The sequence below is a fragment of the Phodopus roborovskii genome, unplaced genomic scaffold (assembly GCF_943737965.1).
Source record: "Phodopus roborovskii unplaced genomic scaffold, PHOROB, whole genome shotgun sequence".
Classification (NCBI taxonomy): domain Eukaryota; kingdom Metazoa; phylum Chordata; class Mammalia; order Rodentia; family Cricetidae; genus Phodopus; species Phodopus roborovskii.
In genome coordinates, this window is record NW_026126418.1 from 8,389,131 (window position 1) to 8,677,488 (window position 288,358).

The 288,358-nt window shown below is 35.7% G+C and overlaps 1 protein-coding gene and 2 pseudogenes across 1 annotated transcript; 2 read left to right on the plus strand and 1 right to left on the minus strand.

Annotated features, from left to right (window-relative positions):
- Positions 1 to 81,377: 81,377 nt before the first annotated feature.
- On the minus strand, positions 81,378 to 82,128 carry LOC127221953 (ER membrane protein complex subunit 5-like). The gene has a single exon (XM_051183889.1). It carries the CDS (start codon positions 82,059 to 82,061, stop codon positions 81,666 to 81,668), a length of 396 nt encoding a protein of 131 aa, XP_051039846.1. The 5' UTR covers positions 82,062 to 82,128; the 3' UTR covers positions 81,378 to 81,665.
- Positions 82,060 to 237,754, plus strand: LOC127221807 (glyceraldehyde-3-phosphate dehydrogenase-like; annotated as a pseudogene).
- LOC127222887 (uncharacterized) lies at positions 188,389 to 188,601 on the plus strand (annotated as a pseudogene).
- Positions 237,755 to 288,358: the final 50,604 nt, after the last annotated feature.

Below are 288,358 nucleotides of genomic sequence, written 5' to 3' on the forward strand. Positions count from 1 at the left end.
TATATATATATATATATAGCCACTGTGATATTATTGGTATTCTTTGACAATATGAAAGTGACATCACTGTATCTTTTGTCACTGTTATACAGGCTCATTGGACAATTTCTTTGGAACTTTCACTGAAATGATTCAATGCCTTTCTCTGGACACATTTTTCCCCTTTGATTTTGTATTCTCTATTTTGTTATTTTATTTTAAAAATGCATACATATGTATGAATAGTGAGTGTCACTATGTGAAGACACTAATTCTGCTTGTATTACAAAGTGAAAATTGAAAAAATGAGACTTGAAAAATGAGTACCTTCTCTTGTACTATCATATATAACTCAAAATCTGGTGATATAAGAAAATTAAAAGAATCACAGCTGACATTTGTTCATCTAAATCACTAAAGCAAAAAACTTTTATGAGTACTGCTTTGGAAACATTATGAGTACCTGGAGGTAGAGTGAGTGTACATTATTGGAAAATAGAAAATACTGGGGTGAAGTCTTGGTTGGGTAACAAATGGATTCATAGACTCCCTGCTGTCTGACTTTACTGAACTGTAGTTTCCCTTATTATCTGTCTCCAGCATTCCTGGTTCACATTGATGAAGAGGAATCTGTGGAAGGAGATACACTTGTGAATGTCACAGATCACAGACATTTTCCTCAAAATATCACATATATCTGGAAAGGTGTAAGTTTCCTCATCTCATCTACATCTTAGCAGCAGACAGACAGAGTTGGGGCATAATAGAAATAGATGGTAAATACCAGGACTATGTACAGTAATTTGAAGTAAAAGAGACATTTAATAAATAATAAGCGCTGAGGACATCTAGTTTGGAGAAAAAGTTTGTGTGTGTGTTTCTATATTTATATGTGTATATATGAAGACAGGAAGTTGAATTTGCATGACTTTTTCAGTTGCTTTTCTCCTTATTTTTGGAGGCAAAGTCTCAGTCATGATGTTGGCTGGATTAACTAGCTATTGAGACCTAGGGATATCTGCCTAGCCATAACTGGGATTCCATATGTGATAATGCTGTACTTGGCTTTTATATGGGTGCCAGCAAAACAGTTTCAGATACTCATGCTTTTGTGGCAAGTATTTAATTGATGGAGCCATTTCCCCAGGTCCGTTTTGGAGAATCACAGGAATCTTTTTATTGTCTGAAAATAATGAGAGGAAAATTAACTTCCCTCAAGAGTAACATTACTGCTATGCCTTAAATAAACTGAAAATTTAACTTATATGATGCATGAAATTTTTCAGAAATAGATAAAAGGAATCTAAGAACACATTTTGCATCTTTATTCAGGTACCATTGAACAAGGTAGTTCTTGTGGTTTGCAGTGAACCTATGTTATGTGTATTATGTTTTGCAAGTCACCAAGGTTATTCAGTTACAAGATTTTGAAGTGGTATGCAAGAACATGGAGAGGAAATTCAAATTGATGATAATGAATATATTTAAAACTTAGAAAAAATGAATAGATGGACACAAAAATTTTATCTCAAGGGAGAGAACAACATGGAAAACATAAGAAATAATCAAAAAGATATACTCAGACCTACAAAAAATATACAAATATGACAAATTCCCTTTAATACTCAAAATTCAGTCCAGCCAAGGAAAATATTTATGAGCAAAATGTGGAATACTGAAAATCTTACAAACCAAAATGGCAAATGAACAAATGGAACAAGGAATAGTGACCACCAAATTTCCAAATCTTAGGAGAGATGTCAATTTCAAAATATAAGTTACAAATTGGAGAGACCCTATAGACTTCCCAGTCCTATAATCAGTCCTGTTCTTGTTTCCCAGCTATTGGGTTGGGGTGCATAAGCTCCCCCTTGTTCATTTTGTGGGTTTCTCTAACCTGGTCTTGACCCCTTTGCTCATCACTCCTCTTTCTTTGTAACTAAATTCCAGGAGTTCAACCAGTGTTGAGCTGTTGGTGTCTCCTTCTGCTTCCATCAGCTACTAGATGAAGGCTCTTGAATGTAAAACAAACTTGTTTAAAATTTAAATAAAAGAAATTGGAGTTAATGGGTAATGCAGGATGTCGTTCTATACTCTGAAAATACGTTTTGCTTTTATTAGGTGATGAATAAAGATGCTTAGGCCTATGGCAGGGCCCTATATAGCTTGGTGGGAAATCTAAACAGAGATACAGAAAGAAAGAAGGCAGGGTCAGGATAAGTGCCATATAACTGTTCAAGGAACAATATGCCAGTGCACCAACAATCACCCATGTGGTGATACACATATTAATAGAAATAAATTAATTTAAATATAAGAGGTAGCTAGTAATAAGACTGAGCTACCACCAAAAATTATAGTTAATAGTAAGCCTCTGAGTGATTATTTGTAAGTGGCTATGGGACCTGACAGGACAACAGAAAAACACAAGGTTACAAACAGCTAGCTAAACTCTGAACAAAGAAAAATACTTTAGAAAGATTATAAATATAAACATATTGTATTTAAAATGCTTAATACAGAACATTGCATGTAAAATATGTTAATAAGTCAGTTTAAAGGTAAAACAAAAATACAGAGCTTAACTATAGAGAAAGTAGTAAATGATCAAAGTAAAGATTATATCACCAAAAAACAATTCTGTAGTTAGTAACAGTCATTAAAGTGAAAAAGATATAATGTGGAATCCTATCACCAAAATGGAAATGATTACTCACCACCAACCAGCTATGAAGAAATATTTTAAAACACCTTACAACTTATCAAAAACATCTCAAAATGTATATCTATTATATATATATATTTTTTTTTCTCCATAAACTTATCTATTACACACACACACATACAATGTTAAGGAACTAAACATGTAGTTTTTTCTTCAATTGTCTAAAGGCAATTTTATTCTTAACAGAATAATGGTAACAACTCACAACTCACAAAGACTGAGAGAAGATGGGAAGAAGTTACATTCCCTATAGTGTAAGATACCTTCACTTCATTACTTATAGTGTGTGGTGACTTTTAAATAATATTCATTTTAGTTTCCTTTCTCATTTATGCAGCAATATATTCTCAGAAAAGGGACTTGTAGGAAAGGCATTTATTTTGGCTTATAATTTGAGAGAATAAACAGAAAAACACAATGGGAAAGTCCATGGGGTAGGATCCAGCAGCATTTGGTGACATTGTATCCCCAGGAATGAGGCAGAGAACACTGAATGCTTAAACTGAGAAAATTTTCCAATTTTTATTCATTTCATAACCTTGGGACATAGAATGGAAGCTGAAAAAATATGATGTCTTTCTCTTTTTAATAACCATAGTCTAGATAACCCCTCATAGGTATGCCAGAGTTCATCATCAAGACAGTTTCAAGTTTGTTAAGTTGACAACAAGCACTGACCACCACAAGGATGAATTTGGAATAGGTTACATGAGTATTTTTTAATTACATGGCAATATCTATAATATATATATGGTGCCTCAGAAGTAGGCAAGAGATATATTATCTCTTGTGAAAAGAAAACTAAAATGGAATATTATGTTATGCTCAAGTGTAACACTGAAACAATAGAAAGGACTTTGGCAATAGTCCAAACATGGGAATTCAACAATAATATATCACTCATCATTTTATGTGTTATGTATCTAAATACACAAAGAAATAATTTGCCAGTTAATATCAAAGGCATGGAAATATTAACGAAAAGAAAGTTATGTTAGTTATAGTATATCTTGATAAAGTAGACATCAGAATGTGAAGTGTTAGTGATAAAGAGTGTTTTCATATAATACTAAAGTGGATAATTCTCCAAGACGTAAGTTTGCATATGTATAAATTTAACAAGAGACTGACAGAATAATGCCAGACAAAAATATACAGAACAGATCAAAATAAGAGTATTATATTTAACTTATAATAGCTTAATGTGAGTAAATAGAATATAATTTTAATGGATTCCCCAAAAGTCCTCATAATGAAGACTTAGTTATCTTATGTTGCTATTGTGAAATCATTGAATCTTCAAGTGTTGGAATCTATTGGAAGATACTATGATCACTGGGAGTATGCTATCCAATGGGGATATTAGGACTTTAGTACTTCCTTTTCACATCCTCTTTATAATCTGATCAGTTATTTTTCTCACATTCTGTTACATTATTCACCTCTTCACCATCTTCTCAAATTGAAAGAATTTGCCAATTGTGAACTAACGGTATTCTACAAGTTTGTTAGCCACTTCTTTGTTTTTTATTAGGTTCATTCTTGCTATGTTTATGAGCCCAGAAATTTTGTAGACATATGTCTATGTCAACTTATATGGATATATAAACATATATGTATACATACAATTTTATGCCTACATATGTCTCTCCATGCTTTAGAACAAGGATGCTTCTGAAAACAATACAACACACTAGCAACAGTCACATCTGGCACGTCTGGGTTCCTTTATCAATCACTAATAAAATAAAAAATATTAAAAAATTATTTAACATTTTTTTCTTAATTTCCATATCAATCCCCATTCCCTCTCCCTCCCTCCCCCACAGACTCCCTCAACCATCCCCCATCTACTCTCTAGGGAGGGTGAGGCCTTCAATAAGGGATCATTAAAGTCTCTCAAATCATTTGGGGTACAGCAGGCCCTCCCCATGTCTCTAGGATAAGGGAGTATCCTATTCCTCCAACAGAATCTAGGGATTCTACGCCTATAAGTTCTAAAAATATTTTGAAAAAGGAAATATGTACATTATACATGGTGGACATCATACAAACAGTAGACAAAAGACAAAAATATTTGTAAGTGAGTAAGTGAGTTAGTTTGTTTGGTGTTTGAATTTTAGATAAATTCTCACTATGTAGACATTGCTAGCCTGTATATAACTATAAAGGCAAGGCTGAACTCAGACTCACTGCCTGCCACAAATATACCCATGCACATGAGTTTACAACTGCACATACAAGACCATGCATAAATATTCACACACAATAATTTACCAAAGATGTGTAACTGGGAGATAAGAATACTGCTAAAATTTTTCATTCAGAAAACCTTCCCACTGTTAATGTTGATGCAATATTCATAAGAAAGCTGAGAACAACCTTTAGTCCTATTAGTGCCAAAAGGCACAAATTCCCTTCCTTTAAAAAATATAGACTAACAAAGAAGGGATTAATAATGTAGAGTACAGAGAACTCATACACTAGTGTTTTTCAAGGAATCAATTTGAAAACCATCTTTTGTGAGTTAAGTGGTGAAAAAATTAATCATCAATTTACTTTCATCTTTCTGTAATAATTTAAGAATAATACTTGACCCTCATGGCCATTCTCCTAAAACCACATGACTCAAGTATAATTAGCTGAAATGCAGCTGTCACTTCTGAATTACAGGCATTGTACAGATCACCTCTCCAACACTTTTATGATTGCTAAAGGAAGTCTGAAAGGTTACCAAAATGAAGAGTAACCTAAGGAAGTACAATAACTATTAATTAATATGGTATCCAGAAATAAATCAATGCTGAGGAATATAAGTATTAGAATACAAACAATATATCAGATTTAACAAAACTTTATCAATATTGTTTCTCTAAGTGTGACTGATTTATTCTAAAGATTTAAGATGCTAACAAAATCATAGTGTATGTAAGACATCTCAGGTTCAACCTTGCTAGAGTTCTTAAAGTTTATCATTAAATGGTTATCACTATTATATGAAAGGTGTTTTAGGAGAATCATCTCATAAATTATGATGCTCATCACACTTATGAAAGTATTCAATTATTTGTAGTTAATGACATTTTAGCACATACTAAAGACAATATTTAAAAAAATTCATGTTTTGTTTGCCCTGAATTTTACCCAACAAATCATATGTTTTATGTTTTAAAAAGCCAAAATCATACAATGAATTTGTGGTTGCAATTCAATTCAATTTTGTAAAATAGCTTTGAAGAAATGATTAGATGCCAAATTGTATCCATCTTGTGTCTCAGACATCTTTTATTAAAGACATGTGCAGAAAGCATTAAAGAGAATTTAGATAATTTCACCTTTAAAGAAGACAGTGGTAATGGGAGAAGAAACCATTTACTGATTTGAGAATTTGAGAATAGAAGAAAGATGAACCAACACAACCCTGTGTGATATTCTAGAATTGCCATATACTACCAGGGGAGGATAAGAATTCAGAAGCAGGCAAGGAGGTATCAATGAAGGTAAAACAAGAAGATGTTTGTTCTTTGTGTTTTCTCATTATTTCAAAGTGCCACATTAACTTCTATCCTTGAAACTTCATTGTCAATTAATGACATCATTCAATCTGCACATAATTTGTGGAATGATCAGAGATATTCAACTAGCCGAGGCCAGATTTTAAATTATGATTCAAAATGGAAGCCATTGAAACAAATTTGCAATCACTTACAGGGAAGGAAATATGATTCCTTTAAACAACAAATTCATGTACTATTAGTATTCACGCATCTGTACTGGCCTATCCTTGGGGATCTGACAGGATATACCCTCAGCTGCAGCCACTAAGACCACCCACTACCTGTGCATATACACTGTATTCCCTTTTAATAGGGCCCTACTCACCTCCCATTCTTCTCTTTTTCTCTTCCTCTCTCTGCTGCTTCTCTCTCACTCTCTCCCTGCCTCCCTCCCTCTCTTCTTCCCTCCCTCTTCCTCTCCTCGTCTCTTCTTTCCTCTCTCCTGCTGCCCCTGTCTCCAGAGGCTGGTCACTAAACTTCCCTTTGCTCTTTTTATGATCCATTTCCCTAATAAAAAAAAATATCTCTGCTTGAACCCTGTCCCATGCTGCTTTTCTTAAATTACAACATGTACTATGTATGATCTTACAGAAAGCAGTGTCAAGCATTTGTAATTTTAAAAACCCTATGGCATTATGTAAAGTCGAAATGACTGATTTTCAGTATTTATCCTTAGTGCATGAATGGGCTTTTGAGGCCCATTTTATATGGAGGGATACTATATCAGCCTAGAGATGGGGGGGGATCTTAGTCCTACCCCAAATGATGTAACAGACTATGATGAACCCTCGTGGAAGGAGTGGATGGGTAGTGGGATGGGGAGATGGTGGGTGGAATGGGAGGATGGAAGGATGGTAGGAAGAGGGAACTAGTATTGGTATGTAAAATAAGATTGTTTTTAGTTTAAATAAAAATTAATTTTAAAAAGAACTGACTGGTCTTGTGATTTTTCTGAATATAGGCATTCTTAATCTAAAAGTTTCAGTGTTAGACAGGCAGTACCACAAAATCTGGATGGAATTTCAACTAGTTCCTGGGAAGAAAGTGAAAATGTCTTTGGATCTGCCCTTCCTTTTCCCAGAGTTGATCTTATATTATTTAAGTCTAAAGAGACCTCCTGTAGATATATTTTTGCTTTATAGTCTCATTTATAACTCCAATTAAGAAGCTATCTTGCCAGAAGTTGAATGTTCTCAGTAGGGTCTCACTGATGCCATGTCATGTCTGTTAGTTGCATATGCATGCTGGGTCAAACAAGGTTGAACAAGTGTAGTAGCTGCAACCTGAAAGCTTGAATTCAAGTTCCACTTCTGCCACTAATTAGCAGAGTGACCTTGAGAAATTAACTCACCCATTGTGATCTTCAGTTTCTTTTTTTTGCAAATTTGAGAGTACATGGACCATAAAGTTCTTTTTATCTCTAAAAGCATACTAATGTCATTTTTTCCCGCTCAAAACACAACTACATATTTAGTCCAAATCTGTTATACCACATTGATCTCCTAACAAGGCCAACTCCTGCTACTTATCTGGCTAGAACATCCTTACCTCAAGCACCAGAATTATAAAGGGATTTATATACAGCATTATTACTGAGAAGTGTGCCTTTGGCAGAGCAAAATAGAAATTGCAAAAGCAAAATTAGATTTGTGCATATTTTGTTGGAGAAAAAAAACACTTCTCTTCTTCTGTGTCCCAGCTTTTAAAATTTCAATTTTTGCCTCCACTAGCCAAAGGAAACCGAATGTTGTGCAATTATTCAGTAAAAATGCAAATGTTGGATAGAAAAATCTGGACAGCTAAAAGATTTTATAAAACCAAAAGTGGTTTTTGTTCTTAAAGAAACATAATGTAGATGTCTGTAGCATTTCAATAGTCATAAAAATAAGACTAAATTAAAGACTACTGAACAAACATATATAATGAAAAAAAAATCTTATATGAACCTGAATTCATGATATAGCATTTAAAGCCTTTTTCCTATTTATGCATGAAGCCCATCAATAAATTACGATTCAATTTCCAATGTAGGGTTGGAATGAGTGGTGTTTTCATGATCCAAGATGAGCAGTTTTTCATTCTTGAACATTTCTACAAAAAGCACCTTGTAATTCACATACAGATTTGTAGAAGTAATTAATTTATCTAAAACAAAAAGTCACAGTCACACCCGATGATTTCTACTAATTATTTCACTGATTGTCTTGACCATCAAATTAAGCATGATCTTTCATTGTTCATGTGTAGATGATGAATGTCTCTTGTGTCATGACCAATGTTAATTAAAACTCTGTTGTCATTCTTAGAACTTTTACTCCTGGACCACCAACTTTGCGATTTTGTTTTTCTATCACTTTTTGAAGTATATGAAGTTATTTCATGGCTTGCTGAGGCTTGTGAGATGTAACCTATTTTGTGTTATGAGATGTAACCTTTATTTGCTTTTTCAATTGCCTGTTTTACTCATTCTTGTATCTCATTCCATAAATTATAACCTCAGCAAATACTTAGTGAAACCTCACACAATATGATTTTCTTCTTCTGTATACCCCAATAATGATTATCTACAATGCTCATACTCTATTTTTTAATTAGTATGTTTATTATAGACACAGCAAGAAAGAATAAACATGAAGAGATATATAATAGATAGATTGAACAACATCATCTAATTTTATGCTTTATTATCCAGCAGAGGATGTTTCAGTGAGGCAATCAGCCAAAGCTCATATTCAAGAGACTCCTTGGGGAAACAGAATGACCCATGTAGTGAGATTTCCAAGTAGCAGTACAAGTAGCAATAGATAAAGTTAAATTGGTCACTCACAGCACCCAGAAGAAATCAAGTTGGAGAAACTGAGGCAGTTAGCTTGATTTCCAGATATATTTCAAATATATTTCTGTGTGGATGAATTTCTAAATTGTGAACTTCCTCCTCTCTGACTACAGGCTTTTTGTTGTTTTGTTTTTTATCATGATAAGCAATAATAATGTCTTTTGTAAATGGTTCACTTTCTAATTGTTTGCAAGAATGATTATGATATTGGGCTGTTTTTCTATTCTTTTTTTTTAAAAAATTATTTAATTTATTATTTTACATGTCGATCCCAGTTCCCTCTCCATCCCCCCTTCTTCTCTTCCTTTTACCCTCTCCGCCCTCTCACATGCACCCTAACCACCCTCCCCTCCCATCCCCCCACCCCAATTCCTTATGTAGGGGAATGCCATCCAGTTGGGGGTCATGAAGATCTGACAGGTCAGGTGAAGTAGGAACTAGGGCTTCTCTCCTGTCTCTAGGTTAAGGCAGTTATCCCTCCATGGGGGATGTGTTCGCAAGGTCAGATATCACAAAGTTAGTTAGCAGACCCAGTCCATCACAAAAAAAAGGGGTGGGGGAGGCTGGCAGATACTTTGTGAAGTAAACGGCTTAATCCTTACATGGGATGGTATGGAGTTAACCCCAGCTTTGGAGTTTGTTTCTGTGAGATTTAACAGTAGAAGGCAATTTACCAATATATAATGTAATTTATACTTCCCTTATGACATTATTTAACTATTCTAATATTTTTCTTTTTTATTTTATTATAATAACGCCTGGCAAATTTTATTTAGTTATTATCTATGCAAAGTAGATCATAAATTCATCACACCACAATCTGAGGAGTTATTGGTCTTTGATGGCTACTGGAAGAGGTAGAAATGTTTTCTTCTAGGATATAGCCCATGACATGCTGCTCATGCTTCAGTAGAAGGTCCAACAACCATATACATACATAAAGTAGAGCCTATAGGATTTTTTTTTCTTTTTTTTTCTTTTTAAAGTTAAAGAAAGAACACCTGAAGTGGGGATGTAAATGTGATAGCTGACCAATGTAAGGTTTGGAGGAAATGGTGACAGAGTGAGAGGGCCTGGATTTGATCAAATCATATTACATGCCTGTATGAAATTCTCAAATAATAATAAAAATATCACATTTAAAAAAATCCCAGGAAATCAGTGTTTCTGTATTTCACCCTAGTGACTGATTCCATTTTTTTTCCTAGAGTGATTTCTAAATTTGATAGCAGCAAGAAGAACTGAAAGAAGGAAACAGCATAGAAGATGCAATGGTTCCTCATCAGTATACAGTTCGGGGCTCTCCACTGTTTGTAGTTTCATAATACATTTCCTTATGAGTTTTCATTATATATTTTCCCTGAGAGCAGAATAATACAGAATTATTACCATGAGGAGTGGGTAATTAATGAAGATATTGGACATAAGAGGCATTGGAATTTAGAAAACAAACTGGTTTCTAGCACTGATGGCTTTCATGAGTTCACATGCCCTTTGGAGAGAATTCAACCTACTGAAAGAGACTCATCTAGATTGTGAAATCTTTTATTCTGCTTCTCAGAAATGAATGTGTTTGACCATTACCTGTGTGCCTCTTCATCCACCCTGCCAGCTGTTCTCAGCACTCCCCAACGGCAGATCTCCAAACTTCTGGGATTGGGATATTTATGCCTAGGCTATAACTGTTGTAATTTTTTTTAAAAAAAAATAGCAACAGAGAAACATGATATGAAACAGTGCTCACAGGAGGGGTTTGTACTGGAGAAGGATATAGAAAAAAGGAGATGGAAAGGGGGGCACTGTTCTTGAGGCTACTTCCAGATGATATGGGGGTGGTGCCACCTGGAAAAGCTTGGGTACTGGCCAAATCCTGGAGTTTGCACTTCACTGTCTAGGCTCCCTGGAACTTTCAAGTGCTGTATGAACCTGTCAAAATGCTGTTCAATGTAGATCCAAGTCACTCCCTAGGTCTGAAAGCACCTAATCCTTTACCATGAGCACGGCATCACTGGGATATTCTTCTATCAATCCTACCATGAAACACAGATGGTAGATTAATGAGGCTAGTTATTGTAGAATTAGTACTTCATGGGTGTTGCTAGTTCTCATAAACCAGACTTATTTGCATGTCTTGAGCCTCCAGCTCTGTCCTGCAACAATAATTGATTAGGACTGTCAGTGTGTCTCCAAAACCCAACCTGATGGGGAAAAAGAAGGTATATATTACACAGCTCCTAAGAGTGAGGCACAGAAGCAAGAACTTAAGACTTTTAGTCTAGCTATCAGCAAACTCTTATTTGGCTGATTTTTACTTCAGTAAAAGGTTGTGTTTAACCATAGATGGGCCTGAAATGCTATAACATATAAACATAAGTTTCTAAGCATCTGTGATTCTCTCTACAAGCATGTTTGGAAGTGTTTACAAACAATGAAATGAAACCAGAATTTTCAAGTGCATCTTGCAAACATTATTTCAAATGTATGCATTGTCAAACTCTAACCACTATAGGTCTATTTATGTCATCAGTAAAGTGAAGTATAAAATAAAAAATATGTAAAATCATACATAATAAAACACCTATGTCATTATCTGGTGTAGTGTGTAAACAATATCACTTTTAAAAATTGATGTTCTCTATAATCTCTATGTATTTTCCCAGACTTTATTTGTATATTAAGAATATTAAATGTATAGGTGGGATCTTTCAAAAGATCAATGCTACTGCCCCACATTTTCTCATGCTATGGTTTATTTTACAGACCTGGGGATTGATTTCAGTCCACAACTTATGCTAGCCAAGCTCCTTTATAGCACACATTTCTCTATGCTCTTTATGGAAAGAATAAAGTCAGTTTCCCCTTTTCAATCACTTGCAGACAGACAAAATTGTTTGTTTCAAATTTTTGACTATTATCAATAAAGTCACAATCAATATCCATTGGCAAATTTTTATGTAGACATGTTTTAATATATTTTGGGAGAAATAGTTGCTTGTGAATATAAAAACTGTATGGTTAGGCTATGTTTAGTTGAATCACACACACAAAACTCATATATGAAGCTAGAAACACCCAAATATTAAAACACTACATCAATAACCTTTTCTGAGTGGCTCACTTGTGCCACTCCAGCTTCCTATTAGCAATGGAAGGGTGTTGTCAATATTTTGCATCTCAGTCCCTGGAACTGCATTGCAAGGAAACCTTATCGATATACTTGAAATCACCTAATGACAGGTGTTTAAGGTTCATATTTGCTGTTTGTCTCCATTGGTAAATGATAAGTTTAGGGAAGATTTTATTTTAATTAGGCTGAAGATTTTCTTACTGATTTGTATCAATGGGACTTTCCTTTTTGTATTGTAAATTTACTGCATGTCTCTATAAGGATATGTTTTGCAAAGCAATCTTTGGGTTTGTTTCTCCTTCTCTTATCTGAAACTCTTACAGACAAGGTCAAGCTAATAGAAAGAAGGCCTGCTTGCTACTTTTCAATACTCCTATAGTCTGTGCTTTGCTTTGTCTATAAAACCCACTTTTCCAAATTCAAGTTCACTCAGATTTTTTATTACCTTCTTCTCAAGAGGCTTTGAGACTTTTTGTTTTACATTTAATTTTATGATCCAACTGCTGTAAAACTTTTTTAGAAGTTTGGCATCTGGATGTCTTTATTGGCTTTGGGTGGTACCCCTAGGACCGTTAAAGATTTCACAAAATCTATATATTAAATCAGAGAGAAGTGGTGGGATTTGAATACTGCTAAGTTTTCCTGTTCATAAAAAATCATCTCCTTTGTTTTTTTATTCTTTTCATTGAGATTATATGTTTTCTCTTATGTGTATCTTTTATATACTTTTCTATATTTATACCTAAATATTTAATTGGGAGGAGGCTTATACACACTTTTATTTTTAATTACAATTATCCACTAAGTGTTTCTAAAATGGAATTGTTTTTGCATATACATTTTATCCTCTGTTACTATGTTAATATAAGTTATTAGTTTTGGGAGTGAGAACATAAAAATTTCAGCATATATCACATGCCATCTTTAATCACAATAGGTATATTTCTTCCTTGTTAGTAATGTACTTTTTTCATTTTCATGTCCTATTTATTTAGCTATGGTTCCTAAACTTAGAAGCTTTTGTAAAGCAAAGGACACAGTTGTCAAGACCAAACGGCAGCCCACAGACTAGGAAAAGATCTTCACCAACCCTACATCTGACAGAGGGCTGATCTCCAAAATATAAAAATGAACTCAAGAAACAAGTCACCAAAACACCAAAAACCCGATTAAAAATTGGGTACAGAACTTAAGAGAGAAAGAAATCAAAAAGGCTGAAAGACAATTAATAAGGTGTTCAATATCCTTAGCTATCAGGAAAATGCAAATCAAAACAACTCTGAGATACCATGTTATTCCTGCCAGAACAGCTAAAATTAGAAACAGCAATGACAACTTCTGCTGGAGAGGATGTGGAGAAAGGGGAACAGTCCTGAATCTGTTTAGGCCAAATAAACATACAGAGGCTCACAATAATTATAAAGTGTTTGGCCAATGGATTAGTCTTCTTATTGGCTAGATTTCTCTTAATTATTAACCCAATCTATAAATATACTTATTTTCATGTGGCTTTGGCTTACTTGAGAATGTCAGCATCCTACCTTCTCAGTAGCTATAGTGTCTCCTGGGCAGCTCTTCCCTGCTTTCCTTTACCCAAAAGTCTTCTAGTTGGTAGCCCAACCTGTACTTCCAGCCTGGCTATTGTCTAATTGGCATCTGAGCAATAATCTATAAATGAAACATGTAAACATGTATTTACAGCATACAGAAGGACTTCACCTATGAAATATACATATACATTTACATATATATATATATATATATATATATATATATATATTCATTTCATAAGTTCTGTGAGTTTAGAGAACCATAACTAAAATGTTACTCTATAATTTCTTCATAGCAATCTTTATATGTTACCATAATAATTGATTCTCTAAATATCATAGTTTGCATAAGAAATTGTAATTGTAAGTCCACAATTCCATTGTTATCTCAGCATGAATCAAACAACTGGATGTTTTGAAAAGTGGTCCCATGGTTTTATTTCTTAGAATATATATCAACTCAGTTATTATTGCACTGTCCTTGAATTACCCCTTCCTTCCTGTGAACCTTTAAGTGCTATGTAGTGGGTATTTCACATTAGTCGGTAGAGAAGTGGAGGTAGTACACAGGCATCTATGAAGTTTAGGAAATTAAAAATTCTTTTAAAATTACCATTAAAAGCAAACGAATGTGATAAAAATGAACAAGGCATCAGTAAAACAATGTTTCAAACTGACACAAAAGATCTAATCTGTTTTTCTATCTTAAGATATATAGATATCCTACTTTAGGTTTAAGTTTGTACCATCATTTATTAAATCTTCCCCCTACATATTTTTGGCAAAGTCTGAAATTACATAGAAAGTAACATCATTATTTTTGCCACTTCTGTGATGTTTGTAAAACACTCTTAGACCAATCATAAATTCTTATTTTTTTAATCATCTAGTGCTGTTGGCTGATTCATAAAATGTAAAAACTAGAAAGGAGCGATATTGGCTTAACATTACCATTCTCATCAAACAGCTGTATTCATTGTGTACAGAGTATGTGCAGACTACATCAATGACTGAAATAATAGTGATTTAATTCCTTAATAAATATAAAAAGTGTAAGTAATTTAAATTAATCACACTGGAGTATTAGGTTGACTTTTATGTAGAATGGCATATCATATATAAATATTAATTACTCATTAATCATGTCTTTGTCATTCTGATTACTTCAGCTCCTAATAGTTCTGCCACTTCTGTGTAAAGACTTTAACAGATTTTGTGCTTCAATCTTTGTGTGTTTTTATTTAGGTGTTTTGACATTGAAGGAAAATTTCAGCAAAAGTTACTCAACTAAGTCTACAAAATTTATTGTGTAGTCTAGCCATGGAAAAGGAGTATGTGTGTGTATGTATGTGTGAGTGTGTATTTAACAGCTGTGAGGTACCAGCTGCTAAAGTGAGAGGCAGTGCCAACACAGTACTTTAACTTGAAACATTTCGCTTTTGCTAAAATGACTGATAAGAAGCCACTGTGGATGTGACATACTCTATCATTTAAATATTTATCAGGAATTAATTATTTATGTAAAATATTGCTGAAGATACTACTTATTATGACATTTGTTATGGAGAAATTGAACTGGTGCCCAACTGGAAGTTTCACCAGCATTGAAGAAAATTGATGATGCTTGAAGGTAATTTTCATAATAGTAGAGGAGGAAAGGAATCATCTGATGGTGGTGATCTTTCTGTATATATGTTTCTCTTATAGGTTAATGAATAAAGCACTGTTTGGCCTGTGAGACAGGAAGAAAGGTGGGACTGAAAGACAAGGAGCATTCTGGGAAAGGTAGGTGAGGTTGCCTGCATCTAAGAGTTGCCATGCTGCTGAAGGAGTAACAAGATGCAGGGCCATTACCAGGTAAGCCACAGCCACGGGGCAATATATAGATGGATTGAAATGGGTTCATAATTAACACAGAGCTAGCCAATAGAAGCCATAGCCATAAAACAATAACCTTGTAATTAATATCTGTGTGTTTATTTGGGACTGAAGCAGCGGTGGGCCTTGCCAAGTCAGAAAATCCAACAACAGTCATCAGTTTGAGCCAGCTACTTGTAAGATATACAGCTGTAATACTGACTCAAACATGATAGGAGTAAACAACTACTTTTGGATTAGATTTAAGACCTACTCTATGAAATGGAATCCCTACCTAAAACTGTTAAAATAGACAGTGACATGAGACTAGATAGGAACACATCAATAATATGCCTGCTAATGACATAAACCTGTCTATATTCCTGATGGGAAAGGACCTGGAAGAATAGAGATCATAAATGAGGATGACCAAGTCTCATGCAATAGCCAACTTTTTCATAGCAACCAAATAATTTATACTCGAGGGTTAAGAAATTTCATGCAAGTTCAAGCTATATACAATAACAAACACAATGTGAGTGAGACAAAACATACTATTCCATAGAAACATAAATGATAGTTTATACAATATCGAATAATCAATAGTAAAAGGTAATAAGTAATATGAAATAAACCCAAACTTTCTGCTTCTCCTGGAGGAAATATGAAAACACATTCCAGACATAGTTCTGTATTTTGTAGAAACTGAGTGAGACACAGAATCTTGTTCCATTTTCTTAGAGTGTTCCCACAAATATTCAGAGTTCTCACAGGGCTCCAGTCTTCAGCTATGTTCTGACAATAGCTACATTCATAGAGCATGCACACAGATAAATCTCATCAGAAAATATTTTTCTTGAAATAAATGCTAATAAACACAGAGATCCACTACTGGACAATGAACAATATGGAGAGACAGGGACAGAGACAGACAGGACAGAGAGACAGATAGACTGAGGAAAGACTTTGAATCCCTCAGAACTAAACTGTCTATCAATTACTCAGGAATATATGTAGAAAAACAGGCAGAAAAACCATAAAAGCTAAATATGGTAATAGTATCATGGGGACACAAAGGGTCTGTTAAACATTTGTACTCACTGTGATAGAGGCGCACAAGCTCTGTAAAAGCTCAAATCAGACCAGCACAGAAAAGAGGAAATGGGTATAAAATTCACCTCTCAACCAAGAAGCTCTTTGCATTGGTACCTGATGTGTAAGGAAAGTAAGTTTTCTCCAGTGTAGTGTCACTGGGTATATCAAATTCTAGTTCAAGCTCAGGTAGTTGGACAACACACAATGAACCCCATGGATTCAATGATTTATTTTCCTATTTGTGGTTTTTATGTTTTGTTTCGTTAGGATATTTTATGTCTTATTGTTTGTTGCTGTTGATAATGATGACTGTATCTTTTCACCTTTTTATTTGTGCTATAGGATGTCCAGTGAGGAAGTTGGATTGAGAGAAAGGAATGTTAAGTACCATAGAAAGGGAAGTGGGAAGATTATAGAAGGTGTAGAAGGAGGGGCAAGAATATGATATATATATATATATATATATATAATTAAAATGTAAGAAAAACAAGACAGCCTTACAAATAGACTTATTTTCTTCTTAATCAGTACTAAACTTTATAATTTAATATGGAATTAGTTAGGATTTATTGTCAGTAAATATTTTATTTACATATATAATTATATACCTTTATAGGCATGGTTGTATAAAAATATGTAGGGCAAAAAGTTTGTCATAAATAGAAGAAGTTTAAGAAAATCTTTATATCTTCAGGTGCATAGCCACACATAATTTATTCATGATCCAGTAAATAATTCCACACCCATTCAATGAGATCAATACTTGGAGCACCAAAAACAAAAACAACAACAACAACAAAAACAACAAAAGACAGAAAAATAAGAAAGAATAAAAGAGAAAAACCGAAGGAGGAAGGACAGATGGGAAGGAGCGTTAATATTATTACCTCTGAGTGTATTGTGCTTTATTTCTGAAATAGCTTTACATTTTTCTTCTTATTTTGTTCCTATTATTTTTCCAAGATTGAGTTATGATGTTCTTTCCATTATAGAGTATTCCAGCCTGGCTCTACTCTCATGAACTTAATATATACAGGTTTTCTTCAATTTGTTTATGATGCCAATGTCTCCTATTATCACCTTGTTTACATTTTCCTTAGGAATTTTAAATATTCATTACTAATTTCTCATAATATCTATTCTAATGCATTTTTAAAATGTATACTCTCTTTTGTAATTGGTCTTACTTCAGTATATTGCAAGTCAACTTTTAGTATTAAGGGAAATTCTTTTAAGATACTGTTAATGATCTAGTTAATATTAACATAAGCCATCAAAAAAAATCTTTACTCAATATGATAAACCTAGATTTACTAGGAAGTCCTACAATGCCTGGCTGGCAATAAAAATAAATTGTTGCATCCCAAATATACAAGTTGTTAAGTATGGGTGCATGCTGGTGTTGGTGATACAAAAAATGGTTTTACTTGTCTTAACATTGTAGGATATAAATAAGCTTCTGTAAAATGTAACATAGAGGGTAATAAAAATGCGGACAATGGACCCAGATTCAGCTGTACACCTTAATTTTAGAGAAAATGGTTGGCATTTACTGTGCAAGGTAATATGTATTTGACCAACCTCTGAGCCAAATTGCCTCTGTACTTAGGAATAAGAGGGTTGCAGCAAATGGAAACTACTGTCACTCAGATGCCATGCCATCTGAGTCAAAGCACATTTATGTGCCAAAGTTATTCTCAAATATTTATAACACCCCTGAAATGGAGACAATATTTTTACTTGTGATGAAGTCCACACCTTTTTGAGTGCTGGCTCAACTATACTATAAATCTTTCTTCCCAGTCATCTTTGTTACATGCTGTCACTGAGTCACAAGTCCTTCAGACATAGGAGCAAAGCAGTAACAGACATATGATAAAATCCAAAGAGAAGGAAGACAAAAGTTTGATGCCACTTTGTGCTGAAGACCTCCTGTCACACAGACAAAGCCCTGGGGCTCTGTCTTCTAATTACTAATTTATGTTAGAACTAAGAATGTATTTTATTAATTACTGCTTTTAGATTAAAATGTTGAAACTCCCTATGTGTTGCCCATGAGTATGTGAAACACTGCTTTAATCTAATTCCAGTGCAACTTGCTCCGTTGAAATGCTTTATCTCCTTGGTGGGAAGAGAATGCAGTAACGGCATAAAGAAAAAGGTGGGTCAGATGGCTGCCTTTCATGCAATACAGGCACCTCCACATCTTCCAAATGTTTGCTTTATAAACGACCATCAGCCTGTCACTTACAATTTCTGTTTTCATTCAGCAGCAGAATGTGCCAACTGTCTATGCTGTAGTAAAACACAGCTGTTTCCATTTGCTCTCCTATCAGATTCATTCTCACTTGATTCTGCATCAGAATTGAATGGAATCATTTCATCTCTAGTACAGGAAATATTCTGCAGCTTAGAACTCAGGAAAGCCTCCATTCTTCATTCTACTTTTATTGGTGTGTGTTTCTTGATAGTCTAAAATTGGGAATTCAATTAGTAAATGGTACTTCTGTAAATAGGGAATTGGTAGACTAGAGTACAGATAAAACAAACATTCTAGCCTACTGCACATTGAGCAAAATTAAATGATCATTTTCAAAGGTCTGGGGCTCAAAACATTTCCAAGAAAGGTATATATACTTGCCAAGAACTTATTTTCACAAAGTGAAAGCCTTCAATTATCATTCATGAATAACCTTTTTAAGAAATAGATATCAAGGCTTCGTCTTTCAGAGTTTTGTGTTCCTTCCTATGAGGGATATTATAGCTATGTAATACATTACAGTTGCATGTATTGGCCACTTGGCCACATCTTATTCTTTTTGTGAATTCTAGTAACTTTAAGAGGCAACATCTAGATGAATGGGTCCCCTTTACAATAGGCTTCTATCACTATGCCAAAAGTCATGGTGTCAAAATGACTATTAACTTTCTCCATACTATACAAAGAACTCAAGAAATTACTGACCAAAACACAAATTAACGATATTAAAAAGTGGGGTGCAAACTCATACAGCCATTTTGGATATCAGTATGGAGGTTCCACAGGAAAATGGGAATTAGTTTAACACAGGACCCAGCAATCTCCCTCTTAGGCATATACCCAAATGATCCACATCCATGCAACAAAGACATCTGTTCAACTATGTTCATAGCAGCATTATTTGTAATAGCAAGAACCTGGAAGCAACCTAGATGTCCCTCAATTGAAGAATGGACAAAGAAGATGTGGCACATCTAAACAATGGAATACTATTCAACAACAACAAAAAAATTATGGAATCTTGAAATTAGCAGGCAAATGGATGGCACTTGAAGAAACCATTCTGAATGAGGTAACACAGTCACAAAAAGAGGAACATGGTATGTATTCACTCATATATGGATCTTAGACATAGTGCAAAGGATCACCAGCCTATAATTCACACCACCAGTGGAACTAGAACACAAGGTGTATTCTATGAGATTTATATAAGGTCCCTCACAGAAGTGGGAAGGGACAAGTCCCCCAGAGCACAGAGGAAGTGGGGAGACAGTGAATGGAGAGAAAAGTAGGAGAAAGCGAGGGGGAGGAGAAGAAAATACGTGCAACTAGGAAGATTGAGTCAGGGTAGGAATAGAAGTCAGGAGAGAGAGACAGAGAGAGAGAGAACATAAAAGAGGGAGCCAATATTGGTTTGAAGAGAAAACTGAACCCAAATAAAGGTCTAGAGACCTACAAGACTGCTGCCAACTAACAATTTGAGCAACCGCGGAAAGGCTACCATAAATGCCCTTTCCAGATAATGAGATCAACAACTAACATTTCCATGGAAGCCTCATTAAATACCTGTTGGAAACTGAAGCAAACACCCTTAACTAAAGACTGAGTCCAACTAGAACCTAGATGCAGACAGAGAGGACAAGACCAGTTTGCAGAAACACATAGAGACAGCTGACCTGAACAAGGAGGAGCTAATGGGCCCCCAGACTGATAGCTGGGAAACCAGCATGGGACTGACTCAGGCCCCCTGAATATGGGTCTCAGAAAGAAGGACTGAGCAGTCTAAGGGACCTCAGACAGTGGAACCAGAATGTATCCCTGGTGCACAGAAGGACATTGGGAACACATCCCCCATGGAGGGATAACTGCCTTAACCTATAGACAGGAGAGAAGTCCTAGTTCCTACTTTAAAGGACCTGTCAGATGTACATGACACCATCTTGATGGCATTGCCCTATATGTGGAATTGGGGTGGGGGGATGGGAGGGGAGGGTGGTTAGAGTGCATGTGAGGGGGCAGAAAGGGTAAAAGGGAGGGAGGGAAGGATGAAGAGGGAACTGGAAACGACATGTAAAATAATAAATTAAATAAAAAATAAAGATATATGTACATATAAAGACATTATATATGTATATGTATATACGTATATACGTATATATGTACGTATATACGTATATACATATACATACACACACACACACATACACACACACACACACACACACACACACACACACACACACACACATATATATATATATATATATATATATATATATATAGTGAGGTACAGAACTGAAAAGAGAATTCTCAATAGAGGGATCCAAAATGGCTGAAAGATACTTAAGAAAGTGCTCAATATCCTTAGCTGTCAGGAAAATGCAAATGAAAACAACTCTGAGGTACCATCTTATGCATACAAGAATGGCTAAAATTAGGAACAACAATGACATATGCTGAAGAGGAAGTGGAGAATGGGGAACACTCCTCCATTTCTGGTGGAAGTGCAAACTTGTACAGCTATTTTCAAGATCAGTATGGTGGTTTCTAAGGAAAATGGGAATCAGTCTACCACAGGCCCCACCATTCCACTCTTAAGCATATTCCAAAATGATCAATATCCATGCAACAAAGACATCTGTACAGCTATGTTCATAGCAGCATTATTTGTAATAGCAAGTACCTGGAAGCAACCTAGATGCCCCTCAACTGAATAATGGATAAAAAAAATGTGGTACATTTATACAATAGAATCATACTCGGCAGGAAAAAAAAACATGGAACTTTGAAATTCCCAGGGAAATGGATGGAACTTGAAGAAACCATCCCAAGTGAAGTAACAGTCACAAAAAAGAAACATGGTATGCATTCACTCATATATGGATTTTAGATATAAAGCAAAGGATCAACAACCTATAATTCATACCACAGGAAACTAGGAAACAAAGAGAAACCTAATAGATTCATACAAATTCCCTCACAGAAGGATAAAGGAGCAAGATCCTCTTAGCATATTGGGAGTAGGGGAGGGCTGTAAGTGGAGAGGGATTTAGGAGAAAAAGAAGGGGATGAGAGGAGAACAGGTGGGACCAGGAAGTTTGATTTGTGGATGAATAGAGGAGAGAAAAAAAAGGTAGATAACATAATAGAGGGAACCATTATAAGTTTGAAGAGAATACTGACTCTCAAGAAATATCCAGAGACCTATAAGGATGACCCCCCCCTACTGACAATCTGAGCAACAGTAGAGAGGCTACCTTAACTGCTCTTCCTTGATAATGAGATTGATAACTAACTTATATGCCATCATGGAGCCCTCTTCTATTAGCTGATGGAATCAGAAGCACATACCCATAGCTAAACACTGAGCTGAACTCCTGGAATCCATTTGCAGAAAGGGTGAAATGATAAGCAAATGGGTCTATACCAGGCTACTGAAACCCTCAGAGACAGCTGACCCAAACAAGGGGGAGCTCATGGACCTTGAGACTAATAGCTGGGAAACCAGCATTAGACTAACTCATACCCTCTGAACATGGGTCTCTATTTGAAGGCCTGGGTGGTCTAAGGAATCTCTGACAGTGGTATCAGGATTTATCCCTGGTGCACGAAAGGACATTGGGATCACAACACCATGCAGCAATACTCCCTTAGCCTGGAGACAGAAGGGAGTGCCTAGACCCCATTCCAAATGACTTGACAGATTTTCATGATCCCTCCTGGAAGGCATCACCCTCTCTGTGGAGTGGGTGGAGAATGGGACAGCAGAGGCATCAGGAGGCATGGTAGGGATGGAGGGAGAGAGAACTGGGATTGATTTATACAATAAGAAAAAAATAATAAATGTAAAAGCAAACAAAAAATAACAAAGTGACTATGAATGAATTTTCTAACATAATTAGATAAAATATATCTTTATTCCTTTAAGCATTCTCCTTCTGGAATTTGTTACAGCACAAAATTATCCAATACATACATTTTGCTTGAAGTAACCATCATACTTAGTCCTTACAACCTGGAATTGTCATCATCTCTTTGCTTATATTCAGAGTAAATTGTCAGTGAGGATGCCTTAGACTGGTGAAGATCAAAACGTAGCTGTCCTCCAAGTTGGAGAACTAGACAGATGGTAGAACTCTTTGAAAGGGAGGTACCCATAATGAAGCAAAAGAGCGAGACTGAAGGCTTTAAGGTTACTTGGAGTTTCCTTAGTGTGAGATATTTTTTTTATAGTCTAGTGGATATCAGAAAAACAAAGCAAAAAAAAAAAATAAGCAAAACAAAGGAACTTATTCTGAGGAACTTATTTTCCTCCCTGCTCTGAGTGATATGGTCTTTATTTGTATTTCATTCAGGCTCTCAATATATTGTGTTATGCAAACAGACACATTTGAAATGGATTTTCTTTTTATGATTTTTTTATTTTATATAACGAAATCCATTTAAATGAAAACAAACATTTATAGACAATATTTGGGAATTTGGGCACTGTTTTTTACAAACTATTTCCTGCTGGTAAGGGGCACTGTCTTGGGGGATTCGAGGAAGATTCAGAAATCCTGGCTGTAGTCTGTCAGGCTGCTTTGTCCAGCTGTTTTGAATGTAGGATCACATGGTACTCTGTTTCAGGTGGTCTGGCTTGATCAAACCACATTAGTCTGGAAGGAATCCACAGCTTTTCATTTTCTGTGGAAACAAAAATAGAAATCCTTTTCCCCAGTAACTTGTTCTTCAACTTAAATTTTGGAGTCAAAGCATTTTTTTTTAAATTTAATTTATTATTTTATATGTCGATCCCAGTTCCTTCTCCCTCCCACCCTTCCTCCCTCCCTCCTTCCCTCCCTTTTAAGGCAGTTATCCCTCCATGGGGGATGTATTCGCAAGGTCCTTTTGTGTACCAGGGATACATCCTGGCTCCACTGTCTGAGGTCCCTTAGACTGCTCAGTGCTTCTGGATGAGACCCATATTCAGGGGGGCCTGAGTCAGTCCCATGCTGGCTTCCCAGCTATCAGTCTGGTGGCCCGTTTGAATTGGATTTTATTAATAACTTTTTAGTTGATAATGCAAATTAATCATTACATCTTTCTAGGTCTCTTAATCTTGATTATCTCGATACTAAAGATGAATTTTGTTCTATTTGATATATATATATATATATATATATATATATATATATATATATATATTGTAATTTGTTAGGATTCACTTAAAGGCCAATTTTCAAAATATCAAGTGCTTGTAAAATAGTAATACAATGCAGGGATTTTTTAGACTATAAAATACAAAAGACCCTCACATTTAAAATAAATGTCATATATAATATTTCCCTGTGAAAATCAAATACTCTAATTAATTTTCTTTCAGTGAATGGAAGATGGGAACCATTATAAAACACCAGGCCTCTTATATTTTCATTTTCATCAGCATTGAATAGTTCTTCTGACCTTATCTATATTGGATGATGCCAGTAGTTTTAATTTTAACAATTCTTGTAGGTATGTATTTGATCTTATTGTTTTAATTTGTACTCATCTGATAAGTAGGATGTCTTACCATTTTTAAGTCATGTGTATGTCAGAAATTTTATATGTATATCTTCTTTGGTGGGATGTTTGTGTAAGCATAGATGCAAATAATATTAAGGATTTTAATAGTACCAGGAATATAACTCACAATATGATTACACCTATAATTGAATTATATTTAGGAGAAATGGGATTTGGTTGACTTGATCTGTCTGTATTGGTGCATTTTTAGTCTATTACATAAGAAGATGCAATAGGATATGAAATAAGAACTTAATAAGGTTTTTAAGAAATGTCAAAGTGTGTAAGATCAATTCCTTACCTACATAAGATTCCTTATAAGCTATAGTATCAAGGGGAAATAGGTGAGTAAGTAAATGGAATCCAGTCTGCAAAGAGAACATTACATGTTCTTTTACTTCTATTTTGAAGTTACTCCTTATAGGGATACAACTTGACAGATGAATCTATCAGTAAAAGAACACGATAATTGTATTTCTAAAAGCTACCCTAACAGAAATCAGAAAATGCCTCATAAGCCTTAGGGATTTATCTGAAATAAGATCTGGTAGAAGCCTATTAATATTTCTTTGAGATAACATTTTTTATTTTCTTATCTGAAGGTACACAGCAATAGAAAGCTAGAGTTCATGCTATTTATTTGCAAATACCGTTTTCCTCAATGGCGTAGATAATTCTGAACAGGATCATATGATGTCAGTGGTTCAGAGAGAATGCTTAAGTGTGAACAAGTCTCATTATTGTCTCATTATTAATGCATGTTTTGTGATTTGGTAGGTGTAGTGACTGAAGAAGAGACATTAAATCCCTTAATAAGTCATCATGAAATTGATCATTTTTATTCCCAATTCCATCAGATACTGAGATCAGCTTTTCATTTTAATGTTACTTACATACATATTTTTGCATATTGAGAAACATTAGAAGTGAGCTAAGGACTAAATACCAAGTGTTTGTTGACTACTAAATTCAAACAGAATATTAATGAGCCTTAATAGAAACACTTTGCTTTTGTTCAAATTTTATTCTTAAATGTAATTATATTCTGAGTAGTTATTGTGAAATGGCCTACTAGAAATTTGAAGTGATTTTGCTCAAATGTGTCCCACATTTTATATTCTTCTTTATGATATAAATCAATGGTTATTTCTCATGGTCACCAATGAAAATTCCAGTTGGAGGTGAGACAATTTGAAGGCTTAAGAAACAGACAATCATTTATAAAAAGTGGATTGTGTAGTGTTTGGTCTTGGTTTGTTTGTTTGTTTAATTTTAAAATTGTCAGGGCCTGGGAGAATTTTTCTTAAGACTTTATTTCTAGTAAAAGCATCAGGGTTTCTAGTCAATAAAATAATTGTTCATTAGCACACTTTATTAATCTTTACTAGATGGTTCATTTCTTTTACACATTTCATTAATCAATTTTAAATAAATGCTTTCATAATTTCCCAATGCATCCTACCATGAATACTGTTTTGAAGTAGCTAGATGTTGAAGTAATGACAGCAACATGTTTAATGACAATTCTATATAATTAAATGTGTAATTCATTATGAATTACATGTTTAAATCAATTTAATAAATCTATACTTAAAGAATAATGTTAAAAATAAACAAATGTTGATGAGTAAACATAGATTAGTTTAAACTATCATACAACAAAATTTAAGACAGTTAGCTAGATAAAATAGTCCTAAAATTCACTATAACAAGAGTATGAAACAGTGTTCCAATCATAAAACAGAAAAGAAAAAAAAACATTTTTTTTCACTGCCTACCTAAGAGAGCTCTGCTTGACAGACAGGCACTTTGAGAAGAGCATACTGGCTTATGTAGAGATTAAGACATATAAGTCTGAGGATGGCAGTTTCCTTGGAGCTATAATTAGGTTGATACTACTTGTAGAAGTATGTAACTGGAATAGGTCTGTTGGCATTGAGAAACATATTTATTAGAATTACAATATTACAGACCACGTAATTTAAAAAAGAAAGGGGCTAAAAAAAAACCACTTGGAAGAAAATATATTTACTTGTTACACAGAACATTATTGACATATGAAGCATATTGCATTTTTAAGAGATCGATTGTGTCTCTTTATGGTGTGTGTGTGTGTGTGTGTGTGTGTGTGTGTGTGTTTGTGTGTGTATGTGAATTCCTACAGAGTAGATCATCAGAAATGTAAGACCTGTAGCCACCTAATGCCTTGCCTTCTCTTGGAAAATCCTAAATCCTGTTTTACAACACTGAAACAAAATCAATATTAAGTGATTATAAGCCCTAATTAAATGCCAATCAATTACATATTCCTGTTATATCTCAATATGTTTCTAGTGGTAAGTCTTACCTTGGATAAATGAGAAACTATTATTGATGAAAAAAACACCCACAAAAATTTGTCTGCTTCTTTATCACTTCTCCTTTTTTTAATTAATTAATTAATTAATTAATTTTTATAACCAAGTCGATTTAAATGAAAACAAATATTTATATACAATGTTTGGGAATTTGGGCATTGTTCTTTCCAAACTAATTCCTGCTGGTAAGGGCGCTGTCATGGGGGATTCTAAAAAGATGAAGAAATCCTGGCTGTAGTCTGCAAGCCTGCTTTGTCCATCTGTTTTGAATTTAAGATCACCTGGTACTCTGTTTAAGGCAGTCTAGCGTGATCAAACGACATTAGTCTGGAAGGAATCCACAGCTTTTCATTTTCTGTAGAAACAAAAATAGAAAACCTTTTCCCCAGTAACTTGTACTTGAACATAAATTTTGGAGTCAAACCATTTTTTTAATTTAATTTATTATTTTACATGTTGATCCAGGTTGACTCTCACTCACTCCCTCCCTCCCTCCTTCCCTCCATTCCTCACTTTTACCCTCTCTGACCTCTCACAAGCACCCTAACCACCCTCCCCTCCCCTCCCACGACCCCAATTCCATAAATTGGAAAATGCCATCCAGTTGGGATCATGTAGATCTGACAGGTCATGTGAACTAGGGACTAGGGCTTCTCTCTTGTCTCTATGTTAAGGCAGTTATCTCTCCAAGGTCCTTTTGTGCACCAGGGATACATCCTAGCTCCACTGACTGAGGTCCCTTAGACTGATCTGTCCTTGCTGAGACCCATATTCAATGGGGCCTGAATTAGCTCCTCCTTGTTCACGTCAGCTGTCTCTATATGTTTCTGCCACCTGGTCTTGTCCTCTCTATCTGCTTCTGGGTTCGAGATGGACTCAGTGTTTATGTATGGGTGTTTGCTCCTGTTTCCAACAGACATTAGTTGAGGGCTCCATGGATAAGTTAGTTGTTGATGTCACTCTCTGGAAAGGGCATTTATGATAGCCTTTCCACGGATGCTCAAATTGTTAGTTGGTGGCAGTCTTGTAGTTCTCTAGACCTTTCTTTATGTTCAGTTATATCTTCAAACCAATATTAGCTCCCTCTTTTATGTTTTCTCTCTCTCTCTCTTTCTCTCTCTCTCTCCATCTCTCTGTCTCTTTCTCTCCTGTCTTCTATTCCTAACAAGGATCAATCTTCCTAGTTGCAGGTTTTTTCCTTTCCTCCCAGTCTTTCTCTCCTACTCCTCTCTCCATTCGCTGCCCCTCCCCACTTCCTCTGTGCTCTGGGAACTTGTGCAATCCAGGTTCTATGAGGGACTTTATATGAATCTCTTAGAATACAACTTGTAATCTAGTTCCTCTAGTGGTGTGAACTATAGGCTGGTGATCATTTTCTCTAAATGGTCTAAAATCTATATATGAGTGAGTACAAACTATGTTCCCGATTTTGTGACTTGGTTACCTCATTCAGGATGGTTTCTTCAAGTACCATCCACTTGCCTGCGAATTTCAAGATAACCATTATTTTTTCTGCAGAGTAGTATTCTATTGTTTAGATGTAACACATATTCTTTATCCATTCTTCAATTGAGAGGCATCTAGGTTGCTTCCAAGTACTTGCTATTACAAATAGTGCTGCTGTGAATAGATTTGAACACAAGTCTTTGTTTCATGGATGGTGATCATTTGGGTATATGCCTAAGAGGGGAATTCCCGAGTCCTGTGGTAAACTAATTCCCATTCTTAAGAGGAACCACCATAAGGATCTCCAAAATGGCTGTATGAGTTTCACTCCCACCTGCAGTGGAGGGGTGTTCCCCTTTCTCCACATACTCTCCAGCATAAGTTGTCATTTGTGTTTCTAATTTTAGCCATTCTGCCTGGAGTAAGATGGTATGATAAAGTTGTTTTGCTTTGCATTTCCTTGATAGCTAAGGATGTGGAGCACTTTCTTAAGTGTCTTTCAGACATTTGATTCCCTCTATTGAGAATTCTTTCTTCACTTCTGTACCCCATTTTTAATAGGGTTATTTGGTGTTTTGTTGACTAGCTTCTTGAGTTCTTTGTATATTTTGGAGATCAGCCCTTTATCGGATATAGAATTGGTGAAAATCTTTTCCCAGTCTGTGTACTGCATTTGGTCTTGTCCACTGTGTCCTTTCCCTTACAAAAGCTTCTAAGCTTGAAGAGCACCCATTTATTAATTGTTGCTCTCAGTGTCTGTGCCTCTGGAGTTATGTTCAGGGAGCGGTCTCCTATAACAGTTTGTTCAAGGGTACCTGCTACTTTCTCTTCTAAGAGGATAATGTGGCTGGATTGATGTTGAGGTCTTTGATCCATTTGGACTTGAGTTTTTTGCATGGAGACAGACATGGGTTTATCTGCAGTCTTCTTCAATCTCTCATCCAATTGTGCAAGCATCATTTGTTGAAGATGCTGACCTTGCCCCATTGAGTAATTTTAGCTGTTTTGTCGAAAATCAGGTGTTCCTACGTTTGTGAGTTAAAATCAGGGGTTTCAATTCGAATCCCTTGATCGACCTGTCTATTTTTGAGTGAATACCAGGCTGTTTCAGTACTATACCTCTGTAGTAGAGCTTAAAGTCAGGAATGGTGATGACTTCTGAAGTTCTTTAATTGTATAGTGTTATTTTGGCTATCCTGGGTCTTTTGTTTTTCCATATAAAGTTGATTATTATCCTTTCAATGTCAGTGAAGTATTGTGATGGGATTTAAATGGGTTTTGCTTTTGGCAAGAATGCCATTTTTACTATATTTATCCTACCTATCCAAGAGCATGGGAGATCTTTCCATTTTCTGGTATCTCCTTTAATTTCTTTCTTTGGAGCCAAAAAGTTTTTATTATATAGGTCTTTTACTTGTTTGGTAAGCATTACACCAAGATACTTTATGTTGTTTGTGGCTATTGTAGAGGGTGATGTTTCTCTGATTTCTTTCTCTGTCTCTTTGTTGTCTGAAAAAAGTAGGGCTACTGATTTTTTTTTTTTTGAGTTTATCTTGTATCTTGCTAGTTTGCTGAAGTTGTTTATCAGCTGTAGAAGTTCCCTGGTAGAGTTGATTGGGTCGCTTTGTTGTTGTGTTCTGTTCTAGTTGGTATAGATTCCCTAGATTCTGGTGGTGTCATGCTTGTCTTTCTGTTGTTAGGTGCATTCTTGTATTGCTGTCTTCCAGTAGCTTCTTCCACTGGGTGTTGGTGGGGTCTCCCCCTCTCTCTATGGTACTTCCCAGGTGGGCTTTTGTGGGTCAGAGTTTCAATATCTGTAGCTCTGTATGGTCCAAGATCTATAGGAGGTTTCTCAGCAGACAGGGACCCAGGGATGGGGTCAGGGATGAGGATCCTTTAGAACATGCCTGCAGAAACCCAGAGTGGTCCTACAGAGGCAGAGATAGGCTCATCTCTGGGAGGGGCCCAGATTCTAGCCAAGGACTGGAGGTTGGGTCATTGACCAATCAGGTTAAAATTACAGAAAGTTTATTGCCAAACTCTTTTTATGAGTCCACAATAACTTTGGTACCCAAACCTCACAAAGACACAACTAAGAAAGAAAACTACAGACCAATATCTCTGATGAACATCGATGCAAAAATACTCAATAAAATAATGGCAAACCAAATTCAAAAATACATCAGAGAAATCATCCACCATGATCAAGTAGGCTTCATACCTGGATTGCAGGGATGGTTTAACATACAAAAATCTATCAACGTGATCCACCATAGAAACAAACTGAAAAAGAAAAAACAAAACCATATGATTATCTCCCTAGATGCAGAAAAAGCCTTCGATAAAATTCAACACCCTTTCATGATAAAGGTAATAGAGAGGTCAGGGATAACAGGAACATACCGAAACATAATAATAGCAATATACAGCAAACCAACTGCCAACATCAAACTGAATGGAGAGAAACTTAAGCCAATTCCTCTAAAATCAGGAACAAGACAAGGCTGTCCTCTCTCTCCATATCTCTTCAATATCGTACTAGAAGTTCTAGCTAATGCTATAAGACAACAAAAGGAGATCAAGGGCATCCAAATTGGAAAGGAAGAAGTCAAACTGTCTCTATTTGCAGATGATATGATAGTTTACATAAGCGACCCAATAAACTCTACCAGGGAACTCCTACAGCTGATAAACACCTTCAGCAAACTATTAGGATACAAGATAAACTCAAAAAAATCAGTAGCCCAATTTTTTTCAGACGACAAAGTGGCAGAGAAAGAAATCAGAGAAACATCACCCTTTACAATAGCCACAAGCAACATAAAGTATCTTGGTTTAACGCTTACCAAACAAGTAAAAGACCTATATAATAAAAACTTTTTGGCTCCAAAGAAAGAAATTAAAGAAGATACCAGAAAATGGAAAGACCTCCCATGCTCTTGGTTAGGTAGGATAAACATAGTAAAAATGGCAATCTTACCAAAAGCAATCTACAGATTCAATGCAATCCCCATTAAAATCCCACCACAATTCTTCACCGACCTTGAAAGGATAATAATCAACTTTATATGGAAAAACAAAAGACCCAGGATAGCCAAAACAACCCTATACAATAAAAGAACTTCAGGAGTCATCACCATTCCTGACTTTAAGCTCTACTACAGAGCTATAGTTCTGAAAACAGCCTAGTATTGGCATAAAAATAGACAGGTAGACCAATGGAATCGAATTGAAAATCCTGATATTAATCCACGCACCTATGAACACCTGATTTTTGACAAAACAGCTAAAATTATACAATGGGGCAAAGACAGCATCTTCAACAAATGGTGCTGGCAAAATTGGATGAGGGTTTGTAGAAGACTGCAGATAGACCCATGTCTGTCGCCATGCACAAAACTCAAGTCCAAATGGATCAAAGACCTCAACATCAATCCAGCCACATTGAACCTTTTAGAAGAGAAAGTAGGAGGTACCCTTGAAGAAATTTGTATAGGAGACCGCTTCTTGAACATAACTCCAGGGGCACAGACACTGAAAGAAACAATTAATAAATGGGACCTCTTCAAACTTAGAAGCTTCTGTAAGGCAAAGGACACAGTTGACAAGACCAAACGGCAGCCCACTAACTGGGAAAAGATTTTCACTAATCCCATATCCAACAAAGGGCTGATCTCCAAAATATACAAAGAACTCAAGAAACTAGTCAACAAAACACCAAATAACCCTATTAAAAAATGGGGTACAGAACTGAAGAAAGAAATCTCAATGGAGGAAATCAAAAAGGCTGAAAGACACTTAAGAAAATGCTCCACATCCTTAGCTATCAGGGAAATGCAAATCAAAACAACTTTGAGATACCATCTTACCCCTGCCAGAATGGCTAAAATTACAAACACCAGTGATGACTTATGTTGGAGAGGATGTGGAGAAAGTGGCACACTCCTCCACTGCTGGTGGGAGTGCAAACTCATATAGCCATTTTGGAGATCAGTATGGCGGTTCCTCAGGAAAATGGGAATTAGTTTACCACAGGACCCCTTTTAGGCATATACCCAAAGGATTCACATCAATGCAACAAAGACATCTGTTCAACTATGTTCATAGCAGCACTATTTGTAATAGCAAGAACCTGGAAGCAACCTAGATGCCCCTCAATTGAAGAATGTTTAATGAAGATGTGGCACATCTACACAATGGAATACTACTCTGCAGAAAAAGAATAATGGTATCTTGAAATTTGCAGGCAAGTGGATGGCACTTGAAGTCACAAAAAGAGGAACCCAGTATGTACTCACTCATATATGGATTTTAGAACTAGATCAAATGATCACCAGCCTATAATTCACATCACCAGAGGAACTAGGATACAAGTTTTATTCTAAGAGATTCATATAAAGTCCCTCATAGAACTGGGAAGGGACAAGTCCCCCAGACCTCAGGTAAAGTGGGGGAGGACAGCTAATGGAGAGAGAAGTAGGAGAAAATGAGGGGCAGGAGAGGAAGGCATGTGCGACCAGGAGGATTGAGTCTGGTTAGGAATGGAAAATAGGAAAGAGAGAGAGAGATAGAGAGGCAGAGACAGAGATAGAGATAGAGAGAACATTAAAGAGGGAGCCAATATTGGTTTGAAGATAAAGTTGAACACAAAGAAAGGACGAGGGAACTACAAGACTGCTCCCAACTAACAATCTCAGCTCCCGTGGAAAGGCTATCATAAATGCCCTTCCCGGAGAGTGACATCAACAACTAACTTCTCCATGGAGTCCTCAACTAATGCCTGTTGAAAATAGGAGCAAACACCCATACATAAACACTGAATCGAACTAGAACCCAGAAGCAGATGGAGAGGACAAGACTATGCAGTAGAAGTACATAGAGACAGCATACCTGAACAAGGAGGAGCTAAGGGCCACTAGACTGATAGCTGGCAAGCCAACCGGGAACTGACTCGGACCCCCCTGAATATGGGTCTCAGCCAGAAGGTCTGAGCAGTCTAAGAGACCCCAGACAGTGGAGCCAGGATGTATCCCTGGTGCACAAAAGGACTTTGCAAACATATGCCCCATGGAGGGATAACTGCCTTATTCTAGAGATAGGAGAGAAGCCCTAGTCCCTACTTCACAGGACTTGTCAGATCTATATGACCCCAACTGGATGGCATTCCCATACATATGGTATTGTGGGGGGTTGGGAGGGGAAAGTGTTTAGAGTGCATGTGAGAGGGCAGAGAGGGCAAAAGGGAGGGAAGGAGGGAGGGAGGGCTGGAGGGGAGGGAGGGAAGGAGGGAGGGAGGGCTGGAGGGGAGGGAGGGAGGGAAGAAGAGGGAACTGGGATCGACATGTAAAATAATAAATTAAAAAAAAAAAAAAAACGCTTTGACTCCAAAATTTAAGTTGAAGAAAAGGAGTTCTATTTTTGTTTCCACAGAAAATGAAAAGATGTGGATTCCTTCCAGACTAATGTGGTTTGATCACGCCAGACTGCCTGAAACAGAGTACAAGCTGATCCTACATTCCAAACAGCTGGACAAAACAGCCCTACAGACTACAGCTAGGATATCTGAATCTTCTTCGAATTCCCCAAGACAGCGCCCCTTACCAGCAGGTAGTAGTTTGGAAAGAACGACGCCCAAATTCCCAAATATTGTGTATAAATGTTTGTTTTCATTTAATTGGACTTTGTTATATAAAATTAAATAAAAAAATAAAAAAAAAAGTTTGGTGCTGCGTGGATAGGCCAGTGTCCTTTGTTCAGAGTTGCTCCAAGAAGTCTGTGAAGTAGGGTGGACTGTTGGCTCCACCCTCTGTCCCAGTGTTCAACCAGAGCAGTGGGACAGTGGGCAGGGTAGGGCACGAATAGGGGGGTAGGCTTGTGGTGGGAAAGGGTGGGGGTGTATCAGAGCTCCAAGGGTGCTCTTGATGGGGACAGGACATAGGAGCAGTGGGATCAGGGCCAACCCATGGAGTTCGGGGGGGGGGGGTGTTGTAGGGGAGAGGCCACCTCAATTGGGCCCAGACTCACCTCTAGCCTATGGATGGCAGAAGAGGACAAAGGCTGAGCTGATTGATACTTGGGAAGTTTCTGCACTATAGTGGGATCTCACTGTAAACTGGAACTCTCCAGCTGAGGACTCTTTCTTTAGCAGAGGCCCTGCTTTGGGGATCAAGGACCTTGTGGGAATTCAGAGTGTACCTGCAGAGATAGGCCCATCTCTGGGAGGGGCCCAGGACTCCAACAGAGGACTGGATGTGGGGTCAGAGTACAAGCAGGTAGAAATTAAGGGTCATCCTGCGTGGATAGGCTGGTCTCCTTTTTCTATCTCTTCTCCTTTACAATACAATTCCCTATATAGTTTTCAATAGAAATGGTTTTCTAAGGAATTGTTTTGAACCCAACAAGACATATTTGGTTTATTTAGAATTATGGTATGTTTAAAAATTAATGATATATATATATATATATATATATGTGTGTGTGTGTGTGTGTGTGTGTGTGTGTGTGTGTGTGTGTGACAATTGATGGTATGCAAAATATTTAAGAAACTAAAACTTTTTTTTATTTTATATAACCAAATCCATTTAAATGAAAACAAACATTTATAGACAATAATTGGGAATTTGGGCATTGTTCTTTCCAAACTACTTCCTGCTGGTAAGGGGGCTGTCATGGGGGATTCGAGGAAGATTCAGAAATCCTGGCTGTACTCTGTCAGGCTGATTTGTCCAGCTGTTTTGAATGTAGGATCACATGGTACTCTGTTTCAGGTGGTCTGGCTTGATCAAACCACATTAGTCTGGAAGGAATCCACAGCTTTTCATTTTCTGTGGAAACAAAAATAGAAATCCTTTTCCCCAGTAACTTGTCCTTCAACTTAAATTTTGGAGTCAAAGCATTTTTTTTAAATTTAATTTATTATTTTACATGTTGATCCCAGTTCCCTCTCCCTCCCTCCCTCCCAACCTCTCTCACTCCCACCTTTGATCCCTTCCTCCTTCCCTCCCTTTTACCATCTCAGCCCTCTCACATGCACTGTTACCACCCTCCCATCCCCCCCACCCCAATTCCATATGTACGGGAATGCCATCCAGTAGGGAAACTAAAACTTTTAATAGCAATTTAAATTGCCAATAGTTCTAAACATATGCATTATAAAGAGAAAGTTAACAAATGACCAATACATACACACACATATGCACACACACACCTCTTCAGTATCACTAATCATCAACTGATTTTCAATACTACCCATGGTGACATATCAATTTACCTCTTAAATAATGATGATTATTTCAAAGATTAATGATAGTGATTTGTGGGAAATATTGAGAATGAAGTTAACATCTCAAAGGGAAAATTGTCCCATGGTCATTGGTATTATGAATTTTAACATGCTGTTTGTACATTTTATGCAATTCTTCATGTATCCTAGGCTGGTCCCAAACTCACTATGGAGATGATGCTGACGTTGAATGACTATTATTCTTTCCTTTTTTGTCCAAAGTTCTATGAATACAGGCATTTAAGAACATAGCCAGAATTATAGATATTTGAGAAAACATTAATTATTTTTCAGAAAAATAATTTAGAGTAGATATGTGATCATGCACTTCCCATACTGAGCCAAAGACAGTGAAATAGTTTTCGGAGACATCTGCTCTCCTGTATTCACTACAACATCATCATTCATAGTATCTGAGAAATGAAAACATCCTGTGTGTCTCATCTTAGGAGCAGACAAAGAAAAATCAAATCGCTGCCATTTGTGGCAATATAAATGGGATTTTAAATTATTATACTGAGAAAAAGAGGGTGACTCACCAAAGTAGAAGTAGTGACTGATTATATTCATATGTACGTTATTGGATACATATACATTAAATATGGATTTACACAGAGGAATGCAATGGAGTTCTCTAAATAAATGCCAAGGAATGGTATGATTAGACTATGTGATAATCCTGTTTGCTATTTTGTTTAACCAACAAGCATATTTTCATAATGTCTATCTTATTTTACTTCCACAATAATTTAATTAGGTTTCCCCTTTCACACAACCACATCTATCTTCAATTCTATTTACTATGTCAACATATATGTCATCCAAAGACATATGGATAAAGAAAATCTGGCACATAAGCAAGATAGGAATCTATTTAGCTATAAACAAAGATTGAAACTCAAAATTTACACGATGATGAATGAACTTTGAAATTTAATATGAACTAAGGTATCCCAAATTCAGGGAAAAAAAAAAACCAGTATATTCACCCTCCTACACCAACCTAGCCTGTAGTGCATACATATACACATGTGTATTCATGTAACTGTGGGAATAGCATGACATTTTAAGTTATGTGGAAAGACAGAACACAGGAAAAAAGGAATAAACAGAGCTAATTATTTTTATTCTGTAAACTTTTTCATGTTTTGTCATTGTGAATAAATACAAGCACAAGAGAGCAGAGCTAGAGTTGGGTAAAGATATAGACTCTCAAATCCCACCTTAATGTTATACTTTCTCCAGAAATGCCACACTCCCTAAAGTTCCACAAACTGGGAAACAAGTAATATTCAAATGCTTGAGCCTGTAGGGGAAGTCTCATTCAAGCCACCACACTACCCAACTGCTTTTCTCAAGGACAGCCATTGACCTTTATGTTTGTAACAATAGTACTTCTGTAACAGGTGCTATAAAATGAGTTAAACTAGAGGGTGGGGAATTAAAGTTAAAGGCATCAATGGTATAGTGATAAGACTGACATTGTTCTGTTGTTGCTGTGATTTTGTGAAGGGCAAGAGGGTGGCTAAGCTCACTCTGCTTTTATTATATCAGTACAGTATTTCCTCTCATTGTCTTTACTAATATCAGTATGAATGTCAACATCATGAAAAAAATTATTGCCTTGGCATTATTAAGAAATGTTTTTATTTCATACATGCTACATGCATTTTGAAGGCATGTAAACTTCTTGGACCAAGGATCTTCAAGCACTATACTTCAGTGCACTCCATTCAGCATTTTCAATGATGGAGCCATGTGACATGAACATTGGTAGCTTTCTGTTCATGAATGAAAGCTCTTAATTTCCAACTAATTTGATAATTATGGCTTGGATACAAAACACTCTGTCCATTCAAAGAGCAAAATAAAAACATCATTGTTCTCATCTTTGGCTATTTCCAAATTATTTATTTATTTCCTCTATAATTTTCACAGCATATTAAAACACATTATTAATCAGATTTTGTGTCTTCATAATTGAGTTGTCTATTTGACTTTTATCCTGGTGAGTAGAATTTTAACTTAAAAGTATTTTTGTACAAAATGTGGATTGTTGCTCTGAGAAATTGTTACTTTGGTGCCATTTCTAATTACAAACATAATAGTAGTTTTGAAAGCTCATTTTCACCAATAATCAAAATCAGTGACAGTAAAATCTACCCGTTGGCACTTCAATCAAGTCCGTAACTGCACTTAACTGAAATAAATTCTCCCTAAGTGTATTTAGTGAAGTGACTCCTAGACTGATTCTTTTGAAAACACCTAGCAGGGGCTCACTTTCAAAGATGGTATTAAGGATACACTATAAACACCATAGAAGAAATCTTTATGAAAATATTTTTCATATTTTAAAGTAACTAATTCTTCTGTTCTATTATTTAATGTCACTTTCCACAATATAATATGTCCTTCATTACTTTCAGTGTTTAATACTACAAATTCATGTTCCATTATTAGATTTGTTTGTTTTGGTCTCTGCTCTAGCTAGAAGATTAGTTTTTTGTACAAATGCAATATATCTGAAAATAATAAATGTTCCCAAAAACCATTGTGTTATTCTTAAGAATTTTAATTTCTTTGGAAAAAGTTTTCACTATATTTTATTTATTTGTGGAAAAATTTTATATTCATATAATGTATTATGATCATATCCCCATCACTATTTGCCTTCAGCTCCCCAAAGGGCCCAAAGCATATCACATTTGTTGGTATCCTGAGAATTTTCAAATTGTTCAATATTTTATACCACATGTTATATCTGACTATCTTCATCCTTCATCCAGTAAATGATAATTTTTGGAGATGGAAGACCTCTAGTTTTAATTTGAGTCTTTTATTTCTTGAGACATAATATAATCTAGAAAGCCCAAAGTTCTACCATTAAACAAAAGAAGCTTCAGTGTTCTCCAGATGTTTAAGATATTGCTTTAAGGCTGAGAGATAGTTGATTGGCTATTACGTTTTTTGTAATGGATGTTAGTTTAATTCCTAATACCCACACGGTGCTTTAAAATCATCTGTAATTACAGCAAAATATTATCTAGATACAAAAAAGAATAAAATCTTCAGAAAAATGGATGGAAAATAATTTTTTGAATGAGGTAACCTACACCCAGAAAGGTAAATACTAAATGGCCTCTCTCATTTGTGGTTTCTAGCTCAAAGTCACATGTGTAAATATGTAACCAGGAGTAATCAAGGAAATGAGGGACCATAGGGGCAGGAAGGGAGCTCTAAAGAGGGAAATAACCAGGTACAGGCAAGGTGAAAGGTAAACATGGAGAATGGGTGGAGGTTTATAGCAAGAAGGACATGGAAGAAAAATAAATAATACCTAGAAATTGAAATAGCTGCTGCAATAACTTGATTTTATATGTAACTTGAACAAATATTATATAAAATATGCATGCACACAGAGATACACACACACACTATATATATATATATATATATATATATATATACACACTACATATATATGTACATATATATATTTATTATACAGGGAGATCAGGATTTATTTATATATGTAGCTATACACTTCATATTTATACATAAGGGCAGTTAATGAATAACAAGGTATGAACTAGCAAATGGGATGGTTTGGTGAGAAGAAATGAAACTGGAAAATGATGGAATTTTCTTATAGTCTTAAAAATTAAATGTATTAAAATATACATGTACTCTCTTTAGTGAAATTATGCTACATGGGATGACAATACCTTCTCAAAGAATTACAAATGATTTAACAAAAGTCCTATTACTAGATATAAGAAACCACATTTTGGGAAAAGATAAGTTCCCAAACTTTAAAGGTTATTTCCATTGTTTTCATTGGCCTTCCAGTAGTTGAAGGTGCATCTCCAACACTGAAGAAAGCATGCACTTCAGATACAGGAGTAGGAGGATACAAGCTAGAGTCGACTTGAAAGCCCCTTTCAGGAAGACTATCACTGATATTACTAAAAGGTAATATACTAGCTGCCAAAGGAGAGAAACATTCAGTACTCCTATGTATCACATAGGCCCATGAACCACTATAATAGTCCAAAAAGTAAAATATCACTTAAGTATAATAATGGTAAACAACAAATGCTTAATTTTACATAAGAACCTACTCAACAGTAGAGAAATCATGTAGAATTGTGTAACCCCAACAAATCCTTTGTGGCTAAATGGATATGGATATTAGAGGAAAACATTTAGTGTCACTTTCTTAAATGAATATATTTCCTAAATGCACCCTAAACACATATCTTTATGGCCTCATGAGTTCTCAGTGTTCATAAAAAAGCTTCTTTTGTAGCTTATGGAGACTGCTACAGAAATTCAGAACTGGTCAAAAGACAAAGGGAATCTGACTGTGGGATGACTATCCATAATGATCACTGTACAACAGAAATCCTACACCTAAATCACAGACCATCTCAGAAGAAGGGGAGGAAAGACTGTAAGGGCACTAGAACCAGGAAGTCTCCTGCAAAACTGTGTCTTCTAAATATGATAGGGAAGCTGCACCCATGATTTGTCAATAACATGGCTGCCTTATCAGGCCTAAGCAATAATAAAACTATAATGCTCTTCTAAATTTGTGAAATTCTACAGGGTCCCTCCTCTACATGAAGAGCTACAGAAATTAATAACTACTAGGATAGGCATAATAACCCTTTGCCATGGATGAGACATGGATGAGACCCCACAATGGTTATTCAATACCAAATGACCAGCCATATATATATATATATATATATATATATATATGAAATTTAATATATGTAAAATAAAGACAGAGAATGGGAGCAAGAGGAGCTACTTAGGAGATGTTTGAAGAGAAAAGAGGGAGGGTAAATGGTTTAACTCTACTTAAATTAAATAGAATATATTTTAGATATTAAAGTCATTGACTATAATCTGCTCTACTTGATGAGTTTTATGTTAAACAAGTGATCTATAAAATGTATAAATACATGACAGAAATGAACTTTGAATAAAAGAACATCTCTCCAGTTATATCTGTCAGATAAGGACTATAATTATCCATTTCTTCTAACTTACCTTACAATATTATATGGGCTGGAGAAAGGAAATGAGACTTTTGAAGCAGTGTTAATATATTCCCAATTAGAGACTTATCTCCCTCAATTTATTCATATTAACATTCACTTGAAATATTACTGCTTGAATGACACACCAGAATTCCCTTTGCTCCACCTCTACCACCTGGAAAAACATTGCATAGATTTCTGAAGAGTAGCCAATGCCTTTTCCTAATTGTTTACTGCTTCTACATCAGTCTGTTAATGATGGCTAATTAGATTTGTGTAATCCTGCCATTGTGTTGGAGGTGACATTTTGTGAGCAGTTCTCATGTGGCTTGTTGATGGTTCAGTATTATAAGAAATATTTTCCCTTAGCCATCTTGACTTTGTTATTTTCCTGGAAGGACTGTGCCCTCTGTTGCTGTGAAAAAATATCCTATTCTGCCCCCAAACAGCACTGACACTCAACATTTCAACAGCAAGAATGATCATCTGATTAGTCAAACAGGCTCATGTTCAAAATCCATTTCCAAAATCAAATGATAGAATTGGATTATGTTCAGGATAGAAGAGTGATTTTAGTATTGTCAAATACTGTTGTACCTATGTTTTAATCAGAATAAAGTAGATGAGTTTTAAAATCTTACATTCCTATTCTCAGTTGTACATGAATCACAGACTTTCAAAAATAATATTGATACAATTCTTTAAAAATAAAGAAGAGATAGTATCTCTGGCAACATTTTAGATCACATCATCTATATTTTATTCAGTAAGTTAAACATCAGTACTGAACATAATTCATATATAAAGAAATATTATTTAAAATTTTAATTAATATTAAAAATTATTTTAAAACATGCTATATCACCAATCATGGTCGGATACTTTGGAGACAGAGGCAAGAGGATATCTGTGTGGTCTACACAGTGAGTTCCCTACCAGCCAGAGCTGGTGTCTCCAAACCAAATATAACTAAATAAAGATATGTTAAGTGATAATATGTGTTTTATTTAGTTATATTTTTGTACGTTCTGGTTACTATTTCCAGAAGAAGAAAAAATATTTGTTATTGTTCAGTTTGGGAACGAGTCTTCCACATTTCCATCAAAATATGCTTGTTTCCAACTCTTTTGCATTTTTATTTAGTTAGGTGTGTGTTCATATATATGTTTCAAAGTGCAGAATCCACTCTGGCTGTCACTAAATTCTACCCCATCTGGACCTACAAACAATGTTTACACTGGACAGATTCATTTTGTGCTAGTTTCTTTACTTGGTGTAGGGATTGTCTTTGTGTCAAAAAGTTGTGCCTAACAAAACACCACACAGTATTTTTCCCATTCAAGGTTTATTTGTGCAATTTGACTGTTAGCAGTCTTCTAATTAGAGATGAAAATTTCATCTAAACTTAAATACTAAAAAAATAGTTTATGGGACTATTTTAAATAAGCCCATATAAGTCTAGAATGAAATACTCCTTTTTCACTGTAAATCATTTTCTATGCATTCTCATCTGGTTAAGAAAATGTCTGTGTTTTAGTTGAAAGATAAATTGAGCCTAATACTGTCATTGTCATGGCAGTCCCAAAATGTCACACATCAATCTAGCGTAATGTTCTTGTTTTTCCAATCCTTGCTTTTGAAACCTTTAAGATATATCCCCCACAAGAAAAACATGATGCTATCATATTATCCTAGACTGTATATATTTCTGACACAGTAAGTTTAGCATGTCAGAAAGCTATTAAATTAAATTAATGGTAGGTAAAATTAGGAAAGCTGACTATGATAATACTAGCATTGGGTTTTAAATATTACTGTTCAGAGAATCAATATTCCTCTAATACTGTTCTATAATTAATAATCCACAATTTAAAAAATGATTAAATTTTAGTATCTAAATCAAGGAAATGAGCTTAATGATATAAATTGATCTAAATATATACATACACTACAAGCCTGATGGTTGTGGTACATGCCTTTAATCTCAGAACTGAGGAAGTAGGTGGATCTCTGTGAGTTCAAAACTAGGCTGCTATACAGAAAGAATTTCAGGACAACCAAGGATACACAGAGAAACTCTATCCCCAAAATAAAACATACAAAAAATGTTCTACTTTTTAGGTTACCAAATTAAAAAAAAATCTGTATTATCATTCATACATATTAACAACCATCTGATGAGTACACAAGTAGAACAAAAGCATAAATGGTAAATGACCTTAATTTTCATTTCATTGATGAATATTTTCCCGTTTTCTATACATAATCATGATAATTTTCTTTGATACTTAATTTTTATATAGGAAATTATTTTCAAAATGTACTTGCAGAAGATCTTAAATTACTAAGGAAATTATTTATTTATTAGTAGTTTATCCTGTTCACTTACTAAGTCTTATTCCATTCTATTGATTGGATGTTATGAGCAGTTTCCCCACCAGGCTGGTCCAACAGTCGTGCCTTCCCCAAATAACACACAGAGACACTATATTTGTTATAAAGCTCTTGTCCTGTTACTAGTGTTTCTTATTGGCTAACTCTGTCTTAAATATTAACCGATTTCTATTAATCTAAGTGTTTCCACGTGGTCATATTTTACCAGAGACAGGGTGTGGACTTCCTCTCATTTCTCTACATCTTGAATCTCCTCTAATATCTTTTCCAGGACTCTCCTTGTCTCCTAGCTCTGACTGTCTTGCTTTCCTAGTTGCTAACTATGCTTTATTCATTAACCAATAAGAGATATATTTACAGAATGACATCTCCCATCAATTGGTAGTGATTATTTTTGCCTCATCACTTGTTTACAATGCTGTTTTTCAACTTTGAGTATATTTATAGTTATTTTTCTGATAACATTTCTGAAAAATACCCATTTATATTTGTATTATTATCCCTTAGATTAAAAGAGAAGCAAACCTTTTATGTATTCCATAAAAGTGTATATTTATTTTAAAGAAATTAGTCATACTTGAGACAAAACTAGTATGACATTGTATAACTTATTTAGCTATAAATGAAAATTCTGATATTTAATGAACAATAGATGTGTCCACCATTCTTGTCTAAATATATCCCTAGCATGTTTCACCTTTCATTGCAGATTGTTAGTTTATTTGAGGATGTAATCACCACAGCTTGTATAACAAATAACTTGAAACAACTTTAAAATCTTGTTAAAAATGCATACAATTTCAACTCCTGTCAAATTTTCAAATTTTCCTTATTGGATTTGAGTTCTTTTTTATTTTATTTTATTTTATATAACAGTCCAATTAAATGAAAACAAACATTTATACAAAATATTTGGGAATTTGGGCATGGTTCTTTCCAAACTACTTCCTGCTGGTAAGGGGCACTGTCTTGGGGGATTCGAAGAAGATTCAGATATCCTGGCTGTAGTCTGTAGGGCTGTTTTGTCCAGCTGTTTGGAATGTAGGATCAGCTTGTACTCTGTTTCAGGCAGTCTGGCCTGATCAAACCACATTAGTCTGGAAGGAATCCACATCTTTTCATTTTCTGTGGAAACAAAAATAGAAATCCTTTCCCAATAACTTGTCCTACAACTTAAATTTTGGAGTCAAAGCATTTTTTTTTTTTAGTTTAATATATTATTTTACATGTTGATCCCAGTTCCCTCTCCTTCCCTCCCTCCCTCCCTTACTCCCTCCCCTCCTCCCTCCCTCCTTCCCTCCCTTTTTACCCTCTCTGCCCTCTCACATGCACTCTAAACACCCTCCCCTCCCATCCTCCCACCCCAATTCCATATGTAGGGGAGTGCCATCCAGTTGGGGTCATGTAGATCTGACAGGTCCTAGGGCTAGGGACTAGGGCTTCTCTCCTATCTCTAGATTAAGGCAGTTATCCCTCCATGGGAGATATGTTCACAAAGTTCTTTTGTGAACCAGGAATACATCCTGGCTCCACTGTCTGAGGTCTCTTAGACTGCTCAGTCCTTCTGGCTGAGACCCATAATCAGGGGGGCCTGAGTCAGACCAATGCTGGCTTGCCAGCTATCAGTCTAGTGGCCCTTAGCTTCTCCTTGTTCGGGTAAGCTGTCTCTATGTGTTTCTGCTGCATGGTCTTGTCCTCTCCATCTGCATCTGGGTTCTAGTTCGACTCAGTGTTTAAGTATGGGAGTTTGATCCTGTTTTCAACAGGCATTAGTTGAGGGCTCCATGGAGAAGTTAGTTGTTGATCTCACTCTCCGGGAAGGGCATTTATGATAGCCTTTCCACTTAAGCTCAACTTGTTAGTTGGGAGCAGTCTTATAGTTCTCTCGACATTTCTTTGTGTTCAATTTTATCTTCAAACCAATATTGGCTCCCTCTTTTATGTTCTCTCTCTCTGTCTCTCTCTTTCCTATTTTCCATTCCTAACCAGGCTCAATCTTCCTGTGTCCTTTGCCTTACAGAAGCTTCTAAGTTTGAAGAGGTCCCATTTATTAATTGTTTCTTTCAGTGTCTGTGCCCCTGGAGTTATATTCAAGAAGCGGTCTCCTATACCAATTTGTTCAAGGGTACCTCCTACTTTCTCTTCTAAGAGGTTCAATGTGGCTGGATTGATATTGAGGTCTTTGATCCATTTGGACTTGAGTTTTGTGCATGGCGACAGACATGGGTCTATCTGCAGTCTTCTACACACCCTCATCCAATTGTGCCAGCACCATTTGTTGAAAATGCTGTCTTTGCCCCATTGTATAATTTTAGCTGTTTTGTCAAAAATCAGGTGTTCATAGGTGCGTGGATTAATATCAGGAGTTTCAATTCGATTCCATTAGTCTACCTGTCTATTTTTATGCCAATACCAGGCTGTTTTCAGAACTATAACTCTGTAGTAGAGCTTAAAGTCATGAAGAAAACAGAGGATAGTCACATAAGAGAATTAACAGCCCAACTGAAAATCTTAGAACAGAGAGAAGCAAATTCATCCCGCAGGAGTAGACGCCAGAAAATAATCAACTTGAGGGCTAAAATCAACAAAACAGAAATCAGGAAAACAATATAAAAAATCAATGCAACAAAGAGTTGGTTTTTTGAGAAAATCAACAAGATAGACAAACCTTTATCCAAATTAATGAAAAAGCAGAGACAGAACATGAAAATTAACAAAATCAGAAACGAAATGGGGAACATAACAACAGACACAGAGGAAATCCAGACAATTTTCAGGTCATACTTTGAAAATCTGTATTCCACAAAAATTGAAAATTCAAAGAAAATGGACAAGTTTCTGGATAACTATCACTTACCAAAATTAAATCAAGAACAGACAAACTACTTACATAGACCTATAACCCGCAATGAAATAGAAGCAGTCATCGAAAGCCTTCCAACCAAAAAAAAGTCCAGGGCCAGATAGATTCAGTGCAGAATTCTACTAGACATTCAAGGAAGAACTAATACCACTACTCCTCAAACTTTTCCACAAGATAGAAACAGAAGGTTCATTGCCAAACTCTTTTTATGAGGCCACAATAACTTTGGTACCCAAACCTCACAAAGACACATGTAAGAAAGAAAACTACAAACCAATATCTCTGATGAACATCGATGCAAAAATACTCAATAAAATACTGGCAAACCGAATTCAAGAATACATCAGAGAAATCATCCACCATGACCAAGTAGGCTTCATACCTGGATTGCAGGGATGGTTTAACATACAAAAATCTATCAACGTCATCCACCATATAAACAAACTGAAAAAGAAAAACCATATGATTATCTCCCTAGATGAGGAAAAAGCCTTCGACAAAATTCAACACCCTTTCATGATAAAGGTAATAGAGAGGTCAGGGATAACAGGAACATACCTAAACATAATAAGGGCAATATACAGCAAACCAACTGCCAACATCAAACTGAAAGGAGAGAAACTCAAGCCAATTCCTCTAAAATCAGGAACAAGACAAGGCTGTCCTCTCTCTCCATATCTCTTCAATATCATACTAGCAGTTCTAGCTAATGTCTTATAAGACAACAAAAGGAGATCAAGGGGATCCAAATTGGAAAGGAAGAAGTCAAACTGTCTCTATTTGCAGATGATATGATAGTTTACATAAGTGACCCAATAAACTCTACCAGGGAACTCCTACAGCTGATAAACACCTTCAGCAAACTAGGAGGATACAAGATAAACTCAAAAAAATCAGTAGCCCTATTTTTTTCAGACGACCAAGAGGCAGAGAAAGAAATCAGAGAAACATTATCCTTTACAATAGCCACAAGCAACATAAAGTATCTTGGTGTAATTCTTACCAAACAAGTAAAAGACCTATATAATAAGAATTTTGTGACTCTAAAGAAAGAAATTAAAGAAGATACCAGAAAATGGAAAGATCTCCCATGCTCTTGGTTAGGTAGGATTAACATAGTAAAAATGGCAATCTTACCAAAAGCAATCTACAGATTCAATGCAATCCCCATTAAAATCCCACCACAATTCTTCACCGACCTTGAAAGGATAATAATCAACTTTATATGGCAAAACAAAAGACCCAGGATAGCCAAAACAACCCTATACAATAAAAGAACTTTAGGAGGCATCACCATTCCTGGATTTGAGTTTTTTTAAAAATTTTTTAAGAATATGACTTATATGTATGTGTCATAAATCTGGCTATGAACTTGTTTGATTACTTTTCTGTTAGTGACATGTTGTTTGTGATATTTCATTTGTGATTTTTTTATTTACCATATAATTAATAGAGTTTTACTTTGATGAATTACTATTTAGATTATATTCAGGTTATAATATTATTTTAACAAAACTCTCTATCCTATTCAATGGCTAAAATTAGAAACACCAATGACAACTTATGCTGCAGAGGCTGTGGAGAAAGGGGAACACTCCTCCACTGCTGGTGGGAATGCAAACTCATACAGCCATTTTGGAGATCCTTTGGTGTTTCCTCAGGAAAATGTGAATTAGTTTACCACAGCACTCCGTAATCCCCCTCTTAGGCATATACCCAAATTATCCACATCCATGCAACAAAGACATGTGTTCAACTCTTTTCATAGCAGCACTATTTGTAACAGCAAGAAACTGGAAGCAACCTAGGTGCCCCTCAATTGAAGAATGGATAATGAAGATATGGCAATCTGCACAATGGAATACTCCTCTTCAAATAAAAATAATGGTATCTTGAAACTCACTGGCATGTGATTGGCACTTGAAGAAACCATCCTGAATGAGGTAACCCATTCACAAAATCAGGAACATAGTATGTACTCCCTCATATATGGATTTTAGACCTAGATCCAAGGATCACCAGCCTATAATTCACACCACCAGAGGAACTAGGATACAAGGTCCTAGTCCCTCACAGAACTAGGAAGGGACACGCCCCAGAGCACAGGAGAAGTGGGGAGGGGCAGAAAATAGAGAGGTAAGTAGGAGAAAACGAGGGGGAGGAAATGAAAACACCTGCAACTAGGAAGATTGAGACCAGTTAGGAATAGAAGTCAGGAGAGAGAGAGAGAGAGAGAGAGAGAGAGAGAGAGAGAGAGAGAGAGAGAGAGAGAATTAGAAAGACAGAGACAGAAAGAGAGAGAGAACATAAAGGGGGAGCTAATATTGGTTTGAAGATAAAATTGAACATGAAGAAAGGTCTAGAGAACTACAAGTCTGCTGGAAACTAACAATTTGTGCATTCTTGGACAGACTACCATAAATGCCCTTCTGGATAGTGAGATCAACAACTAAATTATCCATGGAACCCTCATCTAATACCTGTTGGAAACAGAAGCAAGCACTATACACAGACACTGAGTCGAACTAGAACCCAGATGCAAATGAAGAGTACAAGACCAGGCTGCAGAAACACATAGAGACAGCTTACCTGAACAAGGAGTTGCTAACGGGCTCCCAGACTGATAGCTGGGAAGCCAGCATGGGACTTACTCAGGCCCCCCTGAATATGGGTCTCAGCCAGAGGGACTGAGCAGACTAAGGGTCCTCAGACAGTGGAGCTAGGATGTATCCCTGGTGCACAAAAGGACCTTGCGAACACATCCCCCATGGAGAGATAACTGCCTTCACCTAGATACAGGAGAGAAGCCCTAGTCCCTACTTCATCTGACCTGTCAGATCTATATGACCCCAACTGGATGTTATTCCCCTATATATGGAATTGGGGTGGGGGATGGGAGATGAGGGTGGTTAGGGTGCATCAGGGCAGAGAGGGTAAAAGGCAGGGAGGGAGGGAGAGGTTACTAGGATCAACATATAAAATAATAAATTAAATAAAAAAATGTTTTGACTCCAAAATTTAAGTTCAAGGACAAGTTACTGGGGAAAAGGATTTCTATTTTTGTTTCAACAGAAAATGCAAAGCTGTGGAATCCTTCCAGACTAATGTGGTTTGATCAAGCTAGACCCTCTGACACAAAGTACCAGGTGATTCTACATTCAAAACAGATGGACAAGGCAGCATTGCAGACTATAGCCAGGATTTCTACATCTTCTTAGAATTCCCCATGAGAGCGCCCCTTACCAGCAGGAAGTAGTTTGGTAAAAACGATGCCAAACTTCCCAAAGATTGTCTATAAATGTTTGTATTCATTTACATGGACTTGGTTATAAAAAAGTAAATAAAAATAAAATAAAAAGTTATAGTTTTCATTAATAAAAATTTGATCATTATAACTTAAAAAAAAGAAAAAAGTTTCAGAATATTGAAGGTGGCATTAGAGAGCTGATAGGTACAATACAATAAATGGAACATAAAAATGACCAACTAGAAAACAGAATTTGTTCCATGTCTCATGCCTCAATAACAAAAACAAAAACAATGTAATGCATTAACATGCTAGCAGAAACAGCTCATTCCTGGTCGGAGGAAGCTACTAGTAAGATTAAAAAACTGGAACATCAGATAGAAAGACTAGATGGTAGAATCTCTTCCATGTCTGAAGACAATGGCAAGCTAGCAGATAGAGCATTGTTTCTGGAAGGCAGTTTATATGCCATTTAGATAATATCTAAGGATGATAATATTAAAAACATGGAATCATTCATAGTTGGAGAAAATAAGAAACTGACTGATGCAATGAAGACTCTAGAAAGTTATTTGACTCAAGAAGTTCAGACACACAAAGAAGCATTGGAGAATAGATTTCAGGCATTAGAAGACCTTCAGTCTGATACATCAGAAAAGGAACTTCAGGTAACAGGGCATGAAAAAGACTTAAAATTTTCTTCACCATTTAGGGTCAGGGGAGCTTTCCCTGTATGTATTAATGAAAAATCAGCAATGAAGAAACACCTAAAAGGTGTCATTGCACATAAGTAGGAAACAATATATGAAAAATTTAAAAAGTATCAAGGAAGCAGTAGTGTCTTATGGCATGCACTCACCATATGTGAAGCAATTAATATAATCATGGGCATGGAATTACAAGGTATCCCCTAAGGACTGGGATAAATTTATATCAGCTGTCCTTGAAAATTCCTCCCAATTAGAATGGAGGGCTTTATGGAGAGAGGAATCAAAAGCTCTTGAACTTCTAGGCTTAAGGAAATATTATAAAGATCCCCAAGATAAAATTCTTTGTGAAGGTCTTTATGCTGACCCAGAAACCCAAGCTGCCTATGATGAACATATCTTGTCTCTATGCAGTAAAGCAGCTCTGAATTCTTGGGATAAGGTTCATGAATTAGGGGAGAGGATAGAATCCTATACCAAGATAAGGCAAGGACCTAGAGAATTCTTTAGTGTGTTTCTAGAAAGGTTGTCTAGGGCAATACAATTAGAGGTAGCAGTCACAGATTCTATGTGAATACTCATAGAATCTTTAGTTTATGAGAATTCAAATCATCAATGCAAACAAGTGCTTTGGCCTTTAAAAATTTGATCAGCACCCTTGGATGAACGGGTCCTATATACAGCCAACATTGAGTATAAAGACAATAACACTGATCCATGGGTAGAAGAAGCCATATTTTAAGGTCTGAGAAGACTTGAAGATAACAGAGGTCTTAACTATGGTGACATAGAAGTTTGGGTAGGAGAAGCCACCTTCTAAGGTTTGAAGAGATATCAACATGTCAGATGTTATAACTGTGGTAAGATAGGATTTTAGGCAAAAGATTTCTAGAAATAACACTCCCAAAAATGTATCAAATAGAATGCCTCAGCCTTCCGGGTTATTTAGAAGGTTTGGCAAAGGCAGACACTGGACAAATGAGTATAGATCGATGAGAGACAAACAAGGAAACCCTTTACCATCAGGAAACTCCTTGGTGGGCCTCTTGAAGGCCCTCATGTCAAAGGTGGTCTGAATATTCCCAGTCACAGTGGAGGACAATCTCACAGAGGACAATTAGAAAATTCTGTGACTATTGTAAAAACTCATACCACTCTGGATGACCAACTAGTGACAGAAGCTGAATCATGACAGAAGGAAATAAAAATTGTATATTTTTCAAACCTCTATAAACAGTTAAAGGCCTAGATTAATGGTTAAGATGAAACAGACTGTTTGAAGGATTAGTTGACTCTGGGGCTGATGTACCTATCATGAGGTAAACGTTTGATTCTTAGGGATTGGAACCCTGTCTCTGGTAAAACAGAGCATGAGATGGATTGAATGTGTAGTACCAGAAGGACAGAGAGGAAAGTAGAGATCATATGTGGCTGAAGCAGTGTTAAATTTATGTGGTCGTGATGTATTACAGCAATGGAATACACAGATTAGCATTCCACCAGTATTAGATAGGAACCATAAACGACCTCATGATTGTGGAAAAATATTATAAATTATGATACAAGACAGATACCAAATATCCATGCTGTACAAAAACAGAATAAAAGTGCTAAACAGAGGAACCAAAAGCCCTACCCTAAAATGGCTAACAGAGCCTGGGTACTGCAATGGCCTATGACCTCTGAGAAGTTAGAGGATTTAGAAAACCTGGTTCAGGAACAGCTGGACATATTGAGGAATCAACCAGCCCTTGGAATTCTCCGGTATTTGTGATCAAAAAGAAATCTGGTAAATGGAGAATGCTTACAGACCTGAGAGCCATCAATTAAGTTATCCAGCCAATGGGCTATCTACAGCATGGAATGGCCTTACCTTCTTTGATACCTAAAGAATGGCCTATTATAGTTATTGATTTTAAGGATTGCTTCTTCCCTATACCTTTACAAGAACAAGATAAAGAGAAATTTGCCTTCACAGTATCTAATTACAATAATTCTCATCTGGTTAAGAGATTTCAATGACAGATTTTGCCACAGGGAATGCTAAATAGCCCTATCCTGTGTCAATATTTTGTACAAAATCTGCTGGAAATAATTTGTAAACAGTTTCCACAATCCATAATCTATCATTATATAGATGATATATTCTTAGCTGACTCTAAAGTAGAAATATTAGAAAAAAATGTTTGAGAAAGTAAAGGAAGTTTTACCTTGCTGGGTATTACAAATTGCACCTGAAAAAATACAAAAAGGAGAGTCTATCAACTACTTAGGAGATAAAATATGTCTACAGAAAATTAGACCACAAAAAAGTACAGTTCAGGAGAGATTGCTACCAGATGCTTAATGATCTTCAAAAATTATTAGGAGAGATTTCTCAACTGCAAACCATTATTGGAGTAGAAGGGCATGATTTGAAAAACTTGAAAATGGCGGGAAAAGGAGACAAGGGCTTGAATAGTCCACAAATACTATCAGCTGAAGCTGAAAAGGAATTAGAATGGGTAGAAAAGAGGATATTAGAAGCACATGTGGGCCATGTGAATCCAAACCTAGATTGTATTCTGGTAATATTACCATCTAAAGAATATCCTTCAGGGATTTTGATGCAGAGAGAAGTTATCATATTAGAGTGGATATTCCTACCACATAAACAGAATAAAAAATTAAAAATATATATAGAAAAGATCTCTGACTTGATTATAAAAGGTAAATTAAGAATTTGTCAGCTAACAGGAAGGTAACCAACAGAAATTATAGTACCTTTAACTAATGAGGAAATTTCCTCCTTATGGAAAGATAATGAATATTGGCAGAGAGCAAGCAGGTAGTTTTTGGGAATGATTAGCAACATTAATCCCAAAAGTGAAAGAATCAAATTCATAAAATAACGATTTGGATCCTTTCACACATTGTAATAAAACACCTATTTCTGGAGTTCATACATTCTACACTGACAAACAAATCATGTAAGGCAGGATATAAGTCAGGAAAAATAAGTAAAGTGGTTCAAAGCATTTACAATTCTGTACAAAAGGCAGAATTATATGCCATTCTCATGGTACTTATGGATTTTATAGAACCTCTCAATATAGTTACTGACTCTCAATACGCAGAGAGAGTCATCTTATACATTGAGACTGTAGATACAGAATTAACTCCATTGTTTATAAAGTTACAAGATACTATCAGAAAGAGCACTCATATATAATATATATTATACGTATAATATATAATATACGTATAATATATATACAATATATATTATATAACACACACACACACACACATATATATATATATATATATATATATATATATATATATATATAAAATCAGATCCTATGCGTGTCTGCCAGGTCCTCTAGCACAAGGAAATGATGAAATTGATCGGTTATTGATAGGATTTGTGCTGTAAGCCTCAGAGTTTCATAAGAAACACCACATGAACAGCAAAGGAATAAAAAAAAAAAACAATATTCTGTCACTTGGAAACGAGCCAAGGAAATAGTAAGGAAATGTCCTACTTGCTCATTCTATAAACAAACTCCTTTACCACCAGGCAGTAACCCTAAATATATAAATAGGAATGAAATATGACAAATGGATGTGTTTCATTTTGCAGAATTTGGAAAACTAAAATATGTACATCACACTATAGATACATTTTCAGGATGTCAAGGGCTACTGCTCTGAGCTCTGATAAGGCTAATTCTGTTATCACACACCTATTAGAGGTAATGGCCATTATGGGCATGCCAGCACAAATAAAAAATGACAATGCTCCAGCATATGTCTTAAGCAAATGGAAACATATTTTTTTGTGTATTATAACATAAAGCATATAACTGGTATACCACACAATCCTACAGGACAAGCAGTATTTTAAAATACTGCTTTTAAAATAAATGCAGGAGGAACCAAGACACCCAAACACAGATTAATAATGCTTTATTAACATTAAACTTTCTTAATGCTGATGAAAAATGAAAATCAGCTGCAGAAATATACTGGAGGACAGAAAAAAACTTCTGAACTAAATCACCCAGTGTACTTCAAGGACGTATTAACCTCAGAAAGGAAACCAGGATATGTGTTACATTGGGGTAGTGGTTTCTCATTTGTATCTACAGGAGAAGAAACACTATGGATACCATCTAAGTTAATCAAGATCCGAGTTGAACAAGAGAAGCATCTTAATGAAGATAAATGACAAGTCATCGGACAAATTAGGTCCCATGAGATGTGCAGAGACTTCTCAAAGGTAGGGAAAGTGTTCTGTTCTTGTTCTTACAGGGAAAAAGTGAACACCATCTTCAAACAGCCAAAAGACACTGAACATGTAGGTACCTACAGAAGAGAAAACAGCTCTCCAGAAACAATCACTTAATAAAGAGGAATCTGATTTATAGTAAAAATTATTTAATTCTAGTAAACTATTTCTATACAGAAATCTATTTCTCTTTACTACCTAGTATTCCTGTAGTCCTGAATCACATAAACCAATGCTGGCTTTGAAGTTGGATTTAGCTATCCTTCTCTAAATTCAAGAATGTTGATATGATTAAATTCACATTTTCTGCCTTATATCAAGAAGCCAATTGGTATCAGGCAGAAGAAAACAAAATCTGGGGACTCATTCACTTATATGCAATTTACTCTCTGAAATCCTAATTTTTCATATACATTTTAATGCTTATTCTTGCCTTTCCCTAATGCATACCTTGAAACTTGAAAGATTTACTTTGATATTGGTGTTTATTTTTCCACAAGGAATAATAACAATTCCTGATAGCAGTCTTTGAACTCTCCGGAAAGAAGATAGGGCCCCACTTTGACATTTCCACTTGACTCAACCTGATGCATCTGGACAACAAACTTTACCCTAAAACCATTTTTAGACTGTTTTGTTCAAGACAACTCATGACTAGCTATCTGTAATGGTGCACCTTCTTATTACACCCTGACCAGAGTTTCAAATAAAACTACAGTCAAGCATTTTCTGCCACACAGTGACTAGCTACATATGTCACAGCCAGTTCTTTTGAGAAATTTGGTTGCTAAATATTTTCTTCCTATAGTTTCCGATGGAGCAATCATCATCCCATTTCAACAAGAAGTAATCTTAGGATAACAATGCCCCCTTTCCCCACTCTTGGAATTTAGGGATAATATTCATCTTCTTAGGGGTGGTTTTAGTTACTTAGGTTTGGGGATGGAAGGGGATGCTTAGATGTGGGTATCTCTTTTAGACAGGAATAGGATATGGTTGGGAAAGGTATGGTTTAAATGGGATATAGGTAGATTAGCCTATCTTCTTGTGAATTATTTAGGAAGAGTGAGATAATAGTATTATACAGCTTACATTCTTATTTATGGTAAGCTATGTAAAATTAAGTTTATTTTCCCTTCCCGGAAGAATTTATATTATATTTGGACATAATGTGTGAAGTTTTTCCATTTATGATTTTTTTCTTACCATAGTCTATGTATGTATACTATTACTTATGTTGAAGACATTTTGTATATTGATACAAATTATGCACATTATTCTTTCCATATTCTATGTATGGATACTTTTACTTGTGTTCAAGACATTTTATATATTGATACAATTTGGGATATGTATCATGCTGCCCTTTATAGTTCTACCTCTTGTCTAGACATTTCTACTCTCCCTCTATTTTAGGGATCTATATGTATATATATGATGGGAGATGTCATTCTGTAAATATGTTTCTCATACTGGTTAATGAATAAAGCACTGTTGGCCAATAGGAAAGTAAGATAGGTGGGACTAGGAGACAAGGAGGATTTGAGGAAGTATTAGGGAGGAGTCAGCATGTAGAGACCAGGGAGTGCACAACACCAGCCTCTCTCCTGTAAGATGAGACCACGTGGTAATACATGTTATTTGGTGCTGGTGCGGCGGTGGGACCAGGCGGCAGGGAAATACCTTATATTGTTTAGGTATTTATCTCTGGGTTATTCAAGGAAGTTTTAATCAGTTTTATTAGCTAAGTTCCTGAGTATTACACTTTAACTTCCCCCTCGTTTCCTTTACCTGTGAGATTAGTCAGACATAGATGCTTAATCTTCAATCACTTCATAGATGTGAAAACATGGCATTTAAATATTTTAATATTAGTACTTCATTGACATGAGACACTGTTGGTCCTGAAAGCACCATGAACTTTCCCTAAAATATGTTGGACAATGTTGTTGCTCTTTCTGGAGTCCATCCTTGCTTCAGCTAATGACCTCTTGGGCAAAGAACTGTCCTCACCTTGACCACTTATTTGGACATTCGGTCCTCCTATAATCTTGCAGGAGACAAATATAGAAGACTGCTGAACCTTGCCAAGTCAGGGTAAGACAGCTTTTCTACCTCCCTGCTTTTATTGTGTTCTGTCAAGTACTCTTGGCTTTAGTCAAAATTGGGTGTACCAACATTATTGTGAAACCTTGGGTGACTGTCCAATTAGCTTGCTGTTTCTGTTCTCATTGCACCTTTTGGAAGTTGCCCATCTGCACTTCCTGTCTACCCTATTATCGTTATTTTCCTTCTTACATTTTGATGAGATTGAAGATAAAACTATCACAACTATTATTCTCTCTTGCTAGTCAGATATAATAGGTACTAGACTTAAGTTTTCCAGCTTAGGATGACTCTATTGTAAACTCCATTATGCCTTCACTCTAGGACTAGGTCGTTTTCTTCTCAATTTTCCTTTTCTTATAGCACAACTTGTTATTCACTGTTTTGTATATAGTTTTGTATCAAGCCTAAATATTTTCTTTAGACTAAAAGGGGAATTGTAGTGGGATATTCACTTTGTCTCCTTCTGAAGCACTGACCATGCCCATTGGTGGGTGAAGCCAGGGGCAGAAGTGACCAGTAGAACTAGGTCTGAGGAAGAGCCAGGGAATCTTGCTGGCAGGATGCGGAAAGGAGAGCATCCTCTTGAATTTGTTGGTGTTCATCTGTCTAGGTTGTAAGTTATTTCTCCCTTAATAAACATCTATTTGTTCTATTTGTTTATCCTGATCCTTATCAAACCACAATACAGAAGTTCTTCCTCACAGCTCTCTCTCACACAGACACATGCACACACACACACCAATTTTACATCATTCATTTGTTCTTTACTCAATCACTCTCACTCATTCATTCTCCCACACTTTTATCATGCTTCCTCTTTATTTGTCACACTTCTTTCTCCCACAGCATCCTTTTCTTGCATATTCTCACACATCTTTCTGCAAGGAGTAAGGTTTTTTTTCCTCCTGCTGCTGGTCTTGTCCTGCCACTGGGCCAGCTCCAATTAACACACCGAGACTCAGTATTTGATATAATGCTGTTGGCCAGGTACTAGTTTCTTATTGGCTAGCTATGTATTAATTATTAACCCATTTCTATTAATCTCCATGTGATGTTAACTTACTGGAGAGAGAGGCCGCTAGCATTCTACTCTCTCTCTCTTCCATCTTGACTCCCCTTACTACTTCCTCTTTCCTCCTTGTCTCCTAGTCCCTCCTATCTTCATTTCCTATTGGCCAACAGTGCTTTATTCATTAGCCAGAATGAGAAACATATTTACTGAATGACATCTCCCATCAGCTTTCTCTTCTAACATCACAATTTCCTCTATCATTCTCTGCCTCACTGCTGCTTTTCAGCTTCTGCTGCTCTCCCACAGACAAACTGTGGACAATTATAATTTGCATTTTCAGGGCCCAACCCATTTTCATAAACCCAAGATGAGTCATGTAGATTTTCTTAGGCTAGTAATGCCTCATGGACCAGCCAATTTGCAAAAGTGGCTTGCATGTAACTTTTAAGTTGGTGAGGGTTGCCAGAGAGTAAACAATTAGCTGAACCATGAGGCTTGGGGGTACATGCAGACTAAAATTGCTTCAAACTCTGAACTGCAATGAGCAAAACAACACCTGGGAAAATAGCCTGTGTATTTGTCTCTAGAGGCAGCTAAGCATTTTGTCTCCAAGTGCAAGTGCTTTGAATCTTCTCTGAAGTTTAAAGTTAGCTGTCTGTGTAAAAGGCTTTGTGACTGAGATTCCTATGTCAGTTTGAGTAATGTAAAAAATCCCAGTATTACTTCTATTTGTACAATTTATACAGATAGTACAAATCATCCTTTTGGTCATCCACTGCTATATTTATGTCCAGTAAATGAAATATGTTCATGAGATAAACTTACAAGCAGTGGAGATATACCCTTAGCTGTTATTGGGGAAGAAATGAAAGACTTAGGGAAGAAATGAAGTGACTCATGCAATAAATTACAGACAGGAACAAGTGTTTTCTATAGCCAGTGATCCCAAACCCTTGGCAGATGGGGATCCCCAAATTGGAATCATGCTTCTGATATGTCAACTTGTTAAACACTATTTGTCACTGCTGTATATTTCCAAGGCCTTCTGCATATATAGATTTAAATCAGTGGGCACTTACAAACAAACCAGGTGGTTGTATGAGTCCTTTGATTTAAAATTTTTCCTTGTTCGGTGTGTTCATTCTACACACCAAAATGTATTTAGTAACATAAAGGGAATAACCTCTTTCAGGAGACATGCAATTTGATTTATCTACTCATAATTTTCACAATTTGTTTTTTGTGTTTGTTTGTTTTGTTTTTTTGAGACAGTGTTTCTATCCTGGAACTAGCTCTGTAGACCAGGCTGGCCTCAAACTCAGAGAGATTCACCTGCCTCTGCCACCTGAGTGCTAGAATTAAAGACATGTTCCACCAACGCCCGGCTCATAATTCTGTTTTTTAAAAAGAAATAATACCTCTAGGTATAAGGCAAGAGTACTTCAAAATCATGTTTAAAATCAGTAAATTACTTACCTCCTAAAAGAGATCATTTACTTACCTGGATTTGCTTGAGTCAAGATTTAACACTGAAGCACAGTCTGGCTTCAAACTGGTTGGCCTCTTTTTTTTTTTTTTAATTTATTATTTTACATGTTGATCCCAGTTCCCTCTACCTCCCTCCCTTCCTCCCTCTCTCCCTTCCTATTACCCTCTCTGCCCCCTCACATGCACCCTGACCACCTTCCTCTCCCATCCCCCCACCCCAATTCCATATGTAGGGCAATGCCATCCAGGTGGGATCATGTAGATCTGACAGGTTATTTGAAGTAGGGAATAGGACTTCTCCTGTCTCTAGGTTAAGGCAGTATCCCTCCATGGGGGATGTGTTTGCAAGGTCCTTCTGTGCACCCTGGATACATCCTGGTTCCACTGTCTGAGATCCCTTAGACTGCTCAGTTCTTCTGGCTGAGACCCATATTCAGGGGGACCTTAGTCCCATGCTGGATTCCCAGCTATCAGTCTGGGGACCCATTAACTCCTCCCTGTTCAGTTAAGCTGTCTGTAGGTGTTTCTGCAGCCTGGTCTTGTCCTCTCCATCTGCATCTGGGTTCTAGTTCGACTCAGTGTTTAGGATGGGTGTTTGCTTCTGTTTCCAACAGGTATTAGATGAGCTATACATTCTCACTAACCATAATATCAGGATTATGGGGGATATGACAGCTTGGATGGCTACTGTATATCCATAATTACCTTATTTGCTTTAAAATAAGCACAATATATAGGTTCTAGATTAAGTTTAAGGCAGAAGAATACAAAACAAAGACCAAAAGGAAGCTTATTTTTATGCATAAACTTTTCTCTGCTCATATATTTAATTTGTAGAGTTTTCATGATATAATGAATACTTGTAGTGAGTTTCTTTTTAGAATAGAAGTATTTAATTTAAATGGTATAAGAAAATAAATAATGACCAAGGTGTTTTTTAGAATGGATTGTTCATTTGGTGATAATTTTTGTGTGTTCATTTTTCCTAGCTAAGGGATAACCTGATACTATATCGAACATTTTTTGGGATATATTTCAGGGTTTCTGAACAAAAATTATATGTTAATTCACAGTATATTTCCTAACATTGGTTGTTCAGTGAAGTCAAGAATAAGACCAAAAGCCTTATCTTAGAAGATAATGCCTTCCTAACTATATTGACATGGCACATGGTTCTTTTTGTCCATAAATGGAAAGATAAACTCTTCTGTCATCCTGAGCCTGATAGCTTTCAGAATGAATAAAAATATTGTGTCTTGGTCTCATGTTTTTAGACTCACATTGTAATGGCTCTATAAACATTTACCTCACCAAGCACAAAAGTCTGGAAATCTCAGTCTTTATTAATTACTCAAAACAAATTCATGTAAATGAAAATCTGTTTGTATGCATAGAGAACAAATACACAAAAATCATAATTCTTCTGGTAAATTCTAATATAGTGGCTATAAAGAAAATTAATTTTCTATTTATGTATCAGGACTCCCTGTAGCATTTACCTGTGTCTACTTATCATATAGAAATCACATGCTTACCTTCCTATCTGATTTGTATATGCTTATTGAAAGGGGAAAGGAAAAGCTTACAAAGAAGAGAGAGGGCAAGTGGAAGGAATAAAAAAAAAAAGGAAATAAGAAGGGAATCAGGAAGGAAAGGAGAGGGAGAAGAAAAGAGGAAGGAAAACATAAGAATATTTTCTTATTGTGTAAGCAGTTTCAGCTAGTTGCAAAAGAATAGCTAGAAAGACCCAACATTGTTGAGAGATAAGGACATGGTAGTCTTGATGCAACTTGTCCAGTATTATAAATCTTTTGTGAGGTGGAGTTATGCTGACAGTCAAGGCAGGCTAAGGATGTTCTGCACTGTGTTTATTATACCATACTAAATCCCAATTTTGTGAATTCAATATCTCAGAAGGGTTCCTTTTTCTGATTTGTTTTGTTTCTTTTTTTGTTGTTGTTGTTGTTTTTTGTTTTTTGTTTTTTTTTTTTGTTTGTTTTTTTGTAGGATTTGGGGCCATGGTAACAGCTGCTGCAAAGAAGCTCCTTCCTTGCCAGTTCTCTGGGCTTGCTGGCCATGTAAATGATGGTTGATTATCCTGTTGGCATGATTTTATGCTTCTAACATCTCTGCCATATGGTCATGTTTTCACATTGGAAAATTGCACTAGTTTGTAAATTTTTTTTCTTCAAGAGCAGATAGCATGGATCCTGGTTCTTTGAGAACACACTTGGGGCTAATGTTAGTATTCTCAAAAGCAAAATTTTGCTGAACATAACAGGGATCTTCTTGTACTCTGTCTAGATAATGCATGAGGTGCCTGTTTCTGTCCTGTTAATAGCACAAACAGGTTAAAATGATGAAAATAACCTTACCTCATTGTTCTAGAGGTAAGACATCTGGATTAGCTGTAACTAATGTAAAGCGAAACTGTTTTTCTTCCCTGTTTTGTGTCCCTTTGCCTCTGTCTCTGTTTCTCTTTGAGATTATAATGCAAATACAAGATTTGCTTCTTCTCTTTCCCTCCTCAAAACTCTCCCACATACATTTCTCAACTTTCATTCAAATTCATTTGATTTTGTTCATTAGTTCCTACTGTATTATTGTATTATTATGTTAATATGTATACACATATATCTATTTCTACACATAACTTGTTTACTTCATATAAGGATACTTGTACATATGTTGTCAAAGCTGTTAGGCAGTAGATAACCAATTAATGTGCTCTGCCATGGTAAAGAACACCACTGTAGCTACCATATATATATATATATATATATATATATATATATATATATATTCTTTCTTTCCTTTTATTTACTTTTTTTAAAAAGACAGACTTTGTAAACATTCAACAAATACTCTAATTTATTTATCCACATTCTAGTCCAAGGAAGCCTTTTATTTTTATATGAGAACATTTGTTATCCTCTTCTGTCATGACCACAGCCCATTCTCTTTCCTTCTTCAAAGCCAAACAGTGGTTCATTGAATCATAGCCAACTATATTGTCTGTGCCCTATTATTTGACACTTTCTTCTTCTAAACCCTTGAAATGGGCTCATTGGTACATTATATTCAATGAATGACATGAGATAGTAATGCGATGTTAGTATCAATTCCATAACAATTTGGTAATATTATTTGCAATCTTAGGTGATCTTTTCTATGACACATAACATATTTAAATTCCAGGAATTAGGTTATCAGTCACAGTTTATTCATGTTTAGAAAAAACTCTCTATGAAATTGTGCTTAACAAACTGACTATGAGAGTGAAATTAGATTTCTATCTCTCAACATATACAATAGAACCTTCTAAATTATTCAAAGTTCAGATATGTATGACTTGAAAGAAAACACAGGGTAAGCACTTCAAGGCATAGGCAAAAATTCCATAGAATTGCAAGATGCGGAAAGTGGATTTGATGAAGTGATAGTAACAATCCATCTGCACAGGAACAGAAGCAGTCAGCACAATTGAGATCTCATGCAGAGTTGGAAAAAGCTTTAGCCAAATACTGAAGTGACAGGGATTATCTACACTCTACAGAGAACTGCAAATACCAAAAAGCAAATGGTCTGGGTAAAGGTGCTTAGAAGAATAAGTCATACATTTCTCAAAGGAAGAAACACAAATGGCTGTTTAAATTAATATTTAACATCTGCACTTATTTACAAAATGTAAACTAAAACTACATAAAGATTCTATCCTATGCCAATTATGGCTTTTATCAAGAAAATATAAAAATGCTGTTCTTTGTGGGAGTGAGGGGGTACCTTTAATCACTACAAGTATGTAGTAAACTTACAGGAGCTATAGAAATCCATGTAAAGATATATTCCTAGAACATATCTGAAGGAACATATGCTTACTGCTATATGCTTAATGTATAGAACAGTAGGCAAGATAAGAAACTAGCCTACACACACATCAACATATGACCATTAACCATATTTAATGAACTCAGATATAAAGAATATTGCAATATGCCATATTCAGGATTACCATATACAAAGGAGAAGGTGATCATGTGAAGAGAAGCTTTCTGAAGGGAAGGGGAATGAAGGAGTCTATGAGTCTTTAAGGGTTTCCAGTTCTTGGTAACCCAAAGAATATCCAGGATGAATTCCATCTCACAGAGTAGACCTTAAGTCAAATCAGACATGGGTTGTTTACTGTAGCAAGATTTGTGTTACCATTACCCTTGCATAATTTCAGGCAGGACAGACTATACATCAAAGGTTTTGTTGACAGGATTGGAGCTTACGTTTCTCTTTTAGTTGCCTACAGAGTACATTCTAGTACCAAAGACAATAAGACATAGTTAAAAGTTATATATAGGCACTATCTCACCCTTTCCATTTTCAATGAGTTGTGCGAGTGTTATCTTCAGTAATGCAGCATTTCTGTCAGTTTGTGAAGAGCAACTGGCATTTTCTGGGGATTTCAATGGGACACCTTCGGCCAATAATTTATTTGTATGTAAAGCAGTCAAAGTACTGAAATCCCAGAGGAGTTTCTTTGGTGCATAGATGTGGATTTCCTCATCTGCTTCCATCAGTTACTAGATAGAGGTTCTATCATAACAATGAAGGTAGTCACCAATTTGATTATAGAAGGCCAGATCATGTACCATTTTAAGTATTGCTTAAAAGTCTTAGCTGGAGTCATCCTTGTGGTTTCTTGAAAGTTTCACTAATACCAGTTTTCTCCATAATTCCATAATGGATACCTCTATCAAGATATGTCTTCTGTTGTTTTCCCACTGCATCCCTCCCACAACTGGACAGCTGCAAAGATTGCATAGAACCAAACTAGTCCCTCCTCATGTGGGCAGCAATTGCATAGCCTGGTCTGTTTTGGGGAACCCTGGCAGTGGGATCAGGGTCTCTCCATCTTGTGTTATTTGGCTTTTTGGACACCAATTCATGTGGTAGGATACTTTGCTTAAACGTGATGTAGGGGGAGGAGGGGCTTGGTCATGCCTCAACTAAATGTGCCAGGCTTTGTTGACTCCCCATGGGAGGCCTTATCCTTTCTGAGGAGTAGATAAAGGGTATGGGATACATGGAGGTGGTGGAGGAGTGGGAAGTGGGGAAGTAGGAGTGAGCATAGATGGTATGTAAAATGAATTTAAAAAAAAAACTTGGTATGTACTCACTCATATATGGTTTTTAGACATAGAGCAAAGGACCACTAGCCTATAATTCACACCACCAGATAAGAAGGAAGAAGGACCCCAAGAGGTCCTTCTTGACCTGATCCTGTGGAATAGGGCAAAGGGACAAGATTTACCAAGAAAATTATGAACATGGGGGGAGGAGAGGCAGCTAGGGGGAAGAGGAGAGAAGAGGTGAGCATGAGGGTAAAGAATAGAGGAGAACAAGAAAAGAGATACCATAATAGAGGGAGCCATTATAGGTTTTAAGAGAAATCTGGCATTAGGGAAATGTCCAGACATCTACAAGGATAAAGCCAACTAACAATCTAAGGAATAGTAGAGAGGCTACCTTAAATGCCCTTCCCAGAAATAAGATTGATGAATACCTTATATACCATCCTAGGGCCTTAATCTAGTAGATAATAGAAGCAGAAGCAGAAGCAGACACCCACAGCTAAGCACTGAACTGAACTCCTAGAATCTAGTTGTAGAGAGGGAGGAGGGATGAGCAAAGGGGTCAGGACCAGGCTGAAGAAAACCACAGAAACTGTTGACCTGAACAAGGAGGAACTCATGAACTCCCATAGGATAGCTGAGAGACTAGAATATGACCAACCCAGACTCCCTAAATGTGGGTTTTTTTTTTTAAATAAGAACTAGGCAGTCTATGGGACCTCTGTTAATGGATCAGTATTTACCCCTAGTATACGAATGGACTTTGGGAGCCCATTCCACATAGATGGATACTCTCTCAGCCTAGATGCATGGGGGAGGGCCTATACCCTGCTCCAAATGATATTACAGACTTTGAAGACTCCCCGTGGAAGGTCTCACCTTCCATGTGGAGCAGAAAGGAGATGGGATAGGGGTTAGTAGGGGGAACAGGGGAGGACAGGAGGGTGGGAGGACTATTATTGACATGTAAAGCAAGCTTGTTTCAAATTTAAATAAAAAATTAACATTTTATAAAAAATCATATGATTTTTCAAAATATGTGTTGTTAATGGAAAACTAGTTACCTTTTTGTATGCAGACCTAATGTATAGTTTTATTCAAATCAGATAAACACAAAATCCCAGCAGTTTATAACTTCTACCTCAAATTCTTCAGGCTTCAAGAAATTGAGATTAATTAGTTTCATTTTTTGTCTTTCTAGGTGAGTGCATGGACATTTATAATATTGTTCTTACTTTCAGACACAATTCATTATAGAGGCATTCCTAACTTAAAATGCAAAATAATGCTTTCCGATATTTTGTGTAACAGATTGCCTGGGCTTATGTTACAAGACTTTCAAATTTGAATGTACAGAATTTATTTCTTTTCACTAAAAGCCAATACTTAATAATTTTGGTTCTGTGTTTTAGTTAAGCTAGGCTATCAGTTCTGTGTACTTTTTAAATAATGTTTTTCATTTGATCATTTTTTTGTTGTTGTTGTTGTTTTTGTTGTCACTGTTAAGCATTTCATAGCTGGCCTGTCAGTAACTACACCTGAAGCACCATCACTTTTCTTTCCACTATCCTACTGCATTTATTCACTTTTTGGCATAATTTTATGAGTAAAATTGTGCTAGCAAGGAAAAGTTTCTGAACATCCATAGGAAATGGAATACTGAGTACATCTTTCTATTAAACCAAAACCATATAGAAAAATTCTGAAGTTACCCTCTCTGTGATCTGTACTTTTATGGGAACATTGTTAAGTTTTTCAGAAAAATAAAACCTAAAGTAATTCAGGATAAGGATTCTATTTGAAATGCTATTTTTCTTTGATTTCTTGCTAAAATTTTAGCGGCACAACTCAATGGAAAATTTGCTATTGAAACTATTTTCTGCTATACAGTAAATGTTAACTATATCATTCTACCCACTGCCAACTGATGCTTTCAGTCAATAGTTTAGGATAATGGATTGAGTGATTCCAGAAAAGTTGTATGATCACTCTACCCCAACAAGATATATCAGCTTCAGAATTTTCACACAAAAACTTATTTTTTCTACTTAAACACATTATCTGTAATGAAAGGAGGGAAAATGTATATGTAAAGATTCATCTTTTAAGAAAAAATATTTGTCTCAAACGCAACTTCTTATTGTGCATCTAAAAATAACTGAGCCAAGTATATGTCCCATTTGAATGTTCTTCCGAGACAGCCAATCATCTTGTTCTTTATGTGTGAAAGCACTAGCTGCTTTAAACAAACCCAAATGAAGACAGAGCAGTTTAATTTGTGAAAGGCATCATCATAGCACATTAGTTTCATGTACTGAGAATAGATTGAATAATATTCCACAAATGCATTTTGTTTGCTTTGTTACAAAGGATATTATTTTAAACATAAATTAAAATAGATTATATATAGGAAAAGATCATAATACAGCAAAAATAATCATAAAATTAGGAAGCTACAAGAAAGTATTAAATTCCTGTCATGTGGAGATACAGAGCTTGCTTAAAGTGCAGGATCCTCTTGCGTCAAATGAGGCAGTAGTTGAGATATAAACACTTGGCATACCAAGCATAGATGGAAGCATATTCCTCTATTTATGTTTCAGTGTTCTGCTGGAATTAGGTCTTCAAGATAAGAAAGTAGCTCTTGAGTTCAGTGAACTGTGCTACACTGTTCTATTTACTGAAGACATGTTTGTGGTTATATTCTCCTTTAATTATAACATAGACATTGTCTAATACTGAGGAGACATCTTATAAGAAAACTTTCTTTGAAAAATTATAGATTCCCAAGTATTCAACTCCCAAGGATTAAAACTACTAACACATAGATTATTTAGTAACTGGTGTCTGTCTTAGTGCCAAAGTGCCTGTCAATTAAAGACAAACCCTTTGTTAGACATCTAGAATTAAAAAAAAAAAAACAAGATAAGGTATCCAGATATTAATAGTCTTTTAAATGTCATTTAATAGAATATATTTATTTTTCTCATGAATCCTTTAAACTTCACCATATTTTCTTTTCTTTCTAATGAAATGGACAAAAGCTTTGGTATTATTAATTACATTGAATCTATGTGCTTATGATGATTAACAATAAGATTCTGTTGAATAGTTATATAAAAATTAGCAAAGTTCTAGTATCATTAAATATGAATTTGTTTGAGCACTTGCTCAACAATCAAAAGGTCTATAGTACCATAAAAGGTCATGCAAGAAAATAAAAAAAAAAACAATAACCAATATAAGTATTTTCCTTTACTTGAAATGGCTGCTGAGCAAATTGAAACTTCCTAATAGAGTTGTAATTGGAGATACTGCCTGCTTAAAGACACATTAGGAATGGCTGGATGACAGACACACTACATATGGTCTTCAAGCAGGTTTCATATGTGACTGAAGTTGGCCATGTGCATCTTGTACCCCTGTGTGAAGGAGGCAGTCTTCTGATGTAGGGTATGCGTCTAGTTTATTGAGTATTTCCCCATGGAGAAGCCATGGGGAATGTGCTCCCAAAGTCCTTTTGTGTACTAGAAATACATCCTGTTCTACAGTCAGAGGTCCCTTAGACTGCCCAGGTCTTGTAACCGAGACCCATGTTCAGGGGACTAAGTTGGCCCAATGCTGGTTTGCTAGCTATCAGTCTGGGGGCCCAGTAGTTTCTCCTTGTTCAGGTCACCTGTATCTGTGGGTGTCTGTAGCCTGGTATTGTCCTCCCTCTATGCATCTGGATTCCAGTTCAGCTCAGTGTTTAGCTATGGGTATCAGCTTCGGTTTCCATCAGCTACTAGAAAAGGGCTTTATGATGGTGGATGTTAGTCATCAATCTCATTATCAGGGAAGGGCATTTATGGTAGCCTTTCCACTGTTGCTCAAATTGTTAGTTGTGGTCAGTCTTGTAGGTCTCTGGGCATTTCTCTAGAGTCAGTCTTCTCTTCAAACCTATAATGGCTCCCTTTTTTATGGTATCTCTCTCTCTGTGTCTCCTCTCTCTCTCTCTCTCTCTCTCTCTCTCTCTTCCTTTTTCTATATTCTATTCCTCCCCTGACTCATTCTTCCTAGGCACACCTGCTTTCCTGTCCTCCCCTTCTCTTTCTCCTAGCTCCCTCTCCTGATGGGAGACATCATTCTGTTTATGTTTTCTCTTATTGGTTAATGAATAGAACACTGTTGGCCAATAGGAAAGCAAAATAGGCAGGAGTAGGAGACAAGGAGGAGAATGGAAGTAATAGGGAGGAGATCCAAGATTGTGGACTGACAGAGAGAACATCAGCCCCTCTCTTCGTTATGCTGAGACCGCGTGGAAGTACTTAGATTAATAGAAATCCATTAATATTTAAGACAAAGCTAGCCTATAAGAAACACTAGTAACAATCAACAGAATTATATCTAATACAATGTCTCAGTGTGTTATTTGTGGCTGACACGGTGGTGGGACAAGACCAGCTAGAAGAAAAACTACTCATAACACTTTCCACTCATTGCCCCCCACCACTCCCATTATGCTCTGGAGATCTTGTTCCTTTCCCCTTCTGTGAAGGATATTTTATGAATTTCTTAGATTCCTCCTTGTATCCTAGTTTCTCTGGAGACATGGATTATAGGCTGGTGATTCTTTGCCAAATTCTCATATATTTGATGAGAGAGATTGAATGACAGAGAGAGAAAGAGAGAGAGAGATATTACTTTCCTATATAATTTATCTATAGTAGCAAAAATTGGAGGAACAACTGGTAAATATATTCTGAAATGAAGTTTTCTTATGGAAAATTCATGTTTATGCCTTTAACATGTACAAAATTTGAAAACATAAATTTTTTATCCCAACAAGTTAGAAGTAATTTGAATGCAAACAAAAAGGACATAAAGATAATATTAATCATTAAACACAATATCAGAAGTTCACATGTTGATAAAGAAATCAATTTATTTTTACTGTGGATAAAAGTGCTGCAGTCCACTCATAATGAGGAATAAGACAATATATAGAATGAAGTAAATTTAATGGGACTGAGTCATCAGATTTTTCCACAAGTTAGTAAAAGCTAATATAACTCTTACACTTACATGTAAGATTAAATTATTAAGCCTGGAAAAAGCAACAGTTAAAAAAAACTTGAACAGATCACTTTAAGATATGAATAAATAAAGAATAAAATCATGTTAACTAAGGACAGATTTAAACTAATTATGTAAAGTTACCAAAGATTTATAAAGAGAAAAAGTAAAGATATTATTTGAACATATGTAGTAGTGTTAAACATACAGAGATACAAGATGCCTAGAAGTCCAGACTGATAAGGTTGTCAATTAATGAGAATATTAAATCCACAAAAGCAGAGCATACTCCACTAGGATTAAAACAAACACACAAACAAAAACAATACTAACAAATGAATATCTCCATTTGTGGAAATAATAAACCACTGTCCTCACTATGTTTTTAAAGATAAAATATTATCTATAGTATTATAGGATATGAAATTGTATGTATTGTAAATTTTCCCCTTCATCAGAGAAGCTTCTGATGATAAATACAGAGGCTTATAACTGAATAATATGCAGAAGAAAATATGGAAAGAATGAGAACTGGAGCAATAAGAGGGAAGTATCAAATGCTATCATCTGAATCATCTGAATATGACATGGCTTTTTTATTTTTTTATTTATTTTTTTTTTACATTTTAAACAATCTTTTCTCATTTTACACACCAATTGCAGTTCCCGCTTTCTACCCTCATCCTGCCTCCCCCTTCTTCTTCCTACCTTACCACATCTCCACTCCTCAGAGAGGGTAAGGCTTCCCATTGGGAGTTAATGAAGTCTGGCACATTACTTTGAGTCAGGACCAAGTCCCACACCCCAGCTTTTGTACTCCATTCTCAAGACTGCCCATGTAAAGGGGAGAGAAATCAATGGTTAATAGTTGCAGGAGGAAGAAACAGATTCCTCAGAGGTGTAGCCAATAATAAGATGGGTTTACAAAGATAAATCATGCAAGTTAAGCCTCCTGCAAGCAACTATGATTAACCACAATAGAACACACACACACACAAAAAAAAAAAAAAAAAAAAAAACAAAAAAAAAAACAAAGAATAAAAATAAAGGAAAAGATAAGAAGAAAGGTGTGGAAGTAGGAGGCAAGCTTGTTGAGAAGAAATTATTGGGCTGAAGTGGAAAAGAGATAAGAGAGGATAATGGGGGTAAATATGACCAGAATTCATTATACGTGTGCACATATGTAATTGTGAAATAAATACAAATGGATTTAAAATCAAATGAATAATTCCTTGTTTCTCAATATGAAAAAATGTTTAAAAACATAGCATAACTTAGATAATAATGAAAATAAAGCAACAGAAATAAATATATAGAAAGAGGTCCTGGGGTTAACCAAATATCTATACTGAAAATAATATATCAAAGAAGAAATTGTGTAAAATAACTAAAAAATTGTCTTTGACCATTGGGAAATAAAATACGCAAACATGTATACACACACAAACACACACACTTACACACATACAAACACACACACACACACACACAGTGCAGTTGAAGTGCAGCATCAATCTCACTTACATTGTTAGCAGGTGTGGAGCAGGACCAAGAAGCTGATAGTCTAAGGGCAGAACTATCAGAGAGCAGCTCCCCTACTAAGTCAGGCACTGAAAACATTTTCTATCAGAGAAAACAACTGTTGAATTTTGAATAAGTACCATCAAATGCAGCTGCTTTTTTACCTTTTCATAATTGAGATTGTTTGTTATACTTTCCTAAATTATATTGGAGGCAATAAAAGCTGATTCAAACTAAAGTCATTATCCGTTTAAATGAGAGTTACATAACTCATGCATTAAGTTATTTGCAAGACAAAGCAATTGCCAGAAAAGACTCATTTTTAACTAAATAATGCTGCACTTAGCCTCAAAACTGCAATATGTTAACATTTCCCAAGAAGAGCATAGAATTGAAAGGCATAAAGAATTTCTTTTCTTTTTTGTGATTATTATTTATTAATCATTGAGTAGTTTTGCAAACAGAAGGGAATTGGCTTGTAGCTCTCTGGTACAATGCTTGCCTAATATACATATGGGCCTATGTTTTCTACCCTACACACCAAAGCATATAGCAACCACAACCACAAAATAAGTTCTAGGGATATAGGTCAGTCATTGTATGTAGGAGATTCTGAGCCAATGCACAGAAATGAAGAAAAAAAATGAAGGAAGAAAGGGAGGATGGAAGGGAAGGAGGGAAGAAGGAATGAGAATAAGGGACTTAGTGAGTGAGAGAAAGAGGGAGAAAGGGAGGATGTAAGGAGTACGGGTTTTTCCTCCCATCACCTGGTCTGGTCCCACTGCCGTGCCAGCCCCAAACAATACACTGAGACTCTGTATTTGATATTATGCTGTTGGTCAGGTGCTAGTTTCTTATCTGCTAGCTCTGTCTTAATTATTAACCCATTTCAATGGGTCAATGTATTTCCACGTGGTCTTACCAGCGAGAGGCGGCTGGCGGTTCTAGTCTCTCCAGATTCTCCATCTTGACTCCTCCTTACTACTTCCTCTTTCCTCCTTGTCTCCCAGTCCCACCTATCTTCCTTTCCTATTGGCCAACAGTGCTTTATTCATTAACCAGTATGAAAAATATTTACAGAATGGCATCTCCCATCAGGAGGAAGGAAGGAAAGTGTATAAGATAGAATGTAATATATTCCATATAAATGGAATGTTTGAATTCAAGACAGTTCAGTGTTTGCTTTTATTCCAGAGCAGATTGCCTTTCAAATGGCAAGCCTGAATCTTCCAAAATTTTATCATTGCTTTAGCTAATCTTCACAGTACCTGGGCCAGTATACCCTGAAGGAAATAACGATATCTATATGAAAGATAAATGGACAGGGCACCAGATACTTGGTAATTAAAGGAAGTCATTGAACTCAGTTTTTTATCTTGAAAGTTTAATACTCTTAGGAAGGTGGTTGGTCTCCAAGAAATTCTCCCCATGCTTCTCATCCCTATAGAAGCAGATATCAAAGCATCAAGAAAAGTTACTTCCCACAACATCAGGAAATTTCCACACATGCTAATGTGATGGGAGATCTCATTTTGTGAATATATTTCTCTTATTGGTTAATGAATAAAGAAAGCACTTGGCAAATAGGAAGGCAAGATAGGTGGGACTACAAGACAAGGAGGAGTATGGGAAAAAGTCAAGATGTAGGACATAGAAGAAGTAAGAAGTCCAGACTTTCTCTCTGGTAAGATAAGACCACTTAGAAACACTTAGATTGATAGAAATGTGTTAACATTAAGGACAGAGCTAGCCAATAAGAAGCTCTAGCCACTGGCCAACAGCTTTATCAATATAGAGTCTCTGTGTGTTATTTTGGGGGTGATGAGTCTGTGGGACCAGGCTGGCAGGAAACTGCTCATAACACCAAGGACTTATTTCATCTAAAATAAAAAAAATGCTTACATATTAGACTACTATTCATGGAACTTTCTTTTAAGATTAAGATCATAAAACAAAATTTGAAATGGAGTTTAAGAGTATAGAATAAAATTTGAAAATATGATTATATATAAGAAGGACATATTTTTCATTTTGGAACATTACTAAGACTTTGTTTTGAGGGTATTTTCTATTTTCATGCTAAAGATAGGAATTTGTAACCAAAACATGGCTTAATTCTGTATAACTTGAAGTATCAGATGAGATCACTAGCAAGCAATAAGAGAAAATACAAAGACAGAGCAAACTGCAAAGATTCTTAACAATGGTGCATTTTTATGTAAAATTTCTGTATATTTAATTTCTTTTTTTATGAATGCAATTTCTGTCAGTTTGTCTGGTAATTGTTACTCATGCCAATGTTAACATTTTTAACATAAGTTTTGTCCACCTAATAGAAAAGCTCAAATTTAAGAATTTAAGTAGAATTCACTGCATTTTTTATTTAAATTAAAAACAGTAGTATTCTATATCATATTCCCCATCAATTCCTAAAAGAGGCTAAAGACTCCCATGGGAATCGTCAAAGACTATTACATCATATGGGGCAGAACCAAGGCCCTCCATTCTGTATCTAGGCTGAACAAGATATCCCTGCATAAAAAATGGCTCTAAAAACTCTCATCTACATAGCTCACTGACCACCATGCAAGAGTGAGCAAAAAGAATGTAAGAGTTGTTAGATACTGAAGGAAACTATGAAATGATGATTTCTGGATATGATAAGGCCATTGCCCATATCTCCACACAGCAAGTTACTGATAAAAATCCAAGACAGTTAAAATGCCACAGTTAAAATGGAGAAGGGGTTACAAAAACCACTCTTAGCAGATGCAATAGTGTCACTTAATTGCTGCTGAGGAAGAGAGTCACCATCTATTACACATGATTTCTGGTATGCTGTTTACTTCCCATTATATGTTCTGTCACCTGTGAGTATGTGGGTAATACTAATTGGACTCAGAGGATTAAGAACAATAACAACAGAATATTTAAATTTTAGAATGAAATGTGATGTGAGACACTAGGTAGATTTGGAATTAGGTATTAGAGGGTGGATATGATAAGAATATGTGATTAAAATAGATGAATTTTTCACAGAATAAATAAATACAAATCCAATTCTGTATATGTGTGGATCTAGGGTAGGCTGCTTCTATGTTCTTGACATTTTTAAACAAACATTAAAAGAATGAACATGTAAGTTTCTCTAAAGTATGAAGTATTGTCCTTCGACTATATGTGCAGAGTGATATAGCTATATAGTTGGGCCATAAACTATATTTAATTTTGGTTACTTGGAAATGTTCTATATCAATTTCCATTGTGGACTGCACTATTTTATTTTTTAAAGAACCAAGTTTATTATAGTTCCACTTTCCCCATAACCTCACCAGAATTTGTTATCATTTATTTTCTTTATGATACATAGCCTTTCTTAGTGATATTAAATTTAATCTAAAAGAAGTTTCAACATTAATTTTTGAAAGCTAAAGATATTAATTATTTTTAAAAATGTGTGTGTGTGTGTGTGTGTGTGTGTGTGTGTGTGTGTGATTTATCTTTCCTTGTCTGAGAAATGCTTTTTAGTTACTGGCTTATTAAAAACTCAGTAGCTATGGGGATTTTGCTGATTTTCTTTTACTATTCTTTAGTATTGAAAATTTCCACTTCTTATTATAAACTTTTAAATGCTTCCCTTACAACTTTATTTTTTTTAATAACAGTCACTAAGTCCACCATCAAGTCCCATAAGTGTTGCCCCTGTTTGCACAGGCTTATGGCCATCTATCAGGACATGTGGAATTTAGCAGTGGCCATTATCTTAGAAAGGAATGATTTTTCCTCCCCCAGAAATTATCTACTTCCAATATCTCCCTGGTTTGGGCTAGAGTGTGGAGATTGTCTACCTCAGTTATGCTGGAATTTTGATGGTTTCAATATGTCTCTTTTGTGTAGGTAGTCAGAGCTATTGTTAAGTTTGTGGGTGTAATATGTATGTCATATACAAAAGACAACATTTTATAATCCTCATCATCATACATACTTTCTGCCTTTTTTAGCATTCTTCCACCAAATTTGGTGATATGGGTGTTAACATATCTGTCTTGTTTGGGGCTGAGCATTGTTTCTTATTATCACTCCTTTGACAAGTTTGTAATTCTATGTTAATTGCCGCCCACAACAAAAACATGACTGAAGAAAACTGAGAGTTGGCCAGTCCTCTGATGAATTTCATGAACTCTTAAAAACATAAAAATAGCTTTTATATCCTAGGGTCCATGACATTATGGGACATGACCTTTTTTTTTCAGGATTACATTATCAAGTATAAAATTATTACTATTCAATGGTTGTAATTATTTTTGATTTTTTGTTTTGACACAAGGTTTCGCTGTGTAGCCCTGGCTGTCCTGAAACTCACTCTGTAGATTAGGCTGTATTATACTCAGAGATCTATTGCCTCCTGTCTGAAGTATATCTGGAAAAGGTTTTCTTCAGACAGTCCTAAACACTCTACTCATTTGCACACTAGTCAGTGGTCTAGTAGAGCTGAGATAACCAGCTATTTGAGGTTGATCAGCTCTTATATGTGTCACTTTTTAGGATCATAAAGAAAAATGTGAAGTAAAAGATTTGGGTTATAAACCAATGATAGGAATTATTTCAAAGGGTTAAATCTCTGATATTTCTTGATCTGTTCTTCTTACGTGAATTTGTATTCATCATTCACACAACAACAAAGGAAACATTAGCATTTGGTGATATTTTCATAAACTAAAAAAAGAAATATCCAATGCCTATGTAGTCTTAAAGGTTGAGTATTAGCCCTTAATCTTTTATACTGGTTTTACATAGATACCTGTCTAATGTATATTTTTTGGATAGGATTTATTCCATAGAATAGAATATTCTAGAGCTTTCATTTTCAGGAGGGCCTTGGCTTCAGCCTCCCAAACACAAGTACTATAGTTGTATACTATGTTGATGCTTTAAATTTAAGAATAAGTTTGTTATGTTCTACATGTTTAGCAATTTTTGTCTTACTATAGAGATTGTCTACATGATTGGCATTTAGTTGTTATTTCAGGTTTTAAAGTGAATATAATTAATGCAAATATAAATATATGACCATGAACTGCCCCAAGTCTTGAAAGCAGTACACAATTATGATTTTCTAATGTAGAGTAGTTTTGTGATTTTGTTCACAAATGTTAATAAAAATATTTGCATAAATAAGAAATAACAATAAGGTATTTTGAATTTGGTTAAAGAAAATTTCAAATTATTTTGGAACATGGATTTCAGAGGGAATAGGAGTGTTAAGCACCCTCTCTGTTTTTGTACTGTTGCATCTTGGAGCAGTCTTCTGTTTTTCTGAAAAGTGTGTTGTTGAGAATATTTTCTGTAACAGAATGCATATCACTATGTGTCTGCCACACAGATACCAGTTTGATGAGAAATACATTAGTATGACAAATATCAGATCTGTATGACTGGATATTCCCTTAATATCCTCATGTCTTAGGAAATCCTGAAAGGGAACTACAAAATATACTATGACCAACTTTAAGTAAAACAATCAAAGACTTCCAATTTGTGATTTTATTTTTCAAAGAAAATAGTACATTCCCCTTCCTCCTGAAGTATGTATGTATCACAAGTAAAGAAAAATTGTTGGGATGTCTTCCAGCGTTGATGATACTATTTTGTCATATGATTTTGTTTGAATTATGAGTTTATTTGTGCCTTATCTCAATCCTTTTTTTCATGAAAAATCCTTCTAAAACCTCTGTGAGGGAAACATGAGATACAGTGTGGGAAAATGAAAGACACCACATTTTCAATCATAGCATAAGAAAGTAAAACGTTTTGTGAAGTGGGGATGGTTGTGCAAAATGGAAGAAGATAGATTTTGAAGAAAAATTACACTTGGAAAGACAGGTTGCCTTGGCAGACCAAGTTCAGAGATGCTGGGGTTGATAGAATGACTATCTCAGAATTGAGATACAAGGTAAAAGCTAACTAAAACAAACATTTATTTTTAGCATCTATTAGAAAAGTATCTCATTTAGAACAAAGTGAAAAATATTCTTTCCTTTAAAAACACATCACCAGTGAACATTTGGATTACTAAAATTCATTTAAATCTGAATAGATCTTAAGTGTTTGGTACTTGTAAGTTACATGTAAGAAGTTTCTGAATGGTCTGTTTTGGAAAGAGAAAACAGAAAGAATTAAATGACAAGTACAGAGTGGCTGGGAAGACAGTTTACCAGTTTCAAACATACTTACAAAAGACCCTGATTTGATTACTAAAACATACACAGCAGTTGACAATGGTCTTTAACTCAATTTTCAGGGGATATTGTTTCCCATTATGGCCTCCAAAGGTACTACATCCATGTGTTTCACATACACACATGCCCACAAAAAGACTCATGAAGATGAAATAAAAATAGATGGAATAAACTATCCTGAATGAGGTAAAAGAAAAAGTCATGGTATGGCAAGAATGGTACCTGCTCACTCATATATGGATATCAGCCATAGACCAAAGGACTGCCAGCCTATAATCCACACTACCAGAGAAACTAGTAAACAATGAGGACCCTAAGAGAGAAATACATAGTCCTGCAAAAAAGTGGAAAGGGACAAGAACTCCTGAGTAAATTGGGAGGACAGCATGGGGGAGGAGAGGGAAGGAAGGTAGGAAAAAGAGAAGAGTAGAGAAAGGGGTCGGAGAACAACAGGTATGAAGGAATAGAGGAGAGCAAGGAAAGAGATACCATAATATGGGAAACCAGTATAGGTTTAAAGAGAAATATGACACTAGGGAAATGTTCAGAGATTCATAAAGAAGACACCAACTAAGAATCTAGGCAGTAGTGGATAGGCTGCCTTTGATGCCCTTCACCTATAGTGAGATTGATGACTACCTTCAATGCAATCCTAAAACCATTATCCATTAGGTGATGGAAGCAGAACCAAAAACCCACAGCTAATCACTGAGCCATACTGCTGGAATCTAGTTTTAGAGAGGAAGGAGGGATGAACAAGGGTGTCAACACTGTTCTGGAAAAACCTACAGAACAACTGATTTGACCTATTGAGAGCACAGGGTTATCAGTCATAAAACAGGGGAACCAGCATTGGACAAAACCAAGCCCTCTGAGTGTTTGTGACAGTTAGGGAACATGGGCAGTCTATGGAACATCTAACAGTGGCACCAGTATTTATCCCTAGTGCACAAATGGACTTTGAGAGCCCATTCCCCATGGATGGATAGTATTTCAGCCCAGATACACAGAGCAGTGCCTAGGCTTTCCCCTGAATGATGTCACAGATTTTGATAATCGCCCATGGAAGGTCTCACTATCTGTGGGGAGTGGGTGGGGGGGTGGGTTGACAAAGTTCAATGGGAGACATGGGAAGGTGGAAGGGAGAGGGAACAGGGGATTAATATGTAAAATAAGATTGTTTCTAAATAAAAAAAATTAAAAGAAGAAGAAATAAATAGCTATAAGGTGCATATAATTTACTGGCAGAGAAGTGTTTAATACTTTGCATATATTTAAATAGCTGTGAACTAATGTATTATTATTTTTATGTAATGTTGATTCATTTTTTATTATGATATTCTAATTAAACAATTATATCACTTTCTGTTTCACTGCCATTCCTTGAACCACCACCATGTCCCTTCCATCTCTTACTCTGATACACTCCCTATAAAAATGATGACCCTTTTGATTTTTCTTACAAACTTGCCACCTATAGATTATTTTTTTCTTCATTAAGTTTTTCTTTCTTTTCTTTTTTTTTTTTTTGAGACAATCACTTATTTATTGGACAGGGCAAGGTCATTTAAAGAGAGGAAACATATTCAAAAATGGGTTTATTGGTGTTACAGGCATCAAGGCTCACGAACAACAGTATTCAATACATCATGGAAACAGGTTGCATACAGCCAGGAAGATGCTGTCATGTCACTCACAAGTATGCCACAAGTGTTTAGGCAACAATCATTAGAGAGTTACTGTGCATACTTGTCACCAATTCACAATCTTTATTCCCGCAGCTGAGCTATTAGCCCATAGGATTTGGCTACTTCCCTGGTTATGAAGAGTGTTTCTGCATTCTGGAGAACTTTGATTGCATATATCTCCTACTTTTTAATGTCACTGAAATTAAGTATAGGCTTACCCAGCACTAGCTCACATTGCTGTTTTTAAACTACCCTAGGCAGTAATGGACTATCACACAGTACTGGAAATAAAATTCTGTACTGAACGCACTTAGCACTGTTACAATGCACCCAAATCTTATTTAGTTTTATAGTACCGTATTTCAAGAAGATAGCAGAAATTCAATGAAGTCAATTAAAAAAGTGGGCTGTTTACCTGGTCTGAGGTATACAAGCTGTCCATAAAGATAGACACATTTAAAATTTACTATGTCAATTATTTGCCAAAAATTTAGCATTATTTTTAGCAGGATTTTCTTGGCTGGGTAGACAAGAATATATTTTTAATACCCATTGTACAAACTAAATAAATATTAGAAGCAGTAGTATAGAATGGATGTTTGGCTAGAAGGAAAACTAGTTTATGTAAGATTAACCGAAGAGTCTGTCAGGTATTGGCTTTCCCTCTTTAAATCCATTAATTTATCAACTACTGTTTTTTTTCTGTGATACTAAAGATGAACCTGTTAGACAAGTTCTCAATCACCAGCCCCTCAACCACCTCCTCACACTGTATTGAGTTCTGGGTTCTCAAGATGAGTGTTCACTCCACATAGGAAGCCATATTTAGGAAACTGTTTGCAAAGACTAACTATTGCATTAATTCATTTTCAGTGAGTGATCAGATTATACAAATATAGACTATTGGTTCTCCAGGACCTAGGTGAGACACACTGGGAGGAAATCAGAGATGACTACTATAGAGTATAGGGCTTCTTTGGGGGTAGTAAAATGGCCTAGATTTATCATGTAGTTGAACAATTTTGTGAGTATATTAAATGTTACTTAATTGTACCCTTTCAAATTGGTATAATTTCTTTAAAGATAAGGTCTCAGTGTGTATCTCAATCTGGCTTTGAATTTGTGTGACAACATTCCTGCCTTGGCCTCCTGAGGGTTAGGATTACAGGTGTGAGCCGCATCAGGCAGCTCTACCCTTTAAAAGAATGAAATTACAAAGCGTGTAGATGAATTCTCAGTAGCATTGTTATGAAAACACATTAAGAAGGGAAGACAATCCCCCAAGAGAAGAAAACAAGTAATAGTCAAGAAGAATGGTAGAAAGCCTGGTCTACAGCATGCTTCTTGCATGCTGTTTTGATTTCACTATCATCATGTTAGTTCTCGGATTCACTTTTATTGGGGGGGGTGGGTTTCGGGGTTAAGACAGTAATTCACTAAGATAGCCCAGATTTGCCCCAAACTTGTGATCTGCTTCAGCCTCCTAAGTGCTAGGATTACATGCACATGCCACCACACCTGGCTTGACTTCACATTTTTAGACTGTTTCTAAATTATTGTAGGCAATCAGTAGATTTCTGAGTAGAAATTTCTGAATAGAGTCAGTGCTACATAGACTTAGCCAAACAAGAGTCACAATCTCATGCCAAGGGGCTGGGATGTAGCTCAGTTTCTAGAGTGCTTGCTTAGCATGCATAAGGCTCTGGGTTCAATTCCCAGGAAGCAGAAAACCAGGTACAGTGGCAGCACCTATAATCTCAGCACTTAGGAGGTGGAGGCATGAAGACCATCCTTGGCTACATAGTGAGGTTGAGGCTAGCTCAGGGTTATGTGAAATCTTCTTTACAGACAAAAAACAAAAACAACAAGAGCAAATCGATGACAATAATCTTGTCCTTTGAGGCTATGCCTCACTGGGTAGAAAGGCTGAGGTTCATTGCTAATGAAAAAATATGCCAGCAAGTGTAGGAGTATCTGGATATCAAGACCCTTCTTGAAACAAACAACAACAACAACAACAACACACACACACACACACACACAAACAAATGAACAAACGAAATCCGCAGTTATTCCCTTTACACCTATATAATTTAACAAAATTCATATGTTGATGCTTGTAGAAAGCAATAAGCTCTACAAAGTAATGTTGAACTTATTAGTTTCCTAGCTGAAAAAGCTATTCCAATTTTCCTAAGAGCTAAGATTACTGTTTCTGAAAAACATTCAATGCTATGTCCTTATGCTCACCTTTAGCACTGTAGTGAAGATGAAAAATGCCAAGCCAGCTCTCAATCAGAAGCTACAAAGCAACTTCTTAAATGACCTTAACTCTCTGAGAGAACTAAAATAGACTAGCTCCAAATATTTAGAACATATTGGCCCAATTTCTTTGCATATGCCTTTAGATTACATGAGACATTTCCTTTATTTTCACTAATTTGCTAATTTAGTATGAAATAAATAAGCCAAAAGACTTTGAATGAACAAAACTGGTTAATGGCAATCAGTTTTCCTCATACTATTCTACATAGGCAAGATAATGAAGTCAGAAATTATCTTTTTGGTCTACTTTCAACTAGTCTTTCATTATATAATCAGTGAAAGTTTAACAACAAAAAACATGAGTAGTTTTACACACAGCAAGATGAAGTTGTTAAATATATATGTTATGACAGAATTTCTCTGACACAAAACTTGCTCACTGCACACAGAATCTCATAGTGATCAAACAAGTCAGCTGATATTAGAAGGTATCTGGGAATGAGGTCTGGAGAAAAAAACATTCATAAATTGGCAAGTATCCATAAAAGCAGAGTCACTTTTTAGGGGACCTAAGAAAAACTGCAAAATCATCATTTTGGTATTCTTAAAGAAGTTGGTCTAATAAGAACTAAAGACCATTTGACTCTTGTGCTGCAAAACGCAGGTGTTAAATGGTTTTTTCAGGATTCCTAAAACCTGTAGTGCAAAAGAAATCTACAAAAATAAATAATCACAAAAATCCCAACATTTTTCTGGGAAATGTGCTCGAAACAGTGACTTTTACAAAACATGGGAATTGTATTAAATGAACAAAAAACCGCTATACGAAACCTCAAAGACTCATTTCACAGATAACTTATACACCATTTGATTTCAACAATGTACAAACAAGGGCCACAGATTATTTTTATTAGCTCTGAAATAGCAATATAAATACTGATGTTGGGGGAAGTTTTACACCCCAAACTCCAATACTCAATTCTGTGTCTGTCCTGTTATTTAATTTGTAAAAAGCTTAATGGTGCAGTGAGTCAAACTTTCTTAACTTCAATGATGTGTTAGAGGACAATGCATCGAGGTTTGATGAATTTGTTGCATCCAAAGGCCGGAATAGCACTCGGCCACGATGATTAAACACATAAAAAGATGGATGATTCCTTAAAGTATCACATGTCTTATTCTTTAATTCTGAAGTGGCATCCATGTCTTTGAACTCCCCTGCGATATGAACTATGCCATAACAGGTAACTGCAAAGGCCAGAAGTGTCTGAAGAACTATATCTATCGGTAGTGATTCATCTTCCTTTTCTGTTAGTCGCATATAAGAACGATGCTGAGCAGCTGAAAAGGCAGCGTGGGCTAGGGCAAAGAGGCCGACGCCGACAAGCCCTTTCCACAGCGATGGCGCCATGATTCGCAAGGAGCGGCAGTTCAACAAAAGGAGGCGAAGGGCGGTTGAGCTATTCGTTCTTTCGCCGGCGGGCCTCATTAAGTTTTTCTTAAATATCTCTATGATTCCACTCATAAAAAATTCTAGAAGAGATTGGACAGTAACAATGATTATGATTATATATTAGGAAGGTTGCACATAGTATTTGAGAAAAATTTATAGGTAAAATTTCCACTAAGTATATCAGTAGATATATGGTTAATAACTGGATTAGAAATTTATAATATTTATATTAAAGAGACCACCATTATGACATACAAAGGAGAAGTAGAGACTTTTGAATTTCCATAATAATCCCAGAAATTTATCTTCTGAAAAAGCATCTAGCCATCTAATTACCTCCAAATATATTATTGGAATATGTGCCAGTTATTAAGGTCAATAATATCGAGGACATCCAAGCTCTTTAAGTCTTTACAGCTGAGAATATCCAGATGAAAATTCATACAGTTAGCATAAAAAGATATAGGAAATAGATACTGGAGAAATAAGCAATTGATGAATATTGTGTAATATTATTCCAGGGAATACATGAATAAATGTTTTTTTTTTTCACTCCAGATAGTGGACCAATGATATACAAGGTAAGAATTCTACCAAAGACCAACTTGGTGGACAGATTGAGTTTTATTAGGGATTCTTATTACTTACAGGAAGAGAAATAACTATAAGACAACTTAATCACCAAAACAATAACATGAAGCATGGGGAAAGAGCTCCCAAAGCTGAACAACCTTCAGACATATCAACAAGGAGCAGAATGTCCCTTCCAGGGAGCTCATGGACTCCAGACTGACAGATATGGAATTTACATAAGATTTAACTAGGCCCACTGAATGATGGTGTCAATTGTGAGATTTGGGCAATCATTGTTGCTCTTGCTGCAGGACTAGTATTTATGCCTAGTGCATATACTGGCCTTTAGGAGCCCCTTCCTTATGGAGGGGTACTCTTTTATCTCAGATACAATGGGAGGGCCTTGGTGTGACAATCTTTGATGATCCTCCATGGGAGACTTCACCTTCTCTGAGGACTGGATGATGAATGGGATGGGGAGATGTTGGGTTGGGGAATAAAAGTGCAAGAGGCAGAGGGGATTTGGATTGGTATATAAAAAAAGATTGTTTTAATTTAAATAAAAATAATTTAAAAGGAAAAATCAGGGGCCTAGAATAGTTGCTAATAGATACTGGCTTCTAGACAAGATAGGCATTTTGGACCCATGAAATCTTAATGTGGTTTCTTGAAGACATACACAATGAGTATACCACTGGACATGTCAGTGTGATGAGTGAGAACTTCACAAAGGCTTACTCCTAGGTACAGGTTTATATGCAATAAATGTCTGCTGAAGCAGAGAGACTTGGTTTTGTCAAGGGACAAGCTTTCTTTTAGGTTTTCAAAGCCAAACTGGTCAGGCCTAATTATATACACCGATTTGCAAAATGAAAGGGTCACACACACACACACACACACACACACACACACACACACAAGCTCAGGTGCAGGAACACATGAGTATATATTATGTTTGTATAATTCATGTGGTACACATACACACAAATTCACACATGAGAATGTGTTATGTATTATATATAGTTACAATTACATACAATACAAATACATATAATTGTCACAAGAATAGACATAGGAGAAGAGATTATTAATTAAAGAAAAGGGTCAGGGAACTTATGAATAGTTGTTGGAGAAGTAAGGGGAGAATGGTGAAATAAAGAGTATTCATTTTTTAAATTCTTCAAAAAATTAAAAGGAAATGTAATTGTATATATAAAATTTTAATTTTCAGGTACTCTTATTTCATATTCAAATACTTCATAATATAAGGGAACTGTCATAAAAATTACATTTAGTATCATATATCAGTTTACAAATAGCAGTATAGTTACAAATAAGAAATAGGAACACAAGAAAATCTTTCTATTAAAGAATGATTAGGTTTTCCTATTATTTTCTAGACAAAAAATGTTTATTTTTAAAAATATCACAAAATATTAAAGCCTTGAAGGAAAATTTAAATGGACTACAGTGAAGAACTGTATTTTACAGGAACAATTACAAGGCAAGCAGGTAGTCTCCTTTTCTTTCCTGCTACAATGAAGTACAAAAATATACTTATTTTCCTGGGGGGGAAGGCACCATAAAACTCATGTCAGATTGTTTTTGTCAGGGGCACCATCAACATTAAGACAGATGTGTGATTCTGAGTAAGCATACATGGAACGCTCTGCTCACATGACTAGAGAATGCTCTACCAAGAAAACTGAGATGAAGTTTTACTTCATTTATTATAGGTAGATTCACTGACACATGATTTCCTCTTCAACTCTTCATCCCTAGGCCATCAAGGACAATAGTCAAGTTTCAGAAGTTTGTAGAAGTCACCAGAAAAATAGCAAATTCCAGATAAAAGGCAAAAGTTGATAGTGGCCATAACATTATCACTCTACCAGAGGCCAAGTTAAGACCCTGTACACCAATGGAGAAATTATTCTATCTAAAACACAAAGCCACACATCACTTTCTGGTAATGTTATATGCTTTGATCTGTGCTTCTGCAGTTAATTCCTCTAAGCACCTGTATTAGTGCTATATGCCTAATCTTCCTCTACTTCAACTTGTAGATTGGATGAATTCAGCTCCTGTTATTTTACTAATGACTCTGTGCTTATGATTGGACCTCTGGACTGTAATAGACTCATGCAGTCTGGTGAACAAGGTACCAAATTTATTTCTCCCTTACTACTTGAATCACTTTATATTTGCTGAGAATATCATAACATTTGTGTTCTTATTAAAGGGCAAATATAGTCTTATGTTTTACAAGATACCAGAACTACTAATCATATGGTTCCATTTTCAAGCTATTCTTTATATCTTTCTGATCATTATAATAATACAACCACTAGTACTGGACATAGTTGGGGCCCCTGTTCTTTTGGTCAGGGTTAGGGTTAGGGTTATTATACACAATGCTTTCTTTGTCCTAGTAGTATTCACTATGTTTATAATTTTCCTTCTTCTGGGATACTTAAGCACAAGTGCCAATTAGATTCATCTACAATATCTCAAATCAAAACTACTCTGCATTTAAAAATAAAAAGAGGAAGATGATGGAACACAGCCCAAGAATTGAGTCCTGTGAGGAGAAGTCCAAGTGCTTGTGAGAAAAATCCAAGTAAACAATCGGCTCTTGTGACATTAGTTTCTTCAAAACTATGAAATTGTCCTTGGCTTATTCTTTTATGCCACTCCAAAGTTTAGTGGATAAAAACAGTTTAACTTTAGATTATTCATTGCAACTGTCTGTTGTTATTTGTCTATATGGCTCTATGGGACAATAACAACATCCCTTCACTGCATGCTGCTGGTCTGCCACATGCAGCATACACTTGTGATTGTAAACTTCACTCATATGACTCCTATTAGCCCTAAGAGCACAAATTGTCTGATGAACTGTATAAAGGTAACTATTGCATGACACTTTAGTCCGCCTCATTTACTTGTTCCATTCTTGGAAATCTTGAGTTGTAAAAAAGACAGGACACCGAATTTTTATCTGGCATGATTTCTTCCTAAAAGAAAAGTCTTCAAACCCATGGAAAATATATATTTATATGCATATTAAAATACCAATAATGTTTAAGTATGATTGGAAAGAATATGACCAATCAGAATACACTGAGATGGGTAACTCATAAAATCTTTTTTTCTCATTCTCCTTGGCCCCTCTCTCAACAAGTCTTTCACATAGATTTAATTTAACACCACTATGAGTAAAGACCTCAGTACATAGTTCAGTAAACAGAGATCTGAGAATTTATTTATGACTGCATCTCAAACAGAAAACTGGAGGAGCATCAGAGTAGCCTTCATACTTTAGAGGCACTTCTCTCTCATTCATTTCAAAGTAGTTTAGAGTATCATTTCTCAACTCTCCAAAGTGTTGTAGTAAAGGTTACACACAAAAATACTGATAATACTGGAATAAAAGCTATCTAAAATATTATGAAACCACACTTGACACTATCAAGAGAATTTTCATATAATAATTTATTCTGTCCATCAAACAAAATACAGAACTCCTCCCAAGAAGAAAATGTATTTCAAGATCATTATGGCATGCAATTCACAAATCCTAGCATTCAGTGAAATGTGCAATAAACATCAAATTTCCATTTACAGTCAAAGACAATGATCACTCATTTAAACAGAAATTTCATATAACATAACATGCTTAGAGTTTAAAGTTAGTAGACAAGGGCATTTTCAGTGTTGTCAGGACAGTAAAAAAACGAATGTGCACCATAATAGTATATAATCTACAAAGATAAATCAAGCGGAAATTAAGGTGTACAAGATTTTAATAGCAAAAAATTAAAAGTTTGTATGATGGGAGAGATTGTAAGTTTAAAAAAACTGTAGGAAAGGAAAGTTCACTACTATAAAGTAGAAACTTCCAAGATAAAGAGTGTAGAGAAAAAAAGTTGAAGAAGCAACTAAGAAGAGTTGTTTCCTTTCTGCCACTGCTTATTGGCCTCTCAATTCTAACAGATACTAAAGCTCATTAATCATAAACCACCTTATGAAAAATGATGTAATGATTGCATATGAGTTGCATATGCCTCCTTAAAGCTTAGCCACTTCTACACAACTTATATAACACCAAATACAATATAAATAACAATAAATACTTGCCTTACCATCTTGCTTATAATTTTATGCTAAAGATTTTAGATGTACTCGGAGTAGATCATCTTTGCGTGAATATATTCAATCTAATATTGACTGGATTTGTACATTCAGAATGTGAGTATATGGGAGTACTGGCAATATTATTCAACTTGGGTGATAATAATGAAACATAAGTTTAGTCAGAATAATAGTGGTAAAATAATCTGTAGGAAAATATTTTAGAAATATCTCAAGTGTTATAATAACATATGTTGTGACTATATTGAGTTTTTAGCATTTCCATGTCAGAATGGTTACCATAAAGAAACAAACAACAGATGCTGGTGAAAATGCTGTAAAGACAAACACTTAAAACTTGCTTGAAAATATAAAGCAGCTATCTTTCATGGAAATTATGGTGGGGGTTCTTCAAAATGAGAAAACTGAAAGTACAATGTAGTATAACTATACTTCTACCCTCAAACAAAATTTATTGTGACACTCTTCAAAATAGCCTGATATGTTGTTTATCAACAGATGAATGAATGAAAGCTATTACATATATATGTGAATATTTTTGTGATATTTTATATTTAAATTTGAAACAATTTTTTCCATATCAATACCAGTTCCTGCATTAAATTGCCATTGTGAGAAACTTTATTTGAATACTAACATAATTTTATATGCGTGCATATATTATACATGTGTGGTCTTATTAAAGTACATGAAAAGATGAAATTGGGTCACTGGGAAAAGTGAAGATAGACAAATTAAATAAAATTAAGAAACTCAAAATTCATGTTTTTTATATTTATATATCCATATGCATAATATAACATACTTTGTATATAATGTATATATATTATACTCTTATGTGTGTGATTGTGTGTGTATTAATAATAAAAGGAAAACTATTCATAAGAGGAAAGGAAGACTCAGTATTGTGAAAAGTGTGACAATTAGAAACTGATTAATTTTAGCAAAAATACATGATGTATGTTTATGTGTAATTTATTTGTGTTGTTATGTATATGAAAATATCAACAGTAAATTCCATCACTTTGTATACTCAGTATTAACCAGTTTAAAATAATGAGTGTTTTTATATTTTGGATATTTTTTAATATTTACATTTGAAACAAGCATGTTTTACACATCAATCCCAGTTCCCATACCCTCCTGTCCTTCCCTGTTCCCCCATCAACCCCATCCCATCCCCTTTCTACTCTCCAGGGAGGATGAGGTATTCACTCAAAACAAACAAACAAACAAATAAGTAGAGACAGAGATAGAAATCATAAATGGCTGTGGTGGTAATACATGCACTTTATGTAAAATGTTGATAGGGTCTGACTAAAGGAAATTAATTTTTACTATACTGACTGATATCTTGGGAATTGTTTACTACATTAAAATATATGTCTCTGTACATGTACATGCCATATAAACTATGGAGGCTGTAAGTTTTCAGTTTTTAAGCCAATGAATAAAAGCATAGCAAATCCATAAAATACAGTAAATTAGCTAAGAAAATATAAGTTGTTACTTCATAAAATGTCATGGGTCATATATATTTTTTGATATAAGAGACATAAACAGGCTATTATTAATGAGAAATTATCAGGATAATCACTTAAACTTTAGATAGTACTAGTCCAGAAAATCTTAATATATAATAGTTTTTATTATGTGTACATTTTTAAAAACCACATAAAAAGGTAGAGAAACCTCGAATTGAGTGTACACTATGTGGAAACACAAGCAGATTGGAAAATAGTATCAACCAACTTACCTAAATAGCTCAAAAAGCAAAATAAATGAGAGGAAAGTGATAAAGGTACTGGTTGCCATCCATTACCAAAGAAACTTCTCTTTGCAACAGATGTAGACCATTACAGAGTTTGCAACTGATAAAAATGTGGTGTTGTATATGTCAGTACAACTATGCCTACACAATAATGCTCACATATTTTAGTCTCAGAGATTATTGCAGAAGAGGGGGCATCAATTTTAAGAGCCAGAGGACTAGGAAGTTGTTGTAAGATTGTGTCTTTCAGAAACTCAGAAATGTCAGAGGATGTAAAGAAAAGAAGTCTCACTAACATGACTGCCCAAGCATGAGCTGAACAAAGATGGCACCAATACACATGGCAATAAGGAAGGAGGAATAACTCACAAAACCTTAACCTCAGACAAGGAACTATAGGCAACTAAGGAATGCTAAGAGCAAAGAAATTGTCTTCCTCTTAGAAGACCACACCTATTGTTTATACAGTGTCAGTCATGAAAAATATGCACACAAGTAAGATTAAGAAGGTTGTTTTTATGTGTGTAGGAACACACACACACACACCCTCACATACACACAGATACACACTACACACACAAACATATACATGTACATGTGTGAATATATCACAACCGTATTATGGCAGACAGACTGAATCTATCTACTTAATAAAAAGACAAGCCTTGATCAAATTTGCTCAATTTTATCTACTTCTTTGATTTCAACAAATCTTATAATAAATGTCACATATATTAATAAAAGGACCTTCTAACCAATGCTATCTCAGTCAGATTATTTTATTTAGTTTAAACATTAGTCAAATTCACATCTCAAGAAAGCATACCAGTGTGTACTGTCATTACTGGAACTATCATTGGTCCTCAAGTGTTCCAAGGTAGTTGGGATACAAAGGCCATGTCACACACTTATAATCAGAGTATATTTTCCTTTCCTTCCAGAAATAAGGGAGCAAAAATAATTCTTGTCCCTCTGATACATAGCATTTTTTGTAACTTGAAGTTCTCAATAACTCAGGCTTTCCAAATTCCCCATGAACAATTTGTAAAGAAATAATTACAAATGTATCTTTATCTATCCTACCAAATGGAAAAGGAAGCTATAAGTAACTCATAACATGGGATACATGAGAAACAAATACAAGTGACAGTAAAACATTAGTCTAATTAGAAGGAAACACTAAGACTCTATTAGTAATACTTTCTTCATTAGGAAATTTTCAGATCACAATTCATGCTTAAAAGTGTTAAACTTATTTTAATACTCTGTGTCCTGTCTGTGGCATAAAACATTAATGCTGGAACTGAGATTCATAATATGTGTCATTTTGTTTGAAGAATGTACAATGTTTGAAGGATGATGACTGTGCCTAGTAAAATTTACAAATGAAATCAGCAGAGCATGGCATACAAATCAGCAATGAAATTCTGTACTCTTTGTAGTACAAATGGTCAATTTTACCTGAAACACTTTTCAAAGTGTAGGCATTTCTTCAAACAACATAAACTTTTTTGAGTTGTTTTATTTTTCCCCTCTGAGAAAAGGAATAGCTGAGATTAATTTATTGTTCAGAAGACAAAGATTTAATTTATAACTCTGGAGTTCACTGGCGATTTTCAGATACAGCAGTCTCAGCTCACTGGCTAGTGAACAAAATCTGTTTTTCCTATTTTTAAGAAACAAACATTATATTACCATCATCTTTAGCCCAGCTTGGGAAGCCTAATGTAGCTTGAAATAAGTTTTGTTATGATGAAGTGGTGATGCTGAGTTGGAATGCCTGATCCTTCTGGTCATGGGTGTTTACAGAGCCTAGAGCCATCATGGGAATAGAAATATGCAATAAAGGCATACATTGTAAGGGATTATAAATACTGCTTCAGTTGCAGACCCAAGATTTTGGTTTAATTTGTTTCCAGGTCAGTTTCTGTTCAGCACTTTCCCTTTCTCTGGTATTCCTAACTTAAGCTTCCTTTGTTTCCATAGTGATATCCTCAGAGAAATATTTCTCCACTTGATATTTGGCTTAGTTTTGTTGATTTATGTCTTAGTCTGCTCCATAACCCTCCACCCTCTTTATTTCTGAACATCACTGAAGGGTATTAAGGAATCTATTTGAAGAATCATTTTGCCATCCAGTCTTCCCCATTTCCAAAAGTGGGTACGTCTTGAGCTACTGAAATGGAACTTTTCTTCTAAAAACACTGAGGTTAATTTATTAAAATTAGGTTATCCCTGTCATTTGCTAAATACATTCTTCAAAAACAAAGACCTACAGTTAAACAATATTTCTAAAGTAATCCAAAAGCAATGAAGTTCCTTATTATGACAACAAAATACGGATATCTTGCTTAATTCTAAAAAAAAAAAACATGTCCATTTTCTTAAACAGGAACATTTATATCAGTTTTCTTCAATAACTAAGGTATTATATAATAGCGAACTAAGATTTATTAACACTCTGTGGCAGAAATTAGCCGTTAGTGGTGCCTAAGTATGTGCCTGGATTAATTTACTTGATTATTATTAATAGTATAATAATGTTTATATTTTCAATACTTGGATGGGAGAAATTAAAAGAGACACATTCAATATAATTCTTACATAGTTACAGTGAAATATATAGGAACAGTGAACTTATAGTTAAAATTCCTATACTAGCTTGGAAATATTCCTAAAAATAGCAATAGTTCAATTCTCTTCTTAGACTTGTAGGTTGAAGTTATATAAAAGAGCTCATAGAATTTTGTACCATACTATGATGGGTATGTAACACAATCATACATACCTGATTCTTAAGAATGCTTGAGCTTGGTTTTGGGAATCTGTTCCCCCTATTGGTTTGCATTGCCCAGCCTTAATACAAAGAGCTTAGTTATCTCTCAATTTGATAGGCCATGCTTTGTTGACACCAATTGGAGGTCTGCCCCTTTCTGAACAGAAATAGAGGAGGACTGTATGGGGAGATCAGATAGAGGCAATAGGAGGAAATGAAGGAAAGAAACTCTTTGGGATATAAAATAAATAAATGAAAAATATTTCATTACAAAGCAACCTCTGATATTGACATCATAGTGAATGCTCACACTTAGAGTTATCCATGCATTTTTTTTAAGTAAAAGAAAGATAAAATGTGGAAACATTAAACTCTTTGTCTATTATGATTTATTTGTGCTTCTGCATCTAAGTACTATAAAATGGGTAATTTAACCACAATGGTATTGTACTGCTTGCAGTTCTGAAGTCTGGAATTCACAGAGAAAGATTTAGGCTGAGATGGTGTCTGATAAGGATGAACTTAGAGCTCCCCTAACATCTATGTTAACCATGTCCCTGATGGTCTAAAAATTTCAGTAAGAGATTCTTGTAATAATGGGACCAGTCACAATCATCAGGATCCAACTGTATGACTAAATCTCATACCCAGAGGGCTACTTGCTAATTCCACTACTCTCATCATTTTAATTTCACCATTAAATTTGAGTGAAGCTGAATTGTTATATTTAAAGTATAAATGGGATTTTCAATATTTTCTTAACATACACCTTTTAAAGTCTATGAAATCTTCAATTTGCTAGGCATATTTTTCTATATTGCTGTGTTTTGTGCTGGCAGACAGCATTTGTGTAGCTGTGGAATGGGGGCTGGACACCAGAAAAAAAAAAAAAAAAGGATAGATTCATAGGGTTGGGCTTTTAATTCACCTTTCATCCTTCAGGGAGCAAAAGAGGTTAAGAGCTAAATTAATCAGTGTAGTTTAGAATTTAATGCCATGAATACATGGCAAGGCCCCATAAACATTTGAGAGAAAAGTGTACAAAGAGCTTGTATACAGTTTTCTGGAATATGGTACACCTTTAAAGGCATGAAATGGAGAAAGCCTGCCTGTTCCCATACATCGCCCTGGACATATTTCCATCTGTTTCTTTTGTATTGTTCATTTCAATATACCAATAAATTTAGATAAAATGATCCCCTGAGTTCCATGACCTACTGTCAACAAAAACCCTTTAGCTCATGGGTGATGTTCACAGCAGAAGCATACTGGTAGCATGTAAGGTCCCAATATACCCATTCTTACTCTAGTTAGTGTACTGAGGATTTGGAAGGGATGAAACTGAATTTGTTTATCCTAGCACAAATTGTGGCTGATTTACTAACTGGAAATATATATATATAATATATATATATTATATATATATATTTCAATACTGTCATAATATAAATATGAGAGTTATGACCAGAAACCATTTTAAATTTTTACTTTTTTCATTTTAAAATAATTCAATTGGTCACATCTGCAATAAAGTGATTATTAAAAACATATGTGATACCAAAGAACGATAGCAATATCCGAAATGACAAACTCAAATACTAAGATACACCACGGTTAGAATTTAAACAACAAGTGTAATACTTTCAGAATAATGGTTTTAACTATGTAAATTGTTGCTCAATGCCAGTCAGTCTAAGTCATGTGTATATTGACTCTGAATTAAAATCTGTGAAATTGTAAATTTCATTCTTTCTCTTAGTTCTATTATAACCATTTTTGAAATCTACTTTTGGCTGTGAGTTTAATTATAATTGACATTTTATTTTGTAACAATCATTCATGAAAACACATCTAAAATTCATAAAACAATTGTATGTGCAAGAACATTTTTAGCATCCTTAAATTAAATTTCCATACTTTAAATATATATATATATATATATATATATATATATATATATATATTTAATTTTCTAAAGGTTAATGTTGTACATTTTTACCTTAAGAGTATATTTACATATATAAAATGATTAACAGCTCACTATTAGCAATTTTCCTTTTTTAAATTCTGGTTTTATCAACAAATTATATGCATTAGCAATTCCAGTTTTGCCAATTATTTCCCCATGAATATGAAAATCCATATAAAATATCAATATACAATTTAATTTAGTTCAGATAATTAGTATAACCATTTCTACATTAACTTAATGAAATTAATTTCTTTGTAGTCTTTCTATTCAAATATTTGGCAAGACTTACTTGCCAATTAAATCAGTATTTCTTCTATTAGGGCTGTTCTTTCTATGTTGCCAGTTTGGACTGTTTGTTTGTAAAACACATAATTGGTGGTCTAGCAAAGACTATTACCACATCCTCTAAGATAGTGTATCTAAATCTGTCACATGCCCTGGGTACAGGGAACTCAGTGGCACATGTATATTAAAATTAGTCTTAGTTTGCCTTCTAGATTCTATTTTCTGATGACTCCTCTGTCAAGTAGGATTTACACAGCTCTTATGTAAGCTAATTTACCCAAACCTACCTGCCTACCTACCCACCTACCTACCTACCTATGTTTTAATTTTTCTCATGACAAGTTACAATTACAATTACATTAAGAAAACATTAGGTGTAAGCTTTCTGAGTAATTCCCAAAAAGTGTTATGTGATTCCCTTTAATTCAGGTTCTTAAATTCAATCTAGATTACTTTTATATATTCATGGTGTGTTTGTGTGCGTGTGTGTGTGTGGTGTGGTGTGTTTGAGCAATCTCATATGTGCACATGTTTTGTGATGGTTCAGAGGGCAACTTTCGATATCATTCCTCAGGCACCTTCCAGATATGACCTAGGGTCACTCACTGAACTAGTACTTAATTTATCTACCCAAAAAGATCTACCTGTGATCATATCCTATCTCCCCATTTCTAGAACTAGAAGTGTACCTCACTTCTTCCCTTTTTTTTTTTTTTTTTTTTTTTTTTTTTTTTGTGGGATTTTGGGAATCAAATGTAGGTCTCATCTTTACCAAGCTAGTAAATCACCACTTTAGCTACATGCCTGTTGAAACTAGGAACTCATTATGCTAGCAGTGCATTGTAGTGAGTTAGTTACTTTGTCTCCTTCTGTGGCACTGACCTCACCCATTGGGGGGTGGAGCCATAGCCAGAAGTCACCAGTGGAAGGAGGTCTGAGGAAGAGCCGGGGAAAGTTCTTGCTGGCAAGACTCGGACAGGAGAGCATCAGGTGGAACTTGCTGGTGTTCATCTGTCTAGGTTGTAAGTTATTTCACCCTGAATAAACATCTATTCTGCCCATTTGTTTATCATGATTCTTATTTAACCGCAATATCTGGTGTCAGAAGTGGGATTAAGATTTTCACAGGACATGGGTTTCATCCAGGCAGCAGACGCCGCTCCCCTCCCCCACCATTCCCAACGGGCAGGGTCCTTTGCCTAACCAGGTGGACTCACCACAGCTTTGGGACATTTGCCTCTTCCTTACATCTCCTTTGCCACCACAGCGGGCCTGAGAAGGCACTCACTGCTTCTCATTTTTGGCCCATTTCCACACTGCACTTTGCCTTCCCGCAGAGCCTCTTGATGCCCAACCTTCTTCTGCTTTAACCACGGTTAGCCCTGCGGTCCTGGCAATTCCACAAGACTCCTTTGTCTAACAAAATTTCGCTTGCCATAGTTTGTTAAGAGCTATTCTACAGGGATAGTGATCAGAAGGATCGTATGATGCTAGACATGATGCTAGGCAGTACACTTCAGGGAAGAACAGGGAACAGAGATGTCCTCTGTGGATGGAAGCTATTTGGTGGTACACCTCCAGGCATAACTACCACAAGCTGAGATCTACAACTAAAAGCATCAAAGTTCCAGGACAGCAGAATTACACCTAAGGTAATGGTAACATCCTTTGCAATTTAAGCTGATATAATATCTGAGATCAATTGTTCCATAACTATGGCAGGTGATTTTACAATGCAGGATTTTAGGAATTATTTTACTTCATATATAGAAGGAATTTTAGCAGGAGAAAATTATGACTGGACTAATATGTACTTTTATTTTGTAATAGCAATGGGTTTCATCATTAACATGATATTCTTAATGAAATGGTTTGAGATTAAAGCAAACAATAAGGAACTTGTACAAACCATAGGAGACTTAGTAACAAGGATTAGAAACATTGAAAATTATAGAATTCAAAGCATAGAAAGCATAGAAAGAAAGGTTCAGAATATTGAAGATGGCATTGGAGAGCTGACAGGTAGAATACAAAACGTGGAACATAAAAATGACCAAGTAGAAAACAGAAGTTGTTTCATGTCTGATACCTAAATAACCAGAACAGAAACAATGCAATGCATTAACACGCTAGCAGAAACAGCTCACTCCTGGTCGGAGGAAGCTACTAATAAGTTTAAAAAACTGGAACATCAGATAGAAAGACTAGATGATAGAATCTCTTCCATGTTTGTGGATAATGGCAAGCTAGCAGATACAACATTGTTTCTGGAAAGCAGTTTACACCATTCAGATAATATCTAAGGATGAGAAGACTAAAAACATGGAATCATTTGTAGTTGGAGAAAGTAAGAAACTGATGCAATGAAGTCTCTAGAAAGTTATTTGATTCAAGAAGTTCAGAAACTCAAAGAAACAATGGTGAATAGATTTCAGGCTTTAGAAGACCTTCAGTCTGATACATCAGAAGAACTACAGGTAACAGGGCATGAAAAAGACTTAAAATTTTCCACACCATTTAGGGTCAGGGGAGTTTTCCCTGTATCTATTAATGAAAAACCAGCAACGAAAAAATACCCAAAAGGTGTCATTGCATATTAGGGGGAACCAATACGTATGAAAGATTTAAAAGGAATAAAGGAAGCAGTAGTCTCTTATGGCATGCACTCACCATATGTGAAGAAATTAGTACAATCATGGGCAAGGAATAACAAGGTAATCCCTAAGGATTGGGATCAATTAATATCAGCTATCCTTGAAAACTCCTCTCAATTAGAATGGTGGGCTTTATGGAGAGTGGAAGCAAAAGCTCTTGAACTTCTAGGCTTAAAGAAAGGTTATAAATCTCCCCAAGATAAAATTCTTGGTGAGGGTCTTTATGCTGACCCAGAAACCCAAGCTGCCTATGATGAACATATCTTGTTTCTATGCAGTACAGCAGCTCTGAATGCTTGGGATAAGTTTCATGAATTAGGAGAGAGGATATAATCCTATACCAAGATAAGGCAAGGACCTAGAGAACGTTTTAGTGTCTTTCTAGAAAGATTATGTGGGGCAGTACAATTAGAGGTAACAGACATAGATGCTAGGCGAATACTCATAGAATATTTAGCTTATGAGAATGTGAATCCTCAATGCAAACAGGTGGTTTGGCCTTTAAATATGCGATCAGCAACCTTGGATGAATGGGTCCTATATACAGGCAACATTGAGTATAATGACAATAAGACTGAAGCATGGGTAGGAGAAGCCATATCTAAAGGTCAGAGAAGACATCAAGATAACAAAGTTCTTTACTATGGTGACTTAGAAGCTTGGGTAGGAGAAGCCATCTCCAAAGGTTTGAAGAGGAATCAACATGTCAGATGTTATAACTGTGGTAAGATAGGACATCTAAAAAGAAATTTTAGGCTAAGCTTCCCTAGAAATAACACTACCAAGAATGAATTAAAAAGAAGGCCTCAACCTCCTGTGTTACGTAGAAGGTGTGGCAAAGGCAGAGACTGGACAAATGAGTGTAGATCGACCAGAGACAAGCAAGGAAACCCTTTACCATGCGGAAACTCCTTGGGTGGGTGGGCTCTCAAAGGCCCTCATTTCACAAGTGGTCTGAACATTCCCAGTCACAGTGGAAGACAATCTCCCACAGGACAATTAGATAATTCTGTGCCTATTATAAAAACTCATACCGCTCTGGATGACAAACTAGTGATAGAAGTTGAATCAAACATGACAGAAGGAAATAAAAAATGTATCCCTGACTTGATTGTAAAAGGTAAGTTAAGTCTTTGTCAGCTAACAGGAAGGGACCCAGCCGAAATTGTAGTACCTTTAACTAATGAAATTTCCTCCTTATTGAAAGATAATTAATATTCGCAGAGAGCTTGCGGTAACTTTTTGGGAACAATTAGCAATAACTATGCCAAAACTGAGAGAATCAAATTAAAAAAGAAACTGATTTGGATCCTTCCAGGCATTGTAAGAAAAACACCTATTTCTGGAGTTCATACATTCTACACTGATGCAAAAAAATTAGGTAAGGCAGGATATAAATCAGGAAAAATTACCAAAGTGGTTCAAAGCCCTTACAATTCTGTACAAAAGGCAGAATTGTATGCCATTCTCATAGTACTTATGGATTTTACACAACCCCTCAATATAGTTACTGTCTCTCAATATGCAGAGAGAGTCGTTTTACACATTGAGACTACAGAATTTATTCCTCACAATACAGAATTAACTTCTTTCTTTATACAGTTACAAGATACTATCAGAAAGAGAACTCATCCTATATATATAACACACAAAGCAATGATGAAATTGATTGTTTATTGATAGAAAGTATGATAGAAGCCTCAAAGTTTCATAAGAAACACCACGTGAACAGCAAAGGGTTAAGAAAGGATTTTTCTATCACTTGGGAACAAGCCAAGGAAATTGTAAGTAAATGACCTACTTGATCATTTTATAACCAAACTCCTTTACCACCAGGTAGTAACCCTAAAGGTATAAATAGGAATGACATGGCAAATGGATGTGTTTCATTTTGCAGAATTTGGGAAACTAAAATATATACATCACACTATAGATACATTTTCAGGCTTTCAATTGGCCACTGCTCTGAGCTCTGATAAGGCTGATTCTGTTATCACACACCTATTAGAGGTAATGACCATTATGGGCATACCTGCACAAACAAAAACTGACAATGCTGCAGCATATGTCTCCAGCAAATTTAAAGAGTTTTTTTGAGTATTATAACATAAAGCACATAACTGGTATACCACACAATCCTACAGGACAAGCAGTGGTTGAGAGATCCAATCATACTTTAAAAGAAATGCTCCATAAACAGACAGGAGGAACCAAGACACCCAAACACAGATTACATAATGATTTATTAACATTAAACTTTCTTAATGCTGATGAAAAAGGAAAATCAGCTTCAGAAATACACTGGACAATAGAAAAAACTTCTGAACTAAATCAGCCAGTGTACTTTAAGGATGTATTGACCTCAGAATGGAAAGCAGGATATGTGTTACCTTGGAGTACGGGTTTTGCATTTGTATCTACAGGAGAAGAAAAACTATGGATGCGATCTAAGTTAATCAAATCCGTGTTGCACAAGAGAAACATCTTAATGAAGAGAAATGACAAGTCATACGACAAATTAGGTCCCATGAAATGTGTGGAGACCTCTCAAAAGTAGGGGAAGTGTTCTGTTCTTGTTCTTACATGAAAACAGAGAAAACCTATCATCAAACAGCCAAAATACAATGAACATGTAGGTACCTACAAAAAAGAAGACAGCTCTTCAGAAACAATCACTTAATGAAGAGGAATCTGATATATGGTAAAAAAAAAAAATTAATTGTAGTAAACTATTTCTATACAGAAATCTATTTCTCTCTACTATCTAGTATTCCTGAAGTCCCAATTCATGTAAACCAGTGCTAGATTTGTAGTTGGTTTGGCTTTCCTTCTCTAAATTCAAGTATGCTGTTAAGATTAAATTCATGGTTTCTGCCATAAATCAAGAAGCCAATTGGTGTAAGGCAGAAGAAAACAAAATCTGGGGACTCATTTCTTATACATAATTTTCTCTCTGAAATCCTAATTTTCTCTCATATGTTTTAATGCTTATTGCTGTCTTTCCCTAATGCATACCTTAAAACTTGAAAATTTTACTTTAATATTGTTGTTTAAGTTTTCCACAAGGAATAATAACGATTCCTAACAGCAGTCTTTGAACTCTCCGGAAAGAAGATGGGGCCCCATGTCATCGTTTTCACTTGACTCAACCTGATGCATCTGGACTACAAACATCACCCTAAAACCGGTTTGAGACTGTTTTGCTTGAGACAACTCATGACTAGCTAGCTGTAATGGTGTACCTTCTTATTACACTCTGGCCAGAGTTTCAAACAGAACTACACTCAAGCGTTTTCTGCCACACAGTGACTAGCTACATATGTCACAGCCAGTTCTGTTGAGAAATTTAGTTGCTAAAATTTTCTTCCTACAGGATCCATTTGAGCAATCATCGTCCCATTTCAGCAGGAAGTAACCTTAAGGTAACAACACCCCCATTCTGTGCCCTTGGAATTTTGGGATAATAGTCATCTTCTTTGGGTTGGTTTTAGTTATTTTGGGTTGGGAATGGAAGGTGATGCTTACACTTGGGTTTATCTTTTAGACAGGAATAGGGTATGGTTGGGAAAGGTATGGTTTAGGTGGGATATAGGTAGATTAGCCTATTTTCTTGTGAATTTGAGTAAGAATGAGATAGTATTTTATAGCTTACATTGTTATATATTCTTATATGTTGTAAGCTATGTAAAATTAAGTTTATATTTTGTTATATTGTGTGAAATCTTTCCACTTATGATGTTTTATGTACATTATTTTTACCATATTTTATGTATGTATACTTTTACTTATGTTCAAGACATTTCAGACATTGATACAATTTATGAACATTTATTCTTGCCATATTCTATGTATGTATACTTTTCTTGTATTCAAGACATTTTGTATATTGATACAATGTGGGATATTTATCATGCTGCCCTTTATAGTTCTACCTCTTGTCTTGATATTTCTACTCTACCTCTATTTTAGGGATTTATATGTATGCATATGTACATAGTTATATTGTTTAGGTATTTGTTCCTGGTTTACTCAGGGAAGTTTCAATCAGTTTTTTAGCTTATTTCCTGAGTATTACAGATTATCTTCACTCATGTTTCCTTTACCTATGAGGTTAGTCAGACATAGATCTTAATCTGCAGTCACTTCATAGACATGCAGAACATGGCATTTAAATGTTTTAATATTCGTACTCCATTGACATGAGACACTGCTGCTCCTGACAACACAGAGCACTTTCCCATAAATATGTTGGACACTGTTGTTGCTCCTACTGGAGTTCATTCTCACCCCAGCTAATGGCCTGTTGGGCAAAGGACTGTCCCCACCTTGACCACTGATTTGGACATGCAGTCCTGTGTGCTTGCAGAAGACAAATACAGAAGACTGCTGGACTTTGCCAAGTCAGGATAAGACAGCCTTTCTACCTCTTTGCTGTTGTTGTGGTCTGTCAAGTACTCTTGGCCTTAGCAAAAACTGGGTATACCAACATTGCTGTGAGAGCTAGGGTGACTGTCCAGGTAGCTAGCTGTTTCTGTCCTTGCTGCACCTTTTAGAAGTTTCCAATCGACGCTTCCTGTCTACCCTAGTATCATTATTTTCCTTCTCAGGTCTTGATGAGGTTGAAGATTAAACTATCACAACTATTATCCTCTCTTCTTAGTTATATATATTAGGTACTAGACTTAGGTTTTCCAGCTTAGGACAACTCTATTGTAAACTCCGTTATTCCTTTACCCTATGACTAGATATGTATGTCATTTTGTTGTCGATTGTCCTTTTCTTAGAGCACACTTGTTATTCACTGTTTTGCATATAGTTTTGTATTAAGCCTAAATCTTTTCTTTACACTAAAAGGGGAATTGTAGTGAGATAGTTACTTTGTCTCCTACTGTGGCACTGATCATGCCCATTGGGGGTGGATCCATGGGTGGAAGTGACCTGTGGAAAGAGGTCTGAGGAAGAGCTAGGGAAAGCTCTTGCTGGCGGACTCAGACAGGAGAGCATCCGGTGGAGCTTGCTGGTGTTCATCTGTCTACGTTGTAAGTTATTTCTCCCTGAATAAACATCTATTTGGCCTATTTGTTTATCCTGATCCTTATTTAACCACAATAGTGCATGACAGAAGGGGTTATATATTTTTCACTATCATGACTTTTAAGAGTCTATATGTGAATAATTAGTACACATATATGCATAATGATTTTGTTTTGTTTTGTTTGAGACAGGGTTTCTCTGGTAGGCTTGGCTGTGTGGAAACTCAAATTGGAGACCAGGCCAAACTTAAAGAAATTCAGAGTTCTATCTACCTCTGCCTTCTATGTGAGTGCTAGGATTCAAGGCATGTGACACAACTTCCTAACATGCATAATTCTTTGATTAGCATTTCTCAGTTCATAAAATCTAGTACTCTGCCAATAGTATATGTTATGTATTTAACAGGGTCAAAAGAGCAGTGAAAACAAGCCAAAAAAAAAAAATCTTTGAGATGGCATAGTAAAGATCAAATTCAAAGATTGGGAAATGACTCAGTGTTTAAGACTACTTGCTTCTCTTGCAAAAGACCTGAGTTCATTTTCATGAAAAACTCGTAGCCTCCTTTGACTCCAGGCCCCCCTGCTCTGAAATCTTCTGTCATCCTCAGACACATGGACACATGAAATATACATGAACATAGGAAAACACTAAGAAAAGGAAAATATAATTTTTAAAATCAAAATATATTTAATGTGGCTAGATATGGCTCTTGAATAAAGAAGAGTTTTCAAAACTCATGTTGAAAGGGTTACAACTACCTGTAAATGTCACTCTAGAAAATCTGACTCCATATTCTGGTTTCTGTACAAACCTTCTCTAACACATAGAAACACACAGAAACACACACACACATTCGCACACACACACACAAACACACAAATAAATATTTTTAATATCTAAGTGAAAATAGGATAATCAAAAAATGAAGTGAACAAATTTAAAGTACTTTCTAACTTGTAGTTGATAATATTTGGATTAATTAAGACAAGTTTCTTTTTCTCTTATTTATTATATAATTTTAACATTTAAATGCGAAACAACCTTGTTTTACATATCTATCCCAGTTCCCTAACCTTCCTATCCTCATCTGTTCCCCTCCAGTAATCCCCATCCCATTCTTTTTTTGGTCCCCAGGGAGGGTGATCCTTACAAGGTAAGTCTTAAACGTCTGCCATATCATTTGGAGCAGGGACAAGGCCCTTCCCCGTGCATCTAGGAGTATTCCTCTATGTGAAATAGGCTTCCAAAGCCCATTCATATACTAGCGATAAATACTGGTCCACTTCCAGAGGCCCTATAGACTTCCCAGTCCTCCCAACTAACAGCACATTCAGGGAATCTGAGTTGATCCTATGATAGTTCCACAGTTATCAGACTAGAGTCCATGAGTTGCTCCTTATTTAGGTCAGCAACTTCTTTGGGGTTCTCCAGCCTTGTCTTGACCTCTTTGCTCATCACTCCTCTCTCTTTGCAATTGGATTCCAAGAGTTTGGATCTGAGTTTAGTTGTGGGTATCTGCTTCTGCTTCCATTGGCGATTAGACAAAGGCTCTAGGATGACATATAAGGAAGGATGAGGCCTTCAATGAAGGACCATCAAAGTCAGTCAAATCATTTGGGATAGGGCCTAGGCCTTCCCCCATGTCTCTATGCTAAGGTAGTGTCTCTCCATGGAGAATGGGCTTCGGAAGTTCATTCCTGCACTAGGGATGCATCCTGATTACATTGTCAGAGGCACAATACACTCCCCAGGCCTCCTAACTAAGACCCATTCTTAGGGTGTCTAGGTTGGTCCTATGCTGGTTTCTCTGCTATGGATTCCATGAGTGCCCCCCTTATTCAGGTAAGTTGTTTCTGTGGTTTCTGTGGCCTGGTCTTGAGCCCATTGCTCATCACTCCACCCTCTGAAATTGTATTCCAGGAGTTCAGCTCAGTGTATAGCTGTGGGTATCTGCTACTGCTTCCATCAGCTAATGGATGTGGGCTCTAGGATGGCATATAAGGAATTTTTTAACCTCATTATCAGGGAAGGGTTTTTTTATTAATTTATTTTTTATTTTTATTTTTTTACATATCAATCCCATTTCCCCATCTCTCCCTCCCTAATTCCCTCTCTCCCATACTCTCATTACCCCGACCACCCTCCCCTCCCATCTCACCCACTCCACATGTAGGGTGATGTCCTTCAGGAGGAGTCATGTAAATCTGTCAAGTTATTTGGAGTATTGACTAGGACTTCTTTCCTGTCTCTAGATTAAGGGAGTATCCCTCCATGGGGGATGTGCCCACAAAATCCTTTTTTGTACCAGAAATACATCCTGGTTCCACTCTCTGAGGTCTCTTAGACTGCTCAGGCCTCCTAGCTGAGACCCATGTTCAGGAGGTCTGAGTCAATTCCATGCTGGATTCCTAGCTATCAGTCTGTGGGAAAATTAGCGCCTCCTTGCTCAGGTCAGCTGTCTCTATGTGTTTCGGAAGCCTGGTCTTGTCATCCCTCTCTGCTTCTGGATTCTAGTTCAACTCAGAGTTTAGTTGTGGGTGTTTGCTTCTTTTTCCATCAGCTACTAGATGTGGGCTCCATGGTGGTATATAAATTAGTTGTTGGTCTCACTATCAGGGAAGGGCTTTTATGGTAGCCATTCCACTGTTTCTCAAATTGTTAGTTGGAATCAGTCTTGTAGGTCTCTGGACATTTCTCTAGGTTCAGTTTTCTCTTGAAACATATAAAGGATCCCTCTTTTATGGTCTCATTCTGTCTCTGATTCTCTGTCTCCTGTCTCTCTCTCCCCCTCTCTCCTCTCAGAGGGGTTATAGATCAGTAGTAGGGCATTTGACTGCAGGGAAGGGTGTTTAAGGTAGCCTCACCACTATTGCTTAGATTGTTAGTTGGGTCATCTTTGTAGGTCTCTGGACCTTTGCCTAGTATGAGATTTCTCTTTAAAACTATAATGGCTCTTCTATTTTGGTATCTCTTTTCTTGTGTGTATGTGTGTGTGTGTGTGTGTGTGTTTCTATTCTTCCCCTTATTCAATATTACTGCTTCCTTGTGTTCTCCTCTCCCTTCCTCTTCTCCCCTTCTTTTTCTCCAACTTATTCTCCACCCCTCCCCAGCCTGCCTTCTATTTGCTCAGGAGATCTTTTCCCTTTCCCTTTCTGTGAGGGACCATGTATGTCTCTCTTAAGGTCCTCCTTGTTTCCTAGCTTTTCTGGGGGTGTGGGATGTAGGCTGCTGATCCTCTTGTCTAAAATCCATATATGAATGAGGACAGATCATGTTCATCATTTTTTGTGACTGGGTGTTCTCATTCATTTGCCTACAAATCTCAATATTCCGTTGTGTTTTTCTGCTGAGTGGTACAATATTGTGTAAATGTACCACATTTTCTATCTCCATTCTTCGGGTGAGGGACATCTAGGTTGCTTCCAGGCTATGCAAATTACAAATAATAGCTGAATAGATCTTGTTGCATGAATGAGCATGTTTTGGTTATATGCTTAAGATTGGAATTGCTGGACCTTGTGGTTTACAAGATGTGGGGTTGGTGAAGAGCTATTTCCATTCTGTGGCCTGCCGTTTAAGACAAAAAAATTTTAACAGGGGAAAGTTAGTGCTTTGCAGCTGGAAATTGGAATGATGGTGAACAAAATATATTACATTACCTTTAACTTAAACATGTTTTTGTTTTTCTAATACACGTAGTTGACATAATTCTTTTGTCTATTCAAATAATAAAACTTATAGATGTCATATATCTTCCAGTTAGTATCCTGTTTTATATATAGCAATTTTGTATGCATACATTTAAAATAATTACTAAAGATAATTACTATACAATATCTTTATGTTTATGGATTTAGATTTTGTGGTATTCTTTCTGTAGATCTATGTTCCCATTTGGCATTATTTTCTGACTTTGTGTCTCTTTCTTCATGACTGTTAGGAAAAAATTTACTTCATTTATCTGAATATACCTTTATTTCTCCTTTTTTTATTGCTTCTCTATTTGAAGATTATAGTCTTTTTGTATAAAGTTTCAGCTATGGGTCAGTAGGGTTATTTTTTGACAATTTAAACTTGTTACTATATTACTATCTTCTTTTCTGTTCAAATATCTGCTGTTAGTCTTATTATCTCAAGTTTTTGTCTTTCCCCCTTTTTGCTGTCTTTAACATGTTTTTTATAGTGTGTAAGAGTATTTTTAATCTTTCATGTTTATACATTTTACACTTATTGTAAGTATGAATCTTCCATTTCCCTATTTTATATTCTATAAACAGGATTCCTCTACATTTTATCTCTATAATCTAGTAGCTTTATTTTAATTTTGTCCCTCTTTGTCATTTTGTTATGTGCATATTCTTTCAATTTTTGTTTTTGTATTTCATTAATTCAATGTTATCTTTTATCTGATATGTGGGTAAAATTTTTATATACATTTTTGGCATCCAGAATAGTTTTGTAGGTTTCCTCCCATTCTTATAATATCTTATTATGCCAGTCATTCATTTCACTTCTCCAGTCTATGAATCTTGTAAGAATTACAAACTTTTCTGTTGGAACAACTCATATATTTATGTCTTTATCTGTCTATTATGTTTTATTATACATGCAGCACTGGAAATGAATGAATAATAAAGCAACAACCACTGTTGTCTCTACCTCTGGTAAAAACTAAATATGTGTGCATGTTTGGGTGATATATGTGCACAGGCATAAGGTTGAAAAATATTTCTTGATAATTATTTCTCTGCCTAATGTCAGAAATAATCTTTCATAGAACTTAGAGTTCATCAATTCATATTGACAGACTGTCCAATGAAAACTAGGATCAGCAAATCTCTATCATGCCACACTCAAATATTTAACAGATCGCTGAGTCAAAACTCAGGAGCTCATGTTTTGTGTCAACAATATCTATCTGCTAAGCTATCTCAAAATCTCCAAGGTAATGATTTTATTCATCAGAAAATCATCTACACATTCCAGATTAATAAATAAGCATGTGTTGTAAAAAATATTTCCTTGGAAATAATTGGTTATGTATTTTCATGAATTTTATTTCAGATGAAGATGAAATGAATCATTTCAAAAGTTAAAGAGTATTTGTAACTTTTTTCCAGAATATACAGTTTCTCTTTGTATCTTGGTACTACTAACAGTCTCATTAAAAGATCATTGTCAAAGTCACAGTGATGGGGTCTGGCAGCCTGTCATGATTAGTTGTGCATCAGTCCCCTCTACTACTAATTTACCAGTATATTTGAAGGGAAATATACTTTCAAATTGGTAGGATGTCAGGCAGGTTCCAAAATAACTCTCATTAGCTGCAGACAGCCTAAGCTGGTCAGCAGGTGTTGTTATCTACAGCCATGATTTCCATGTGTTGATTAGATTATTGCTCAAGATGGGGCTAAACTAAACAGGACACATTTTAGCATGTCACTTTAAAATACCAAATTGAAAAGGTCTTAATGTTTGTTGCAATAAATATACTGTAGCTAAAAATCTCTTTTCTGTAGACACTCATTAGTGCCACAGGAATTCTTTCTGATAGTATCTTAGTGCCTAAAAGCTTCTGTCTGAAAACATATTTGTTCTTCCACCAAAGGGCAACAATGTCCCTCAAGAGGAGAATCACATTTGTATTACTAATGCAAATTATTTGGAATCTCAACAATATATACAATATTGATCAGTGGAAAATATGTTAAAGTGTTCAATGTCAAATCTGACATCAGATTTCTGAGGTAGCAATTATTGATTCTAGAGAACCCTTTGATTTTTTTTTTAACCAATTATTTCAGGACATGACAATTAACAGGCACATACCAAGGGATGACGAGTCTTGTGCTGAATTTCTTCCTAAATTTTCCTGCAAAGTAGTATTCAAGATCAACGGACTCTAGAATACAAACCTGCTAATAGGACCAGGAATATAGTGTTTTTAAGCTTCTTTTGTTAATGAATTCATTAAAATATCCATATACATAGAGTAGTTTTCATGCCCCCAAAGAGAACACACTACTAAATCAACCTGTTCATTCTACTGCTATTCAATAATGAAGAAACATCATTCCTGGCAATGTTTACAATAAATGAAAACACAGTAATAGGAATTCAAAGTTGTTTCTTCTATTCTTATATGGATTTTTAATTAAAAATGTTAAATGATAACTGATAATTTATTAAAGTTATTCTTAATGGAAGGCAGATAATGTTGTCTATACCAAATATGATTAAGCAAATGCCATATGTATATCATATATATTTGCTTTAAAAAGTAAAATTTGTGATTCAGGGTATATTTGACATCATTCATAACATATTATAAACAGCTAAATAGCATCAAAGATGCCTATATATTTCACATAAAATTTTCAATTATATTGTTTACATGGCTACTAAATTGTGTTATCAGAACAAAAAACAAGATCATCATCATCCCATTCTCATCCTGATGATCTCTCTGGAATTTTCCCTAGATGATTTTTCCAGTCCACATTTGGAAAGGTCAAATAATTTGTTGTATAGTGTTGGCATGCTGGTCTGAATAGTAATGGCCCCCACAGGCTAATATATATGAATGCTTGGTCATTAGGGAGTGGCACTCTTAGGAGGTGTGTTTTGTTGGGATCAGTGTGGCCTTATTGGGGGAAGTAAGTGGCTGAGATTGTGTTTAGGTGCTCCAAATGCTCAAACCAACCCAAGTATCTGTCTTTGCCTGCTGCCTGCTGATCTGAATGTAGAATTCTTGGTGCCTTCTTTAGCACCATGTCTGCTTGCTTGCTGCCATGTTTCCTGATATGAGGACCATGAATTAAACCTCTGAACTGTAAGACAACCCCAATTAAATACCTCCCTTTGTAAGAGTTGCCTTGATCATGGTATCTATTAACAAAACCAGAACACTGACCAAGACAATTGTTGTCACTAAACTGAGAAAGTATAGTAGAATGGCAGAGTTTTCAAATTTGTGAGAATGAACACATACACACACACAATCACAAACACGCACACACAGAGGGAGGGAGAGAGAGAACATGTGGGTACAACAAGACATCATAATACAGATGGAAAAGAATGAAAGAACTTCTAAAAGTATACCTGGGAGTTATGAGCATTCAAATGCTGTTACAGATTTAAGATAATGCAATTTTGAAAGTGGTGAAAATAGATACAGGAGACTGTACCTGTTTAGAAGAGTGGAATATTGGAAGTTAGTATTTAGTTGCAGGACTGTTGTGATGTGGATAACTTCAGGAAGTATTTTGCAAAACTTGAAAAAAAAAACTGAAAAAGTGCAAAAAAAAAAAATAACTTTTATGCAGTCTTAAACATTATTCAAAACTTTCAGGTCCAGCCTTTTCACTATTCAATGTTTATACAACTCAAATTAGAAGAAAGCATTATAAAATATGTGGAGAATAAATTGCAGTGCATAACAAAGAGAAAAAATGTATTAACAAATCTGGTATAAAAAAAAAGATAATGCAATTACGATAAAATATTTTAACCACATTTTTATGTGTTTGTGTGTTTCAAGAAGTGATTCCATGAGTCAAAATCAGGTCATTTGGCTTAAGGGTAAGTTACTTTCCTCATGAACTATCTCATTCCCTATCACACACAAAAGAAATAACAAAATAATTAATAAGCATAAGTGTACAGTTTCAAACAGGGGAAAAAATAGCAAAACTAAGAAGGGAGATGGACACAATGTCTCATCTTTAACCAAAAAGCTATTGGAAATTAATATCTATTGGTAAAGTGAAAACAAATTTCCTTCAATGGAATTTTAACTAAATATATCAGCTAAATTCCAGGGCAGACCCCATGACCAAGAATAGTTGTCCAACATAAAACTGAGGCCATGTTTTCTCTTTTTTACTTGTTTGTGTGTTTGTTTGTTGGATTGTTTTGCATGTGTATTGTTTTGTTAGTTTTTTATTTGTCTGAGGAGGAATCAAATAAATTGTCTTTTCCAGTAAAGAGAACACCAACTGAGTATCCAATGGCAAGAATTCAGCACTGAAAAACTATGTGTGTGTGTTTGTGTGTGTGTGTGTTAACATTATACAGAGAAAATAGGTTACATTTATGTATTTTACATTAATGTATTTGGGAAAGTGTGTGTGTGTGTGTGTGTCTGTGTGTCTGTCTGTTTGTGTGTGTGTTTGTGAGTAACAATGATTAAATAAAAGAGGTGATGTAATTGAAAGAGAACACTTGTACATGGGGACACTGTGAGGATCCAGAAAGTGAAAAGGAATGTAGAATGATGTAATTATAATATAATCACAAACAGATATTTTTAAACGTCATGAATAGATACAATGCTTTGCATTATTATTATTACAAAAAATAACAACAATAATTTTGTTCTGCTGAAAAATATCAAAATATCCAAAGGCATTATATACTTCAAAAATTTGCTAAAATATTTGTTTTACAAAAGATTCATAAACCAAAGCTAAAAATCTCAACAAGGAAAGCATTAAAAATATTGTATACAGGGGTAGCACAAACTAGACATTATAAAACCTTCAAAACATATGATCTCGGGGGCGCGATATGTTGAAAGGGAATATGGGTGGAGTCTTTGGTGACACATTTTCTATTAGTATAAAATACTCAATAGTTTCTATCTTGTGGAACAGTTTGAGGAGTAGTGGTATTAGTTCTTCCTTGAATGTCTGGTTTATTGCCAATCTCTTTTTATGAGGCCACAATAACTTTGGTACCCAAACCTCACAAAGACACAACTAAGAAAGAAAACTACAGACCAATATCCCTGATGAACATCGATGCAAAAATACTCAATAAAATAATGGCAAACCGAATTCAAAAATACATCAGAGAAATCATCCACCATGATCAAGTAGGCTTCATACCTGGATTGCAGGGATGGCTTAACATACGAAAATCTATCAACGTGATCCACCATATAAACAAATTGAAAAAGAAAAACCATATGATTATCTCCCTAGATGCAGAAAAAGCCTTCGATAAAATTCAACACCCTTTCATGATAAAGGTATTAGAGAGGTCAGGGATAACAGGAACATACCTAAACATAATAAGAGCAATATACAGCAAACCAACTGCCAACATCAAACTGAATGGAGAGAAACTTAAGCCAATTCCTCTAAAATCAGGAACAAGACAAGGCTGTCCTCTCTCTCCATATCTCTTCAATATCGTACTAGAAGTTCTAGCTAATGCTATAAGATCAAGGAGATCAAGGGCATCCAAATTGGAAAGGAAGAAGTCAAACTGTCTCTATTTGCAGATGATATGATAGTTTACATAAGCGACCCAATAAACTCTACCAGGGAACTCCTACAGCTGATAAACACCTTCAGCAAACTAGCAGGATACAAGATAAACTCAAAAAAATCAGTAGCCCTATTTTTTTCAGACGACAAAGAGGCAGAGAAAGAAATCAGAGAAACATCACCCTTTACAATAGCCACAAGCAACATAAAGTATCTTGTTTTAACGCTTACCAAACAAGTAAAAGACCTATATAATAAAAACTTTTTGGCTCCAAAGAAAGAAATTAAAGAAGATACCAGAAAATGGAAAGACCTCCCATGCTCTTGGTTAGGTAGGATAAACATAGTAAAAATGGCAATCTTACCAAAAGCAATCTACAGATTCAATGCAATCCCCATTAAAATCCCACCACAATTCTTCACCGAACTTGAAAGGATAATAATCAACTTTATATGGAAAAACAAAAGACCCAGGATAGCCAAAACAACCCTATACAATAAAAGAACATCAGGAGGCATCACCATTCCTGACTTTAAGCTCTACTACAGAGCTATAGTTCTGAAAACAGCCTGGTATTGGCATAAAAATAGACAGGTAGACCAATGGAATCGAATTGAAAATCCTGATATTAATCCACGCACCTATGAACACCTGATTTTCGACAAAACAGCTAAAATTATACAATGGGGCAAAGACAGCATCTTCAACAAATGGTGCTGGCACAATTGGATGAGGGTGTGTAGAAGACTGCAGATAGACCCATGTCTGTCGCCATGCACAAAACTCAAGTCCAAATGGATCAAAGACCTCAACATCAATCCAGCCACATTGAACCTCTTAGAAGAGAAAGTAGGAGGTACCCTTGAACAAATTGGTATAGGAGACCGCTTCTTGAACATAACTCCAGGGGCACAGACACTGAAAGAAACAATTAAAAAATGGACCTCTTCAAACTTAGAAGCTTCTGTAAGGCAAAGGACACATTCGACAAGACCAAACGGCAGCCCACTGACTGGGAAAAGATTTTCACTAATCCTATATCCGACAAAGGGCTGATCTCCCAAATATACAAAGAACTCAAGAAACTAGTCAACAAAACACCAAATAACCCTATTAAAAAATGGGGTACAGAACTGAAGAAAGAATTCTCAATGGAGGAAATCAAAAAGGCTGAAAGACACTTAAGAAAATGCTCCACATCCTTAGCTATCAGGGAAATGCAAATCAAAACAACTTTGAGATACCATCTTACTCCTGCCAGAATGGCTAAAATTAGAAACACCAGTGATGACTTATGTTGGAGAGGATGTGGAGAAAGTGGAACACTCCTCCACTGCTGGTGGGAGTGCAAACTCATACAGCCACTTTGGAGATCAGTATGGCGGTTCCTCAGGAAAATGGGAATTAGTTTACCACAGGACCCGGCAATCCCCCTCTTAGGCATATACCCAAAGGATTCACATCAATGCAACAAAGACATCTGTTCAACTATGTTCATAGCAGCACTATTTGTAATAGCAAGAACCTGGAAGCAACCTAGATGCCCTTCAATTGAAGAATGGTTAATGAAGATGTGGCACATCTACACAATGGAATACTACTCTGCAGAAAAAAATAATGGTATCTTGAAATTCACAGGCAAGTGGATGGCACTTGAAGTCACAAAAAGAGGAAACCAGTATGTACTCACTCATATATGGATTTTAGAACTAGATCAATTGATCACCAGCCTATAATTCACATCACCAGAGGAACTAGGATACAAGTTGTATTCTAAGAGATTCATATAAAGTCCCTCACAGAACTGGGAAGGGACAAGTCCCCCAGACCTCAGGTATAGTGGGGGAGGACAGCTAATGGAGAGAGAAGTAGGAGAAAATGAGAGGGAGGAGAGGAAGGCATGTGCGACCAGGAGGATTGAGCCTGGTTAGGAATGGAAAATAGGAAAGAGAGAGAGAGACAGAGACAGAGAGAGAGAACATAAAAGAGGGAGCCAATATTGGTTTGAAGATAAAGTTGAACACAAAGAAAGGTCGAGGGAACTACAAGACTGCTCCCAACTAACAATCTCAGCTTCCGTGGAAAGGCTATCATAAATGCCCTTCCTGGAGAGTGAGATCAACAACTAACTTCTCCATGGAGTCCTCAACTAATGCCTGTTGAAAACAGGAGCAAACACCCATACATAAACACTGAGTCAAACTAGAACCCAGAAGCAGATGGAGAGGACAAGACCATGCGGTAGAAGTACATAGAGACAGCTTACCTGAACAAGGAGGAGCTAAGGGCCACTAGACTGATAGCTGGGAAGCCAACAGGGGTCTGACTCGGACCCCCTGAATATGGGTCTCAGCCAGAAGGTCTGAGCAGTCTAAGAGACCTCAGACAGTGGAGCCAGGATGTATCCCTGGTGCACAAAATGACTTTGCAAACATATCCCCCATGGAGGGATAACTGCCTTATTCTAGAGATAGGAGAGAAGCCCTAGTCCCTACTTCGCAAGACCTGTCAGATCTACATGACCCCAACTGGATGGCATTCCCCTACATATTGTATTGTGGTGGGGGGTTGGGAGGGGAGGGTGTTTAGAGTGCATGGGAGAGGGTAGAGAGGGCAAAAGGGAGGGAAGGAGGGAGGGAGGGCTTGGGGGGAGGGAGGGAGGGAGGGAGAGGGAACTGGGATCGACATGTAAAATAATAAAAAAAAAAAAAAAAAAAAAAAAAAAACCGCTTTGACTCCAAAATTTAAGTTGAAGAACAAGTTACTGGGGAAAAGGGTTTCTATTTTTGTTTCCACAGAAAATGAAAAGATGTGGATTTCTTCCAGACTAATGTGGTTTGATCACGCCAGACCGCCTGAAACAGAGTACAAGCTGATCCTACATTCCAAACAGCTGGACAAAACAGCCCTACAGACTACAGCTAGGATATCTGAATCTTCTTCGAATCCCCCAAGACAGCGCCCCTTACCAGCAGGAAGTAGTTTGGAAAGAACGACGCCCAAATTCCCAAATATTGTGTATAAATGTTTGTTTTCATTTAATTGGACTTTGTTATATAAAATTAAATAAAAAATACTCTAGATGCAAAAAAAAAAAAATACTCAATAGTAAAGAAGAAATTAAAACTGTTAAACTGAAGTTCAATTTGTTAAATAATAGCTTATAAAACTGTGAGAGTGGAATATATATTAGTGTGAATGCATTATATATGTGACACTCCATTGTGTTGTCCTTTCTTCCTGTTGCTGTTTTGTTACATTAGAAACATATGTGTTTATATATCTCCTTGTACGTTAGCAGTGAGCAAAGTTTTCCAAATTTTCGAATCATGAGAAGCACATTTAATACTTGTTATTAAATTGAACTTTTCTTGTAAAAAGAAAGATGTACAATATAATAATTGCCTGATGCATATTAAAATAAATTGCACTGATGTTTAGATTCCATAAAGCACTAAATACATTTCTCTCAGAAATTAGTGGGAAAATTACACTAATTTTCAGGAATATCTTGGAGACATTTAAGGGAATAATTTATGTTGAATACGTGAAGTCAGTATTGCTCAAATTAAAAAAAAATAAAAAAACAGAAAAACAACAACAACAAAAATACCCTGAATGGAAAAAGATAAACATACATATACATGAGGAGACTTTCAATACTTTAGCAAATCAAATTTAATTTTTACTCATGCATTTAAAATTTCAATATTTTTAATGAGACTTATAAACAAAATATGTACTACATTGAGTTTGGTTTGTCTTAGGTAAACAGGGGTATTTAAAAATTCAGTACTCAATTAGTGTTTTAATGCTAATACCCAGAAATGAGAGAAAAATAAAATACAATATTTGTATTTCTGGGTCTGTGTTATCTCATTCAAAAGGGTTGTTTCTAGTTGTATTCACTTCACTCAAATTTCATTTTTCTTAATAGTTGAATAATAATCATTTTAAAGAATATGTCAAATTTTCATTGTTCATTAATCAGCTGGTGGACATCTAACCTTTGCCTGTTTCCAGCTTTGGGTGCATGTATCTCTGTCATAAGATATAGTTTACTCCCCAAGTTTCTTATGGTGTTTCATAACACCAATAATAACCTTATTAAGACACTGGTATAGCTGCATTATGTTGTAGACCTATTTCCAGGAGTCTCAGAAACCTCCACACTTCTTGTGACCATTTAAATTCCCACTGGCATAAAGTGTGGGTTTGTCTTTCCTTGCTTCTACATAAACACTTGTTAATTTGTTTGTTTGATTGTGAACATTCTAACTTCTATAAAATGAAATTCTTAATGTCATCTTGTACTAATGAATTCAGCAATTCAGTCAGATGAATTGGGACAGAGAATGTTTCAAAAGCAGAGACAGAACACTGTTATTTAAAATGGTTAGAGTGAAATAATGGAATGGGAAGAATAAAGTTAGAGTGGGCAGAGGGCTAGATCAAGTAAAGAATATGTAGAGTGACAGCTAACACTGAAGATATGTTGGAAAATATCACTGAAACATGCTGCTATAAATGGTTCTTTAACTCATGTATATGATACACACACACACACACACACACACACACACACCTATTTAATTTATAATACACTGACATAACAACACTCTAACTGGACACTTCACACTATCAAATAAAAACCCCAGGAGCAGGCATGGTTGTCTTTTATGAGTTATTGGCTAACAGGGTCAAATAAACTTGCAAATGTTTTAGAATTTTTCACAGTCCTCTTAGTTATTGTCTAGAAACTGATAGTGACAAATTATTTCTGAAAACAACATATACATGGAGCACGGGACACTACTTTCAGTATTTAAAACACACTCAAAGGCAGACTGCACTCTCAGAACAGATTGGACAACACTAACTAGACTATATGTGGGAGAAATAAAAAAGAAAACTCAAGAGATGGTGGAAAACACTGGATAGGATAATTATTGCAAAGAGTAGAGTGATAGGATATTATACTCAAAAATGCATGTAATTTCAGGGAATTAATAAAATGTTCAGAAAATGAGGTATTGTAAATGTTCAATTAGGAAGCAGCTGTAGAAAAATCTTATTATTTAATGATGCATAAAAATTTGATTAAACATACATATTCATTTAAGATAAAAAGCTTTGTTAATTACAAATAGAGAACAAATCCTAATATGAATTTTGAAATGGATGTAAAATATTTTTTATTGTACCTAAATTTTTTTGAACTAAAGTCAGAAACAAGGTGAGACTCTTTCCATATTGAAAAAAAAAAAAAAAAAGGTGATCATAATGGTGCTTTTCATCATGTAGGTTGTCATACAATCTTCCTTTACAGATGACATCACAGATTGGCATTTGAGAACAATATTAGATTTTAGTTTGAAAAAAAGGTAAATTCTCGGTACTGGGGAGATGGTTCAGCTTCTAGAGTTCTTTTGTTTTTGAGAAAACCAAAGTTTAGTTTCCCATCATCTACATAGACCCTAACAATTATCTGTACCTCCAGTTCTAGAGAATTTCATGCCTTCTTCTGACCTCCACGGCACCAGACATGAACCTTGTAAATGTACATGATGCAAACAAACTACCCCTGTGCATTTATAAACAATTTATATTTATATAAACTTATTAAAACCTATAATATATAATAAATATGCAATATATAGTAGATATTAATACACTTATATTACATATTTATATTAAAGATTCTTATTAAAACCAATAATATAATGTGTAATAAATATATAACATAAATTATATTGTATCAATATATAATTATTACATTTATATAATAATAACATACTCTATTAAAGACAATATATAATATGTTAAATTATTTTATATAAGCAAGTTTATATTTATGAATGTAATAATATGTGTGTGATATAGGTCTTTTGGACACTATCTGGGAATGGTGGGTTTGGTCTACTACTCAAGCATTTTGGAAGAAAAAGCCTAAAGATCTCTGTATGACCAAAGTCAGCGTAGTCTACACCATGACTTTAAGCTAATCAGTAATACATAGTAAGAATTTATCTTTAAAAATAATAAAACAAGCAAACAAACAAAGAACAGTAGTAATTTGAATAATTTATCCACCGAGGAAATTGCTTTGGGGAATTTTAATTGTCAATGTATCTCTACAGTAATGCCTGTTATGGGACTTTAGTATGTGGCTAAATAACAACAAACAAAAACCCAGGAGATCCTGGATTTATTTCTTTTTCCTTTTTCCACCCCATTTCTGAGGGACACCTGCCTGGAGTGAAGCAGGTAATAAAAGGCCAGAGTGAAATGCAGTCTTCTCTTGATCTCCCTCCTGCAAACACAGCCAATTCCCTGCCCCTCCACCCGCATGAAGAGCATGTATGTCACTTACAAGCTGCTTGGAAACCTACTGCTTTTTTCCTTCTAAAATTATTCTTCAACCATAGCTCTATATTAGGTACACAGGAGGCCCACAGGAGAACATTTAATTAGCTTTTAGGAATTGTAATAAACATATTTTAAAATATCTTAAATTCTACCTTCTCTGAATATAGAGCCAAACATTAATTCCATGGCTAGCTGAAATCATTCTAGTGCTTCAAAGAAAGTGTCCCTGGTTCATGAAAGGACTTTGGCAGCACATTCCCCATGGAGGGATACTCCCTTAGCCTAGAGACAGAAGGGAGGGCCTAGTCCCTACTCCAAATGACTTGACAGATTTTGATGATCCCTCCTGGAAGGCATCACTCTCCCTGCGGAGTGGAGCAGGGGATGAATGGAGGGGAGGAGGAGGTCATGGGGGGAGGGAGGGAAAGGGACAGGGATCGATATGTAAAGTAAGAAAAAATAACAAATATATAAAAGAGAAAAATCCAAACTATATAAAAACAGAAATTATCCACATAATTTACAAAATAAAGCATTGTGTCCTTCTGATATGTTATTGGGGGAAATCTGCAAATATTCCATGAAAAGTCTAGTATAGAAGGCAGCTAATTAATGTTTGAATAAATATACCATGAATTTCTTACTCCATTTAATTTACTAAAAACATTTGCATTTTCTTTATTGCATTATATCAAACAGACTCACTTGTCCTTGAACATAGTGTTGTTGATGCCTGCATTCAGCATATAAAATCCTCTCTCAGACTACAGAGGATGCCACTTGTCTATAGTTCAGTTCCCCCATCTTATACTATTTTTTGTTAAGCGTTTTCTTATGAAAAGTACCATTTGAGGTCTGATTGCTGATTCTTCCATAAACATTCACAGAGTATTTAAATTGAGTGCTTGTCAGGTGCAGTTAGGTACAGATGGAGATCTTGACGACTTCACACTGTCTCAGTGGCTTCACACTGAAAGAAACATTTACAAAGTTCAAAACAGTTTCAGACATTTCAGAATAGTTAAAAACAAAGAAAATACAACAAGAATGATAGTCCAAATTCTGAAGAGAGATAAAACAAATATGTTCAAATGAATCAACTTATATTAACATATGTGTACCATTTCAGTCTTAAATTATACGCTGTGTAAGGAAAGAGAAATGCTGTTCAAAATATAGTCAAATTTTAACAGAGAACTCTCCCTGAGGTGCTATAAATCTTGACTTATTAGGCAAAACAGCTTCAAATTGGATAAATGGATTTCAAATTAAAAAAAACATTAAAGATTGGAATAAAATTAGGAAAAAACTGAATAAATAAATGATACTAATACAGAGACATTAAAGTGAAACTAAAAAGAGACTTAGATACTGAAAATAAAAATAATGACCGAAATACAAAACCTTACTACAGCTAACTGGTGAGAACGGAGAGAAGAAGTTCAGATGAGCATCAACTAAGATTATATAGTTTTGGTCATGGTGGATGATTTCTCTGATGTATTCTTGATTCAGTTTTCCAGTATTTTTTTTGAGCATTTTTGCATCAAATGTCTTGTAGAGTTCTGCATTGAATCCATGTGGCCCTGGACTTTTTTTGTTTGGAAGGCTTTCAATGACTGCTTCTATTTCATTGCAGGTTATAGGTCTATTTAAGTTGCTTGTCTGTTCTTGATTTAATTTTGGTAAGTGATAGTTATCCAGAAATTTGTCCATTTCCTTTGAATTTTCAATTTTTGTGAAATATAGATTTTCAAAGTATGACCTGAAAATTGTGTGGATTTCCTCTGTGTCTGCTGTTATGTTTCCCTTTTCATTTATGATTTTCTTAATTTGCATGTTCTCTCTGTACTTTTTCGTTAATTTGGATAAAGGTTAGTCTATCTTGTTGATTTTCTAAAAAAAAAAAAAAAAAAAAAAAAAAAAAAACTCTTCTTTGCATTTATATTTTCTATTGTTTTCCTGGTTTCTATTTTGTTGATTTCAGCCCTCAAGTTGATTATTTCCTGGCATCTGCTCTAAAGAAAGAAATTAAAGAAGATACCAGAAAATGGAAAGATCTCCCATGCTCTTGGATAGGTAGGATAAACATAGTAAAAATGGCAATCTTACCAAAAGCAATCTACAGATTCAATGCAATCCCCATTAAAATCCCACCACAATTCTTCACCGACCTTGAAAGGATAATAATCAACTTTATATGGAAAAACAAAAGACCCAGGATAGCCAAAACAACCCTATACAAAAAAAGAACATCAGGAGGCATCACCATTCCTGACTAAAAGCTCTACTACAGAGCTATAGTTCTGAAAACAGCCTAGTATTGGCACAAAAATAGATAGGCAGACCAATGGAATCGAATTGAAAATCCTGATATTAACCCACACACCTATGAACACCTGATTTTCGACAAAACAAGGACAGCATCTTCAAGAAATGGTGCTGGCACAAATGGATTAGGGTGTGTAGAAGACTGCAGATAGACCCATGTCTGTTGCCATGCACAAAACTCAAGTCCAAATGGATCAAAGACCTCAACATCAATCCAGCCTCATTGAACCACTTAGAAGAGAAAGTAGGAGGTACTCTTGAAGAAATTAGTATAGGAGACAGCTTCCTGAACATAACTCCAGGGGCACAGACACTGAGAGAAACAATTAATAAATAGTACCTCTTCAAACTTAGAAGCTTCTATAAGGCAAAGGACACAGTGGACAAGAACAAATGGCAGCCCACAGACTGGGAAGAGATTTCCAACAATCCTATATCCGACAAAGGGCTAATCTCCAAAATATACAAAGAACTCAAAAATCTAGTCAACAAAACACCAAATAACCCTATTAAAAAATGGGGTACAGAACTGAAGAAAGAATTCTCAATAGAGGAAATCAAAAAGGCGGAAAGACACTTAAGAAAGTGCTCCACATCCTTAGCGATCAGGGACATGCAAATCAAAACAACTTTGAGATACCATCTTACTCCTGCCAGAATGGATAAAATTAGAAACACCAATGATGACTCATGTTGGAGAGGATGTGGAGAAAGGGGAACACTCTTCCACTGCTGGTGGGAGTGCAAACTCATACAGCTATTTTGGAGATCAGTATGGCAGTTCCTCAGGAAAATGGGAATTAGTTTACCACAGGACCCGGCAATCCCCCTCTTAGGCATATACCCAAAGGATTCACATCCATGCAACAAAGACATCTGTTCAACTATGTTCATAGCAGCACTATTTGTAATAGCAAGAACCTGGAAGCAACCCAGATGCCCCTCAATTGAAGAATGGTTAATGAAGATGTGGCACATCTACACAATGGAATACTATTCTGCAGAAAAAAATAATGGTATCTTGATATTCGCAGGCAAGTAGATGGCACTTGAAGAAACAATCCTGAATGAGGTAACCCAGTCACAAAAAGAGGAACACAGTATGTACTCATTCATATATGGATTTTAGACCTAGATCAAATGATCACCAGCCTATAATTCACACCATCAGACGAACTAGAATAGAAGGTGTATTCTTAGAGATTCATATAAAGTCCCTCACAGAACTCCTCACAGAACTGGGAAGGGACATGTTCCCAGAGCTCAGGTGAAGTGGGGGGGGCAGTGAATGGAGAGAGAAGTAGGAGAAAATGAGGGGGAGGAAAGGAAAACATGTGCGACCAGGAAGATTGAGCCTGGTTAGGAATAGAAGATAGGAAAGAGAGAGACAGAGACAGAGAGAGAGAACATAAAAAAGGATGCCAATATTGGTTTGAAGATAAAATTGAACATAAAGAAAGGTCTAGAAAACTACAAGACTGCTCCCATCTAACAATCTCAGCTTCCATGGAAAGGCTATCATAAATTCCCTTTCCGGAGAGTGAGATCAACAAGTAACTTCTCCATGGAGCCCTCAACTAATGCCTGTTGAGAACGGGATCAAACACCCATACATGAACACTGAGTCGAACTTGAACCCATATGCAGATGGAGAGGACAGGACCATGTGGCAGAAACACATAGAGACAGCTTACCTGAACAAGGAGGAGCTAATGGCCACTAGACTGATAGCTGGGAAGCCAGTATGGGACTGACTCAGGCCCACCTGAATATGGGTCTCAGCCAGAAGGACTGAGCAGTCTAAGAGACTTCAGACAGTGGAGCCAGGATGTATCCCTGGTGCACAAAAGGACTTTGCGAACATATCCCCCATGGAGGGATAACTGCCTTAATCTAGAGACAGGAGAGAAGCCCTAGTCCCTACATCACATGACCTGTCAGATCTACATGACCCCAACTGGATGGCATTCCCCTACATGTGGAATTGGTGTGGGGGGATGTGAGGGGAGGGTTTTCAATTATCCATTCTTTTTCCCATTATATTTCTATCAACCTGTTTTATTTTCAAAATAAGAACTCTCCATTTAATTTTCTTTGTTCTTCTTTTTTCCTGACCATTTCCAATAACAACTTATAACTAAGCACCCTAATCAATGACAAACATCCATAACCCAGTGGACAACCAAAAACCTCCCATTCTACTTGTTTGGAGTTGGGCATCATAATGTTACATTTGCTTCCTGCTTTTGTGGGGCAACTGTGTCTTTAGGGAATCCTGAAAAGAAAAATGTGGCTTGATTGTCAAGTCCTACAATAGGTAGCTGCATCATTTGTTTTCCAGTCTATACACAATGAAAAATTGCAGGGCTTGTCTCAAGCCATTGATAGAGTAATATATTAGACTGGATCATCTCAGCTAGCCACCTCAAAACGGTACTGTGTTTGTTGTCTTAAGCCAATCTTTAGTTGTTTTTCAGCTTAGTGGTGTCATCATAGTCCTGGTGGAATTGTTATTATGGGGCCACATCATCCTTTGGGAGACTTTAAAGTTCACTGTGAGTCATGATCATAGTGAACTGCAGAAAATTTAAACATTTTAAATGTCTTATACAGCTTATTTCTAAGAACCAAAATTTGTTATGTATAACTAAGAGTATAAAAACTTCCAGTTACATGATAGAGACTCAAACCAGAAATCATGTACAGAAAGCTAGATTAAGCCATTTTCTAGAATTAGTTAGTACTTAATATAACAATCAATATGACAAAATCTTAAGTACATACATATATATGTGTATATATATATATATATTATAAATTTAAGATATCCATGCCTTAAGATAAACTTATACTCTTATACCTCAAAATAAATCCAAAGGATTATGAATTATTCACAATATAATAGTCCCTTATTTTCTGCTCTTTCATATTAGATGGCTTTTCTGACAAGAGACAGACATTTTGGATTTTATTTCAATAAACATGCTTCGGTTGAGAGAAGCAGAGTGCCACACTCCATCTTCCAAGCCAGATTTAATTTTTGTTGGAATGGGACTGAAAAGAGACCATTTCATTTTATGTCTGTAGAGAAAAACACAAATATTTGGGAAGATTAATGAAATTTTATCCTGTTGGAGTATTGATATGTTAATAGGCCAATTTACTCTTTTTATTGGTACATTTTCTTTCTGGATATTTTTCCTTTTTATTCATATGTCTTATTTGACCAACGGTCTCCAGTTTCCATAGCTGGATGACTTCATTCTGCTGAAAGTTCTGCACCACCACTAACCCACCATGTTACTTTATTTAATAGCTATATAACAGATTGTAGAAATTAATATTTTATTTCATTGAGAATAAGAGGTTTTTTTTGACACCAGAAGAATTCATTGAGAATAACAAGAGAATATGAATGTGACAATCTCAGTTTGATTGCAATAGAAGTTTTTTGTGCTATTAGCAGTACACTGTCACATAAATGTGCCACAAACTCTATCACCTATACCTGTGGAGTTCTGATATTTGATATTGAGTAAACACACATCTTCCTGAAGTTTTATTTTTATTTCAATGCAATAGCTGATTGAAGAATGAATTTTATTTTCCCAATATCAAGTGGACTGCTATTCATTTATTAAAAAAAATGACTTTGGTCTAATTCCATTATCTCAGTGCATTTCTCAGCATCATTTAGACAACTTCAGTATCTGAGGAATACAGTTTCTTTTTCTAGCCATTTCTTCATGATCATTCTACAGCACTTTGGTATAGTCTATGCAGTGTGGATAAAGAATATAGTTTACTACCATGAGAATCACTAAAGCAAATGTAATTGATTTCCAAATTGAGTAATTTTCACCCATTCAGTATAGAAAAAGGAAAAAATTAAAGAGAAGTGTTACTTCTTGGGGTTATTTTATTCTTGAGCTGAAAGGAGGGATAAAAGATCCTCACTCTAATTTATTTTATACAGAACCTAAATTAAACTTAAAAGGCAAAGTGTTCCTTTTCTCTATGCGTAGCTCCTTTATCTTGTAAAGTTGGCACTTGTTCTCCCTTTCCTATTAAGCTACTCATCAGTTGGTAAACTTGGGGATTATTACAGACATGCCAAGTGAGCAGGAACTCAAAGGCATTGCTCAGGAGATTGTATATCACAATGCATCCAGAGACTGAAGAAACCCAATCCATCCCACTGGGCACAGACAGGTTGTCCAAATAATGTAACATTATACATTAATCCAACTCTTTTCCAATTCAAAAATAATTTTATCTTTTTAATTTTTTTAATTAAAATGCAATTGTACCATTTCTCCCTTCCTTTATTTTCTACCTTACATCCTCATGCAATCTACTTGTTCTCTCTCAACTTTAAATGGTTCTGTGTCTAAATAATATATACATATTTATTATATTATTATATTATGTAAAATGTATATATTTTTATATTAGTGTGTCCTATATCATATAGTATATACTACAATTATATTATCATGAATAATATATTAGAATATATATTGTGTACAATATAATATGTGTATATATTTGTATTCCTAAATATATAAATGCAACTCGGTGACTCTGTATGTTACTGCATTGGTCTATGCCACCATCCAGCAGCATGCTGCTGGCTTGGAGATGTAGTCACTGCCATTGCCAGCTCTCATACACACCATTCAGTTGTTAGCAGAGCTATTTAAAAGACTTGTATTATTTTGCTGCTTATGCTGAGTCAGGAAACCTCCCTTAAAGGAGCTGTACAAGTCTCTGCTTGTCTCTAGCAAAACAGTAGAAGCATCCAAAATCATCCTTAATGTGAGTGTGTAGTTATTGTTAGTCCATTTCTAGAACTAAAAGGAGAGACAGAAATTCATTGTGTTCATTTATATAAAAATAGGACCTAAGAAAAAAGAGCCATGATCACTTATGCCATTGATAATAAAAAAATTAATGCTCTTAGAATGCAAATTAAATTGGTTGCTATGCTTTAGTAAACCATATTTGTATTTACAGTTTAAAAAGCTAAATTCAAATGTTACATAAATATATTTTGAGATAGTCTTCTATCTCAGGCTAGAGTTAAATTTAACATGAGGGTGGCCTTGAATTTCTTTTGTTGCTGCTTCTTCCCTTTTCTGAATGGGATAATTATAAGTGACCAACTCCATACCTCTTGCTTTATTTTGTTTTGTTGATGATATACTGAACACAGAGCTTTGTGAATACTGTGAAAGCACCAGAAACTGACAGGAAAGCATGGGAATGATTACAGTTGTTCTATAGAATATTTTTCTTTTATTTAAAATAGATTCTTTTCTCATACAATATGTCCTGATTTCAGTTTTTCCCTCCCTCTTTTCTTCCCAGTTGCTCCCTCTTTCTCTTGTCCTTCCTATCCAATACCTATCTGCTTCTCAGAAAAGAAGAGGCTTCTAAAACATAAAAAGCAAACATTACAAAATAAAATAAGATAAAGTAAAATCTCTCATATCAAAGTTGGAAAAGGCGACCCAACAGAAGATAGAGTCCCAAGAGAGGACACAAGAGTCAAAGATCCATCTGTTCTTAGAATCAGACATGTCCTAGCTTTCCTCAGACTCTATGAGTTCATAAATTCTTTGGTAGTTGATTCAGTAGGCCTTGTTCTCTTGCTATCCTCAATTCTTCCTGTGTCTTACAGTCCTTCCATATCCTCTCCCACTGGATTATCATAGCTCTGAAGGGGTTTGATTGGATGAAGACACTCTATATTGTAGCTGTGTGCTCCGTGGACTCTCTTTCTGAGTAATGTCTGTATGGGAGTCGTTGAATCTGCTACCTGCTGCTGAAGGAAGCCTCTCTGGATGACCAAATAAGGCAAATATCTATGAGGATTTCTGAATAGCATGGAGTAATTTTTATTAAATATATATATTTTTTAGACAGAAAGTTTATTGTTTCACCCTATGTCTCTTGCCTGTGAATTTCAAGATTCGATTATTTTTTTCTGCAGAGTAGTATTCCATTGTGTAGATGTGCCACATCTTCATTAACCATTCTTCAATTGAGGGGCATCTAGGTTGCTTCCAGGTTCTTGCTATTACAAATAGTGCTGCTATGAACATAGTTGAACAGATGTCTTTATGGCATGGATGTGGATCATTTGGGTATATGCCTAAGAGGGCGATTGTCTGTGATAAACAAACTCCCATTTTCCTGAGGAACCACCATACTGATCTACAAAATGGCTGCGTGAGTTTGCCCTCCCACCAGCAGTGGAGGAGTGTTCCCATTTCTCCACATCCTTTCCAGCATGAGTTGTCATTAGTGTTTCTAATTTTATCCATTCTGGCAGGAGTAAGATGTTATCTCAAAGTTATTTTATTTTTGTTGCTGTTGTTGTTCTGTTGCAATTTTCAATTCATTTGTAGCATACAGAGAATTTTCTAACTTCAAAAATGCCATAACTTAGGCATAAAGCCTCCATGTTTGCACAAACTTTATTTGTCTAAGTCCAGTGAATTATGAGGAGTTTCCTCTAGCAAGGTCCTTTTCCCCAAAGAGAAAACTGTCTTCTTAGCAACAGCCTAGGCTGTTTGTGGAATTCCATGAGACCTCTTTTCCTAATAGCTAAATTGGGTGCAACACAGTTCCCGTAATAAAAGCTTTCTGTGGTAACAAGAGATGGTCACTTGAGATTCAGTGCCCCCACCACTATTAGGAGACCTAAGATGGATGACCTTTATATATTTTAGTAAGATCCCTCTTCACTTAGTTCCCATATCACACTTCAATAGCCTCTTTTATTATAGCTATCTCTACCTACACCTCTTTCCTCTATTCTATCTCCTTTCTACCTCTCCCCTGGATACTCTATTCCTGTCACCACCCACACTCTGTTCGCCCATAAACTCTATTCTACTTTCCCTATCAATGTGTCCCTAAATTTTCCTAAATACCTAACCTCTTTGAGTCAATGTACTATAGCTTGGTTGTTATTGACTTAATGTCTGATATCCACTTATAAATAAATATGTGATATATGTATGTTTCTGTCTGAATTACTCACTGTGAGTGATTTATTTTCTAATCTTGTCCATTTATCCACGATTTCATTTCTCTTTTTAAAAATCGGAATTGTGTTCCATTGATTAAATGTACCCCCCCCATTCTCTTCATTCATTCTTTGGTTGAAGGACATCAATGTCATTTCTAGTTTCTTATTGTTATGAATAGAGACTCATTGAACATGGTTGAGCAACTGCTTTGTGCTGTGATAGATCATCCTTTGGGTATATACACAAGAGTAGTATATGTCGATCTTGAGATACTCAATTCCAAAATTTCTACAGAATGACATGTTGATTTTCATAATGGCTGTACAAGTTTATACTTCTACCAGCAATTGAGTCCTGTTACTCTTACTCCATGTGCTTGCCATCAGTGGCTATCATTTGCATTATTGATGTTAGCCATTCTGACAGGTGTAAGATGGAATATCAAAGTTGTTTTGATTTGAATTTCCCTAATGGGTAAGAATGGTGAACATTTCTTTAAGTGTTTTTCTGCCCAAATGAGTTTTTTTTTTAATCAAGAATTTTCTGTTTAGATTTTGCCCATTTTTAATTACAATATTCATTTTTTTTGACATCTAGCTCCTTGAGTTCTTTATATATTTTAGAAACTGGTCCTGTACTAGAAGTGGAGATGATAAAAGTTTTTTCCTATTTTCTAGGCTGCCATTTGGTCTGAATAATGGTTTCTTTTGCCTCTTTACCTTTCTAAAGCTTTGCAGTTTAATATTAATTAACTGTAGATTTTATTTGCCTGTGTTATTGTTTTGTTCAGAAAGTATTCTTCCATGCTAATATATTCAAACACACTTTCCTTTATGTCAGGTTCAGTGTATATAGTTATATTTAGGTCTTTGATCCACTTGGACTCAAGTTTTGTTGCACACTGATAAGTATGCATGAATCTATGCGTGTTCTTCTATCTGGAGACATCCAGTTATACTAGCATCATTTATGGATCATCTCATTAGATGCACAAAAGTCCTTTCATAAAATCCTAACATGGTATCATGATAAAAGTCCTCAGGATATCAAGGATACAAAGGACATACATAAACATAATGCAAGTTTATAGAAAACATCAACATACATGGAGTGAAATTCACAGCAATTAAACTACAACCTGAAACAAAACAAGGATGTCTTTTCTCTCCATATCTCTTAAATATATTACTTATTTGTTTCTAAAGCAATAAGACAACTGAAGGAAATCACAAGATTATAAATGACAAAGGAAGAAGTAACAGTATCATTCTCTGCACATTATAAGATAGTATAAATTGATTACCTTAAAAATTCCACTAGGGAACACTGACATATGATAAACACTTTCATCAAACTGAGTGGATACAAGATTAACTTTTTAAAAAAAAATCAGTACCCCTTCTATATATAAGAACTAATGGCACTGAGAAAGAAATCAGGGAAATAAAACCTTTCATAATGGCTTCTAATAATATAAACTAGTTTGGAGTAACTGTAACCAAGTAAATGAAAGATTTGTATTGTGAAAAATTGAAGTCATTTAAGAAAAAAATTAAAGAAAATATCAGAAAATGAAACAATCTTCCATACTCCTGGAATGGTAGGACTAACGTAATATAGGAAAAAAAGGGCCATCCTACCAAAAGCATTCAACAGATTCAATGCAATTACCATCAAAACTCCAACCCAATCAATTTTCATAGACCATAAAAGACCAATTATCTACACCATATGGAGAAATTGAAATCACAGTAAAGCTAAAAATACCACCCAAATAATAAAGGAATTGCTGGAGGTCTCACCACTCCTGATTCCAAGTTGTGTTACAAGCTATAGTACTAAAAAATTGTGAATGCTATAGACTTGAAAACACACCTGTTGATGCAATCCAATGCAAGGTCACATGACAGTGTGAAAATGTAGTATTTGAAAGATTTAAATGATTTTAGCATAAATAATTAATGCCAAAATCTTCTTTATTTCTGACTCCATAATATGAAACCATATGAAATCAGTACTGAAGCTATGTGCCCTCTTTCCTCACTACTCTTTCACACATACTACTTTTTCCTTTCCTCTATGTAGCAACAGATTTTTAAAACCTGTATATTGGTGGAAGTCAATTGAACCTAGACAATTGCAATATGCATTATAATTTGGAGTTTTAACCTATGAAAGTATCACTCAGTACATTACTGAAATATACTTTAATGTATGTCAGTGTTCTATGACTTAAAAATTATTAGTGAAAGAATTAGAATTAGCAAAATAGCAAGTATATATAAGAGAATTAGTTTTCATGAGAGTGGAGCTTATAATTGAGGAAAAAATGCATGGAACTGGAAATGCATATTCTTGAATTTGTCTAGTTTTTGATAGAATTGAAGACAGAGAAAAGAGTTGATAAATCAACTTCTAAATACCAGCCCGGAAATATTTGCGTTAATCTTAAAACTACTTGACCTAGACAAATAAAAATTGGTAATGGTAGTGGTAAAATTTGGCACACATCAGCTAAAATAAGGCATATCATAATCCAGGAATGTCAAGGTTAATAACACGGCATTAAATTCTAGATATGAAACACAAAATAGTGACTGAATAGAATGAGAAACAGAAAGAATGGTAAAAATTTTTTTACTTGATAAGGGATTCTCTGTCTTTTGCATTATTTGTGGAGATTTTGAAACACAGAATCATACTTATACTTTAAGAAACATAGTATCAATTGCAGACATATACTTTTCACTGTCATGCTTTATGCTGTGCTTGTGTTGTTGAATCCTGGCAGAGCAGTATTACTTGAAAACTAGAAGATCCATTTGGACCATGGATGAAAAAGCCTAAGACACTGTTGTAGAGTGTAGTGAAATCAAAAGATATAGGAGAAAATATAGGAAAGGATATAAAAGCATTCAAGGAAATTCAGGTAGCTTTCTCATTTCTCAGAAGACTAAATGTGCTAAGTCTGGAGACCCCAAATTTTTATTCCATATGTTGTGATTCCTTAAAAGAATTCAGGAACTCCAGACATTGGAATGGTTTCAGATACACTAAGGGTGTTCAACATAGAAATTCTTCAAATACATTCCTAGAAAACCCCCATGATGAATCTTAAACTCATAAAGTTGAGAATAAGTATTAAACAATACAGTTTCATGTGTTGTCAAATGAACACCCAATCTCATCATATTAAATCATAGGATTCTTCCTCTTCTCACTAAAGTTACATTTTCATCTCAGAGGGCAAACTACATTTTGTCCACCTTGAAAGTCTTTAATAATACCAACACTTTCAAAAGACTTAAGTTTATAATGTCTTCTGAGTCATGGAAAAATCTCTTAAATTTGAAACATAATAATATTCAGAAAAAATTCATTCAACATACAATGACACAGTGTCAACATTCTCAATCTAAAGGGAAGAATGACAACACAGTAAAAAATAAAAAAAGGCCCAAATATAATCAAATTCCAGCATGATAAGCATACCTGTTGTTTGTGATGCAATCATCCAAATTCTAAGGAACTATTTAGTTCCAACCTATGAATAATACTGCCTGAAATACAAGTTGCCTGTCCTGGGACCAACTTTACTCCTTCCCTACATCTTTTCTTAACAGATAGCACCAGAATTCTGGGAATTTTTGCAACTTAGGCTTCACCTTCTCTACAACCTGGAGTAGTCTCCCAGAACCTTCTGGCAGGATTCTGACACTAACACATCTTGTCCTACCTCACTACTTCTTTGAAATTATGGACAAACCATGAGCACTCTCAATCTTGAATATTCTATGCTAATGAAACACTATTGTGTGGATGATGTTGCCAAATTTACCAGCCAAAGAATGATGAAGTTTGCTCCATTTGGGGTACAGTTGTATATGCTTCTGTGTGTATCCACACCCCCACTCCACATGTAAGTTGATGCCCTACAGGAGGGGTCATGTAAATCTGTCAAGTCATTTGGAGTAGGGACTAGGACTTCTCTCCTATCTCTGGGTTGAGGGAGTATCCATCCATATGGGATGTGTCCTTAAGATCCTTTTGTGCAACAGGAATACATCCTGGTTCCACTGTCCCAGGTCCCTTAGACTGCTCAGGCCGTCTATCTGAGACCCATGTTCAGGGGGTCTGAGTCTGTCTCATGTTGGTTTCCTAGCTATCAGTCTGGGAGCCCATTAGCTCCTCCATGTTCAGATCTGCTGTCTCTATGTGTTACTGCAGCCTGGTCTTTTCCTCCCACTATGCATCTAGACTCCAGTTAAGCTCAGTGATTAGTTGTGGGTGTTTGTGTGTGTTTCTATCAACTACTAGATGAGGGCTCCATGATGATAGACAAGTTAGTCATTGATATCATTATCAGGAAATGTCATTTATGGTAGACTTTCCACTGTTGCTCAAATTGTTAGTGGGGTTCAGTCTTGTAGGTGTCTGGACATTTCTCTAGTTTCAGAGCCTATGAAGGCTCCCTCTTTTATGGTCTCTTCTCTCTCTCTCTCTCTCTCTCTCTCTCTCTCTCTCTCTCTCTCTCTCTTCTCTCTTGTATTCCTCCCCTGACTCAATCTTCCTAGTCCCACACAATCTTCCTATGCCCACATGCTTCCTCTTTACCTCTTCTCTTTCTCCTACTTCTCTCTTTATTCACTGTACCCCCTCACTCCCCATGTGTTCGGGAGAGCTTATCCTTTCCCCCTTTGGTGAGGTACCTTATATGAATCTCTTAGAATCCTCCTTGTATCCTAGTTCCTCTCGTGATCTGAATTATTCTCTGGTGATCTTTTGCTTTATGTCTAAAATCCATATATGAGTGAGTACAAACCATGTTCCTCTTTGTGGCTGGGTTACCTCATTCATGATGGTTTCTTCAACTTCCATCCACTTGCCTGCAAATTTCAAGAATTCATTGTTTTTTTTTTTTTCTGCAGAGTAGTATTCCATTGTGAAAATGTACAAAAATCTGCCTTATCTATTCTTCTGTTGAGGGGCATCTAGGTTGTTTCCAGGTTCTTTCTCTTACAAATAATGCTGCTATGAACATAGTTGAGCACTTTGTTGCATGGATGTCGATAATTTGGGTTTAAGACTAATAGGAGGATTCCCAGTCCTATGGAAGACTGATCATCATTTTCCTGAGGAACTGCCATACTGATCTCCAAAAAGGCTGTACAAGTTTTCACTCCCTTCAGCAGTAGAGAAGTGGTCCCCTTTATCCACATCCTCCCCAGCATAAGTTGTCATTAATGTTTCTAATTTTAGCCATTCTGGCAAGAGTAAAAGTGTATCTCAATGTTGTTTTCGATTTTCATTTCCCTGATAGCTAAGGATATTGAGAACTTTCTTAAGTGTCTTTCAGCCTTTTTGGTTTCCTCTATTGAGAGTTCTCTACCCCATTTTAAATAGGGTTATTTGATTTTTGTTGACTAATTTCTAGAGTTCCTTGTATATTTTGGAGATCAGCCCTCTGTCAGATGTAGGATTGGTGAAGATCTCTTCTCAGTCTGTGGGCTGCCATTTAGTCTTATCAATTTTAACCTCAACATAAATCCAGACACACTGATCCTCTTAGAAGAGAAAGTAGAAGGTACCTTCGAATAAAGTTGTACAGGAGACAATTTCCTGAACATAGCTCCAGTAGCACAGACACTGAGATCAATAATTAATAAATGGCTTATAGCTTTAGCTAGAATTTCAAGTATGATAGTGAAGAGATATGGAGAGAGAGGACAGCCTTGTCTTGTTCCTGATTTTAGAGGAATTGCCTTAAGTTTCTCTCCATTCAGTTTGATGTTCAGAGATCAAGGGGATCCAAATTGGAAAGGAAGAAGTCGAACTGTCTCTATTTGCAGATGATATGATAGTTTACATAAGCAACACAATAAACTCTACCAGGGAACTCCCACATCTGGTAAACACCTTCAGCAAACTAGCAGGATTCAAGATAAACTCAAAAAAATCAGTAGCCCTACTTTTTTCAGACGACAAAGAGACAGAGGAAGAAATCAGAGAAACATCACCCTTTACAATAGCCACAAGCAACATAAAATATCTTGGTGTAATGCTTACCAAACAAGTAAAAGACCTATATAATAAGAACTTTGTGGCTCTAAAGAAAGAAATTAAAGAAGATAGCAAAAAAATGGAAAGATCTTCCATGCTCTTGGATAGGTAGAATAAACATAGTAAGATTGGCAATCTTGCCAAAAGCAATCTACACTCCTCCACTGCGTGTGGGAGTACAAACTCATGCAGCCATTTTGGAGATCAGTATGGAAGTTCCTCAGGATAATGGGAATTAGTTTACCATGGGACCTGGCAATTCCCCTCTTAAGACATATACCCAAATGACCCACATTCATGCAGCAAAGACATCTGTTCAACTATGTTCATAGCAGCACTATTTGTAATAGCAAGAACCTGGAAGCAACCTAGATGTCCCTCAATTGAAGAACAGATAATGAAGATGTAGCACATCTACACAATGGAATACTACTCTGCAGAAAAAAATAATGGTATCTTGAAATTCACAGGCAAGTGGATGGCACTTGAAGAAACCATCCTGAATGAAGTAACCCAGTCACAAAAAGAGGAACATAGTATGTACTCACTCATATATGGATTATAAACCTAGAGCAAAGGATCACCAGCCTATAATTCACACCACCAAAGGAACTAGGATACAAGGTGTATTCTAAGAGTTTCATATAAAGTCCCTCACAGATCCTGGAAGGGACAAGTTCCCCAGAGCACAGGGGAAGTGGGGGGGGCAGTGAATGGAGAGAGAAGTAGTAGAAAGCGAGGGAGAGGAGAGGAAAACACATGCGACTAGGAAGATTGAATCTGGGTAGGAATAGAAGACAGGAGAGAGAGACAGAGATAGAGAGAAAGAGAGAGAGAGAAGGAGAGAGAGAATATAAAAGCGGGAGACAATATTGGTTTGAAGATAAAATTGAACACAAAGAAAGCTCTAGAGAACTACAAGACTGCCGCCCACTAACAAGTTGTGCTTCCTTGGAAAGGCTACCATAAATGCCCTTCCTGGATAGTGAGATCAACAAGTAACTTATCCATGGAGCCCTCATCTAATGCCTGTTGGAAACAGGAGCAAACACCCATACATAAACACTGATTCGAACTTGAACCCAGATGCAGATGGAGAGGACAAGACCAGGCTGCAGAATCACATAGAGACAGCTGACCTGAACAAGGAGGAGCTAACAGACCACCAGACTGAAAGCTGGGAAGCCAGCATGGGACTGACTCAGGTCCCCCTGAATATGGGTGTCAGCCAGAAGGACTGATCAGTCTAAGGAACCTCAGACAGTGGAGCCAGGATGTATCCCTGATGTACTAAAGGACCTTGGGAACACATCCCTCATGGAGGGTTAACTGCCTTAATCTAGAGACAGGAGATTAGCCCTAATCCCTACTTCACATGACCTGACAGATCTACATGACCCCAATTGGATTGAATTCCCCTACATACGGAATTGGGGTGGGTGGATGTGAGGGGAGGTTGGTTAGGTTGCATGTGAGAGGGCAGAGAGGGTAAAAGTGAGGCAGGGTGGGAAGAAGGGAAGGAGAGAGGGAACTTGGATTGACATGTAAAATAAAAAATAAATAAAAAAGGAAGTGTGATAATAAATAAATAAATACATAAATAAATGGGACCTCCTCAAACTGAGATGCTTCTGTAAGGCAAAGGATACTGTTGTCAAGATCAAATGGCAGCCCACAGAGGAAGTAATTATCTTCACCAATATTACTTCTGACAGATGGTGTTCTTCTGTTTAATAAATACTTTTTTTTTCAAGTATTTATAGAACTACTATGCAGGGTTGATATAGCTATTATTTGTCTACCTGTCTTTCTGTTTTTTTTTTTTGTATTGTTTATTTGTTGTTTTGTTGTTGTTGGTTTTTGTTTTAATATATTTTCAATATGCAGTTCTGGCTAGCCCATTACTTGCTACATAGATCAGGATAGCCTTTCCCTCTCAGAGATCTGCCTGTTCAGGGAATTATAATTCTAGGTCTCACCACAAGAATGTCTTTTTTTGTTACAGGTATTATATTCAAAGAGAAAATATGGTTGCATTGTTCATTCCAGAATTCAAACCTGTTAGGTAATTCTTCTGTGACTCGACAAGACTACCAGTGAAAGGATTGGGATAACAACCTGGCCACATTGCTTTTAACCTATATTCTGTCCTGGGATATACAGGGGGTAATGTTTGCATAGTGATTGTGGGATGGCCAACAAGTGACTGGTCCAGCCCAAGTCCCATGCCAATATATTGATCCACTCATAATACTGTCTGGACGGACACCAGGACCAACACACAGGGTCCAGAGTCCTATGATGTAACCAAACAAGACTGGAGAAATTAATTTCAGGATAATGATGCCTAATGATACTTTAGTATAATCATAGATTGGTGCCTAGTACAGTAGTCATCTGAAAGACTATATGCAGCTATAGGTGGAAATAAATGCAGAGAACCACTATAAAACTATATGCTGAGCTAGGGTATATTTCTGCAGAGAGGGAATGAGGAGTGTAGGAATATGTGAAGTCAAGGACATCACATGGAAACCCACAGAATCAAATATCCTAGGCTCAATGGGGCTCACAGAGACTTAACTGATAACAAGATAGCCTTCATAGGAGGACTGGTCTAGTCACTATGCATAAATGAGACAGATGTGTGGCTCAGTCTTCTTGTGGTACTCCTAACAGTAGGATTGGGGAATATTTCTGACTCTTTTTGCTTGCTTTTGGAAACCTTTTTTACAAACTTGAAACCAGACATCCTTCTCTTCCTTGGGTCAGATTAGTTGACACACACATGTAATTCCATTATTGGGGAGGTTTGGGTAGTAAATATCATGAGTTTGAAAAAAGCCTGTGATACATAACATGATACTTTTGCAAACAAAAGATGAACACAGAGAGACCTCAATAATAACCTGCTCATGGATGGTTGAAATTATGAATATATCACATCAGTAATATCAATCTTATTTATTTCAAATGATTCTGTGACTCAGCTAAATTTCCATTTCTATCACCTCATTCAACTTGGTAACCACTTTTACACAATAGATGATCATTTCTGTTCCTGCTGGTACAGTTCTGGCAACAGCAGTCTTCAGCATGCCTCTCTGGCCATCCCTTAAGTGAGAGGAGCACTTTGAGTAGGCAGGTTTGAATTGTGCTGTTCATGCTGTGAAGGGAACAATTACACAGCCCATTAGCAGCCAATGCCAGGTGCTTTCAGAAAGTGCTCCAGTCTATTCCTCCTGTCAGTCTTAGCAAACAAATCAATACTAGCACTCTCTCTGGGATCAAGTGCAAATTAACAAGCCTTCAAATAAGTTAGCATATGTATTTCTCAAATGTTTGCAGGTAGACTATTATTTAGAATGTATCTGTAAATGAGACCTCAAAAATAAATCTTAATTTGGAAGTAATATTGTTTTACTATAATAATCAAACCTGTTTATGCTACCATGGCTGTTTAATATACCAAAAACATATAAAACTTTAATAAACACTTGAGTGATACCATCAGACAGACATTGGATACTAAAATTTGAATAGTGGTCAGTAATTTTTATTAAGGAAAATATGTACTCAAAAAAAAAAAAACTTCAGTGATAAATATATTTTACTTTGCATGACCTAGATTAGTAATGATGAAATAAACATTGTTTCAAATGCACTTATTTTTTCAGTTATTCTATGTGAAAGTATATTATTTTCAAAGTCATTGAGAATATCCCTTGAATTGAATTTTATGGCATATTTACTTCCAGGGGCTTTGATTATCTGATAATTTGTATGAAAGTTTTAAAAGTATCTTCTTTATTTTTCTTGTAGGTACAATATTTAAAATAATTGTGTGGCTTAAAATAATCACGTTTTCACTTTTATCTCTGAAGAATATTTTAAATTGAATTACAAAGTGCCTTCATGGGTTAAGAAATTGCAACATTACAAAACACCTTTTCTCATTATCTCCCCAAGACATCTGTCAATATTTAAGTGTTAATAGACTAACTTGTCAGATTCAATAAATAAATTATCATTCTGTCTCTTTCGATCTCCTTGTCTTGCTTTGGAATGATTGCAAGGTTGCTTAGGGATGTGATATTTGTATGACATTTATGCCAAACACATATTAATATAGGCTATCCCTTCTGTAAAAGTCAGGGGCAGTGGATCCAGAATGATAATGATTCCCTGTTTCCAACATTTTCTACACAAGACAGTTCCTATTTCATTGATACCCACAAGTTGCTTTATTGGAAGTAACTTTCATAGTGAACAGGACTCCAAATGATAAAAGTAAGACATAATCAAAGTTGCTTGCTAGGATAGGAATTGTTGCTCATGGTGCAGGAACATTAATGAGTGCATGGCTATTGTCTAAGGGTTTTCAGTGCTTGCAATTCTCATGTTAGTTTTTGAAATCAAGGATACTTCTGAACCTATTTGAAGCAAGTGTAAATTATTTAGAAAATTGAATTATACTTCAGATCTTTCTGCATGATAAATTTGAGATAAAATGTAAATTATTCATCATGATCTCTCTCACTAAAGATTTTGAACATGCATTTGCTTAGTTATCTTATAACTGAAGAGGAAAAAAATACAACCAATACCAATTACAACTCAATTTTAAAAATAAATATTTTTTGCCATAATGTATTAATGTTGTTGTATATAATGATAGCTATAATCAAATGCTATATTTGTCTCAAAATTTTAGACAGTCATGGACATACAGATGGACATCTGTGGATCTGACAAGTTGATAGAAAGTCTGAACCCTTATTGAAAGGTGGGAATTTCTGAAAAGTTTTCCTTCTCACTGCATGAAGAAAAACATTGGAGCCCAACAAAGGAACATAGATGAAAAGGATATCAAACTTCAAAGAATGATGATGAAATCTCAGATCTCATCTTTGTTGTTTCTTTGAATATTCAGACCATATTTGTACACTATGTATAGGAGTACCAACTTCATAGAGTTCTTTACATGACTTTTGAGACTACAAATGGAATAAGTACTCATGACATAGTAGATTGAGAATGGGTTGGTATATGGACAATTAAAACTCTATCTTCCTTATGCAATAGAAATCTTTAATTCTAAACTAAATTACACATGGGTAATAACCAATATTTATGCAATGCACTGGAGAAGGAAATAAGCTAATTATATATGATAATTTATGCATGGAATTAAGAAATCTAATCTGAATGATCTTTGAAACTATACACAGAAGAAAATCTGAGTTAAGTGACCATATTTTCTTGTAAGTTGATATAAAAACTTTTGTCTCATTATCCTAAGGCATTAGGAAAAAATATTGTTTTTCATTGAGAATGTTTTCTTTTGGTAGGTAACTTTGTGTCAATCACTCTCTCCTGATTTGACATAGTAGCACTCACAGTATCTTGGTGAATGTGAAGAGAAATAGCTTCAACTAGAGGCTATATCATGAGGATAAAGTGATGAGATTTCTTTACAACAGAACTTCTGTTTATAATTCTTTTCACAATATGCAGCAACTTTTTAAATTTTCTATTTTTGGGGGGGATGGAGGCAGGGGTAGCACAGGGTCTCATTATGTGTCCCTGGTTGTTCTGAAACTCAGAGAAATCTTCCTGCCTCTGTATCCATATCACAGGGATTATAGGTGTGCTTGACTATTTTTCTGATCTTTAGAGATAGTTTATTTTTGATATACTAGATAGAGAAATGGTTCCTATAGAGAAAATAATAATAAAATTTTATTATAGTGCTAAGTAAATAAATAGTTGGAGCTATTCTACTTATCAGTTGATATTACTACTAATATAAATATGATACTTTTAAAAATTGATAGGGACTTCTAGTCATAGACTTTTCCAAGGTAAATGTTACTATGCATGTCTTTAGTATGAAGTTTGTAGAGTGAGTTTTAACTAGGACTCTTATGTTTGATATCAAGTTTGAATATTAATATTAGCACTCTATCAGATTATCTGTGCTTTCTCAGCTGTAAAGTAGAATACTTAGAATTCAGGCTAGTTTTCCCTGGAGACAATATCCCATTGCCCCTAGAGAAAAATACATGAGGTCATTTTCCTATATATAGTTTTGCTGATTTTAGGTCAGGATAGAGGCATTCTTAACAGACACAGATTTCCTGCAGCAGTTGACTTTTTTCACACACTCCCAATATCAGGCACAGGTTCAGCCTATCATTTGCTGTCTGTGAATGCTCACCAAATTAGACCTACCTGCCAGGCCAAGCTTTACTCCCTAGCTTGTCAAAGTATCATTTCTAGACTAAGGGAAAATACATGACTTGTGTTGTGAGAATGGGTCCCGCCCTGGAAATGTAAATTATAATTCTTCACAGTATGGCTGTAATAGGAATAGTGGTGAGGCAGAGAGAGAAAGAGCAGGATTGGTGGTATTAAGAGAAGGCAATTGTGGAGAGAATTGTGATAGATGAAGAGGAAGATTAAGACATATGAGTGAAGTATAAGAGAGTTAATGAGTGAGAGTGAATGAGTGTTAGGGAAATACATGGGTGAGAGTGAGAGTGGGTGTGAGAGAGGGTTGTGGGAAAGAGCTGCTGCTATGCAAAGGGACTTGTAGATAACTGTGTGAAGGAACTATGTAAAGTCCTGTATGACGATAGCTATGTAAGTGAGATGTATAGCTGTTTCTGTGTGGAGATTTGTAACTGTGTGGAAGCAAATAAAGTGAAGATATATAGAAAAGACATATAGAAGGGAGAAATGTATGAAAAGAAAGATGTGTAGCCATGTGAAAATAGATGTAACTGAATATAGATAGATGCAATTGTGCAGGAGAGAGATGTATGCAGAAAGACAGGTATGTAGCTGTATGTAAATAATGTAGTCATGTGAAAATAGATAGATTATCAATAAATAAAGATTATTTAAAATGAAGTAAAAGAGAAGGTTACCATCCGAAAAGTGTATGCTTGTTTATTCCCCCCCACACACCGATAAAAAAGTCTAGCAACTCTCAGATACTATTTTTTCCTAAGCCCTCACTACTCTGAAGTCTTGTGTTTGCCATCCTAGAACAGATCTGAAAGCTGGCCTTCCCTGGTCTGTGTCACTTTTCAGCTTTAGAGTTAGGTAGCCCAAATGTCATATTGCTCATCATGTATTTGAGACTGAAAAGTCTACTAAGTGGAACCTCTGGCAAAGAAATCCGCCAACTGTGAGCCTCTTTGTTACACCTTGACCTATCTAGTATGCCTTCAATGTATACCCTTTTGTAAAATAATTATTTTGTGGCTACTTTGCTTGGGTTAACAATAATTTTTGACCCAGTGATTTTCTGTCTTAAGAGATAGTCGTATTTGGGATGGAACAAATTGTACTTACTAATTCTCAAGGAAAGAAAGATAGACAACTGTGCAAACACTTGCATTTTTGTGAGTATAACTAGCCTGGCTTCTGAAGCAGCTTTGTATAAAATGAGAAATTAGCAGAATTACCTTTGGGAAAACTAATTGCTCTTCACTCACTGAAGCAAAATTGCTAGCTTTATGGGGTTGTGCATTTACAGAAGTTCCTCCAGTTAATGGTGCTAGTTTCTAATAGTTCATTTAACTTAAAGGAACACATTCCCCTGGGAAGGTACATCTGTTCAAACTCAGTACTAGGTATGCAGACTTATAAATGGACCTGAGTGCTCTATGCAGTGAGCAGCATTTAAGATGCTACCATAGAGTTGACCAAGATTTCTCTTTAACAACCATATTGTACTCTCTCTCAGTCTTGGGCTGTGGCCATTTCCCAGTTGTTTTGTTTTCTACATTGTAATTAGAATGGTAATGAAATATACATTTTTCTTCATTTTGTAGTATGTTTCATGAAGATTTAACTGCTATAATTATATTTGTATTATCTAGCTTTACAATATAGTTTAGTCAACTTACATATTAACTTTAATATTATTTGCTAATCTCCAAATCAATGTAATAATGTAACATTTACATCTTGAAGCATTGGCTTTTAGTTTAGTTCTGTAGTGCATCTCAAAATAATTTTACTTTATAATATAATGTAGGGATCAAAATATTTTATCTTACATTATTTCATTTTGTTTTTTCTAACTTGACACTGTCCTAACAATAATAACTAATTGAAAATATTTTTCCATATATAATTGATTTAATGACCTTTACAAAACTAATAAAAATTCCATACTGAATTGATTTAATGATGATGCAAAATAATAATGAAAATGTGTTATAATTTAGTGATTGATATTAATCATTATTTAAAGTATGATTAAAAATAAAGATGTCACTGTATTTTAAAATATATACTCTAAACATGTTAATCAAACACAATTAAGGAAAATAGGAAGATAATATATAAACTTAAGAATTTTATGTCCATGGCTATATATATATATATATATATATATATATATATATAAAACTGTAGGTGCATTATAATTATCCACATAATGGTATTTAAAGAAGAAAAATTCATTATTGAACTCATGAAAAATTGATAGCAATTTTGTACCTAATTTAAAAATTTTGTACCTAATTTAAAAATTAAGCTCACAGTTTTCTTTGCAACAGAAGTAATTTTCAAAATAATTGTCATGTTTTAAATTTTGGATAAATATCCTCTATTAATTGATGCCTAATGGTAAATAATAACAACATATAGATACATGTTTGGCAACACACACACAAACACACACACACACACACACACACACACATATATATTTGTGTGTATAATATATATTATTAAAGCATACACATATATGTACATATATGAAAACCCATATATATGCATATATATATGCATATATGCACACAGATATCTAATTACAAGAAATACAGGACATAATACATAACACTTAATATCACTTAAGTAGTGAATATCTATAACTATGCAATGATTTTTAATGTTTTAAAGTCAGAAAATAAGAAAACACTGATAACCATAGTAGTTTTGAAAGTTGTAAGGAGAAAGATATATTTGATAAAAATGCAAACAAAGGTTAATGATTGGAAAATAAACATAAAGCTTTCTTTGCTTCATGCAGTCAAATAACTATGAGAAGTAGAACTTGTATATATAATTGTAATTATGAATAAACTTTAGCTTTTTTGAGATAGTTGTGAACACAGTTTTAATACATGGATTATCTGAAAAAGTACACATCATAATTATGCATGGATTGCTCTCCAAAGCTAATAACTAATTATATTTTGTTTAAAGAAATCAAGAAGAGCAAAAAAAAGTTTTAAGTTAATTAATGAAAGATTTCAAACCTGAAAGGAGAATTAAGAATCAATAAAGTACAAGCAAACTGAGGAATTTCTGGAAAGCAAAAATTTAGAAATACAAACAGTAGCTATAGAAGCAAGCGTCACCAGCAAAATACTAGAGATTGAAGAGAGAATTTCATTCACTGACAATAAATAGAAGAAATGGATAGATCAATTAAAGAAAATGTTAAATCTGAAATTCTGCTGACATAAAATATCTGGGAAATCTGGGACACTCTGAAATTACGAAACCCAAGATTAATATAGAGAGAAATAAACCTAAGAGTAATGTGTACAGAAAGGGAGAAACCCAAATTAAAGGCTCAGAAAATGTTTTCAACAAAATCAAAGAAGATAATTTTCCTAACCTAGAAATAGAGTTAGCTATAAATGTACAAGAGATAAACACCAAATAGGTTGATCCAGAAAAGAAAGTCCACTTCAACATAATAATCAAAATAACAAACATTTACAGCAAAGAGAGAATTTTATATTACATAAGGGAAAAAAAACATGTAGAGGCAGGGTTATTAGAATTAAACTTGATTTCTCAGTGGAAACTCTAAAAGGCGAAGGACATGTAGCAAAATCTAAAAGACCATAGAAGCCAAGCCAGAGTACTAAGCCCATCAAATTTTTCAATCATTTTAGATGGAGGAAAAAGATATTCCATGAAAAAAGTCAAATTTATCCAACTTCTGTCTACAAATTCTAGGACAGAATGTCCTAAGGACAACCCTTTAACCTAAGGATAACTCCTTACTACCCATGAAACACAGCAAATAAATAGTCCTACACCAGCAAAATCAATACAAGGGAAGCACAAATAGAAAAACACTACCATCAGAACTAACAATAAAAACTACTTATATCAATGACTAATAGTCATTGGTCATTGGTACCACTCAATATCAATGGTCTCAATTTCTCAATAAAAAGACACAGACTAACAGAATATATCTTTCTTTTGTATACAAGATATAGACCTCAACGTCAAGGACAGACATTGCCTCGGAGTAAAAGGTTTAAAAAGGTATTCCAAGCAAATGGACCTAAGAAGCAAGCTAGTGTAGTCATTTTAAAATCTAAAAAATAGATTTTAAACTACGACTAATCAAAAGAAACATGGTTGACACACTCCACTACAGCCTAAATCACACATAGACCTTACACACTTTAACACCCCCTTTTCACCAATGGACAGGTCATTCATACAGAAGCTAAACAGAGAAATACCAATGTTATAAACCAAATGGACCCATTAGATACTTACAGAGCTTTAGCTAACACAATATTTATACCTTCTTCTCTACAACTCATGAAGCTTTCACAAAAACTGACTGTATACTCAAACAAAATACATGTCTTCACAGATATAATTCTGAAATAACCCCTGTATTCTATCAGACCCTGATGTTTTACAGCTGTATTTCATCAACAACAGAAACAACAAAAGCTTAAAAGTCATGATATCTGAACTAGTCTGTACTGAATGAACAATGAGTCCAGAAAGAGATAAAGGAAAAAAATTAAAGACATTCTAGAATTCAAGGAAAATGAAGTCACAGCATATGCAAACTGATGGGACACAATGGCAATGGTGCAAAGAGGAAAGTTCTTATAGCAAAGTACATTTAAAAACAGTTAGAGTAATATTATACTACTCACTTAACAGAACACCCGAAAGCTTTAGAAGAAAATAAAGAACCCCAAAGCTGAGTGTCAGGAAGAAATATACAAATGTGGGAAGAAGTCAATAAAATAGGAAAACAAGAATCAGAATCAGTGAAACAAAGAGTTGGTTCTTTGAGAAAATGGACAAGATAAAAAAAGACACCCTTATCCAAGCTCACTAAAAAGTGGAGAGAGTATATCCAAATTAACTTACCCAGAAATTGAAAGGACAACCTAACAGCAAACTCTAAGGAAATTCAGAGAATCATAACAATAGACTTTAAAAACCTTTACTACACTAAAATGGAAAATCTAAAAGAAACAAATAATTTTCTCAGTTGATACAACTCACCCAAGTTATGTCAAGAATATATAGGCAATTTAAATACACCTGTAAGCCCTAGAGAAATGGAAGCAACCATTAAAAATCTCTTAACCAAACAAAAGCCTAGGGAAAGGTGTGTAGCATGGATGCATGGGTCTCCTTGGAAGGAATAAAATACTGGCAGACTGGTGAGTAAGGAAGAGTGCAGGGAGGTGTCTGGTTGAGGGTGGGGAGCATGGATGGAAGGAAAGAGTATTGGAAGTGATGGCAGGAATTTGGAAGTATTTGTTGAGTGGTATGGAAATGTCTTTCATGGAAATCTCCCTGCGATATGAAGGTGATTCTAGTGAAAACTACTAGTAACTGGGGATAGGGACTTTCAAAGGACCTTCTCTTGTATCTGGGCAAGGCATCCAGTGAGGGACATTGTTGCATTCAGTTGAGTGTTTGGGTTTTTGTCCAAGTGGTCCCATGGAAATCCCTGAACAATCAAGGCTGTTGCTAAGACAAATTGTTTTTATCAAACTGGCAGCAGTGCTCCATTGCTACGGAAAACACCTATATAACTCATTTGTTATGAAACAATCTATGTACTGTCTATATGTATATTGTTGTCATTGTTAATAAAAATCAGATTGGCCAATAATGGGGCAGGAAGAGACTGGGTGGGACATCCTGACATGGAGACAATTCTGAGAGGAAGAAGCCATGAATCATAGGAGACTCCAGCCAGCCACCCAGAAAGTAAAATATGGGGAAAAAAATGAGGTAACAAGCCATGGTAAAGCATAAATAGAAAAATGTTTTAATTTAAAACTAAGAATTAGCTTTAATCTGCCTGAGCTCTTGGCTGAGTACTTAAAATTAATATAAGCCTTATGGAGAATTCAAGCTGTTGCCTACCTCAAAACCATACAGATAAGTTCTGGTTACTTTGGTTTGGAAATGTACTCTACAGGCCACCCAAAGATAAACGTGGTTATCGACCTAGCCATAAAAACTCTGACCTACAATCTGTTCTGCTTGCAATTCATGCTAGGAAATTTGTGGTACAGAACTTGTGGGAGTAGCCAATGTTATATTTGACTGAAGGCCCACTCCCAGAGAAGATATCCATATCTGACACTGCTTGGGTAGCCAAGAGCCAGAGACTATATAGCCCAGAGACCTAGGGAAAATCAAAAGCTACTGCTTTAGAAATTAAAAACATCAAAAATTTCTAATGATATTCTGCCATATTAATAGATCAGTGTTTTATCGGTCATAAAAGCTCAAAGAGAGTGAAGCAGCAAGCACAAGGTCTGCACCTGGTCCTCTGAGTATCTTTTATAGCTAGGAGTTTGGTATTTTTATGGGACTCTTTACTGTGAGAATGAATGGTCTCTCACCCTTGTGCCTGCTTTGAGGACTCTTCCTCCTGTTGCGCTGCTTTGTCCAACTTTGATACAACATTTTGTGTCATCTTATTACATCTTTTATGTTTGAAGGGGAGATAGGGAGGGACTGGATGAGTAAAGGGAGGAAACATTATAAATTATGTGAGAATGACATCTATTTTCAATAAAAGAAAAAATTAACACACACAAAACATAACACAATAGTCTTTTAGTATTGAATTATTTCAGGTAAGTTCTTAATGAACTTTATGCTTAACCTGAGAATTGCTGCTGACTTACCACAAAAGGATGTTTTCTGTCGGCACTGAATTTTTACAGCAAAACATCTGTTGTAAAAAAAAAAAATTCTGCTTGCAATTTCATGGAAGTAAATCCTTTCATGAAACACGAAGTATGGCTATTATTCCCTGTGAGAGAGGCACATATATTACTATCAGTAAAAATTTCTCATCTTAATACAGGTTATTTCAATAGTATTAATCCCCATATAATCTGAACAAATAATTTCATGTACTGATAAGTCACTATTATACATATAGAACTCAAGCTTGTGCAGGCTGCTGCTGCTTTTGATGTAAAAAAAAAAAAAGAAAAAGAAAAAGAAAAAATCAAGAAAGCAAGCAAACAAGCAAAGATAGAAAGAAAGGAATAGTAGCAGGAATTAGAGCCACCCCTGGAACTATAGTTAACATGAGCTTTTAGCCACTTATGTTATTTAGAATTTTTATTGCTTCAAAGAAACTACATGACAAAAGTTGAAGAGGAAGGGGTTTATTTGGCTTATACTTCCATTACACTGTTAGATATTGAAGTAATTAAAGACAAGAAACTTAGTACATAAAACTGAAAGCAGGATATTATGTAGAGGCCACAGAGGGGAGCTGCTCAATTGCTCCCTCCCCATGTCTTATAGTTAAGGAACTGCCAGGCCAGGGGTTGCCAAACCAACAATGGGCTGAGTCCTCCCTTATCATTCACCAATTAAGGATATCCCCTGAAGACTTACCTACAGTCCTACTTCATGGAGGCACTTTCTTTATTGAGATTCTGTCCTCTCAGATGATTTTAGCTTGCGTCAAGTGACCTAAAACACTCCATGACCCCATTGACGATGTGGGTGTTGGAAGCTGAACTTAGCTCCTTAGGAGAATACCAGTGTCCTCAGTCCCTGAGGCATCTTTTCTTTCCCTCACATATTTCTGTATAAGTTAATTTATCTTAGTTTCTTTGTTTAATTTTTACAAAAAATTATTTTAAAAATAATTTCAAATGTGAAAACTAAATTCACATTATTCAACCCTTAATGTTTCTGTGCTTATTTAAAAATAATTTTATAATTTGAGTTTAAACCTCTTCCTAAAATAGAATGAAAGTATAGATCTCAATTAGTATGCATATAGTTAACAATGATCAATTACCATTTTCTAATTTAGTTAAGAATACCTTGACTGGAATAAAAATTTAAGTATTTATTCATTACTAATATCAACAATTGTATTTTCAAGTTTTATTTTTATTAATGGTATTTGTATGTGTCTATATGTGCGCATGTGCATGTGATTAACAGTTCCTGAAGAGGTTAGATGCATTGGATCTCCCTGGATTGGGAATTATAGGATGTTGTTGGTCCTTTGACTACAGTGCAGAGAACTTGGGTCCTCTGTTACAACAATATTTGTACTTAACTGCTGAGCTGTCTTTTCAGCTTCAAGAAATTTAGTTTTAAATGTGATACTTAAATATTTACTGGCATTCATAAAACTTTAAATATACTTTCCCATTTCTTTCATTAGTATTTTATAATGTATTGCCCTTTTCATATCATTTTTCTCACATTTTCAGTTTTATTACATTTTGACAAAATTGATAATTCAGCTAAATAATAAAAATGCATTATATATTTTACCATATTATCAAATTATCATATAAAAGCAACATCTATAATATAAGCATATCACTAATCTCTGCTTGTTAAATATTGTCTTTTTTTAATTCATGCACTAAGAAATTTGAAAGATCTCATCAGACATTTGCAGCTATTTTTTAGTAGTGTTTTGTAATTATAAAATTTAACAATTTTCTTCTCTTTGTTCAATTGTTGTTTCTTATGGATCTTGCCATTCATTGGTTTCAATCTTTAAATAATTCATATATGAAAGTATATTTAAACATATACAGACACTTGCATGTACATGCACTTCCATGCAAAAGTTTAGAGCTAATTATCAGGAAATATAAATATAAGAAAGAACAGTAAAAATTAATTCAATCTTTTTGAGATAAATCTTGAATAACAAGCAACACATAAAATGAACAGTTTTGTTTTGCTAGGTTCTAAACAAACTGCAAGCATGTAATTAGCTCTCTCAGAAGTCTGCCAAAGGGTACTGAGATGCCCTCTCTGTATCATATTGTGGGTAGAAATAGATCACCTCTTTAAAATTTCAGTGAATTTTCCATTTTCTACACACAGTTAAAATTTCTCAAAGAGACTGAAATTTAGAATGGTTCATAGAGAAGGGATCAAACAATGTAAATTCAAGAACAGGTGAACACAGAATCTTCAGGAAATAACTGAACATCAGCTTCCTTCAATCTGAGAATATGGCTGCATGTGCACAGACAGATAAGGCAGCTTCTTGAATGGGCTTCTTGGAGCATTAAAATCTGAATACTGAGGATTTCACCCTCTGGAAAAAAAGTGAGAGAATGCTTCTTGTGTGTCCATGTCTTCCTTTCCATTCCTGCACCTCTCACTGAGTGGCAGTGGGCGATTAAGAGATTCTGACACATCTGCGGAAACATGCTAAAAGTCAGTGGGGCTCCTGACAAGTTTGGATAATATAAACTGACACATAATTGATGGAAATGGTTTGTTTGATGAATCTGACAGGATCAAGCAATGTGTGACTAATGTGTGGCTAAAAAAGTGGCAGGAAAATAAGACATCTGCCCTGAGAAAGGGGTGGAAGTAACTTTTCATCATCTTCAGAAAAATGACAGGTCTTCTCAAGCCACTGAATTCTTATTATCCACCTGACAGTCTTCAGGCACTAATGCACCTGTGGGAAGAATGTGGATGGGATTTGTTCTAAGGACAAAAGACACCTGTCACTTAAAGAAAAACTAAACAAGTTTCCAAAGCCCTTAGAGAAGATTGTGACTTTATATGAATATTTTCTAGAAAACGCCTGACCTTTCACATAGTATCTGAATAGCCAAAGTCTTTGGCAGTCTATTGACTGCAATGGTAGAAGTCAAATACTGGCCATTTTAGAAACATAACTGAGACATTCTGATTCATTCTTATTTATCTCCTATTTAGTAAATACAAATAATGCTACAGTATACTTAGTTACAATTGTGCAAATCATCCACTGGATGATTCTATGTTTCTATTAATTCATTGATTCATTTAAGCACTGTACAAACTAGGATTAAAAAAAAAAACTACTTTGTCATCTATTTAAAATTGTAACTAATATATGGAAAAATCTTACTAGCTGCCACTTCTTGTTTAACAGAATAAAAACTAAATAAATTTCCATATCTGAATAATTACATTTAATATAAAAGAGTACATACATAAGTAATCACATAGCTTTGAATAAGACACATACTTATCAAGAACAAAACCGAAATAAACATGAACTATTCACTCCTACCCCACATTATCGGAACAATACAAGCTGTCAAATAGCTCAAATAAAAAGTTAAAAATGATGCTATATCTTTATGAACTATTATTTCAGCAGCATTTTAAATTAATAATAGAGAATGTTTAATCAATAATAAAATCACATTTTTAAAGAAAGCTCCCTCTCAATTTTATAATTGAATATTAGTAATATAATTACTTCAATAGCTTGATAAGTAAGAAGAAATATCATTTTCACAGAGATGCCATGGATAGGAAAATGTAATTTGTAAGTATGAAATTTGCAGGAAGATACAAATAGTACTGACAGTATAACAACATTCCTTGTTTTGAAATCTTAAAATAACAATTTCAAAATTGGAAAGATAATTTTCCCACATCTAGGAAAATATATATAACACATATTAAAAGTATCATCCATAACAATTTTGTTTTCATCAAAAAGAATTCTCTTGAAAGTACTTAAATCATCATTGAATGATTGATGACTCAATGAGTTTCATAGTAATATTTAGATATGTCAAGGGTGGTAGAAATAATGGTTAAAGAGATTTACATTGGTAGGGTCTTTGACTTGGTAGTCATTTCACGTGTTATTTATAGTCTCCTAGGTGGATTCAACATCCTGTGTTTTCTTGAGAACCTAGGCTAACTTCAGATCCAGCTTGCTTGAACTAAACAATGAAAGATGGAGGTGGGGGACTCTGGATTCAGGAAGCCTAGTTTCTATGGTGGGTTTTCTACCTTTCAAATAAATCTCTGTGATCAAATTTCCTTTCCTTCTTTTGTGTATTTGTTTGTTTGCCTGTTTGAGACAGAATTTCTTCTGTAATCCTGAACCTCCTGGAACCAGTTATATAGAACATATTGGACTCAATATCACACTGAACCTTCTGTTGCTGCCCCCTCTCCCTCTGCACTGGAACTGTAGTACTTATCATTTCTAGCCTTCTGAATGTGTTTTTTCATGGAAAATAGCATCTATTTTGAGTATTGCTAAGTGTGTGTATGTGTATGTGTGTTCCGAGATCTTAGTTTCCACTGTTTTTTTTTTTTTTTTTTTGTTCTTAAGTCGCCCAACTGGTAAATGTCAGGATTGAAAACCAAACACAAGATTTAAGAGTTGCTAAAGCCTAATCTCTTTTCCTTGTGTCATGTGCTAACATTCTTTATCTCTAACCCAGTTTAAATAGTAGAAAGAGTTATTGATAGGACAAGGATGTGAGAAAAAGAAAGTATACCTTCAAGTTATTATGTAATTGTATATAGAATATAATTTCTGGAAAGTAAAAAAATGCCAAATATTTACTCAATCATATATAAAACAGTAGACAATACTATATTTGACTTCCTAAAATTTGTTTATGGGATGCGATTTTTTTGACACTACCTACCTAAATACGGATGTTTTCGGTAAGAATTAATAAATATTATTTTCTGACAGACACTATAAAATGTTTTAAGTCAAAGAATTCACATCATTTCATCTCACTTACCATGTATGTATTTTATGAAAATTTTTCTATAGCGTCTCACTTTGTAAAACATTTATACAAACACATAATCTCCTTCTCCCTAGCACAAGTATAGAATCTTTGTTTCCACAAATAACTTCAATCTTGTAAATTACATGATTAGAGACTGCAGAAGGCCATGGGAGCATACAGAAGGTGTCAACTAGTGTTCAACAGGCCTACCCAGCAGAGGCATAACTCTCTGATGGGAGCTCTGCTTGGTAAGGACCATGGGGTCACTGTATATAGATAACTGTTTGTCTCTGTATGTAAATTTTCTCATGTGCCAGCTATAGGTATTTTCCCCACTAACTGTGTGTTTATGTGCGAGAATATTCCATCTACTGGACACACACATAGCTCTGGTTAGTCGGGAAGTTGACTTCTGCTTAAGCTGTGTAATTAAGATAAATAGAAATATTACTGGGATATTTTTTATTATTTAGGCTGATGTAGAAAATTAATAATATTCTCAGTCACTAATACAGCTAATTTCTGAATTCAGAACAAATTCAAAGCCAACTTGTTGCCACTGGAGATGAATGCCTGGTTGCTCCTGGAGATAATACATGAGAACAATTTCCCATCTATCTGTTGCTGATTAAAGGTTAGCCATGAACCAACTTTAATAGATATTACTTTCTCAGCAAGGAACTTCCTGCATGCAATCCCAACCTCAAGGTTCATCTAACTAACTGTTTATTGTTTACTCAAGAAATGCTGTGTGACCCTGAAAATGTGATTCATATTTCTCCAGAAGTTTCTTGCTGTGAGATGAAGTAGGATAGAAAAGTGAGATATGTGTGTGTGTGCCAGGGGTCGGGGGAGCATGGCGGGTGCTGAAAGAGAGATGTAGGTGAATGTGAATAGGTAGACAAGTGTACAGAGGAGTAGATGAGTATGTACAGAGATACAGAAGGTGTAGCTGTAGAGAAAAGAGATGTGTATGTCAAAGAGGTATATATAAAGGAAGAAGTATATGGCTGTATAGAGCATGTAACTTTGTGAAATAGATGTAACTATGCATAGATATATATGACTGTGTAGAAGAGAATTGTGTAGATATAAGCAGAGAAAGTAACTGTGTAGAAAAATTTCAAAAAAGACAGATTATTCAAGTTTTAGTAAAAGAGCAGGTTACCATCAGGAAATTGTGTGCTTGTTCCTTTTTACTTATCTCACCATTAGAAAGCAAGAGTTTTCTTGTTTATGCTCTGATAGAAAAAATCTGCAAAAAATAAAGGGAAATTATTTTAAATATTTTATAGAAACATTTTAAATTTTCAAGAAACATTTTGTCCAAAATGGGGAATATTTTTACATTATAAACTTAGGGCAAAATAATACAATAGATTTTATTTAAGTGTTACCACCCGCATGGCATTCCTACCTGTCTTTTACTGATTATCCCTTCCATGTTAAAGATTTGTTGTTGTTCAATTTTTCACATATTGGAGAGTAAAATAATATATATTTCCACTGTTTTCTTATGCTGTTCCCATTCATATAATGCCCCATCCCTTCATCTTTGAATTGTAATAGTGATTCTTGCCAGATACAACTTTCTCCTGGATTATTTATATTTATGTCTCCATTCTGCTCAACAGACAATATTCAGGAAATGTCAGAGCTCTTTTTTACCTTAAGGTCAACTGTATTCTTCCACTCAAATTTCTGAGGACAACGTATTTCTCATGAACTATGAGTAATAACTTGTAATCATTGTACATGTTATACATTCTCATTCCTTGAGACAGTCAGTAAATTATTACTTGATCTCCTTTGCATGAGAGGAATGTGTCTCATTGAGAGTCATTTATGAACATGTTACTTGTCTGCTCAGCATTCATGCTAGCACAGTCTCATAGAAATGCTTTTTTGTCCACTTCAACTTCATTGATATTTGCTTTACTTCTCAATATTGCCAGTAATAGATATTAACACATGTTTTCATTTGTTAAGTTTCTCCCCACTACTTATTAAGCTTTGTATAATGCATTTAAATATATGTGCTATAAAATTACACATACCCCAATTTGGTAGTGTCAGATTTTGTTCTTTTTTTCCCTTTGTCATTTATATATTCTTTTTTATTTATTTGTTTATTTATTTTTATTATACATGTCGATCCCAGTTCCCAGTTCACTCTCCCACTCTCCCTCCTGCACTCACTCCCTCCCTCCCTCTTAAAATTCCTGCCCTCTAACATGCACCCTGACCACCCTCCCCTACCATCTCCCCCCAAACCAATACCACATGTAGGTCAATGCCATCCAGGTAGGGGTTATGTAAATCTGTCAAGTCATTTGAAATTGGTACTAGAACTTCTCTTCTGTCTCGAGGTTAAGGCAGCAACCCTCCATGGGGGATGTGTCTGCAAGGTCCTTTTGTGCACCAGGAATACATCCTGCTCAGTCCTTCTGGCTGAGACCCATATTCAGGAGGGCCCAAGTCAGTTCCATGCTGGATTCCCAGCTATCAGTCTGTGTGCCCGTTAGCTCCTCCTTGTTCAGGTCAGCTGTCTCTATGTGATTCTGCAACCTGGTCTTGTCCATTCCCTCTGCACCTGGATTCTACTTCGACTCAGTGTTTGGTATGGGTGTTTGCTTCTGTTTTCAAGGTATTAGATGAGTGCTCCATGGATAAGTTAGTTGTTGATCTCACTATCCGGGAAGGGCATTTATGGTAGCCTTTACATGGAAGCTCAACTTGTTAGTTGGCGGCAGTCTTGTAAGACTCTCGACCTTCCGTTGGATTCAATTTTCTCTTGAAAGCAATATTGGTTCCCTCTTTTATGTTCTCTCTCTCTCTATCTCTCTCTCTCTGTGTCTCTGTCTCTCTGTCTCTCTGTCTCTCTGTCTCTCTGTCTCTCTCTGTCTCTCTCTCTCTCTTGTCTTCTATTCCTACCAGGCCTCTATCTTCCTAGTAACTCAGGATTTCCTCTCCTCCCCCTCTCTTTCTCCTATTTCTCTCTCCATTCACTACCCCCTCACTTACCCTGTGCTCTGTGGTACTTGTCCCTTCCTGCTTCTGTGAGGGACTTTATATGAATCTCTTAGAATATACCTTGTATCCTAGTTCTTCTGGAAGTGTGAATTATAGGCTGGTGATCCTTTGATCTAGGTCTCATACATATATGAGTGAGTACATACTATGTTCCTCTTTTTGTGACTGGGTTACCTCATTCAGCATGGTTTCTTCAAGTGTCTTCCACTTGCCTGCGAATTTCAAGATTCCATTATTTTTTTTTTCTGCAGAGTAGTATTCCATTGTGCAGATGTGCCACATCTTCATTATCCATTCTTCAGTTAAGGGACATCTAGGTTGCTTCTAGGTTCTTGCTGTTACAAATAATGCTGCTATGAACATAGTTGAACACATGTCTTTGTTGCATGGATGGGGATCATTTGAGCCCACAGATTTGGAAAAAGATTTTCACCAATTTTACATCCGTCAAAGGGCTGATCTCAAAAATATACAAAAACTCAAGAAACTAGTCAAAAAAAAAAAAAAAAAAAAAAAAAAAAACACCAACTAACCCTAATAAAAAATGGGGTACATACCTGAAGAAAGAATTCTCAATAGAAGAAATAAAAAGTCTGAAAACCACTTAAAAAAGTGCTCAACATCCTTAGTTTTTGTTTTTTTTTTTTTTTTTGGTTTTTTTTTTTTTTTGATTTTGTTTGATTCTTTGTTTTTACTAGTAAGAAACACCTAATCAACATATGTTTGGTTCACAAGGTATATACAAGGGAACTTCTGACTTCTATTGCTATCTGAATCACATGTTTCTCCAAGATTTGTAGAATATATAAAATAAATTGGCTGAACAAAAAAATGAAACCTTAAAAAAAGTTTCTAGTCCCCTAAAACCTAAGGGATGTCACTCTTCAAAATTGTTATGTATTCCAATATAAAAATACAAAGTTCTGGAAGGAGAATGTGTGGAACTTTCATATCTTTGTTCAGGTTTAATTGCCTTTTAAAATGAACATCTGGCTATTGAAATTGGAGCCTGCATATATACTTCCAGGCAAATTTCTTTTACTCAAAATTTTTCATTACCAGCTGATATTACATTTTCCTGAAATATGTGTCAGGTAGGGAACATGAATCAAATAATAAAACACAATATGGGATTAGTATCTTGTAGTTTCAAAAAATTTTTCTTTTGCAATCCTAAGAGCTAGATAGGTGTTCATTTATAGATACCCTTAAGTTGACGCACTGAAATCTGTGAAGTTTAGCAATGGCCATATGTGCAGCAAAGTATGACAAGCCACTGAAATGAAATACACTTAGAAAAAAGGTATCTTGAATCTAAGTTAAGTATATCAGTTAACATTCACTCCATGACTACAACTCACAAGCTTGATTTTTAAACATATTTGAGATGCAGAATAAAATGAACTTTTCGTTTTTTAATACATTATCATATACTTTGTACAGACTTCAAGAAAGATAAAATTAATATTTAAAAACTCAATGTTTGTTTACATTTTATGTCTTCATTTTCAGTTTGTATGTGAAGTTGTTTAGAGTAAAAATGTGTCACTATTTGAACTGACAACAAGGGAGCCTGCATGGGACTGGCTTAGATCCTCTGAATGTATGTTATGGTTGTGTCAAGTAGTTTTCTTGTAGGATTCCTGACAATAGGAGGGGAGACTGTCTCTGACATTTTTTACTGCTTTGGGGACTCTTCTCTTCATAATGAGTTACCTTAGTCCAGCCTGAAATGAGTGGAGGTCCTGGATTTATTGCTACTTGATATGCAATATGTGGTTGATTTTTTTTGGAAGGTCTGTTCTTTTCTGAAGGGAACCTGAAGAGAAGTAGATGGTATTGGGAGGGGAAGAGAGTAGGAAGAAATGATGGAGTGGAAACTGGTTAAGATCTAATAAATGAGAATAAAAGTAAGTCTCGACTTGTTGCAATAATTATTTTATGTAGTTTCACAAGTATAAAATTTTAATCACAATTAATAGAGAAAAGTGAAAAGGTATTCATTCTGTAGACAGAAGAAAAAAATAAACAGATTTTCACACTGTTCAATGTCGTCTCACTGGAAGGCTGGCCATGGTAATTAATTAAGAGTAATAAAAGTCATGCAGAAGAGAAAAGGAATCTCTATTTTGAGAGCCATTTCTTGTTGTACTGAAGATAAGTAATATAATGAAGCTTTTATCACTTATATTGCCTATAATTAATTAATTTTAATAAGAAAAATATTTATCATAGTTGAAATGTTTGAACCTATAAGAGGACATATATGAAGGCAAATAACATTAATTCATACTAATATTTATTAGTAAGAATTATTTAATATCATCAATTTAAAGTATTAATGATTTCTAATTGTACTAAGATTTATTTGAATCATCTGTGCTTACCTTTAAAACATTTTGGTTTTGATGGTTCTCTGATTTTAAATCATGGGTATCTTCATTTTCTTCAACAATAGGTCAATAGGTCTTATCAACTAGTTCTAGTGAGAACAAGAGGGGCCTCTGTGATCTCCTCATCTAACCTCTGACATGGATTTATCTGATGCCTCACACTTAATTTTTTTTTTGAAAGCATCATCCAGCACTGCAAATTTTGAATTTAATAGACCACTTCTTCTTTTTTCTCTGATCTTGCCTTGTCTTCCTTTCCTCCCTTATTTTTCCCATCCCCTTCCCTCCTTTATCCTCCTTACCTTTCCACTTCTCTGCTTTCCTCTTGTTCTCTGTTTTATTTTACTGAATAGTATAGTTTCCATATGACTCTTTCATATACCATTTGCTTTCTTTACCTCTCCCTCCCTATCTTCTCAACTCGTTCATTCATATTACTGGGAAGGCTATACAAGCTTCAAGTGGAGAAAACGGAATCAATATTCTAATGTAGCTGTGGACCTTGTACATGACAATACAACATTCCAGGCCACATTTGATCACTGGTATAATGATACTATAATCATTATTTCAGAGCTAGTAGCTTCCTGAATGAATATGAATCTTGCTCCAAAGTAAGGAATCCACTTCTGGCTGATACTATGGTTTAGGTAAATATTCATGTGCTCAAAATAATTTTAAATTTATATGGTTGTACCCAGAGGTGAATGCTACTCTCAGCTTTAATCTGATAAAGTTTCTCTGCAAAGAATAAAAGTGAAACTAGAGACACATAGCAACTCAGCATGTGAATATGTAATGGTTGAATGCTCATTCCTAAACAAAAACACTTATACCATATCCTTTAAGGCTCAGAAAACATTGTAAAAATGGATTAGGAAGAATATAAAATCCAGATAACTGGGAGAATTATTATCAAGTGTTATCTTCTGCACATATGCAGCTGATATGACCAGGATCTCACAAAAGTTGTTCTCTGCAATTGGCCTCAGCATCAATTATCAGTTGGGAGTAGGGAGCCATAAGACCACATATATTTTCCTGCTGAACTATTGTTAATGGTGAATTCTGCGGGAGAAGCAGGCATTGTCTTTAGTTAAGTAACAGATGATCAAACCACCAGTTTCCAAAAGATATCTTCAAACCCCCAGCCACACAACCACATACACACACACACAAACACACACACAAACACACACACACACACACACACGTGTGTGTGTGTGTGTGTGTGTGTATAATGACTTTGTTAAAGTCAGCAAGTAACAAAACAACAACAACAAAAAGACACAAATGAAGAAAAGGAACTATAAACGAGGTAGAAGTTTAAAATGGGTTGTAAACTTTCAGTGTGTTTAGAGATGACATTAATCAGAATGTGGGAAACCAGCATTGGACCAACTCAGAACCCCTGAACATGTGTCTCAGTTAGAAGGCCTGGGCAGTCAAAGAGACTTTTGACAGTGGAACCAGCATGTATCCCTGGTACACAAAATACTTTGGGAGCACATTCCCCATGGAAGGATACTCCCTTAACCTAGAGGCAGGAGGGAGGGTCTAGTCCCTACTTCAAATGACTTGACAGATTTTGTTGACTCCTCCTGGAAGGTATCACTCTCCCTGTGGAGTAGGGGGCGGAATGGGATTGGAGGGTATTCTGAGGGCATGGGAGGGAGGGAAAAGGAACTGGGATCGATATCTAAAATAAGAAAAAATAAATAAATATAAAAGAATGTAGCATATGTATACATGATTTTATCAAAAACAAATTTAGCAAAACTTGTGTATTTACAATCTTAATAGCTTCATTTATTTATACTAAAATGAAGTCTTTCATTGTGTTTCCATTATTTAAGGGAGTACAATTTACTGTTGTTTATCAATACACTTGTGTGTACCACTTATCAACCAACTGTCTTTTTAATTTATAAATACTGTTTCTTAATCCCTAATTTCATGTGCTTAATTAAAGTCAACATTATACCAATACTCCTCTCTCTCTTTCTCTCAGACACACATACACATACTCACACATGCACACACACATCATACTGCATATACAAAATTGTCATTCTACTCATTCTCTAGTTTTCGTTATTCCTGAAAGCATAGTATGCAGTATAAACTTGAAATCATACATTGACATATTGTTTTTTGTCTCATAATTTTTTTGTTGGCACACTGTGTTCATAAGTTCCTGAACTATGAGCTAAATTGATATATTTTAAATTCTATAATTTAGCTGTTATATAATTGGGATTTATAGATGCAAACCCTGTAGCTTTCTCAATATTTGATCATGATTAATAAATTATGCTTAGCCATTTTAAAATCAGGAAGAATAAACAAAAAGGATATTAACTCTTGATGAAATTATTTCTTATTCTTGATCTGAAGCCTAAAATAAAAGAAAGATATAAAAATTTTCTTCAAATCTTTTGTTTTAAAGGAGCCATATACTGATTTTTTTTGTTGTTGTTGTTGTTAGGAACAGATGTTGTGTCTAGATCATACTAGAAGGGAAAGACAACATTGCATTACACCTACCGATTATCTATTAGTGTTGAAATACAGAAAAACAAACAAGTGCACATTTAGCAACAATGAACATAACAAATATCATGATACCTTAAGTGTCTTCCAATTATTATCCTATCATATGTGAGGTTAAAACCGTTAGTGATAACTTCACTCTTTACATTTACACAATTTTGCTTTACTACAAATGAGATTTCTTCCTGAGAGAAACAAAGAAAAAAAAAAAAAAAGACAAATACCAATTTGGAACAATGCAAGTCTGAGTAGCTATTTCACTGACAAGAACATCTAAATGTCAGCATGACTTTCAAACAGATGAGTTCCAGTTCAAAGAGCTACACAGTGATTTTAACTTTAAACAAGTAGTGAATAGTATACAAAGCTGCTACAATGATTCTGAAGAGAATTTGCTGATAGGTAATGAGAAATTGTGTATGCATAAAAAAGAGGCTGTACTATGTGTCTGTTTAAAACTAAAACTTCTTTGGGGGAATTTGTTTGGTTTTATGCTCTAATAAATGTTGTGTCTGCTAGAGGTGACATTTATAGTTTCTTAGAGGTCTGGATAGGGAAGAATATTATTCTTTTACAAGCAGCTACTGGGCAATGTGTCATTTTCCATATTTTATTAAAAGCTCTTTAAAAATTGAATCTTATTGAAAGGAAATATATAAATAAATCATGAAAAGTCTGTTGTAGAACATGATAGGCTTCATGAGACTCAAAGTACTCTGTCCCAGGGTATTGAGAGATGGTTGAGTAACTCAACTGCCTTCTTTATATTCTTCATCATGCAAAGATGAAGATTACCCAGATTACCATCAAGGGTATATGAACTGGGAATCTTTGTTCTTATTTACACATCTGCAACCCACATACAGGGAATTATAGAGTCAAGGAGGCCGTTAGAGCTTACAGGAAACATATTCTAGTCAATGAAAGACTGCTGGTTATAGTGAGTGAATTTTAAACTCAAAGGCAGATGAGCAGGTAGAAAGCTAAAGAAGACAAATGTCAATGTGCATCCTTCACATGAATATGCACAACTGTAAGGAGTAGGCTTTTCCACCTGCCACTGGTCTTGTACCGCCACTGCCCCAGCACTATGTATTTGATATAATACTGTTGGCCAGTTAATTGTTTCTTATTGGCTAGCTCTGTCTTAAGTATTAACCCATTTTTGTTAATCTACGTATTTCCACATGCTTTCATCTTACCGGGGAGTAGGGTAGGCATTTGGTCTCCCCAGTCTCTCCATGCTGACTCCTCCCTACTATTTCCTCTTTCCTCCTTGTATCCTAGTCCCGCCTATCTTTCTTTCCTATTGGCCAACAGTGCTTTATTCATTAATCGGTATTAGAAACATATTTACAGAATGACATCTCCCATCACACAACGACATATGTATTAACATATATGTAAGCAACACACACACACACACACACACACACACACCTACTTCTATTCCATATTTGAATTCTAACTAAAACAAAAGGAAAGCCAAGCCTTGGGACACAGGAATAAAGTCCCATATCACTTTCAAACAATGAGAATTCGATTGTTAAAATTTGCTAATATAGGCATAGAATCACTTCTAAGAAGTATATGTTTCTGATAAGTTGTGGTTGGGAATGCCTAGTTGTAAGAAAGAACTGGAAGTTATAGATATTTTCTCTATTGCTTTTTATATTCTGCTTTGTTTACTGAAGTAGCATACTCACATTTCTTGCAGTATATCTGGAATGGACTTTGTATTTGATTTTTGTTCAAAATAATAACACAACACAGAAAATCATGTGTGACTGCTATTTAGTAACAAAAGTGACCAGGTATAAACAAGGCAAAGAGATTAACTATCTATTATTAATAAAAATTCTGCAAAGTCTAATATTTTCAGTTGAAGCCACTTACTTAGTTATCTGAACATATTTTTGTTTTTCCTTATACTAAAACTACTTCTAGTTGATTTCCTTAAGTTTGTACTTTCCCAAGCACTAGTATGTTTAGATATGTTGTGGATTATACCAGACTGTGGAGTATAGATAGTCCTGAACATGATATCATATGTGTGCTGATTATCTGACATCCTTGCATACATACTAGTATGATCATCATACTAACAACTTGTCTTTCCTCTAAAATGAAGACATACTTTTTCTCAAGTAGATAAGTGTTTTATAATATGGCTTACAAATCTTAGAAATGACATCAATAAGCACATACTTTTAAGGCTCTAAATAAAGTTTCATAAAAGCTCTATAAGTATAATATTGATATTTTATATATTCTTACTCACTTTACCAGATACCCAGATTGACCATAAACATTTTAATGAATCTTTATATCACATATAATAAAATATATCTTATGTTAAATTTCTTAACATATAATATTTATACATTACAAAGATATATCTATATATCTTTATAGCTACATATATTTATAAATTATAACTTGGCAATACAATTTAAAAATATTCTATGATTGATTACAATTTTAATGATATTAAAACAAACAGTATTACCTTTAGAGCTGGCAATAATTTTATTTTCCCTTTCCTTGAGATAATAAAGTTATTGAAAAGATCTGCAAATGCCATGGAAAATACAGAAATTACTACTTTCAAAAAAATGTAAATGACAAGTAACATTCATGTATAGAAAGTAATTAATAAAACAATGCTAAACAAATGATAAAACTCCAGCAGCAATTTAACTACCTCTGTAGAAAAATATGTAGCTACTATTATGAGTGCAATTGTGTTTGATGAAAACCTATGTGTTGAAATCCTAATCCCCAACATGAAAATTTTTAGAGATTTTGAGTATATTTGATCTTAAGTTTATATGTACCATGTTGTAGGGAAGGGGGTTGGCTGATCTTATGGGGCTGAGTACTTTATAAGAAACAAAAGAGATACTTATATTAGCTCTTCTTTGAAATTCTGGCAGAATTGCACTGGAATCATCTGGCCCTGGACTTTTTTTGGTTGGGAGACTTTTGATGACTGCTTCTATTTCATTAGGGATTACAGACCTATTTAAATTGTATATATGTTCTTGATTTAATTTTGGTATGTGATACCTATCCAGAAAATTGTCCATTTCCTTTAAATTTTCCAATTTTGTGAAGTACAGGTTTTGAATTTCTTCACTGTCTATTGTTACGTCCCCCTTTCATTTCTGATTTTGTTAATTCTATTTTATTGATTTTCTCAAAGTACCAATTCTTTGTTTCATTGATTCTTTGTATTGTCTTCCTTGTTCTTTATTGATGTCATCCCTCAATTTACTTATTTCTTGGTGTCTACTCTGCTGAGGTGAGTTTTCATGTTTTTGTTTTGTTTTGTTTTGTTTTTCTACAGTGTACAGTGTGGGTGTTTTCAAGTTTCTTTAAGTAGGCACTTAGTGTTATGAACTGCTTTTAATGTGTCCCATAAGTTTGGGTATTTTATGTACCTGTTCAGCTATCTTCATAGCCAGAAGCTGGATGCAGCCTACATGCCCCTCAATGGAAGAATGGATTAAGAAAATGCTGTACATTTATACAATGGAGTACTACTCAGCATTAAAAAACAATCAAATATTGAAATTCCCAGGCAAATAGATGAAACCATTCCGAATGAGGTAATACAGACACAGATAGAAAAACATGATATGTACTCACCCATATGTGGATATTAGACATAGAGCAAAGGAATACAAGCCTACAATTTATAAACTCAGAGAGACTAGAAAACAAGGAAGACACTATGAGAGACATATATAAGATCTCCTGAGTAAATTAGGAGCATTGGAGGAAGCTGAAGGGAGCAAGGACAGAGAAGAGGGGAGAAGGGATGGGTAGAGGAGGATATGAGGAATCAGGAAGATTGAGTTGGGGGAAGGACAGAGAAGGACAGAAAGGAAAGAGATACCTTAATAGAGGGAGCCATTATGGCGTTAACTAGAGAAAACTGTCAATATGGAAATTCCCAGAAATCAACAGTCAAGATCAATGATCCCAACTAAGAATCTAAGCAACAATAGAGAAGAAACCTTAAATGCCCTTCTGCTATAATGAGATTGATGACTACTGTAAATGCCATCATAAAGCCTTCAACTAATAGCTGCTGGAAATAGAAGCAGAAATTTACAGCTAAACACAGAGCAGAACTTCCAGAGTCCAGTTGTAGAGAGGGTGGAGTGATGAGCAAAGGAGTGAAGACCATGTTGGGGCATGTAGCCTACATTCTACAATCTGTTCCACTAATTGGATGAAGGCCTAAAGATTGAAATAAGAGACAAGACAGTGGGTCATCCCTTCAGCAGGAAATCTGGAATGCAAAATGATCAAAGCTGTTTATTGAGGGGAAGGAGTGGAATTATATACTGACTCACAGCACAGTGGAAAACAAACCAGGGTCAAGAGTGCAAGATTTCAGGATTAGCTCCTCCCCAGTAGATGTGTGTAAGCAAAACAGAAAGAGTACCAATAACAACTCTAGGGCAAGAAAACAGGAAGAATACCAGTAACAACTCTGTAGGGCAAGATGTTCCAGCCAACAGCTTCAGGCTTGCTCAAGGTACCTCAGGGATCAATGCCTGGCTCTATAGGAGAAACTCAACGAAACAGCTGACCCGAGCAAGTGGAAGCACATGAAATCCAGACAGTTCAGGAACTTTCATAAGACCGAAACAGGCCTGTGAACAATGGTTTCAGTTGGGGGGCTTGGGAGGTCAATGGGGCTGCGGACAGTAGAACCAATTTTCAGCCTAGATACAGAGGAGAAGGCTTCAGTCCTCCCCCATATGATATAACAGACTTTGATGATCACCCATTAGAGACCTCACTCTCTTTGAGGAGTAAATGGGGAGTGGGAGAAGGAAATAGTGGGGTCGGTGGTTTGACAGGAGGGAGAGGGAAATGGGAATGGTATGTAAAATAAGATTGTTTTTAATTTACATAAAAAAGACACATATGAGGCACTTATTCTAGGATGTGTGCAGTCAAAGAGAGGCAGGACTTCCAACTTACATACATGTGAGCTAACTCAAATTTTATTAAATTTGCACAAAAATAGAAATATGGGGGTTCTGTTAATGTGATCAAGCAAAAGTATAAAATCACTAACTGACAAATTTACTGAATGGAATATTAAAGTTTAAGAAGCTAAAGATTACATGAAACTGTAGATTCACAGATAGGATACAGTTTACTATAAGCCCAAAACATTTCTAATACACTGTAGTGACTTCAAATGAACATTTCAGATTTTATGGTTATAATATAGTTTACTTTTCAAGATAGTCATATTTTTCAAAATTCAAGTCGGAAATTTCTAAAAACTGAGAAGAAAGCAGAGTATCAAATTGCAATGGAAAATATATTAATCATCAACTCAATAGAACATTCAAATTAAATTGTAGAGAATGACTTGTTTTTTATTTTAAATTTAATTATTCAAACACAAACTCAATTACAGATATCTAGTCTACATTTTATCTTTTTCTATTCTTTTTCTTCTATTCCTCTTTCTCCTTATCTGTATTCTATATGTGTGCACATGTATGTACAGGTGCAAATGTGTGTGGTAAATGTGCTTGCATGCAAAAGTGTATATAGTGTATAGATGTGTGTGTATGCATGTGTGCGCACGTGTGTGTGTGTGTGTGTGTGTGTGTGTGTACTGATACATGTGTGTTTGTGTATGCACATGTGTGAATTCACCCTTGCAAATGCAAGGAGAGACCAAATGTTAACCTAAGAATGTCTTCCTTATTTTATCTGTGCCTATTACGTTGTTGTTTTTATTTTAACACAGGATGGTTCACTAGGTCTGGGGCTCACTATGCCACTTAGGCTGGCTGCCAGTGTGCCCTAGGGAGTTCCCTGTCTCTAGCCCCTAGCACTAGGTTTATGGACTTATATCACCATGCCCAGGATTCACATGGATGCATAGGATCTGAACTCAGGTCTTCATACTTGTACATCAGGTACTTTACCCACTAAGCCATTTTTCTGCCCCCTTTCTCTTGTTTTAGGCTTTGTCTAGCCTTTCCCTGTTTTTTTATTATTATAAATATATATATATATATATATATATATATATACTGATAAGCTCATATTTTCTAAACTTACTAGTAGAATAACATATAATTTTAAAGCTTTGATATTTTTCATTTAATAATGCATCTTGGAAATCATTGCAAAGCAATAGATAATGATTTATAATAACTACTAAAATACATACTTTTAGGCATTCAGTGTAATTAAATCTATTGTTTGGTTCTCAGTTTTCAATAAGGATTATGTTTTAAATGTAAGTTTTATTATATTTTCATTTTAGATTTATGAGTGTTTTCATGCATACATATGTCAGTGTTCCTGGAAATATGAAAACAGCATTGGATTCCCTTGAATTGAAGATACAAATGGTTATGAATCTCCAGGAAAGTGCTGAGAACTTAATCTGAATCTTCTCCAAGAAGACAAAGTGATCTCCTTCTCTAAGATATTGCTCTGGGCCCTAAATTAGGTTGTTCCTTAAAAAATAAAAAAAAGTCATATATATATATATATATATATATATATATATATATAGTGTGTGTGTGTCTGTGTGTGTGTGTGTGTGTGTGTGTGTGTGTGTTTTAAAATAGAATTATAATACTTTTCTCATCAATTTCTGACCTTCAGCCAGTATGATGTCCCCTGGTTTTAAATTGATAGACTCCTTTTCTTTCATTATTATTGTAACATGTGGAAATGAATATGTAAATGCAGACATTTTTATTGGCTGTATGGATGTTGCTTCAAAGCAGATCATTCTGCATGGACAATAAATGAGGGCCTCATCTTTGGGAGAAAATAATGCTCCTTCTCCCAGCAATCACTATTTACCTATAATTATTCAGGGAGGTTGTGCACTGTGAAAGTTTCCTACTCCATATTAATATGTCGATTTTTTTCATTGCTCTTGCTCCAGTCATATTTATTGAGTCATCTCTAGGAGACTCTGTTTTACACCTGGATTGTTTCTATTCTGCTCTTATAATCTTTCTAACTCATCTTCTATGATGTTTCCTTAGATACAGATGAAGAAGTTGTGTTGTAGATGTATCCAATAATCTATTGATTGTGTCTAGTTGTGTTTTTCAGTGATGGTCTCCATTTGCTTTAAGAGAGATGTAGTTATACTTATATATGGCTACACAGATAATATTTGGAATGTATAAATAATAAAATTGTTTTATCAAAGAGTTTGTACTGCAGTTTTTACTACTAGTCCCTGGAAACTGGCTAAATATTCAGTGCCAGGCATTTTGTCCCTCCTGTTGATTGGAATCATAGAGCCAAATGAAAAAGACTGGTAATCAGTGAAAAGTGAGTACCATTGTTTGCACATTTTCAGATATCTTGCCATACTGGTTGTTTTTGTGTTTGATATGGGTTGGAGCTCAGTAAGACTGGTTAATTGTCTCTTGGCCATGGCAGTGTACATATTATTTTTCTGGTAATGGGGATGCAGGACCACAGAAAAGAGACATTCAGATCACATCATGGTGGAATGATCCAAGTCTTGTCCTAAAATATGCAGTGTCTTCAGTAATAAGTACCCAAATATAATTCTCAATGGAGGATACCCATATAGATAAATAATGAGACGGGGCTGTCTCCTATCTCCAATACTTTCAATATAGTATTGGAAAGATAAGATGATTAACAGAACAAGGGAAAGAAATTAAAGTGACACAAGTAGGACTAGGTGTCATTATCACTATTTTAAAATTATATGATATTACACAATCTATGATATTATATGCTAGAAAATCCAAACTCCATTAAAACCTTTGCAAACAATCAAAAATTTCAGTGAGCTCAAAGGGTAAGAACATCAACATGGAAACATCAATATCATTTTTATATTCCAAAAATAAACACTGCAGAAGAGACATCATAGACATTCCCATTAACAATAGTGTCAAAGAAAAGAAAATATCTTACATAAGCCTAACTAGAGAAGCAAAAGTATTCAACAATGAAACCTTTACAGTCACTGAAGAAAGAACCTGAGAACAGCACTTGAACAAGTAATGACCTCTGGTATTAATAAATTCATAGAAGTAATACTGTAAAACCATGTGTCATACCAAAAACAGTTCACAGACTCATTGAAATCCAAATAGAAGTACCTACAGTATTCTTCATAGAAAATTAAAGGCCCAAACATCCAAACATATATATATATATATATATATATATCCACAGATATCCAAAGCAATAATGAGTAAAACAGAAAAACAGAGTGATTCATATTTCATATTTCTACATACAATAGAGCAATCATAGTATATATCCTGGCACACTCTTTTATTACTAGTGTTAGAGATGCAGAGTCAGTTAGATTCCCAGGGCTCATGGTCTGTTCATTCTATCTGACTTGATGAGATTCATGCCAGTGTGTGTAATAATTGAGAAATGACATTTGAGGTTGTTTTCTTTCCTCTACATACACACACACACACACACACACACACACACACACACACACACGCACGCACATGCACTCACACATAAAAACTCATGGTATGTAAAATGAGAAAAGATTGATTTTAAAATAAATAAATTATAAAAAGATTAAATGAAGCATCAGACAATTCATTAGTTATTTTTATAAATCAAACCCCAAATCATGAGGTCTAATTAAAAACCGCAAAAATTAGTGCAAACTTTTTAAGATTAACATTGGAGTAGGAGCAATCCTATCCAATCATGCAAAGGTGAATTTACTTCCTAAATTTTTTTCCTAGATATTGTTCTTTCATTTCAAGATACTCCCACATTATCTAATGTATTTCTACTTGCCTAGGTTATTTTAAGTGTTTTGAAATCATTCCTTTCCTACATATGTGGGAAAAATCCTTGCAAAAAAGTGTAAGTAATTATCACATTAGGCTAATACAGTAATCAAAATCCTCTGCAGAGCTCTGTCATTTCCATCTAGCACTGTTTCAGCAAGTATTCTAATGTGTACTAAGTGTAAAGTGTTGTTCTGTGTGAGAAAATGATGAAAAACAGAGTAAAGTATCTTCAAATTGTTATCACACTGCATAAATTTCCCCATACTACCATTTCCTCACAAGCATTGTCTAGCCAGTTGAAGCTCTGTAACCATCACAGCAGCAATATTTACAACAGAATTCAACAAAAAATTCCTTTTTAATTAATTTTTATTTAAATAAAAAACAGTCTTATTTTAAATACCAATACCAGTTCCCTCTTCTTCCTTTCCTCCAATTCCTCCCTAAAACCCCCATCCCACTTTTCATCCACACCTTAAGGATGGTGACACCTACCATGTGGGATCATCAAAATTTGTCACATCATTTGGGGCAGGACCTAGGCTCTTCCCCTTGTATTTAGGCTGGGAATGTAACCCTCCATACGGAATGGGCTTATGCACTAGTCAAAAATACTATTTCCTCTGTCAACAACCCCATAGACTGCCCATCCCCCCTAACTAACACCCACATTCAGGAGGTCGATTTGATCTTGTGCTGTCAAACTGGAGTCCATGATCTCCCACTTGCTCTGGTCAGCTATTTCTGTGGGTTTCAACAGCATGGTCTAGACCCTTTGCTCATTACTCCTCCACTTCCACAACGGGATTCTAGGAATTCAGCTCAGTGCTTAGCTGTCAATCTCTGTTTCTGCTTCAATCAGCTACTTGATGAATGCTCTATGATGACATTTAAGGTTGTCATCATTCTCATTATAAGTGAAGGGCATTTAGGTAGTCTCTCCACTATTTCTTAGACTCTTAGTTGAGGTCATCCCTGTAGATCTTTGGACATTTCCCTAGTGCCATATTTCTAGTTTAGCCCATATGGCTCCATCTATTAAATTAACTCTTTCTTGCTCATCTCTGTATTCCCCCAATTCAACCTTCCTAATTCCTCATGTTCCTCTTTCCTTTCCCCATCTGTAATACCCTTTCTCCTAACTCCTTCCCTCTCCCCCCATGCTCCCAATTTTCTCGGGAGATCTTGTCACATTCCCATTCTCAGAGATTAATGTATGTCTGTCTTAGGGTCCTCCTTGTTTCTTACCTCCTCTGGGGTTATGGATTGTAGTTTATTCTTTGTTCTATGTCTAAAATCCACTTACAAGTGAGTACATACTATTGTCTTATTTCCCTGTCTCAGTTACCTCTCTCATGTTGGTTTCTTCTAGTTCCATACATTTGCCTGTGAATTGTAAGATTTCATTTTTTTATGCTGAATAGTACTATATTGGGTAAATATAGCACCATTTCTTTATCCATTATTTGTTTGAGAAGCATCTAGGTGTCTTCCAGATTCTGGCCATTACAAATAGTGCTATCAACATAGTTATCAACATAGTTGAACAGCTGTCCTTGTGGTATGAATGTGCATACTTTGGGTATATGCCTAAGAGTAGAACTGCTAGATTTTGTGGTAGACTGATTTCCATTTTTCTGAGAAACCAACATACTGATTTCCAAAGTGGCTGTACAAGTTTGCATTCCCACCAACAATGTAGAAGTATTCCCCTTACTCCACATCCTCTCCAGCATAAATTGTCATTGTTTTTTTTTTTTAAATTGGATTATTTAGTGTTTTGCCGCCTAGCTTCTTGAGTTTTATTTTTTTTATAGTTTGGATATCAGCCCCTCTGTCAGATGTGGGGTTCGTGAAGATCTTTTCCCATTCATTAAGCAGCCAGTTTCTCTTGTTAACTGTGCATTGCCTTACAGAAGCTTCTCAGTTTCAGATCTCATTTACTAATTGTCAATCTCAGGATCTGTGTTACTGGCATTATGTTCAGGAAATAGTCTCCTGTGACAATGTCTTCAAGGGAACTTCATACTTTCTCTTCTAAGAGATTAAGTGTGGCTGAATAAATGTTGAGGTCTTTGACGTTTTTGGACTTAAGTCTTGTGCATGGTGATAGATACAGTTGTATGTGCAATTTTCTACATATCACATCCAGTTATGCTAGGAACAATTGGTGATGTTACCTTTTTTTCCATTATGTAATTTTAGATTCTTTGTCAAAAATCAGGTATTCATAGGTGCATGAACTAATATTAGGAACGTCAATTGAATTCCAATTGTCTACATATCTGGTTTTTGTTTCTTGCCAATAACATTAACATTCACTGTCATTACTTTAGCTCCTTAGTAGACCTTGATGCCAGGGACAGTAATGATTCCAGAAGATTCGTATTGTACGGGGTGGTTTTGGCTATGCTGGTATTTATTTGTTTATTTATTTGATATAAACAAGTCCATTTAAATGAAAACAAACATTTATACATAATATTTGGGAATTTGAGCGTCATTCTTTCCAAACTACTTCCTGCTGGTAAGGGGCACTGACATGAGGGATTCTAAGAAGATGCAGAAATCCTGGCTGTAGTCTGCAAGGATGCTTTGTCCATCTGTTTTGAAAGTAGGATCACTTGGTACTTTGTTTCAGGCGGTCTGGCTTGATCAAACCACATTAGTCTGGAAGGAATCCACAGCTTTTCATTTTCTGTGGAAACAAAAATAGAAATCTTTTCAACAGTAACTTGTCCTAAAACTTAAATTTTGGAGTCAAAGCATTTTTATTTAATTTATTATTTTACATGTCAATACAAGTTCCCTCTCCCTCATTCCGTCCCTCCCTCCTTCCGTCCGTTTTACCCTCTCTGCCCTCTCACATATACCCTAACCACCCTCCCCTCCCACCCACCTACCTCAATTCCATATGTAGGGGAATGTCATCCAGTCGGGGTCATGTAGATCTGACAGGTAATGTGAATTAGGGACTAGGGCTTCTTTCTTGTCTATAGGTTAAGGCAGTTATCCCTCCATGGGGGATGTGTTCACAAGTTCCTTTTGTGCACCAGGGATACATCCTGGCTTTACTGTCTGAGGTCCCCTAGACTGCTCAGTCCTTCTGTCTGAGACCCATATTCAGGAGGGCCCGAGTCAGTTCCATGGTGGATTCCCAGCTATCAGTTTGTGGGCCTGTTAGCTCCTCCTTGTCCAGGTCAGCTGTCTCTATGTGTTTCTGCCACCTGGTCTTGTCCTCTCTATCTGCTTCTGGTTTCTAGTTCGACTCAGTGTTTATGTATGGTTGTTTGCTCCTGTTTCCAACAGGCATTAGATGAGGGCTCCAAGGATAAGTTAGTTGTTGATCTCACTATCCGGGAAGGGCATTTATTGTAGCCTTTCCATGGAAGCTCAAATTGTTAGTTGGAGGCAGGCCTGTAGCCCTCTAGACCTTTCTGTGTGTTCAATTTTCTCTTCAAACCAATATTTCAGTCCTCTTTTATGTTCTCTCTCTCATTCTCTCTCGCTCTCTCTGTCTCTGTCTCCTGTCTTCTATACCTAACCGGCTCTATCTTCCTGGTCACGTGTGTTTTTCTCTCCTCCCCCTCGTTTCTTATACTTCTCTCTCCATTCAATGCCCCCCCACTCCCCCTGTGCTCTGGGGGGGGGACTTTTCCCGTCCTGGTTCTGTGAGGGACTATATATAAATCTCTTAGAATACACCTTGTATCATAGTTCCTCTGGTGGTGTGAATTACAGGCTGGTGATCATCTGCTCTAGGTCTAAAATCCATACTTGAGTGAGTACATACTATGCCCCTCTTTTTGTGACTGGGTTACCTCATTTAGGATGGCTTCCTCAAGTGCCATCCACTTGCCTGCAAATTTCAAGATTCCATTATTTTTTTTTTGCAGAGTAGTATTTCATTGTGTAGTTGTGCCACATGTTCATTATCCATTCTTCAATTGAGGGGCATCTAGGTTGCTTCTAAGTTCTTGCTATTACAAATAGTTCAGATATGAACATATTTGAGCACATGCCATTGTTGCATGGATGTGGATCATTTGGGTATATGCCTAAGTGGGGGATTGCCGGGTCCTTTAGTAAACTAATTCCCATTTTCCTGACGAACCGCCAACTGATCTTCAAAATGGCTGTATGAGTTTGTACTCCCACCAGCAGTGGAAGAGTGTTCCCATTTCTCCACATCCTCTTCAACATGAGACATTTTTGGTGTTTCTAATTTTAGCCGTTCTGGCAGGAGTAAGATGGTATCTCAAAGTTGTTTTGATTTGCATTTCCCTGATAGCAATGGTTGTTGAGCACTCTCTTAAGTGTCTTTCAGTCTTTTTGATTTCCTATATTGAGAATTCTCTCTTCAGTTCTGTACCCCATTTTTTAATAGGGTTATTTGGTGTTTTGTTGACTAGTTTCTTGAATTCTTTGTATATTTTGGAGCTCAGCCCTTTGTCGGATATAGGATTGGTGAAAATCTTTTCCCAGTTTGTGGGCTGCCATTTGGTCTTGTCGACTTTGTCCTTTGCCTTACAGAAGCTTCTAAGTTTGAAGAGGTCCTATTTATTAATTGTTTCTCTCAGTGTCTGTGCCCCTGGAGTTATGTTCAGGAAGCAGTCTCCTTTACCAATTTGTTCAAGAGTACCTCCTACTTTCTCTTCTAAGAGGTTCAATGTGGTTGGATTGATGTTGAGGTCTTTGATCCATTTGGATTTGAGTTTTGTGCAGTCTTCTACACACCCTCTTCCAATTGTGCCAGCACCATTTCTTGAAGATGCTGTCTTTGCCCCATTGTATAATTTTAGCTGTTTTGTCGAAAGTCAGGTGTTCCTAGGCACGTGGGTTAATGTCAGGATTTTCAATTCAATATTATTGATCTACCTGACTATTTTTATGACAATACCCGGCTGTTTTCAGAGCTGTAGCTCTGTAGTAGAGCTTAAAGTCAGGATTGGTGATGCCTCCTGAAGTTCTTTTATTGTATAGGGTTGTTTTGACTATCATGGTTCTTTTGATTTTCCATATAAAGTTGATTATTATCCTTTCAAGGTTGGTGAAGAATTGTGGTGGGATTTTATTGGGGATTGCATTTAATCTGTAGATTGCTTTTGGCAAGATTGCCATTTTTACTATGTTTATCCTACCTATCCAAGAGCATCGGAGGTCTTCCCATTTTCTGGTATCTTCTTTAATTTCTTTCTTTAGAGCAACAAAGTTCTTATTATATAGGTCTTTTACTTGTTTGGTAAGCATTACCCCAAAATACTTTATGTTGCTTGTGGCTATTGTAAAGGGTGATGTTTCTCTGATTTCTTTCTCTGTCTCTTTGTCGTCTGAAAATAATAGGGCTACTGAATTTTTTGAGTTTATCTAGTATCCTGCTAGTTTGCTGAAGGTGTTTATCTGCTGTAGCTATGCTGTTTTTTTTTTTTTTTTTTTTTTTTTTTTTTTTATTCTTTGTGTTTTCCATATATAGTTGAATATGGTTCTTTCAGTTTCTTTAAAGAATTGTGCTGGGAATTTGATGGAGATGGCATTTAATTGTAGATTGCTTTTTGTAAGATTGCCATTATTACTATGTTGTTTCTCCCTATGCAAGAGCTCAGGAGATCTTTCCATTTTCTAAGATCTTCTTTAATTTCTTTCTACAACAACTGAAATTTCTTGTATTTGTGGTAGAATTTTGTACTGTAACCATCCAGGCTAGGGCTGCTTTTTGGTATGGAGATTTTGATGACTGCTTCTTCTTCATTAGGGGCTATAGGTCTATTTATATTGCTTATCTGTTCATGGTTTAATTTTAATGAGTGTTATCTATTCAGAAGATTGTCTACTTCCTTAAAAGTTCTCTAATTTATGGAGTACATGTTTTCAACATATGACATGATTATTCTCCAGATTTCCTCATTGTCCTTTGTTATATCTCTCTTTTCATTTTTGACTTTGTTAATTTGCATAGTCTCTCTCTGCTTTTATGTTAATTTAGAAAAAGATTTGTCTGTCTTGTTGATATTATTGAAGAGCAAACTCTTTGTTTCATTGATCCTTTGTATTTTTTCTTTGTCTTTACTTTATTCATTTCAGCCCCCAATTTGATTTTTTCCTGGTGTCTATTCTTCTTGGACAAGTATCCTTCTTTCTGTTCTTGAACATTCAGGTCTACTTTATATTCTCCTGTGTGACTATTCTCCAATTTCTTTATATAGGCAATTTCTGCTATGAACATTCCCCTAGCACTGCTTTCAAATTAAATCTCTTTTGATTAGATTTAGTTTGAAGTCTATTTTTTAGATGTTAGAATAGCTAAATAGCTTGTTTCCTAGTTCCATTTGATTGAAAAATGTTCTCTTAACATTTTACCCTACAGTAATATCTATCTTTAATGTTGAGGTGTGTTTTTTGAATGCAGCAATAGGATCAATTCTGTCTTTTTATTCATTCTGTTAGCCTGTATTTTTATATGCAAATTAAGACCATTTATATTAAGTATTATTGACCATTGATTATTGATTCTTGCTAGCTTTGATTTGTGGATGAGGTGGTGATGGTGTTTTGTGTGTGTGTGTGTGTGTGTGTGTGTATGTGTGTGTGTTTATGTGTGTTTGTCTTTTGGTAATGTGGAATTATCTATTGGCTATGTTTTTGTTAGTGTACCTAGCTTCTTTGGGTTATTGATATATATATATATATCAATAAATGATATATTTTTATTGTATCCTAGTTTCCTTTCTATTTTTATGATAAATATTTTGAACATAAATGACTTAGAAAATAATTGTTTTATTTTAGATCTTACAGATGATGAGAAACTAAGGTGGCAACTGCAAGCAATATCCTTGAGGCAGTAACTGAAACAGACCATATAAAATTGCTCCTTATTTTTTTCCCACTCCAAGTTCATATTCAGATATAATTTTTTTTAAAAAAAAATTTGTGATTGTCAGGGTTTCCATTCCATAATAGTTTTACTTTCTATTTACAATGTTCAGTCTTCAATTCACTGGAATATATTTTAAGGAAGGATATATTTAGCTACATTAAAGGTGTCTTACTTTGTGTTCACATTTTTTATGTATCTAGGACACACTTTTCCAAAATCCTACAGTGAATTGTCATAATTAAAAATCAATTTTTGCCAAGGTAATTTAATATTTTACCAATATGATGACAAAATTTAGAAAAAAACCCATTTTTGAATAGTGAGAATTTCTAAAGTTTTAATATATTTCAAACTGCCTCTACTCTTCCTCAAACTTTGTGTCTTAATTTTTACAAATGACAAGACTGCTAACTCAGTCCAATACAATTCTTTTCAAGAATGGGTATAAGCCATTTTCATGTTGTTTTAGGATAGCATCCAATTTTATGCATTCACAAATAACATAACAAATAGTTCAGAAAATTTGTTGTAATTTGTCTTGGCACCTACATAAATATCAGAAGAACCATTAAAGGTAAAGAATGCACTTAATAAGTTATCTGCCGGAGTGGGGCAACTTAACCAGCAGCTCCACATGTCACATTTACCCCAATGTATTCACCACAAATGAAAATTAAATTTTCTCCAGGATTTCAAGAGAAAGAAACTGAATATTTGCTGACAGATACCATTGCTACCTGTCCCTTTTCCAAGCACTAATTATAAGGATGTAGTGGATTGCTGAGCTTGGACTAAAGTCATGTGCTCTATCCTGAAAAGCTTTACTGACTAAAGGGATATAAACTCTGCTACTATGCTGGTTTGTACATGTGCTAAGACAAAATAAACATTTCTTCCAGAAAGAATATGAGTATTTATTCATTAAGCAGTGAAATTAGTATTAGAATTTCTAAATAACAGTGGGATACCAAAAATGTAAAGCAAAATTCTCTACTTTCCACTTTTTAATATATTAAAATATATGGAAACTTATTCTACGAAATTTAACTTGAAATACTTTAAAAATATGAACAATAGTTTTGTAAATAGTAAAATTTTGGAACTCAATATCCCAGGATGAAAAAATAGTACATTTTCACACTCTTCGGTAGAGGAGTGGTTTGAAAAATAATTTCCATTATGAAACCGTGTATCAAAATAAATGGTGAGGCTATTTTCTCCTCATTTCATACTATCTTTTACCTCCATTTCTCATCTTCCAACCTGAAAAATTGCAGCTGTAATGAACCCATAAGGTGTTGGCTATGTGTCACGGCTGTCATCACTATAAGCCATGTTATTAAAGAAAAAATGTTTGTAACCAGCTCCAGAATAATACATTTCATCATCATTTATATGGAAGTTTTGGAAACTAATAAGTGAGAAAAATTTCATAGAATCATGCTAAATTTAAAAAGAAATACATATTGAATGTGCATTTTGATGAATAGCATACATATCCAATTCCTAAAGCTAATTCAGACTAAACTAAATAAAGTAGCAATGATTTCCTCTGTTTTGTCCTTTCTTAAATATAATGCAATCTTTATAATAAACATTATTGTAAATGTGCATGTTTTCCTTATATACAAGGGTTACTTTCTTCTTTTCTCCAGATACTCACATTATACAAAAAAATAATTAATGAATAAATATGTAATTTCCCTATTGCAGAAAAATCAGTATTGCCTTAATATCATCCTACTTACTAATTTTCATTAATGATCTTTAGGACACATTATCATTAGCTTCAATTGCTAATAGCTTTTTTCTTCAATGGATGTGTTAAAAAATGAAATCAGGGAATAAGAATGATATTACCAGTATTTTCCTGGCAGGTACTGAAAAATAACTGAACCAAAGCCATCCACATCATTGCTCATGCTGATTACCCAGCTTAGTAAATAATGACTTTTTGTGGTTCCTTACAGCAGTTAGGGTGAAGGCTTGAGTAAAGAAGCATAGACATCTCAAAAGCAGTTACATCAATGAAGCCCAGACCAGTATAGGTGATGACTCACAAAACCTGGGACCCTGGAGCTCTCTGCACAAATGGTGGCAGGTATACATATCAGAGTATAATCTGCCTTCAACTGATTTTGTATCATATATAACCTTGGGGGCCTATGAGCCTCTAGAGTTTTAAGGAAATATTAATATTTGTGAATTGCTTGTTCCTTGAATATTACTGAGTCATACAGAGTCTCCCTTAAATACATCCCAAGTCATTCTCTAAGCTTTCTTGAGTCTTAGATAGTTCCCTTTCAGGATGAGACTTTTCAATACTAACAAAATTGCTATACAATGTAAGATGTACAATTATTTAAAGCATAAAATTTTCTTTAAAATATTTTTATTTATTTTAATTTTGTGAATGAATATTTTGCCTGAATGTATGTATGTGCACTATGTATATATCTTGTGCTTCTGGAGGTAAGAATTGGGTGTTTGCACTGGAGTGATGGATGGTTGTAAGCCACCATGTGTGTTTTTCGCACTGGGCATTGTATGCAAGAACAATAAGTGTTCTTAATGATGGAACCACTTCCTTAACATTAAGCATCTTAATTTCTCCTGTACACAGTTTATGCTAGTCATAAAGAAACTCTAGTAAACTGATCTAGGTTTAAAAGAAGCAAATATATAACCGAAGATAGATGTTGACTAATCACCACAGGCAATGTATCCTCGTGCTACAATATTCTCACAACTTAAGTATGATTTTGCAAAAATAGGTCTAGATAATTGCATGTCAAAATGATAAATATTTCAATTTAAACCACTTTTTATTGCTATGAGCATGACACTAACTATAAAATAGTTAAAAATACAATAAAACAAAATGCATCTATTCCCGATGGCTTCCTTGATAATTGAGCATAGTAAAACTGTTTTTTTTTTTTTAACCTGCACTTATCCAAGGGCTTTCCTCAATTACTTAATGCTGTTTTTGTATCTCATCTTAAAGACTCATATCACTTCATATTTTCTTATATTCTCCCTCTACCTTGTTGAACCTGTGTTTGCAGCTTTCTTCTTTCACTTCTCCAAGTATTATGCCCAGAATTATAAAGCAAACTGTCCACAGGTCCTGGCCAAGTGGATTGGGATCTCCAGTGTCATGCCACAAGGAGAGCTTTATTCCCTAAGAAGTACAAATGATCCAACAGTGGTTGGAAATGTTAGTCCTCAAAGCTGGAAATTTTATTAATTGTGTATATTAGATTTTTTTATTTATGATATTTTCTAGTCATAATTTATTTAATTAATGCTATTAAATGAGATAGCAAGTACTGTGACTTGAACATTAACAACAAATATTTACATTCTCACTTAAAATATCAAATGAGATTTGTAAAGGAATTCATCAGGTGTTAACTACTGAGTCAGAAGACAATACCATAGAAAAATTCCATAACTTTGATTTTAGGAATCAAATTTCCTGTGTATTCTAACACTTGTGAAAGTCATCATTACTATAGACAATCAATGCCTGGATGACTCTTAGCTTATAAGTAGATTCATGCAAAGATTGTCCGGTATATGGCTAGGAGAATAGCTAGCAGCAAGAAGGCTCTATAATAATAAGATTCCACCTTCTATTGAATTGTTTGGAAGAAACTGGAGTACATGTTTGGGCATTAAATTAAAGATTTACTGATAAGATACTACTCTTATTATCATACATTTCCACATGTTGTCTCTTGAAACACTCCAGGCATTCTGAAAAAAATTTACTCACTTTCTACATTGAGCCACTTACCAAATTGTACCAAAGAGAATGGTGAAAATAAGTTTATCTTAATTTTTGAATACACAGATTAGGAATTAAATCATGCTTCACTGAAATCTTTTTGGTTCCATGTACTAAATAAGTGGGGACAGAAAAAAAATGAAAGATTAGACATGACAGCATTTTATCTTAGGTCTTTTATGAAGCAAAGGTTGGTACCAGAAAAATAGGTGCTATATTTTATTATTTGGAGAATATTATTGGCTGATAATAAAAGTAATATTTTTATTTTTAGCTAAAACAAAAACAAACCTAACAGGTTTATTTCACCTCAGTATAAATAGTCTGAATGAAACAACAATTACAACAAAAGCATTCTGAAAACATTTTTAAAAAACCACACTCAGCATAATAAACACAAGATTCTATTATTAAGCATAATAAGAGCTAACACATTTTCATGTGCCAGAGAAAACAGGCTTTTAAGAATACATTTCACTTTCTTGAGTCTCTTTATGTCTCCTGTTTTAGTACTTTGATATGACCTGAAAATTTGCAGTAAAAACAAATGATTTTAGTGCATGTTCATATATGCATCTGTTTTTATAATATAATATCAAGATATTATTGCCCAGTAAAAAAAACTAGTGTTTAGTATAAGTTTTTATACATATTTTATTCATGTAAAAACTCACCTTCTGCTGTAGCACTTAACTAAATGAATTAACCACCTCAATATTTTCTGCCTTACATGAGATGAACCATGTTTTGAAATACTAGACTATCACAAACAGAATCACATACCACAGGTGACAATATAACTAAATATTTTATTTTTATTTATTGCTTCTGTATTATTATTCAACACAGAGCAAAAATATGTAATATAATAACTTTTATCCAAAAGAATTGTGCCATATTTATAATTTAGGTATTTAAAAATTACAGTGGAATGGAACAGAATAGTTGCGTGGTTTCTGCCTTGTTTGTGATTCTTTTTGGACGTCCTTCAAGGATGAACAGTCATAAATAAAAAGCATAAACCAAGTAAATTCTTTCTTTCCAAGTTGTTTCTGGTCATGGTGTTTTATAACAGAAATACTAATTGTAATTAGAACAGTCACACAATCAAATTAGCCTCCTAAAATGCTGTTATTTGATGCCTAATAGTCTGATATAGGAAGCTGAGAAAAGTAAAAATTGAGATTCATGGTTAAAAAAAAAAAAAGACTAAACTAGACCTCAGACTATAGGCCAATAATCATTACCACATACCCCAAACTATTTGTCTGAAACTTTGTCATTCATATGGTGTAAAATACATATAAAATTCATAAATTAGAATCATTTTCTCTAAGGAAAAAATTTACACAAAAAAGCTAGCAGTAATACCTAACTTCCTCATATGAGGTAGAAAGCTTACATTTTATTTGTAATATATACATAAATAATGATATGGTTCTTTTAAACCTTTATGATATTTATATTGGGTAAGCACTTAGTTTAAAGATTAGCTTTTTATTTTCTATGTTATTTTTACATTTTAAGACCTTAGATATTCTTGGGTCTGTATGTGGTGTGATTTTCTTTAAAAGGAACATTTTTCTCACCATTTCATTTTCAAATGTACACTTAAACAGGACATTGTTTGAATTGTGTCTGATGCATGAGTACATTTTGCTGATTTTGGACTATTATAAGGGACCCCCCTGGTATGATTAATTAAATTTATCTAATTATTCACTTTGTTTTATATGCATATGTTCATAACTGAGTGTATATATGAGCACCATATCTATGTTGGAGTCTTGGAGGTCAGAAAAGGCATTAGGTGCCCTGAAACTGGATTTACAGATAGTTGTGAGCCACCCCACAGATGCTAGGCATGAGATTAACAAGTATTCCCATAAATTTCTCTCAAATGCTACTATTAGAATTTATTATAATATATCATTTATAAAGAAAGAAAAACTGGAACAATTCCAGTAAATTTTCTTTTTCCCTCTTATCCAGTTCTTGCTTTAATATGTAAGTGTTCTCTGCCTTTCTTCACTTGTTTCCCTTGAACTGAATATGAACTGCATGGCTCTGTTTCTAGATTTGACTCAAAATTTGTGCCCTGCATTCTCTGAGTTTTTTTTCCACCATGAATCAATTATAGAATGTTAATGATCTAAGTCCTATGTACCAAAAGAAAAGTATTCTTTGCAGATTATGTAGAAAATCTTACCTTCATCAGTTATGCAGTATTAGCATTCATGCCTTTACCATTTGTATTAACATGTTAATTTTGGAGACTATAGCATACAAAAAGAACAAAGGGAAAAAAAAAACATTCAAGACTGATGAGCAGGAAGGACCAAACTTTTAATTTTGACATTACATGTTCTTAATCAATAAAAGTTCTCAAACTAAACAGTGGGAGGCCAGCATCAAGACCTGCTTCATTTATTACTTAGTTGAAATGTAATGGCTTAAGAAATCACCTATTCCCTGGCATTGGTGTTGCATGCCTTTAATCCCAGTACTTGGGAGGCAGAGGAAGAAGAATCTCTATGAGTTTGAGGGCCAGCCTGGTGTACAGAGCTAGTGCCTGGACAGCGAGGGCTGTTACACAAAGAAACCTGTCTTGAAAAACAAAACAAAGCAAAACAAAAAATAAAAACAAACAAACAAACAAAAAAACCCCAAAAAGTCAAAAAAAAAAAAAAAACCAATGAACAAAGCACCTATCCTGAAGGATCAAAGCACAATAAAAATATAAGTTTAACCACTAGTGCTGTGTTTATTAATAAAATGCATAGTTACTTTTATACAGTATCATTAATTTGCATGTTGCTTACTACTTCAATGAGTTCTAGTCAAAATCAATGGATTTGGAATGGATACCTTCCCTTTATATGGTTGTGTTTCTGGATATTTTCCAGGTTATCCTTGACCTTAGTAAATGACAGAAGGACCTAGTTTGCTATAATCCAGTATATAAATTCAGGTGCAACTTTACTGGTGGAATTTTATATTCTTTGATGTTTAATAAAATACTCATCCATATCAAGTAGAATAATTTCACTGATTAAGGACACAGAGACTATATTATGCAGAACTTCAAATCTCAGATAATGTTCACAACCAGAGATCTGGATGTCATTATTTTAGTAAATTTCAAAATTTTAATTTTTATTGTCTTCATTTGATTTTGTAAATTTGAGTTTGCATTGTTGTTTTTCTTTTTTCTTTTTCTTTTTCATTTTTTTTTTTTTGAGATTAGAATATGGACACATCATTTCTCTCTCTTCTTTCCTCTCTCTAAATTTCCTATATACACCTACTTTCTCACCTTCAAATTCATGTTGTTTTGTTCATTATTGTTGTCATATGCTTATATTTATATGTATATACATATATTTCTAAATGTAACCTGTTCAGTTTAGATAATGTTACTCATTTGTATATTTTAGAGCTATTTGATATTTAACAATTATTTGGTGTTATACACACTGGAAAACATTGTTTTTTCCTTTCTTAGCATTTTTTGCATTCATTAGTTTTTTATAGGTTTTTTGTTTTTATTTTTTGTTTTTTGTTTGTGTGTGTGTGTGTGTGTGTGTGTGTGTGTGTGTGTGTGTGTGTTTGTGTGTGAAGCACTGAGACCTTGTGGTCTTTTCCTTCATCACATTGGCATGTCTGTTGTCTTTCATCATCTAAGCAATCATTTTGGTGAGATTTTGCTGATTTAGCTTCTGACATTACTAGTGGCACAATCCGACCAGAAGCTTTCAAATCCTTTGATCCTTTGTTTCTTATAGTATTTTTAATACCTCTTTACCAAAGTTGTCTGAGCCTTAGGTTTGGGAATGTTTTGTACATGGATTTTTTTTTTTTTTTTTTTTGTTGTTGTTGTTGTCTTACATTTCGATCCCAGTTCCCTTTCCCTCCCATCCTCCCTACTTCTGTCCCTCCCTCTTACCCTCTTTTACCCCTCACATACACCCTGTCCACTCTCCCCTTCCATCCCCCACCCCAATTTCACATTAGGGCAATGTCATCCAGGTGGGGTCATATAAATCTGTCAAGTCATTTGAAGTAGGGACTAGCACTTCTCTCCTGTCTCTGGATTTTGATTGACTATGGTTTTCTGTAATGGTATCCATCTATTGCTATATGAAGTTTCCTTGGTGAAGGGTTAGAACTACATGATGGGAGATGTCTTTCTGTAAATATGTTTCTCTTATTGGTTAATAAATAAAGCACTGTTGGCCAATAGGAAAGCAAGATAGGCAGGAATAGGAGATAAGGAGGAGAGAGGAAGTAGTAGGGAGGAGTTTCATGATGGAGCACTGAGAAAAGAATGCTGGTCTGTGGCAAGCCCCTTGGCCAGCGAGGAAGAACCACCACCACTCGAAGATCCTTCTTGAGTCACACTTTATTGGAGCACATTGGTTGAGGGAGAGCAGGATCTGAAGGGCCCCTAGCAAGCCAAGCGAGCTGCTTATAAAGGGACCAGGGACACGGGTAAGGTCCTGATAGGTCCAGGCTGGTCTGCAGAGCCACCAAGCCTCGGGATTGGCCTGAGACGGAGGGTGTTCACTTGCATGCGCACTCTTGCAGGCGCGAACCCAGATGGCTCCAAGCCTTAAATGGAGTTGTTTACCACTTGCCCTACTGAAGTGGGCACCATCTTGTAATGGTGATGCCTCCTCGGACCCCTAGCACTGGTCCTGCTCTCTAGTAATATGAGACCACATGGAAGTACTTAGATTAATAGAAATGGGTTAATAATTCAGACAGAGCTTGCCGATAAGAAACTAGTAACTGGATAACAACTTAATATCTAATACAATGTCTCTGAGTGTTATTTGGGGCTGGCATGGCGGTGGGACCAGACTGGCAGGAAAAAAAAACTACTCCTAACATAATGCTGCCTTCCACGTGGCTAGTAAGAACTTCCACTTAAAACTTAAAAAAAGTGTTAGAAAGGATTTTAGAAACAAAAGAACAGAGACAAGCAAGACTTCTTGGTAGCAACATTTTTCTCAGTTGGACTCTGTTTTTCTAGAGACAAGCAGAGATTTGGGCAGCAGCTTTAAGGGATATTTCCTGACAGCGTAAGCGGCAAAAAACTGCAGGGCTTGAAAAGAGCTCTTATAAAAATTCATTGGTGTGTATAAGAGCTGGCAATGGCAGTGACCACATCCCTAAGCTGGCAACATGCTGATGGATGGCAGCTTAGACCAAAACAGTGAGCACAGCTCTCAGTTCTGTTGGTAAAGATACCCACTGCCATATTGGATAGAGTATAGCTAATACAGTTATGACTTTCATCTTAGCAATATCATTGATTACCAGATAAAGACTCATGGACAGAAAAAGATAAAGATTTACAGTAAAGACAGATTCAGATTAAGAAAAACCTCTAAAGGTTTACAGTGTGCTTTACAATATACATAGGCTTGGGGTAGAAAAAGAATAAAATGGTTTTTAAAAAGACAGAGAGAAGCTGGGTGGCACATGCCTTTAATCCTAGCACTTAGGAGAAAGAGGCAAGCAGATCCCCTGTGATTTCAAAGTAAACCTGGTATACACAGTTAATTCCAAGACAGATAAAAGTTACACAGAGAAATCCTGTTTCAAAAAATGAAAGAATAGAAGTAGAAGAAATAGAATAATAAAAAAACATGTAAAGATCGAAAGCACAGAGAAACTTTGGATACTATACGCTATTCTGTTGTCTATAAATTGTTTGATTGCCGAGGAAATAACAACGACTATTAAAGAAACGCTGCTGGATCAATCCAATTTATATATTTTTAAAATGCTTTGACTTCAAAATTTAAGTCTAAGGACAGGTTACTTGGGAAAAGTTTTTCTAGTTGTGTTTCCACAGAAACGGAAAAGCAGTGGATTCCTTCCATATTAATGTGATTTGATCAAGCCAGACCTCCTGAAACAAGAGTCCCAGGTGATCCAACATTCAAAACTGTTGGGACAAGGCAGACTTACAGACTGAAGTCAGGATTTCTGCATCTCCTTTGGATCCCCCACCAGCAGGTAGCAGTTTGGAAAGAACAACACCCAAATTCCCAAATATTGTTTATAAATGTTTGTTTTTATTTAAATGGGAATGGTTATAAATGGTTAATGACCACAACAAATCTCCTTACAGGTAAAAAGGTGATATAATAGGCATGAATACTTTGTTTTGGAATGGATTTTCATTTATTGATACAAAATTAAGGTCAATTTTGTGATAAGTATATCACTCCTTTTGTTTGGTATTGTGTTTGCATAGTTCATTAAAAATATAATGTATAATTTAGTACAGATTATAGATAGTTACCTATAATAATCAAAAGTTATAGTTAAGTTAGCTTGTTTTCTATACAAATATTCTTCAAACTTTTCAAAGACCTACAGAATATGGCATTTCAAATGGCTTAGGGTTTTCTTAACATTCAGGCATAACTGCTCCTGGCAACAACACCTGCATCAGAAATGAAGATGTACCTTGAAGAAACACATTATGGAGCTTGCTTCCAAAATGGCAAGACTAGCCATTTGGACAAGATACTGCTCTTGTCTATACTATTTGACTTTATGCTATATAAACTGGACATGCAGGGCCCACAGGAAAGTGACTGCTGATACAAGATGGACATTGCTACAGGGCTCCTGCTTCATGGAAGAATCTGCCAGACATTATGCAGAACATAGAGAAAAGTGACTGACAATCTGTCAATACAGGTGGACAGTTTAAAGTATCCTGCTTTGCTGAAGAGTGTGCCAGACACACTATGGCCTATTGGCTGAGGTTGGAACATTACCAAAGAACTTCAAGTGCCTGGCCAGGTATCAAGGTGTCTCTGTCATTTCTAGAAATTATATATTAACCTCCTGTGGTCCTTGAAGGAATTGAAGACCTATAGTTTGGTTATAGTTTTCCTTAGTTAGGATTAAAGATAAGTTATTTATCTTTAGACTCACAAAGATAGGATAGATGATGAAATATTTTCTTTAAATCTTGCTAAATGTTAATGGAGTAAACATTGTTGACTGTGGTTTTTTTTTTTGATAAATGTTGTGTGATATATCTTGCTAGGCTAAAGTTAAAACCATTCTTTTTATTTTAGACAGAAAAGAAGACATGAGGGAGATGTCATTCTGTATATATGTTTCTCTTATTGGTTAATAAATAAAGCACTGTTGGCCAATAGGAAAGCAAGATAGGCAGAACTAGGAGACAAGGAGGAGAGAGGAAGTAATAGGGATAAGATCCAAGATGGAGGACGGAGAGAGGAGAATGCCAGCCCCTCTCTCTGGTAAGATAAGACCACGTGGAAGTACTTAGTTTAATAGAAATGGGTTAATATTTAAGACAGTGCTAGCTGATACGAAACTAATAACTGGCCTACAAGCATCTCTGTGTGTTATTTGGGGCTGGCAGACAGTGTGACCAGGCTGGCAGAAAACCTACTCCTAACAACTACACTTATACTTTAACTTGATTTTTCCCTTTTGTTCTATAATTCTCCTAGGGAACTGTTTCCCAGATCAATATGAATCAACCAGTAACCCTATCATTTGACACATATTTACACATTCTCAGCATTTCCATCAATGCCAGTTTCAGATCTACTTGATGTTCATTAATCATTAACTTGAATAATCCTGAGTGCATAATACAAACTTGATTTATGAATGTGACATTGTCAGTTATAAATGTCTACTACTTATGAATATGAATTATTATTGTCTCCTAGTAAAAATGGATTTCTAAATATATTAAAACTACTGTATTTGAATTACCAGGAATCTCTCTTTTCTGTTTCATTTTACAATAAACATTAGCACACCATTATTTTCTTTAAGCATATTTCACTTTCATTATCAAATTTGATTTAATTAACTTGAAAAGGGTATCCAGACTTCATTCATTAAACTTAAGAAGTATTACACTCTTTTCTATTTTTCTGGAGCCCCTTTTCTGTGACACCTTGTTTTGTATTTTTTTTTTTACACACATTTGCTTGACTATTAATTGAATTTAACATCATTTTTTATGAACATTGATAACGATCACTTTATGCCAGCTTTGAAGAATTATTTTGTTTTACCTCTTAATGTATTATGACATATGTCTTTGAATCTGTTTTTATGAAGACTGTGTAGTAATTTATCTTAGCTCTTTCACAACTGAGAGAGTTTATTCTTATAGACAGCAGATGTATTAATTTAGAATTATTACTTTGCCAGATCTCTTTATATGCAGCTCCATTCTTCTCCCAGGTGGTTTATTTGTCAGAGAATCTAAGGATGGTCAGAGAGTTAGTTGTTTAAATAAAGTGATAAATTTTTGTTTATATGAAAATTATGTTTATAATGTATATTTCCTACATTAATTTCCAATGTACCTAAAGATATTTACTGTGTCATAATACATCATTTTTATACAAATATACTCTTTCTAATATTGAATGGACATGATCCTAGAGTCAGTTGGTAAGATGAACATGTCCGCATACTTACATATGAGTGTGATGGAGGGCAATGTTTTATGCTACAAATGAAGAGAGCCATTCAGTATAGTTAAGAAGCTACATTCAGGACGGGAGGTGGTGGAACATGCCTTTAATCCCAGCACTCAGGGGACAGAGGCAGGCTGATCTCTGTGTGTTATAGGCCAACATGGTATACACAGCTACACAAAGAGAAACTCTGTCCTTCTCAACACCCCCCCCAAAAAAAAAACCCAGCTTGATTTAGCCTCTATTTCCCATGTTTTGTGGCAGATAAAATATCAAGATGAAATGAGAAGACAAAGTAGGTATTACACATGCCCCTCTTTGACTAGAGAGATTGGAAATAGAAAATATTTCCAACTTGATTTTTTTCTCTTTCCTTTTCTGGTCATGCTGACAAGGATATGCTGAATGATGGCTGGTAGCAGTACCACTGTTTCTAGTAAAATGCAGCATACATTCTCAAAGAAACAATTAGTTTCCTTTCTCAATAGAATGATCTTTAGATTTTTTTCTTTCTTTTTCAATATATTTTTATTTAATATTTTTCTAATTTTATATATCAACTCCAGGTCCGACCCCCCATGCTCCATACACCACCCCCAAGAAATACCCATTCCATTCCTCATCAACTCCCAAGGAAACTGAGGCCTTTCATGAGGGATCATCAAAGTCTGTCAAGTATTTTAGAATAGGGCCTAGGCCCTCCCCTGTGTCTCTAGGCTATGGGTGTATCCCTCCATGGGGAATGGGCTCCAGATGTCTGTTTGTGCACTAGGGATCCATTGTGGTTCCATTGCATGAGGTACCATAGTCTTCCTTGGCCTCCTGAGACCCACATTCAGGGGATCCGTATCAGTATTATGCTTGTTTCCCAGCTACCAGTCTTAGGTCCAGGAGCTCCTCTATGTTCAGATAAACAGTTTCTGTGGGTTTCTCTAGCCTGCTCTTGACCCCTTTGCTCATCACTTCTCACTCTCTACAACTTGATGTCAGGAGTGTGGCTCAGTGTCTGCTTCTACTTCCATTAGCTACTGGATGAGAGATGTATGATGGCATATCAGGTAGTCATCAATCTCATTATTGAAGAAGATCATTTAAGGCAGCCACTATTGCTTAGATTGTTAGTTGGGGTCATCCTCGTAGGTCTCTGGACATTTCCCTAGTGCCAGATTTCTCTTTAAACATATAATGTCTCCCTATATTATGGTATCTCTTTAAATGTTCTCCTGTATTCTTTCCTGGACTCAATCCTCCTGTTCTCTCATGTTCTTTTCTCCCCAACTTTTCTCCACTTCTCTTTCTCCTGACTCCCTATCCCCTCCCCCTTTTTGATCAGGAGATCTTGTTTCTTTCCCCTTCTGTGCAGGACCATGTTTGTCTCACTTAGGGTCTTCATTGTTTCCTAGATTCTCTGGCGATATGGATTATAGGCTTGGTGATGTTTTCTCTATGTCTAAAATCCATATGTTAGTACATAACTTGTTCGTCTTTTTGTGACTGGGTTTTCTCGTTAAGGAAGACTTCTACTTCCATCTATTTGCCTGTGAATTTAATTGTTCTGTTGTTTCTTTCTGCTGAGTAGCTCTCCACTGTGTAAATGTACCAAATTTCCTTTAATCATTCTTCAGTTGAGGGGCATCTAGGTTGCTTACAGGTTCTGGATATAACAAATAACTCTGCTATGAACATAGTTGAATATCTGTCTTTGTTGCATGAATGTGTATCTTTTGAGTATATATCTAAGAGTGGAATTGCTAGATCTCATGGTAGACTGATTCACATTTTCCTGAACAGATGCCATATTATTTCCAAAGTGGCTGTAAGAGTTTGTACACTTACTGGCAGGGGAGGACTGTTCCTCTTCCTCCACCTCCTTTCCAGCATAAGCTGTCATTGGTGTTTCTAACTTTAGCTATACTGACAGGAGTAATATGGTATCTCAGAGATGTTTTGATTTGCATTTCCCTAGTGGCTAAGGATGCTGTGCAATTTCTTATGTGTCTTTAAGCCATTCTAGATTCCTCTATTGAGAATTCTTTATTTATTTTTACACTCCACTTTTTAATTGGAATTTTTAGTGTTTTGTTGACTAGCTTCTTGAGTTCTTTGTGTATTGTGGGGATCAGCTCTCTGTCAGATGTGGGGTTGCTGAAGATCTTGTCTTGTTGGTCATGTTATTTGTCTTACAGAAGTTTCTGATCACTTCTCGGCCTTTTGCCTAAGATCAAGTGTAGTATCTGTTCTTTAGATTTTTATTGAAAAGTCTGGGCCAGAATCTTGGATTTAGACATAACAGACATGAGGTTAGAAAGGGAAGATTTTACTTACTCTTTAATTGAATTTATTTCTAGCACTTGAAAGAAACAGTGCTTTGTCAGTTTTTCCTTCTTACATTTTCAGAGCTAACTAAATACAATGCTATTTAAGTAAGTTATGGTAATTTTTATAATCTTACCCATCTTCAATTGACATGTCCAAACCTGCATAGAGTTTGCAGCATGCATTGAACATCTGCAGTAGATACACGGGATTAAACATATGCAATACTTGTACTTTTGAAGTAGGTACTGGAAAGTTATTCAAAACATTACATATTATTCCTTCTCCAATTAAGTTTAATTTATTCCTGTACAACACTTTTATATGTATGAAACTGCCGTACTTTGATGAGAGATGTCATCCTGTAAATATGTTTCTCATACTGGCTAATGAATAAAGCACTGTTGGCCAATAGGAAAGGAAGATAGGAGGGAGTAGGAGAAAAGGAGGAAAGAGGAAGTAGTAAGGAGGAGTCAACATAGAGAGACTAGAGAGAGCACAATGCCAGCCCCTCTCTGGTAAGATGAGACCACATGGAAATACTTAGATTAATAGAAATGGGATAATAATGAAGACAGAGCTAGCTGATAAGAAACAGGTAACTGCCCAACAGCATTATATCGAATACAGTGTCTGTGTGTGTTAATTGGGGCTGCCGCTGCAGTGTGTCCAGGCCAGCAGGGAAAAAAAAACCTACTTGTAACTCGGAACTCGTAAAGTTCCAATGTAAGCATTAACTCTTCCAATTACTTTCTAAAGAATTTTGAAAAAAACAAGTATAGTGAATTCTACATAATTAATACTTAACTAGATTGTGTTTTTTAAGAATTAATTAGAAATTCAATACCTTGTGATTCCTAGAAATCTTACTAGTATTAACATGCTAATCTTACAATTAGACAATATTTTGGTAGACAAAGACATCATGGAAAAAGTACTTCCCTGTACTTTACCATAAAATATAGTTCAGAGCTGCTGCTTGCTTTGTTCTGTAATCTCAGTATGGGATCTTGCTAATTGTATATGGAATGAATAAATTCCATATGATTTCATTTTATATTGAATGAATAATGTCTTCCATGAATGAGGATCTTTGCTGTTTGTTTTAATATTTATGTAAGACAGAAATAAATTTGTATCACTATCCCCAACACAATAATATTTTACATCTAGATTAGCATTTTCCAATTGAGAAATTTATTGTACAATTAGTTACAGTCTCACATTCATACCTTAATATCAAAGGAAAAATGTGGATTGAACACATACATCAGCCTTAATATTTTTTTAGAAAACAATTATTCCTGACTTTATTTGCTTCTACTCACTAGCTGAAATAACTTAATAGCATACATGAACACTTGGCATTTGCATTTTTTGCAAAATGAATTGTCAATGGTCAAAATATATTCAATGTGTTTTTTAATATAATGACCTCTCTTTAGACGAATCCTTAGTCTTGGACATTTAATCAGCTAAAATAGTTTATATATTAACCATGTTGAAATAATTTTAAATGGTAGTCAGAGAGATATACCAAATACAATATTAAAAGGCTGGATGAATGAGTCTTATATAGATAAGTATTTCAATATCCGGTTTTAGAATATTTTCTTCAACAAGGGACAGGGGAAAATATTTTAAAATTTCAGGGATCATAGTGAACTAGAAAACCAATGTTGCAGCTTATTAATGGATTCGTTAAATTGCACTTGGAGAAAAATTAGAACATGAAAGACTAGAGAATATCACATGTTTCACTAAATCTCCAAAGCTTAGAATGTTTTCTATTTACACCAACAATATTTTTAGAGTTCACTTGCTAATTTGGAACTTCAGTATATTATAACTTAATATATTTTGGAAATGGTTTATAGTTAGAAATATCTCAGTATAACATCACTCTATTTTAATTTATTTTAGACAGATGAGTCTGGACAATCCACCAAAATAATGATTATGATATAAAAAAGTGACTGTACCTATCTACCCAACTACCTTGAATAGCCATCAGTCTCTGTATTTATTACGGTTCACTTATCATCCATAAATACAGCATTTGTCTATGTGTATGACATAATAGAGTATTGGGTACAACTAAATATTGTGTCAATTAAGCTAAACAAGAGTATTCATTGACACTCTAAGTCCTATGTTTATACTATAGTCTAATTAATAATTATACTTATACTTTAATACCTAGTGATCAGTACAATGACAATCTTTCCATCCTTTTTTGGGGGGGGGATTGGTGGTGGTTTGAGACAGGGTTTCTCTGTGTAGCTTATGAGAACCTGTTCCCCATGCTGGATTACTTTGACAGCCTTGACGCAAAGTGAGAAGTTATGTACTGACTCAGTTTGATATGTCATGCTTTGTTCAAGACAGTGGGAGGCCTTCCCCTTTCTAAATGTAGAAGGCAGTGGAGAAATGCAAGATGAAGAGGGAGGATGAGTGGGGAGAGAGGAAAGAGGGACCTATGGTAGGTATGTATCATCAATTAAATATGGTGGGTAAGATGGTGGGGAGAAAAGGAGGATTGGAGGGAGAAGTAACTGGAATTAGTATGTAAAAATAAGAATGTTTTTTAATTTAAACAAAAAATAATAACAATTATATTTAAATGAACTAGTTTTTTTAATTTTTGGGGTTTTTATTTATTTATTTATTTATTTATTTATTTTTTGTTTTGTTTGTTTTTTTAAAGATCACCATTAATATAATGGTGGTTTCCCTGAGGTTCATATTGTTTCATGCTTAATATATATCCTTGAGTCACAGAACTGTATTTAATTTCAAATCTTATTATTTAAGCAAAAATATTTTAGAAGGATATAGTAGACAATAATATTGATTTTGATGATGGATCTGGGAAAGACCACTGAAAATCTCCTGGATGGATTCATTCTTCTATATTCAATTGTGAACACTCATGATCATTGGAGATTTAAACATATCAGAATCAACCAGCATTCAAAGAATTTAAAAACAATGCTACAAAAGACTCTTAGTGTTTAAAGACTACAGTGAAGTAGATTACACACATAGGTGGAATATAAACCAAACTGAAAGTAGCATTGTTGTCTAGAGGGTGTGACCAAATGCTATAATATCATCACTGAACTTTTACCAAGTGAAGATGTGCTCCTTACAGATAATCCAAGACGTTAATAAAATGACATTAACACATATTTAAGAAAAAGGGGAATTTTCATAAACATAAACATTATCAATGAACTAGAATTTGTTACTGCCTTTTAAATCCTCACAACCTGATAAATGCAAATTTCAGTATCCATGACCCTGCTCAACCATCATCAACATTGGCCTAGGTGTTCTATGAGCAAAACAGATTTACTGCAGGGCCAGGGTATGGCTAGAATATGTTTTGCCATATAGTATTTTTAAATAAGAAACATGTCTGTTTAGTTATAGTGACATTACAAACCTAATAGACTATAGTATCACATAAATTCTATTTGTATACTTACTAGGAAAATGGAGATTTCATTAAAATTGTTTACTATGGTAATCTCTTTATAATGGTAGCTAGAAATAATACTATAATTTTCCAACATAAGTCTACAATTGTAATTAAGCAATTATACATAAACTGGTTAAAATTTAATTATAGTGGCTTTACTAGTATATTGATGTAAAGCATGTAATAACTAAAATTGAGTTGACTATACAACCTCTACAAGGATGAGTTGCTCATGAAAGTATTAAACTAAGTGCTGACACTTAGACTAGTATGAAATTAACTTCTTACATCATAATATTTATGATACATGGCTTAGATTGAGGAATTTTATTTATTTAACTTTTGACATATTCTCAAACCAATATATAAATTGAAACTATATGGTAGACATGTTGATGTGTATTTTAATATTTTGGTGAAATCTGTAATGATAATGGATATTTAAGCTGATGAAATCTAAGCAGGTTTGTTGTAAAATATCTACTGATGAAAAAAAAATCTTTCATGTCTATCCACAATTCCCTCTCCAATTTTTCCCCATATACCTGCATCATGCCCATCCCTCAAAACAACTTATTTATTTATTTATTTATTTATTTATTTATACTGCCTCACTCACTATGCTCAGTTAGTGTTTCCCATATGCAATGGATGTCGAGCCATCTTTGAAACATGGGAAACCTATCACTTGTTACAACCTAATAATGACTCCACCTCCTCTATCAGGAATCCACAGATAAAATCTCTTCAGTCTTTGGTGGGAGGTAAAAACAATCTCCCCTAGGTTCTTGCTATTACAAATAATGCTGCTATGAACATAGTTGAGTAGATGTCGTTGTTACATGGATGTGGATCATTTGGGTATATTCCTAAGAGGGGAATTGCTGGGTCCTGTGGTAAACTAATTCCCATTTTCCTGAGGAGCAATCACACTGATCTCCAAAATGGCTGAACGAGTTTGCACTCCCACCAGCCGGGGAGGACTGTTCCCTTTAATCCATATCCTCTCCAGCATAAGTTGTCATTGGTGATTCTTATTTTAACCATTCTGGCAGGAGTAAGATGGTATCTCAAAGAGTTTTGATTTGCATTTCCCTGATAGTTAAGGATGTTGAGCACTTTCTTAAGTGTTTTACAGCCTTTTTGATTTCCTCTATTGAGAATTCTTTCTTCTGTTCTGTAGTCCATTTTTTTAATATGGTTATTTTGTGTTTTGTTGACTAGTTTCTTGAATTCTTTTTATATTTTGGAGATCAGCCCTTTGTCAGATCTGGGATTGGTTAAAATCTTTTCCCAGCATGTGGGCTGCCATTTGGTCTTGTCCACTGTGTCCTTTCATTACAGAAGCTTCTAAGTTTGAAGAGGTCCCATTTATTAATTTTTGCTCTTAGTGTCTGCAACCTAGATGCCCCTCAACTGAAGAATGAACAAAGAAGATGTAGCACATCTACACAATTGAATACTACTCTGCAGAAAAATAAATAATGAAATCTTGAAATTCACAGGCAAATGGACGGCACTTGAAGAAACCATCCTGAATGAGGTAACCCAGTCACAAAAAGAGGAACATGGTATGTACTCACTCAAGTATGGATTTTAGACCTAGAGCAAGGGATCCACCAGCCTATAATTCACCCCACCAGAGGAACTAGGATACAAGTGTATTCTAAGAGATTCATATAAAGTCCCTCACAGAAGGGGGAAGGGACAAGTTCCCCAGAGCACAGGGGAAGTGGGGGGGCAGTGAATGGAGAGAGAAGTAGGAGAAAGATGGGGGAAAGAGGAAAGCTTGTGCCACTAGGAAGATTGAGTCTGGGTAGGAATAGAAGACAGGAGAGAGAGAAAGAGAGAGAGAGAGAGAGAGAGAGAGAGAGAGAGAGAGAGAGCATAAAAGAGGGAGGCATTATTGGTTTGAAGAGAAAACTTAACCTAAAGAAAGGTCTAGAGACCTACAAGACTGCCACCAACTAACAATTTGAACAACCGTGGAAAGGCTACCATAAAAGCCCTTCCTGGAAAGTGAGATCAACAACTAACTTATCCATGGAGTCCTCATCTAATACCTGCTTGAAATAGAAGCAAGCAACCATACCTAAACACTGAGTCAAACTAGAATCCAGATGCAGATTGAGAGGACAAGACCAGGTTGTACAAACCCATAGAGACAGCTGACCTGAACAAGGAGAGCTAATGGGTCCCCAAACTGATAGCTGGGAATCCAGCATGGGATTCCCTCAGACCCCCCTGAATATGGGTCTCAGCCAGAAGGACTGCGCAGTCTAAGGGACCTCAAAGAGTGGAACAGGGATATATCCCTGGTGCACAAAAGGACCTTGTGGACACATCCCCCATGGAGGAATACTTCTTTAACCTAGAGACAGGAGAGAATTCCTTGTCCCCACTTCAAATGACCTAACAGATCTGCATGACCCCACCTGGATGGCATTTGCCTACATGTGGATTTGGGGTGGGGGGATGAGATGGGAGGTTGGTCATGGTGCATTGAGGGGGCAGAGATGGTAAGATGGAGGGAGTCAGGGATGGAAAGGGAACTGGGATCGACATGTAAAATAATAAATTAAATAAAATAATTAAATTAAAACAAATAAAAAATAAAGACAATCTTCCCCATCTCTATAGGATTTGGGCTGACTTTCTTGAATGTAGGTTTTGTACAGGTAAGCACAGGTGCTGTTAGACGATAATTGTGGTAGACTGGTTTTCACAATACTCCTCCCCATCTGTGGTTCTTACAGTCATTCTCCCTGCTCTTCAGTGATGCTGTCTAAGATTTCATCTTTCTATTGATTTCTTTTGGCTGCACAGAGTAGTTCTCCCACCATTGTTTAGAATACCACATATAAGGTACATCTAAAACATTTATAAATGCAAATAATAATCATCCTAACATATTGTCCAGTATGATTAAAATCTTTTTGTTTTTTGTTTTGAGGCAGGGTTTCTCTGTATAACAGTCCTAGCTGTCCTGGAACTCAGTATGTAGACCAGGCTGAGCTCAAACTCACAGAGATCTGCCCCCAGAAGTATGATTAAAATCTTGACTCTTCACTTGATTTAATAGAAAGAATCTAAAAATTTAGTAAATGAGTCAGTTTTTCACATTTGTATGGGGTGAGAAAATTTCCAGAGATAATTAAGAAAACAAAAAATAAACAAAACAAACAAACAAAAAAACCAGAGTCAAGTCTTAAATGAGCATGTCAACTTCCTATTGATATATCATTTGGATGGGATAAAAAAATAGAAAATTTAGTAGAACAAGCATATTTTCTATATAATTTTCAACTGGCATTTTTCATTTTTTTTTTTGCTCTATCATTATGGTGTTCTTACTCTTTCTTCTCCTCTTTCTCCTTCTCCTTCTTCTTCTCCTTTTCCTTCTACTTTTCCCATTTATGGTGTTATGGTGTCCTTATTACTTTTTAAACTATGAGACAAAATGATCCATTCTTTTGTTAATTGCTCTGTTAAAGATTTAGTACAATAATAACTTGAGTAACTTATCTGCCAAATGTTTTCAGACTACCAATATTTTAATCACTGTCTTAACTTTTATAGAAATACTTTTATGGGAAAAAACCCTATAAAGTAAAATATGCTTCATTCTGTGGAAAAGTACCAAAGAAAATAATATTATCCATGGAAGATGCTAAGATTTCTGGAATATTTTTCTTAGAAGTATGTGATGAATTACTTAAATATATACAGTATACACAACAGAGAACACAATAAATTTAGTCTGAGATAAAGTCTCAAATTGTGATTTAATGCTTTATAAAAATTTCTCAGAGCAATAAATGTTATGACATCCAATGTCATAGATTTATATACTAAAAAGGTACTATGCCTGAAAAACTTTGGAAATAACTTAATTCACAGTGACGTGAAGAATAAGAGGCTGTAGCAACAAATTAGACTTGCTCTCACAACTACTTGAGAATAAATTCTAAATACACCATACGGTATAAAATCATTTTTGAAAACATAATAAACTTTTTTTTATAGAAGCAACATAGCAATTAAAATATTTTTCTCACAAAGAAAATGTTAACACAGTTCAGACATACAAATTATTTTTTCTCATTTTATTTACTTATAATGAATGTCACTTAATTTATTTTCTTCATAACTCTATGCATTTAATCACAGAGTGTCTACCTACATGAGCCCCCCTACACAAACACACACACACATACATAGACACACACACATATACACACACAGTCACACACTTATGAAACACTGGCAAGTACTTGATGCATATCTTTTTTTTGCTGGCATTTATTTTTATTAGTTTGGCAAATATTAGTAATTATACTTGTTTTTATTTTTTTTAGAACTTATACATGTATGCATTATATTTTTTTATATTTTCATTAAACTTGCACTTTCCACTCAACCTTTTCTGGTAAACTTACACATCTAATCTTCCACAAATCTATGTCTTCTTTTATAGTTTCTTTTACCATTATTACTATTATTGTATCTCATGCATCCCAATTTGCACTGTTCACTTACCCATGCATATAGGGCTACCAACTGGAACATAACACATTTATCATTGACAACAAATCTTAAAGAAAATTCACCCTTCCCAGGAAGTCATCACTAGCAAATAGCTCCTCAAATAGAGGTGTAAAATCCTGAGTTTGCCTGCCTTTCATGGCTGAATCTTGACTGTTCCAGTCTTAAGCAAGCAGCTGCAGATACTATGACTACAGAAATTCTGGCATATTCAGAGACATGTTTCAATTTTAACCTCCCTTATAAGTTTTCTGTTCCATTTCCTAAAATGAGACTTTGTGGGAGGTAGTTATGTTACAGATGAGCCCTGCAAACTTAAATGATGACCATGATGGTACAATATCCCTGTGTGCAGTCCTAGCACATATATTATGGTGGGGGTATCCTACTTCTTTAAGTTTGGATTGAAGGAACATTCCACAGATAGAATCATGTGCTTTGTATGGTAAATGTGGCCAGGAACCCATGGCTACAGAGTTCCCAGAACCTACCTGTGAATCCTCTTCTGTTAATTTCTTAAATTGACATAGTTTCTACCTGCCCTCTATTTTTTTTATTTCTATATCAAAAATTGCCTGTGAAAAAAAGAAAAAAGTGTTTTCCTAATAGTTATCTATATTTTAAGACATTAAAATAAATGCTTAAATGTTATTAATTCTAACTAAAAGAGAAAAACATAAAAATTGATATAATTAGAGATAAAAATGTCATGTTACCCCAGATTCCAATTAAATACAGAAACTCATCCAAAGATTCATTGAAAACTCATCATTAAAGTAAAGTATTAGTGAAATGCATTTCTAGAAACAAATGACCTACCAAAAATAAACCAAAATTATATAAGTTAGATACTGGCATAGCAAATAACAAGATGAAAAGCCCAACAGAGATGGACTCATTGATAAATTCCACAAATATGTTAGGACACAAGCATGAATAATCATTAAATTTAAATAAAATGGAAAGGAAATGATCCCAAATGCCATCTGTACAGCCACTTTCACTGTTATACTGAACCTGGCCAAGCACATAAACAATGAAATAAAGTTTAACCTAATATCCTAATAAATCTAGATCTAGTATCAATAATTACTTCCAAATTACAGTATCTATAAATAACATGCAAAATGAATTTAAGAACATAATAAGGGACCCATACTTCAAAATCAAACTGATTGTATTCAAAGAATGCATGCATAGATCATCTCATTTGGATATATATATATATATATATATATATATATATATATATATATATAGGGTATACATAAACTAAAGTCATTAGTCACATAATCATCTAAATATAGAAAACACCTGTGATAAAATGTAAATTTTCTTTGTGGTTAGTGCTCTGAAGAAACAAGAAATATGAGGAATATGATTTAAAATAATACAGAGTGTATTTGACAAACTCATAGACAACATTAAATTTTGCTAAAATAAGATACAAGAAAAGAGTTCTACTCTCTCCACTTTTATTCTTACAGAAGTCTCAGGTGAAGTAGAATAATTGAAAATTTAAAAATGATTTAAATAAGAAAGGAAAACTCAAAGTATTCCATTCGTATACAATATGATCTTATTTTTTAAAAGTTAAATATTAAACCAGAAAACTCAGGTATAAGCACACTCACAATGTAAATATTATAAAATCAAGATAAAAAATTAGTAACTTTTAAATGTACTAATAAACTTAATAAAGGAGGTGAGAGAATCCTATAATGAAGTTACCCCTGTCTCAGCCTGTGCTAAGCAGTGCTAAACTGAGATTACAGTCTCAACCTTGTCATGCTTTGTTTACATGGAAGTCCACATGCTTACATGAGACAAGCAATTTATTAATTAAACCTTCCCTTCTAGCTCTCATCGGTAAGTATCCTGACATTGAAAACAAATTCCAAAGCATGTCCTACTAAGGGATTTTGCTGTCCCTTTTGATGGAGCAAAGGAAATTGGGAGGATTACAATCACATCTACTGGCAATGGCCTGCACATAGGAACTTCTTGTGCTGATCCACTTCCACTTCTTCCTAAAATGTGGGGCACTACAGAGTGTGAAGGGCTATTATGAGATTTTTTTTTCTTTCAAGGTCAGTGAAGAACTGTGCTGAGACTTTGATGGGAATTGCATTGAATCTGTAGACTGCTTTTTTTCAAATTTGTAATTTTTACTATGTTAATCCTACCTATCCAAGAGCGTGGGAAATCTTTCCATTCCTGGTATCTTTTTTAATTTCTTTCTTTAGTGACTCAAAGTTCTTGTCATACAGGTATTTCACCTATTTGGTTAGAGTTACCCCAAGATATTTTGTGTTGTTTGTAGATATGGTAAAGGATAATGTTTCTCTATTTTCTTTCTCAGCCTCTTTATCATTTGTATATAGTAGGGCTAGTGAATTTTGGAGTTAATCTTGTATCTTGCCACTTTGCTGAAGATATTTTTCACCTATAAGAAGTCTCTGGTAGAATTCTTCAGGTCACTTAAGGAAACTATCATATCATCTGCAAAGAGAGAAAATTTGACTTCTTCCTTTCCAATTTGTATCCCCTTGATCTCCTTTTGATTTCTTATTGCTGTAGCTAGAATTTCAAGCACAATTGTGAAGATATATGGAGAGAGTGACTTTCCCCTAATTTTAGAGGAATCACATTGAGTTTCTCTCTATTTAGTTGGATAAAACAACCCTGTACAATAAAGGAACTTCTGTAGGCATCACCATCCCTGACTTCAAGCTCTACTACAGAGCTATAGTAATGAAAATAGCTTGGTACTGGCAAAGAATCTGACAGGTAGACCAATGGAATCTAACTGAAGATCCTGGTATTAAACCACACACCTATGAACACCTGATTTTTGACAAAGAAGCTAAAACTATACAATGGAAAAAAAGAAAGTATTCCCATCAAATGATACTGATATAACAGGAAGAGGACATGTAGAAGTCTGCAAATAGAACATATTAATTGCTATGCTTAAAACTTAAGTCGAAATGGATCCAAGAACTCAACATAAATTCAACCACAATGAACCTTAGAAGAGTGGGAGGTGCCCTTGAATGAATTGGCACAGGAGACCTCCCCTTGAACATGAGGGTAGTAGCACATACACTGAGATCAACAATTAATAAATGGGACCTCCTAGAAGCTTCTGTAAGGCAAAAAACACAGTCAAAAAGACAAACTTGTAAGGCCATAGATTGGAAAAGATCTTCACCAACCCTACATCTGACAGAGTGCTGAACTCCAAAATATACAAAGAACTCAACAACAAATAATTCAATCAAAAAGTGGGGTACTCAACTAAACACACACACACACACACACACCACAGACACACACACACACAGACACACAGACACACACACACACACACACAGAGTGAGTGAGAGAGAGAGAGAGAGAGAGAGAGAGAGAGAGATTGCAGTGGTTGGTCTATAATGTGTTGTGAAACCACAGTTTTTTTCCCTAATGTATTTTAATGTCCCTCTTGTCTCAGGGATTGTTACTTGCCTTATTGGGCTTTGTAAATATCAACATAATATTTTTATTAATTAATTGGGAATTTCACATCATACACCCAATCACACTTACTTCACAGTCTTCCCAGGTCCACTCCCACTCATGTATCACCCCTCCCTCCCAATAAAAGAAGAGGAAGAAGAAAAACAAATGTCCAATTTCTGTTACCCATCCTATTGGAGCATGGTCAAACACTTGGTAGCCAGCTTCCTAAAAACAAAACAAAACAAAAAACAAAAAACAAAAAAAAAAAAAAAAAAAAAGATTCCTTTCCCACTTACATTCCCACCAAAATCCCTCAGTTTTACAAACTGTACTTCAGCATCTTTATCTTAATCCTAGCACTCAACAGGTAGATCTCTTTTCTGTGAAATCTAGTTCAGCTTGCTCTCCAGAGAGTTTTAGGACACAGAGAAAGCCTTACTTAGAAACAAACATCTAAACAAAATCCCAGGATATCAGGTTTTTGTCTGCTATGCAAGTAGCTGTCAGTTTTAATGATGGTTGTTTGTACATAGCCATGGGGAGTGGTTCTCAACCATAGGGTCAAATGCCCTTTTTAAAGCAATGGCCTATGATTGTCTGCATGTGAAATATTTACATTACAATTCATCACAGTAGCAAAATTACAGTTAGGAAACGGCAATGAAAATAATTTTATGGTTGTCGTTCATCACAAGATGAGGAACTGTATTAAGGGGTCACAGCTTAGGAAGTTTAAGAACCACTGCTGTAGGGCATGCCATGATGATTTTTAAGGAAGACAATATGAGTGGGTTTACTTTCTGAAATACTGTGATGTTGTACATTCCAATTCCAATACTGGGTTCCTAACCCATGAAAATTATGGACCTCTCTTCTATGCAAAAAATCTGCTGCCCTATGTCTATGGCACTGGGGAATTCTGTGGGCCCTTCAACCTATCTATTTTCTTGCCCTATATAATCTACCCACAATCATATATCATGGTTTACCTTACCAACACACTTCAATATTCTCTCTATGCTGCTGTTCCAGGTTGTCATGTTTTACAGAGATATTTTTCTTCCCCTACACCTGGTTTCCATGGTTTACTTACTATAATCCAAACTCTAATTGATTCCTGGTTTTGTTCCTCTGCTAGGGAAATGGAAGAAATTGGTAGGTATTTCTTGCAAATCAATTGATCTCCTTTGAAAACTCATCTAATAGTGAGTTCTATTGTATCTTACACTTATCTCAGATTTTGACACAAGCAATGGTCTAAAAAAGTGTCATAAGTTAAAAAAAAGTCAAAGAACTGTGGTATATATTTTCTTTTATCATGATATAAGGTTACCATTTTACAGGTGGGACAACAAAGGCAAAGAGGCAAAGCAATTTGCTCAAAGACTCACAGAAAGCATTGAAGATTTTTATATTTAAAATAAAACCTCCCTGGGTAAAAGTCTGCAGTCATAGCTGCTATACTGTAGCTGAACATGTTGTAAATCTTCTTGAAGGATCAATTTTGTTTGAAGATCTGAGGGAAACATTACTTTTATATTAAAATAAGCAAAGATACACTATAGAGCAGACTGCAGAAAGTATGTGAATTTTTATGTGAGAAGAGAATTCAAAGAATGTTAGAATTAGGGTTAGAATTCAAAGAATATCTGGCTTGCTGTAGGCTACAACACTTGATCTCAGGGGTGGTATACCTTCTCTGTCCTGTGCTGATTGGACATTTCAGGGAAAACCATAAAATTACTATATTATACATATTTTCATTTGCTTTTTTGTTGAGTTTGTTAATATTTATAACTTTTTCTTAGGCACACATTTTGACAAAAGTCTTCAAAATGAATAGAAAAAAATGAAAACATATTGAACTGATATAAAACTATGCAAGAGTGGTTATATTGGAAGACCTTGGATTATCTGTTTTGGTGGGATTTTACTTTCTCAGAATCTCAGGAATTTCAAACACTTTTCTACATTTTAAAGGAAGTCCTTACTGTGAAGGCAGCACTATGCCTGAGGCAACATGAACACAAACATCTATGCATCCAGACAAACACATGGCAGAGCACAGTAAGAATACCAAGAAATTCTAAGTTTGTATATCAATGATCAATGTACTTTGAGGAGTTTCATAAGTAATTGATGGGAGATGTCATTCTGTAAATACGTTTCTCATATTGGTTAATGAATAAAGCCCTGTTGGCCATTAGAAAAGCAAGACAAGGGAGGATTTCAGAAGGAGTAGGGAGGAGAGTAAAGATGGAGGACAGAGAGAGAAGAATGCCAGGGCCTCTCTCTGATAAGGTGAGATGAAATGGAAATACTTAGAGTAATAAATGTGGGTTAATATTTAAGATAGAGCTAGTCAACAAAAGCTACAAGTAACAGGCTAACAAAATTATATCTAATATAGCCTCTCAATGTGATATTTGGGGCTGGCATGGCAGTGGGACCAGACCAGCAGGGAAACCTGCTAATAACAAGTAATATGGCTGAGAAGTTATGTACAAGAGGAGATATTGCAGTTAAATAAGGATTAGGATAAACAAATAGGCCGAATAGATGTTCATTCAGGAAGAAATAACTCACAACCTAGATAGATGAACACCAACAAGTTCCACCAGATGCTCTCCTCTCCGAGTCCAGCCAGCAAGAGAGCATTCTCTGGCTCCTCCTCAGACTTCCTTCCACAGTTCACTTCTGCCCCTGGCTCCACCCACCAATGGCGTGGTCAGTGCCACAGAAAGAGACAAAGTGAATATCCCACTACAATTCCCCTTTTAGTCTAAGAAAAGACTTAGGCTTGATACAAAAGTATATACAAAACAGTGAATAACATGTGTGCTCCAAGAAAAGGAAAATCGAGAACAAAATGACCTACATATCTACTGCTAGGGTGAAAGAATAACGGAGTTTACAATAGAGTTGTCCTAAGCTGGAAAACGTAAGTCTAGTACCTAATATATCTAACTAGGAAGAGAGAAAAATCGTTGTGATAGTTTAATCTTCAACCTCATCAAGACCTGAGAAGGAAAATAACGATACTAGGGTAGACAGGAAGTGTCGATTGGCAACTTCCAAAAGGTGCAGCAAGGACAGAAACAGCTAGCTACCTGGACAGTCACCCTAGCTCTCACAGCAACTTTGGTACACCCAGTTTTTGCTAAGGCCAAGAGTACTTGACAGACCACAACAACAGCAAAGAGGTAGGAAGGCTGTCTTATCCTGACTTGGCAATGTCCAGCAGTCTTCTGTATTTGTCTTCTGCAAGCACACAGGACTGCATGTCCAAATCAGTGGTCAAGGTGGGGACAGTCCTTTGCCCAACAGGCCAATAGCTGAGGTGAGAATGAACTCCAGTAGGAGCAACAACAGTGTCCAACATATTTATGGGAAAGTGCTCTGTGCTGTCAGGAGCAGCAGTGTCTCATGTCAACGGAGTACGAATATTAAAATATTTAAATGCCATGTTCTGCATGTCTATGAAGTGACTGAAGATTAAGCATCTATGTCTGACTAACCTCATAGGTAAAGGAAACATGAGTGAAAATAATCTGTAATACTCAGGAACTTAGCTAAAAAACTGATTGAAACTTCCATAAGTAAACCAGAAACAAATACCTAAACAATTAAACTATGTACAAATACATACATATAAATCCCTAAAATAGAGGTAGAGTAGAAATATCAAGACAAGAGGTAGAACTATAAAGGGCAGCATGATAAATTTCCCAAATTGTATCAATACACAAAATGTCTTGAATACAAGAAAATTATACATACATAGAATATGGCAAGAATAAATGTGCATTAATTGTATCAATATACAAAATGTCTTGAACATAAGTACAAGTATATATACATAGAATATGGTAAATAATGTAAATAAAACATCATAAGTGGAAAGATTTCACACACTATAACAAAATATAAACTTAATTTTACATAGCTAACCACAAATAATAATATATTACAATGTAAGCTGTAAAATACTATTATCTCACTCTTAGTAATTCACAAGAAAATAGGTTAATCTCCCTATATCCCATCTAAGCCATACATTTCTCAACCATACCGTATTCCTGTCTAAAAGATAAACCCAAATGTAAGCATCAACTTCCATACCCGACCCTATGTAAAACCAACCCAAAGAAGATGACTATTATCCCCAAATTACAAAGATAGGGAAAGGGAGCATCGTTATCTTAAGATTAATTCCTGCTGAAATTGGACGATGATTGCTCCATGGGATCCTCTAGGAAGAAAATTTTTAGCAACCAAATATCACAACAGAACTGGCTGTGACATATGTAGCTAGTCCCTGTGTGGCAGAAAATGCTTGACTGTAGTTCTATTTGAAACTCTGGCCAGGGTATAACAATAAGCATTAAAATGTATGTGACAAAATTAGGGTTTCAGAGAGAAAATTGTGTATAAGAAATGAGTCCCTAGATTTTGTTTTCTTCTGCCTTATACCAATTGGCTTCTTGATTTAAGACAGAAACCATGAATTTAATCTTAACAACATGCTTGAATTTAGAGAAGGAGACTTCCACTACCTTTGAGAGCTCTGCACAATCTCAGGGAACCTAATTTGTGGGTTGACTTGTCATTTCTCCTCATTAAGATGTTTCTTTTGTTCAACTCAGATCATGGTTTACTTAGATGATATCCACAGTTTTTCTTCTCCTGTAGATACAAATGAGAAACCCCTACCCCAATGTAACACATATCCTGGTTTCCATTCTGAGGCCAATACATCCTTGAAGTACACTGGCTGATTTAGTTCAGAATATTTTTCTATTGTCCAGTGTCTTTCTGCAGCTGTTTTTCCTTTTTCATCAGCATTAAGAAAGTTTAATATTAATAAAGCATTATATAATCTGTGCTTGTCTGTCTTGGTTCTTCCTGCCTGTTTATGGAGCATTTCTTTTAAAGTACAATTGGATCTTTCAACCACTGCTTGTCCTTTAGGATTGTGTGGTATACCAGTTAAGTGCTTTGTTATAATACTCAAAAACCTGTTTAAATTTGCTGGAGACATATGCTGGAGCATTGTCAGTTTTTATTTGTGCAGGTACTCACATAATGGCCATTACATCCAATAGGTAAGTGATAACAGAATCAGCCTTATCATAGCTCAGAGCAGTGGCCCATCGAAATCCTGAAAATGTATCTATAGTGTGATGTACATATTTTAATTTTCCAAACTCTGCAAAATGAAACACATCCATTTGCCTTATTTAATTCTTATTTATATCTTTATGGTTATTGCCTGGTGGTAAAAGAGTTTGGTTATAGAACGAGCAAGTAGGACATTACCTTACTATTTCCTTGGCTTGTTGCCAAGTGATAGAAAAATCCTTTTTAAACATTTGCTGTTCATGTGGTGTTTCTTATGAAATTCTGAGGCTTCTAGCACACTTCCTATCAATAACCTATCAATTTCATCATTGCCCTGTGCTAGAGGACATGGCAGACCCATATGGGACCTGATGTGTGATATATACATACATACATACATACATACATACATATATATATATATATATATATATGATGAGTCCTCTTTCTGATAGTATCTTGTAACTGTATAAACAATGAAGTTAATTCTATATTGTCAGGAATAAATTCTACAGTCTCAATGTGTAACACGACTCTCTCTGCATATTGAGAGTCAGTAACTATATTGAGTGGTTCTGTAAAATCCATAAGTACCATGAGAATGGCATACAATTCTGTCTTTTGTACATAATTGTAAGGGTTTTGAACCACTTTACTAATTTTTCCTGATTTATACCTGATTTGTTTGCATCAGCGTAGAATGTATGAAACCCAGAAATAGGTGTTTTTCTTACAATGCATGAAAGGATCCAAATCGTTTTATTTATGAATTTGATTGTTTAACTTTTGGGATAATTTTTGCTAATCATTCCTTAAAAACTAATGCATGCTCTCTGCCAATATTCATTATCTTTCCATAAGGAGGAAATTTGCTCATTAGTTAAAGGTACTATAATTTCTGCTGGGTCCCTACCTGTTAGCTGACGGAATCTTAATTTACCTTTTATAATCAAGTCAGAGAACTTTTCTATATATGGTTTTAGTTTTTTATTCTGTTTATGTGGTAGGAATAGCCATTCTAATATGATATCTTCTCTCTGCATCAAAATCCCTGAAGGATATTCTCTAGATTGTAATATAACCAGAATACAGTCTAGGTTTGATCCACACGGTCCACATGTCCTTCTAGTATCTTCTTTTCTACTCATTCTAATTCCTTTTCAGCTTCAGCTCATAGTATTTGTGGACTATTCAACTCCTTGTGTCCTTTTAGGGCCATTTTCAAGTTTTTCAAATCATGCCCTTCTACTCCAATAATTGTTTGCAGTTGAGAAATCTCTCCTAGTAATTTTTGAAGATCATTAGAGTCTGTTAGTGATCTCTCCTGATATGTACTTTTTGTAGTCTAATTTTATTTAGACCTATTTTATATTCTAAGGTGTTGATAGACTCTCCTTTTTTGTAATTTTTTCAGGTGCAATTTTTAATCCCCTGTAAGGTAAAACTTCCTTTACTTTCTCAAACATTTTTTTTCTAATATTTCTCCTTTAGAGTCAGCTAACAATATATCATCCATGTAATGGTAGATTATGGATACACTCTACGTTGATGCAAACAAATCAGGTATAAATCAGGAAAAATTAATAAAGTGGTTCAAAACCCTTACAATTCTGTACAAAAGACAGTGTAAACTGCTTATGAATTATTTGTAGAGGTTTTTGTACAAAATATTGGCATAGGGTGGAGCTATTTAGCATTCCCCATGGCAAAACCTTCCATTGATGTCTCTTCACCAGTTGAGAATTATTGTAATTAGGTACCGTGAAGGCAAATTTCTCTATCTAGTTCTTGTAAAGGTATAGTGAAGAAGCTATCCTTTAAATCAATAACAATAATAGGCTTAGGTATCAAAGAAGGCAAGGGCATTCCAGGCTGTAGAGAGCCCATATGCTGGATAACTTTATTAATGCCTCTCAGGTCTGTAAGCATTTTCCATTTGCCAGATTTCTTTTTGATAGCAAATACAGGAGAATTACAAGGCTGGTTGATTCCTCAATATGTCCAGCATTTAGCTGTTCCTGAACCAGGCTTTCTACACCTTCTAACTTCTCAGAGGTCATAGGCCATTGTCCTACCCAGACTGGTTCCTCTGTTAGCCATTTTAAAGGTAGGGCTTTTGGTTCCTCTGTTTGTTCAGCACTTGTATTCTGTTTTTGTAGAGCCTGGATATTTGGTATCTGTCTTGTATCATAAATTATAATATTTTTCCACAATCATGAGGTCGTTTATGGTTCCTATCTAATACTGGAGCAATGTAAATCTGTGTATTCCATTGCTGTAATAGATCATGACCCCATAAATTTATCACTACATCAGCCACATATGGTCTCAACCTTCCTCTCTGTCCTTCTGGTCCTATACATTCAATCCATCTCGTGCTCTTTTTTACCTGAGACAGGATTCCAATACCTAAGAATTAAACATTTACCTCATGCAGGGGTCATCTTCGAAGCCAAGATTTATTAGATATGATAGTTATGTCAGCCCCTGTGTCAAGTATCCCATCAAACAGTCTGTTATTCATCTTAACTATCAATCTAGGCCTTTGACTATTTATAGAGGTTTTCCAATATATACGTTTTTAATTTCCTTCTGTCATGTTTGATTCAACTTCCATCACTAGTTTGTCATCCAGAGTGGTATGAGTTTTTATAATAGGCACAGAATTTTCTAATTTTCCTGTGAGAGATTGTCTTCCACTGTGACTGGGAATGTTTAAACCACCTGTGATGTGGGGGCCTTCAAGAGGCCCTCCAAGGAGTTTCCCAATGGTAAAGGGTTTCCTTGCTTGTCTCTGGTTGATCTATACTCATTTATCCAGTGTCTGCCTTTGCCACACCTTCTACATAACACAGGAGGCTGAGGCCTTCTGTTTGATTCATTCCTGGGAGTGCTATTTCTAAGGAAGCTTTGCCTACAATTTCTTTTTAGATGTCCTATCTTACCACATTTATAACATCTGACATGTTGATATCTCTTGGGTTTCTGGGTCAGCATATAGACCCTCACCAAGAATTTTATCTTGGGGAGCTTTATAACCTTTCTTTAAGCCCAGACATTTAAGATCTTTTGATCCTCTCTCCATAAAGCCCACCATTCTAATTGAGAGGAGTTTTCAAGGACAGCTGATATTAGTTGATCCCAATCCTTAGGGATTACCTTGTTATTCCTTGCCCATGATTCATTCTACTAATTGCTTCACATATGGTGAGTGCATGACATAAGAGTCTACTGCTTCCTATATATGTTTTAAAACTTTCATAGGTATTGGTTCCCACTGATATGCAATGGCACCTTTTGGGTGTTTTTTTCGTTGTTGGTTTTTCATTAATAGATACAGGGAAAACTCCCCTGACCCTAAATGTTGTGGAAAATTTTAAGTCTTTTTCATGCCCTGTTACCTATAGTTCTTGTTTTGATGTATCAGACTGAAGATCTTCTAAAGCCTGAAATCTATTCACCATTGTTTCTTTGAGTGTCTGAACTTCTTGAATCAAATAATTTTCTAGAGACTTTATTACATGAGTCAATTTCTTATTTTCTCCAACTACAAATGATTCCATTTTTTTTTCAACTTCTCATCCTTAGATATTATCTAAATGGCATGTAAACTGCCTTCCAGAAACAATGTTCTATCTGCTAGCTTTCCATATCCTCAGACATGGAAGAGATTCTATCATCTAGTCTTTCTATCTGATATTCCAGTTTTTTAATCTTATTAGTAGTTTCCTCTGACCAGAAACGAGCTGTTTCTGCTAGCGTGTTAATGCATTGCATTGTTTCTGTTCTGGTTATTGAGGCATCAGACATGGAACAAAATCTGTTTCCTACTTGGTCATTTTTATGTTCCACCTTTTGTATTCTACCTGTCAGATCTCCAGTGCCATCTTCAACATTCTGAACATTTTTTCTATACTTTCTATGCTTTGAATTCTATCATTTTCAATGTTTTGAATCCTTGTTACTAAGTCTCCTATGGTTTGTACAAGTTCCTTATTGTTTGCTGTAATCTCAAACCATTTCTTTAAGAATATCATGTTAATGATGAAACCCATTGCTATTACAAAATAAAAGTACATATTGGTCCAGTCATAAGTTTCTTCTGCTAAAAGCCCTTCTATATATGAAGTAAAATAATTCCTAAAGTCCTGCATTGTAAAATTATCTGCCATAGTTATGGAACAATTGATCTCATATATTATATCTGCTTAAATTGCAAAGGATGTTACAATTACCTTAGGTGCCATTCTGATGTCCTGGAACTTTGATGCTTTTAGTTGTAGATCTCAGCTTGTGGTTGTTACACCTGGAGGTGTACCACCAAATAGTGTCCGAAGTGTACCGCCAAATAGCATCTGGCAGCAGATGATCCTTCTGATCCCGGTCCCTGTAGAATAACTCTTCACAAAATATGGCAAGCTAAATTTTGTTAGACAAATGAGTAAAAGAAGCCTCTTGGAATTGCTGAGATCGCAGGGCTAAACTCTGGAAAGGCACAAGCAGGGCGGGCATCAAGCGGCTCTGGGTGAATGCAAAGTGTGGAAATGGGCAAAAAATGAGAAGCTGTGAGTGCCTTCTCAGGCCAGCTGTGGAGGAAAAGGAGTTGTAGGGCAGAGGCAAATGTCCCAAAACTGTGGTGAGTCCACCTGGTTAGGCAATGGACCCTGCCCTTTGTGGAATGGTGTCTGCTGCCTGGGTGAAACCCAGGTCCTTTGAAAATCCTGATCCTGCTTCTGACACCAGATATTGTGGTTAAATAAGGATCAGGATAAACAAATAGGCTGAATAGATGTTTATTAAGGGAGAAATAACTTACAACCTAGACAGATGAATACCATCAAGTTCCACCAGATGCTCTCCTCTCCAGGTCCTACCAACAAGAGAGTATCCCCAGCTCCTCCTCAGACCTCCTTCCACAGGTCACTTCTCCTCCTGGCTCCACCCACTAATGTGCGTGGTCAGTGCCACAGAAGGAGACAAAGTGACTATCCCACTACAAGGAGAGATAATTTAAAAGCACATTACCAAAATCAAGAACGAGTCAGCATGGGTCATGGATAATTAAAACTGGAACCACAAAATTCATTGCATATTTGAACATAATTTAGCAGGGTGGATAGTACCACCATGAGGCCCCTCAGCTATTCTAGTTTTCCAAGAAGCTCACCCAGTCCGTGACAGTTCTGGGCCATCTCTGATGATTTTAGCCTCCTTTAAGAAATGCAGCTAGTCTATGGCTCTTCTGTTAGGCTTATATAATCTGAGCCTTTTCTAGGTATCACTGTTAGTCTCAGCACTTTCACATCAGTCTTCCCTTGGTCATCTAATCTTGGGAAAGGGTGATCCTTATGCATCTGTTCAGTTTCAGGGACTTTCTGAAGTGTCTCACTTCTGTCCTCTTGAAACCTAAAGGGATACCATCTAGAGTTTTCAGAGTGTGAATGAGCTTCTCTGGGGAAAGGGATGGTTCGCCTTCTTTCAGACTTCTCTTTCCAGGTTGGATTTTTATTTATTTATTTACTTACTTACGTATGTATTTACTTCTGTGAAAGATGCAACATAACAAATAAGTAAAATATGATAAATCCACATTATGTTGAAATATGAAAAGAGTGGAGATTTTAATCCCAATGGCATCATATGTAAATTTGGCTGATAGAATATAAGTTGTTTTCAGATATGCGGGTTATGAATTCTAGGGAGAACAAAATACATATTTTATTCTCTCTTGAACACTCACTTGCTGAGGATTATCTGGAATATTTGTTGGAAAGCAATCCATCCTTAATTGGTTTGCATCCTAAATGATTAAGTCTTCCTTCCTTCCTTCCTTCCTTCCTTTCTCAGTCTCTTTTCTCCCTCTCTTTGTTTCTTTTCTTTCTTTCTTTCTTTCTTTCTTTCTTTCTTTCTTTCTTTCTGTCTATCTGTCTTTATTTCTTTGTTTCTTAATTTCTTTCTTTTTAAATAAATGTTTGGCTTGAGTTTTTCTAATTAATTTTTTGTTTAAAATTAAAATGTATCTTATTTTGCATACCAATCCAGTTTCCCTCTCCCTCCATTCCTAATACTCCCCTCCCCACCATCACTCCATTCCACACCCCATCAACTCATCAAAGAGGAGGCCTCCCATGGGAAATCATCAAAGTCTGTCACATTGTTTGGGGATTGACTGAGGTTCTCCAGCCTATATTTAGGCTGAGAGAGTATACTTCCATAGGAAATGGGCTCCATAAAGCCAGTTTGTGAACTAAGGATAAGTACTGGTTCCACTTCCAGCAGCCCCATGGACTGCCCAAGCAAATGATACCCACATTAAGAGGCCCAAGTTTGATGTTATAAAAAGTTCTTCAGTTGTCATTCTGGAGTCCATGAGCTCACACTTGCTCAGGTAAGCTGTTTCTCTGTAGATGGTATGAAAATTCTAATAGGGAACTCCTGCACCTGAGGCTTGGATCTTTTAAAAGAATAGATAAACATTTTATTTGTTTATATTTGTGTGTACTTGTATTCTTTGAGAATTTTAAACAGGTATACACTAGAGTGTTTTCTTTTTTTTTTATGCATATAGAGTATTTTTTATTTAATTTTATATAACAAAGTCCAATTAAATGAAAACAAACATTTATACACAATATTTGGGAATTTGGGCGTCGTTCTTTCCAAACTACTTCCTGCTAGTAAGGGGCACTGTCTTGGGGGATTCGAAGAAGATTCAGATATCCTAGCTGTAGTCTGTAGGGCTGTTTTGTCCAGCTGTTTGGAATGTAGGATCAGCTTGTACTCTGTTTCAGGCGGTCTGGTGTGATCAAACCACATTAGTCTGGAAGGAATCCACATCTTTTCATTTTCTGTGGAAACAAAAATAGAAATACTTTTCCCCAGTAACTTGTTCTTCAACTTAAATTTTGGAGTCAAAGCATTTTTTTTTTTTTTTTTTTTATTATTTTACATGTCAATCCCAGTTCCCTCTCCCTCCCTCCCTCCCTCCCCCCAAGCCCTCCCTCCCTCCTTCCCTCCCTTTTGCCCTCTCTACCCTCTCCCATGCACTCTAAACACCCTCCCCTCCCAACCCCCCACCACAATACAATATGTAGGGGAATGCCATCCAGTTGGGGTCATGTAGATCTGACAGGTCCTGTGAAGTAGGGACTAGGGCTTCTCTCCTATCTCTAGAATAAGGCAGTTATCCCTCCATGGGGGATATGTTTGCAAAGTCCTTTTGTGCACCAGGGATACATCCTGGCTCCACTGTCTGAGGTCTCTTAGACTGCTCAGACCTTCTGGCTGAGACCCATATTCAGGGGGGTCTGAGTCAGACCCCTGTTGGCTTCCCAGCTATCAGTCTAGTGGCCCTTAGCTTCTCCTTGTTCAGGTAAGCTGTCTCTATGTACTTCTACCGCATGGTCTTGTCCTCTCCATCTGCTTCTGGGTTCTAGTTTGACTCAGTGTTTATGTATGGGTGTTTGCTCCTGTTTTCAACAGGCATTAGTTGAGGACTCCATGGAGAAGTTAGTTGTTGATCTCACTCTCCAGGAAGGGCATTTATGATAGCCTTTCCACGGAAGCTGAGATTGTTAGTTGGGAGCAGTCTTGTAGTTCCCTCGACCTTTCTTTGTGTTCAACTTCATCTTCAAACCAATATTGGCTCCCTCTTTTATGTTCTCTCTCTCTGTCTCTGTCTCTCTCTCTCATTCCTAACCAGGCTCAATCCTCCTGGTTGCACATGCCTTCCTCTCCTCCCTCTCATTTTCTGCTACTTCTCTCTCCATTAGCTGTCCTCCCCCACTATACCTGAGGTCTGGGGGACTTGTCCCTTCCCAGTTCTGTGAGGGACTTTATATGAATCTCTTAGAATACAACTTGTATCCTAGTTCCTCTGGTGATGTGAATTATAGGCTGGTGATCATTTGATCTAGGTCTAAAATCCATATATGAGTGAGTACATGCTGAGTTTCTCTTTTTGTGACTGGGTTACCTCATTCAGGATGGTTTCTTCAAGTGCCATCCACTTGCCTGCGAATTTCAAGATACCATTATTTTTTTCTGCAGAGTAGTATTCCATTGTGTAGATGTGCCACATCTTCATTAACCATTCTTCAATTGAAGGGCATCTAGGTTGCTTCCAGATTCTTGCTATTACAAATAGTGCTGCTATTACAAACAGATGTCTTTGTTGCATTGATGTGAATCCTTTGGGTATATGCCTAAGAGGGGGATTGCCGGGTCCTGTGGTAAACTAATTCCCATTTTCCTGAGGAACCGCCATACTGATCTCCAAAGTGGCTGTATGAGTTTGCACTCCCACCAGCAGTGGAGGAGTGTTCCACTTTCTCCACATCCTCTCCAACATAAGTCATCACTGGTGTTTCTAATTTTAGCCATTCTGGCAGGAGTAAGATGGTATCTCAAAGTTGTTTTGATTTGCATTTCCCTGATAGCTAAGGATGTGGAGCATTTTCTTAAGTGTCTTTCAGCCTTTTTGATTTCCTCCATTGAGAATTCTTTCTTCAGTTCTGTACCCCATTTTTTAATAGGGTTATTTGGTGTTTTGTTGACTAGTTTCTTGAGTTCTTTGTATATTTTGGAGATCAGCCCTTTGTCGGATATAGGATTAGTGAAAATCTTTTCCCAGTCAGTGGGCTGCTGTTTGGTATTGTCAACTGTGTCCTTTGCCTTACAGAAGCTTCTAAGTTTGAAGAGGTCCCATTTATTGTTTCTTTCAGTGTCTGTGCCCCTGGAGTTATGTTCAAGAAGCGGTCTCCTATACCAATTTGTTCAAGGGTACCTCCTACTTTCTCTTCTAAGAGGTTCAATGTGGCTGGATTGATGTTGAGGTCTTTGATCCATTTGGACTTGAGTTTTGTGCATGGCGACAGACATGGGTCTATCTGCAGTCTTCTACACACCCTCATCCAATTGTGCCAGCACCATTTGTTGAAGATGCTGTCTTTGCCCCATTGTATAATTTTAGCTGTTTTGTCGAAAATCAGGTGTTCATAGGTGCGTGGATTAATATCAGGATTTTCAATTCGATTCCATTGGTCTACCTGTCTATTTTTATGCCAATACCAGGCTGTTTTCAGAACTATAGCTCTGTAGTAGAGCTTAAAGTCAGGAATGGTGATGCCTCCTGATGTTCTTTTATTGTATAGGGTTGTTTTGGCTATCCTGGGTCTTTTGTTTTTCCATATAAAGTTGATTATTATCCTTTCAAGGTCGGTGAAGAATTGTGGTGGGATTTTAATGGGGATTGCATTGAATCTGTAGATTGCTTTTGGTAAGATTGCCATTTTTACTATGTTTATCCTACCTATCCAAGAGCATGGGAGGTCTTTCCATTTTCTGGTATCTTCTTTAATTTCTTTCTTTAGAGTCACAAAGTTCTTATTATATAGATCTTTTACTTGTTTGGTAAGCGTTACACCAAGATATTTTATGTTGCTTGTGGCTATTGTAAAGGGTGATGTTTCTCTGATTTCTTTCTCTGCCTCTTTGTCGTCTGAAAAAAATAGGGCTACTGATTTTTTTGAGTTTATCTTGTATCCTGCTAGTTTGCTGAAGGTGTTTATCAGCTGTAGGAGTTCCCTGGTAGAGTTTATTGGGAAGCTTATGTAAACTATCATATCATCTGCAAATAGAGACAGTTTGACTTCTTCCTTTCCAATTTGGATGCCCTTGATCTCCTTTTGTTGTCTTATAGCATTAGCTAGAACTTCTAGTACGATATTGAAGAGATATGGAGAGAGAGGACAGCCTTGTCTTGTTCCTGATTTTAGAGGAATTGGCTTAAGTTTCTCTCCATTCAGTTTGATGTTGGCAGTTGGTTTGCTGTATATTGCTCTTATTATGTTTAGGTATGTTCCTGTTATCCCTGACCTCTCTAATACCTTTATCATGAAAGGGTGTTGAATTTTATCGAAGGCTTTTTCTGCATCTAGGGAGATAATCATATGGTTTTTCTTTTTCAGTTTGTTTATATGGTGGATCACGGTGATAGATTTTCGTATGTTAAACCATCCCTGCAATCCAGGTATGAAGCCTACTTGATCATGGTGGATGATTTCTCTGATGTATTTTTGAATTCGGTTTGCCATTATTTTATTGAGTATTTTTGCATCGATGTTCATCAGGGATATTGGTCTGTAGTTTTCTTTCTTAGTTGTGTCTTTGTGAGGTTTGGGTACCAAAGTTATTGTGGCCTCATAAAAAGAGTGTTTTCATATGAACAACCCAGATTCCCCCTTCTACTACCTCTGTAGCTCTCTCAATACCTCCTTGGGGATTTTTTTTTTAATTTTGTAACAAATAAAGCATGCGTGAAGATCATCATGAATAGAGAGCCACATTAGTCAGCTGTAGAGGCCAGGTTCAGTGTTAGTAAATACTTTTAATACCACCAGCCACACTAGATAATCAATGAGCTGGGGGTGGTAGGGTACAGCTTTAATCCCAGAAGAAGAGTGGAATATAAGATGGGTGGAGACAAGAGTGTTGTGTATTAAGTTTGTAATAAAGTTGAGGACAGGATTACCCCTTTTTAGTCTAAGCCTTGGTAGAGGTAAAAAGTCTCTAGTGGTTTGGCTGCTTTGCTTCTCTGATTTTCAGGAAAGCTCTTTTGTCAGATCATAAACACAATATCACAACAACTTCCCTTTCCTAGGTCCAAATTCTCTTCTGCTCCATCATCATAGTCATCATTTTATTATTTTTTTACCCACTAAACTCAATTAATTTTATGTAATATGAGTGGCCATGGGGCCATCAACTAGCAACTAGCATCAACAGCAACATCCTCAAAGAATAGACACTTGGCTTAAAATATCTAATCTGATCTGATTTAGAGATCTTCAAAACATATTGATCAGAGATAAATTGCATGTTAAGTGAAAGTGATAAAGGCTTGATGGAGGATGGTATACACAGAGTTAGATAGACATAAATAGAGATGAGAGAGAGACAGAGAGAGCAAGAGACAGAGAGGAAAACCTATTTCCTAGCTATTTATAAAATATTGCTTCTAAAACTCTTCAGAGATGATTGTTTCCCTAGTATTCCTGAGTGGTATGTTCATCATTAAATGTCTTTCTTTGTCAGTATTAGTTAAACTGATCACTTAGATTATAGATGCACATATCTTATTACACTTTCCTCTTAGAAGTCAAGACAATAAGTAACAAAATCATGACGGTTTAATTTGTTATCTGGGTATTGTGTCAGTGGATTGAATATTGTAGCATCATAGATGAACAATCTAGCACTTATACTTTTAGACTTATGAGCTATCATATCAATCCATTTATTTCACATATGGCCTTCCAAAATTTCAGAGTAACGTATGGACAGGATTGAGTCAACATCAGTTTGAAAAGTGTATGCCTGTGATACATTTCTGACACTGTGATTGAATCTTGGATATGTAGTCTTAATATTCTCTTTAAGGTTGATATTAAAAGGGGGAGAACTCTGTGAGGTGCCATAAACTCATATGAGGATTCTTGTTCCATTTTAATAATACTGTTCAAGTAAATTAAGGAACATTTACTGTATTCAGTTTAATAATGTGAGGCAAAACTCTCATATGAGGATACTTGTTCTGTTTTATAGCACATTTCAAGATGAGTTAAGGGGTATTTATTTTATTCTGTTTAAAAGCATGAAGAAGCTTATATAGCACACATTTGTAATCCTAGGATTCAGGAAGCTGTGTCAGGAGGTACACCAGAGTGAAGACAGCCTGGACAACACAGAAACAATCGCTAAACAAAGAATAAGAATAGCTCGAGAGAAATAAAACCAAACTATTAGAGCTCATTTTGGTAACATGCCTGCTATCACTGTGTCCACAGGCAGAATAGGTTTTATCTTCAATGTGACATTTCAGCTTTTATACTAGAAGAGAAGAGGAGAAAACATAGGTATTGTATTCATTTACTTTCTATAGCTGTGATAAAACAATCTGTCCAGAATTAAATTGGGTGTAGTGCAGATGCCTTAGTCAGCTTACACTTCCACATCATATTCAGTCACTGAATAGAATCAGGGCAGAAATTCAAGGCAGGAGCCTGTCAGCAGGAACTGAGGCAAAAACCATAGATAAACACAATCACTTGCTTGTTCAGCCTGCCTTCTTAGATAAGCAAGGAACATCATCTATCCAGGTGTGTCATTGCCTATAATGGGCTGGACACTTCCATGTCTGTTACAAATAAAAGGAAATGACCAATCTGTTGGAAGTAATTCCTGAGTAGGTATATTCTCTTTGCAAATATGTGTAGTTGACAAAAGTTAAAAAAAAGGGACTAACTTGAATAGCAGAATGTTTACACTTTAATACAGATAATAAATATAAATTAGTATCAAATATATACATGGAAGTATTATTAATATTTTGAAATCATTTTAACCATGTATTCTTGTCTTAAAACACTACTTTTTTTTTTAAAGGAAACATACAATAAGGCACGTTAATGGACACAGGAATAGTCCCCATTGTCCAAATAAGAGGATGCTGAAAATAGTTAGAATTATTCAAAAATAACTTTATGTATATGAATGCTATAGAAGTCTTGAAAGAGTAATAAATGAATATAACAGAATATTTTTAAGCATGCTCTTCCTTTTCAGCTTCCTAGTTTTCCCTCAGCTATCTCAAACGACGAAGAAATTAATCAGAAGGATATTTATATTTAAAAGTGTTCATATTTGATATTATGTGGAGAAAGAAAGGAAATGAAAGTTCTGGCAAAGGAAACAGCTGTATTTTCAGACTTAATTTTTTTAACAACAGAATGTTTTTATGTATCAGACAAATTTTAAAATATAAACTGAAATTAGGAAAAATAAGTTATTCTTGAGACAACTTTTCCCCCCTTTTGGTTACCTTTCCAGCCTTCATAAAGGGGCTTTCATATTGTTTTGTTGTATCTTACATTTTCCTGACTGACTGTCAACTCTTAGAGACATGATCTTTTTTGAAGAGAAAGTACAGCAGGAGTGGATCTAGGGAAGAGGGGATGTACAGGAAGCTAAGAATTGTAGAGGAACTGGAAGCTGTGGCTGGGATGTATTGTAAGAGAGAAGGATCTGTTATCAATATTTAAACAATAATTAGGCTATTTGTTAATTCTCATTAAATGAAAGGTGTTTCTTTAGAAGGGAATATGAATAATAGATCATACAGGAAAGTTTGCTATAGAATTTAAGCTATATGTTGAAAGAAGTTTAGGGCTTTTAGATGAAATTGATCAGTTCTTTTAAGATAATGACTGTCTGACTGAAGAATCAAATTGAACAGCCTTTGATATACATTTTATTCTTCATAACTCTCAACAAAAGTGGTACATGAAACATAACTTTTATGATGTTTTAGTAAAATCCAGTAAAAGGTAGTTTTGAAAAATGATTAACCTCTCTTGAACATAACAATAGACAGTAGTATGATTACATAAGAATTTCATAAACCAAAATTGAATAAAGCAAATAAATTTTCTTTTAGAGTTGCTGTAAAACACATCATCTTTGGCAAACAAAATTTAACTAAAGTGGTAGGATGTAGGGTACCTTGTGGAAGCAGATTCAAGGTTTTCAGATACTAATCTGAATTAAGATGAGTAAAATATAATGTATATGTAATTTTTAGGATGATAAAGAAGTTTTACTCAACTGCATGAATGTTTCCTCTATTAAATAACTAGCATACTACTGAAAAAAATCTATCACAATCCTCACTGTAAATAAGATAAAATGGGTCTGTTCATTGTTTTATTGTGTTTTCCCTTTATTTGTTCACAGTTATTGAAATTTTCAGTATGAATGTTTCCTTGTCTTAAGTCTCTTAACTGGAATGTTCAACACCCATCTGGTCACTCTCTTCTTTCTTATTCTCTTCTGACTAACCTCCTCTTTTCTGTTAATTTTCCCCCTTTCCAGTCTGATTCCTCAGGTAAATCCTTCTTTACTGAAAACTTGTATTCAAAATTTTACTTTGGGTAATAGTTTTATTGAGGTAAAACTGGAAATGTGAAGAAATTCAACTATTCATAGTTTCTTGAGCCTCAAAAGCTTCATTACACATTCTGACTCTGCACAAATATGATGTCCTCTAGCCTCACACATATTTTAGTAAGCCATAAGCCACCTTTTACAATTCTTTGTTGTGTGTGTATGTGTGTGTGTGTGTGTGTGTGTGTGTGTGTGTGTGTGTGTGTCACATTTGTAATCTGCATACTTGCTGATGGAATTTTGACCAATGTAATTTCTTGATTTTTATAAATAATACACAAATACAATGTGATTAATGGTGTGTGTGTGTGTGTAATTCATTCAACTATTTAGCTATGAGCGCAACTTTTATGGATAAAACACATACAGTGGTCCTATATACCCTTTTAGAAATCCTTCATACTGCATTTCAAAAATTCAGTATCAGTATTAAACCCACTATCTCTGTTTAATAATTCCACTTTTTTCCTTAGCCTCTACAACTGTTAAACTTGCTTTCTTAACAATAGTGATGCTAACTAGTATGATATAATGCTTAATTATAGCTTGGTTGTAAATTTGAAAGATGACTGAAATGATAAATGCCTTTATTATTTCTCCTATGTCCATTTGAGGGTCTGTTTTAGAGGAATATCTACCCACCCATATTGTATAAGGAGTAGGTTTTTCCACCTGCCACTGGTCTTGGCCCAGCGCCACTCCAGCCACAATTAACACACTGAGACTGTGTATTTGATATGATGCCATCGGCCAGTTACTTCTTATCAGTTAGCTCTTTCATAAGTATTAACCCATTTCTGTTAATCTATGTATTTCCATGTTGTCTCATCTTACGGGAGAGCCAGTGGGCATCCTGCTTTTTACAGAGTCTCCATCTTGACTCCTTCTTACTACTTCCTCTTTCCTCCTTGTCTCCTAGTACCACCTATCTTGCTTTCCTATTGGCCAACAGTGCTTTATTCATTAACCAGTATGAGAAACATATTTACAGAATGACATCTCCCATCCTCTCCTCTTTTCTGTCTAAATAAAAAGGTTTTAACCTTAACATAGCAAAATATGTCAGACAACAGTTAAAAATATTTAGCCCATTACCACTTAGCAATATTTAAGAAAATATTCCATCATCTATTCTATCTTTGTGAATCTAAAGTCCTTTATGTAACTTATCTTTAATCCTAACTAAGGAAAACCATAACCATAACTATCTCTCTTCAACTCCTTCAAAGACCACAGAAGGATTGTATATAAACTCTAGAAATGACAGAGACAACTCACTGCCTGGTCAGTCACCTGAAGTTCTTCTGTAATCTTCCATCTTCAGCCCATAGACCATAGTGTGTCTGGCAGACTCTTTAGCAAATCAGGAAACTTTAAACTGTTTACTTGTACTGGCAATTTGTCAGTCATTTTTCTCTTTGTCCTGCATACTGCCTGGCACACTCTTTCATGCAGCAAGGACTCTGTAGCAATATCCATCTTGAATCAGCAATCACTTTTCTGTGGGTGCTGCATGTCCATTTTATACAGAACAAAGTCAAACAGTCCAGACAAGAGGATTATCTTGTCCAAATGGCTTGTCTTGCCATATTGAAAGTAAACTTTATAACGAGTTTCTTTGATGTCCATCTTCCTTTCTGATGCAGTGGTGTTTCCAGGAGCAGTTATGTTTCATTGTCAAGAAAAACCCTAAACCATTTTAAATGCCATATTCTGTAGGTCTTTGGAAGTTTTAAAGAATGCCTATTTATCTCAAATACATTTCTGTGTATCTTGAAAAATCTAATTAACTTAACTCTAAGCTTTGACTATCATAGGTAATTATCTATAATCTGTACTACATTATACATTACATTTGTAAATGAGCTATATAAACAAAATACGTAATCAAAAGGAGAAATATACAAATCACAAAATTAACCTTAAATTGTATCAATAAATAAAAATCCATTCCAAAGCAAAATATTCATAGTTATACCATAATGTTGTATAAGTTTCAATTATTTGTTTCTTTTAATCATGATAGTTATTTATATTTCAATGGTAAATATTTGTCTTATAAATGGTTTTCATATATGTAGCCTAGTTCATAAGTTTCTCTTGTCATTCTGTTCAGTAATTCTCTTGCTCTAAAGATATTTTATATTTCCATATATTCTTGCTTGTCTATTTTTGCTTTCCATGACTTTCCTTTTGAAGTGTTATCCAATAAAAATTTTTCTACAATCAATGCCAAGATTTATTTTGTATTTTCTCTCAGAAGCTTTGGAGCATAATGTCCTGTATTTAGATATAAAGCCTTTACTCTGCTATGACTGATAGAACAATGGAGCAGGGCCATGCTATAAATGTTTTTCTGATATGAGAAGGAAAGCTTTCAGTTTTTGTGTTAACTGTGGTTATTGCTGCAGATTTATATAAGGTTGAGGTCCTGTTTTATATGCTTAGTTTTCTCAATGATTTTACCATTAAGAACTGCTGAACTTGGGGATAGAGAGTTGAGTCAGCACTTAAAAGCACTGGCTGTCCTTCCATAGGAGGTGGGCTGGATATCCAGAACCCACATGCCAGCTCAGAACAATTTGTAATTCCAATTATCAGGTATTAAGCACCCTCTTCTGGCCCCATGTCCATCACATACATGCCTGGTACACAGACACATACGCAGGCAAAACTCACTGTCATAAAATATAAAGAAATCTAATTTTTAATCCTGATTTCTGATTCTAACTCCCTTTCCAAGGATGGAAAGGATTGGTAACCCAATGAATGTTATTCTAGTACTTGGAAGCCAGGACAGGAGCTTCAAAATCAATAATCCCGAATACTTATCATTTGGTGAGATCTGGTTTAATTAAATGCACCTGCATTATTTTATAATGGAGTGATTGATCAAGAAAGATGCATGACATCATCATCAGACCTCTACCTGCTCAAGTAAACATGTGTATACCTACCTGTGATACATACATGTTTACACACATATGAAAAGTCTTATACACATACATAATTAGGTATTGTATTTTGTCCAAAGTATGTTTCATTGTCTGTTGAGATGATATGAATCATATTATTTTACTATGCTCCTCTACCAGATTCTTCAATCTTACCCTGCTGTCACAGTATAAAAGTCCACATGCTTATATGTAATTTGACACATCTGTATCATAGGTGTTTCTCAGCTTGTGACACTTGCCAAAACTCTTAACAATGTCTTTAAAGCATAGTAATCTGGTTACTATCTACTTGTCAAAATTTACCTACTACCTCATCATTTACATTTGCTCATTTTAACAAGAAAAATGGTCTTAAGCATTCTAAGCTACATCTACATTTAAGGTGTTTCCCTTGAAGTATTTTGACCCTGAGGTCTATATTCCTCTCTATTTACCTAAGAAGCTTTGTAGGAGTATAAATTAGCAAAAAATATTTTTTGATTCCCTACAACAGCTTACCATTTCTCAAACAAAATCTTAAATCTTAAATCATTTAATAACCATATTGTGTTTGCCTTCAGCTATTAACCCCCTTTAAGAATAGTCATAATCAGTTAACCTCAGCTTTCCAAGTAATAGAGTCATAGGCATTTTCTGCCAGATGAGACAAAAATCATTCAATCCCCTTCTGTAACGAAGAGCACAAGTCACCATTTCATGTGGTTTTCTTGAACTTTCACTGTTCAAAATGATTCTTGCCTCTTTCAGAAGTAATTAGTAAATAAAAAACCAATGATGTAAGAAAGTTGATAAATGAAATCATTTTCAAGTAGATAGAATACGATCATTTTGTTTATTAGAAGATCAGACATATGCTAAGTAATGAATTCTGTCACTATTTGCTCCCCATGCTGGAGAAGAACCAGTGTCCCATTGTCTTCTGTTTAGGAAAATTGGAGAACTATTCATTCTTGGAGATAACTATAGTAAATATTAGGTTTCATGCACTTAACCAAATTAAAGCACAAAGAAACAAAGACAGAAAGCTTTCATTACTATTATGAAGTAGCTTACATGACTTAATCAATTTGTGACAAATGCTACTTTTCATACAAAAATTTATAGAGATGATATTCACCATTCTCATTACAAAGAGCGTGACAAGAAATGCAAACCTGTTTAGAATATACCCTGAATTATGATTTATAGATTTTAATTGTGTTTACTATATATCCTTTATCTAGGATAGGTAGATAAAATACTCTCTATTTATTTCCCTTGCAGTAGAGATGGCTATGTAGAGTGTATTTGCATATCTGTTGCTCTTTGAAATACAGCTCAGGGTGATTTCCCTATTCTTATTTTTTCTCCTCTCTCCATCTTATTTGCCAGTTTATATGTAAATTGTCTGCATCAGACAACTTCAGATTTGAATCTGAATGGTGCTGACTCCAAAGACAGTTGCAAATATTTCTTGACATGTCGTCAAGCATCTTGTCAATTTGTACCTTCAGAATTCATGCAGAGACTGAAATTGCAAATGCTGTCCTCAGCTCAAGCAAGACACATGTTCATTCTGTAAATGGAGTTTGTCAACAAGATATACATGAGGGCATAATACTGTTCACAGCTTAGGGTTTTATGCCTTTTAAAATTTTCATGACATTATGCACCAGTATTATAAAAATAGTAAGTTTAAAGAAACTAAAATTAAATGAGACCAATATGCTTACAAAGAATCATTTTCTCATTTATAATAGTGTTTCTTCTTGAGGCTTGGTAGGAAAAGCACCAAACAGGTCAAAACATGCACAATATCTCTTTATTATTTTCTTTTAAAAAATGTGTTCTTTTAAATTTCATTTTACATTCCAAACAGAGTTCTCTGTCCTACCCCTTCTCCTGCTTACCCTCACTTTCCCCAACCATATCCACAAGCCACTACTCCTCACTGTTAAGGACTACCATGAGTCAAGTCGGGTACAATATGTTAGGGACAGGGCCAAGCTCCTCTCCCATGCATTAAGGCTGAGCATGGCATCCCACCATAGGGAATGTGTTTCAACAAGATAGTTCAAGTAGCAGATTTGTATCTTGATCCTACTGCCAGGGGCCCCTCAGATAGCTCAAGATTCACTACTCTCTCCCACCTATGGAGGGCCTAGTCTGGCCCCCTGGTTTACAAAATGGATGTACTTGTTTACATTCCCACCATCAGTGGAGGAGTGTTCCTCGGTCTCCATATCCTCTCCAACATAAACACTCCTCAGTAATTTTTACTCAGATACCTTTTTTTCAATTAGCATTTCCCTGATGATTAAGGATGTTGAGTAATATCTTAAATGTCATTTGAGATTCATCTGGTGAGAGTTCTTTATTTAGCTCTGTAAACCATTTTTCAATTAGGTTATTTTGCATTTTGATGTCTAGTTTCTTGAGTTCTGTATAAATTCTAGAAATCAATCCTCTGTACAATGTGGGGTTGGTGAAGATCTTTTCAAATTTTGTAGGCTGTCATTTTGTCATATTGACAATGTCTTTTGCCTTACAGAAACTTCTCTGATGGGAGATGCCATTATGTATATATGTTTCTCATACTAGTTAATGAATAAAGCACTGTTGGACAATAGGAAAGGAAGATAGGAGTGACTAGGAGACAAGGAGGAAAGAGGAAGGAGTAAGGACGAATCAAGATGGAGAGTCTAGAGAAGGCAGAACCGCCAGCCGCCTCTCGCTGGTAAGACCACGTGAAAATACATAGATCAGGAGAAATAGGCTAATAAATAAGACAGAGCTAGCTGATAAGAAACTTGTAACTGGCCAACAGATTTTATCAAATACAGAGTTTCTGTGTGTTATTTTGGGCTGGTGTGGCGGCAGGACAAGTCCAGCAACAGCGGGCAGAAAAACCTTACTCCCTACATATGGCACCCACGTGGCTACTAAGAATTTCCACTTAAAATTTAACAAAAGCTTAAAAAAGATTTTTAGAAACAAAAGAACAGAGACAAGCAAGGCTTCTTGGTAGTAGCATTTTTCTCAGTTGTACTCTGTTTTGCAAGAGACAAGCAGATATTCGTGCGGCTCCTTTAAGGTAAGGTTCCTGAGTCAGCATAAGAGGCAAAAAACCACAGGGCTTTTAAGAAGCACTGATAACAATTTATTGGTGTGTAGGAGAGCTTGCAATGGTAGTAACCACATCTCCAAGCCGGCAGCATGCAGACCAAGGCAGTAAGCACAGTTATCAGTGCTGGTGGTAAAATAGCTGCTGCCATCTTTGATAAACCACTGCAGAAACAACTATGACTTCCATTTGAGCAATGTTGTTGTTTACCAGATAAAAGACTCATGACCAGAAAAAGATAAGGATTTACAGTAAAGACAGATTCATATTAAGAAAAACCTCTAAAGGTTTACAGTATGTTTTAAAATATATGTAGACATGGAAGAGAAAAAGAATAAAATGGTTTTAAAAAGACAAAGAGGAACTGGGTGTAGTGGCATACCCCTTTAATGCCAGCATGCTGGAGGCAAAGGCAGTTGAATCTCTGTGAGTTCAAGGCCAGCCCGGTCCATAGAGTGAATTCCAGGACAGATAAAAGTTACACAGAGAAAACCTGTCTCAAAACAAAAAAAGACAAAAAAAAAAAAAAAAAAAAAAAAACCTAACAGAAACAGAGTAATAACAAAGCCATGTAAAAGTGAAAAGCTCAGAGAGAATCTGGTTACTGTATGGTATTATATTATCTTTGTATCTTTTGACTGCTGAGGAAATAACAACTGTTAAAACAAATGCTTCTGGATCAATCCAATTTTTTATTTTAAAAATACTTTGACTCCATCATTTAAGTTCAAGGACAAGTTACTGGGGAAAAGGATTTTTATTTTTGTTTCCACAGAAAATAAAAAGCTGTGGATTCCTTCCAGAATAATGTGGTTTGATCAAGCCAGACCCTCTGAAACAGACTTGCTGGTGATCCAATATTCAAAACAGCTTGGACAAAGCAGCCTTGCAGACTACATCCAGGATTTCTGCATCTTCTTATGATCCCCCATGATAGCGCCCCCTATCAGCAGGAAGTAGTTTGGAAAGAACGATGCCCAAATTCCCAAATATTGTTTATAAATGTTTGTTTTCATTTATATGGGGTTGGTAATAATTGCTTAATGACCACAACCAATATCTTTTTAAAGTAAAAGGGGAATTATGGTATAGATATGAACACTTTGATCTGGAATGGATTTTCATTTATTGATACGATTTAAGGTCAATTTTGTGATGTGTATATTTCTCCTTTTATTTAGGTATTGTATTTATATATCTCAGTTAGAAATGTAGTGTATAACATAGTACAGATTATAGATAGTTACCTGTAATAGTCAAAACTTATAGTTAAGTTAGGTAGGATTTCTAGATATACAGACATGTATTTGAGATGAATAGGCATTCTTCAAACCTTTCAAAGACCTACAGAATATGGTATTTGAAATGGTTTAGGGTTTTTCTTGACAGTAAGACATAAATGCTCCTGGCAACACCACCTGCGTCAAAAAGGAAGATGGACATCGAAGAAACACATTATAAAGTTTACTTACAATATGGCAAGACAAGCCATTTGGACAAGATACTGCTCTTGTCTGGAATGTTTGACTTTATGCTGTGTAAATTGGACATGCAGGACCCACAAAAAAGTGACTGCTCATTCAAGATGGACAATGCTACAGAGTTCCTGCTTCATGGAAGAGTCTGCCAGACAGTCTGCAGGACACAGAGAAAAAATGACTGACAAACTGCCAATACAACAAGACAGTTTAAAGTTTCCTACTTTGCTGAAAAGTCTGCCAGACACACTATGGTCTATGGGCTGAAGATAGAAGATTACAGAAGAACTTCAGGTGACTGACCAGGCAAGATGTCTCTTACATTTCTAGAGTTTATATACTATCCTTCTGTGGTCTTTGAGGGAGTTGGAGTCAAATAGTTATGGTTATAGTTTTCCTTAGTTAGACTTTAGACTCACAAATATAGATAGATGATAGAATAGTTTCTTTTAATCTTGCTAGATGTTAATGGACTAATTATTGTTAACTGAGATTCTTATTTGATAACTGTTGTGTTATATATTTTGCTATGTTAAGGTTAAAACCCTTCTTTTTATTTAGACAGAAAAGAGGAGATGATGGGAGATTCCATTTTGTATATATGTTTCTCATACTGGGTTATGAATAAAGCACTGTTGACCAATAGGAAAGGAAGATAGGAGGGACTAGGAGACAAGGAGGAAACAGGAATTGGTAAGGATGAGTCAACATGGAGAGACTGGGGAGACGAGATTCTGGCCACTTTCCCTGGTAAGAAGACCATGTGGAAATGCATAGATTAACACAAATGGGTTAATAATTAAGGCAGAGCTTGCCGATAAGAAACTAGTACCTGACCAATGGCATCATATCAAATACAGAGTCTCTGTGTGTTAATTGTGGCTGGCATGGCAGCGGGACAAGACTTGCAGTGGGATTAAAAAACCTTACTCCTTACACTTCTCAGTTTCAGGAAGTCCCATTTATTGATTGCTGTTCTCACTGTCTGTACTACTAGTGATATATTTAGAAAGTGATCTCCTGTGTCAATGCATTCAAGGCTATTTCCAACTTCTCTTCTATCAGGTACCATGTAGCTGGATTTAAGTTGGTGTTCTTGATCCACTTGGAGTTTTGTGCATCTCAGTAGATATGAATCTATTTGTGATATTCTACATATTGATATCCAGATATCCCAGCACCATTTGTTAAAGATGTTTTCCCTTTCTCATTATACCATTTTTGTCTTCTTTTTCAAAAATCAGGTTTTCATAGGTGCATGGATTAATGTAAGGGTCTTCAATTGGATTTCATGATCCACCTGTCTGTATTTATACAGAGTTATGCAAAGAGTGGACAGACTTGTCTTGTTCCTCATATTAGTGGAATCACTGTGAGTTTCTCTCTGTTTATTTGATGTTGGCTTTCTGCTTGCTGTATATTGTTTTCATTATGTCGGTTTATGTCCCTCCTATCCCTAATCTCTCTAAGACATTTATCATGGAGTGGTGTTGGATTTTGTCTAAGGCTGTTTTAGGATCTAATGATATAATCATGTGTTTCATGTGTTTGGTTTGTTTGTTTTTTCTTTCTTTTTTTGGCTGGTTTATATGGTGTACTACATTTATTTATTTCTGTATGTGGAAACAATTCTGCATTTCTGGGATGAATCAAACTTTGTTATTGTGGATGATTTTTTTAAGTGTGTTCTTGGAATTGGTTTGCCAGTATTTTATTGAATATTTTTGCATCAATATCCATGAGTGAGATTGAGCTGTAGTTCTTTTTTTGTTGCATATTTGTGTGATTTGGTTATCTGGGTTACTATAGCCTCATAAAAGGAGTTTGGCAATGTTCCTTCTGTATTTATTTTGTGGAATAATTTATTTGTAGAGTATTGGAGTTAGCTCTTTGAAATTCTTGCAGACTTTAGTGCTGAAGTCATCTGGTTCTGGGAGTTTTGTTGTTGTGGTTGTTTTTGGGAGACTTTTAATGACTGCTTCTATTTCCTTTGGGGTTATAGGTCTATTTAAATTGTTTATCTGGTTTTGAATTAATTTTGATATCTGGAAACTGTGTAGAATACAGTCCATTTATTTTAAATTTTCCAATTTTCTGGAGTACAGGTTTTTCAAGTAAAATCTGATGATTGTCTGGATTTTATCAGTGTCTGTTGTTATATCTCCTTTTTGTTTGTGATTTTGTTAATTTGGGTATTCTGTCTGCCTTTTGGTTAGTTTGACTAAGTATTTCAACCAACTCTTTGTTTCACTGATCATCGATTCTATTGTTTTCTTTTTTTCTAATCTTTCTTTTCTTTTTTTTGTTTGCTTGTTTGGTTGGTTGTTTTTGTTTTTGTTTTTGTTTTTTATTTTTTCAATTTTACTGATTTCAACCCTCAATTTGATTATTTTCTGGTGTCTACTCCTCCTGGATGAGTTTGCTTCCTTTTGTTCTAGAGCATTATACTTCTGTTAGCTAACTAGTGTACAATTTCTCCAACTTCTTTATGCAGGAGTTTAGTGCTATATATTTTCCTCTTAAAACTGCTTTCAAAGTGTCCCATAAGTTTGGATATGCTGTACTTTTATTTTCATTGAATTCTAGGAAATCGTTAATTTCTTTCTTTACTTCTTCCTTGACCCAGGGGTGATTCAGTTGGATATTTTTCAGTTCACATGAAGTTTGTATACTTCCTAGAATTTCTGATGATGTTGAATTCTAACTTTGAGCCATGATGATACATAATAAGATACAGGGGGTCATTCCATTTTTTTGTTTTGTATGTATGTATTGAGATTTGCTTTGTGATTGATCATGTGGGCAATTTTAAGAGAATGCTCAATGGGGTTCTAAAAAGAAGAATTACTCTTGTGTTTGGGCATAAAAGTCTATAGTTGTTTATAAAGCTTATTTGAGTCATAACATCTGTTGGATTAATTTTCTATTAATTTTTTGTCTGGCACAACAGGCTACTAGTGAGTGTGGGGTATTAAACTTTGATGGGTTTTGATGTGTTATTTAAACTTTAGTAATGTTTGTGTTACAAATGTGGGTGCTCTTGTATTGGGGGAATATATGTTTAGGATTGAGACTTCTTTTTGATGTTTTTTTTCATGTGATGTAGATGAAATGTCTTTTGTCATCTTTTTGATTTCCTTGAGTTTGAAGTCTATTTCATTAGATATTAGGGTCATTATACCAGTTTGCCTCTCCATTCCATTTGATTGGAATGTCTTTTCACAGTCATGTACTTTGAGGTAATGTCTGTCTTTGAAGTTAATGTGGTTTAATATGTACAGCAGAATGATGGATTCTGTTTTTATATCCATTATTTTAGCCTTTGTCTTTTATAGGCAAGTTGAATCTGTTGATATTAAGGGATATCAATGACCAGTGATTGTTGGTTCTATTTATTTATTTGTTTGTTTGCTTGTTTGTTTATTTTTATTTTATATAACCAAGTCCATTTAAATGCAAACAAACATTTATAGACAATATTTGGGAATTTGGGCATCGTTCTTTCCAAACTAATTCCTGCTGGTAAGGGGTGCTGTCATGGGGGATTCGAAGAAGTTTCTGAAATCCTGGCTGTATTCTGTAAGGCTGCTTTGTCCAGCTGTTTTGATTGTAGGATCACCTGGTACTCTGTTTCAGGGGGTCTGGCTTGATAAACCACATTAGTCTGAAAGGAATCCACATCTTTTCATTTTCTGTGGAAACAAAAATAGACATCCTTTTCCCAAGTAACTTGTTCTTCAACCTAAATTTTGAAGTCAAAGCATTTTTTTTAATTCAATTAATTATTTTACATGTTGATCCCAGTTCCCTCTTCCCCCTCCCTTCCTGCCTTCCTCTCTCCCTCCTTCCCTCCTTTTACCTTCTCTGCCCTCTCACATGCACTCTAATGACCCTCACCTCCCATCCCCCAACCCCAATTCCATATGTAGGGAATGCCATCCAGTTGGGGTCATGTAGGTCTGACAGGTCATGTGAAGTAGGGACTAGGGTTTTTCTCCTGTCTCTAGATTAAGGCAGTTTTCCCTCCATGGGGAATGTGTTCCCAAAGTCCTTTTGTGCACCAGGGATACATCCTGGCTCCACTGTCTGAGGGCCCTTAGACTGCTCAGTCCTTCTGGCTGAGACCCATATTCAGGAGTGCCTGAGTCAGTCCCATGCTGGCTTCCCAGCTATCAGTCTGGAGGCCAGTTACCTCCTCCTTGTTGAGGTAAGCTGTCTCTATGTATTACTGCTGCCTGGTCTTGGTCCTCTCCATCTGCATCTGAATTCTACTTCCACTCATTGTTTATGTATGGGTGTTTGCTCCTGTTTCCAACAGGCATTAGTTGAGGTCTCCATGGATAAGTTAGTTGTTGATCTCACTCTCCTGGAAAGGCATTTATGGTAGCCTTTCCGTGGAAGCTCAAATTGCTATTTGGCAGCAGTCTTGTTGTTCTATAGACCTTTCTTTGTGTTCAATTTTATCTTTAAACCAATATTGGCTCCCTCTTTTATGTTCTCTCTCTATCTTTCCTGGTCGCACATGTTTTCCTTTCCTGCCCCTCATTTTCTCCTACTTCTCTCTCCATTAGCTGTCCTCCCCCACTATACCTGAGGTCTGGGGGACTTGTCCCTTCCCTGTTCTGTGAGGGACTTTATATGAATTTCCTAGAGTATACCTTGTATCCTAGTTCCTCTGGTGGTGTGAATTATAGGCTGGTGATCCTTTGATCTAGGTCTAAACTCCATATATGAGTTAGTACATGCTGTTTCCTCTTTTAGTGACTGGGTTACCTCATTCAGGATGGTTTCTTCAAGTGCCATCCACTTGCCTGCGAATTTCAAGATACCATAATTTTTTTTCTGCAGAGTAGTATTCCATTGTGTAGATGTGCCACATCTTCATTAACCATTCTTCAATTGAGGGGCATCTAGGTTGCTTCCAGGTTCTTGCTATTACAAATAGTGCTGCTATGAACATAGTGAACAAATGTCTTTCTTGCATGGATGTGAATCCTTTGGATATATGCCTAAGAGGGGGATTGCCAGTTCCTGTGGTAAACTAATTCCCATTTTCCTGAGGAACCGCCATACTGATCTCCAAAATGTCTGTATGAATTTGCACTCCTACCAGCAGTGGACGAGTGTTCCCTTTTCACCACATCCTCTCCAACATGAGTCATCACTGGTGTTTCTAATTTTAGCCATTCTGGCATGAGTGAGATGGTACCTCAAAGTTGTTTTGATTTGAATTTCCCTCATAGCTAAGGATATGGATCATTTTCTTAAGTGTCTTTCAGCCTTTTTGATGTCCTCTATTGAGAATTCTTTCTTCAGTTCTGTACCCCATTTTTTAATAGGGTTATTTGGTGTTTTGTTGACTAGTTTCTTGAATTCTTTGTATATTTTGGAGATCAGCCCTTTGTCGAATATAAGATTGATGAAAATCTTTTCCCAGTCTCTGGGCTGCCGTTTGGTCTTGTCCACTGTGTCCTTTGCCTTACAGAAGCTTCTAAGTTTGAAGAGGTCCCATTTATTAATTATTTCTCTCAGTGTCTGTTCCCCTAGTGTTATTTATTTCTTTATTTTTGGTGTTGGTGTATGCATGGTTCCCTTTTCTAGAATTGGCTGGTATGATTAATTATTGCCTGTGCTTTCTTGGCTACCTCTTACATCCTTGGGTTGACATTTTCTTCCTAGTACCTTATGTAAGGCTGGGTTTGTGGATAGGTTTTGTTTAAATCTGGTTTTGTCTTGAAATATTTTGTGTTCTCCATCTATGGTGATTGGAAGTTTTGCTGGGTATAGTAGTCTGGGTTGGCATCCCTGGTGTATTAGTCTATATTATATCTGTCCATGACCTTCTGGCTTTGAGAATATCCATTGAGAATTCAGATGTTATTCTAATGTGTCTGCCTTTATATATCCCATGACCATTTTCCTTTGCAGGGTTATATATTCCTTCATTATTCTGTATGTTATTGTTTTGATTATTATATGCTGAAGGAATGTTTGGTTTTGGTTTATCCTATTTTGTGTTCTGTAAGCTCGTCCCTTCATAGGTGTATCCTTCTATCTGTTGGGAATGTTTTATTCTATGATTCTGTTCAGTGTATTTTTTGTGCCTTTGAGCTGGTATTCTTCTTTGATCCCTATTATTCTTAGATTAGGTCTTTCCATGGTGTCCCAGATTTCCTGGACATTTTTTTTTATGATTTTGTTGACTTTAATTTTTTTTGACTGATCATTCTATTTACTCTAATATATTTCTTCAATGTCTGAGATTCTCCCTTCCATCTCTTGCATTCTTTTGGTTATACTTGCATTTGTAGTTCCTGTTCATTTACACAGATTTTCCAATTCCAGGATTCCCTTAGTTTTTGTTTTCTTTATTTCCTCTATTTCAATTTTCAAGTCTTGGTCTTGTTTGATTGTTTTATCTTAGTTGTTGGCTGTATTTAATCAATTTTACTGATTTCTTACAATTTTTTGTTTGCCTTTTCCTCCAGTTCTTTAATGGATTTTTTTTTCAATTTTTAAAGGCCTCTATCATCTTAATACACTTATTTTTAAGCTTGTTTTCTTATGTTTCTCATGCACTGGGATGTTCAGGTCTTTCTGTTATAGGACTGCTAGGTTCTGTCATTAGCATATTCTTCTTTAGATTGTTGAATGTATTCTTGCTTTGGTGTCCATCCATTTCTTCCTCCAGTTGATGCAAACAGCATCTTTGTCTCTTGATCTGATCCTTGCAGATAGCAATTGTGTCTCAGGGATCATCTGTGGGACCAATTTTTCTCTTCCTTGTGTTTCAGGGAGATACTCTTGGTCAGCTCTCTTAGTTCTTTCTGTGAAGTGATGTTAGTGCCTCATGGAGGTGCTGAGATTATGGGTGATGGTTGCTTTGGGGGGAAAGTTTGAAACTTGTAGAATACAGGGTCCACTGGTGGGTGTTGGTATAGCCTCCCTGCAGGAAACTTTCTTGCTGAACTGCAACTGTGGCTGATGTGAGTGGGGGAGGGACCTGGGTTTTGCTTAGGATCTAGGGCTTGGAGGCTTTTGGTCCAGATGGAAAGCTGGTCACTGACCTCTCAGTCCTCTATGTGAAGTAGATATCTGTGTCTCTATCTTTTTCAAAACCACCAAAGCTTAACAATAATTAATGTTTAATCATACATTGTAATACTTCTCAGAAAAAAATGAGTTTTCTATCTTTCACAGAAATGATAGTGGATAATTATTCATGTCTCTATTTCCCATAAAGTGCAGTTACATACATATATCACACATTGTAAATATTTATTCCTTGACATATGTGTGTGTGTGTAGTATTTTGAGCATATAACCATTTGTTATATTCCCTTCCCTCTCCTGCTGAATGCCTTCTTCACTACTAATTCCACCTCCACCTCCCTATTTTTCTTTGAGCTTGTGTGTGTGTGTATGTGTGTGTGTGTGTGTGTGTGTGAGAGAGAGAGAGAGAGAGAGAGAGAGAGAGAGAGAGAGAGACTATGAATGTTGGATGTGAACGCTAACTGGTGCACATCTTGTGTAAGTAACCATGGCTACTCTGATTCACAAATGTAGTGCCTATATTAGGTTCAGGAGATACCATTTCAAAAATCCTACCCATACTGCCATTCTTACATTCTTTCTTTGCTTTCTTCTAACATATACCCTGAAATTTTCATCATGGAGGGTGGGGGGTATATGGGAATATAGGTGTCCCAGTTAGGGCTCTTCACTTAAAATTTGCCTACTCTCAGCAACGTGAGCAGCCAGGAATCTTTGTGTTAGTTACTGTTTACTGATAAAAGTGTCTCAAAACAAGCCTGAGAGCTGCACTGACCTGCAGTTAGAAACATAAAAATTAAAAAAAAAAAAAAAAGCTTGTCAACATATTCCTTCAGCAAAAGAACATTTGTAGATTCCTCCCTAGTGCCAGTTGTCCACCAAGTCATTAGCTATTGACCAGGTTAAAGGTACTAGGCCCAAACTCCCTTCTATGCAGGGCAATTTAGCTCCTTTCTGAAAGTGATTGTTCTCCCCAGTACACTCATACTTCTAATTCATTACTAGACTCACCTGGCTTGGCAAGCTTGTGTTATCCCACCTAAGGGCTACATTTGAGTGAGATCATCCATTGTTATGCGCAGTTTTTCCACTGGCTTGGTCCCAGAGCTGTGCCAGCCCCAAATAACACACAGAGATATTGTATTATATATAATGCTATTGGTCTGTTACTAGCAATTCTTATAAGCTAGCTCTGTATTAAATACTAACCCATTTCTTAATCTAACTATTTCAACGTGGTCTTATCTTACTGGAGAGAGCATTAGGACCTCTGTTCTCTTTGTCCGACATTTTGAATCCTCTCCTCCCTGTCCCTGAAACCTCTTTGTATTCTAGTCCCACCTATCTTGCTTTCCTATTGACCAACAGTGCTTTATTCATTAACCAATAAGAGAAACATATTTACAGAATGATGTCTCCCAAAAAGTTATGACTATTTTTTTCTGACTAGCACTCTGCAACATTATGAAACCTAGAAAGTTAGAAGTGTCTAGCTCAGTTCTAGCTTCAATTCATTATGTCCTTTAACCATAGTCTTTAATATCAGTAGCAAGACTCATATTACATATTTCAGGTGGACCAAAAACAATAACAATAGCCTGTACTATTTGAGGGGCCACTGGGACTCAATACTTAATCACTCATGGGGAGGTATGCCATATCAAGCATTAGAATTTTTGTTTAATAACCTATAGCTTTTGGGAGCACCATTAGCCATCTACTCAGGCTACCTTCATTTATGCCTCTTGAAACATTATCATTTTCTTAATTTTTTTAGCATAGACCAATATTTGCCATAGTGAGTTCTTAAATGAATGTTCATACAAGTAAAGAATACTTTTGAATGACATTTACCATGCCCATTATTCTTTTGGTTTTTTTCTCATTTTTATAAATATCTGTGCATCTCTTTGTTTAAAGGAACACGGGTAGAAATATTTTAATGGGAACATATACATATATTTTATCAGTTTATATACCAGTGATGTTTCTTCCTCCAAATCAACCATTATTTGCATATATACATAAATACTCAAGAGATTGTTGGTCTCTATAAGGCTCTCTACCTTCACACAGGTATTGACAGTCCCAATCTGGAGAAGATGTGATACAGGTATTGACATCTGCACTAACTTCAAGGGTGAAACAATCAGGTCATTTCAAGAAGTTATTTTGTTCTCACTGTTTTTCATCTATACTTCTATATTTCTGCTTACATAACTCCTCTCCATTCTTAGTGAAATTTTCTGATAATTGAAAGAGGTTATATGAATGGCCCATTTGGGAGCTGACATTCAACATTCATTTAGAATCTGTATTTGTACCAGTATGAAGTTTCTAACTCTGCTGAGCAATGTAAAAATAAATATTTATGATCAATCTCACAGCACCACTATGCTGTAGTTATAAGCATATTTATTTAGAATGCCAATTGACATAAATACTATGAATATTTAACAAAACATCAGTACAAATTTTCATAATATTAGCTGTGTCCTCCATGGCTACAAGTATAGTGTATTTCCTCCTGAGGAGCAGCATCTAATCCAATAAGAAAGTACCTATTACCCCTATAACAAGCTTTTGATGATTGTAGCAGTTGGTTTACTTTGCCATACTGATCATTATTGTTGTATACTAGATACATGAATAAATAGCACTGGCTGTGATAATTCTTTCCCAATATTACACATAGCACTTGCGTCACTAGCTCAGGTCAACTTAATTTTCCAGTGTTCTGGTATGAAAGCATGTAGTATCTTTAGGAAGAAGGTATTTAAAATGAGTACTGATAAGCAACCACAAGTTAATTGATCATATTTTTTTAGGGCAACCAAGAAATTGCCCTGGTGAAGACTTCACAGGGAGGTAGCCCACCTACAGAACTGGTAATTTCATTCGATAATCTACAACTTTTTGGAGAGCTTTGTCCCACACACAATCCAACACTATATATATATATCCCTAGGATTGATAGTTATAATATTTTGTTTGACAAAGATATTGAATAGTTGACAGATAATTAAAAGAATTATTGTGTCAGCTTTCTTATCTTTCATGTTCCAGAGACAGATGTATCTCCTCATGTAGTGGCAGCCTCATCCCAGAGACTTGATGGTGAAAATCAGATAACGTATTTGTCTATACTGGGTGCCTGGAAACCAGGGCTGCTGTCAGGTCTGTCAAAATAGAAATTAATGCCACCAATGACCTCATCATTGACCTTTACTACATGGTCTCCATGTCCCAATACCATGTTCAATGACATAAAGCAGGCTGATTTGGGAAAATTGTCATAAATAAGATGACTATTAGGATCTTCCAGAAGTGAGATCCTGGCAACTTCAACATCATTGGAACAATGCTGGTGCTGAGTGTCTCATGGAATCTACTGGTGCATTGCATTCACGACCATGGAGAAGGCTGGGACCCACTAAAAGGGTGGGGACAAAAGAGTGACTATCTCTATCCCCATATTTGTGATGGGTGTGAACCACAAAAACTATGCCAACCCATTCAAGATTGTCAGCAATGCTTCCTACTCCATTTTCTGCTTATCCCATCAGCAGAGGTCAACCACAACAACTTTGGCATTGTACAAAAATTCATGTCCATATTTCATGCTACCACTGCCTCCCATAAGACTGTGGATGGCCCTTATGGGAAACTGTGGAATGATGGTGATGGGGTGGGCTTCCCAGAACATTATCCATGTATCCACTGGTGTTGCCAAAGCTGTGGACAAGGTCACTCCAGAGCTGAACAAAAAATCACTAGCGTAGCTTCCCATGTTCTTAAACAAATATATCTGTTCTGGACATGATATGCCACCTGGAGAAAGTTTTCAAGTACAATGACACCAAGAAAGCAGGGAAGCAGGCATCAGAAGGCCCACCAAATGACATCCTGGCCTACACTGAAGACCAGGTTGTCTCATATGACTTTAACAGTGGCACCCACTCTTCTGTCTCTGATACTGAGGCTGGCATTGCTTTATAGAGAAAATAGATTCATCAGTCAAAGAAAATGTTAAATCTAATGAATTTCTAACAGAAAACATATAGGAAATTTGGAACACTGTAAAAAGACCAAACATAATAATAACTGGAATAAAGGAGAACCCAAATTAAAAGGCAAAGAAAATACATTCAATAACATCATAGAAGAAAACATTCCCAAATCTAAAGAAGGACATGCCTTTTGTGGGGAGTCTTCAAAGTCTATCATATCAATTATAGCAGAACCTAGGCTCTCCCCCCATGTATCTAAGCTGAGGGAATATCCCTTTATGTGGAATGGGCTCCCAAAGTCCATTCATATACTAGGGATAAATACTCATCCACTACCAGAGGTCCAATATAGACCACCCACTCCTAACTAACACCCACATACAGGGACTCTGTGTCAGTCTTATTCTGATTTCCCAGCTATCAGATCAGCTTCCTGAGCTCCCTCTTGTTCAGGTCAGCTGTCTCTGTGAGTTTCTCCAACATGGTCTCGACCCCTGCACCCATCATTCCTCCCTTTCTGCAACTAGATTCCAGGAGTTTGGCTCAATGTTTTGCTATGAATATCTGTTTCTGTTTACATCACCTACTAGATGAAGGCTCTAGGATGACATAATATAGTCATCAATCTCATTATCAGGGAAGGGCATTTAAGGTAACATTTCCACTATTGCTTAGATAGTTAGTTGGGATCATCCTTGTAGATCTATGGACATTTCCCTAGTGCCATATTTCTTTGAAAGCCTATAATGGTTCCCTTTATTATGGTATCTTTTTTCTTGCTCTTTATTCTTTCCCTGACTCAATCTTCCTGTTCCCTCATACCCACCTCTCACTCTTCCTAGCACACAGACTACATCCAGTTCCCCAGAGATTCTCTGTGTGTTGTTATCACATCTAGTAGCAGAACATAACATTAGAAAAGATTTCCCATGGATATAATAAAGATTTAAAGTTCAAAACACAGACTTAAAAAGTATTCTTTCCAAGCTCATCCTGGAAGCTAAAGGGTGCCTGAAAAAATTCCAAGGAAGTGACTTTGAAGTGTGAGTTAATTCGTTATTTAGCACCATATTTTTCTCTGTCTGATGGTAATATTCAAACAAATTCCACTGTGCTTATAAACACATATGTTTAAATTTACTTAAAATATTTTGCCTGACAGTAAAAATCAAATAATTTATTTTCTAGTCTGATATTTTTATATAAAAATATCATTGATCCTAAAATTCATGGCAGATGATTAATGTATCTATAAATTCATATCACAAATCTGAAAGGTGATTGTTATTGGCATAACTAATAAATAGTAAAATATATTTTCAAAAATATGTTCAAGGCATATATTGCATTACAATGTTATGTCAGTAATTTACAATGAGCAGTTTATAAATGCATATGTTTTCACATTTATTATTATCAGTTTTATTTACATGGTAAAACAAGTAAAATTAACCATGTAGTTTCTAATCTTGAGTACATTATATGAAAATTATTGGGCCAAGCTCAGTCTTACCCATTCTACAGATTATGAGGTTGAAGAATAGAGATTACAATATGACAATGTAGCAGTCTTTGAATGACAGGATTAAAGTTCAGCCAATGTTAACATTAAACCTGTGGTCTTCTTATTTCATCATCTTTATATCATAAAGATCTTGTGGTTTAAATACTGAAACCATACCAAAAACCTTGGTCTAAAAGACAAATGACTTAAAAGCACTGGGATTCTTTCTGATTACACTGGAAGTAAATTGATGCTAAAATCTCTCCTCTTGAATTTACCTTGAGTCATCAACGAATTTGTTTGGCTTATTCACAGAGCATAGTTGGTTTATTCACAAGGGTGTGAGTGTCCCTTACTCCATCTTGATGGCTATACTGGAAAGGCTTTACCCAGTATTGATGAAAGTTTTGCCATTTTCATGGCAGCATCGATGTGACCCACAAAATTCTGAAACATTCACCTGCTAGCCAATACTCTAAGAATCAGGCCACCTGAAACTATGTCTGAATTTTATACAATTAGTTTATGGGAGGATGCTAGATACTAAGGAGAGGGCCCCATACTTACTGCTTCTGTGAGAGAAGTCCAGCAGTCAAGATGATGTTGTGAGTAGCCACAGTGGAATTTCTTTCTTTTCTTTTTTTTCTTTATCTTTTTTTTTTTTTTTTTTTTTGATGCAAAAGCATGAGGTCTTTTATATTTCAGTGCACTGGGGTCCATAGCCATACTCCACGTGAGGTAAAGGACTGGGAACCCCTGATACAGGGTTCAGAGAGCTTTTATAGGGTTACAACTAAGCCCACACATTACAAACCAATCATCTCCATAGCATCCAGTGTAGACCAATCAATTTGAACTATCCAAGCCTACGCTTTGCCCAGGAAGTCTGTTTTCGCTGGGGCTCCTGGGTAGTGTGGCTTGGCTCATTTCCTGTTCTTGGCTAGAAAGATGGTTCTAGACAACATTGACATTCTCATCTCAGTAACAATTTCAGTAATGGTAGTGTTTAAATCACATGTGTGCTTTATCTTTTAGATAGTCATCTATCAGGAAAGACAAAAGAATCACTTTTAGAAACAGACAAAATTGTACAGGACATCTATGAATGACACACTCCTTAATATTTATTATTTTATTGTATACTTCATCAGTGTAATGAGTTAGGTTTTTCCTCCCGCCCCTGGTCTTCTACCGCAGCTGTGCCAGCCCCAATTAACACACTGAAACTCTGTATTTGATATAATGTTGTTGGTCAGTAACTTGTTTCTTATCAGCTATTTCAGTCCCAAATATTAACCCATTTCTGTTAATCTAACTAAGTATTTCCATGTGGTTTCATCTTACCAGGGAGCTGGCTGGCATCCTGCTCTCTCCAGACTCTCCATCTTGACACCTCCCTACTACTTCCTCTTTCCTCCTTGTCTCCTCCTCCCTCCTCTCTTCTTTACCTATTGGCCAACAATGCTTTATTCATTAACCAGTATGAGAAACATATTTACAGAATGATATCTCCCATCATCTCCTCTTTTCTGTCTAAATAAAAAGAAGGGTTTTAACCTTAACAAAGTAAAATATATCACATAACAATTATCAAATAAGGATCACAGTTAACAAAATTTAGTCCATTAACATTTAGCAAGATTTAAGAAAATATTCTATCATCTATCCTATCTTTGTGTGTCTAAAGTCTATGTATCTTATTTTTAATCTTAATTAAGGAAAACTATAACCATAACTATTTGTCTTCAACTCCCTCAAAGACCACAGAAGGATAGTATATAAACTCTAGAAATGAGAGACAACTCACTGCCTGGTCATTCACCAGAAGTTCTTCTGTAATGTTCCATCTTCAGCCTATAGGTCATAGTGTGTCTGGCAGACTCCTCAGCAAAGCAGGAAACTTTAAACTGTGCACCCGTATTGGCAATTTGTCAGTCACTTTTCTCTGTGTTTTGTAGACTGTCTGGCTGACTCTTCCATGAAGCAGGAACTCTGTAGCAATGTCCATCTTGAATCAGCAGTCACCTCTGTGGGTCCTGTATGTCCAGTTTATAGAGCATAAAGTCAAACAGTCCAGACAAGAGCAGTATCTTGTCCAAATGGCTAGTCTTGCCATATTGGAAATAAATTCCATAATGCATTTTTCCATGTCCATCTTCCTTTCTGACGTAGGTGGTGTTGCCAGGAGCATTTATGTCTCAATGTCAAGAAACACCCTAAACCATCTTAAATGCCATATTCTGTAGGTCTTTGAAAAGTATGAAGAAGGCCTATCCATCTCAAATACATCTCTATATATCTAGAAAACCTAACTAACACTCTATGTTTTGACTATTATAGGTAACTATCTATTATATGTACTAGATTATATATTTCTAAACAAACTATGCAAACACAATATCTAAACAAGAGGAGAGATATACATATCACAAAACTGATCTTAAATTTGTATCAATAAATGAAAATCCATTCCAGAAAAAGTAATCAATAAATGAAAATCCATTCAAAAACAAAATATTCATATCTATATCATAATCTCCTTTTTTCCTTTAAAAAGAATTGGCTGTATCCAAGTCCATTTAAATGAAAACAAACATTTATAGACAATATTTGGGAATGTGGGCAACGTTCTTTCCAAGCCCCTATCCTGCTGATAGGGGGCGCTGTCATGGGGAGCCTAAGAAGATACAGAAATCTTGGCTGTAGTCTGCTTTGTTCAGCTGTTTTGAATGTAAGATCACCTCATACTCTGTTTCAGGAGGTCTGGCTTGCTCAAACCACATTAGTCTGGAAGGAATCCACATCTTTTCATTTTCTGTGAAATCAAAAATAGAAATCCTTTTCCCCAGTAACTTGTCCTTGAACTTAAATGTTGGAGTCAAAGTATTTTTAAAAATATATAAATTGAATTAATTTAGCAGCATTTGTTTTAACAGTTGTTTCCTCAGAAGTCAAACAATACAAAGACAATATAATACCCTACAGTATCCAGATTCTCTCCATCTGTGGTTTTTTTTATTATTTTGTTTCTTTTCCATTTTTTGAGACAGGGTTTCTCCATGTAACTCTTATCTGTCTGCATGCTGCAAGCTTGGAGATGTGGTAAACACCAATAAATTGTTAGCAGTGTTTCTTAAAAGCTTTATCCAAATTAACGAAAAAGCAGAGACAGAACATGCAAATTAACAAAATCAGAAACGAAAAGGGGAACATAACAACAGACACAGAGGAAATCCAGACAATTTTCAGGTCATACTTCGAAAATCTGTATTCCACAAAAATTGAAAATTCAAAGGAAATGGACAAGTTTCTGGATAACTATCACTTACCAAAATTAAATCAAGAACAGACAAACAACTTAAATAGACCTATAACCCGAAATGAAATAGAAGCAGTCATTGAAAGCCTTCCAACGAAAAAAAGTCCAGGGCCGGATGGATTCAGTGCAGAATTCTACCAGACATTCAAGGAAGAACTAATACCACTACTCCTCAAACTGTTCCACAAGATAGAAACAGAAGGTTTATTGCCAATCTCTTTTTAAGAGGCCACAATAACTTTGGTACCCAAACCTCACAAAGACACAACTAAGAAAGAAAACTACAGACCAATATCCCTGATGAACATCGATGCAAAAATACTCAATAAAATAATGGCAAACCGAATTCAAAAATACATCAGAGAAATCATCCACCATGATCAAGTAGGCTTCATACCTGGATTGCAGGGATGGTTTAACATACGAAAATCTATCAACGTGATCCACCATATAAACAAACTGAAAAAGAAAAACCATATGATTATCTCCCTAGATGCAGAAAAAGCCTTCGATAAAATTCAACACCCTTTCATAATAAAGGTATTAGAGAGGTCAGGGATAACAGGAACATACCTAAACATAATAAGAGCAATATACAGCAAACCAACTGCCAACATCAAACTGAATGGAGAAAAACTTAAGCCAATTCCTCTAAAATCAGGAACAAGACAAGGCTGTCCTCTCTCTCCATATCTCTTCAATATCGTACTAGAAGTTCTAGCTAATGCTATAAGACAACAAAAGGAGATCAAGGGCATCCAAATTGGAAAGGAAGAAGTCAAACTGTCTCTATTTGCAGATGATATGATAGTTTACATAAGCGACCCAATAAACTCTACCAGGGAACTCCTACAGCTGATAAACACCTTCAGCAAACTAGCAGGATACAAGATAAACTCAAAAAAATCAGTAGCCCTATTTTTTTCAGACGACAAAGAGGCAGAGAAATAAATCAGAGAAACATCACCCTTTACAATAGCCACAAGCAACATAAAGTATCTTGGTGTAACGCTTACCAAACAAGTAAAAGATCTATATAATAAGAACTTTGTGACTCTAAAGAAAGAAATTAAAGAAGATACCAGAAAATGGAAAGACCTCCCATGCTCTTGGATAGGTAGGATAAACATAGTAAAAATGGCAATCTTACCAAAAGCAATCTACAGATTCAATGCAATCCCCATTAAAATCCCACCACAATTCTTCACCGACCTTGAAAGGATAATAATCAACTTTATATGGAAAAACAAAAGACCCAGGATAGCCAAAACAACCCTATACAATAAAAGAACATCAGGAGGCATCACCATTCCTGACTTTAAGCTCTACTACAGAGCTATAGTTCTGAAAACAGCCTGGTATTGGCATAAAAATAGACAGGTAGACCAATGGAATCGAATTGAAAATCCTGATATTAATCCACGCACCTATGAACACCTGGTTTTCGACAAAACAGCTAAAATTATACAATGGGGCAAAGACAGCATCTTCAACAAATTGTGCTGGCACAATTGGATGAGGGTGTGTAGAAGACTGCAGATAGACCCATGTCTGTCGCCATGCACAAAACTCAAGTCCAAATGGATCAAAGACCTCAACATCAATCCAGCCACATTGAACCTCTTAGAAGAGAAAGTAGGAGGTACCCTTGAACAAATTGGTATAGGAGACCGCTTCTTGAACATAACTCCAGGGGCACAGACACTGAAAGAAACAATTAATAAATGGGACCTCTTCAAACTTAGAAGCTTCTGTAAGGCAAAGGACACAGTTGACAAGACCAAACGGCAGCCCACTGACTGGGAAAAGATTTTCACTAATCCTATATCCGACAAAGGGCTGATCTCCAAAATATACAAAGAACTCAAGAAACTAGTCAACAAAACACCAAATAACCCTATTAAAAAATGGGGTACAGAACTGAAGAAAGAATTCTCAATGGAGGAAATCAAAAAGGCTGAAAGACACTTAAGAAAATGCTCCACATCCTTAGCTATCAGGGAAATGCAAATCAAAACAACTTTGAGATACCATCTTACCCCTGCCAGAATGGCTAAAATTAGAAACACCAGTGATGACTTATGTTGGAGAGGATGTGGAGAAAGTGGAACACTCCTCCACTGCTGGTGGGAGTGCAAACTCATACAGCCACTTTGGAGATCAGTATGGCGGTTCCTCAGGAAAATGGGAATTAGTTTACCACAGGACCCGGCAATCCCCCTCTTAGGCATATACCCAAAGGATTCACATCAATGCAACAAAGACATCTGTTCAACTATGTTCATAGCAGCACTATTTGTAATAGCAAGAACCTGGAAGCAACCTAGATGCCCTTCAATTGAAGAATGGTTAATGAAGATGTGGCACATCTACACAATGGAATACTACTCTGCAGAAAAAAATAATGGTATCTTGAAATTCGCAGGCAAGTGGATGGCACTTGAAGAAACCATCCTGAATGAGGTAACCCAGTCACAAAAAGAGGAACACAGAATGTACTCACTCATATATGGATTTTAGACCTAGATCAAATGATCACCAGCCTATAATTCACATCACCAGAGGAACTAGGATACAAGTTGTATTCTAAGAGATTCATATAAAGTCCCTCACAGAACTGGGAAGGGACAAGTCCCCCAGACCTCAGGTATAGTGGGGGAGGACAGCTAATGGAGAGAGAAGTAGGAGAAAATGAGAGGGAGGAGAGGAAGGCATGTGCGACCAGGAGGATTGAGCCTGGTTAGGAATGGAAAATAGGAAAGAGAGAGAGAGACAGAGACAGAGAGAGAGAACATAAAAGAGGGAGCCAATATTGGTTTGAAGATAAAGTTGAACACAAAGAAAGGTCGAGGGAACTACAAGACTGCTCCCAACTAACAATCTCAGATTCCGTGGAAAGGCTATCATAAATGCCCTTCCCAGAGAGTGAGATCAACAACTAACTTCTCCATGGAGTCCTCAACTAATGCCTGTTAAAAACAGGAGCAAACACCCATACATAAACACTGAGTCAAACTAGATCCCAGAAGCAGATGGAGAGGACAAGACCATGCGGTAGAAGTACATAGAGACAGCTTACCTGAACAAGGAGGAGCTAAGGGCCACTAGACTGATAGCTGGGAAGCCAACAGGGGTCTGACTCGGACCCCCCTGAATATGGGTCTCAGCCAGAAGGTCTGAGCAGTCTAAGAGACCTCAGACAGTGGAGCCAGGATGTATCCCTGGTGCCCAAAAGGACTTTGCAAACATATCCCCCATGGAGGGATAACTGCCTTATTCTAGAGATAGGAGAGAAGCCCTAGTCCCTACTTCACAGGACCTGTCAGATCTACATGACCCCAACTGGATGGCATTCCCCTACATATTGTATTGTGGTGGGGGGTTGGGAGGGGAGGGTGTTTAGAGTGCATGGGAGAGGGTAGAGAGGGCAAAAGGGAGGGAAGGAGGGAGGGAGGACTTGGGGGGAGGGAGGGAGGGAGGGAGAGGGAACTGGGATCGACATGTAAAATAATAATAAAAAAAAAAAAAAAAAACGCTTTGACTCCAAAATTTAAGTTGAAGAACAAGTTACTGGGGAAAAGTATTTCTATTTTTGTTTCCACAGAAAATGAAAAGATGTGGATTCCTTCCAGACTAATGTGGTTTGATCACACCAGACCGCCTGAAACAGAGTACAAGCTGATCCTACATTCCAAACAGCTGGACAAAACAGCCCTACAGACTACAGCTAGGATATCTGAATCTTCTTCGAATCCCCCAAGACAGCGCCCCTTACCAGCAGGAAGTAGTTTGGAAAGAACGACGCCCAAATTCCCAAATATTGTGTATAAATGTTTGTTTTCATTTAATTGGACTTTGTTATATAAAATTAAATAAAAATTCTCTATATGCATAAAAAAAAGCCATGTTTTTTTTTTTTTTTTTTTTTTCCGCTTATGCTGAGTCAGGAATCCTCCCTTAAAGGAGACAGGCAAATATCTGCTTGTAGCTTGCAAAGCAGAGTCCAGCCAAGAAAAATGCTGCTACCAAGAAACCATGCTTGTCTCTGTTATTTTGTTTCTAAAACTGTATTTTAAGCTTTTGTAAAATTTTTAGTGGAAGTTCTTATTAGCCATGGGGGTGCCATATGTAATAAGTTAGGTTTTTCCTCCAGCTGCTGGTCTTCTACCGCAGCCTTAAATAACACTGAGACTCTGTATTTGATGTAATGTTGTTGGTCAGTTACTTGTTTCTTATCAGCTAGCTTTGTCCCAAGTATTAACCCATTTCTGTTAATCTAACTAAGTATTTCCACATGGTTTCATCTTACCAGGGAGCCGGCTGGCATCCTGCTCTCTCCAGACTCTCCATCTTGACTCCTCCTTAATACTTCCTCTTTCCTCCTTGTCTCCTAGTCCCTCCTTATCTTCTTTTCCTATTGTCCAACAGTGCTTTATTCATTAACCAGTATGAGAAACATATTTGCATAATGATATTTCCCATCACATTAATATAGAATCAAGATGATCACTTTACCTCTTTTTAAGACTGGAGGTATGTGTGCTTTTTTTCTAACTATGAATGAGATAAAACAAATTCTGTTTTTAGAAATGTTATCTTGTTTGCCTTGTTATGCTGGGGCATTTCCAATAAGTAATTATCATATCTTTCTCAACATGCATTTTAAGTGATATACAAGATATTTAGAAAAATTATTTGTTTGTCTCCATCTTTGTGCAATGAAATTCTAACATCCTCACACAGGCCCTAATTGTCTGTCTTTTTTCCTTTTTTTTCTTTTTAAACCCATGAGAGATCATCTGCAAAAGGACTCTGAGAATAACATTACAGGCAGGAAAAAATTCTCATTATGAAGTGCTGATTGTGTTAATGTGTAGCATGAGGAGCAAGGAACAGAGAGTGATATTTGATGTTTTTCATGAAGTTTTTTTATAAGCTCTAGATCATATTTCAAAATGTGGATCTATGCAATAAAAAACTATTTTGAAAACTGGAAATGTGTTCACTTCAGTTTTTTTTTTCTTTCTCTAGTTTTATTTGCCTATTTAGTGACTTTTATGGTTGCATACAAATACTAGAATTCATTCTTGGCTCACTAAAACAAGGATTTTGTCAAAGAATGCAATGAATTTAAAGCTATACTTGGAATTTTAATGTCAACATTAAATCACAAAGTAAGATATATTCCCACTCTTACATATATATATATGTAAGAGTGGGAATATATATATATATATAAATATATATATGTGTAGTTGTTTTCTTCTAGACTATATATATATATATATATATATATATATATATGTATTTCTTTATTCTAGTGACATAGTTAATAATACTAATGATGTAACATATGGAACATAGTATATGTTCACTGTATGAACTACATCAAACTATTGAAACTATAAAGTATGTGTGTGTGTGTCATTATATTTGCATGCACTTTCTTATATGTACCATATGTACACAGTACTCATACAGACTAAAAAGGGGGATCAAATGTCCTGAAAACTAGAGTTGTAGATGGTTGTCAGCCACTACATGTGTTCTGGGACCTAAATTCTTTCATCTTCAAAAGCATCTTTTTTTCTTAACTGAAAAACCATCTCTTTCTCCCAAGAAATATTTATATATTCATTGAAATCCTTTCCCTATTCTTATTCTATTCATTGTTATCAAAAAGGCTAGCTTCCCTTGAAGGTAATTTTTCCCCATAAATAGTTGATAAATTGTGGTATGACTATTTACATTGATTTTGATGGTTTGGGAGAAAAGTTAGATGATTAAATTAAAATATTTCTGTTTATATGCATCAAGTTTGAGATATTAGTCAGGCATTTGTGTAAAAAAAGTAGGTAGCTGGCAATTTGAGATAATAATGAGTATAAAAGTTTTAGTTCAACTTGTGAACATGGTAATTATTTAGTTATTATGTAGCAATATAATAACTAGGAAATTTTCATATTCCTAATTTATTTCTTCTTTTTATGATAAAAGGTAAAGATCTACTACAGTTCCACTCCTGTCTTGGGAAAACAAAGCCATTGACTTTCAATCCATGCAGGCTTCAAAACCACTTTGAAAGGCAAATGAGAAAAAGAGTACAATTCTTGTTTAGATCCTCAAAAGAATATGCTTTATGGTTGAGAAAATTCATTAAGTTCTATTCATGATTGTGAAATATCTGTGGTGAATAAGAAACACTCTTCTTCACAGTGTGTGTGTGTGCTCTGTCCCCAAATGTTCACCATAAATTACTATAACTAACATGGATTACTCATAGTGTGTATATTAAAAAGAATATTCTCTGATAACCAAACGGGAGAATTAGAAGAATGTATTATTTGGCAATATCAATACTTAACAGTTTCCTTGAAAATAATGCTTTCATCTTTAATTAGTTTTGAAATATTTTTCAATATATATCAATATAATTTTATAAGATGGGATCTCACTAGATATCCCTGATTGGCATGAAAAATCACAACAATCCACCTGCCTTTGCTTCTCCAATGTTAATATTAAATGGTGTGCACAATCATACTAGACAATATTTTAAATTTAAAAATAGCTCTGTGTATTTTATCATTCAGAAAAGTGAAATGTGAAAAACATTTTGAAGTTAAGGTTTTCTCATTATATAGAGAAGTAGGTTCATTAATGTTCCTCTTGAAGTATAGCCAATACGGACTTTCCAGAATATCAAAGCAGAAAAATGTGTGTGGAGCAGAAAATGATTTCTGTCTAGACTACAAGACTAGACTTATGATCTTTGTAGACACTGAATTCACACAAAGAGGAAAACCATTACATTTACTCAGGTAGAGGGGCAAATAGCAACTGAACTCATGTAAGGAATCTACAAAGGATTATTAGGATAAACATAACTTTAAAAAAGTAAACACAGTCAAATTTTTTGCTCCACAAAAATGATTAAGCATTTGAGCTACACAAAATCATCAAATTCAAAGTAAAGATGACACAAAAATGTCACCAAATTTTCATAGATGAGTGGCAAGTTTAAGTCAATAATTGTTCTGGCTTTATTGGTCAGGAGGTGTGAGATGTTTAAGACTATACTAATTTGTATGAAATGAATTGCTCATATTTACTAATGTCCATTTTATCTTATAAATGCATTCTTTCCTTGTTCACAAGGAAATGTGTCTTGTTTTCTTAGTATTTTAAGTCATATGGCAGATTTCATAGGCAGTACAGAGAACAGGTGTGTTTCTTGAAACAAAATGATTTGTGATATCCAAAAATCAATAAAATTAAGACAAGTATTCTCATTTTTTATTTTATTCCACTTAAGTAAACAAGTAGAGAGTCACAATTGCCAAAATCATGGACTAAAATGATGCTCTTTGTTTGAACAAACCATTGGCTAAATTGTATGGATTACATCAATTATCAACTTAATAAGATCTTGAACTACTGTGGGCCAGGATATGAGAGTGTTTGTAGATTCTACTGTTGAAGGAGGCAAGATATACCTCAAATATTAGGATCATTCCATTTTTCTCTTGTTCCAAAGCAAGCAAACAAACAAATAAACAAAATCAGAGGAAAAGAGTACAAAAGCAATAGTCATGTTTCTCTGTCCATGATAAGAATATAATGAAATACACTTTTAATTCCTGACACCATGACATCCTATCATGTTGGTCTATAACCAGAGTGAATCCTATTTGATGTTAACATTAAGAAAAGTATATAAAATTTTAAAATATCATTAATCCCCTCTTCTACAAATTACCTTTTTTTTCTTTTCATTGACTATTGCTTATGTAGTATGATTTTATGTGTATATATTTATCTATATACCATTTCTAACTCATCTATACAAGTATATATCTGTCTCACACATTCTTTATATAAACTAAAATATCAAACATTTTCTGAATTGAAATTTGGAATCTAGATATTAATGCTTGTCCTAGATCCTGGTGAATATATGTTCATTAATAAATCCTAGAAATACTTGAAAAAGTAAAAGTTTTAGTGATTTTCCCCACTTTGATGTCACTCAGTATGCTGCACAAATGTTTTCTGAGATTATCTTCAGTTTACATTTAATTTAACATCTGATTAATGTCTAAGTAAAAATTCCTAGCCCCTTGAATAAAAATATGTTTCATGTTACAGTTCAGTTATTAAGTTAATGATTCATGAATTAAATGATTTATAGAATTTAAATCACTGTTCTAAAATGGTTGACTTTATGATTGAAATCATCCCCTGTTCTTTGAATGCTTCATAAAAGGAATAAAGTCTTTCTTTATCCAAATGAATCTAATGGGAAAAATAACTAGACTGGAGGATTCTTTCTTACTTGAATAAAAATATTGAAGGTGAAAATAATCATGACATGATTGAAATTTAATATATAATAAAAATAAAGTCTTACACAGGTACATTCTGAATACATAAAGATAGAAGAACCTATATGGATTATAGTTTTAAAAAATTCATTAAAGATTCATGAAAATACAGGCAATGAAATATTTTATTTTGATCTAGCTCTTTTCTAAAGCAGATATTTTCCAAGGTAAAAGAAATTACATCTTGATTTAGGTGATAATAGTAGGGGTGGCAAACACTACTAACAATACAACATTGGTGATAGTCATGGTATATTTAAAATATTCATAATAGAAGTTTAAGAGATAGCCACAGAACTCCCTCCCTCCCACCCATGGCTCCTGATTTATGTTGAGGTCTTTGAATCTTGAGTTTTGTGCATGGCAATAGACGTGGGTCTATCTGCAGTCTTCTACACACCATCACCCAGTTGTGCCAGCACCACTTGTTGACGATAATTTTCTCTTTCTATTGTATACTTTCAGCTTCCTATTGTATACTTTTTGACAAATTTTTGACAAAAATTTGTCTGTAGGTGTGTGGGTTAATATCAGGATTTTCTATTCAATTCCTTTAATCTATCTGTCTATTTTTTTTTTCAAGAAAATCAACAAGATAGACAAACCTTTATTCAAATTAACCAAAAAGCATAGAGATCATATGCAAATTAACAAATTCAGAAACAAAAAGGGGAAAATAACAGACACCGAGGAAATCCAGACAATTTTTAGGTCATACTTTGAAAACCTATACTACAGAAAATTTGAAAATTCAAAGGAAATTGTCAAATTGATGGATAACTGTCACTTACCAAAATGAAATCAAGAACAGATAAGAAACTTAAATAGACCTATAACCCCTAGTGAAATAGATGCAGTCATCAAATGTCCCCCAACCAAAAACAGCCCAGGGCCAAATGGCTTCAGTGCAGAATTATACCAGAAATTCAAAAAGAACTAAAAAGAATACTCCTCAATTTGTTCCACACAATAGAAGCAGAAGGTTCATTACCAGACTCTTTTTACAAGGCTACAATCACCTTGGTACCCAAGCCACACAAAGACACAACTAAGAAAGAGAACTACAGACCAATATCCCTCATGAGCATCAATGAAAAAATACTCAAAAAAATCCTTGCAAATGGAATCCAAAAGCACATAACAGAAATCATTCACCATGAGTAAGGAGGCTTCATTCCTGGGTTGCAGGGATGGTTCAACATATGAAAATGTATCAGTGTGATCCACCATATAAACAAAATTAAAAAGAAAAACCACATGATCGTCTCACTAGATGTTGAAAACACCTTTGACAAAATTCAACACCCTTTCATTATAAAGGTCTCAGAGACATGACAGATAATAGGAGTATACCTAAACATAATAAAAGCAATATACAGTAAACCAACAGCCAACATCACACTGAATGGAGAGAAGCTTAAGGCAATTCCAGTAAAATCAGGAACAAGACAAGGCTGCTCTCTCTCTCCATATCTCTTCAATATTGTGCTTGAAGTTCTAGTTAAAGCAATAAGACAACAAAAGGAGATCCAGGTCATAGAAATTGGAAAGGAAGAAGTCAAATTGCCACTATTTTAAGATGATGTGACAGTTTACATAAGCCACCCAAAAAAACTCTACCAGGAACTCCTACAGCTCATAAAACCTTCAGTAAACTAGCAGTATACAAGATAAACTAAAAAAAGTCAGTAGTCCTATTATATACAGATGACAAAGGGGCTGAGAAAGAAATCAGAGAAACATCACCCTTTATAATAACCACAAACAACATAAAGTATCTTGGGGTAATGCTTACCAAAGAAGTGAGAGACCTATATATATCAAGAACTTTGTGTCTTTATAGAAAGAAATTAAAGAAGATACCTTAAAATGGAAAGCTCTCCCATGCTCTTGGATAGGTAGGATAAACATAGTAAAAATGGCAAGCTTGCCAAAAGCAATCTACTGATTCAATGCAATCCCCATCAAAATCCTACAATTCTTCACTGACCTTGAAAAGATAATAATCAACTTCATATGGAAAAACAAAGATCCAGGATAGCCAATTCAACTCTTTGTTGCATTGACTTTTTTGTATTGTTTTCTGGTTACTACTTCATTGATTTCAGACCTCAAATTGATTATTTCCTGGCATCTACTCCTCTAGGTTGAGTTTGCTTCTTTTTTTGCTAAGACTTTCAGTTGTGCTGTTGATTCTCTAATGGGACTATTCTCCATTTTGCACTGAGTGCAATGAAAGTCCCTTGTAGCACTGCTTTCGAAGTGTCTCACAAGTTCAGGTGTATTGTATCCTCATGCTCGTTGAATTCTAGGAAATCCCTAATTTCTTTATTTCTTCTTTGACCCAGGTATGGTGCAATTGCACATAGTTCAGTTTCCATGTATTTGAAGGGTTTCTGAGATTTGTGTTGTTGTTGAATTCCAACTCTAAACTATGGTGGTCTTATAAGATACAGGGGACTATTCTATTCCATGTTTTGTTTTGTTTTGTTTTGTTTTTTTAATCTATTGAGGTTTGCTATGTTGCCTAGTATGTGTTCCATTTTAGAGAAGGTTCTATCATGTGGAGTAAAGAAGGTATATTCTTTTGTGTTTGGATATAATGTTCTATAGATGCCTTTTAAACCAAATTGATACATACCTTCTGTAAGTTTTTTGATTCTTTGTGAAGTTTCAGTCTGGTGGTCCTGTCTAGTGGTGAGAGTGTGTTGAAGTCTCCCACTATGAGTGTGTCAAGTTTTATGTGAGCTTTGAGTTTTAATAGCGTCTCGTTTATGAACTTGTGTGCCTTTCTATTTGGGGCATAGATGTTCAGAATTGAGACTTTGTGCTGACTGATTTTTTCTGTGGTGAATACAAAATGACGTTCTTCATCTCTTTGATTAATTTTGGTTTGAAGTCTAACTTGTTAGATATTAGGGTCACACCTGCTTGCTCTTGGGTCCATTTGATTGGAAGATCTTTTCCCAACCCATTACCCTGCAGTAATGTCTGTCTTTGAAGCTTAGTTTTGTTTCTTCCATGCAGCAAAAGGATGGATTCTGTCTTCATATCCATTCTTTTAGCCTGTGTCTTTTTTATAGGCGAGTTAAGATCATCAATGTTGAGGGAAAGTAAGGATCATTGATTGTTAATGCTTGTTTGTTTTAGATTTGTTGTTGGCAGTGGTACTGTGAATTTATTTGCCCTACTTTATCCTTTGGGTTCTGATTAAGTGGGATTATCTATTGCTTGTGTCTTGTGAGCATAGTTAACTTCCTTGGGTTGGAGTTTTCCTTTCAGAACTTTCTGTAGGGATGGATTTGTAGATATATAGTTTGAAAATCTGACTTTGTCTTTGAATATCTTGTTTTCTCAGTCCATAAGAATTGATAGTTTTCCTGGGTATAGTAGCCTGGAATAGCATTCATGGACTCTTTGTAGTTGTGGAACATCTACCCGGGACCTTCTTGCCTTGAGAGTTTCAATGGAGAAATCGGGTGTAATTTTGGTAGGTCTGCCTTTATATGTTACCTGGCTATTTTCCTTTGATGCTCTTAATATTTTTTCTTTATTCTGTATGTTATGTGGTTTGATTATTACGTGTTCAGGGGTCTTTTTTCTTTGGCACAGTCTATTTGATGTTTGGTATGATTGGTATGCTTCTTGTAGTTTTGTAGGCATGTCCTTCTTCAGATTGGGCAAGTTTTCTTCAATGATTTTGTTCAGTATGTTTTCTGCACCTTTGAGCTGGATTTCTTCACCTTCTTCTATGCCTATTATACTTAGGGTTGGCCTTTTCATGGTGTCCCACTTTTCCTGGATGTTTTATGTTAAGGATTTTTTGCATTTAAGATTTTCTTTGGTTGATGAATCTATTTCCTCTAGTTTATCTTCAGTTCCTGAGATTCTTTTTCCATCTCTTGTACTCTGTTGCTTATGCTTGTGTCTGTAATTCCTGATAGTTTTCCCAGTTTTTCTTTTTCCAATATTCCCTCAGTTTGTGTTTACTTCATTGTTTCTATTTCAGTTAATGTTGAACTGTTTGAATTGTTTCCTTCATCTCTTTGATTGGTTTTTCTTGGCTTTTCTTATTTTCTAAATAGATTTGTTCATTTCTTCCAATTGTTTTTTTTTTTTTTGATTTTTTTTGTTTTTGTTGTTTGTTTGTTTTTTTCCATTTTTTGAAGAGATTTTTCCCATAATATCTTTGAGGGCATCTATCATTTTTATCACATTATATTTAAGTTGTTTTCTTCTGCTTCATCTGCTTTGGTATGTTCAGTTCCAGTTGGTGTGGAGTCCCTAGATTCTGGTGGTGTCATGCTCATCTTTCTATTGTTAGGTGTTTTGTTGTATTGACATCTTCCCAATGATTTTTCCAGTGGGTGCAGATGTAGTCTTTCTCTCTCTCCCCTACTCTCCTGGTGACTGTAGGTGGGTAAGGAGTTCAATGTATGTAGGTCTGGGTGATCTAAGCAGCTCTCTAGGAGGTCTCCCCCCAGGCTGCAATCCGGGGAAGGGGGTCAAAGATCAGGCATGAAGGGGTGGCCCTGTGTGGATAGGTGGGTCTATTGTGCTCAGAGCTGATCCAGGATGTTCTGGAGGTGGAGGGGTTGTTGGACCCACTCTCTTGCCCACTGCTCAGTCAGAGCAGTGGAGTAGTGGACTCAGTAGTGCAGTGGTTGTGCGGTGGGCAGGTTTATGGTGAAGGACATTGTGGATCAGGAATGTCTCTCTGGGGACAGGATATAGTGGGGAGTGATATTTGGGGCTAACCCAGGGAGTTCCCAGGGAAGGGTGTAGAGGGGAGGGGGATTTGACCTGAACTTGTCCCAGACTCACCTCCCACAGTGGCCCGGTGATGGGGGGGTCAATGATCAGGCATGCAGGGACTCAGGGTGGTCCAGAGTGGTTAGGCATGTCTCTGGCCTAGGCTTGGCACTCAGGCAGAGGCCCAATGATTGGGCTCAAAGATAGACAGGCCAAAACCTCATTCTCTTAATTATATTCAGTAAATTTTCTTGCAATAATTCATTATGCAAATATAAATAAAACAAATTGAGCAATTTCTCAAATATTGTTCACATTTGTCTGCTTTGACTTTCTACATACATATATGGCACAGTTTACTTCTCATCTTAACATTCACAATGGACTTTAGAAATCAATTTTAGTCTTTTATGCTGTAGTATTTTCCTATAATCAATCAGTTCTTTTAAAGTTTTATTGTGGACCCTCCTCATTAATTGTTTTGATATTGTGGTTTTGTATATCTTAACCATGTTTATTTATTTATGCACTTATATATTTACTGTTTTTGCTTTTTGAGATAAGATGTTTCCGAGTTTCCTAGGTTTTTATTGCTATGATAAAACAATGTGAACAATGCAACTTAGAGAAGAAAGGATGATGGGAGATGTCATTCTGTATATGTTTCTTATACTGGTTAATGAATAAAGCACTGTTGGCCAATAGGAAAGGAAGATAGGAGGGACTAGGATACAAGGAGGAAGGAGAATCAAGATGGAGAGTCTGGGGAAACAAGATGCTGGCCCCTTTCCCCGGTAAGAAGGCCATGTGGAAATACATAGAAATGGGTTAATACTTAAGACAGAGCTAGCTGATAAGAAACTAGTACCGGGCCAACAGAATTACATCTAATAAAGAGTCTCGGTGTGTTAATTGGGGCTGGCGCGGCAGCAGGACAAGACCAGGTGGCGGGACAAGACCAGGCAGTGGGCAGAAAAACTCTACTCCTTACAAATGGCGCCCACATGGCTAATAAGAACTTCCACTTAAAATTTAACAAAAGCTTTTAAAAGGGCTTTAGAAACAAAAGAACAGAGACAAGCAAGGTTTCTTGGTAGCAGCATTTTTCTTGGTTGGACTCTGACTTGCAAGAGACAACCAGATTGCGCTGCTCTTTTAAGGGAAATTTCCTGACTCAGCATAAGCGGCAAAAAAACTGTACAGCTTTTAAATAACACTGCTAACAATTCATTGGCATGTATGAGAGCTGGCAATGGCAGGGCCCACATCTCCAAGCCTAAAGTATGGGGCTGGATGGCAGTACAGACCAAGACAGTAAGCAGAGCTCTCATTGCTGGTGGTAATATAGCCACTGCTACCATGTTTGATAAACCACCACAGAAACAACTATGACTTTCATTTTAGCAATGTTGTTGTTTACCAGATAAAAGACTCGTGGCCAGAAAAAGATAAAGATTTACAGTAAAGACAGATTCACATTAAGAAAACCTCTAAAGGTTTACAGTGTGTTCTAAAATATATGTAGGCTTGGGAGAGAAAAGGAATAAAATGATTTTAAATAGACAGAGAGGAGCTGGGTGTGGTAGTACATGACTTTAATCCCAGCACTGAGGAGATAGAGGCAAGCAGATCTCTGTGATTTCCAAGTAAACCTGGTATGCAGAATGAATTCCAAGACAGATAAAAGTTACACAGAGAAACCCTGTCTCAAAAAATAGAAAAGAAACAGAATAATAAAAAAGCCACAGATGGGGAGAATTTGTATACTGTATAGTAGTATATTATCTTTGTATTGTTTAACTGCTGAGGAAAAAACAATTGTTGAAGGAAATGCTGCTGGATGAAGTCAATTTATATATTTTAAAAATGCCTTGACTTCAAAATTTAAGTCTAAGGACAAGTTACTGAGGAAAAGGATTTCTATTTTTGTTTCCACAGAAAATGAAAAGCTGTGGATTCCTTCCAGACTAATGTGGTTTGATCAAGCCAGACCCCCTGAAACAGAGTTCCTGGTGATCCAACATTCAAAACAGCTTGAATAAGGCAGCCTTGCATACTACAGCCAGGATATCTGTGTCTTCTTAGGATCCCCATGACAATGCCCCTTACCAGCAGGAAGTAGTTTGGAAAGAATGACGCCCAAATTCCTAAATAGTGTTTATAAATGTTTGTTTTCATTTGAATGGGGATAGCTATAAATGGTTAATGATCACAACCAATATCTTTTTAAAGGTAAAAAAGGGATTATGGTATAGATATGGATACTTTGCTTTGGAATGGATTTTCATTTATTGATACAATTTAAGGTCAATTTTGTGATATGTGTATTTCTCCTCTGGTTTAGATATTGTGTTTATCTTTCATCTTTAGCCCATAGGCCCATAGCCATAGTGTGTCTGGCAGACTCTTCAGCAAAGCAAGAACTCTGTTGCAGTGTTCAGCAGTCACATTTCTGTGGGTCCTGCATGTCCGGTTTATACAGCATAAATTCAAACAGTCCAGACAAGAGCATTATCTTGCCCAAAGGGCTAGTCTTGCCATATTGAAAGCAAACTCCATAATGCAATTTTTTGATGTCTATCTTCCTTTCTGACAGAGGTGGTGTTGCCAGGAGCAGTTGTGCTTCACTGTCAAGAAAAATCCTAGACCACTTTAAATGCCATATTCTGTAGGTCTTTGAAAGGTTCGAAGAATGCCTATTTATCTCAAATACATCTCTACATGTCTAGAAATCCTAAGTAACTTAACTATAAGTTTTGACTGTTATAGGTAATGATCTATAATCTGTAGTAAGCTATACATTTTTAAATGAGCTATATAAGCACAATATCTAAATAAGAGGAGAAATATACATATCACAAAATTGAACTTAAATTTGTATCAATAATTGAAAATCCACTCCAAAACAAAGTATTCATATCTATACCATAATTCCCTTTTTACCTTTAAAAAGAATTGTCTGTGATCATTAACCATTTATAACCAACCCCATGTAAATGAAAACAAATATTTATAAACAATTTTTGGAAATTTGGGCGTCATTCTTTCCAAACTACTTCCTGCTGGTAAAGGGTGCTGTCTTGGGGGACCCTAAGACGATGCAGAAATCCTGGCTATAGTCTGCAAGGCTGCCTTGTCCCTGATGTTTTGAATGTAGGATCACCAGCAACTCAGGGGGTCTGGCTTGATCAAATCACATTAGTCTGGAAGGAATCCACAGCTTTTCATTTTCTGTGGAAACAAAAATAGAAATCCGTTTCCCCAGTAACTTGTCCTTAAACTTAAATTTTGAAATCAAAGCATTTTTAAAAAATATAAAGTGAATTAATCCAGCAGTATTTCCTTTAGCAGTTGTTTTCTCAGCAGTCAAATGATATAAAGAAAATATATTGGCATACAGTGTCCATATTCTCTCCATCTTTATGTGGCTTTTTTATTACTCTGTTTTTGATTTTAACTTTTATTTTTTTATATATTTTTTACTTTTATTTTATTGTTATTATTATTATTATTATTATTATTATTATTATTATTATTATTATTTTAGACAGGGTTTTTTGTGTAACTTTTATCTTTCCTGGAATTTACTCTGCATACCAGGTTTACTTTGTAATCACAGAGATCTGCTTGCCTCTGTCTGGGATTAAAGGTGTGTGCCACCACACCCAGCTGTTCTCTGTCTTTTTAAAACCATTTTTTTTCTCTCCCAAGCCTTTAGCACTTTTTCTTAATGTGAATTTGTCTTTACTGTAAATCTTTATCATTTTGTAGCCATGTGTCTTTTATCAGGTAAACAACAACATTGCTAAAATGAATGTCATAGTTGTATTAGCTATGGTCTATCCATGATGGCAGCAGCTATTTTACCTCCAACACTGAGAGCTGCTCACTGCCTTGGTCAGTGCTGCCAACTATCAGCATGTTGCCAGGTTGGAGATGTGGTCACTGCCATGGCCAGCTCTCATACAGTTTCTTAACAGCCTTGCAGTTTTTTGCTTATGCTTATGCTGAGTCAGGAAACCTCCATTAAAGGAGCCATGCAAATCTCTATTTGTCTTTAGCAAAACAAAGTCCAACTGAGAAAAATGCTACTACCAAGAAGCCTTGCTTTTGTCTGTTTCTTTTCTTTTTTTTTTTTTGGTTTGTAAAACCCTTTGTTAAATTTTAAATGGAAGTTCTTATTAGCCACATTGAGGCACCATATGCATGTTTTTTTCTCCCCCTGCTGGTCTTGTCCCGCTGCTGCACCAGCCCCAATTAACACACCAAGACTCTGTCTTTGATATAAGGCTGTTGGTCTGTTACTAGTTTCTTATGGGCTAGCTCTGCCTTAAGTATTAACCCATGTCTATTAATTTAAATATTTCCACCTGGTCTTATCTTACCGGGGAGTGGGGCCGTTGTCTGGTCTCCCCAGTCTCTACATGCTGACCGGTCCCTACTACTTCCTCTTTCCTCCTTGTCTCCTAGTCCCTCCTATCTTGCTTTTGTATTGCTCAACAGTGATTTATTCATTAACTAGTATGAGAAACATATTTACAGAATAGCATCTCCCATCAGATTCATATTGTGTAGTTAACCTTAGCTGCTATGATTTTATGAGTAAAATGACCATGTCATATTCAGAAACACACCCCCCCAAAAAAAAATCTTTGCCCCCCCATAAGAAGTTCACTGAGCTTTGGAGAAAAAAATGATGTCTTAGGGAAAAGAACTCAACTGCTGCTGATCATCAACATTGACGCTTGTCATTATATATATATATATATATATATATATATATATGTCAGCGAGTGAGATATAACATTCTTCTAAAAGTATTCTTGAAAGTCAAAAATGGTTGACCAAATTTATGTATTATTAAGACTGAGATGTTTCTGTGTTGCTTAATAAATAAGATAATAAACTAAAAAATTGATATGAGTAGCTTAAATGCCTCCACTTCCTATTACTGTATTACCTTAGTTAAGTAACTTTATAGTCATTTTACCTTAAATTCTTTCTTTATAATATTATCATGAAATGTAAGTTAATCCACTGACCAATAAATATATCAATCATGGGCTCTATATTAGTTAGCCTTTATTCATTGTGAACAAATATATATGTATGAAATGATTGTTTTACTCTGCATTTTCTGAGGCTCTGTTCAATCATATTAGGAAAGATATATTGTGTCAGAGACTTTCAACTCTTGTAGACCAGAAGAAGGCAAACAGATGCTTATGTTGTAGATCTTTTTCCTTTGATTTCTTCTAATTTCATAGATTTCCATTCTATAGAGTAAGATCCCCAATATTAGGGACAGGTCCTTTCCCCCTGTCATCTCTAAAAGTCCCCTCCAAACATACATAGTTTGGCTAATTCTGAAATTGTTTCATCTATTTAACTGAGCTAAGAGTGAAAAAAACATCATGTGTTGATCCATGCTCATTTTTGTCTAAAGGTATGGTTCTCAACCTTTCTAATTCTGTTATCTTTAATATAGTTCTTCATATTGTGTTGACTCCCAACAATAAAATTATTTTAGCTAAATTTCATAACTGTAATTTTGCTACTGTTATGAATCAAAATGGAAGTATCTGTGAAATCTTATGGTTTTAGGCAACCACTGTGAAAGGGTTTTTCAACCTTGCTAGGGCTCATAAGCTGTAAGTTGAAATCCACTGGTCTAATGAATGATGCCTTTCAATTTTAAGTCCAAAAAATGTTTAACTGACCCCCTTTCTATAATCCCCTTTCTAATAAAATGAATTATTGAATAATCTAACATAACATTATAGTACTAGTTCTAATTGTAATAAAGATATATGTCATCTCTCCTCTGGAGAAGTAATATAGAAGCAAACAAAGCTGTGTAACAAAAGTTCTGTAAAACCACATAAATCATCAATACATGGACTTCATTTGTTCCAAATGCAACACAATTTCAAAAAAAAAAAAAAATCAGTTAAACAAATAACTGGAAAACTCTTCTAATATTGTATTTACAAAATAACTTTGTGATTTTCCAAGCTGAAATAATGGTCAACGGGAATTTTTTTTTTAAGTTAACAATCTTAAAATTTGCTGTGTCTCTTTCCAAGGAAGTCTAATAATACATATCAGAAAATAGATTTGTTTTATTTTATTTTTATTACATTTCTTTTTTATATATTTGCTATTTTTTATTTTACAGATTGATTTTGTTTTATTTTTAAAGTAATTTAACAGAGAACGTTTGAAAGACATATTTTTCAACTTCAGTATCAGTCTGTGAAAACATTAACCCCATACCTATCCCAGAAACTATCCATATTTTGAATTTAAAAAAGAGGTATCTGTCTCTATACTTAATGATTCTGCTTTTTGATACACTATTTGAATACTGCTCACAATTTTATTTTAGGTAGTAGAAAAGCAGTATTTTTCAACTATAAAAAATGAATATAAAAGAAAATGAACGGATATTCAGCTATAATCCATGATCACCAATGATTTTTTTGGTAAGGCAGCTAAGATCTTTCATGAAATTTAAGCATGCTACAGACATAAAGTTGCAAGAAAGCATATTTTTATTCTGATTTTTCTTAGATAAAACCTTATGTATGTTATCAATATATAGCAAAGGCTAGCTGGCAGCAATCTTACTTCTTCAGCCTCCCAGATGTTGATAATTGAAGCCCATACCAAAGTTAGTTTTGAAATTCTAAAAATGAACAGTTCTTTAGGAAAAGTGAGAAGTTTAGAGACAAGCTGGCATCTGAGAGTACTAACAGAAAAGATAATCACACACACACACACATACACACACATAACACACATACACACACACATACACATGACTCACAAAAAAGGTGAAATTGTTATTAAGATGTGATTGTTGAAGAATGCTTACAGAGGTTTCCTTCAATAGCAAAGGGTAGGGCTAGTAGGAGGATCATGTAAAATTAATGTCTCATATAGAAGTTTGTAAAATTTTTCTATGTAGATTTAAGGACAACACACTTTGAATCAATGGGAGCCAAAATCTCCTAGTAAGCGAGATGAAGAAGAGTGAGGTTAAACAGAAATCTTTTAGAAATTGAAAAAAAATTGGGAATGGTTTTAAATATGAGGAATCTTAACTAGAAAACTATCATAGGTTTAATAAGAGTGGAAACCACATACAAATAGTTCATTACAAGAAAAATTAAATAAGGAAGGAAAGAAAAATGGCACCATGATTAGTCCATATAATAAATTTTCTTAAGTTACTAGAGATACCATAAAAATTGGTTTGCAATTAAAATATGCTACTTAGTAATTATATTCAGACACATTAGACATAAAAAAAGAAGAGGAGTTATTTTGCATATAACACCATACTATACCCTATTAAGGTAGTATATATATCCCATGTTGGATATTTATGTATATTATGTATATTTACACATATTATGTACAATATATTCTTTTATATCATAAATATGAATATGTAGTGTATATATTTTTATAGACATACATAATTATGAAATTATATATAATACATTGTTATGTGTTATATTGACCATTATACTATGTAATTATACATGTTCCATTTAATTTCTGCTTAATGAAATTAATATATAGCAAATATACCTGATAGTAACTATATTCAATATATATTGTCATATATATCACATGATATATATGGTATATAGTGATAATACATGCATTTGGTTTCCGAAGTTATACAATTTCAAGCCTAGAATTACTCAAGTATCCTGATAGTGATAATTAACAACATAGGAGGAGTAGAAGTAGTAATAGTTGGGTGCCCTGACATCAAAGTATTCCTGAGCCCAGCAAAGGAGCAGGGTATAGTTACAGACTTAAAACTGTTAATGTAGCCAAAGACACTTTTTTCTTTATTTTCCACATTGTTCACTTTAGGAAAAATGTAAAATAAATTAATTATATTTGAAGTTGTAAATATCTATTTTCACTGAATGCCCAAGCATGTTTCCAAGATGAAGTTATCATTGTATGAATGAATATATAGATTAGCAACAAAAAAGAAAACTTTACAATTAGCATTTAGCTTACTATCATATGACAATAAAATCCCAGAGGTTTTCTTTTATAATCCCAATTTGAATTGAGTTCAAAATATTATAAATTAATAACTTATTAATATTGAAAAAATGTGAGAGCACAAGTCTTCATTATTTACTGAATAAGATTCACATGTATAAATTACAACAGTTTAGAGTGCTGTCATTGTCTAATTATCCAGTTTACCTGCTAAGGAATTTATAGTTGTCAAGGAAAGATTATAATATCAAATATTTTTAAACATATACAGCTAAAGAAAAGAGCACAAAGAATAAATATTTGTAGTTAAAGAATAGAACAAAAAGAAAAAACAATTAAGGTGAATTAATTTTAAAAGACATTTCATTTGATTCACAAATTAATTAATGCTATTAGATAACAATACTTCAAAGAGGGTTTTTATTTTGTACTTTTTATGGTAATGCATTTTTTATTACAAAATAAAATTTGTCAAATTTCAAGAAACTTTAGTAAAGCCTCCTTGAGACATCTCTCAGTTATAAAGTTGAACCTGTGCATCCAGGCTGTTTAAATGTATCAAAAGAGTTGATAATGATCATAAATCAATGTATTTGATAATATCTTCCTCATCTCCATTCATGCTAGCAGGAACCCCACACTGAAGCTGTGTTTCTGTTGTTATCACCTAACAGCTGGGTCTGTAGGAAGAATATTTCACATTACCTGAGTCACAAAGATCTAAAGTCTGAATTTTGTAGTAATATAATTTTAGCTGCAATCTTGTAAAACAAAACAAAACAAGAAAAACTCTTAAATGGGTGGGTCTTTCCTATCCTTGTATGAAAACAGGTAGGTAGAGTATTAGATCCTTCAGTTTAAAGTCAATATATCCAAAATTTCATAAAGAATACATTTGTAAAGAAAACATGGTATGAAGCATAAGAAACACTTCAGTGATATTATTCATAGATTTTCATTTGGTTCTGTATCTTTGCTCTTTGACTTTAAAATACACTAAAGCACTCCAATGGAGAAAGGAAAATACTTTCATTAAATGATATTGGAATATGAGTTTTTCTGAAGGGGAAATTAATCTTTTTATTTTGTAATTTTAACACAGGGTTTCTCTGTATAACAGTACTTACTGACCTAGACCAGACTGTCCTGAAACTCACAGAGATCTGCCATCTTTGCCTCTCAAGTACTGGGATTAAAGGTGTGGGCCACTGCTGCCTGGCTGAAAATTAATCATTATTCCTACCTCACAAATTCCATAAAAAATTAATTAAGATGAGTTTTATACTTTTCTTTATTTCCTGGGTAGTGTTTATGTCAACTTGTCAAGTTCTAAAGGTACTTGAGAAGAGGGACTCTGGACTGAGAAAATGTCTCCATAAGATTAGCCTATAGACACGTCTGTTGGCCATTTGCCTTTCTGTATGTCTGTTTGTTTTGTTTTGTTTTAAAGACAGGTTTTCTCTGTACAGCCCTGTTTGTCCAGGAAATTTTGCTATGTAATTCATGCTGGCCCTGAGCTCAGAGTTCTACCTGCCTCTGCCTCCAGAATGCTGATATTAGAGGTAGGCATCACCACTATCATGCTCTTCATCACTGATTGAGGAGTGAAGAGCCAGCACACTTTGGATGGTGCCAGACTTGGACAGATGATGCTGTGACATCCACTTTTTGTGTACTGTGAAGACATGTCTTTGCCAAGTCACCTTCTGACTGGTTTTATAAAAAGCTGAATGGATAATAGCTAAGCAGGAGAGAAAAGGTGGGATTTTAGGTGACAGAGAGAAATCAGGAAAGAACAAGTTACTTTTGGTCATTGTGTGTTATAACATCATAGAAATCGAAGATAGTCTGAAATTGCAAAGCTTATAAGTGGGCAATACTAACACCAAAAGGTTTTACCTACATGGAACTAAATTTGTATGTCGAATAAGATTATGTCTCAACTCTAAAAAAATGAAAGTTCCATCTCTAAATTCTAGGAAAATTTATGATTAAAATCTCTACTTATAGCTTTTCATTTTCTTTTGAAATGTACATATGTATTTTCAAGGGCTAAACAAGAAGATTGTTAGCTTTTAAGATTCTGGAATAATATCTGTAAGATTTGGGAAGGAAGTCTGTTTGAGATATGGTCATGAAGGATAATAGAAACCACCTCTAAGTTTCTATGGGAGGATAAGATCATAATTTGTTGGGTACCTACTTCCAATGTTCAAAATGGTTCTTGTCATAAAATATAATTTTTAAGATGAATTTTTAATATTTTAAGTCATGTGTATGTATTTTTGGGTATTGGCACATGAGAACAGGTGCCTACATAGGTCATAGGCATTGATTCCTGTAATTAGTTGTTTTTACTCTTACTCTTTCCTCTTTTCAGGTCAGCCACCTAGCTCCCAAATAGATACACAGAATCTTATTCTTACTTATAAGTGCCCAGCCTTACCTTGGCTTATTCCTAGCTGGTGTTTCTTAAATTAACTTGTCTATCTTTTTCCTCTGGGTTTTTACCTTTCTCTATATCTTTACATCTTTTCTTTTACTTAATCCATGGCACACTGTGCAGCTGAGTGTCTGGCCCCTGGTGTCCTCTCTCTTTCTTTTCTTGTTCATTGATCCTTTCTTCCCAGGTTTTTTTCCTCCTATTTACTACCCTTACCTGCCAGCACTGCTTATCTTTTCCCTTGCCTAGCTTCTGGCTGTTCAGCTCTCTATTAAACCAATGGCATATTTTAGACTGGCAAGGTAAGATAGCTTCACAGAGGTAAACAAATGCAACAAGACATAATTCAACACATATTTGCAAAATTAAACAAACATCCCACAGCATAAAAGAATGTCACATCTTTAACTAAAATTCAATAACATTTTCCATGGATCTAGAGTTTCAAGTCCTTTGTGAGCTAGCCAACATGTATACTCTGAATGAAGCTCTGGTCCTCTATAAGAGCAGTACTTTCTCTTAATCACTAGGTCATTGGGATTTTGTTTTCTGTGTGTATTGAATTCACTATCATAAATGTCCACCCTAAATGTCACAAGAATTTATATGATTTATATGCAGCAAATTTTGAGGAAATTACTGATGGAGAACTGATGGTTTTACTTATGTTTATCTCTTTGAATATATATATATATATATATATATATATATATATATGTATATATATATAAGCATTTATTCTCTTTTCAGTGTTTCAATGGATAGTCTGTGACTTAGGTAAAGTTTCTGTTGCCACAATGAAATACCATGACCAGAGAAACTAGGGAGGAAATGATTTGTTTTAATTATGACTCCGTATCATTGTTTATCATCAAAAAAAATCACAGCAGGAATACAAATGGTGCAGGTATCTAGAGATTGGAGTCTGTGGAGAGGTTGCTGACTAGTTTGTTCATCATAGCTTGCTTAGCCCTAAGATTGGCACCAACTACAATGGACTGGACCCTACCACATCAATCAATAATTAAGAAAAGTTCTACTGGTTTGCCAGCATCTAATCTTATGGAAGCATATTCTTAATTGTGCTCCCCTCTTCTCAGATGAATCTAGCATGTGACAAGTTGACATAAAATTTGCAAGCACAGCTTATAATATGTCTTAAATCCTTCTTTGACATTTACGAAACAATATACATATTTTTTCTTGTCTTCTTGTGTGGATCAGTTTTCTGTTAGATTTTTTTGCTATGTGTGCTTCCAAAACCTAGACAATGAAGATGAGTTATGGATCAGTTCCTGAACTAAATGGAAGAGCTAAAGTTCTATGGTAACATAAAAATGGAATAAATACAAGACACAGAAATATTAAGTGTCTTTACTAGCTTTCTTGATTTTTGGATTGTTATAACTTAAATAGAAAAGAGCAGTAGATATAGCAAAGGAACTGACATGAGACAGTTCTTCAGTATGAGCTTTACGGCAATGAAAGAAGGGATGGAGATTTGGGATGGATAGGTAGAGAGAGATTTGGGACCATGAAAGCAGTAGACCAGGCATGAGGACATTAGAGGAGACAGGTCATAAAATTAGAAACAACATGATTGGGCTATTCAGGGAGAGCTTCAAAAAAAATCTGCATTGGAGCTGCATTAGGAGATAAAGCCAGCATGTATAGTGTGAAATTGAGTCATGAAATCTCTCAAAAATCCAGGAAAAAGGGTAATTCTGAGTTTGTTATATTTCCTGAGGGGATTGGCAAGCAGCATACCACATGTTTTAGCCTGGTCTACATGATATCTTATATGGAGGAAGGCATTAAAGGGGCCACAATTTTATCTTGTAGCTGAAAAATGGAAGGGGATTATAAATATGCCTACCATCTTTTCTTAACAATTCAGTGTCACAGAGAGAGGTGCAGGTATGAGCTACCTGATTTATGGAAAGACAAAAGGGAAACAGGAAGGTCTGTCATCCAATAGCAATATTTCCATCTTGGATCAGGGGGTACTCTTTTTTCCAGCATGAGGTATCTAAGGAAATTTAAAAGAAACACAGATGAGAATTGAAGGCAATGTATTGGAGAGAAAACAACAGAGAAGAAAACTAGAAAGCTCAGTATCTTGTGGGGGACAGGAAAAAGCAAAATAAACAATCAGAGATAACAACTGTTAAGGGAGAGATGGACCTTCCATCATTTAAATGTTTATCTCCTTAAGGGTACTTAATTCCTTCCATGTTTTTTTCTTCTCTTGAGTTGTTTCTTTTGTGACTTAATCTTTAGGCGGAAACTTTTCATTGTGGCACATAAAGCAGATGGTATCAGTGACCTAGGAGGGAATTTGCCTAAATATAATCCTCCCATAGTTGGTTCAAATATGAGAGGTAGACATCTATTAATTACATTGATAAATAGAGATACCAATCATACCTTATGTTATTTGGGAAAGGAATGCCACATACTGATATTCATTTGTACCAGCTTTATCTGAGAAACAGATACTACAGGCTCCCCTTATTTACCTTTTTGCCTGTACAAGATCATTACATAATCGTGTGAACCACCTTGCAAACTCAAGATTTTAATACTTAATGAGTTGGAAAAAATCATACTCTAAAATCATGATTGGAAAATATTTTGCCATAATTTCTTTTGCTGCTGGAGTGATAAAACATCTTGACAAAAGCAATTAAAGGAAAGAATTTACTTCACACCACAGTTCACTGCTATGGACCACAATAGAGGACTCCATAAAGCAAAAGCCAAGCAGTTTTATTTACTACAGGGAAAAAGAGTTTAAGTAGAAATTTGTGGACCTAAGAAAGCAACAAATGCCAATTTCTAAAAGTAATGGATAACACAGTTCTGTACTATCCACAGGCTTCATAGTGCCAGCTGAGAAACTATCAGCAAATGCTACAGCTCAAAATCTCTTGGAGGGTTTCAGAGTCCCAGTTGAGATCCTTTCCTCACTGAGCAATTTTGTGGCAAGAAGGCCTCTCTTTACCCACACCAGCAGGAGCAGCAGGCACCATCTCTGGCAGGTGTTGCAGTCTGGAGTCCAAGGTTTCTTGACCAGCAGGTCTTGGAAGCTGGGAGCAGCTGTAGTAACCAATTGTCATCTGCAGCTGAAGCTTCAACACTGGAGGCTGAGTTGGAAAAGCATCCCTGCCTGTGACTGTAGCTCCAGTGTTAGAACTGAGAAATGGGGTATCAGGGCTGGAACTTTCATGTTGGGAAACACAAGAACAGAGTAAAATCATACAATCTCTAATAGAAAACAAATTAAGTGTCCTGCTTTGTGCTCAAGGGAATAATTACACTGGGTTAATTAATGATGCAGAAACAATATGAATCTTATCAAAATGATAAATCAAGACCGTATACTAGACAATAACCTTTTCTTGAGAGTTCCCCTGAAAAGAAATGGAACTAGGTTAAAAAGATTATAGAAAATAGGAGAAAATTTAAAAATTATAAGATACTTAAAAAAAACATACATGAGAACATAAGAAAGAAATTCTAAAGTCAATAAAGTTCTTCAATGCCTCCACAGGGAGGATGATACCTTCCAGGAGGGGTCAACAAAATCTGTAAAGTAATTTGGAATAGGGACTATGTCCTTCCTCCTGCAGAAGAGCACTTCTTATGTATGGAAACAATGACTAATATTAGACAACAATGATATAAGAATGATTTGTCTTCCAAGTACATGTTGTCTGTAATGGTATCCGTTGTCAACATAGGATATGGAGAATTTCCTGGTAGATGCACCTCTGAGAATGTGTGCAGATAAAGGAAAATGCTTCCCATATGTATATATGGGGAAAGAAGCTATCTGAATATATATATTCTACAAGAAATGTATCAATGCCTAAAGAGAAACAGCTCACACCAAGATGATTTCAGCAAGTGAGATCATATGTCTTTAATCCCAGAACTCATTAGAGCCATTTAAAACAGGAACAGGATCTCAGAGCTGGCATTAATTCTTCAGCTACACTGAGGGTAGGAAGACATTCAGTCTTAGAATTCTCTAGCCATGATGAGGAGAGCACAACAGTCTTGAATTACAATCTGAGATTTGGTGGATCCAGAAACACATTAAAAGTAAGGTAGTCATCAATCTCATTATAAGTGAAGCGAGTTTATAGTAGCCTCTTCAGTATTACTTAAATCCTTAGATGGGGTCATCCTTATGGATCTCTGGACATTTATCTAGTGCCAGATTTCTCTATAAACCTATAATTGCTCCCTATACTAAAGTATCTCTTTTCTTCCTCTCCTCTATTCTTCCCCTGACTCAATCGTCCTGCTCTCTCATGTCCTCCTCCACTCCTCTATCTCCTAACACCCTCTCCTCTCCCCGCATGCTCCAAATCTTATTGGGAGATCTTGTCCCTTTCCCCTTCCACCAGGGGACCATGTATGTCTCCCTTGTTTTCTAGCTTCTCTGAACATGCAGATTTTAGGGTGGTAATCCTTTGCTATATGTCGAATAACCATATATGAGTATGTACATACTATGTTTGTCTTTTTGTGACTAAGTTACCTCACTCAGTTCACTCAGGATGCTCTCTTTTAGTTCCATCCATTTGCCTATGAATTTCAACATTCCATTGTTTTGTTTTCCTTCTGAGTAGTACTCCATTGTGTAAATGTATCACGTAGAAGTTGTTACGATCTGTGAGTATTTGGAAATCTAGTACACAGTATTTTGGCCATATGTTTGTACTGAGGGTAAGTTGCAGTAATAACTTCTGAAGAAGAGAGAGGGTCACAAAATAGTGTGTATAATTTCCAAGAGAATGCTGAGACCTTAAGTTGGGGGAACTGTAGGCTGAAGTGAGAGATAGCATTGGAAGGAGTACAGGGTAAAAGAGAGCCATTAAGTATCTTTATTAGAGAACCCATGCATGTGAAGAAGGCAAAAGATGAGAGAGGAAGTTACCCATATGTTGGGCACAAAGTCCATTGTGGGCTCTAGGATCCAGAGAGAAACTTATTGCTTATACAATATAGGAACAGCTAAGGGACATGGAGGGAAAAGCAGAAATTACACTTTAGGGAGAGTTCTAATATCTTAGAATCCAAGAAGGTGTTGGAGAAGCTTCAAGACATAGGAGGAAGCTCCCATAGGGAGGTAAGAACATTTTCAAAGTATAGTTCCAGGAAAGTACAAATTAAAATTGAGCAGGTAGCTCTGAGAAATGGGAGGAAGCAAAGGAAAAAGTCCCAGACTGCCACAGGTGGAATTTCAGCTCCTCTGGAAAGAAGACCAGACATGGGAGAGAGAAGATAGTCATATAAGTGAAGAAAGCCAGAAGTGTAACATACAGGAGCCAGAGAATCACATCGGCTCCAAAAGGAGGATATAGCAGGGCAGAGATCAGAGATCAGAGATAAATGGTTAGACATCAATACAAAGAAGAGCTAGCTGAAGAATCAGACTCTAGGATTAACAACCAAATTATTTGTGTGGGATTATCAGCAGAAATATATGATCCTTAACAGCAGCTTTGTTCCAAGCACATGCTACATGGAAGTTTTTCCAGTCAGCAAAGGATTTACTTGGGGTATATGCTCTCTGTACCTAATCAACTCCTTTTCTTTCTCCAAGTCTCCCTAAGTATAGCTTGAACTTGTGTTTTGCAACACAGATACAAATTCATCTATGGAAAGGTAAAGACAGGACAGTTACATGGTGTGGGAAGACAGAAAACAAATAAATAAAAAGGACTTGAAGCAGAAAAAAGAGAAAGGAAATGGAGGTTCTCCACTCTCTTCCCCTTGATCATTTGCAGTATTTATAAAAGTCTTGGATAACACTGGGATCTAGGGTGCCAATATTCAGTCACATTAGGATTAATTGTCTAAGAGATATTGAGACCAGATTTGATTGTAAAGCCAGTAAATTTGTAGATATGGTGCTAAGTGAAGAGGCTAGAGTTTTATATGAAGAGTTTTATATAGAGTTTCCATGGGTGAGGAAGAGAGGAAAATCCAATCCATGTGGTGGAGGATGTTCCTAGGAATTGGAGTTCTGAAGAAAAAAGACATAAGCATTTTGGGTCATGGAGAATTCCCATCCACCTATGTAATCAGAAAGAGAGTTTTTATTCCAGCATGTTAAGGCCTGCCATCCCATACAAAGGTAAGATGGCAAACACCCTGAGAGAAAAGTGTGGGCTCCTTTTAAGCACAAGAGAAAGAGAGTTGCAATGGCAGTTTTGTCACCTTAGATACGATTATTTTAAGCAAATGGTGTGGAATAACTAAACCTCAATGAGCCTGACAGCTAGCAGAGAGCATGTGCAGTGGAAATGTGCTGACAGCTAGCCTGGGACTGCTAGAGGTCCTTGACAACAGCAGAAGAGAGATGACTTGGACCTATGAACAGTGATCACATCACATCAGCAAGGGCCAGCTCAGTGACTCTCCTCCCCTGGGGCAGGATTGAAAAGTATATAAAGTCTTACCCCTCCCAGGAGTAAACTGAGCTTGTTTCAACTTGTTCCTTGTACTCAAGTGTCCTTGGTGCCTTGGTGTAATGCATATTTTCCCAGGAGGGATCCTGCACATCTGGCACACTGCAAGGTAGGGCTCCACATGGTCATGAGTGACCAGATCTTGCATTTGTGTCTTGATATCTAGGCCCAATGGATACTTTCTACTTTCTCTTGAAGCTAGATAGAGTTTCCTGATTGGTGTTTTTAGGTAAGTAGGACCCTCTGTGTAGGACCCTTAGGTCCTGCTGTGGGACCTCTTACTTTGTTTTAGTGTTTGTCTTTCATTGTCTTTTAAAAGTGATGTGGAGGCACACATCATTTGTCTTTGTTCGCAGGGCACCTCTGTAAATGGATTCCCACCCTACCCCCTAACTACAACCCTCCCCATGCCAGGAGGTGGAAGCAAGGAACACCTCCCAATTATCCTGAATTCTTCTCCCTGTCCTGCTACACTGTGAACACATCTTTTCACTCTATCTGTTACTGTCCAATTTTCACTATGAGAAATCTCCCTTCTCATTTTAATGAGGCTCATATGGACCCTTAAGTCTCTTTTAACCAGCTGAAGGCTTTGGGCCAGAACTTTGTACCTAGAAAAATTTTGGAGGGAGGCAACAGTTTTAGCATCTTGGATCGCCCCAGAGAATATGTGGGACCCTGACCTCTGAATGCAGGTTTTGTTTCTGGCTAGGAAGAGAGAGATGACCATGAGAATTGCCCCTCGGTTATCCTTTATCTTTATTTTTTTGAAAATTGCCAGCTTAAGATCCTCCTTGATGGAGGATGTGATTAGGGCCAACAATGAACACTGTCAGGAACTATGCAATGTTAATTTGTCTGTCATCTCCATTCCACTGATGACTGATATTCCCTCTAATTCTGATGATAAAAAGGATGAGGCAACAGGGAAAGAGAAAGAATAGAGAAGAAAGACAAACAAGGAGGCAGAGTGAAGAAAACATAGAGAAAAGCAGAAAACACACCCCCAGGCCCATGTAGGTTTGTCCCTCTGTTCCCCCCCCCTCTGCTGCTGGTGGCTATCTTTCTTCTGCAGTAACCCGTGGTGGGGGGACCTACCACTTTGTTTTCCCATCACAGCAAACACTTAGCCAATCTCACAATCTATCTCAGCTGTGATACCACATGTTTTAACTATGGCCTTTCCAGTGAAGGTAGGCTCTAACACACCCTTTTCAGCCTTGGATAGCTATTGTTTTGGCCAATCTCTCCCTAATTCTAAATACAGTCAATGAATCTGGTCCAAATTCGCTATACTTCCAACAGATTTTATAACAATGAAAGGGAATTTGGTGGGACATGTTCTTCAATTACTCTGTATTGCTTCCTGATCAGTTTCATCCATTAAACATGTCTAGGGTACTAGCCACGCACTTGCAGACTGATTTTTTTTTTTTTAAGAGTGTATATAGCAATTTAAAAACTGTTTGATCCCTCCCAGATCCTTGTATATGCTTTTTCTGGGGGAGAGGGGTGCTGCTAATTCTTCTCTTGTTTAAATGTCCTCTGCAGCATATTTGTCAACAGGAGGTGGCCACCACCAAAGCAACACTAAAGTATCAATGGCCCTCAGACACTCAGGATGAAATCCTCCTAAAGAGGTAATGCATACTTGACTTACTGAGATCAAAAAAGCTACTGCCTGACACACCACCCTGACAGTTTTCCAGGGTTGATGTTCTTCTTGGGCTGATAGTCAAAGATGGGGTAAGAGTCTGTTTGACAGGCAGAAGCAAGGCAGGCACAGTCCATTATATTGACCCCCCTCCCCGAGGTGGGGACACCAAGGCCATGGCAAAGCATCCTAGCTCCCACTGAGTATGCCCTATAAAAATAATAATAAAAAGGGTGAAAATGTGGGACAACTAATATTCAATGGGCCTGAAAACTGGCCTAGAGCATGCATAGTGGCTATTTCCTGACAGTCAGCCTGGGTCTAAAGAGGGTCTTGACATCAGCAGGTGAGAGATGATATGAACTTATGGACAGCAACCACATCACCTCAGCAGATGCAGCTTGGTCGATCTCCTCCCTTGGGACAGGCTTGGGGAGTATATAATCTTACCCCTTCCTGGAGTAAACTGAGCTTGTTGCTTCACCTTGTTCCCAATACCTGTGTCCTTGGTGTCATACCTACTTTTCTTCACACCCAAGGGACACCTCTGGAGATCTTGTAAAAAAAAAGTGGCAATCTTATTGTTGCATTTTCATTGTTCAGGGCTAATCAGTGGCACCTCAGGGCTACAATTTTTCATCTGGGGGCAGGCCTGGACAAGTCATAGGCCCTGTCCTTCAGCTGCTATGGAGGCTATGACCTAGTACTTACAGACTATTGGTGCTGGCTCAGTAGCCCAGGCTTGGTGTTTCCTATCTGTTTTGTCCCTGTTGTCAGGGACACCGAGTGCTTAATTGTCCTTTGTGGCTTTTCAGAAATTGCTTGCTCAGTCTCAGGATACAGAGGCCTGATCTCTGAGAAAATGATGGAGGTTGTCCTTCTGTGTATATGCTTCTCTTATTGGTTAATGAAGAAAACACTGTTGTACAATAAGGCAGGAAGATAGGAGTGGCAAGAGAAGAGGAGAATTCGGGGAAATATAGGGAAGTATAGGCAGAGAGGAGTCCTCATGTACAGCTCAGGAAGATAAGATGCACAAGGTGTTCTCTGGTCAGCAAAGACCAAGTGTAAATACATAGATTAATAGAAATGGGTTAATAATTAAGAAAGAGCTGGTCAATAAGAAGCCTAAGCCACTAGCAAACAATTTCATACTTAATATAAGTCTTTATGTGTTTATTTCCATGAAACAGCTGCAGGAAGCTCCACAACAAGAGAAGACTGACACTCCTAACGGCATCTTCTCTCTCCTCTTACTGTTCAGTCACAACACAAATATTCAGATTTCATGGCTATCTAAAGTACAATGCATGACACTAAGCTCAAACAATGCAACAGACCTCTTGACAAGGGATTTATTGGGGGAGGGATGAGAACATGGATATAAGACAGAGAAAGGTGGGTGATGGCATGGGGCTTGTTAAGGGTACAAAACTCATGGCAATAGTGGCAATGTGTCACATTTGGAAGCTGATGATGTGGCTGCTGGCACTGAGTCTCTGCATGCAGGGTTGTCATGTACATGGTTTTTAGAATGTGTATAGATTCTAACAATATGAACATAGATATCTCAAACTTTTTTTCCTTTATTATATATGACAATCATATATCTTATTTTTTATTCAATGCACAAAGGAAAATAGGACAATAGACTTTTACTTTGTTATTTTGTAGTTTTGGTTTTTGTTGTAGATAAAGAAAAACCTCTTTTTTATTAGATGCTGAGGAAACTAGATTAATCTGAAGGCAGTTACACATAAAATAATGTTAGATAATCCTTGTCTCAGTTGCATTAGCTTGAGTGGTACTGCTTTTCTATTGAGTATAAAATATTCTACAATATTGACAGATAGAAAACTTTGGCTTACATTGAATGTATTTTCAGGGATAATCTTTGTCTAAGTCAAATAGTAGACATTTATATAATAGCTATGAGTGTCAAAAAACTATTTCCTGGTATTCTCTCTAAAATACTGTCTTCATGGATATAGTACACAGCTCCATATTTTTCCCTAACATTTGACTTGAAACTTTTAGACATTCTAACAAAAAACAAAAAACTGAGAGAAAAGTGAAAAAATATTTGTGGGGCGAAGTAGTCTCTTAAGGGATTGTTCTATTTTATATATATATATATATATATATATATATATATATATGTACATATATATGTACATATACATATATATATGTATGTATATGTACATATATATGTACATATATATATATATAATATGGTAGATAGATAGAGATATATTTAAGAATTCTAATGCCCTCAATTATCTGAGAAGTAAAGTCTAAGCTTTTAGCTTTGATACATTGTAGCATTTCCACATTCAGACCTCACCTAACTCCAAGCTAAATTGTTTCTGTACCCTGTGATGCATGTGGGGTTACAAAACTGTGACATAAAATCCTTAATGTCCCCAAAATACCTTGTTGGTTTATGATTTTTTTTGTCACTTGCTCTCTGTCTATGTTTTAGATGCTTTCTTTTTCATTCCTAATTAATTTTGTTATTTTCAATGATCATATAAGTTTGATCTCAGAAATTACTTTGTCATGAAACTTTCAGATTTATTTCAAGATACAAGACTACTAATCTTTTCTCTCAAGAAATGTTCAGGTGTACTAGGTTATTGAATCTATCATGAGCATGCTACCACCACTTAATTCATAACTGATTAGGAGATATAATTATCTACATCCAATGCAGACACTTACTAAAATATTGAATAACGAAACTAGATGACAGCCAGTTGGTTCATACCTTTAATCCCAGCACTCAGGAGACAGACAGACAGGTCTCTGAGAATTCCAGGCCAGCCTGGTCGGCAGAGCCAGTTCCAGGACAGGCTCCAAAGCATCAGAGAAGCCCTGTCTTGAAAGCAAAACAAAACAAAACAAAATTAAAGCAAAAAGGAAAAGTTAGATGGTAATAATTAAAGAGGTATTAAGTGACAATATCATTACTCTTTATGTTATAAAAATATTTGAATAAAAATATGAAGTTAGAAATTCAATGTGAAGATTTGAGTTTCATTTATAATGTATTAGGTATTGTTTTCTATGAAGCCATTCTATTATGTGTCTGTGGCATTTCAGCAAGTGTTCCCAAGGAAACTGACTATCTTGACCTTCTTTTCTGTCATTTTTTTCCTTCAAACATACGTAAGAAAGAGGACTTGTAGATGGCTTTCTTTGAACACCAGCACCCAGTCATGACACATAGACTTATGAGTGTTGGGCCTTAGCATATTTATATTAATCTTGTTTACCTCATCTACTTACTGTACACAGTCTGCTTTCCTGCTTCCTCCATGTCTGTCTGGCTAGCCCATGTCTGGCTGGTCCCAGGCTAGCTGCCTCTGGCTGGCAGCTGAATCCTGGTAAACTAGCTGGCTCCCCTTTTATCTCTGCCCACTAGGCTTGCCTATTCCTCCTTTGCCTAGTTATTGGCTTCAGGGATCTTAGCCCAGCCATGTAAAGCTGAGTTGGCTCTGTCTGAGGAAAGGTAATTGTGCTGCCAGCCTATTTCTAAACCTCCCAGAATCCTGGAGACAATCAGGCACATCAGGGAGTCTAGTCAAGCAGTAACTTCTTTATGACCCCATCCATAGCATGCATCTTTTAAAGGAAAAACAAACAAAAACAAATAAACAAAACAAAACAAACAAACAAACAAAAATACAGAGCAGGAAAGACCTAACCCATGGTTTTAAATGTCAGCCTATGATTAGGTGCCCTAGTGAACATGAGCTGTTAATCCAATGACCTCACCTGGTTCAATCTAGGCAACCAATCATCTTTTTTGTAAACAACACAAGATTTACGCATCTGACTTCCCCTCAGCACCATCTTTGACTGGTTGTGTGCCCACAATTGCCCATTTAGCTTTTCATTAGACCCATCAGTTGCCTTAGGCAAGTAAGGTAGAAAAATACCAACTCATATTTGCATAGTTAAACAAATGCAGCATCAACAAAAGAAACACATCTTTACATAGTTAAACAATTATTTTGCTGTCTTGGGGGGATTCGAAGAAGATACAGATATCCTGGCTGTAGTCTGTAGGACTGTTTTGAATGTAGGATTACCTTGTACTCTGTTTCAGGCAGTCTGGTGTGATCAAACCACATTAGTCTGGAAGGAATCCACATCTTTTCATTTTCTGTGGAAACAAAAATAGAAATCCTTTTCCCTAGTAACTTGTCCTTCAACTTAAATTTTGGAGTCAAAGCATTTTTTAAAATTAATTTATTATTTTACATGTCAATCCCAGTTCCCTCTCCCTCCCTCCCGCCCTCCTCCCTCTCTCCCTCCCTCCCCCCAGCCCTCCCTCCCTTCTTCCCTCCCTTTTACCCTCTCTGCCCTCTCACATGCACTCTAAACATCCTCCCCTCCCATCCCCCCACCTCAATTCTATATGTAGGGGAATGCCATCCAGTTGGGGTCATGTAGATCTGACAGGTCCTGTGAAGTAGGAAGTAGTTTGGAAAGAACGACGCCCAAATTCCCAAATATTGTGTATAAATGTTTGTTTTCATTTAATTGGACTTTGTTATATAAAATTAAATAAAAAAAAAAGAATTTGATGGGAGATGCCATTATGTATATATGTTTCTCATACTGGTTAATAATAAAGCACTGTTGGCCAATAGGAAAGGAAGATAGGAGGGACTAGGAGACAAGGAGGAAATAGGAAGTAGTAAGGAGAGCCAAGATGGAGGGTCTGGAGAGAGCAGTGTGCGGCAGCCGGCTCCAGGTAAAAAGACCACGTGGAAATACATAGATTAACACAAATGGGTTAATACTTAAGACAGAGCTAGCCGATAAGAAAGTAGTAACTGGCCAACAGTATAATATCAAATACAGAGTCTCTGTGTGTTATTTGGGCCTGGCACAGCGGTGGTTCAAGACCAGGCGGCAGGCGGAAAAACCCGTACTCGTTACAAGAATTCCCGTACCCTTAGTTAAAAAGTAACTGAGTTTCAGAACACTGCTCTGTGTATATATACTTATATACGGTTCAAACCTGCCTTTTCAACCAAGACTGCTGTTTAGACCAAAAGCTCTCAGCCAACAACAGCAGGCTGCTATCCTTCACCAGTTATAGTTTGAGACAACCCTCCCTGAATATAAAAGGATCGATTTAGAATCTGTGAAAATGTCTTCAGTTTTTATGACTTTCTATCCTTTATTGAATTATTTGTAGCCCACAAATGCTATTCACAGTTTATAAAAAAAAAAGTGAAAGAAAAAAAAAAACAATTAATTTGCAACACATCTTTACACAGTTAAACAAATATTCTATTCCACAACAATGAGTGAGCCTGGATAAGAAAACAAGACTGAGTATGTTTGGTTTGAACATTTTTGCATTCAGGTTGAGGAGTGAAAACCTATAGGCTGCAGTGATTCTTGTTTTCATTCTGTTCTCCACTCTAACACCTTTTATACAGAGTCTAAAAATTGACCCAGCCATTAGAGGGAATATGGCATAATAATTTACAAATTAATGTGAAGTATTATCAGACCTTCTTTGCTACAAATATAAGCTTCATTTCCCTGTGGCTCTATCAGCAGACATAATGCTTTTATTTCCTTCCTGTGAGCCTTAGTCCATCAAGGCTACAGTAAAAATTCTATAAACTGGGTGAGTTATAAACACAAGTAATTTACTTCTCACAGTACTGAAGGTTAAGGAATTTCATGATTAAGATATAGAAAGTTCAAAATCTGATAATGACTCATTTTTAGGGCTTTACAGAGGGCAATGTCTAGTGTTGTAATTCCATTGGAAAGGAAGAGAAACACCTTTCTCTGGTTTCTCCTTTAAGGACACTAGTTACAACTGATACTTCCCAAGGTTCTCATCTCTTACTACTGTTAAAAGCCTAACATGCCAAAGATTAGGTGTTAGCATACTTCTTCATGGGTAATGTGCTTATCATTTATGTTCAAATACTTATGTATTTTAAACTTGCCTGAACAAAAATGGCAACCACAACAGGAGATTAAGTCCTATATCAAGCACATCTTTGTACACTGTAAAGATTAGTCACTCATATTGGTACAATAAAATGCTGATTGTCCAGTAGCCCAGCAGGAGTGGAGGTGGGACTACCACTGGGGAGAGGAAAGGCAGAGACATGGTCACTAGCCAGATACAGAGGAAGCAAGATGAGAATGCATTACTGAGAAAAAGTAAGAAGCCAAGTGACATTTATAAGAATTATGAGTAATTTAACTTGTAAGAGTTTGTTATAATTAATATAACCCTCTGTGTGTTTATTTGGGAATGAATGGCTGCAGGACTACGTGGGACAGAAACTTCCATCTAAACAACTTGGAATAAGCATTGAAGAATCCATCTTTGTACATATGTGTGCTTACATTTTTCCCCCGAATGGAAAGAAATAAATGATATGTATTTACCTGGAATACTGGAGTGAAAAGTGATCAATCAACATACTGATTCTTGGAAATTTTATTAAGATCCATCTTACCCAAAAGTGCTCCAACTATCCTAAGCATTGTTTATGCCCAAATCCTACAATGAATACAGTACACCCCTATAAGAGGTTCCATGTATCTTCCACCAACACAATCTATCATTATATTTATCACAGATACTCCTCTAGGCCATAGTGCTGAGCTGTGTTTATCAGTCAATGGAATTCATTCTTATTGTAAATGTCACAAGCTAAAAGTAAATCATGGAAATTTCTTGTTAAGCCCATAATGACTCCCTCTATACCTCTAAGCTAAGGTATCTCTTTCCTTATTCTAATTTTCTGTTCTTCCCTTAACTTGACCTTCCCAATCCTTTATGTTCTCCCTGCTCCCCTTCTCATGTCCACTTTCTTCTATCTTCCTTACATCCTTCCCCCCATGCTCACAATTTACTCAAGAGATCTTGTCCCTTTCCCCTTCTCAGGGGTCCAATTTTGTCTTTCTTTGTGTGCTCCTTTTTTAGTATATATTTTCTGGGTTTGTGGATTGTATGCTGGTTATTTTTTGCTTTAGTACATACCATGTATTTTTCTTTCTGTGTCTGGGTTACCTTATTCAGGATGGTTTCTTCTAGTTCCATTCATTTGCCTGGGAATTTCAAGATATCACTGATTTTTTTTTTCCCCTGAGTAGTACTTCATTGTGTAAATGACACTTTATTTACTCATTCTTCAGGTGAGGGGCCTCTAGGTTGCTTCCATGAAGATGGCCCCGACTAAGAACCTAAGCAATAGTGGAGAGGTTACCTTATAAGTCCTTCCCCTATAATGAGATTGATACCAACTTAAATGGCATCTTAGAGCCTTTATCCAGTAGCTGACTGAAGCAGAAGCAGAGATTCACAGCTAAGCACTGTACTGAATTCCTGGAATCTAGTTGTAGAGAGAGAGGAGTGATGAGCAAAGGGGTCTAGACCATGCTGGGAAAACCCACAGAAACAGCTGACCTGAGCAAGTGTGAGCTCACGGACCCCAGTCTGACAGCTGAGGAGCCAGAATCTGACCATAAGCCTGAACCAGGCCCCCTGAATGTGGATGTCAGTTGGTCTGTGGGTGGAAGGCTGGGCAGTCTATGGGGCCTCTGGCAGTGGAATGGGCTTTTGGAGCCCATTTCCTATGGAGGGATTCTCTCTTAGCCTAGATACACTGAGGAGGGCCTAGGTCCTGTCCCAAAGGAATTGACAGACTTTGATGATCCCCCATGGGAGGCCTCATCCTCCATGAGGACTGGATGTAAGGAGGTAAAAGGAGTTCATGGGGAAATAGGAGGATGGGAGAGTGACTTGAGACTGGTATGTAAAATACGATTGCTTTTAATTTAAATAAATATGAAATTTTAAAAGAAAAGTAAAGTAAATCATAAGGTCTGTTGCTGAAAGATTTTGACCTAGCACTTACCAAGATGGCACTACCATACTTTCATTCTACAACCACTTATGATTGGTACCTGGAAGGCCTTGGTGCTTGCTAGGTGTGTTGGTGAGCAGGGAGATCTAGAGGGGTGGGGAAGTTAGGGAATCAAGGTGGCCTGGGTGGTCAGAGGCTATCCTGACAAATTCCCTCTGATAAGAAATTTTCACAGGAGCCAGATGGTTCAGTGGTTATAAGTAGCTAGTGAATAATCCTGAGGACTGGAGTTTCTAACCCAATACCACCATTCTAAGCCATGCCTTCACACAATTTCCTGTAACTACTGCTCTTCCAAATCCCAAAGATCTCCTGCTCTCTTGGTGTCTGTACAGACACAGCCACATACTCTCATATATATATATATGGTTATGTAGTATTTATCATTTGTTAAAGTTTGCCTAAGGATTCAGGAAAGCAAAATATCCGGGCCACCAGCTCTTGCCACTACCTCAGGCTGAAATGGGCTGATCCTGTTGCCTCTCCTCAGTGTGGCTAAAAGAATCCTGAGACTTAACGCCTTCCTATCCTCAGTGTGGCTGGACAATGAATCCTCCCTGTCCTCAACATAGCTGGAGAATAAATGCCTCCCTATACTGAAATCTAGCCCCTGTCTTACAGACCTCCCTAATGCTAGGAGTAAACACTTATACTACTATAGGCATGCAAATAAGCCATGGACTAGTTTTGTGGATTGAAAAGTTAGAACATCTTCACACAGGAAGAGGAAAATACACTTCAGTAACAACATCACAGTGATTAGCCAGATAAAAGATCAACTAAGAAATGCTTAAAATGAACAGCTAAACTATCACAAGAAAGGATAAGAAAGAATCAAATATGACACAGAATAACCTAAATATATAAAAATTAATAGAAGTAAGTTTATTAATAGCAAAGGGACAAAGATGAGTTGGGATGCACCCCAAGCATCACAGGTGCTTTTACTCTTCTACTTAGACTGTTCTGTAACTATGAAAATGTGGTTTTGACCATAGTAGGACTCACAAATTTGCTTTTGAAAATAAAATAAGGACTCTAACCAATTATTTGCAATATAAATCTCTATACATTAAACATCATAACATTATTAGTAGTGACTTTTTATTAATTTACTTATTTTTATTTTACATATTGATCCCAGTTCCATCTACCTCCCTCCCTTTCCCTCTGTCCCATCCTCTCATGACTCTCGACAACCCTCCCCTCTAATACCCCCCACTCCAAATGTAAAGTGATGCCCTCCAGGAGGGGTCATCCAAATCTGTCAAGTCATTTGGAGTAGGGACTAGGACTTCTCTCCTGTCTCTAAGTTAAGGGACTATCCCTCCATTGGAGATATTTCCCCAAAGTCCCTTTGTGCGCCAGGAATACATCCTGGTTCAACTGTCTGAGGTGCCCCAGGAGAGTTTCTTAATCTTATATTTTAAATATACTCAATGACCTCCATATTCTTATATATTGCTATAAATTTAGTTTTTGTATTTAGTCATCTTAATTGTTATTTATTTTACCACAGTATTGCTGTTTAATAAAGATCAGGATGAACAATTAGGCGAACAGATGTTTATTCAGGGAGGAATAACTCACAACATAGACAGGTGAACACCAACAGGGTCCAGCTTCCAAGAATTCCTCCGGAAGTCCTCCTGTCCCCATGCAGCTTGCAAGAGAGTGCTTTCCTGCACCTGCTCCAACTTAGTTCCCCAGGTCACTTCCACCTCTGGCTCCACCCCCCCCCATGGGTGTGGTCAGGGCCACAGAAGGAGACAAAGGGAATATCCTACTACATCACAGTACAAAAAATAATCAAAAACTGTATTTTAAAAATAGATTTTATTGCTTTGAATAAAATTCTATGGTGTTTATTTCTCCCACTGTAAGTTATTGAACTGGGAAATTCTATAAACATAGATCAGCTTAGACTATTCCAAAACATCCCATCAATTCCAGAGTATTTACTGATGGAACACTCCTTAGTTTTCCAGATTCCAGTAAGTTAAAGAGTGTCAAAAAACATTTATTTATGAACTATTTTCATTTAGTGATCTGTTTTCCAATTTTGCTGACTTTTATTTTATTAAACAGTTGCTCTATGCTACATATTATAAAATATTTCAATGTATATTTGATGGCTGTGAAGTCATATTATTTTAATGGAGTCACTTTGTGTTTAGGCTTTATTGATGGTATTAAAAAGATAAATGTAACCATAAAGTCATATGAATACCAGAGACAGGAAGCATATTTTCAGAAATCTCTAATCTCTAACCTCTGTATATTAACAAATACAGTTACCTGTGTTCATTTTATACTTTACTATATCAGAAAAGTTAGAGCATTTAGGTGGTGATAAACTGCTGCTATATTTCCATACCTCATACAGGTTTGTGAGTGATCATTTGTTCTCCTTTGATGGCTTGAGTATACAGTTTTTATTTCATTTCAAATTTCCAGGTTGAATTTGAAATTATTTTTTTCCAACTTAGAAATTTAAATAATGTCTTTTTATTTTACACATTGATCCTAGTTCCATCTCCCTCAATCTTTCCCTCTCACCCACCCTCCCATGCCACCCGACTACCCTCCCCTACCACCTCCCCCACACCACACATGTAGGGTGATTCCTTACAGGAGGGGTCATCTAATCTGTCAAGTCATTTGGAATAGAGACTAGGCTCCCTCATCTAGCTTATGGGTGTTTCCCAGCATGAGGAATGTGCTCCCAATGTGCACCAGGGAAACATCCTGGTTCCACTATACGAGGTCCCTTAGACTGCCCAGGCATTCTAACTGAGACTCATGTTCAGGTGGTCTGAGAGAATCCAATGCTGGATTCCAAGCTATCAGTCTAGGGGCCCATTAGCTCCTCCTTGATCAGGTAGGCTGACTCAGTGGGTTTCTGTAGCCTGGTCTTGTCTTCCCTCTCTTCATCTGGATTCCCATTCAGCAAATGGTTTAGTTGTGGGTGTCTGCTTCTGTTTCTATCAGCTACTAGATGTGGGATCCTTGATTGTGGATAAGTTAGTCATCAATCTCATTATCAGGGAAGGACATTTATGGTAGGCTTCCGACTGTTGCTCAGATTGTTAGTTGGAGTCATTCTTGTAGGTCTCTGAACATTTTTCTAGAGTCAGTTTTCTCTTCAATTATCCTCTCTCTCTCTCTCTCTCTCTCTCTCTCTCTCTCTCTCTCTCTCTCTCCTCTCCTCTCCTCTCCACTATTCTTCCCCAGAATCAATCTTCCTAGTCCCATGTGCTTTATTCTCCTCCTTTTCCCTTTCACCTAGCTCCCTTGCAACTCAATGTCCCCCTCAACTCCATTTACCTCAGGAGATCTTCTCCCATTCCTTTTCTGTGAGGGACCTTATATGAATCTCTTAGAATCCTCCTTGTATCCTTGTTTCTCTGGCAGTATGAATTATAGGATGGTGACTTTTTCTCTATGTCTAAAATCCATATATGAGCGAGTACATGCCATGTTCTTCTTTTTGGGACTGGGTTACCTCAATCAGGATGGTTTCTTTTAGTGCCATCCACTTGTCTGAGAATTTGAAGATTCCATTTTTTTTTCTGCAAACTAGTATTCCATTGTGTAGATGTGCAACATCTTTATCCATTCTTCAGTTGAGGAGCATGTAGGTTGCTTCCAGGTTCTTGCTATTACAAATAATGCTGTTATGAATATAGTTGAGCACATGTCTTTGTTGCATGGATGTGGATCATTTGGGTATATGTCTAACAGGGGGGATTTCAGGGTCCTGTGGTAAACTAATTCCCATTTTCCTGAGGACCATGTTCCTCTTTTTGTAACTGGGTTATCTCATTCAGGATGGTTTCTTCAACTTCCATCCATTTGCCTGTGAATTTCAAGATTCCATTGTTTTTGTTTACCACAGAGTAGAATTCCATTGTGTAAATGTTAAACATTGTCTTTATCCATTCTTCAGCTGAAGGATATCTAGGTTGTTTCCAGATTCTTGCTAATACAAATAATGTTGCTATGAACATAGTTAAGCACATGTCTTTGTTGCATGGATGTGGATCATTTGGGTATATGCCTAATAGTGGGATTGACAGATCCTGTGGCAGACTGATTCCCATTTTCCTAAACAACCACCACACTGATCTCCAAAATGGTTGGAAGTTTGCACTCCCACCAGGAGTGGAGGAATGTTCCCCTATCCTCAAATCCTATCCAGCATAAGTTGTCATTGGTGTTTCTAATTTTAACCATTCTGGCTGGAGTTAGATAGTATCTCAGAATTGTTTTGATTTTCATTTCCCTTATAGCTAAGGATGTTGAGCTCTTTCTTTATTGTCTTTCAGCCTTTTTGATTTCCTTTATTGAGAATTCTCTCTTCAGTTCTGTAACCCATTTTTTAATAGGGTTATTTGGTGTTTTGTTGACCAGTTTCTTTAATATTTTGTATAGTTTGGAGATCAGTCCTCTGTCAGTTGTTGGATTGGTGAAGATATTTTCCCAGTGTGTGGGCTTCCATTTGGTCTTGTCAACTGTGTTCTTTGCCTTATGAAAGCTTCTAAGTTTGAGGATGTTCCATTTATTAATTGTCAATCTCAGTGTCTGTGCTACTAGAGATATATTAAGGAAGCAGTATCCTGTACTAATTTGTTCAAGGGTACCTCCTTCTTTTTCTTCTAAGAGGTTCAGTATGGCTTCATTTATGTTGAGGTCTTTGATCCATTTGGACTTGAATATTGTGCATGGTGATTCTATCTGCAGTCTCCTACATACCATCATCCAGTTGTGCCAGCAAAATTTAGTAAATATGCTTTTCTCCTCCCCTTGTATACTATTATTTGTTTTGTCAATAATCAGGTATATGTGTACCTGTCTATTTTTGTGCCAACACTAGGCTCACTAGACTGTTTTCAGGACTATAGTTTTATTTTTTTTTGTGTGTGTGTGTTTTACTTTTTTATTGTATTTATTTATTTTCATTTAATTTATTATTTTACATGTCTATCCCAGTTCCCTCACCCTCCCTCTCTCCATCCTTCCCTCCCTGCCACCCTCACTTTTACCCTCTCTAAACTCACACATGCACACTGACCACCCTCCTTTCCCATCCTCCCACCCCAATTCCATATTAGGGCAATGCCATCCAGATGGGGTCATGTAGATCTGACAGGTCATTTGAAATAGGGACTAGTGCTTCTCTCCTGTCTCTAGATTAAGGCATTTATCCCTCCAAGGGGGATGTGTTCACAAGGTCCTTTTGTGCACCAGGGATACATCCTGGTTCTACTGTCTGAGGTCCCTTAGACTGCTCAGTACCTCTGACTGAGACCCATATTCATGGGGGCCTGGGTCAGTCCTATGCTGGCTTCCCAGCTACCAGTCTGGTGGTCCGTTAGCTCCTCCTTGTTCAGGTCAGCTGTCTCTATGTGTTTCTGCAACCTAGTCTTGTCCTCTCCATCTGCATCTGGGTTCTAGTTCGACTCATTGTTTAGGTATGGGTGTTGGCTTCTGTTTCCAACAGGTATTAGTCGAGGGCTCCATGGATAAGTTAGTTGTTGATCTCACTATCCAGGAAGGGCATTTATGGTAGCCTTTTCATGAATGCTAAAATTGTTAGTTCGCAACAGTCTTATAGGTCTCTAGACCTTTCTTTGAGTTCACTTTTCTTTTAAACCAATATTGGCTTCCTATTTTTGTTCTCTCTCTTTCTCTCTGTCTCTGTCCCTCTCTTTCTCTCTCCTGTCTTCTATTCCTACCCAGACTCAATCTTCCTAGTCCCACATGTTTTCCTCTCAACCCCCTCTCTTTCTCCCACTTCTCTCTCCATTTACTGCCCCCACACTTCCCCTGTGCTCTGAGGGACTTGTCTATTCCTGCTTCTGTGAGGGACTTTATATGTATCTCTTAGAATACACCTTGTATCCTAGTTCCTCTGGTGGTGTGAATTATAAGCTGGTGACTCTTTGCTCTAGGTCTACAATCCATATATGAGTGAGTCCATACTATGTTCCTCTTTTTGTGACTAGGTTACCTCATTCAGAATGGTTTCTTCAAGTGCCATCCGCTGGCCTACAGATTTCAAGATTCCCTTTTGGTTTTTTTTCTGCAGTGTAG

Excerpts from the sequence above, each read along its gene's own strand:
- LOC127221953 (XM_051183889.1), bottom strand. The coding sequence starts at position 82,061 with ATGGCGCCATCGCTGTGGAAAGGGCTTGTCGGCGTCGGCCTCTTTGCC.